The 288,358-nt window shown below is 42.7% G+C and overlaps 1 protein-coding gene, 1 long non-coding RNA gene and 1 pseudogene across 9 annotated transcripts in view; 1 reads left to right on the forward strand and 2 right to left on the reverse strand.

The window, feature by feature from the left end:
- Positions 1-262: 262 nt before the first annotated feature.
- LOC149863060 (sucrase-isomaltase, intestinal-like) lies at positions 263-134,914 on the reverse strand (annotated as a pseudogene).
- A 65,242-nt stretch (positions 134,915-200,156) lies between these two features.
- Positions 200,157-209,013, reverse strand: SLITRK3 (SLIT and NTRK like family member 3). Of its 2 annotated transcripts, XM_090051282.1 has the most exons (3): positions 208,401-209,013; positions 207,690-207,951; positions 200,157-206,755 (listed from the first exon to the last, which is right to left on the reverse strand). In XM_090051282.1, the coding sequence occupies exon 3, from the start codon at positions 206,732-206,734 to the stop codon at positions 203,885-203,887; it is 2,850 nt and encodes a 949-aa protein (XP_089907408.1). In that variant the 5' UTR covers positions 206,735-206,755; positions 207,690-207,951; positions 208,401-209,013; the 3' UTR covers positions 200,157-203,884. The 2 variants fall into 2 exon arrangements, with proteins under 2 accessions (XP_089907408.1, XP_089907409.1); XM_090051283.1 differs by lacking the exon at positions 207,690-207,951.
- Positions 209,014-209,157: 144 nt separating this feature from the next.
- The window catches only part of LOC149863062 (uncharacterized), a 110,501-nt gene continuing 31,300 nt past the window's right edge, over positions 209,158-288,358 (forward strand). For 2 of the 7 annotated variants that reach the window (XR_016442918.1, XR_016442917.1), the window contains exons 1-4: positions 209,158-209,439; positions 257,465-257,654; positions 274,320-274,471; positions 275,181-275,381. This is a non-coding gene — a long non-coding RNA (uncharacterized LOC149863062). Of the gene's footprint in view, positions 209,440-217,923; positions 217,988-257,464; positions 257,655-274,319; positions 274,472-275,180; positions 275,382-288,358 lie in introns of all 7 variants that reach the window. The other 5 variants (XR_016442920.1, XR_016442919.1, XR_016442923.1 and 2 more) reach the window with 5 other exon arrangements.

The following is a 288,358-nucleotide window of genomic DNA, read 5'->3' on the forward strand; positions in this document are numbered from 1 at the left end:
TGGCGCCGGTTCTCGAAGGGGATGGTGACGTCCACCATCACGATCTTCTTGGCCTCGTGGTCCGTGACGACGATGTCGGGGCGCAGCTGGCTCTCGCAGCCCGGGACGGTGCGGTTCACGGAGATCTCCCCCGTCCCGGCCGGGATGGCTCGCACCAGGCGGTCCTGGACAGCGTTGTGGCGCAGCTGCCAGGCTCTGGCGTGCAGCCTGCAGCTGCACAGCACGTGGGGGAGGGTCTCCAGCGCGTAGCCGCACCGTCAGATCAATTACACTTGATCTGAGCCTTCAAGAGGCCAAGAAGCAGATCCAATACAGGGCTGAGTAGTGCTGGTCCCCACAGAAATTGTTTATACACATCCCATGTTGTTTTGTCTTCCAGAAACCTTAAACCAGTAAAATCATTATTATGCATATGGTATCTAACTTATAACTGTTTCTTCTAAAGAGAGAGAGATTGTATAATTGTATATATTTTACTTTTCCTCCTAATTTACTTAAATTTCTACTAACTCATAACGATTCAAAATACTCATTCACATTATTGAGACTGAGTATATTTTACAAACATACTATATTTTTCCTTACAAATTTTATACATATTGAGAATTTATAAATATCCTTATACAAAAGGCAACGATAGAAATACAACTATTATATATTTTGTTACTTACATTGTTTTTCACTCAGTTTAGAGCATAAAACTCGCAAGATCTTTTTCTTGGCAGTTTCACTGTTAGGTTTCCAGACATGGCAAGAGTAATATTAATTAACAGCCACAGTGAAAACCCCTTAATCACTTTTTTACACAGTGACTCACATAATTAGTTCCACTGAAGTCAACCAAAGCAAGATAATGCTCAGCAAAGGGAATAATATGACCTCAAACTAAGCAAACTATATTTAAACCTATAAAAGTTTGGATGAGGTATGATTTGGGGAATAAATTTGAAGTCAGTTCTTATTTTATTCAGTCTGGTTGATCATCTTCAAAGGATTCAATGCAAACATTCATCTGTCTCACCACTAAAGCAATTTAAAAAACACAAGTTATAGAACTGTTGAAGCAAACTGGCCTTTAGTCCTAAATAAAAAACATTGAAAAAATTATTCTGTTAGTATGTTTTTCATGAAGTTGGAATTGGAAGGCTGCTAGTGGAGGATACAGTCACTGATTTCCCTCTTATTTCCTCTTATTCAGTAGAACTACAGTAGGTTTTTTTTATAGAAATTAATTTGGTGTAGAGAAAATGGCTGTTTCCACTAATTAATTGGAAAGATGAAAAACAAACAAACAAAACCGTCCCCCACACACCCATTTATTAAGGGACAGGTTGCTCTCTATTAAGTCTAAAAGTTAAAAAGTGATCACTCCTTTTCTTACTTAGGGATAAGGAGGTCAAGATTTTCTTACATCTGAAACTCAATAAAGGTCAACATTTTTTCACACATCTGTGACTGAAATTGCTAAAATTCTGAATCAGAAAAAGTATTCTTCAACATTTAGATCCAGATCATGTCTTTTAGAGCAGAGAAGAATTACTGCAGTAATATTATTAGAAGTGACTGTGCCTGAAAATGGCAAATCTGGAGTTTGATAGTACTTTTAATATACACTTCGGTCCAGTTTCTACCCCACCTATTAGGCACTTAAGTATATGTAGGTAGACTTATTCCATTCTGTTGAGGCCTTAAACATATAATGCAAAAAATATGAGCGGGTGGGAATCTTCACTGCTTTCTGTAACTTAAAGCTAAGATAACAAGATGTAATAAAAATAAATACATTAATGGATATTCAGGAACATTAAGAGGGTGGAATAGATTCATGATCAGGTGCTTAATAGTTTATTCCAGCTGTTAGTATTTAGTTTCCTCTTCTAAATGATTGATGTACTTTTGTGATGTCCATCATGAAGTCAAAATTTTCAAGTGTGGTAGAGATCAATATAAATTAGTCTAAATCCCTCTAACGACAGTGGTTTATGGTGAATGTTTGAGGTTAGATTGCATATGTAAATATAGAGTTGCAAGTTACACACCTACACGATTAGTTTAAATAAACACAACAGCATCAGCAGGCAGGGTATAGACAAACTAATAAATTACAGAACGTTAAAAGGGGATGGGGACTTATCACTCAATTGTAATGTCTGTGTTCCTGCCCTTACACCATGTGTAAATTAAAAGTAAACAGCAGTACCTTTCCCCCTCAAAAATGGAGCTAAGGGGCACTTGTACACATGATGAAATTTGCCCCTTTTTTGCTTTTCAGTGATGTTACAGTTTGCCTATGCAAGTTTTCCTGATTTTTAAAAAATTCTTTCTGGTGTTTTAAAGTAAAACTCATCCCAGTGTAGTTTAGTTTGGGTTGCCACAAATTAAAATGTTGTGTCCACTGAATCATCACATGCAAGCAGAAATGCACGCAGAGATGTGTAATAAGTCCCTCTATCCACCCAATGGCACTGCAACTTGTGTTCACTTTTGGTCACCACGGGTGCCTGTAGATGTGCAGGATCCCTGTTCTGATTCATTATAATTACAGTACAACAGAACAGACTCAATTAATCAAGGTTGCTAACTAGCATGCTCCAGCACACTTGACAACTCACGTATTCAGAGTGTTCCCATGCTTTAAAATGGCAGAAGTACCAAAGATAGGGGACAGCTTAACTAAAGGTAGTTAAAGTGCTTGTGCTGCCCCACCCCACCCTTAGGGCACAGGTAAATACACCTGATGAAATTTACCCTGGAGTAACTGATGCATGGCAAGTCCTTTCCCCTCTTTCTGTTCACTGTTATTTGGTCATTTTCTCACATTAAGTTTAAATGAATTGTTTTAAGTCAAATCTTTTGAACACTGGTGGCTTTTTGTTTACAACAGGCTTACTGCTTGGATATCTAACATGAGAAATCTTTAAAAGCCTGATTTTAAGAAAGTACAGAGCATCCATCCTTTGAAAATCAAGCTCATTTAAGGCATCTCGGCAGAGGCACCCAAAACCTAAGCCTCCAAATTAAAGGTCATTTAATAATATATGACAAATAACTGCGAGAAAAGAAAGCATTAAGTAGATGGTGTACTGAACAGAAAATTGCTATATAGCCAGACATATTCTGTGCCAGGTTTGCAATAATTTATCTCCGGCAGAAATCTTTGTTTCTCTACCCCTACTTCTGCTTGAGATAGGGATATGTAGATAGGGACTAAAGAGGAGAACGACTCCTGTTTAAATCAGAGAAAACTCCCACTGACTCAAATATTGGAACAGAGACTTTAAAAATTAGTATGCACATTAGTAGCATAACTAGGGTGGAACCAGGGTAGCACTCACCTTAGGTGCTGACTATGATGGGGGGACAAGATCCTCCCTCTCCTCTCACTGGGGATTATTTTCTATGGCAGAAGATCCTCTGTGCTGGCCCTGCTCAGCTGTAGGAGTCAGGTAGCAAAGTGCCACACTCAGCAATGTATCTGGGAGCGAAGCTTGTGAGTGGGGTAAGTAGTGACATGGGGGCACAGGTGGTTTTCTCTTTTATCCTTCCAGTGAGCAGATATGGACGGTGCCACGAGGCATGCATCGGTGAGGTCAATCAGCAGCTTAGGAGCTGATGTTACCAGGCAGGCCTTCGGTTCTTGGACTATGACCCACATTTCTGATTTCTGGACATGCTCAGGATGGACAGGCTTCATCTCCCCCCAAAAAGTAAGCGTGTTTTTTCTTCCAGGCTGACTAATCTTCTATGGTGAGCTTTAAACTAGGTTCACCAGGGGACGGGGATGCAGAGGAACATGAGGACACTTTGCCATCAAGCCAGGCCAAGTAGTACCCAGGTAAGTGACAGGGTCCAAGGCAGGCTTAGGAACAAGGGGGTGGAACGTGCACCTACAGGAGGCCTCAAATGCCTCTACACAAATGCTCGAAACAGAGAATAAGTAGGAGGAACTCACCTTCCTGCTAGCTAGCAAAAACCCAGACCTAGTGGGGCTCACGGAAACCTGGTGGGATTCTACCCATGGCTGGACAGTGGACACTGAGGGATACAGGCTTCACAGGCAGGACAGAGCAGGGAAAAAAGGTGTGCACTCTACATCGAAGAGCAATGCACATCCTTAATGATCAGGATGGGTTCAGAAGAGGGGATAACTTAGGCACTCTAGGTTAGAATGCAAGGGGGTCATGGGGAAAGGGACTTGATAGTGGGCATCTACTACACCAAGGGGATGAGCTGGACCTGGAATTCTCAAGTCAGCTCACAGAGGCTGTAAAGTCAAGGACTGTGGTTGTCATAGGTGACCTAAACTACCCAGACATCTGCTGGGAGGAACAGTCAGCCAGGTCTGACCACTCACATAGGTTCACAGCCAAGATGCAGAACCTCTACCTAACCCAGGTGGTGGATAGTCCTACCAGGGGAAATGTCTTGCTGGACTTGGTCCTTGCCACAAGCAACAACCTAGTGAAGGGTCTGCGGGTACTTGAACACCTGGGCAACAGTGATCATTGCCTGCTGGAATTTACTGTCCAGCTCAGAGTGCTGAAAGCAAGCAGTAAGGCAAAAGTCCTCAACTTCAGGAAGGCTGACTTCAATGAGCTATGAAGATTTGTAGGAGAGGCGTTGGCGTCTCAGAGCTTCAATGAGATGGGAGTCCAAGACAGGTGGTTGTTCCTCAAGGAGACCATCCTCCAAGCTTAAACAGAATCAGTCCCAATGCACACCAAGGTGGGCAGGAGTGCTAAAAAGCCCCCATGGCTCATAAAAAAAAAAATCCAGGAATGTCTGAGGGCAAAAAAGGAGGCATACAAATAGTAGAAGCAAGGGGCTGTCACCAAGGAGGATTACACCTCTGTTGCTAGTGACTGCAGGGAGGCTGTTAGGAAGAGCAAGGCAGAGATGGAGCTAGGGCTAGCTACTAGAATTAGAGATAACAAAAAGTCCTTTTTCAAATACATTGGACAAAGAAGGCAGCAGGGAACATGAGGCCCCTACAGGACAGGCTTGGCAATCTGGTGATTGCAGCTACACAAAAAAGCTGACCTCTTTAACAAATTCTTTGCCTCCATGTTCCTGAACAGGAACTGGTACATTTCCCCCACTAGGACTACAGATGGACCCAGGGGTGGCACTGTTATGCTGGGGTCAGGGATGACCTAGTTAGGGAATTGTTGGAGGGGCTGGACATGTTTAAATCAGTAGGTCCAGATGCTCTTCACCTGAGGAAACTGAGGGAATTGGCAGAGGTCATAGCGGGACCCTTGGCATGGCTTTATGAGCACTCAGGGGGCTCTGGCCAGGTACCAGAGGATTGGAAAAGGGCCAACGTGGTCCCCATTTACAAGAAGGGGAGAAAGGAGGACCTGGGTAACTATAGACCAGTTAATCTTACCTCGGTCCTTGGGAAGACCTTTGAGAAAAATTATCAAGCAGCACATCTGCAAGGGTCCAGCAGGGGAGATAATGCTCAAGGGTAACCAACATAGGTTCATTGAGGGAAGATCCTGCCTAACTAACCTGGTTTCCTTTTACGATCAGGTCACAAAGTCCCTGGATAAGGGCGTCGAGGTGGATGTCATCTTCCTGGACTTTAAGAAGGCCTATGACACTGTTTCCCACCACATTCTCTCAAAAAAACCTAGGTGACTGTGACATTAATGCCTACACAGTGAGGTGGGTGGCAAATTGGCTATATGGTCACACCCAGAGAGTGGTGGTGGATGGGTCATTTTCAGCCTGGAGGGATGAGGGCAGTGGAGTCCCCTAGGGCTCTGTCCTGGGGCCTGTATGGTTCAACATATTTATCAGTGCTCTGGATGTGGGTGTGGAATGCACGCTGTCCAAATTCACTGACAACACCAAGATATAGGGTGAGGTGGGCACACTGGAGGGGAGGGACAGAATCCAGCAAGATTTAGACAGGTTACAGAGGTGGGCAGATGAGAATAGGATGGAATGAAGCACAGACAAGTGCAGGGTACTGCATCTAGGTAGAAAGAACTAGCAGCACACCTGTAGGCTGGGGAACACCCTTCTTGCCAACACAGTAGCAGAAAGGAATCTTGGAGACATTGTTGACTCCATGATGAACATGAGCCGCCAATGCGAAGAAGCGGTCAGTAAGGCTAACTGCACCTTGTTGTGCATCTACAGATGCATCACAAGCAGATCCAGGGAGGTGCTTCCCCCTTAGGTGTCATTGGTCAGGCTGCAGTTGGAGTACTACACCCAGTTCTGGGTGCTGCACTTCAAGAGGGATGTGGCTACACTGAGAGGATCCAGAGGAGGGCCACTTGCATGGTTAAGGGGCAGCAGGTCAGGCCCTACGAAGAGAGGCTGAAGGTCCTGAATCTATTCAGCCTCCATAAGAGAAGGCTGAGAGGGGATCTGGTGGCAGTTTTACAAACTGACCAAGGGGGACCAGCAGGAATTGGGTGAGGCTCTGTTCCCCAGGCACCACCAGGGTTAACTAGGAATAACAGCCACAATTTGTTAAAGAGAAGGTTCAGGCTGGACATCAGGAGACATTACTTTACAGTTAGGGTTGTCAGGCTCTGGAATGGATTCCCACGGGAAGTGGTGTTCTCTCCTACCTTGAGGCTGGATAGATATTTGGCTGGTGTGTTATGACCCTGCACTCATTCCTGCCTGGGGCAGGGGATCAGACCTGATGATCTCTTTAGGTCCCGTCTGACCCTAAGCACTATGAAACTATGACAAATATAGTTTTGCAGAGGGTGGCAGCTCTCTGGAGCTAGAGCTATTGATGGCTCAGGTAGTAGGATTTAGCATCAAATAGTTCACATCTCCATTCTTTTGCAGGTTTATAAAAACTAATCTCTACAATATAGAGAAACTGTTCCTTTAAAGATAAGATGATTAGAGCAGTCTTGGGATAATTTTAAAAAAATCATGATTTTTTGCTTAAAGCAATGTCCAACTGAGGAAGACACTCATACTTACTCATGGATTACAAGACGAACTACAACGATACCATGGACATGGGCTTCGTATATTAATGTGTAAAGATAGGGTAACAATGTGCATCTTCTATTGAGTATATTCCTGGAAATGTTTTGAAATCTATCATCCAAGGCAACAGGATCTTGCCTCTAAAAAGGACAAGGATTGATATTAGCCAAACTGGTAGAATTGATTCTGAAAAAATGGGAAAAAATGGCTTGAGGCAATTGTTAATATTTGCTGAAGATTAAAATGAATGTTTGGCACTTCCACCCTATATAACATGTTTATATAGATCCTCATCATCTGTGCAGCAGTTGCAGCAATTATTGAACATATTAATCAATAATGACAGTGAGAGTATGACAATACAGATAATGATTCCTAAACTGAGATTAGGGTTGGGCATTTGACTGGCCAGATACAGCTTGGTTAATTGACCAGTCAAATATCGGTCAAAAATTGTAAGACAAAATGCCAATAAGTCCAAATAATACACAGAAAAAGTAAAAATTTTCTATTAAGAAATATGTCAAAAAACAATTAAGAAATATTTCTGTCAAGAAAACTACAAAACATGTAGTGTTTTTTGGTAAAATTTCTACTATCTTTGACCAATCAAAAAGTATAGAGTCAAGTGACAGGTCAATTGACCATACTTGAATGGTCATTGACTAGCTTGCCAACCCCGAGATGATCTCTGTGGACCTTGGCATTGTAAACTCTTCTCACCCAAAACTGCAGAATTTTTCTCTCTCTGAAGGACTGAGTGACAGTTAATAACAAAAAGTGTCACTGTGCATTGTCCACCTGCACATATCATATAAACTGAAAGTGAAATAATAGCTATATGGCTATATTAGGAATATGTTCCCTATCATCTTCCCCAATATCACTTTGTGATGGCAAATAACATCTCCTAAAGCTAGTATCCAACACTGATATGACAGTGAGATGTCATGAGTTGGTGATGTGACTATGTCTCCACTTCCTGGGTCAGGCACCCTGACTCGCCTGCTATGATTGGATGGAAACGTAATTGAAGGAGGGGATCAGTAGTGTTCCCACTCTGCCCCAGAGATGGTAATATTCACTGGACTGGTGCAGCTGGTCCTGAGGCTCCATCTCCACTACAACCCAGTCTACTTGCCAACCATGCAGGCCGTCATGCTGCCATTCCCAATTAGTGGCTCCAGCCCCTTACGGCCTCCAGTCAGGCATTGACCCTGTTGGCGATGGTGGGAAGTGCAGGCTTGTAGTTTCAGACTGGCACTCCTCCCTACTCCTTGGCCTTTCTCCATCCCTTCACCAGGCCTGGAACTGCTGTGCCCTCTGTGGCTTTGAGGATGGCTGCAACAATCCAGAGCTCTCAGGGTGGCCACAGAGCCCAAAACCCTTTCTTAGGGAGCGCAGTGTGGGAAGCCTGTTCTGCCTCCTATATGCTGCTCCCACTCACCTCCAGCAGGTCAACATCCTGGGGAACCCACACTGGCTGGGATGCACTTTGGCAAGCTCTTCATATCACCCCATTCATTCCAGCAGCACCTGGCTTCTGCCATGGGGTTTTAAATCTCCCACAGCAGTGGTTGCAGCTGATGTCATTAGCCGGCCATCGCCCAGTCTGATTGACAGACCCTTGAAAAGGTGACACAGTACCAGCTTGTGCAGCTCCAGCTCCAGCTCCAGCCCCAGCTCTGGCTGCCTCCCAGGTAAGTTCTCCATGTCACCCGGGTCCCCTGGTCTGCCTTTGGGAGTGTCGGGGTCTGTTTCTGATGTCTCTGACCCCTGTGAGTGGCCCCAGCTGCCACAACCAGCATGTAGACAAGAAATGCCTTTTATACAAATCACTGCTGATTAGCACTTTGAGAAAAAAAGCTGCATTTCTATATGCACATGAAGATTTGGAGCCATTTCAAAAGAGGGATATTTTAAAAAGACAGTAGCTGTTACGTTCTAGCTGTTGCATGTGGACAAGCCTGGAATGATATAAATGTAGCAAAACTGCTCCAGATTTAACAAAGGATGAAGCAGAAAGATATGTGCGTTCAGACCCTTTCCTCATTTGAGTTGGTTGGCCTTGAAAAACACTGGGGTGAAATCCTGGCTCCACTAAAATCAGTTGAAAATCTCCCACTGACCGGAACAGAGCCAGAGTTTCACGGTTCTCCCCATGGCCTACCCCCTTTTCAATACACACAACTCCTTTTAAAGGAAAATGGATCAAATCTATCTGGCATTTTGAAGCTAGCCTAGATTGTAGACACAATACTTATTTTTTCTCTCTGACAATCTATCACCATGGTAGAAAAGCACTTATTCAATAATTAATGAGATAATCATAATAATAAATTATATTTTAAATAACTTCCTTATCCCTATGTGACCTTTCAACTCTATAACTGTTTTTTAAGGCTATAAATTTTCACAGAAGTCCTACTCCTGTTCTAAGTACCCCCAAGCACGTGCTTGGTGCAAAACAAGTAAGGATAACTTACGACGTACCCTTGTTCCTTTGATATTGCGATTTCTAGAATATGGATAAAATGCCCCCAGCTCCAGCCAGCAGGCACACATTTCATACTCTGCATCTTTGAAGAAGCCACAGATATCTGTTCCAGTCTGAAAGCATAAAATGAATTAAATCTGAATGCTGCAGGTTATTACAACTGGGTAAAAATGTTTAAAATATGAAGAATTATTACTAGCTTACATAAGATATTCGAAAAAAGCTAACCTCCATCATACCTGCAAGGAAAAAAAATAATGCAACTTTATTGACTCCTATTTTCTTTGGTATTTTAAAGGCCATGTCGAATTCACTTGGTGGGAATGTACAAAAATGAAGGTGCTTTATAGTTTTTTCAAAGTACAATTCCTCCATTCCTGCAGGCACTGCTGCAAGCTGTCTTTTCAGGAGTAGTCAAGCAGCAGGTGAGCAGATAATAAAGTATCACTGGGATGAGATGTTAACAAAGAGATTCTCTGTGGGAAAAGAGGAGCTGGGGAGTTGATTTCAGTAAGAGATGGAAATACGCCAATCAGACCTTATCTCTATTTGGCAAGTTCAGCAATGTGGAGTATGGTTCAAGAAAGAGATTAAAACCAGAATTTTCACTGCTAAAATCCTTGTTTTACCTAAAATGACATTTCTTTTACTCTAACCCATGTAAAAGACAGTACATAATGTGCCATACTGGGCCAGACCAATGGTCCATCTCTGTCAGTGGCAGTAATAGATGCCGTCAAAGGAAAGTATATGAACAGGGCAGCTTAACTGCTCTGTTACACTCTCCCTAGTATCCACCTTAATTGGTTTAGGAATGTCACGGGATACTAGTAAAAGACATAAAAGTGTCAGGAATTTATTGTAAAGAATAAATCAACTATAAAAGTCTCCTGCTTTCACATACCAATAACAGATTTATAAAGTTGATTCCAAGCTAAACTGTTATTACCAAGCCAGTGTCCAGCCCATCTTCTACTGGATGGATATGTTGAACAGGTAATGATGATTCCACGGTCACTTGTGATCTTCTGTAAAGCACTAACATAGACAAATAGAATGATAAAACTATTAGATGTAAAAAACACTATTTTAAAAGATCTTGTGAAAGGCTCCATTTGTAAATGAAAGGTCTTACTTATATTTGTATAGCTGAATTATGACCATCTAATTGTAAATAGAAATAAAAACCTAATTAAAATATTCTCTCACAAGAATAAGGGTTTGCTTATGTATTATCCTACAATTTGAAGTGATGTACTTGAACATGTTTAAATACTGAGAATAAATGGCAACAGAACTAAAATATTAAAGAGATAGTGCTAGAAAATGGAATTTAACATAAAAACTAGCTACTATATAGGAAATTGTGAGGGTAGCAATTTTTACACATGTTTATATAATCCAGATAATTATGTTTCAGTCTTTCATTACTAGATGAGGTAAAAATAAGGTTCAAACATGCAGAAGTGTATGGTACTGAACAATATGGCTCTTTCTATCTCAGAAAATCCTGTGCATCTTTAATCTGCTACAATTATTTGAAGGTTTTTAAAAAGTAGATAAGTAGTGGAAGAGTGTAAATATAACAAGTTTTCATTTTCAAAAGGCTTGGACATTCTGAGAAACGGAAAGACAACTCCTTTAGCAGAGATAAACAGGGAAATGTGAGTGCGCTTTCCTGAACATTTTCCTTCTTTTCAGGTTCATAGGTCTGTTACAATGAGTATTTCAGTCTGCTTTCAAGTTGGAGGAACATCCAGATTTGCTAGACTTTGGCTTTAAGGGAAGGCCCCAAATCCTGAAGTTCCTTCTACTTGAAATGTCTCTACAATCAAAAGAATTCATTTTACATTTCCTAAAGCATGGAGGTGCTTACAGGCATGGAAAAACAAATAAACAAACAAAATCCAGCATTTTACTTTCAGCTCAGTGTGCCCCCGGAACCAAATGCAGCACATACCCAGAAAAGAAATTGAGTCATTTTGATCCAGCTCCCCAGCATCTGTATAGCTTCTGTGCTTCAGTGGAACTTTTTGTCACTTTTATCTAATAGCTGATTCAGTCATGCTTACATTTTGATTGCATTGGAGTAATTGGTTGTCTTTTTCAAAGAGCTCATGCCACATGCTCTTTGGTATGTGGCAAGTTACCCCAGAGGTGGTAGGGGAGGCTGAGGCCAGCATTGTGCTGGCCACAGAAGCCTTACTTGAGGTCCTGGGGTCCTCCCAGGGCTTCAGTACTGACAATCCTGATGGGTGGAGACTGGCCGGCATCTGCAGAGTAGCTCTGAGTGGCCTGGCTCCACTTTTCAGCAGTGCACACTCCCCATGCATGTGCTGCTCTGTTTTTTCTTCCCCCACAGGTTTTTTTGACCCCTGAATACCTGGGGTCAAAAAGAAACATGGGAAAAAAATGGAGCAGTGCATGCATGAACAACATGCCCTTGCAATGTGGAGAACACCTGACTGTGCGGTATGTGGTGCTGTAGACATGTTTACAGTGCCACAAACCACATGACTGTGCTTGTCTGGATGTGCCCAGTGGGTGCATCTCCATTTGCAATAACTCTGGAGCTATCTGAGCTGAGAAAACTGCTTCCAGGTGCAGTATCTACACATTCACCTGGGACAGCAGCAATTTAAGCCGGTGTGGAGCAGCTCCAGATGGGTAGGGGAAATTGGTGGGGGGTCAGCCTCAAGTTCCAAGTGATGGAGTTGGGTGGTGGAGGGCTGGCTGGGGGACAAGGGTGCTGAGAGTGCAGAGCCATGTGGCTAAGCAGCAGGTAGCCCCTGTACTTTAGCACTCTTGTGCCAAAGCTAGCCCCTGTTACCATCTACATATGCATTTCAGCACACGTAATTACTCTGCCATAAGATAGTATTGTTCTCATATGTAATTACTCTGCTGCATGTAATTACTCTCCTGTAAGATAGTACTGTCTACTCCATAGTAAAGCACACATGGAGATGCATTTACAAATAACTGGCCCCAGCTAGGTCAGAAACTAAGTTCCCTTAATAACAGTGTTGCCCTGTGGGGTCAGGCCAACTCTCAGGATCTGAATATTGTGCTGTTAGACAGGAGGGTGTGACACAATTGCACATATACAAACACACAATTCAATCAGGTGCATACACATGCACACTACCAGCTCAGGCACATACACATCCAAACCAGCCTAAGCACATGCATGCCTATTACCAATTCAAGCACGTACACTATACACCCCAGAAGTTAGACAAAGAACACTAGTTTGTATATCATGCACACAATGCCATACACACACACACACACACACACCACTCACACTAGCAACTCAGATACACACATGTTCAAAATAACCAGTCTAGGTTCATGCACTCCCATCACCAGTTTAAGCCCATATGTGCTACACACACCAAATTTAGACAGAATCAGTTACCAGTTACCAATACCTGCACATCCAATATGCATACCTGAATTACTAATTTATATATCACACACACACAAAGGTATCTATGTATGTATATATATATGTGTATTCACTAATTTACACAAATACCACACACCTACACATACACACAGGTGAGTTCCTAAGTTGGGTGTTGTAATGTGTATGTATGTATGTGCTTGGTATACTTGGGATACCTGAGGAAAGGTTAAGGTAAGAAAGTAGAAGTGTCGGGAGTAAAAGTTACCAGGACCACGATTAGAACTGGTAGATTACAGGGGTGAAATTCAATCTGTTTAAATTAACTGATGATACCAAAATTTGGGGTGAGGTGAGCACACTAGTAGGGAGGGAAAGATTGCAGCAAGATCTGGATAGGTTACAGGAGTGGCCTGATATAAATAGGATATGTTTCAATACTGACAAGTGCAGGGTGCCGCACTTAGGCAGTAGAAACCAGCAGCACACTTATAGAATGGGAAACTCCCTTCTTGAGAGCATGAAGGCAGAAAGGGATCTTGGAGTCATTATTGACTCCAAGATGAACATGGGCCAATAATGCGAGGTGACGGTTGGTAGGACTAACCGGACATTGTCATGCATCCACAGGTGCATCTCTAGTAGAGCCAGGGAGGTGATCCTCCCCCTCTATGCAACGCTGGTCAGGCCACAGCTGGAGTACTGTGCCCAGTTCTGTGCACCCCATTTCAGGAGGGATGTGGACAACATTGAAAGGGTCCAGAGGAGGGCCACCTGCATGATCCGGGGACTACAGGGTAGACCCTACACTGAAAGACTGCGGGACCTAAACCTGTTCAGCCTTCACAAGAGAAGGCTGAGGGGGGACCTGGTGACTGTCTATAAACTGACTAGGGGGGACCAGAAGGGTTTAGGGGAGACACTGTTTCCCCTAGCGTCCCCTGGCATGACAAGGAAAAATGGACACAAATTATTAGAGAGTAGATTTAGATTAGACATCCGCAAGAACTACATCACAGTTAGGGTGGCTAGGATCTGGAACCAACTTCCAAGGGAAGTGGTGCTGGCTCCTACCCTGGGGAACTTTAAGAAGAGGCTCGATGACTACCTGGCTGGACTCATTTGAGTCCAGTCTTTTCTCCCACCCAGGCAGGGGGTCGGGTCGGACTTGAAGATCTACAAGGTCCCTTCCTACCCGACTTCTATGATTCTATGATATGAAGGCAGAGGACACAAGGTGGAGGTTTGACATATGAAATGGAAACTTGACATGACTTTGGTTCACTTACAAAGACAGTCCTGAACCATACAATATCCATATGAAACAATAAAAACCAATACAAAAATGATAATAATACAATATACAATGGTAAAAATCAATACAGACCTGATAATAATAATACAATATAAAACAGTGGATATCCAAAACCAAAAACTTGCTACCAAAATAAAAATATTTAAAGCTTATCCTACATCTTAGCTTACTTATACTTATCTGTAGGGAATAGAGAAGAGAGAAAAAGTCAGAAATGGTTGGGGAAAGGGAGTGAATGCAATAAAAAAATGGGGGGCTTTGCTACAACAGGCTTGGGCAAATTCTTTTGAAAGCTCAGCTTAAAAATTGCATCTACGAGATATTAGCAATTGTAAAACTTCTGAACTCAAAGTTAAGATTATAACTATATCTACACTGAAATTAGAAAGAAATGCTACAGTACACGGACCTCCTTGACCTACTTTTAATCTAGTTTAGATGCTAATGGTAGTAAAGTGGACTTGTGGGTTTTACAGTATTTTCTGACACACCATAAGCCTACTTGGCAGCTCAAATCTATACTGCTCCAGCGTTACTGCAAATAAATTAACCATAGTAATCATGCAATAAACTATGCATCAATAAAAGCAATCAAGTTTCCAACTGAAGACTCTATTACTGATTATCAAACTTGAACCAAAAAACCTTGACCTCCACCTAAACATGGAGGTTCACTCACTACCTTAATGCATACTAGAAGTAATATTTAGGCATATGAGCTACAAGTAAAATATTAAAATACTAAGTTACATATAATCGTAATACCCTCGTTATGATGCATTTCAATTAGATGGAATCCTTATTTCAGAGGAACTGACTCAAAATTAGAGACTTTCAAATCTCCCCAAGGAGGCTCCTATGATCTATGACTCATTTCATCTTTGTCCTGGCTTATCTCTTCCTTCAGTTCTACCTCCTATCAAAAACTTTTTTCTTTTCTCTTCCATAAGTACCTTAACAGACAAAACACTTATTAACGTCATGGATGGAATCAGTGACCTTCCAAGTTAAAAGCATAAAAGTCCTTGCAGCCTGAGCTAGAGGACCAGCCCTAAACTTCTGGGCACTGTCCTTCCTGATAACCACCTCTTCTAATTCTGTCTAGTGTTACCCAGAGCCGGTTTGAAAGGCAAAGAACTAGGACAGTTGTTTAGAGGCTACAGTCCAAGGGGTCCCATTAAACAAAGTTAGGTTATACAAATCATCCTATATGGAGGTGGGAAGAAGCAAGGAGAGGAGCTGGTGCTTTAGTCTCTGCTTGAGGCCCTCCTACGTTAGGGGCCAAAAGCACAAGAAACCAAAACATTTTAATCCAACGATGGCCACCTTAGAAACAATGGGCAGGGGCCGCTCCCCAGCTCTTCTGAGCTCTGGTATCTATCAATGAGATACTCAGACCCTTCCTAAATGAAGGACTATACACTCTATTTCAGAGTAAGCTAATCAAACAGTTTATTTAAGATCTAAAAACCAGTTACTATAAAATGCCAATACCTTATCCTAAAAGAACACGATATTATATTACACACACACACACACACACACACACACACTTAAATTACCTACTATTTACAACACTATGTAACACACAGGGACATACAGACATAAAACACAGGAAAGAGGGGTGACAGTTACCTATACGGACTGTGGGGTTGTGCTATTGGGGTGGGAGGGTGGGGGTAGAGACCGACAAACCGGGATGGCCCTCATGCAGTATGGATGTGAGCTAGTAGTGTTGAACTATTCTGTATTGGTGGCGGGAGCCTTCGGCTTAAGGTAAGCATTTCTCTGCCCCATAGGCTCCACCTCTCAGGTGGAAACCCACTCAAATCAATCTCCCAAGCACTCTCCCAAACAAAAATTCACTCAATCTGCTCCCTCCCAGGCACTCCAGAATCACTCCAATTGAACCCAAGCATATCACACTCAAACCGGCCAATTAAGAGCTCTCACAACCACCTCCCAGGCATACCAATCCAATGCTCACTGTGAGGGGAAGATTCCTTTTATGCTCCCTCTGCATACCACACTCACACATGGCACTCATACAGGTCGCTTCCACATGGCACTCAGGTATTTTCTACACGTCACATTCAATTTCTTTGCATGGCACTCCAAACTTTCCACATGGCATGCTACTCTCCTTTACTTGCTGGCCGCAGGGTCACCTTAAGTTCAAAGCAGGTCTGCAGCCTTACATGCAAGTCTAATGTTAGCTTTGGTACCACCTCTTCCAATGCACCATGTTATGGGAAGAAGGAAGACCTAGAATGATGATAGACACAGAACTGTGCATGTTTAGTTGCAAGACAGGGAGAGAGAGGGAGAGAGAGAGAGAAGTGCTGTTCCCCCACTTCCAACTGAACTAAGAACAATTCATCACCTCTGCTGTGAAAGGCTGAGTAAGACAGGTACAGAAGATCTTTATGTCTCTAAAGGAGATTTTTTTTTATTAGGTTTTAGATGCTGCTGGAAAAAATTCTAGCTACTTAAGGAAAGATGTGTCATGGATTGGACAGAATTAGAAAAACACAACTAATATGAACTAACTTTAACTTGTGTCTCATCAGACAGCTGGGCTGATGCAGCCCAGCCCCATCCGCAGTGCTGTCTATTCCCTCCCCTTCTTTCTCCCCACTTCACATTGTGCGGGCAGCACCAGAGCAGGGAAGTAGGGGGCAGGGCTAGGGGAGAAATGCTGTGTGTCTGCAGCACCTTGGTTGGATCAGGTCCAAACTGGAGCTCGATCCCCGACCCTCCTGACCCAACAGCCAAGATCTGCTGCATCAGGAGTGTTGGTCTAACTCCTGGTGCTAATGTAACCAGAGTGTCAAAGCTTATTAATGTTGGATCATGCCAATTCTATTTATGACACTTGCTCTTTTGTATTCAACTTCCTGTTTTGAATCCTGAAATATTTATACTGTTCCTTATCCTCTCTCAATTTTTTTGTGGCAATAAATAGTGTTTCACACAATAATTCTTTGCTTTTGACAGTATTTTACACTGTCCTAAACCTGAAATAAGAAACTATCATAGAGGATAAAGAAGTACAGTTATTATATTTAAAGACAAAAACAGGAAACATTGAAAAAGTGTATTTTTTTTTTTAATTGCCACTTTGTCTAAACTTTACTATTTAAGAAAAATAATGTAAATCAGAAAAGGAACCCAAAATTTCTTAAACCCAACCATTTTTCCCCTTTCTCCCAGTATGAGAGCTAGGGAAACACTTATGAAGTAAGTACAAGTTCAAACCTAGTCCATTTGTCCTTATATATACAGCACTACCATTAAACAGCATCAACTTTTCCAGTGCCTGACGCCAATTAACTGTGCACCTATAAGCTGTTTTTAGAACTTTTTAGCCTCTCCTTTGTGTAAACCTCATGTTAAATGAAGACCACCAGGATCTGGGGGAACGTTTGTTCACTAGAGCACCCCAAAGGATGACTTGGTCGAACGGTCACAAACTCCTGCAAGACCGTTTCAGGCTGGACATAAGGAAGAATTTCTTTACTGTCCGAGCCCCCCAAGGTCTGGAACAGTCTGCCAGCAGAGGTGGTTCAAGCACCTACATTGAACACCTTCAAGAGTAAATTGGATGCTAAACTTGCTGGGATCCTATGACCCCAGCTGACTTCCTGTCCTTTGGGCAGGGGGCTGGACTCGATGATCTCCCGAGGTCCCTTCCAGCCCTAATGTCTATGAAATCTATGAAATCTATGAATGAAGAACATACCAAGAAATAAACCACAGACATGTATTGTGTAAAGAAATATATCTGAATCATCATCATCATCACCTTCACCATAAAGGCAGGTACACCACAAAGAAAGACATGGTTAGTAGGGGTTTGCGAAGTGGATCATATTCTATTTGGATTCAGATTCAGCCTGATTCAGGGGTCCAGAGATTCAATTCATTGTTTTGAATCACTGTCCCAGTACCATTCAGCTAAATCCAAATCTGAAGATTTCATGCTGATTCAGAGAATCAGTGATTTGGCTGTAGACACAGCTTTAAATATTTTTTCTACATACCTCAAGGTACCAGGTGTAACTCGTGAATGCTGAGGTGGTGGGGTAGATGGAGTATCCCACAGGACTGCTGTGGGGCCCCGCACATTCTCAGTGGTGAACCCAGAAGTGGACCTCACCATGCTCCTCTGTCTTAGCAATCGGCTATGGGAGGAACCTAGGTGCACCCCACCCCCAGACCCAGAAGGCACCAGTTGCTGAGCCAGGGGTATCAGGGGCTCATCAGTCACTGAGCCCCTGTGCACTCTGTGGTGGACCCAGAAGTGGACTGGAAGTTTGTTTGGTTCACTTCCAGGTCCACTGTTGAGCAGACTGGAGACCCTCCTGCACTCCCATGGGATGCTCCATCCACCCCACCTTCTCAGCATTCACCAGCTGCCTGATGCCTTGAGGTATGTCAAAAAAACATTTAAAGCTGCATCTATGTTCCAGTTATCAATTTGGAGGGTTTTGATTCGATTCAGAGAAATTAAAGGGTCTCCTGATTTGATTCAGATTCAGAGATTTAGCCACCGTATTGGGACAAATCTCCAACAAATTGAATCAGTGGCCAAAGCTTTGCCCAACCCTAATGTTTAGGTCTCATTGGCTCTGGAGCCATTCCAAAACCGAGTTGGACCCAAATGTAAAACTGAAGCAGACACATGGATTATATAATTTATTCTAGATGCCAACAGCCCCCTGAGGACTGTTCCAGCAGCTGAAATTCACTTGACAGAGGGAACTTACCCATGGTCACTATGGGGAAGGGAAAAGGGACAGGCAGTCACTGTAGCTACAGCAAGTCTGTACCACCTGGGGATTGCCTAATGAAGGATAAAATGAATGCATCATTGCAGTCTGTGCTTTGAAGAATCCCAAGGTAAAGGTACCATGTTGGCTTTATGCTAGCACAGGCTGCAAAATACTATATTTTGGACACAAAGGAAATGGGTAATCCATATGCCAGTACTAGCTGTGGGTTGGCAGCCTTGGGCAGCCCCTGCATGTTAGCAGCCTTGGACCCCAACCAGGAAATGGGTAAGCCATATGCCAGTACTAGCTGTGGGTTGGCAGGGAACGTTTAAGGGTGGGAAGATGTAAGATAAATGCCAGAGAAGTAAGTTTCACCAGCCCCTGGCTAATAAAACCACTAAATAGCATTACTAGCCAGAGTAATTTTGAGAAGCTGCAAGCTCTAAATCAGTGGTTTTCAACCTTGTTTTCATTTGTGGATCCCCCACCCAATTTGAAATGGAAGTGCAGACAGTTTTCAATTGCAAGTGTGGGTGTTCACATACTTTTGATTGAATATAGTCTTCTTTTATAGAGCCCTTCAACAGATTACAGATCTTCAGGGGTCCACAGACCACGAGTTGAAAACCACTGCTCTAGATTAGGTCAAATTGGCCTCTGTACAATCTGGGCCAGGAAAAGATAGGAATAAAAGTCAGTTATAACAATATTGTTTCTCTTTCCCAGACCTTCCCTATGCCCCAGGTACAGTGAGTTCAAAATTAACAGGAGTAAGCACTGGTCTTATATTACCCTGCTAACAAATCTAAGGGCAAATCATTGTTAAACCCAAAGCTACTTGTCAGCTATACTCCTTATATTATGCAACAAGTCATCCTTGAACATCAGAACAAACAAAGAGAAGAAAAAGAAAAGAAAGGGTTATCAATACATGTGGCCAACAAATCTTAAGGCAGGTTACAAATATAAATAGCAGGGCATAGTGGTTAATTTATAAATTATCTTCTCCAGGACAAAGTAAAATATAACGCTTTTTTTTTTTTAATAAATTTTAGAAAGAGTGTTTATATCTTTGGAATTTTTAAAATATGTTTGAACACATCTACTTGTTACTGTTAGTAAAGATGCATAGGGATTATTATGAATAAAAAGAATACTATAGAATAAAAAGACATCAGGTTTCAAAAGAAGGGGGGAGGGAGAGAAAGGAGGAAAAAAGTTTTACTCATAGGTAGGTTTAGCCTGTGACCATCCATAGAGATTATGTACATCATAATGTCTAACTGGGCATCCACCTGGCAGGAACTATTGCCCTTCCTTGCATGTGGTTTTGAAACTCAGACTGTGTTTTCAAATCTAATGGAAATTAAATTCATATATTGGTACTGTCAAATAATTAAACACATTTAATAAATAAAATGTGTCACTCTATTAAGCCTTACAATTTGACTATTTTAATTCTCCTAAACCTCCAAATGTAATGTTTTTTATTTGGTTTATTTTTTGCTGTTTTATTTTTTTTTAAAGAATATCCTTTGAATACTAGTGCTTTCCAGTGGTCCTGAATACTAATAGAGGACTAATATCAGCTTCCTTAAGGATGCTGTTTCTTAGCCTGCATGAAAATACTCCACATCTTTATAAGCATCTCTAGTTATTCATATGACCTGCAAAATGTCTAAGAATGGGTGCAACTACATGTGCAATTAATGTGATAAAATAAACTTCAGCTCCCAGGAACAGCTTCTACACGTGTACCCAGGACAGAAGCACTTTGAGCCAGGGCAGAACAGCCCTGGGCTCACAGAGGGCAGGGAGGTAGGGACAGTTCTGGGCTCCGGGGTGGTGGCACTGGGTGGTGGAGGGGCTGGCTGGGGCACAAGGGTGCTAAAGTGCAGGCCTCAGTGGCAGATAGCCCCTGCACGTTAGCAGCCTTGGGCCCCAGACAGCCCTTGTCACCATCTATACATGCATTTCAGGACAATTAAGTACCCTGTCATAAGATTGCACTATTCTCAACAGTTTTATCTTATGGCAGAGTTAATTTACTTCACCCTAATACTGGGACACTTGTAAATGGTGATGTTTTACTGCAGAGCTAATTAGTCAACTCTGCAGTAAAGCACATGCGTAGATGAATTTGGCTGCAGTTGTTCAAATTTAGACTGAGACAGTATATATGAGATTTGAAAAAAGTAGCAAGCATAAAATAATCTAATAAAAATATGATTAATGCATGAGGGGCAAAAAGAACTCTCAGAGGAAGCCAAGCACATAATTCTCCTTTCTGCCTTTGAAAATATCCATCTAAATAACTAGGAGCTATGTAAGCGTCTACTGAAGTTCTACATATTTCAGCAGTTTAAGCACAAGCCATTACTGTTACCTAAGCCAGTAGTGGTCCTGGATTCTGTAAGTGGTGGCACTTAGGGGTGACTGAAATAATATTTATATTTTATTATAAATTTAAAGTGCATTCCTTGAGCCATGGCCTATGACCTTTCAATTAAATTATTAAAAATTAGACCTCTTGCTAGAGACGAGAACTTGAAAGAATATTTTCAGACAAGGTTCTTTGGGTGAATCTGATATCAGACCAACTTAAACAATTTTAAAGCAAGCTTTTGGGTTCAAAAACCCTTCATCAGGCTGAGGAAGTTTCAGCAGTTGATGTGTGCTCTTCCTAGATGGAATGAAAAGTAAAGAAGCCAGAGGCTGGGCTGGTATGCAGATGATAACCAATCAGTGAAGATGTAGACTGGGGAGTCAATGGGTGAGAGAGAGGCTGGGTGGGGGGGAGAGAAAGAGGATGAATAGCGGAGAAGTACCTAGATAGTCAGATGTCACGCAGGTTATAAAGTGACACCCGAAAGCTTGCTTAAAAATTGTTTCCCAACTATTTAAGTTGGTCTAATAAAAGAGATCAGATTCACCCAAATAACCTTGTCTGCCTATGTCTGTAGACCAACACGGCTACTACCTACACCTATAAAGAATACCTTCAAAACCCTTGAAAGTGAACTGTGCTGCTCATAAGAAAAAAATAAGATACTGTACCTACAAAACTGCACAAAATGCTTAGAGCCACATTTTCACATTTGTCTAAGGTCAGGTATCTAAATCCATACATAACTAGTTTTTAGAAATGTTGAGCAACCACGCTTCCTGCTGCAGGAGCTGTATGTACTCATTATCTCAGAAGATTGATTCAATGAGGTGGTAACAGATGTGCAAAAAACAATACCCCTCCCCCCCAGTGCTTTATCAGAAGCAGCAGCACCTTCATTTGACCTGGTTCCCCAGAGTCTGTATAGATTGGGTGCTTCAGTGGGGCTTTTTGGCAGCCCTGTTGAAGCACCTGATTTATATAGACATTGGGCGAGCCAGGTCAAACTAATGTAAGGACAGGCAATTATTTCAGGTGGAGGGCCACTTACCGAGTTTTGGTAAGATATCAAGGGCCGCATGGGTAACTAGTTGGGTTCTTAGGGTGCTCATGTAGGAAAAAGCAACTGCAGGTTTGATTTTCTTCAAGGAAAAAAGGGAATCAAACCAAAGGCACTCACTTCTTGACAAAATGCTCTGATAGTCTATCTACTGAAGAATACAGGGAGCTTCTTCTGTGGCTGTGGTTGAAAAGAAAGGAGAAGGGAGTTGTGTCCATGAGCAGATTAATGAACAGGCCAGCTGGGCCCAGGCCTAGAGCCCCTGCCTTGATGGGAATGAAACCGGTGGCTGGGTTGGGCTGGGCCAGGCTGCGCAGGCATGATGTGGTGGGCCATGGCTGCTGCATGCCACTGAAGCCAATCTGAGCACGGCAGGGAAAGGGGCTGCCTCCAGAGCTTGGTCCATGCCATGTGCACATGGCAAGCAGTGGCTCCATACCCCAGTGGTGGCTCCAATACAGATCTGTGTGTGGTGGGGAGCCACGGCTCCTGCTGTGGATGCTGCTCCCACTGTGCTGCCTGGGAACAGAGCCCATGGCTGCGAGGCAGGGGGGTTACCAGGCCCAGGGCCCCAGTGAATCTTACTCCACCCCTGATTGCATCAGTGCGCATTTGTGTCAGTGTTCTTTGAGAACACTTACTGTTTCAAGCCCCCCTGTGGTAGGTATAAGTTGTGCATGAAGCTGCTCAGCACTGTCAAACTGAGGTGGTTTTGCGGATGTCCAGAAATGGAGCCTTCAGATGCCTAGAGAATTTTAAGGTAAAAAGTTGCAGTGCCATGAAGACTTGGGGCCTTCAAAGTTCAGCAATAGCTTACCCAAGCTATCGGGACAGCAGTATGGAAAGCCTAAATTCTACTTAAGCCCCACTTTAAGTTTCTAAGTCCTTTATTTTTTAGATCTGGCCCATGTTTGCAGACTCCCAAGTAATGGATTGAAAATTTTTTTCCTCGAACTCTAATTTCAATATGACAGAATGCAGGTTTGCTTGTGTCAGTATTTTGATTGCATACCATGCATTCATTCATTTTCTCTTTGTAAAGCCCACTGACCAGATGCTACAGGAAGAAACAGACATATGAATGATTGCATCTCTGAATTTTGAAACATTTAATAGCTCGTGCATGGCTTCAGTTTTTGAATTATGTTGTCTACTGGTTAAAGTAATAAGCTACATGTAGCATCATTGAAAAATGTCAAACATTTTTTTGCATACTAGGCATGTCTGTTCTTTGATATAAGAATATAATATTTATTTGCCAACAGAAATTGTGTGCCCATTCTATTTTTGAAACAAACTAACTATCTCATCTAGCCTCATCTAGTTCTGGAGCTTGTCCTGCAGAGACAATAATTACAGCAAACTGTTTGATAGCCTTGTGTAGTCTCCAACTCAAGGGACTGAAGTAACAGAAGACTCAACCTAAAAACAATAGCTCAACATTCAAAAACCACAATGATGCTAATGAGGTAATGAAAGTAAAATATCTCAGTAATTAAGAATGAGGACTGCCTGTTGGCAAACAGCAATGTATTAATGAAACAGCAACATTTTGACCTTCAGTAATCCACTTGTAATGAACTCATCTAAAAATCTTTATGCTTACTTTCTGAGAGCAATCAGGAGCATGGTTATGCATGGTTACCTTTGTCAGTTGGATTTTTTATTTTATTTTTTATTTTTTTTGGTATCATAAGGTAATATGGGAACAGTCACTCAGATAAACATTCATATTTAAAATTTCCTACTATAAAGGCATAACCTACATACTTCTGTTAGGTGCTCCAATACTGCAGCAACAGGGCTACATATATGTTGATTAGATTAAGTGGACAGAAAATAGAAATATTTGTCAATGATCTTTCAATCATTTGTCAATGATTCAATTTTGCAAGGTGTTTCTTGCTGATTCATCAGGACAGATGTGTTCAAAAAGTCATTCAAAATTTTAAATCCCTGACTAACTGAAGTCTATAAAAATGTGTTATAATGGCATATGTTTGAAACCTAAAGACATACATAATAGGGCTGTGCAAAGCTTCAGATGCTGACTGAATTCGGAGAAGATTCAGCCTGATTTGGTGGCAGAATCTCCAAATCCGAATCGAATCAGGGGACCAATAAAAGGGTCTGAATCAATTCTGAAGCTCTCTGAATCAATTTGGAAAAGATTCAGAGAAGTCTGGTGATTTGGGCAGTCTCTGCCCACTGCGCAGGGAGTTGGACTCGGAGCTCGTAAGTAAGGGGCAGGGGAGGTGGGGGCTGGAAGAGGGAGGAGCGCATCATGGGGGGACCCCTGTCAGGCCCCATCCCCTACCTGCTCCCCCAGACCCTCCAAGTGTCCCTGACCTCTGTCTACTCCCCCAGCCCTGCCCCCCATGGCTGCCCCTCCTGGCCCCAGTTCCTGGCTCTTTAAAAAAAAAGCCCCTACTCACCAGGTGCTGCCAGACTGAAGGGCAATCCCTGCTGCCCCCCACTGCCCCATGCTATGTGGGGGGCTCTGCCATGAGAACCCTGACCCTGCTGCTCCCCTAGCTCCACCCATAGCTCCCTTGCCCACCCCATCTCTGTCCCTTTAAGAAAAATAAAAGCCAGCTCCTTCAGTGGCCTAGGAGCTTCACGGGGCTTGGGGAAGACCCCCCTGCATGGGACAGGCCAGCAGGGGGCAGCGGGGATTGCCCGTAGGCCAGGCAGGAACTGGTGAGTTCAGGGGGTGTTTTTTGTTTTGTTTTTTCTTAAAGAGCCAGGACAGGGGACAGGCAGGGTAGCCATGGGGGGGAGGGTGCTGAGAAAACAGAAGGGGTGTTGGGGGGCTCATGCAGAGCCCCCATGCAACACGGGGCAGTGGGGGGTAGCGTGGATTGTCCCCCTACTAGGAAGCAGCCGGTAAGTGTGGGCTTATTTTTTTCAAAGTGCTGGGAGCTGGAGCAGGTGGGGCAACTATTGCCAGGGCAGCAGAATTGGGCAGGGAATAGGCCTGTGTGATTCAGAGATTTGGCAGAAGCTAAATCTCTGAATCAGATTCAGCTGAATCAATTTGGGACAGTGATTTGAATCACTGAACTGAATCACCATCCCCTGAATCAGCCAAATCCAAAGCGAATACTAGTTGCTTTGTACAGGCTTAATACCTGCACTAATAAACTCTATCACTACTTTTGGGAAGTGCCATATTCCTGCTTTGGACCATGAAGTCCAAGAGTTTTCATCACTTGGCAATTAAAAGGATTAAGAATTTTTTTTAAAGGAATCTGAAAGAGATGAAGGAGAAAAAGAAGTAAAAATTGGAATGGAAGAGAAAAGCAACTAGAGAAGATGGAAAGGGACCTGGGGGAATTAGTAGTAGTCAAGACAGAAATAGTAATTCTGTATTTACATACATCTCCCAAAATTATCATTACAAACTGTGGTGTCTTGAGCAGAAAAGCTGATTTTTCTGCCCAGAATAGCAGCAGTAGCATTTCTAATTCAGGCAGCAGTTAGGAAACCGTTGACTTCAGGGTTCATTAGACTCTACTTGATTCCTTCTAACTAATCAAGTTACCCTTTATTCTACAATGTTGCTAGGGGATTTGCAATTTAGGTACTTCTGGTCTCTCTCCTCTTATTTCATAGAGCTGCTGACTATGTTAGCTCCTAGAATAGTCCAGTCTTCAGCAGCAGCTACAGTTTCAGCTTTTGGCACAGCAGCTGATAATTCAACTATGACAGGGTTAAAAACTATAGCTTTTTCCTGAGCAGGAAAAAGAATCAACTCTAAATTAATGTATGACCCTGCTGTATGCAGCCATAACTCTGGAAAAATATGTTTTCTTCATTTTGCCTTCCCAAAAATAAGGCATCTTCTTTGGGCTTATGTAGTACACAAGATGATACGGTACTACAAAATGAAGGTTTAAATATCCAATACTACATTGAAAAGGGCACAGACTTAAAAAAAGAGGAAAAAAGAAGAATCTAGAAAATATACTCTCGCTGCAGCACAAGGGGTTGGAAGTACATTGTAAGGAAGTACATATTCATCATTAACAGATAAGCAGTTTTCCAACTACCCCCGGTGCACAACAATAAACAAATGAATCCACTGAAAGTTATGGTGCAATTCTGAGGTCCCCAGAATAATTTGAGCTCTGCTAATGATATAACAGAGTAAAATCCCATTACATAATTCCTATATTATATCAGGACAAGTTGGTGTTTTACACTGAATCCCAACAAAAACCCTAGAATGAATAGCCACAATTTTGAGGTAGTTTAGATCTGTGTTTAAATCTCTGCACATGGCCCCTCTTCCCTAATATCTGGATCTGAAGAGGACAAACCTTCAGAAAATTCTGATCTGGCTGTGAACATGTTCTGAACTTTCCAGTTCAATAGTATTAAGATTTAAAACCAAATCTTCTTATGAAAGCTACAGAAGGACCTCAGAGAATTAAAGTAGCTTTTAGTTTAGTAGGAATTTCTAGCAATTAGAAAACAAAAAAATAATTAGAAAATAATCAGATAAAACAGACGCTTACAGTCCACAGGCCATCAAACTCAATACTTTTCTCTGGGTGACTGGGATTAGCATGAAATTTTGTTAATTTTGTTTCCTACCACTGAATTGTGCAAGAAGTCTGGGAAAGCTATATAAGCTTTGTATAGCTGACAAAATAACACAAAGCATAGATGTAAATGGAGCAGTCAGGTGTAACTACTGCATTTTTAGCCATAAATGTGCATATTTTTTGGATTTCATCATAGGTAAAATTTGCTTAGCTGTAACCTAAAACTTGTGATTTTCAAATAGCATAACTAGCATCCATTGAAAGAATCACATTTTGCAGGTGTAATTGCTTGGAAAATTTAATGCAGTTTGGAAAGATGCTTTAGAGTATTTTTGCAACTAAATTCTAACTAGCTTAACTGAATTATTACCTCTTGTATGCTAATCTTTTTCCCTTCTATCTCATCCTTTTCCCTTCTTCCTTCCCTTCTCTCTGTTTTTATTACTTACTATTTCTGATAGACATATATGTATTTCAGGCTGACATATACGCAATCAATAGGTATGTATTTATTATCATTATGTTGCAATTTACATAAAAATCAATATACAAAAAAACTTACTAATTGTCTGGGAAGTGTAACAGTATGGAAAACAAACATTTTAATTTTACAGAAGTTCTAAAATTAAACAGCTTGGCTTACTTGGAACTGAATACAGGTAATGAGATAATAGTAGAAAGTGTTAGTTTAGTTTTTTTACATTTAGTTTACTTTATTTTCATTTAGTTTTGCTTAACAAATAAATAAAGACAGCCAATTACTCCAATGTAATCAGAATGTAATTACTATATTTTTAAATAAATTGAGGCACAGAAAAGCCACATGGTTTCCTGAAAATAACAAATAAATGTAAAATCAGGAAATCATCCTCAGAGTTCTGACTCTCAGAGTCTGATTTTCACTTGCGTTAAAGCCACTTTACAATCCGCTGATTGTGTAAAATCAGGCATAAATTATATTTAAACCTACTTTGAGGCCATTTTACATTATCATTGTGTAAATGAAAACTAACAGCTCATTTGGTGATGGCAAAGAACTCCATAACAGAGCATCATAAATGGCCTTAATTATAAATAAAAATCAGGCACCCCTTTACCTGCTCTCTCCAAAATAATAAACATGTTTTAGTCTATTTGGATCTCATACTATCTACTTCAGGAAGAGCACATTCCTTATTGAAGCCAGACTCTGCCAGTAGTCAAATCTTGAAGTCAGTAGGAAGGAAAGATGTTTTCTGTGAAAGACAACAAGAGCGGATTATAAACTAATCAATATTTTACAGAAACCTTTGGTCTCTGGTTTAATGTCTTATGTGTGCTAATAATACGATCTTTAAGCATTTAATTAATTCATGACTTTATTTACTACCTATATACAATCATTTCCCATGGATTCAAACAATGCAGGAAACTATTTGTCGCAAACACCTAGTAAAGTCAATGGGAATTAAAGTGAATCAGAAAATTCAGGGTCCAGAGTTAGCCCCATGGGCTATGTCCAGATCAGTGAAGCATGTTCAGTATGTTCAGGTGTTCTCCAAGCTGCAAGGGATAAGTGCAGGGATTTGTTTGCTTTTTTTGACCCCTGGATATCCCATGCCAAAAAAAAGTGAAGTGGCGCTCGCAGGGGTTGCGTGCACCATGTGAAAAGAAAGCTTGCCCAGCTGGAGCCACGCTCCAGCTACCAGCCAGGCTCTGTGCAGCAGTGTTGCCACTGCTGCAGCCCCCAGATCCCAGGTAAGGCTGCTGTGGCCAGCTCCATGCTGGCCCCAGGCTCCCCTACCCCACCCTGGTAACTTGCCACATGCCAGAGGCTGCGTGGCACAGGTGTTCTCTGGAGACAACTACTGGCAGCACAAGGTGTCCCACTGATAATTGTTAGGCCTCTGTGAAGCAGCTAGTATTTACTTTGGATTCAGCCAATTTGGGGGACAATGATTTGATTTGGTGATTCAAATCACTGTCCTGAATTGATTCAGACGAATCTGATTTGGAGATTTGGCCACCGCTGAATCGGCTGAATCTGCAAATCAAACAGGCTCCATCCCCTGCCCTGCCAATAAATTTTTACTTAAATGGAAGTCATATGTATCAGCGCTTTATGTGAAATATGCTTTGCTATTATCTATGAGTTTAAGGAACAGGTTAAGGGAAGGACGGGAAAGACATGAAGACTGACCAGAATAATGATGATGAATCTAATTACTTTTGCTTTTATTTTGTCAACAAATTTTGGCAATCCAGGGAAGTGTGGACTAAGCGTGACATATAACTGCCTTTCCATATAATCAATATCCGTGTATTGTACATCCTGTGGTTCACAAAACAATACATGAAAATAAGCAACTATTTTTAAGTGCCTATTTATACCACAGTAGGTAAATCAAAAGAACTGCTGACTTTCTGAAAAGTAAGAGAGGAAACTGCTGTACCATCTAGCAAAATTATCTACTGAATGTATTTGTACAGTCCAAAAATCAAGTTCCATTTGCAATTAGACCTTTCATCTATTAAATTCATTTTGAACATAGAAAATTTACTATCCACTACAGATTAATAAAGGGACAAATGGTACTTTATTTCTATCTGTCTATCCATCCATCTCTCTGAATAAAATCACACACGTGTATATTTTTCCTACACACATACACACACACACACACACACACACCTATACATATAGGGAAAATATACATATGTGTGAGTCAGTGCCTGAGAAATAAAGGTATTATCAGTTTGTATCATGCTAAGATGATTCTCTGTCAACTGAATCCTAATGAAGAAGTGCCATTAATGTGAAGCACCATTAGATAGGGCTCACGTGCATTTCAAATTTATTGCCTGCAGTAAAAAGCAGATGATTCTTCAAAGACCACCTGAACGTTCCAATACTAACATTAAATACATGTTGTTTTTTTCTCTTTCCCTCATTTGCTGTTCCTTTCAATTACTCACTAACCCATTATGGGTAGCTAAGTAAGAGCCCTGTCTTTTGGGAGGCCCAGAACAAGGCTGCCAACTGTCTGTAAATGTACAGCCAAGTAAAAAAATAGGGAAAAAATGCCTGTATGGAAAGTCTGTAAAAAAAGTGGAGCAGCAGTCTGTAAAAATACTAAACAATGATAAGCTTGATAGATAGAGGGAATAGCAGTACTCACCTGGTATCTGAGTGGGAGTGCAGCACCCTGCAGAGTGCTCTCGTGACTCTGTGAGCTCAGCGAGCTTTGGGTGCCTGGGAACCTGCAAAGACATTCCCCACCCCTGCCTATCCATGTGCTGCCACTACATTTCTGGCCAGCTTTTGTCTCTAGCAGCTGCTTTCCTTGAAGGTACAGGGTGGGGGGAATGCTGCAGGAAGGGAACTGTGAGCCAGAAGAGGGAGTGGTAGTGTGTGTGCGGATGGGAGAATGGGGTTAGCAGGGGTGGGACTGTGTGTGGTACAGCATGGTGTAAAACCACTGCTATAGTCAAGCAGGGCTGGCAGGCCACAATTTTTTTTTTCCTGACAATCTGCAAAATTTTTAGTAACAAAATAACTTTTTTTCTGACACACGTTTTATATACTATACATGTACTCGTATTCCTTGGACCAGGCCCTAGATACCAGTGACAACGGTTGGGTTCAAATTTAAGGGTTTAACACCAAACATATGATAAATTAAAATTGGTTGTCTGTAAAAAAAAAAAAAAAAAGTGCAGCTTGTCAATGAAAAAAATGTTCTCAGGTTGGCAAACCTGGCATAAAATCATTTACACAAAATCATCAGCGAAGTGTCAAGCAGGGAAACCTCCATTAATTCAATGAGGACTTATAGTAGGCAATCCAATTGAACAGTATGACGGCCTTTAGAAGGCTGAATCTAGCTCTTGGAGTACACAAAGAAGTGAAATTAAAGTATATATAGTATTCTTAATTATTCAATGGTTTCCTTTCTCTTTCTTTCTCTGTTTTTAGTGAGTAGTCTGAAAAGAAAGGTTTCAAGCAATACCACAAATTAAAAGTCCAAAAAGCATATATAGGGTATCTGAGCTGCTTTCATTTCCATATACAGATCAAAGACTCATTTCTGTATGCATACTGGCATAGCTGGAATCCCAAAGCCCAATAAGGTGGCATGAGTGGTCACCCTATCAACTAAAAATAAAATAGGAAAAAACAGAGTTTTGAAACTGGGCAATAAAAACCTACAAGAAAAAATAATGTATGGCTTGTAATATTGTATCAATCCTACTGCAGTGTATTCTTGAACAACAAACTCTGGAGTGGGGCCCAAAACCGCGTAAAAGTCCACAATTCCTCCAATTGTGCAATATGTCAGAGCAGGAGTTGGCTGGTATCTAGAACAGGAAAAAATCTAGAACAGGAAATGAGTAATCAGATAAAACTACTCGTATGAAAATGTTAATATTACTGTTATGTAAACACCATTAGAAAATAAAAGGTGAGGGTTTTTTTACCTATTACATTACTGTTAAGTAAAATAATTCCATAAGCATTTCCATCATGTTCCAAGGCCATGAAGAAGGGGTAGAAACCATAAGAATTCACTTTTTACACTGTAATAAATAGTCATGTATTTTCTACTTACAATGAAATTATAAGGTTGAAGTAAATTATTGTGATAGTATAAGAGTAATAGAGTGATGCAGCCATGATGATCCAAATTTTAAGTCATTCCTGAATCTCTTCCCTTTCCTCCAAATGCCTCTTAGCCATATACCATCATCATGTAGAGATATACTATATTTAGTCAGTTAATAAGGAATAAAAGCCCCTTACACCTTGTAACTGAGAAGAAAGCAGTGCGGGGGCAGGCAGACACTGCATCTCCAGCTCTAGCCTGGGGTTGGAGCTGGACCTGGGGCAGCAGCTGTAGATACTTCCTCCCCACCTTTGTCTCCCCCTCTGTCCCATACCTCCTTACTTTTACTCCACACCAGCAGGCTTTGTCCTTGCTACAGCCTGGAGCATGGAGCACGTGCTCCAGCCCAGCCCTGTAGCAGCAGTACTCTATGCTGCTATTACAGGACTGGGACGGAGTTATTGCTCAGTGCCTCAGGCTGCAGCAGGGATGAAGCCTGACAGCTTAGAGAAAAGGTAAGGCAGGGGGGATAGGCAGAGAGTAGGGGGGAGAGACTTTGGAGGGGAGAGATGGGAGGAAGGGAGGAGTGGGGACCTGAGGCTGGGGGTCACAGAACCAGTGTGGAGGGGGGAAGAAGCCGGGACCTGAGGCTGTGGGGGGGAGGGGGGAGCAGGCACAAGGAGGGGCAGTGGTTAATTGTGGAGGTTAGGCATCAGGAGTCAAGCTCTCTCACTCTCTAACCCTCTCATTGCCTGGCCCACTGTCCCCCACTGCCTCCCTACTGCCTCTCCCACTGCCTGTCCCCCACTACCTGCCTCAGTATTGCCCCCCTCATCACTCCTTCCCCCATCACCTGCAGTGGGAGGGGGTGTGAATTTAACATGATCCCTCGATAATTAGATTCCATACAGACAAAATTATAATAAATTTATAAATTTTCCATCCGTAGAACCTAACTATGGGGGGGAGTGAAGGGAGGGGAAAGATCTTTCTTTCACAGTTATCTTGTGTTTGGGCAAATATAGTAAATGCAGTTTCAAATCACACTGAAGTAAATACTTAAATTTCCCAGTCAAAGATGATTTTCATTAGCCTGACAGGATGAACTCAATGTGTGAGAGAGCACTCAAGTGGGGAAAAAAAGGAATTGTACTACTGCATATTCCCAAATAAATATTGATAAATTCCCAAATAAATATTGATAAATTCCAGCTTTCCAAGCAGTTTCTACATACATATAAAAACATAAAACACATCATTCTCTGTTACGTCTCTTATTTCAAAATACTAGCTATAATGATGGGAAAAAAATCATGTTTTATGCTAAGTAGTTCTTGGATTGATGGAAAAGAGGTAGGTAGATAAAAAGGCAGAGACAAATGTTTTTACTATTTCATTTTAACCTTATAGTGGCTGCATCTACATGTGCAGTTTACACAGAGCAATAAATTCCAGTGCATATCACACTGAAGTTTATTGCTCCAGGAACCACAGCATGTTGAGCCAGGTCAGAGCAGCCCCAGCTGGCAGGGAGCCCAAGGGGGTCAGCCTGCCAGCCCAGGACTGCTCCAACTGGGCTCAATGTGCTGCAGAGGGGCTGACTGGAGCATGAGGGTGCTCCAGTGTTGTGTTAGCCAGCAGGTGACCCCCCACACTGTAGCACCCTCATGCCCCAGCCAGCCCATCAGTGTCTACATGTGCGTTACTGTGCACTAAAGAACGCTTCCATGTGACAGTACTTGTGTTTACAAGCACTAAGCTATGGTAGAGTTAATTAATTTCCTGTGGCCTAACAGGACTGCATGTGTAAATGTTGAAACTTTACTGCAGAGCTAATTAGGAAGCTCCGCAATAAATGTTTCATGTAGATGTGCCCACTGGCTGCAAACCTCATATCATCATATACAAAATAACATAACTATACATAAATATGCCATAACACTGATTTACCTGAAAATACTATTTTATCAAACAGTGATGTGGGGTTTCAAGAAATGTAGAGGAGACATAAGTAAATTATTGTGCAGGCAACCATTCCATGGTTTAGGAAAGTGACTATTTGTATTATACAATGCAACATCCTGAAATCGTAAATATCTCATGTATATATATGTGCGAGGAACAGGCAGGGGGATGATTTTTCATATATATATATATATATATATATATATATATATATATATGGGATATCATCTGAATTCCAAAACTAAATAGCTGTCTAAAATCTTTTAAAGAGTTTAATGCCCCATAATATCAAAAACCACATTTGCTATGAACTACCTTAGCCTCAAGATCTTGGTCTGTTCTCAGAATCAAATTGATTTAGAGATGGCCATAAACTTATTTTGTATTATAAATATTTTTCATAGTACAAATTACCATGGACTGTGTGCCTAATTTTGTATCCAGAGAGTATTTTGACTTCAGTTGCCTTTGACTCTGGTCTTTTGAACATTAAAGAGGCCCAAGAAGTAGCTCAGGACTCAGATATGAAGCGCTGTAAAATAAGGGAGACCTTTATGCTGTGCCTTTCTGCCTGATTCATTCACGTAAATCAGGAAAACAGACAGGGTGTCACTGTCTGAGAACAACTTAGTCACATCTCAGTATCTGGCCTATAGTCTATATGCATATATCATCTATTATCCAAGGCAGAATTTGTTCTTTGGAACATTTAAGTTTTTGAAAAGTATTATCTATCTTCATAGAAGATCAAGCTGGGAATCCATAAATCTGTGTAAATCAAAGATAAAGAGCAGCAGCTTCAAGAGTAATCAAAGCTGAAATCAAAGACTACTTGCACCAAGCAGTTGGTCTTGTGTACATTTCCCAGGTGTTCCACTTCATATCACGCCGAAACATAGCGTGTTCAGTTTTCACCAAATCCATATACACACTGTGATGGGAGATGAGTAGAAATCTGAATGAACGTGTCACTAGAAGTGAAGCCAGGTACCTGAGAATCCCAACTGTAATAGCAAAAATAAATCACTCCATCATCAGTGAAGAATGGAAAGGAAATTATAAGAAAGGAGTTAAATTGTCTGTGTCACAGCACACATGCCCATGTACTGTCTCAGCACCTATCTAACACAACTTTCATTTCTTTTAGAAAAATGTATGTCTGACTGCTATGGTTGCACAGAAAACTTACAGAATGTGAACTAAATGTAGCAGACAGATCTACATCAGAACACCAGAGCTAACTAGAGACATTTGGGGAGATCAAATTGGGTTCAAAATGGCCACCCAATTTAAATGTAGTTTCTCCTGGTGCTGACCTTACACTTAGGATCTCATTCCCAGTAACCAGCAATCAGTCTAAACCTGTAACTGAACAGAGGTTCCATGCACAGAAACTGGTCTAAAAATTTCAGAAACCAGTTTAAAATGAACCTGGATCAATGTAGTATCAGACTTATTTGATTTAGGTCAAACTGATGCATGGAACTTCCCCTGTGTAGTCCCAGGGTAGGGAAAACCTAGCCACTGGCCGCAGCCCCAAGGTTACTCTTCACACACCTCCCTTCCCTCACACTGGACTGTTTTTTGCCACCCCCCACCACCAGCCAGCCAGCTAGCTTTCTCAACCCCCATCCCACAAGCCACTTCATGTGCAGCCACTTTTTATCCCCATTCACCGCTGCTGGAGCTGAGCAAGTAAGTCCCAATGGGGAAAGGATTGGGAGGAATGGGGGTGCAGGTTAACTGTGGGGGAGGACCCACCCCACCCATGGGTTGTGCCTGCCCTCCCCCTCCCCTTGTGGGTCATGCTTGCCCCCACTACCTGACTCGCAGGTCAAGCCTCCCCACATCCCCCAGTGGGCCCATGATCTCCCCCAGCCTGCTGGATACCCAACCCCCCACTATCCCCCCAATCCTGACTTACCTGATTTTTTAATTGATTTAACCTCCCACTAATGCCTGCGAATGTCTGCACATAGCTCAAGAGCCTAGAATAACAGCTTTGAGAGGTATGAACTGCCCAGGCAGTTCAGGAAGGTTCATGAAAAACTTAGGTTGATATAAATATTGTCTAGAACAATATTTCACCGTTTCAAGGATGAATATGAAATATCTAATCATATATTTATTTAGAAAAGCATACAATAAATCTACCTATCTTATTTTTCCTGGCAAAAGCAATTTTGACTCCAACTGCCAGGACCATTTGTACCTTACTTTGAAATTTACAGTGCACTACAGGACTATTTTACCAGACATGGAGATTACTGAATTTATGTATATAGCCAAATGGGCTCCAAAGTAACAAAGAAATAAAACACCCCACAGAGGCAAACCCTGGCCACTGAAAAAAGGAAATAAAATAGAAAGTCAGTCAATCAGAGCCCATGTCTAGTCACAAGGAAGCAAATCATCTTATAGTCACACCCATGACACCAAAAATAAAAATAAAAATAAAGCAATACAATTTTTGAAGGAAATTAATTAAAAAGGATAATGCCCATGCAAAAGATGGGTGCAAACTGTAAATTAATCCAGCTAACTGAAAAGGGAATTACAGAGAAAAAATAAAATATTGTCATGCCACTTTACTGCAGTGGGAAAAATTTCAAAGACCAGTTATGCGAAAAGTGGGAAAACATTTGGGCAACTGTGAGGGAGGTAGGGTGTTCTCAGTAAAACTAGTTTTATATAAGTTTTTCCATTAACAACTATTCTACAGGCTGTTCAGAAAACAATTCACATAATCCAGGCAGTGGCTGAGCAGACTTCAGGAAGAGAGGCTTTCATCTGACTGATTCCTTCCAGTTTGGGGGTTGTATATAAGAGTCTGTGAATTGTAAGAGCCATGCAGCACAGTGGATGCTAAGATGGTTTAGGACAATCAAAAATTTGAAAAATAAATATTTAGATAGTCAAAAAAAATGCTTATATAACAGTCCCTGCCCTTTTGCATCGAACCCGGATCTCAAATGGTTCGTTCTGAACTGATGCTTCATAGAATCGACTCACAACTGTACTTCTAACACTGTTAGGGATATTTAATGATATTGGAACCTCATACCTTTTACTGTTATAATCACGGATCTGTAAAGGAGAAATTGGTTCACTTGAACATGTATAAATTATTCATCTGTTGTGTACACTGATGACTCTTAAAATTTCAATCCTTTATTTCAATCACTTTCTCCCACATTAACTAAAGGGATATCATTCAGTCCTCTTTACACAAAAAGATTTCTAACAGAGAAAAACTTTTAAAGTGGCCAATACAGCTTTAAAAAATACAACAGATTAATCCAGTGGTTCTCAAACTTTTCAGAGTCAAGGCACCCTCCCCAAGCAGACAAGATTGCTGGCTCCAGGCTCTTCCCAGAAAGAGGCGCCTGGGTGGAACACTTGCTCACCTCTGTTTCTGGAAAGAGAGTGACGTGGGCCAGAACAGGAAGGGCCGTGGCCCAAATTCTTGTGTGCTTATCAGACTTTTCAGACATCCCAAAGCAAGTGTGAGTATGTGCTGTAGCCCCGCATGCAGGATAGTTCTACATGGCTACTGCCACAGTGGCAGCATCTGTGTCACAGTACCCATGAGGATACTGTGGCCCATGTTGACCACGACTGAGAACCACTGGGCTAATTTCTGTTAGCTAAAAAAGGAAAAGTCTCTTGCAAATGTGCCTCAAGTAGAAGCATCCTCTTTCAGTACCACGTTCCTTTTTCTGCTGAGGGGCAGGAGAAGGGGGAGGGAGGCTGCCAATACACAGGGAGGATAGCAGCCAAAATGGCTGCCACCCCCACCCCTCACCATGGATTGGCTGATAGGGCTGCCTATTATGTGGCCCCATCCCTTTCCACCAATTGGTGACAAGAGGTGGGTTTCAGCACTTGCAACCCATCAATGGTAAGGGGGCGGGGCCATCTGATGGACAGCCTTGGCAGCCAATCAGTGGTGAGAGGTAGAGCCACCAGGGTCCCTCAGCCACAGGTGTAGAGGGGGCCCCAGCCATGATAAGCCCTCAAAAATGGCAGCCAGCCCTGCAATCTGCCATGTAATCAGCTGGGTACATCCTCAAGCTGGACAGACCCCTAGTTATGGAGTACTGTTTTATTACCTACAGTTTACTAAAAACAATGCTTCAGGTTATTTATTTTATGATATGTTCTAAGTAGGAATATCCCAAAAAGTAAGCAAATAATATTTATTATCACTGTGTCGCTAATGATCAATACTTTCATCCTAATGACAAAGTTGTTAAAATTCTTCAAATTGAATTATTTTTAAGGTGCTCATATGTACGTTTAAGGAATCTTTTTTTTAAACAAATGAAACAATATTTACCTTAAATTGCAGTATATTATCGTAATGATATTTCACTTCACCAAGAAAAGTATATCAATTGATATAGTAGGAGACTGAGAACAGCTAACATACTTAACATTTGTGCTGAGGTTTGCTGTTAAACCTGAAGTAGTATGCTGAATTTGATTGACAGGATAGCCAAGGTTGGGAGAGTTGTAACAGTAGGGAACATTTGGTACAGAAATGTGTTTCTGAAAATTATAATATTTTGTGTATTACTATTAGATAGCCTTAATTTGAAAACTTATAAAAGAAAATTCTACAGGCTCCCATTTTTAGAATGAAGCAATGTCATTTAAGAGTTCCTTGAAAAGATAGCAGATATTGGAGGGGGAGGGGGAGGATGCCTTCAGCCCATGGTACTCTAAGACTGTGTATACACAGTCACATAACCTGGGGGAACTGTCCCAGGTTTGTTCTCCTGGTAGAAAAAAATATGTGGAGACACCTGGATTTGAATGCTGAGCCCCTGAAGAGGAAAGAGCTTGCAGTGCTGATGCTGCAGATCCAGGCCTTCTGTACCTACCTCAACATGCTCTGCAGCACAGGCAACTGGTAGGAGGGGCACGGGCTACCCCTGAGACTGATCCCCAACTTGGCACATCCTCGGTCTGCCCAGAGACAGAAAGCACAGAGCAGTGCACAGGGCAGCCCTGATCAACTGATTCACACTGCTCAGAGTCAGCCTGTGTCTCCCGGCATCAGTGTGGTGATTGTGGAGCACGTGTGTTCTGCCCCATTTGATTGAAGCAGCTGAGTCCAGCAAGCAACACACCTCCCTGGGAGGGAAGGTGAAAGGGGGGGTGCTGGAGATCTGCAGTATGGTTTCCCTCAGAACAGAACACACACAGACATCTGGATTCAATCCAAGACATCTGGATTCACTATACATCTTAGCCTCCACACTGAAGGCTGAATCAAGTCTTCCCAAAACTTCAAGGATTTCTTCTGACCTCTTGTTCCAGCTGAACCAATATTTACTTAGAGCCTGTTTTAGTGGTCAGAGAATTGTGCCTCATTCAAGTAGGCCTTGCACGTTCCGTGCCTGGGAGAAATGGTACCTGGCATTTGTATAAAGTTTATTCAATTCTGCATAATTTTACTTTTATTTGTTCCTCTCTTTCAAGAGCACTGCATTTTCTCTGAACTTGGGCCAGATCCTTTGCTGCTGCAAATGATTATAGGTTCATGAAGTTATTCTAAAAGAGATCTGGCAACTGTTTTTAAGAATCTGGCCATATGTTTTTAAAAAGTCTTATAGATGGAGAAATTTATCTCACAAATTCTATTCCAAACTTAGACTACCAGTTGTTTTTAAATATTAAACCATGGGGGGGGAAAAGATACTCATCTTAATCATTTACTTATAGTTCATGTTAGAGAAATATTTTTCTGCTTACATTCTAGATGCAGCCAATAAGCTCTCCATTTTTTTGCTGTTGCATTGGCAGCAGGATGACAGTTAAATCTTTCACTGTTACTGAGCATTTGAGTCCAAGATAGTAAATAAGACTTGCCTAATTCAAGCTTAAGCCCTGTTATATGGGCAACCTGTAAAAATATAACAATAATAAAAAAATTATTAAACTTACCTTAAGTCTATTTTTAAAATTCACTTCTTGGTTCATTTTCAGTTAGTAAATGATCATGGATCCACTAAAATCAATAGATTTTTGCACTGGAGTTATGACCACTGACAATAACTGAGGATCTGCTTCATAAAGCTGAATTAATTCATATTTTTACACCCAAGCTAAACATTTCACTTGAGTGCTGAAAACTTATACATCTAAATAAAACTGTGTAACCACCCATAGCTTCCATAGAAGTTAATGTTATTTATGTACCTAAATATAGATCTCTCTAAGAAAGACAACATTTAAAAAAAAATTTTATATCTAGAACTTTGATAAACTTTGAGCAAGAAATTGTAAAGACATTGTACAGTCCCAGAGAAAAAATTAGCAATTACAGTGCCTAAGCAAAGATGTTGTTAAGAAGTTGAAAGTGGAGGGGGTAGGGTGTTGGAATGCACTTCTGATGGAAAGATCGTAGGGACAAAGGCAGACTGGGAAATGCCTGGCGAGGCTGCAGAACTGTGGAGAATGACCAGGCGGCTGCAATGTGCTATAAGCTAACTCCGAGTCCACAGTGAGTTCTTGCAAAAAAAAAAAAAAAAAAAAGCCATCAGGGTTGTATTGAAAGAACTGTCATCTGCAAATCAAAGGAAATTATTCTTTCATTGAATTTGGCAATGGTGATGCCTCACCTGAAATACTGTGATGAGGTTTGAGCTTCACACTTCAAGCAAGACGTGGACAGCTTAAAAACAATACAGTAGAGCGACAAAATGATTAGAGATTATACAAAGAGGGGCAGGCGTTCAATCTTTGTTTTCCCGGATTTACATTATTGGAAGGATTGTAGCTGATAGTCTAAGCAGAATTTTGCACTACTCCATTTTGAGACACAGTAAGCACTGTTAATTCAAGAGCTAATCCACAGATTTTGATTTCCTCAAATTTGAAATTGTTTGGATCAGTGTAGTTCATGTGCAAAAACATTTGTTTGCAAACTATTCTAAAAGATAAAATAGTCATGTGAGTGTTAGACATGTTATTGTGCTGCTCAAGATAGACATGTTAATGCCGTACACTCTCCTAGTTTACTGCCAAGGATTCTTTGATTAAATAACTCTTTGCAGTGCAATATACCATGAATCAGTCCTTTTATCTTCATCACCCTAATTGCTTTTGCAATTGGATGACACAGGGCCCCTCTACACATGCAGGTAAAGGTGCAATGGGATCGAATTTGCAAGCCCTACAACTGCACCTCCTGCCATGCCACATATGTATGGCAGGAAGTGCAATTATAGGATTGCACATTAGATCCCATTGCACCTTACTACCAGTGCAGGGGGAGCATGGACTCCCCCTGCACTGGCTCTCATGGTTGAGAGCCCTGTAGCTGATTGGGCTTGCAGGCAGAATGGCATTCTACCTGCCCCCTCCTCAGCAGTGCCTCGGAGATGATGAGACTTGCAGCTGTGGCAGCATACCCCTACTGTGAGCCCCATAGCTGACAATAAGGTTCACAGCAACAGGAGCGTTCCTGGCACTGCCCTGCTAGTAGCCTCACAGATGATGAGGCTCACAGTGGGGGCAGCATCAGGAAGAGTGCCATTGTCGGTGCGGGCTGGCAGCAGGTGGTACATCTCTGTAGCTGGAAGCCCCCTCAATTGATGGAGCTCCCAGCCACAGGGGAGCACCTGGCCATACATTCAATTAATGGTATAATAAGAACAAGCTACAAAGTTATTACAGATCTTTTTGTGGAGTAATTTTATAGCTTATTGCTTGTTTAATCATGCCATTAAATGGTTGACCATGTAGCTGGGTCACAGCTTAAAGTTAAACTGGTTAATCATGCCTTAATTTTGTTTCTGTAGAACAGGTCACCTCAATGAGGAGCAAAGCAATTTTATATACAGCCACCCAGCAAGTGTAATCTCATCAGCTATGATTTGAAGTAGACAGCTCAATAGTTAGGGATGACGTATTTTTCTGTATACATCAGAGAATAAACCTTCTTTGATAAGAATACAAATAAGGCTATCAATTAGTACTCCGGCAGTACATTTTTAACAGCATGAACATTTGTCCATTCTTATATGGATAGACATCATTAAGATATTTACACTGGTAATCTGTCAATATTGTTTTGTATTGAACAGATGACAGCTTGACGTAAGAGTAGGAGTTTCCATATCCTCTTGCCACCCTCCTCGGGACAGATGACTGTTAGATTATATAAAAATAAAGTAGGCAACTGATATAATAATGCTTACTTATCCCTCTGGAAAATTAAGGGTACTATGAGAAATTTTAAATAACATAGTATGTAATCTCTTTGTAATGTGTGAATTATGAAGTTGCTAAAAATCTTAAAATCTGAAAAAGAAAAAGACAAACCAAATATCCATATTGTTTTAACTTAATCAAGCTGCTAATATGGTTGCTTATATCAAAGATTAAAAAATGACACTGAGTTTTCTTCCTTAGGGAAATTTCCTGTTGCTGTGTTGAGAAGCGAAGACAAGTAATTGCCTTGCAGTTCTACTCCTTGATAAAGAGTTTCCTGTCAGTTTCATTATCTCCCAGTAAAAATAGGAATACTTTACGATGCTTCAAATCAGTTGGTATGGGGGAAGGGGCAGAAAAAACACAGTGCTTTAAGTCACTAAAAACATTATGAATTAAAATTAATATAATGTAAGGAGATGACTTTGAAAAAAATCTACTTACTTTCGAAACAGAAAATTGGTAGAAAATATAATTTTTATTTTCCACAGCACCTAGAAAGTTGAGAGGGAAGCACACACTTCATATGTAGCAGGGCAGAACAAGATAGCATTACTAATAAATTAAGTATAGGGCTGAACTACAATTAAACACCAACAGATTGCTAATCATTATAATTGTTGTTCTTACAGCTGTGCTCAGAGGCCCCACTCAGGATTGAGGCTCTGCCATGTTAGGTGCTATATAGACTAAGGCCAGACAATTCCTATCTTGAATAACTTCTAGTGAGGAGAACAATGAGGTTTAATACCCCATTCTCCTGTACATCTCAATAGAGAGCTCCCTGCTCCCTTTGCCTTTGCCTCAGGGGCCCATGTCAGCTGGTGTCCGGCCATGCCGCTCTCCCTTCTGTCTAGACAGCAGACAGGCAGGATCGACCCTGCTATCTGGAGCAGATAGCACAGCCGATCCAAGGGCTGAAAAGCATGCTGGGATCCGGGGAGACTCTGGTTTAACTTAAACCAGGAAGGGGTTTGGGACAGAAATTCCATAAACTGGTTTAACCCAAATCAGTTAAGTCCGATATTACATTTAACCAGGTTTATCTTAAACCAATTTCAGCCATTTTGAAACTGGTTTATGTGCACTGAACTTATATTTTGTTACTGGTTTAAACCAGTTTTCAATCACTTAAACCAGTTTTTGATCACTTAAACTTCTGTCCCTAGCCACTCTGAAATTTAAAGAAGCCTAAAAAATTTAGATGCCTACATCCTTTGCCTAAAAACAGAGTGCCTAAATTTAGCTTTTAAGCTGCTCTAAAAATATTAACCAATGACTTATAACTCAAAGTCCAAGCTTCTTTTAATTTCCAAAATACAGTAAAAGCCCTGTTATCAAAATATGCTGGTTAACTGAGCGGCCCCAGCCACCGCTTCTCACGCCATGTCTGGGGCATCTCTCTGCCCTTCCCATGGTATTACTGCCCCTGCCGTTGCATCCCCACCACTCCCGCAGGACAGGGAGACAAGTCCTGCATAGGCCCACACAGCTTGTTATGCACCCGGGTCATGGGTGCTCAGCAGCACAGACTGCTTTGCCCCAAGCAATGGGGGTTCAGAGAAACTGGAAGTGCCATAGTGGGCACTTCAGGTACCACTTTTTCTTACAAGGTGGCATGCCAGTTAGTGGAGCACACCAGCTTGTAAGATGCCGGATAACAGAACTTTTACTGTATTTTTAGTCTCAAGATTGTGGTTAATTTTAGTACTTTTCAAAAGAAACAGTAATCAGATATTTTATTTAGCTAAACTGAATAGTTCATTTAAAAGAATATATTTGGAGGTTATTATTTTGATGACATATATTAAACAGAAAACTCTTACTTAAAGCATGTATTGGCCTCACCCCTTGCTACCACTACAATACGACAAGGAATTGAGCTTCATTAACATCATCTGCGTTTTGGGATCTGCATCCACCCTATCTGTTTTGTCAAGGCAAATAAGTTATTTGCTTCCTCACCATCTGTCATTAAGGCACAATAGCAGTTATCTACTGTATCCAGTTACCCTTGGAATACCCTGCTCATCTATCTGGTCATGACTATTGTCTATTTACACTGGAGTGATCTCCCTATACTCAGTTAGTACTTCACCTTACTACTGGATTTTGCAGCTAAATGTTGTGTCTTTGCAGCTTTGTGTCTAGTGGAGTTAACCTACATTTATACCAGTGCATTTGAGAGTGGGTATATTAAAGTATCAAACCAGCAGACATTTTCAAATCATTATGCAGTATTTTAAAATGTTAAAAACAAAAAAATGTGCCACTAAGTTTTTAGCAGCTGTTACATTTTCTTCACTTGAAAGCTGGACATTTCAAATCGTTACTCAAATCTCACTGAACTATTTGTATAAATAAAAATGTGCAAGACTGGGATCTTTGGACTGTAACAGTTATCACCTGCTTTTTTACAAACAGTTTGCAAAAATAATAGTATTCTTGATCTATGGAATCAAAAAAGATTAACATCAGTATCTTCAGTTATTGAGAGTTTAATAGTTGCATATATATGAGAGAGGAATTTGGTCTTAGACTTTTTTGTGCCTTTCTTAACCTTTTTTGTGCCATGGACACCTTTGGCAGTCTGGTGAAGCCTATGGACCCCTTCTCAGAATAATGGGCGTCTGTAGACAGGAAGACTGTGATCACATGTGATCTAGTGGCAGGTCTAATAACTACCGTAATTTCAAAGTAGTGATGAGCATAAATGATATTTTGAGATATCTGCAACAACTGTAATGTGATATGAAAATAGCTGTGATTTCTATTGGTGACAAAGTCACAGGTACTGCTAATACTACTGTGGTTTGTTGCCTACATTCATAATTGAAGGAAATGCTAAATTTCAGTTAGAGGTTAGTGAAAATAAAGATGTAATCTTTTTCCCATCCAAGTTCACGGACCCCCTGAAATCTATCCGCAGATCCCTTGGGGATCTGTGGACCCCAGATTAAGAACCCCTAGCATCTGTTATATGTTATCTACTGGAACTAACCCTACATACCCATGTGGGGGAGATAAGGGGTAAGGGAATTGCAGAATTACACAATGAAAGTTACTCAGGATTCACAATGTAGTCCTCTGTGTACAAACTGGTAACAAAACAAGACCATATGTTTGCCCCCAAAATGTTGGGGATTAATTCAAAGAACTGGGATCAACACATTGTTTCTTTTTATGACCAGAGCACAAAATGCTTAGACACAGGAGTCGAGGTAGATGTGATCTACCTAGACTTTAAGAAGGCATTTGATACGGTATTACATTCCGTTCTTGTAAATAAACTGACAGGCTGTGATGTCACGATCAGATGCCTGGCAAATTGATTACATGATCAGTTGCCTGGCAAATTGGCTTAGGGGGTCACACCTAGAGAGTGGTGGTGGATGGGTCAATATTAACCTAGAAAGATGTGGGCAATGGAGTCCCGCAAGGCTTAGTCCCTGGACCAGTGCTATTCAATGTCTTCATCGGTGACTTGGACAAGTCGTAGTTGACTCCAAGATGAACAGAAGTCAGCAATGTGACAAAGTGATCAGCAAGGGTAACTGTACTTTATCATGAATTAGCAGATGCATGATGAACAGGACCAGGGAAGTGATGCTTCCCCTCTATGCAGCACTGGTCAGGCCGCAGCTGGAGTACTACTTCTAGTTTTGGGCACCGCTCTTCAAGAGGGATGCGGAGACTCTCGAGAGGGTTCAGAGGAAGGCCACTCATATGGTCAGAGGCCTGCAGGCAAGGCCCTATAAGGAGAGTCTGAGGGACCTAGATCTCTTCAGCTTTCACAAGAGAAGGCTGAAAGGTAATCTTGTGGCTGTCTGTAAATTCATCAGGGGAGGGCAGCAGCAAATAGGAGATGCTCTATTTACTAAGGCACCCCCTGGAGTAACTAGGAACAATGGCCACAAATTGATGGAGAGCAGATTTAGGTTGGACATTAGGTTGGACAGTAAGGGTTGCCAGAATCTGGAATGGGCTTCCAAGGGAGGTGGTGCTCTCCCTGACCTTGGGGGTCTTCAAGAGGTGACTGGACAAGCACTTAGCTGTAGGGCTGTGTGAAACTTTGGGTGATTTGATTTGGAGGAAATTCGGCCTGATTCAGTGGCCGAATCTCCGAATCTGAATTGAATCGGGACCAATTTAAAGGTCTAAATCGATTCAAAGCCCTCTGAATCTTTGGCAAAGATTCGAAGAGCTTTGATGATTTGGAAAGTCCCCAGTGGCTGCAGCAGGGAGCTGCAGTCATTTCGAGCTGGTAAGTGCTAGGGGTGGGGGAAGGGAAGCTGGAGGAGGGAGCAGGGGACCATGGAGGGAACTCTGCCAGCCCCCCTGACCACCACCTGCTCGCCCAGCCCCCCCCATGGCTGCCCCCCACCCCAGCTTGATACTTTAAAAAAGTGCTGTTCAGGCAGGGGGCAATCTCCGCTGCCCCCCACGCTGCATGGGGGGCTCTGCGTGAGCCCCCTCAACCCTGCTCCCCCAGCCCCCCCACAGCTGCCCTGCCTGCTTTGGCCTCTTAAGAAAAAAAAAGCCAAGAAAAGCCCTGGGACTCGCTGCTCCTGGTGCAGCCTCAGGGTTTGGGGGTTCCAGCAGAGCCCCACCATGTGGCGCACGGGACAGCGGGGGGAAGCAGGGATTGTCCCCCGCCGGCAGAAGCGGTGAGTCTGGGGGTTTCTTCAGATTTTTTTTTTTTTTCTTTTTAAAGGGCTGAAGCTGGCTCAGGCAGGGCACCCGTGAGGGTGCTATGGGGTTGGAGGGCTCATGCAAAGCCCCCCATGCAGCATGAGGCAGTAGGGACAGCAGGGATCGCCCCCTGCCCAGCAGCGCCTGCTAATCTGGGGCTTTTTTCCCCACAAGTGCTAGGAGCTGGGGGCAGCCATTGCCAGGCTGAGGGAGAGGCGGGGGATGGGCCTGGCTTGGCTGATTTGGAGATTCGGCTGAACTGAATCAGGACAGTGATTCAAATCACCAAATCAAATCGCTGTCCCCTGAATCAGCTGAATCCAAATCCAAAGCAATACTAGCTTTGCACACGCCTACCTAGCTGGGGTCATTTGACCCCAGCGCTCTTTCCTGCCCAGGGCAAGGGGTCAGAATCAATGACCTACTGAGGTCCCTTTTGTCCCTAACATCTATGAACCTATGAATCATTCTAGATCCTGGACACAAATTCTTGACTGCAGTGGGACTTAAATACCTGTCCAATGTGACCCTGGCTACAGACAGATTGACTTTTATTAGTAGATGTTTTGGTTGGGGAATCCAGGAAAAAGATGACAATGTTGAGATGGAAATACAAAGCGCCCGAGTGAGGGACTAACAATCCAGGGTGGGGGAGAGGAGTGGAACGCAACTAGGTTACATATCATACAATGTTAGCCAACTAAGCCCGGGGGTGGGGCTTAGTTTTACACATAATTTGTACAATTTACACATAAATTGGTTCAAGTGATCAGAAACTGGTTTAAACCTTTAACAGAACAAATGTCCATTGCACATAAACCAGTTTGAAAATGACTGAAACCAGTTGAGATAAACCTGGTTGAATGTAGTAATGTGACCCGACATCGTCATCACTAAAGAAGAGGCCAAGAAGGTCGTGATCATGGATGTCACCATCCACTTCAAGAACCGGTGCCAAGCCTTCACTGACACCTGGGCTCACAAGTAGGAGAAGTACGCCCACTGGCCGACATCATGAGGGGCTGTGGCTACGATGTGACGGTCAATGTGCTCATCGTGGGAACGCTCGGAGCCTGGGACCCCAGCAACAAGAGCCTCCTGCATGCTTCCACTATCTCCTGCCACTACACCCAGCTGATGCGCTGCCTCATGGTGTCCAACACCATCCATTAGTCCCGCGACATGTACATGGAACAAACATGGGCCACCGCCAGTACTCTGACCCTACCAAATGAACCACCACTGGACCCCGCTCCACCTGAAGAGGGCCCCCACGATGAGACTCTATATGGACTGAGACACTTTCTTCGAACCACTTCTTCCACCATTCCGGACCACTGTAATGGGTTTGTGTGTATCTATCTTCTTTCTCTCTCAGCATCGTGAAACCCCTCCCTCCCCTTCCCCCTTCCCCTCTCCCCCTACCCCCGGACTTAGTTAGCTAACATTGTATCTCCTGTAACCTATTTGCGTTCCCCTTCTCACCTACATTCCTCTAATGTTAGTCCCTCACTTGGGTGATATGTATTTCCCTACCAGCTTTGTCATCTTTTTTGGATTCGCAATCCTAAACATCTACTAATAAAAGTCAATCAGACGTAACTGATTTGTGTCAAACTGGTTTATGTAATGTTTGTCCCAGACCCCTTCCTGTTTTAAGTTAAGCCAGAGTCCCCCAGCATCCCAGATGCTTTGCAACCCTGATTTGGGCTGTGCTCTCTGCTCCAGCCCAGCAGGGCTGGCTCTGCCCCTCTGCTCCCTGGCTGGAGTTCTGGCAGAGACTGCAGGTACAGTGGGGTCTGTCTGGCTTCCTCCTGTTCCCCTTCCTCTCCCTCACCACTCCCTGCTCAAGCAGGGATTCCCCCCTGCCCTCTGCCCTACCTAGATACCTCTCAGCATTAGCTAGTATACCACATGCTGGCTGCAGTCCATGCTATGGAAGACAGGACAAAGGCAGACAGAATAGCGTTGGCTTTGGCTTTTTGAAGCCAAATCAACAGGTAGCTGGTAATGTCCCATCGTTCCTTATTTGAAAAAGTTTTTTAAGAAGAGCTTGACCTAATGAGAGAGGCTTTTGCTTTATTTGATGGGCTGTTTAATGCTAACAACTCCCTGTGTAACTCTCTGCTGTGTAATTCAATGTTCTGTTATCAGCTCCCTGCTAGCTCCCTCACTGGGAGGGGGAGAGGGAGAATCCCCCCCTAATCAGAGCATCCTGCCAGGGCCTGGCCATGTGCCCCTCAGCTCAGAACTTTGGAAGGGAAGGGAAGGCTTCTCTAGTGCCCCTCAGCTTCTAGCCTGAGCCATGGCAGGCATGAAGTCCTAGTTTGTCTGCCAGGAGATACATCTCAATCAGTTGTTTTCCCCACAGTGTTCTTCCACCCAAAGTCACAGAAGAGGGAAATAGATTTTTTACAGAGAATGATTTCTTCAATCTTGAACTTTGATTAGTTCTTCTTGATTAGTCACCAGTCACGCTAATCAAATGTTTGTGTCTGTCTGACCACTGTCATAGACAATCACTATAGCTTAATGTCAATATGGTATAATTCAAACACCTCTTGCACTGATTCCAGCATAAAGCAAAGAAATCAATTTATCTTGGAAGACTGAAGACGATGCTATTATTTGTTGGATACAGGATTAAAAAGTTTACTCTTCCTTCTTACCAAAGTAGTGAACTGATTTTTTCGTAGGAATGAAGTAATGAAGAATTTGTAGAATTCTGCAAAAGCTTTTATATAACTATATGCTTCACTATTTTTTTAACTAATGTTCTTTGTCCTCATCACACTATGGAATTATGGAAAAGATATGATCTTCCCTTCAATTGCTGTTATGAATTCTTTCTCTCTTAATCCCCCATGCTACATTACCTTCTTTTCCCCTTTCCAACCCTCTTTTATCTTCCTTTCCATTACTCCCTTTTCACTCATCTTTATCATTCCTTTAAAATCCCATTTAAGTTGCCAGCAGATCGAGGGAAGTAATTATTCTGCTCTATTCTGCACTGAGGAGGCCACATCTGGAATACTGTGTCCAGTTGTGGGCCATCTACTATGAAAAAGATGTGGACTAATTGGAGAGAATCCAGAGACAGGCAATGAAAATGGTTAGGGGGCTGGGGCACATGACTTCTGAGGAGAGGATAAGAGCACTGGGCTTATTTAGTCTGCAGAAGAAAAGACTGAGGGGGGATTTGAAAGCAGCCTATAAGGTGGTTCCAAAGGGGATGGAGCTAGACTGTTCTCAGTGGTGGCAGATGATAGAACAAGGAGCAATGGTCTCAATTTGTAAACTCAAGGAAGGTTAGGTTGGATATTAGGAAAAACTGTCTCACTAGGACAGTGATTAAGCACTGGAATGGGTTACCTAGAGAAGCAGTAGAATCTCCATTCTTGGAGGTTTTTTAAGGCCTGGCTCGACAAAGCTCTGGCTAGAATGATCTAGTTGGGTAAGGACCTTCTTTGAGCAGGGGTTTGGTTTAGATGACCTCCTGAAGTCCCATCCAATCCTAATTTTCTATGATTCTGTGATTTTCTATGTTACCCAGTCTAACTTTTTGAATTAGAGCTGACAATTGTATTTCATCTTATAAACAGAAGAGTGTATAAGCATAGGTAGACAGACTCACATCCCAGTGTACTACTCTATGGATTAACTTACTGTTTCATAATCATACCACACTGCATCAGGAATATATGTAGTCACTTTTTTCTACACCCTGAAATAAGAACAAAGATGTAATTTTCACATCACAAGTCAAAAGAATCAAATAGGAACTAAATTAAAGTTTTCAAAGTGAAAAATCCGGGGCTGAGGAGAGACTATCACTTTTTTTCTCTGCAATAATTCGGACCAAAGTATTGGACTTTTCATAAAATTATGGAAACTGGAGATGAAAAAGATGTACTTGTCCAGCCACATACAGCAAAGATTTATCCCATATACTGTTACTGAACTATTGGACCTCACTGAAAATATGTGGCAAAATGAATCTTCTATCACTGCCCTTGGGAAACTATTAAACAACTGAGTCATTGTCACTGTGAGATTTTTTCCTTTGTTCTCCTGTTGTTTGATTCCTTTTCTCCTATTCAGACCCCCTTGAACCATACTAAATAATTCTTACTTATATTGGCAGCTTCAGATGTTTGGAAGCTGCCTCCTCTCAGACATTTTCTACCCAAGTTAAAGACTATATAATAATAGATCATTCTTTCTAGCTCCTAATCAATATTGTTACATTTCTCTGAACCCCACCACTTTCAAAACCTGTTCTGATATGATGTCCAAAAATGAATATAATAATCCAAGTACAGCTTCACTAATACCACAAAGGGCTCATACCTCAATACATCAGTCTATTTCGATATTACATCACATTGCAAATGTATTTCTTATTTTATAGCCACAATCACTCAAAGTTTCCTTTAATATTGTTTAGTTCCAGATTTGGTTATTTCATATGCATCTCTTGCATTGAATATTTAATACAAGTAATCTTTTCAAGCTTGAGTACATGCGAGATGCTAAGGAAATTTTAAAGTCATGAGTGTTATACAAGGATTTCATAATAGAAATATACATGGCTGGTGTGTTTCCAGTGATGCCACCAAGAGATAAGGGGCATTAGCTGTGAATTTTAGAAAAAGGTTTGTCTTGCAGTTTTGCCATGCTCAGTCTGTGTTTGCCTCCGTATGTGACCAGATTCTGTTCCACATGAGTACAGATTCCATTCACGACACAGTATCCTCAAGCAATCAATGAACCATGATTCAATCTGACAACATATGCATTTTAGTAGATATACCTACACTGATTAAAAATGTGTTTTTGCAGATCTTTTATCAATTACAGAAACAAAAAACAAATGTAAAACATATTTTCTGCAAATAAGAGAATATTCAGGCAGACAAATGGTTTGATGCAAACGCATAATCATTTGACATCTACTCTACTGGATATTACTAATTTTAGAGATCTACAGTTGGGTTCAAAACAAAAGAGAGGCACAGAATTAGACACACAAGGACTGATGAAATTTTTATGGAAACACAAAGTTAAGAGGCATACTGTTACAGAGAAAGATCAGAATATCATACAGGGGAAACTGGCTAACTTTAACTTTTAACTTTAATGGAATAAAATAAATAGTTGAAGTTTTATCCTGCGAAGTGCAATCTCAGCTCATGGTTTAATAACAAAAATACCTGCTCTAAACTGTGGAATCCTTGCTTGGAAATGATAGAGGAGAAAAAAAAAGATACAGACATCTCAGAATGATTATAAACCACCAATTGATACAGACTGAAAAGCGGCATGAAAAATCCTAGAGCATATCAGGAGATAGTTGCAATCTAGACAATAAAGTCATTAATACGATTGCACAAGGGCATAGGAAGACTTACTCAGAATACTGTGTACAGTTCAGGTCATCTTTGTTCAAAAAAGGTGAATTCAAATGAGAATAAAAGCAAAAAGAGTTACTAGAATAAGCAGGGAAAATAAAGGGCTTGTGTTATAAAAGGAGAGTAAAAAAAAAGGCTGAGGGGACACAATTTCTCTCTGTAAACACACGAGGGGAATAAAACTGGGGAGGGGAAAGAGCTATTTAAGCTAATGGGCAAAGATGGCACAGGATCAAATGGGTGTAAAAGTAGCTATGAATACATTTGGATTGGGAATTACCAGGTTTCTAAATATCAAAAGAGCAAAGTTCTGGGGTAATAGAAGAAATGAGTCAAGAAAAATAACAGGCTTCAGTAAGAAGCTGGATAGGTTTTGAACAGGATATGATGAGTGTTTTGAACAGGATATAATGAGTGTTATACAGGATATGATGTCCCTTGTGATGACAAAGAACTAAATTCAGCGAGCCAGGTTTTCTCCTGTCCAACTTCCAATGAACTCTAATGCCCAAAGAGTTCATAAAAGTAAATTCTACTGTAAAACTGAACATACTGGGTCCAGTACAGGAGAGATAACCGATAAGTAGTCCGGAGCCCAATACAAACTGCTTATCAATAGCCTGCATTGCTTCATCTGCATAGAACCTAACAATAGATAAAGGAGTCATATAATTTCATCTACTGATTATGTTTCAAGGCCAGCAGTTTATGCTTCAAGGTCTTAACTGCAGGCAATCTCCCTAGAAGAAGAGTAAAACCAAAAACCAATGTGATGGTTTTTAACTCTGTATGAAAAAAAAAAACAACCCTGAAAATGCCAGTGTATTTTCACATGCTTATTTCATTTAGTTAATGCAGTAAAATAATCATATTTCTATTTTGGAAACATCCATTCTAACTAAGAAGACATTCTCAGATGCGCCTCATGAGTGAAGAGAAAAGTAATATGCTTAACTGTTACTGACACTGCACACAAATACTAGTAGCTGGCAATATATATTTATTTTTATACCTACAGATTACATGGAGTTGTGACGGCTCTTTCTTTAAAGCTGTCTAATGAATTTAAAAGCATGTTTGGGGATGCATTCTGTTACAAATATTATGTGTGTTTCTAAATATGCTGTATATACTGGCATCGAATTCTGCCTATTGCAGTGGTTGGCAACCCCTGGCACCCATGTCAAAGTGTGGCATGTGAAGACATTTTGCTTGGTACACCATTTGTTGGGGTAGATGGTGGGGGAGCCATGAGAGACCCAATCCCTCTTGTGGCAACACAACTCCAGCCCCGGCCTTTTCCCCACCATCCACCCCAAGGTGCACCTGTATCTGCCACCAACAACAAGCCAGGCCAAGGATCCATAGACCTTGGTGCAGTTGCTTGCAGCCTCCCTCTGGCCTGCCACAAGCAGCCAGGACTCTGGCAGACAGTGGAGAAGGGGCTGGGGCTGCACTGCCATAAGAGGATCAGGTCCCTTGTGGTTCCCCACTCCATACACCCCTGTCATGGCAACACCTTACAAGCCAATGTTGCAGGTTTTTTGACATTCTGACCGAAAACATTACCGACTCCTGGCCTATTGAATGTCCCTTTTCCCAAACAAAGCAGAATTTATAAACATTGTGATCAGTGTACTTACTTAGGAAGAAGTGGCCTTACAACCACGCCTCCTTGTTTATAAGCTTTGTAAAATAGGGTATAGGGGGAGGGAAGCAAAGTGTACCAAGTGTTCAAGCAGTGCCTTGATCTCTTCACCAAAAGAGAATCTGTACCAAATACATCAGGATCCTGAGGCTGACCATTAATGGTGTACTGTTACTGTTATGAAGACAGCACAGTAGGCCACATTTTCAATGAGCAATTGAAATACTACTGGAATCCAAGGGAGCTGCTACTTAAGAAGCATGCAGCTGCAGATACCAGTGGTGAACTTGATATAGTACATACACTTATTTCTCACCTAGCTGAAACTTTTGGAGTTAGAATTTCATTGATATAGTCTAAGGATGCAAAATGCCAGGTACAATCCAGTGAAATATGCATGTATCTCACTTTGATAGGAATTAAAGTAATTAAAGTAGTGTTCAAAACCACAAGGCTGCATTCCTATGGTATGCTATAATTGGATATCCCTTGTGCATACAAGAGTAGTAATGACTGAATAAAAAAAAAGAGAGAAAAAAAGAGTAAGGACAAGGAAATAATTATATATCAGATTATTTATTTCTGTTCCATTGTGCTAGCAGGGATGTAAGCTATATTTAATATGCTACCGGCAAGTTAGCATATAACAGCAGTAGAAAATTAGTACTATAATAATATGATATAATATATGTACATACATCTCACATTAATATTATGTGTGTGTGTGTGTGTGCAAATAATAAAGCATCTGCAACGTACCACATTATATTCATCATTGAGTTTCCCAGAAAATGGGTAAACCACTCCAATTTGCATCCTCCGTCTGCAAAGTTCTTCTGTAGTAGCAAAGAAGAACACACAAATATCTGCTCCAACCTGAAAAAAATATACACAGACCACCTGTGTGCCAAAATACTGTAAATACAAAATATGTATGGAGTACATTATAGTTTCCTTTCCATCTAAGTACCTACCCATATTTTAAATCTGATACAAGACCACTTTTGAAAAAAATGCGGTCCAGAGAAATCATCAGCATAGTATGATTATTATGGCAATTAAGACTAGGGAAGACTTTCAGCATGCTTTCACTTAAAAACCTTTCTTCCTTCAGACTGGATCAGGCATGGAGATGCCAGCTCAGCATACCCAGCCATTTTCACTGAAGCAACTAAGATGTTAATCTGGAACAGAAATGTCTGGTAAATGCCTTTCTTAAAATGAATATTATATATTCATATATAATTTATACAGTAAATTATAAAACATATTAAAGAATTTTTACAAAAATGTTACTAAATAGTACAGCACAAGTGAACACATTCTCCCTTACATATCAACTTTTAGTTTGGGGTAATGAGTCAAAGTTTTTGTAACTCGCATACCAGTACCACATAAGAGATTTATAATGCAAGAAAAGCAATTAAGCATGAAAAAAAAATCATGGCAAATTTTACACCTTTATACTTTGACACAAGGAAATCTACTGCAGCCCATCCAATTTTAAGGAAAGCTAACTTTTTCCATTCCCCACATCACCATTGCTTTTAAAAAGGACCTTCTTTTGCAAAAGCAATAACAAAGGAAATCCCACATAATACTGACAACTGAAGAGAATAGCATTAGGGAAAGAGAAAGAAATACAAGTCTGATACAAAACAGAGGCCTACAAATATTTTGATGCCCGCATGTATGCACATACAGCAGTCCATGCTGTCCATAGTTTGCTTCCTGTAGTGAATAAGGTTGACTTCTATATACTGTTAATGATTGTCATTCTCCTTCTTAAACCCTCTCATTGTCTTTATATTATGAGCTCCTTCTTGAATATTTTGAATATACTAGCATGCATTGTTGCTACCATAAAACAGGATTAATATGAATAAATACATTAAAAATAAAACAGCTTAAAAGATGGCAGGATAGCATAATGAATTAACCCCTTTTTGAAAATGAAATTCAGACATTGAACTATTTTGTAAATCACTGGATCTTCTCCCATTGTCAACTGAGTGGCAAAACACACTGTGAATTGCTGAAAAGTAAAAAATATAAAAACTGATTGATGGCTTCAAACACAGAAAAAAGCACATTAGGTCACAATAGATCCTTCTAGTCGGAAAATAATAGATCCATCTAGATAGGGGAGTACACTTGTTTAAAGCTGTTCTTGAGGATGAAGGGTAAGTGTTCTTTATTTCTGAAGATAATGAATTTATGACTTAAAGAGTATTTTTCCAGATATCTGCAATATTTGATTATTAGCAATTCTCTAATTTTTCTTAAGAAAAATTAACATAAATAAATGTTTCATACATAAGGCGTTCCAAAGAGGTTAAATTCCAGCATGGCTGGTGCACCCACCTGGCTTCAAATGCCTGCTCGCATGCCACCTTGGCCCATGCTGTAAAGGGTGCATGCCCTCTGGCTTTGTGGACACCCTGAGGTGGGCTTCGGTTGTCCCTCTGGCCTCCCCCGAACTCACCTGCCACATCTTTGAATGTTACTTCAGTGGAGGGAACAGCCTCGAAGGTCCCCTCAGGGATGACCACTCCAGTCATGGGATGTTCGTGGGGCTCCACCTCCTCTACACCCCAACCTACACCAATCTCTGGCAGAGCACCAGGTCCTAACATGGCCACCTCTGTTCCGTGGATGTTCATTGTGTCTTACTGTGTACCTCTTTCCTCCTTGGGGCAGGATCATTAGTTTCACGCCCTGTGGGGTTGGCATAGGTTTCTCTTTCAAGCAGGGGTAAAAAAGCAAAATGAAGAAAAGGAGGGAAAAAAAGAGAACCCCAAAAAGGCCTTCCCATGCAGTGTCCTACCGGTTGGTTGTTCCCACACTTCTGCCTGTGCTTGGCAGTACTCCCCTGATGCTGGTCCTCTGGGGTCTCTCTCCCCTTTTCATTCTGAGTCCAGTTCCCTGACCTGGTACCTGGAAGTGGCCAGGTAGAAAACCTTCTGCTTCCCCGGGGTTGGTCTCAGCTTGTTCCTTCGGGTCACCATCCTGATTGTTCTGTGGTTCAGAACCTCTGTCACTGAACTTCAGAGGTACAAGGGGGAAGTCACCCCCCAGTGCTCCTCCTGTCCTGGAGCTCTACTTCGGTCCCCTTGGTGCAAGGAAAACTTGCTGCTCCAGCTGGCACCTGTCATCCGGGTGCTCCCTGTTCATGCCGCCTCTGTCCGTTGCTGGCAAAGACAGCCTCCTCCTCCACCTCCTCGCTTGCTCTCCCCGCCTCACTGCCAGAGGCCAATTTTATCCTTGTGGGCTACTGCATCCCTGTGACATCATCCACCAGTTTTAATTGCATAAAGGCATGGCTTGTGTACCATGTGGGCTCTCTTCTTCGTCTCTCCAGCCTTGCTCCTCCGACAGGCAAGTAGTTTTTTTGTGCTTCTTTATTTCAAAGTTTTTTCCAGTGCTGTGCCCCATGGGCAGGGCTTCCCAATACCAGATGTCCTCATTGCTCATTTAATGTCATCCCATGTTGCAAAACGATCCCCCAGACAATGTCCTATGAAATTCTCTGGCCCAGCAAAAGTAGACCTAGGAAGAATTAAGCTTCTTTTTCCAAGGAAAACAGCTTGGATGACTCTGAAAAATGAAACGAATTTACAAAAGTCTGGTAAAAATGCCTGGGTTCTGTTGAGTCCTTCTGGACCTACTGCTGCTCCCTCAGACCCCTTGACTTACACATACCTCCTACAACACTTCACTAATGATGATGTGAGTCATATAATTTAGCTGTTGCCTCTTCAGGGGTATGTGAAGATATCATAAAATATACAGACAATGAGAGAGGTTTTATGAAGCATGTGATCCTAGCTTGAGAAATATTCTGATCTCAGAACAGTCTGCGCCTTCTGCAAGTAATGTTAAAATAAATTCATTAATGTACAAAAATAGTCAGGCCCAACAAGCAGTCTCACTTTCAGGGCAGCAGAAGGACTTTCAGTCAAGCTGCTGATATTAACCACTCAAAATTGTTTCTTCCTGAAAGTTTTTGCTGGTTAACCTTCAGGCTACAGCTTTATAGTACATACTGGCATAACTCCACTAATTTAAAGAGTGACACGATTATATATCTTAGTATCTGGTTGCCAGCTTGAGGATGAAAATCCATGTGGGAAAAAATACCAGTTGAAAACTACAAATATTTTAAACTCCATTCTCTCTAGCCAAGCAGAGAACAAAGGATATGATAAAGATATGATTTTCCCTCATCCTTTCTAACAAGACAAAAACCAGAATCTGTCATATGAGATAAGCATGACTTAGTGGGAACTTTAAATGCAAACGGAAGGGAGAAAAACGGTGTTACCTCTTAAGACAGTGGTCCCTGGGGCTCTGTAAGTGAAGCCCAGAACCACCACCTTGTTTGTTCTTCAGTTTGAAGTGGACCTTGTTTACATGGGCTTTAAATTGCAGCATTTTGAAAATTATGTAAACACAGTTAGTTCACTTATACTTTAAGATATGAAATTAATTCAGAAGAAAGCAATGTAAATAGTAAAGCAAGGACTTTCTTCCAGTACGTATAATTCAGGCAAGCTGCATCACAGTCATAAATTGCATGATTACATTAGCAATTTTGGTTACTTCTTGATTGGTACAACTTCAGACACCACAAAAAGAATCAGATTTCCAGATGGCAGATGCTCAGCACTTTCTAGAAAAATCAGGATAATGTAAAATACTTCATGGTGGGCACCCAAAATATGCTAATCATTTGTAAAAAGTGATTAAGGGATCTATATGTAAAACTGATGAGAAAGCAGGTCTACTTTTCAGTAGACAGGTCATGGAATATCCATACAGACTGTGAACATCAGAGTGCTTGCCCCAAGCTTGCACTGCATCCATGCAAGTTGTCTTTGAATACATGAATCCATCCAGAATCCCTTTGGAGAATAATACAAACCATGGCACCAAAGTGACAACCTCCACTCCCCACCCCATGATCCTCCTCCTGCCCTTCACACCCAAGAGCCCTCCCAGTTCCTACTACCTTCCCTCATCCCCCTACTCCTGATCTTCTGGCCATTCTGAATCCTACCTACCTCTCACTCCACTCTGAGTTACACCAGGTTCTCTTAGTACTGGAGACAGTCTGTACATGTCAGTCCCTGTCTCTGTTCATGCAGCTTAAAGTAGGCCTTGTGATCATAAACTAAGTGGGTAGAACATTTGCACACACCCTAAATCTCTGAATTACTGGATGTGGTGAGGTACTGAGAAAGGGTTATCAATTATACCAATTATATTACTAAATAAAGCATTTGGAAATGCTTTTTCCAAATAAAGCAATTTAGTTTAGCTATGCTAAATAGCTATGGCCAAAGCTATTAATGATAAAAGAAAAATCAATACCATTATTGGATTTAATTAAAGCATTGGCAACACTTAATAATTTGAAAAAAAACCAAACCCTAGACTCTTAGAAAATTAGGGTTGCAAGGGACCACAGGAGGTCATCTAGCCCTGGTCAAAGTAGGACAATCCCCAGCTAGATCATTCCAGCCAGGGCTTTGTCTTCTAGCCAGGTCTTAAAAACCTCGAAGATGGAGATTTCATAATCTCTCTGTGTAAATTGTTCCAGGGCTTTACCACCATTCTGGTGAGAAATATATTACTGAAAAAAGCTATTGGCCTTTACGAGTTCTGGAAACAGTACAACAGACTAAGGATAAGGTACCATGTGCTTCTATTTTCTCTTTTTAGGAATGTTTAAAACACACTCACAAGACCTGTAAAAATTATTTTCACTATCATTATTTATTCTGTCACACAACCAATTGGATTTTTGCCATAAAATTAAAGAATATGAACTTACTGGAAGTGAAGGGTGGATAATCTAAGTTATTTTGCTGACAGCCATTTCTGAACTTCTAATAAAGCTGGATATTTCATTAATATCCTGAAAACAAACATACAAACAAATGAATAGTTGGTTTAAGTATATTTCTGTAATGGACTCCTCACATTCTATTAATTTTATCACTTAAAGAGAAAATAGATGGTATGATTTTAGTTCAAATTTAAAGTAAAAATATGCAGCTATGATATCACACCTATTTACTCACATATGAATATAGATTTTTATGTCTTGTCTTTGTAAGCTGTCTCATGGTACAGTGCCTAAAACTTACTCATCAATTTATTTGAAAAACTAGGCCTGTAAGAGTATAAAATGTATCTATTCATGATAGCCTACATTAAGGTGACAAAATGCGGCACCTAGAATGCTAGAATAATATATCACAATATCTAATGCTTGAAAGGATTTAATTATTAGTCATGAATTTAAAAGAACTATAAAATTACTAGGCACACACTTTACTAGAAAATAAGAACTACGTAAATTCAGAAGGAAATTCTTTTCACATAATGCAGTTGCTAGATACAATAAAAACAAGGGCATATGGATTCATATCATATCAATATTTTCCATCAAACCCACTGTCATGACAAAGCAAACATAGTAGGGCCAATGATCTCACATACACTAAAAAAAATATTAAGTAACTCTCAAAGTAAGAGTCCCATTAATTTCAATTAAGTGCAAAGTCAATAAGCATCCTGCCACAATCAAATCTTACTCTTTAATTCTTAAAGTTTAACATGCAGTGGCCACCATTAATATGGCTGTATGCATTACAGCAGGATTTGTCAACTAGGGGTATATGTACCCCTGGGGGTACTTTGAAAGGTCGCAGGGTTACGTGGGGGCGGGGATGGAGCTCTGCCACGCCATGCTGCTGTCTTCTCACAGGAGCAGGGGTGGAGTGGGGTGAAAGCAGGGCTACACAAACACTGTGCTGTCACTGCTCTGCCACTCAGTGTCTGGCCACTTGCCACCCCCCCACCCCTCTTGGCATCCAGCTGCTCACCAACCCCCCCCCCAACAAACACATGCTTGGAGTCCAGCCACTCGCCACCCCCCTGGGGGTACACTTACTAAAAAGGGGGCCACAAGAGGTACACTTACTAAAAACAAGTTGAGAGGTACACTTATTAAAAATAGGTTGAAAACACCTACTTTATAAGAATAATTATGAAATAACCTTTGTAAATAATTCAGCTACATGCTTGGCCACACACTGCCAGTCACACATGCATGTGTGACTTCAACAGGATATGAAGAAGCTCAAAGACAGAATTTCACCCTCACTGATGAAGACAGAAAAACGCAGGAAAGATTAATCATCTATATGAATATGGTGCTTTTCCAAATTAAAAAAAAATATTTACAGAAATAATTTAAATTACTTAATATACAATTGTAGTTCCATGTCTTTCAGAAAACTATGTTCTTTGTCAAGAACCTTATTGACTGATTTTTCTTTATTAGATCCATATGGGGTGCATACAAACATTTGTTGTCTCCAGCCTATGATCACATGGGAGTAGAATTTACAGGAGATGACTGGCGACAGGAACTTGGGGTAGGGAGAAGGGTGGATTGGACTGGAGGGTGCTAGCAGGTCTGTAGTGGGGTTGGTGGGGTCAAGGGATGCTGGCAGATCCATTACAGGACAGAATTCTCCAGCAATATCTCCCGGCTTCCAGAGATGGCAGTATATATAGATCTTACAGATACTTAATCCTTAATCCTACACTTCAATAAAAGAGCTTCAAGCTACATATTATACAGGAATCAATATGCCATTATATTAACCATATCTTGATTGAGAACATGTTATGGCAGTATTCACTGGTGGGTGTTTTTATATGCAATCTTATAAGCTTTGGTGTTTTGGTTGTCTATTTGTGCTGCATTCAGTCTTTGAAGAAATTCTGTATTGTTGCACACACTTATGAAGTGTTTTATTTTAGGGAAATTGTTATAAGCAGAACCAGTACACTTCCTGATTTTATTTTACATAGTGTCATACAGTAATAAACTTTGATAATGAATATGCATACATTATTGGTGACAACTCCAGCAGGGCAGGAAAGTCTTAAGGCACAGTTATTCCCTGGCAATGGGGCACTTCCTGTAAGATAGTTGTGACCCCTTTGTTCAAGGGCTGATATATGTGATGTAAAGCAAACCATCAGTTACACTAGCTTCTTAGTTACACTAAGAAATTAACCAGAATCACCAGTAAAGCTACATAATGAGAATCATATCATTTACACACATATTATTCTCTGAGATGTCTACTTTGCACAGCTTTAAGATTTAAGAGGTGCACCGATACTTCGGTCCTATATTGGATCAGCACCACTACAAGGAAAAGGACAGTATTGGCAATTGGCTCTTTGGCTGATGCGACCAATAATGTGGCCAATAAATACCCCATGCATGCATGCAGCTGCAGCACAGCATGTAGGCAGTGAGGACTGCAGCCCATCAGTGTGGAGAGCAGCCAGGTCCAGCTGGTAAGTCTGTTGTGAGGGAAGGGGCATGGCGGAGGTGCAGCTTGAGACCCCAGCAGTGAGAAGAAAGTCCTGGGGCAGGGGCAGGCACTGCGCAACCAGGGTGGTGCACAGGATAAAGCTGTGAGTGACTCATCCAGAGGGTGTGGGGGGGGTGGCTCCTGCCACTACATGCACCCCAGGAGAACACGGGAAGCATGTGCCCCCAGATCTGCATGTGGGGTGAAGGTGGGCTGCTGCTATCAGCTGGGACTGGGGGTGGCACTGGGCTCTTCCTGGCTGGGGGGGTTGGGCCAGGGCTGTGCTCGTTGGGCCCGGCTGTGCTCAGGGTGGGTGGCAGTGGCTCGGGGGGGGGGGGTGTCAGGTGGGCTACAGTGAATTTTGGGGTGGCTACAGACTGCCCCCCTTAGCCCCATCCCAATGCCACCACTGGCCCAGCCTGAGCACAGCCCCGGTGCAGCCCCCTACCAGGAAGAGCTCTGTAGTGTCCCTGCCCACAGCAGCTGCTCACCCTTGCCCTCACACACAGATCCAGATCCCCCCCCCATGCCCTCCTGGGGTGCGTGCACTGGTGGGAGCTTCTCTCCCCACCCCCTGGATGAGTCATTCATGACTCCATCCCACATCCTGTCCTGGCTGTGCAGTGTCTGCCCATGCCCCATTCCCTCCTTCACTATGGGGACCTCAATCTGCTTCCCCATGCCCCTTCCCTCCCCCCTTGCCCCTTCACCTACAGCAGACTTACTAGCTGGATGCTGCACTCCAAGCTGCCTAGCTCCATATTGGAATCAGATCGGTATTGGCAGGCATGGCTTGCTAAAAAATCGGCTATCAGTATCGGCCTAAAAAATCTCTATCGGAGCACCCCTAATTTGTTTGCATTGCAACTGGAGGTTTGATTTAGCACATATAGCAATATTTGAATTAGCTTTAATCTAGCTAGTTCAGAGAACAAAGGAAGAGAGAGTTACTTTAACTGCAGCCCAGGTTTACTGTTCTTACAAAGACTTAAACTTCCAGGAGATGTGTTCAGATGGTGCTAAAACCCTTGGTACTGTGTCTTAAAGACTACTGTTATACAAGCTAAATAAACCAAAACTAGCTTTGATATGCTTTGCCTTGCTGAAATCACATCTTTTGATGCCAGTACAGACATCTCCAATAATATTCTCCTCCTGTCTGGGATCAGAAAAGGTTCTGCTTCCTTTCTTACATAGTGTCATACAGCATTAAACTTGGCTACTGAATATGCATGTATTATCAGTGACAACTCCAGCAGGGCATAACTGAAAAACCATCTGGCCCTTTCTCACCTTGAGTATTACTTGACTCTACCGGTGCTTCTGTTTAAAACAACTTGACTATGTGCAGAAAAAGCTCACAGAGCCTTCAGTTAGAAAGCAGTATGGGGTCTTAATATATCAGGGAATGCAATGCGATCAGATCAAACCCAACCTCTTTGGTGCAATGGAGGCAGATTGCCAACTGTTCTATCCTTTTAAGGGCATAACACTCTTCCCTCCACCCATGTGGCCAAATAGACCACTTCATAAAGAGAGCAGCTAGGGGTCTATTTCCTTCCTTTGCCATCCCTTGCAAATGTTGAGGTCCTGAGCATACTGTCCCATTAACAGCACTATGGTCTATGGAGCACTGGGACTAAAATGCTAGCCTGCACTTATCAAGGCTGCATGACTGATTCATAGCTGGCTTCTTATCCTCTCTCCCCAATGTTAGTCTATATAAAGGCCAACCAGAAGTTAGACATGGTCCAAGTAAACATGTTTTAGTTAGAACCTAATTTAGGAACAGAAATTAAACAACAACAAACATCTAAGGCTACCCTCAGTGAAATGTGATTCTTGACCTAACAAATATAAATTGAACGTCTTATACCCCAAATGTGTTAGTTCTATGGTAGTTTATTGTTTGAGAGATGCAGAACTAGGAAATGTCAACTTACACAGAGTGTTTCGAGAACTTTGTGGATGTCTTCAGTAATGCTTATTACAACTGCTATGAGGCTCACATGATTCTTGGTTGACAGTACCGCATACTTATTTTTGTACATTTATCCTCAAATGTACACTGCAAGAAGACATGGACAATGTTATGAGAGAACAACTTTATTCTAGCAGCCAATACCCTTTATGCAACTGTTTCACTCTGAAGAAGAGATCTGTACAAAACTGTACTTGATCCTTTGACTCAAATGAAAAATTTAATAATGGAATCTACAAAAATAAATAATAAAATACGCTTTACAGCACCAAAAAAAAGTTGCACCTTCTGCAGGGGTTAAGATCAATTATTTAAAATTGTCACAACTCTTTGTTCAGTTTTTTGGTTTATTTATTCCCCTTGCCCCCACCACTGATTTTACTCATTCAAAAAGACACAACAAAACAAAGCAAAACAAAAAACACAAAGAGAGGAAAGAAATCAAGAAAGATGGTCCCCAATCCCTTTATTGTTAAAGAATTCTGTCACTGAGTGATGCCAGGGTGCTTTAATGCCAAGTGAAGAGAGCAGGAATGGTGAAACAATATGACGAAACAATGCAGCTGCTTATAAAAGAGAATCATTCAGTTAAAAACATCTATTCTTTTCTTCTTTGTCAGGTACCTTAATAGTGAATTATCCAAAGCACTGCAAGGGATCTCCATGAGCAACCCAGAAGTTTCTAGTAGCTACACCCTCAGGAAATGCAAAGCATCAAGGTAACAAAAGTGTCTAGAAGAGGAAAATCATTTTCAGAATTAAATACAAGAACTAAACCTTCAAAAACATAAGAAATGTGTAATTCAAAAATCTTGAACTCTTGGTTCCAAAATGATACCTTTTATTAGACGAATTGAGAAATTACAAAAAAAAAAGTCCTTTTTCCGCCAGCTTTCAGGCTCATGCACCCTTCTAACCTGTTTGGATATGGGAAGCATGATAGTCAATAGAGGTGTTTGAAATGGGCCCTATTCAATTTGGATTCAGACTAATGAATGCTAGGTCCAATGTTCAGTTCACCCAAACAAATGAGACTTACCTTTCCAGCTGCAATATAATTCCATCCTTCCTGGCCACAGATTCTACATATTCCTTTCCTTGTGTAGGACTCACCAATGCACACTCCCCACGAACAGTAATTCAGTCCTGAAAGTACAGTAATTCTACTAGTCATCTTATCTGTGCAGAAAGTATAATGCAATATTCTAAAATCACAATGGTCTCAAAAACTTGTGTTAATATTTGCAATGTAGAGGAGTAACAATGTGCAAGAAAACTGAAATTGATTCTACTATTTTAGAAAATATTAACTCTTGTAATGTGAAACAGATACCTTAAGATGTTAGGTCATAATTAAAATGTGTATTTTATGTTCTTTTTTCTGAAGAGTACTTAGATTTCACAGATTCATAGATGCTAGGGTCAGAAGCGACCTCAACAGATCATTGAGTCTAACCCCCTGCCTAGGCAGGAAAGAGTGCTGGGGTCAGATGACCCCAGCCAGATGCCTATCCAGCCTTCTCTTAAAGACCCCCAAGGTAGGGGAGCGCACCACCTCCCTTGGAAGCCCTTTCCAAATTTTGGCCACCCTTACCATGAAGAAGTTTTTCTTGATCTGTAGCCTAAATCTGCTCTATGCCAGTGTGACCATTGTTCCTTGTTAACCCTACAGGCACCCTGGTGAACAGAGCATCTCTGATCCCTTGCTGCGTCCCCCTAATGAATTTGTAGGTGGCCACAAGTTCACCTTTCAGCCTTCTCTTGCAGAGGCTGAAGAGGTCGTGGTCCCTCAGTCTTTCCTCATAGGCCTTGTCTTGTAAGCCCCTGACCATATGAGTGGCTCTCCTCTGGACCCTCTCAAGTCTATCAACATCCTTTTTGAAGTATGGGAACCCAAAACTAGACACAGTACTTCAACTGCAGTCTGACAATGCCGCATAGAGGGGAAGTATCACCTCTTTGGTTCTATTTGGCATGCATCTACTGATGCATGATAAAGCGTGGTTAGATTTGCTGATGATTTCGTCACACTGACAACTCATGTTCATCTTGGAGTCCACCATGACTCTGAGATCCCTTTCCGCTTCTGTGCTGCTGAGAGGGTCACTTTCCACCAGTAGATGTGCTGGATATTTTTGCACCCTAGGTGCAGCACTCTGCACTTTTCCTTGTTGTACTGCATCCTATTGTGTACTGCCCACTTTTCTAACCTGTCCAGGTCTCCCTGCAATTGTTCCCTACCCTCCAGAGTGTGTACTTCACCCCACAATTTAGTATCATTTGCAAACTTGGACAGAGTACACTTCACACCCGCATCCAAGTCACTGATGAAGATATTGAAAAGTACAGGTCCAAGGACTGAACCCTGCAGGACCCCACTACCCACATCCTTCCAGGTCAATACCGACCCATCTATTACCACTCTCTGGGTGTGACTGCTAAGTCAATTTGCCACCCACTAGACTGTGTAAACATCTATGTCACCGCCTCTTAATTTATTTAGGAGAATGGGCTGAGATACTGTATCAAAGGCCTTGCTAAAGTCCAAGAAAACAACATCCACCTCTACTCCTGAGTCTAAGCATATTGTGATCCTGTCATAAAATGAAACCACATTGGTCAGGCATGCTCTACCTGCTGCAAATCCATGCTACTTTCCCTGTTGCATTATTTTTCCTGCTGGACTCCCACAGATGTGATCCTTCATAATCTTTTCAAAGAACTTTCCAAGGATGGAGCTGAGACTGACTAGCCTATAATTAGTTGGATCCTCATTCTCTTGAAAATAGGGACCACATTAGCCCTTTTCCAGTCCTCTGGGAAAGTGCCACTAGTGCTCAAACAGCTGTGCCAGTGGTTCTGCTATGACACCAGCCAATTCCTTCAGTACTGTCAGCTGAAACTCATCTGGGCTTGCTGACTTGAACACTTCCAGTCCATCCAAGTGACTCTGCACCAAGTCAGTGTCGACAGTTGGTAGGCTGGTGCCCATCTAAGAGCCCATTAGGAGACTTATCTTGACCCCTGTTCAAGATCACTGAGGCAAAAAACTCACTGAATAGCTCAGCCTTGCCCCCCCCCCTGTCACTAATTTCTCCTTCTTGTTCAGTAGGGGTCCTATGCTGCTCTGCACCTTCCTTTTACTCCCTACATACCTTAAAAAAAAGACTTTTTGTTGTCTTTGTGTTGCCAGCCTCAGTTCTGTAGTTGCTTTGGCCTTTCTAACTGCCTCCCTGCAAGTGTGGGCCAAGTAGGTATATTCCTCCTTGGTAGCTTTGCCCTGCTTCCACTGCCTATAAGCCAACATCAAGTCCAGTAAGGTGTTTCCCCTAGTGTGACTGTATACCCCCTTGTGTTAGGTGGAGATCCTGCACACAGGTTAAGAACCTACATGAATGACTGGATTTGGCTGACTGTTCCTCCCAACAGATGTCAGAGTAGTTTAGGTCCCCCATGACAACCACCTCTCTAGACCATATGGCCTCTGAGAGCTGCCTCAAGAATTCCAAGTCTAGCTTTTCCTCTAGGTGTGGTGGTCTGTAGCAGACCCCCACCACCAAGTACCTTTCCCCTTGACCTCCATGTATCCTAACCCACAGTACCTCAACTTTCTCCTCTTCTGACCCCATTTTGATTAGGGTAGATGTATAATGCTCCTTTACATAGAGACCAACCCCACCCCCTCTCCTCCCTAGTTTCATAGTTTAATAGTTTCATAGTAGCTAGAGTCGGAAGGGACCTAGGTAGATCATCTAGTCCGACCCCCTGCCTTGGCAGGAAAGAGCACCGGGGTCAGATGACCCCGGCAAGGTGCTCATCTAACTTCCTTTTAAAAATCCCCAGGCTAGGAGCCTGCACCACTTCCCCCGGAAGCTGGTTCCAGGCCCTAGCCGCCCTGACTGTGAAGTAGCGCCTCCTAATATCTAATCTAAACTTACCCTCCGCCAGCTTGTGACCGTTATTCCTGGTCACTCCTGGCAGCGCACGGGGGAACAGGGACTCCCCCAATACCTGCTGATCCCCCCTGACCAGTTTGTAGCAGGCCACAAGGTCCCCCCTTAACCTTCTCTTGTGGAGGCTAAACAGGTTCAGGTCCCGTAGCCTCTCGTCATAAGGCTTGCCCTGCTCACCCTTGATCATACGAGTGGCCCTCCTCTGAACTCTCTCCATATCGTCCCCGTCCCTCCTGAAGTGTGGCGCCCAGAACTGGACGCAGTACTCCAGCTGCGGCCTGACCAGTGCCGCATAGAGGGGGAGGATCACCTCCCTGGACCTGTTCGAGATGCATCTGTGGATGCATGACAGGGTACGGTTGGCCTTCTTGACTGCCTTCCCACACTGCCGGCCCATGTTCATCGTGGAGTCAATGACGACGCCAAGATCCTTTTCCGTCTCCGTGCTGGCAAGAGGGGAGTTCCCCAACCTGTAAGTGTGGTGCCAGTTCTTCCTCCCCATGTGCAACACCTTGCACTTATCAGTGTTAAACCCCATCCTATTCTCATCCGCCCACCATTGCAACCTGTCAAGGTCAGCTTGTAGCCTATTGCACCCTTCTAGTGCACCCACATCCCCCCACATCTTAGTGTCATCAGCAAACTTGAACAGGGTGCTTTCTACCCCGTCATCCAAGTCACTGATGAAGATGTTGAACAGTGCGGGCCCGAGGACCGAGCCCTGCGGAACCCCACTGCCCACGTCCTTCCAGGTCGAGAAGAACCCATCCACTACCACCCTCTGGGTGCGGCCCTCCAACCAGTTGGCGACCCATTTGACCGTGTGGGCATCGACACCACAGTCTCCCAGCTTTTTGATGAGGACAGGGTGAGAGACAGTGTCGAAAGCCTTCCGGAAGTCCAGAAAGACTACATCCACAGCAACCCCTGCGTCTAATGATTTGGTGACCTGATCGTAAAAGGCCACCAGGTTGGTCTGACAAGACCTGCCACTGATGAACCCATGTTGGTTGCCCCTGAGCATACATTCCCCCGCAAGGCCCTCCTGGATGTGTGCCAGGATAATTTTTTCAAAGAGCTTACCCGGGATTGAGGTAAGACTAACTGGCCTGTAATTTCCCGGGTCCTCTTTTTTTCCCTTTTTGAAGATAGGGACCACATTGGCCCTCTTCCAGTCCTCTGGCACCTCGCCAGAGCACCACGAGTGCTCATAGAGCCGCGCCAGGGGTCCCGCAATGACCTCGGCCAGTTCCTGTAGAACCCTAGGGTGAAGATCGTCCGGACCAGCGGACTTGAACACGTCCAGCCTCTCCAGAAGTACCCTAACTAACTCCTCGCTAACCCCTGGCCCAGGCGTGTTTCTCGCGGGGCCCGAGGGGGGCCCAGCAGGGAGGTGGCTGAACTGGTCCCTACTTTGATACAGTATCTCAGCCCATTCTCCTAAATAAATTAAGAGGCGGTGACATAGATGTTTACACAGTCTAGTGGGTGGCAAATTGACTTAGCAGTCACACCCAGAGAGTGGTAATAGATGGGTCGGTATTGACCTGGAAGGATGTGGGTAGTGGGGTCCTGAAGGGTTCAGTCCTTGGACCTGTACTTTTCAATATCTTCATCAGTGACTTGGATGTGGGTGTGAAGTGTACTCTGTCCAAGTTTGCAAATGATACTAAATTGTGGGGTCCCTTCTGAACAACCAGTAGCCCTCAATGTATATCACCCAATCATGGGTAGGGTCCCACCAGGTTTCTGTAAACCCCACTAAATTGAAGTTATTACCTGCAAGCAGAAGTGTGAGTTCTTTCTGCTTGTTCCCCATGCTCCTAGCATTAGCCTACAGGCACCTGAGCCCTCCTATGGTGCCTTTGGTGCCCTCCCCATTCTGATACCCAAAGGGCCCCTTAGTACTTACGTGGGGTGTACTGCTGCACGTCTCACAGTTTGTAGGTTCTAGACTCTCTACATCTCCTGCCTCCCCATCCCCTGTTGTACTTACTTTAAAGTCAGTTGTAGGTCAGCCAACCTGCAATTAAAGAGACCCTTAACTTTTGGGGAGAGATGAAGCCCATCCTGTCCCAGGAGGTCCCTTGCACAGAAGCATGGATCGTGGTCCAGGAAGCCAAAACCCACACCAGGAATGGGTCAACTTCTTTGGCACAGGTAACACAATGTCTACTGTGACCACCGACTGGGAGAACTGATAAGAAGACCACCTGCACCCCTGTCTTCCTAAGCCTGATTCCCAAAGCCCTGTAGTCACTTACGATGTGGTCTGAACTACTCCTGGCCACAACATTCGTTCCCATGTGAATGAGGACCCTGGGAGAGTTGTCGGAAGGCTGGATGAGGTCAGGAATTCTCACTGTGATCCTGATCCTGGTTCTGGGCAGGCAGCAGACCTCGTGTGATGTGGGATCTGGACAGCAGATGGGTCCCTCTGTTCCTCTCAGCAGGGAGTCACCCACAATGATGACATGGCATCTCTTCTTCTGCTTACCTGGCTGGCCCTCAGCTCACTCAGTGATGGTGCCAGGCTCCTCCAGTGCACTTTCTCCCCACCATACACTCCTCCAGTGCAGCCAGAGCCCTATATTTGTTCCCCAACTGCACTGGGGGGGGTGCTGTTTCTACAGCAAGAATCTACAGCAAGTATGCAATAATCTACAGCAAGTATGCAATAATCTACTTACAATAAACAAGGATGGGCTTATACAAAAAATAACAGTTGATAACTATTTACACCTAAGAGATGGTTGAGATAAATACAAAACCAATAACTTATGCAATATGTTAAATACTCATTGTATTAATCCTCTCATTAATTATATATAACTAATAGCCAGCCACTCTGACTACGGGCCAACAGATTGAGGGAGGGCCAGTCCCCCACTCCTCTCATCACACACTTGGAGGCTTCAGCTGCCACAGGCTAGCCCATGCAGGTCCAGGCATCTAGCAGTCTGCAGAGGCTATTTCCACTCCAGACCCTGGCAAAACACAAATTCTTCCCCATGCATCTCCGTGCATTCTTCTCTGCCTGTGCATGGACTCTCCAAACCCACAGAGCTATTACACAGTGGTGCGACAGAGGGAGAACAAATGGCCTGTGCAAACCAGGCAGAACCTCTGGTCTCACTTCCCCCTTTAGACACTTAGGCACACAGGCTTTCCATCAGGTCATGTTTCGCTGGGTCTTAGCCTACACCAGTATCCTGGGACCTTTCCCTAGCTGGTATCTCTTTTTGCCCAGCTGACCCAGTCCCACCACAGCCCTCTCCCTGACCACTCACTTGGAGGTCTATCACACCCTTATTGACCCCCCCAAGTCTCCAAGCTCAGCAGAGAATCATCTTCTTGCTCTCTAAGGGCTTCCCGGGGCTATGTTCCCACCTTAAGCTCACTGGCAAACTCCTTGTGCTTATCCTAGGGGTCTGCTCTCTTTTGCTTGGCCCTTTACATACTCCACTGGCCTCTGGCCCACCCACAAAGGGTCCAACGGGCAACCATGGGGTGGGACCATGTTGCAGACTCTTGCCAGCCCTTTTCATGCAGCGTGCCTCTCTCTCTCCACTCCAGAGGCATGGATATACTCCAGTTTTAAGGGAAGTCACCCAGCCAATCCCTGGGCTGGAATTTTTCTGGGTTCCCTACCTGTTTTTTGAATCTAGCATTCCTTTACTGGGGATAATAACAAACTACAAATATGGTGTCCCTGTGGGGACAATCTCTCTCAAGCATTCAGGCAGAGTCTGATGTAGGGCACTCAGAAGAGAAGTGCCCCTTAAATTGACTGTTACATTTTTATAATCCCTATGAATGAAGGCAGCAAATATGGATAAAAGAATTTGACTTGAAGTGCCCTGCCTAGCACTGGTGTTATTGTATTGCTAACGCCAATATTTGGAGGATGGGGCCTATGTTCCAGTTATCCATTTAAGCTGGACTACCCATGTACTTTGAATTAAGTATCTGTTGAAGGGCTTTGCTGAGTGAGGTCAATGAATACCTGATTTTTATGAGACTGATCCATAGTCTATTGGAACTAGAAGAAACGGTCCATTTTAGTTTAGCAGACTTTTGTCTGTTTATATCTCAGCTGAATGTATATAAAACGTGACTTTTTAGTTAAAACTTGCTTTTCACTTGTCTACAAATTATTTTAGAAGTATTATACTGCTGATTATTCACTATCAAAAAGAACAGTACGCAGGTCAAGAAGTTGTAATGATCATCTTGGACCATGTATAAATAAGATTTTTTTTCTTTCCTCTCATACTTTCCTCCTTCACTCCTTTTGTAAAAAAATAACTACATTTAACATTTAACTCACACTTATCAGTTTGGGAAGTCAAGTTACTGGAGATGCGCCATTGCAATACTCATAAAAAACAAACACTAAACTCACTTCTCCTATCAAAGTGAATAGCAAAACTCCCATTGGCTTCAGTGACAGATAGATTTCACTAAATGTCTCTGGTTTTGCAGCTACAAGGTTAGTACATTAGTACTAATACTAAGCTGTATTTTGATTCAAGTATTTAATAAAGCCCTTACAGTGTATTGGGAAATGAAAAAAGAAACATGCCATTGTCAAGCTTCCAACGGGTTTCATTTCCCCGAAATATAAAGTTATGAATAATTTATGATCCAAATCCCATCACACTGCATTTGATCATGAAATATCTCGCATTCTTCAGCCCACCAAATGACACAATCTGGATTGGTGAAATCCAGGAACACAGTCAAACCCGGCCAAATCTAAGTGCAAGAAAGGAAACAGAAACTGGCTGGTTACAATAAAAATGATTTAACTATGCCCAGTAGTTTCTAATAATTCTTTCAGTATGTGACATGTCTGACTCTAATCTTGGAACAGTATTAGCAAAAAACAATCATAATGATATATTTTGTTCTCCATATATGGTTTGGGAAATTATTCTATGATCCTCATTCCTATTTCAGACCCTTAATTCAGTGATTAGTTGTTTGTATTATTTTTCCACCCTCCCTCCCCCACTTTCCAAGCAGTAATACAAGCTAGATCAGGTAAAAGAACTGGAATGAACAACAGGTTTTCAGCCTCATTTGCCTGGAAGTCCACTTTCACTGAAGTGTACTAATAATGTGAAAACATGAAAGCTGCCTTGTGCTCATTATTGTGAATAGCTTCCTAAAATGCAGTTGTGAGGAGACAGTGGAGGCATCTAAGAACACCATCTTCTTTATGAAAATTATACAGGAAAGCTGAGCAAAAGGTTTTTTCTTACTATGAAATATTTTGACCCTTACTGTGTATATATAACTGTCATTGACTTTAAAGCAGGGGTGGGCAAATTATGGCCCGTAAGTGGGCACCCACCAATTGATTGGGTAGTGTATTATTTGTTTTTTATCTATAATTAGTTAAAACAATATCTTTTAAAAGACTGTGTGTATATGGCCCTTAACATCTCACCAAAACTCATTAAGTGGTCCTCCAGGCAAAACAATTGCCCACCGCAGCTTTAAAGGATGTGTTGTACAAAGAATTAGATCCCTAAAGGTCCAGGAATGGAATTACAAAGGTGTTTAAGTGCAGATAAGCAAATACTGGGATTTACAAAAGTACCTACCCAGGTTAGGCATCTGATTCTTCTTGATTAAAATGTGATTTAGATATGCAGATATGCATCTTTTGGTAACTAAATATCTTTGTAAATCTGGCCTTTTCCCTGAAGTCTTGGGGCCTGCCAGAATTGTTGTGTAACAATTTAGAAGAAACACACTTCAGCACGTCATTTTTCCTCCTAAGGATTTTTATATGCATGACTAAGTTTATATAAAATAAAATTCTATCTTAATGAAGAATTTAATGATTGTATTAGCAAGGTTTGGAACAAAATCAAGGAGAGGGGGAGGCAGCAGGAAAAAAAAACAAAACACCTTACCAAAATATTCAATCCAACACACAGACCTTTATTTTTCTCCCTATTATGTCTGTCATAGGTTGTACTGCAATATTAGTAACATTTACAATTTAATCAGGTAGGGGAAGGGGACATGTTTTAATTTCCTTTCATTTCTCAGTGATCTTTGTCTTTTCATCAGAGTAATGAAAAAGTAATGAAAATGTTTCCTTGAAATGTATGGGAGTTGTCAAGTCTTAGCTGTTATGGGTTCATGTAAATGCATAGTTTTGCATTTTAAATGCAAGTCACTGGGCCAACTGCTTCAAACAGCCCTCAGAATTACTAGGTTCTATGATATAAATACCTATTTAGGAAGTTTTTAAAATCCAGGTTATTGACATGATAGACTGTAATAGCCCATCTATCAAATAAATAGTTATGTAGACAATTTAAAATGCACATACTTTTTGTGATAGAGAATAACAACTTTCATAGTTTATTATGTTATTATTTATTTAGACTATTAAAAACATCATGAAGTGCCTGATATAAGGCAGATTTAGTTGTTTACCCATGACTTAAAACATGAAATGAGGTAGGGAGGGTGACACAAGCAGTTTTATTCAGGTGCATGTCCTTGCACTGTAGCCATAGTTTGTAGACAGTCTCAGGGACTTGCTTTACATCACGCTAAACCAGCACGGGTTCGTAGCAGGTAGATCATGCCCGACTAATCTAGTCTTTTTTAATGATCAGGTTACAAAACACCTGGACATAGGAGTAGGGGTAGATATCATTTACTTAGACTTCAGGAAGGCCTTCAATATGGTATCCCACCCCATACTGGTGAACAAATTAAGAGGCTGTGACTTGGATGATTACACAGTCTGGTGGGTGGCAAATTGGCTAGAGGGTCGTACCCAGAAAGTGGTGGTGGACAGGTTGGTATCGACCTGGAAGGATGTGGGCAGTGGGGTTCCGCAGGGCTCGGTCCTTGGACTGATACTCTTCAATGTCTTCATCAGTGACTTGGACGAGAGAGTGAAGTGTACTCTGTCCAAGTTTGTGGATGACACTATGGGGAGAAGTTGACACGCCGAAGGGCAGGGAACAACTACAGGCAGACTGGACAGGTTGGACAAATGGGCAGAAAACAATAGAATGCGATTTAACAAGGAGAAATGCAAAATGCTGCACCTAGGGAGGAAAAACGTCCAGCACACCTACTGCCTAGGAAATGACTTGCTTGGCAACATGGAAGTGGAAAGGAATCTTGGAGTCCTAGTGGCCTCCAAGATGAACATGAGTCGTCAGTGTGACAAAGTCATCAGCAAGGTTAACTGCACTTTATCATGCATCAGCAGATGCATGACAAACAGAACCAAGGAGGTGATGCTTCCCTTCTATCGGGCGCTGGTCAGACTGCAGTTGGAGTACTGCGCATCCAGTTTTGGGCACCACACTTGAAGTGGGATGTAGATAACCTGGAGAGGGTCCAGAGAAGGGCCACTCATATGGTTAAGGGCTTGCAGGCCAAGCCCTATGAGGAGAGACTAGGGCGCCTGGACCTCTTCAGCCTCCACAAGAGAAGGTTGAGAGGTGACCTTGTGGCTGCCTATAAATTCATCATGGGGGGGCAGAAGGGAATTGGTGAGGCTCTACTTACCAAGGCACCCCTGGGGGTTACAAGAAATAATGGCCATAACCTAGCAGAGAGCAGATTTAGACTGGACATTAAGAGGAACTTCTTCACAGTTCGAGTGGCCAAGGTCTGGAATGGGCCCCCAAGGGAGGTGGTGCTCTCCCCTACCCTGGGGGTCTTCAAGAGGAGGTTGGATGGGCATCTGGCTGGGGTCATCTGGACCCAGCACGCTTTCCTGCCTATGCAGGGGATTGGACTAGATGATCTATTGAGGTCCCTTCTGACCCTAACATCTATGAATCTACGAATGGTGCCCTGGGAACAATTATCCTAGCTTGGGAATGCTCCTATTACCCTAATGCTAGTCCTTCTAATATTTCTATATCTGAAGACGGTCTGGTGCTTGGCTTAAAATGTTCATGTAAATGCATACTTTTGAGTTTTAAATAGAGAGTTTTAAGTTTCCATGCTGAAAGAATCATTAGGTCTCCATTTAGGGCTGGTAAAAGTCCAATAGCACACTGAGACTATAGCAGGGCATGAGGATATTCTATCACTGGGCCTTGTTACACATTAATTTTAGGTGAGTCCTGGAGCTCTTAACCCCTGGATTGTCCACACATTAACATCTCAAACTTGTTTTAAGCATTCCTTAGGCGGGTAAAACTTACTTTACTCTAGCATAGGTTTATCTTGGATCCATGTTACCCAGCTCATGTTAAACCAATGTGTAGCCATTCTAGGCTACACCTTTGTGTAAATACCCCAGCCACCCTCCTCCCCCACTGGCCTCCACTTTCCCCCCACCCTCCTCAGCACCCTAATTCCCCACTTGCTGTCTCTCTCCACCCCCTCCCCACTGCTCACTTCTAGTTACCCTTGCTGTCTGTCCCAGGAAAGCAGGTAGGGAAAGGTTAACCTGCCTGCTGGGCCACTGCCACCACCACTGCTTTCTGGGCTGAGGTCAGTCCAGCAAAGAGCAATAGCTCCATGACAGTGGTGGCAGACAGGCTAATCCTTTCCTACCTGCTCCCCTGGGAACCCCAAGAGGCAGAAGGGAAGTTCAGAATTGAGGGGGGGGGGTAGGGTGAAGGGAGAGATTCTTACCTTTAGGTCCTCCAGGTCCCCGCAGCTCACAGTGTAACAAGGTTCCCTGTAACCTGCAACCTATTTAAATCTCATCCAGCTTGCCATTTAAACCAACATTTTGGGTTGGGGTTTAAACAATAGTTACTTTCCACAAATTATATAATTAACTATCCTTGTGTATTTGTTCACGTTGGATTCTATAAATCCTTTGAAATTAATGGAAACAACATTTACTTCAACAGGCTTTTAATTACACCCAGGAATAAGCATTTGAAAGACTGGGTCCTCAATAATTAGGTTTTTTTTTCTGGACAAGGGACTGTGTCTTACCAGTATTTATGGACCATCAAGCATGCTGGAATGGATACAGTTTCTAGATGGGATTATATACAAATGCATGTATAGATTGCATTTTAAGAACAGCTTATAGTCAGAAGGAGTGTGACTTCAGTAATTATTTTCTAGCTTTGATTTTAGTTCATTTTTAATTATACAAATAAGCAACTTAATTTGTGAACATTAGGGACTGACTTTCAAAGACCTAAAATGGGAATTAGGTAGCCACTTGCCATTGAAAAAATCAATAAGAGCTGGCTGCCAAAATGTCATTTCAATCCTGTAGTTTTCTCCTAGTTTCCCTTCCTTAATATTTAACAGTTTAAGAAAAAAATAAATAAAAAGATAAATCAGTTGAAACTAAGATATCTCAAATATTGATGATTAAGGCTTTGTAAATTAAAGTTGTCACAAATAGCTAATTCTGACACATGAAGAAACCTGGAAAACAGCTTTTAAACAAAGGTACTAACCCAACCTTAACTGCTGAGGCAACAATTAGTGATAACATGAGGAGTTTTAACTTTGTAAATAGCTGATTACCTCTCCAATGAGTTCTGTTACTCCATCTGATTCATTTACCCAGATTTTCTTTCTATGCCCTCTTTGATAAGCATCATAGGTACCATTAATGAGTGGGTTTAAGCTAATGGCAGGGTCCAGAGAAAATAAGTTCAACAGAAAACATGTCAAGATCTTCCATTTTCTGAAGCATTGTAGAGGTAAGGCAAATGCTTATCAAGTACATACAAATGTTTTTATGATATATACAAACAATTATTACATGATGATAATACAGTCATTTCAGAGGGAAAAAGAAATGTTTACAGCATTACCACTGTGATAATGTATTTTTGTCCATGGTTATGTAGATCAACAACAAAGTTGGGGAGATCTTTAAATTTCACTTTATCGTAAGTAAAGTCTTTCTTCTTTTCCGTATAGTCAATATCTTTGTATTGAACATCCTGAAAGACAAGGCAGTTCATTTTAAATATTAGAAATAATATCCTGGGGCTGGGAGCACTCTGATATAGTGTTCATATGCTTCATGCTTACTCTGGAGCAAATTTGCTTTCTATCATTTCACACAAGAATGTTATAAAAATGCTGTTGGGATAATTTTTATTCATGGTGAGAAATTGCAATGACTGTAATGTAAAGCACACATAAGCTACAAGCTTTATGGATGGAGAAGTAGAAACTCAAAAAAGGCACAACTGGCAACTATTCACCTAACTACCTTTGAAAGCTCATGATTGTTCAATGTCTAAGTGCAACGCTGTGCCTTTTAAAAACTTTCTCCACAAGACTAATCTGAAGTAAGAAGAGGCATCTGTAAAGAATATGGAGGATCAACTAATTTATTTATAACAAATATTAGGGTCATCTTAAGAGTGTGAGGTAGCACACAGGTTTGTTCAGTGATAGAAAATGGTGTTATAGTGTAGTGCTGTGTTAGAAATGAGCTGCATTAAATGTGGGTTCAGGGTGCATCATAGCACATGATTCAGGTGGCTGACTATTCTCAGTCAGTAGTGCTAAGTATGGATGCCCCAAAAGCCTAAGGGTAAATCAATTTAAACTTTGCAGATTAGTCTAACCTGAGTAGATTTAACCAATATACAAGTGATCAGACATTCACTTTTGACTCTGGAAATGCAGCCATATGTCTGCAGTGGCCCAACACAGAAGCCAGGAGGCACTAGAGCATGTCTTCCTGCTAGCTGGGGCAGACAGCTTGACCCAACGCTAGCCCACCCACCTGGTGAGTGGGGGTTTGCAGGGCAGGTGCAAAGCATCCTGGGGGATGAGAGTTAACTTGAATTTGGAGGGGTTCTGGGACAGAAATTCAATAGCCTGATTTAAGTCTGATACCACATCCATCCAGGTTCATCTTAAACTTTTTTCAGCCATTTTGAAAACTGCTGATGTGCACTGAACTTCTGTTGTGTCACAGATCTTTTATTGATCACTTATATTGGTTTATGTGTAATTTCTATCCCTACCCTAGCTGAAAGAATGAGTTCTTAGTCTGGGATACACTGACTGATCCCTTCTCTAGGGTTCACTCATTTGCTAATTTAAGATAAGGTTTTTCAGAAGTCCCCCTGTAACTGAACTACCTATATTTCATTACCAAATCTATGGGACTTAGGCATCTAAGTAATTCATTAGACACTTTTGGAACATTACCCTAAATCCTGTTCTGCTGCTGCACAACACAGAGACAGCTCTCTCTGCTCTCCTATTTGCCTTGTGTGGCTGTAAAATAAAAGAAGCATTTGCCCATGGGGACTTTTAAGCTCAGTTACACTGGTGTAATAGATTTTCAGATCCTTCAATTCACCAGAATGATTAAAGAATTGAGGCCAACAGGCCTAAATGTACCCATACTCTGGTTTTAGGCTACTGACATTTCATTGGGCACATCAAGACAAACCAACACGTGCCTCTTGCAGCATCTCAAACCCCTGTGAGATGCTGCAAGAAGCACATGCAGGAATGAGAAAATGTTTCCTGGACTGCAAATTTGCAGCATGGGGGCAAAATTAGACCCCTGGATATCCAGGGGTCAAAAAAACCAGCACAGAAAAAAAGTGGGGCAGTGCATAGTCTCCTGAGGCAACCGGAGGCTGGGTCCTCCATAGAGATGCTCTGCCTGCCAGAGTGTCTCTCTGGTTAGCCCTCACCCTGGTGCTGCAGGTCCCACCTACTCCCCCAGCCCCCCCCAATCCCTGCCCTGTCCAGCCCCAGCCCCAGCCCCCCCAGCTCCCCCTGATCCATGCTCTGCCCAGCCCCATGAGCCCCCCCATCCCTTCCCTTTCTGGCCCCATCCTCCTGAGCCCCCCCACCCCAGCATCCAGTGGAAAAAAAACCCTCAGCACTTACTGGCAGTACAGCTGCCATCTGGATCACTGCCCCCCCACACACACAGCATGGGGCAGGGTGACAGCCCCAGCAGCTCTAGTCTGGGCCCTGCTACCCCGCTGCTGCCCTGTGCTGCCTAGGGGGGCTCTTCCAGGAGGACCCACAGGCCCCACAGCCCCTGCTGGATGAGTACAGGCTTTTCTTTCTTAAGTGCCAGAAGCTTGGGGGGGCAGTCATCGGGGGCTGGGGATGCAAATGGGGGCTGGGTGGGACAGCCATAGGGAGGTCTGGGGGAGCAGGGGGGTGGGGCTGGGTGTGGCAGTCATTGGTGGGCTGCAGGAGCCAGCGGGGGATGGTGCCAGGCAGGGCAGAAATTGGGGGGCTGGGGTGGGACATGTGGGCCCTGCAGGGAGGTCTGTAGCCCCTGTAGGGGGGACTGTAACCCTGGTGGGGGGGCATAGACCCTGTTGGGGGTGGGGCACAGCCCCTGTGGGTGGCAGCAAAACATATTCATGTAGTCATGAATTCATGAAACATGTATTTAAAATTCGCTTTATTATGATGATAGAAACACTGGTAGTCTTCCAAATTGCTTTAACGCTGTAGATACATCAATAAAACATTGTCCAACTGATTACTGGCTCTCTGTCTCACTCTCCCTAGCGGTCTTTTGTTTTAATTGTGGAAGAACATGGCTTTTGGGGTATCTTACAGAGTGATTTTGGGATTTTTTTTTTTTATCAGGCATTTTTCAGTTTTCCAATAGGGAACACCAGAATTCATGCTAGGGAGGCCAGTGGGAAGACCCTGCCTACTTAGAGCTGGCACGTGGGACCCAGCTGGCTGTGGCTGACTTCCTGGCCAACCATGGCCAGAAGGACATGCTTTGACAATTCAAAGCAGGCCACTACACCCAAAACATCTTCTGGGAGATAGCTGCCCAGATGGCCAGGCAGGGGGCACACATGGCAGTAGTGCCACACAGAGGCCAACTCTGCAACCACAGCTCACTGGCAGCTGGCCCAGAGGGGCAGATGACTCTACCGGCTGTGCAGTCCCCATCCAGGTCTGGCAGGTGCGCAGCAGGTCACAGCCAGGCAGCAGCCCCCACTGCCAGCCCCCTGCAGTGGGTAGAGGGTGCAGGGAACTCTCAGGGCTGCGTCAGCAGTCCAGCTGGCACAAGGGGTAGTGTCCCCAGGTAACAATTGGCAGGGCCCAAGAAGCTCCTGAGACCAAGTAGCCCTGAGCTACTAGACAGGGCAAGTTTTTGTACTGATGGGCCCAAAACAGGGCAGCTTTTTATATGGCTGGGGATAGCACAGGTGCTGGCTGTAGCTCCCCCTGACTGCAGATCTGTGAGGAGCCAGGCAGGGTTATTTTGCCCCTATTTATGCTTAGGCAAAAATCCCCTACTCACATTTGCACTGCTTCTATTTGAGCTGCTGCAAGTGCACATGCTTGCATTTGTAGATGTGCCCATTGAGTCTAGAAGAGTTACTCTTGATTTACATCTAAGTAAATGAGAAACAAATAGGTATACATTATGTTTTTTATGTTCCTTCATATGATAACTACTTTTAGATTATATATAGCAATTACCTCAATCTCCAATTATTCCCTCTTCCACCTGTTCTCAGGGTCATGATACTGCAAACACTACTTACGAATAAGTATTTCCAAGACTGATGCCAGTGAACTTAAACACAGTGCTGTGTTAGGGCAATTTTCCAGTTTTGCATTAAAGTGGTACATATGGTACAGCCCTGTATGTCAGGATGGTGCTGCCTGTTGCTAAAAGACTGTTAGGACGGGAGAACGTTAGTTGTCTTTCTCAAATCCCATCTTCATATCTGCACCAGGTGGGTGGGCTAGCCTTGGCTAGTCAGATCTCTGCAGTCTATGTACAGAACTAAGTTAGAACCACTGTGATATGGTAATAAGTTGGATCCCTATATGTCCTTGGAACTATGGACAAACACAAATATTTTTGTATGTACATCCTTTGATTCACATAGCGCTTAAAATATAAGCTCTATACTTCATCATCCTTTACTTTAATTAGCATGCTAACCTACTGTACAGATGTATTTACATTTCCCCATTAATTTATGCTGAGTAGATGAAGAAGAGTAGTTCTCAAGAAGTATAAATAATCGCTCATATTTTTATATTAATTATAGGAGATGGAAAACTCACCATTTTAATTAAGTGTGCAAGGTACATTTAGACTATGTGAAGAAACTTACTTTTAGCAGACATAATTATTCCCATATTAAATAATTTTCTTCCAGCTGTGATGTAATTTAACACCTGTACTCATTTTAGGTCTTTAACCTCAAGAGAACAAATCCTTCCTACATTTTATGCAGCTGTAACTCCAGTGAATTCAGTTGAGACAACCTGGATTTGATTTATAGAAAATCTTAAAACAATACAACAGATCAAAGGGTCACCCAAGTCTAGATAGCTCTAAGGGGGGGTCAAAACCATAGCTCTTACCTCCTAAGAACATTCTAAATACTATCTTGTGGCTGGGAGATTTTGGCATTACTGCTCCACCACCCCTTCTGTTGAAACTGTACCACTGCACAGAAAAGAATTCAAGACTAATTGAGCCAAAGAGAGATGGGGCATGACTCTGTAACCTATTGCTCTAGGCAACTGAGTCATTTCAGAATGAGCAATTTGTCCTTGGATGCAGGCCTTTGTCTCTCATTTTCTCATGTGTGAAATGGGATAAGACACTTCCTTTTTTCCTTCTGGTTTATTCAGAGTGTGAATGTTTCCAGGTAGAATCTTTCCTCTAGTCATTTGAATAGTTACAAGAGGCATAGATCTTGATTGGAGCGTCTAAGAACTACTCTAAAACAAAAAAATTGTAGCTGCCATCTCCCACATTTTGACTATCAATCTAGTAGGTCTTTAAAGTATTTGGACATCAGGGGCATTTTTATACATACTCCCAATGCAGTGCCAGGTACTTTTAATTAGTGAGCCGCACTAATTAAAAGCACCCAACACTGCATCAGGAGCAGGTGTAGCAGTGGCACAGCACATGTCAGTGCTGAGAAAATGGCAATGGTGAAGCACATTGAATGTGTTTTATTTCAAAGCATGCTGCTGCCATTTTGTCAGTGCTGCTGTGCACTGCACTGCTGATGCATGTGATGTTTGAGGCTGCCAGTGCATGTCTATTTACCTGCTCGAACAGCGTTGAATAATTGAGTCTGCTCCGATGTGCTGTACATCGGACCAGACTCCCACATCTAAATGCCCCAGAAGTCTACATAAAGTATTTGACCAGAAGTAACTTGCAAAGAACTAGCTGAGGATGAGTAAGTTATGGGCCTAAATAACAGTATATTCGTGGCCAGCTTTACCCTACCTTGGAATCCTTTACTTACATAAGGTATCCCAATTGCTCAGTTTCTTTGTGTGGCAAAGTGGGGGATCCCTGCCTAGCCATCGGCTTGTTTCCCCACATACTTCTGGGCACATTGCCCACCTGTCTCCCCTGCCATGCCTTGTGGTTAATTACATTGTTCATTAAGGTGGGAGGCTGCCTACTGTACCCCCCAACATGGTGGGGTGCTATCCATGGCTCCGTTCCACCTCTATACCGCAACCCAAGCTTTGCAGATGGCATCTAAGGCAATTGGCTCAACTGTCCCCTTTGTCCATTAGATGTGGGCCCCCAATCATGGGACCTTCAGCTTCCGTAAGCCCTGGCCCTGTCTCAGGCCAGTCAGGACCCTGAACTTATTCACTCATCATGGGTGTCCCTCGCATTGGCCCGAGCCCTTTTGACCCTTCTGGTTCTAGCCCCAGCATTGACCAGTCAAATGCCTCAGTTGGGTTTTTGCCCCCTGGCTTCACTTAGGGATTGGGATCCTCCATTCCTAGCTCAGGTCCTCCTGGAAGCATGCTTGGCCCTGTGGGGTCACTCCCCCAGCAGGCTCAGGTGCCTCTAGAAGCTTACTTGGCCTACCCCGCTCTGAGGGTATATGGCTCACCCGAAGGTGAGGGCTTGGGTTTAGGTGCCCCTACTTGCCTTTCACTGGGGTGGTAACTGGCCTGGCATTTCCTGGGGGTTCCCACACCACTGACAGACCCACCAGGCCATCCACTCCTGGCAGGGTGGGGTCATGCCCAGGACCAGGAGCCTCTAAACAACCCCCTATGGCTCGAGCCCTTACCTCCAGGTTGTTGTATACAGCCAAGCAATGTTACTGCCTGGCCTGCCAACAGTGAACTGCCCTGTTTGAACAGGCAGCCATGGATCTAAAATGGCTACCGCAATTAAGCACTTGCTGGCTGCTTGGCTCAGCCCTTAGAGTGGCAGGCACCAACAGTGTCCTGCCACACTTTGTACCACTGCTTTTACTTCATCACGAAATATATAACCACAACAACTAATCTGGAATCTAAGAGTCCAGTACAAAGGGATGAAAAGCAGTCTTATTACCTGAAAGTTAAGAAACAAATATAGGTGAAAAAGGATGCGTAGGTGTAATTTTTACATGTCATATTTGAATCCAAATGTCATACATGAATCCACAAATGAATACAAACAACAACAACTTTTAAAAAATGGTGATTTACTAGGTAGGGACATCAGACCTTAAGTCCTAAATACAAACTACATAGTAGGAATTTCTCCATAGAGAAGAGTGTCAAAAGTCCACAAAAGCACTGTTGAATATGATAAGTCAAGATTCTAGGAGTTTTTTTTATGTAAGTAAAGTTAAATCAGTAGGATTTCTTTCAGTTTTAAAAAAAATAAAATAATACCTAGGTTCTACATAATGTTTTTCCATCAGTAGATCTCAAGCCCTTTGCAAAAATATTTGCTGTGATTACTCCACTTCTTAGAGGTAAAACTATGGCAAACTTTGAAATGCCTTGTCCAAGATCACAAATAGACTACTAACAGAATCAGGAAAAAAGCCGAGTTTCCAAAGTCCCAGACCTGGGCTCTATAGCCACATTGAGACTATAAGTTTTAAACAGGGATTGTATTACATCTTTTTTTCCCCATTTAAAAAAAAATGTTGATAAACTGAGTAAGCAGAAATTTAATATAATAATAGCCAAAATGTTCCTGAACCAAAAAAATCACATTAGCATATTAGCATAACTAGAGGTTGAGAGGAGCACTGGAGATTTGTCATTGCTAATAGGATCTCTATTGTATGGGAGAAAATGCAGGCAAACAAAGGGCAACACTGTCTATAAATTGATGCATGCTTCCTTTAAGCATCCACTGAAAAATTTTATTGGACTACATGCAGAACAAATGTGAAATGACTGCTACTGCTATTTTTCTAGCATAACCACAACAAATCAACAATATAACCCTGCTGCATATCAGGACTTGTCTTCACTTCAATAGTTGACTCAGATTGGTATGTTTTAGTTATTCCACTGGGGACAATTTAGCTCAAGGGAAAGCCAACTACACTAAAAAGCAATGCACAATGTACACAGACTGACTGGATTAGCTGCTCATCAGCCCCAGGCTACTGTACCTTCACTGTATTAGGTACTGGAGTTCCAGCAGTACTCAAACTTCAACCCATCCTCAATCCAATGGGCTGGGCAACATCAGTAAAAAGCTCCAACTAAACAAGAGGTGTGTCTATCTGACATGAGTCAGATTAGGGACAAAAACTAAGGTGCATCTCAAATTGACAATATACCAAAGGCAAGCTGTAAAGAAAAATACCCCAACTGTTTCATGTACAATGAACATACCTTTATATATTCCTGAACAACTTGCTCTGGAGTGTCTCCAAAGAAGATGTAAAAATCTAGAACTCCATCAGTTGGTCTATAAGTTACTGCTGGGGCAGGCAAAAGGACAAAATCTGCCATAAAAAAGAGATTATAAAGATATTGTAAAGTGAATTAGTTTAAGAAAATAAGGAAATCTTAAACTGTTACTTCAACTCAAAATGAGGTTGTGAAGGAGCCAGACAGTGTACCACTTCTCAGTCTCTATAGATATCTGTGTATGAGAAGTAGCCAGATAAAACTGATATTTTTTTATCTAAGAAAAACTGAATCTATACATGAACTGTTCATTACCAATTCAGGCCTTAATCCTGAAATGAAACAGACAGGGAAGACCTGTACCAACAGACTCCTAAATGAGCTTCAGACAAGTTCTATCTAGGTGCTGGAATGAACACACTCCAGGTCTGGGTCTCTATGGGTGCATCTACACATGGATATTTAAAGTGCATTAGCCATTTTTAAGGTATATTAAGGGCACATGTCTACATATGTGCACCCTTAATGCACCTTAAAAATGGTGATTTTAGGCTAATCACACCTAAATTTAATACCTGCATAAGGCAAGTTCAAATTTAGGCGCAAGTAGTTAAGGTGCCTTAATCCATATGTAGGCACTGTAAGGCACCTCAGTCCTATGAGACTGAACAGACTAGAACTGAATGCGTGGGGCCCCGTGCTGCCACTCGGCACTGCCAACAGATGATGTAATGGGTGCTGTTCTTCAAGGCACAGATGCTGGAGCTAGAGAGGAAGTGGTTTTGGCAGGAGCTGTCCCTGTCAGTGTGCAATAAATCAGCAGAGGGGGCAGGAAGCACTAGGACTTCTATCAAAGCACAAGGGACAGGTCCCTCCACAACTCCTTGCAGAGGAAGGGGACAATGCAGCATAGAAAAGGCCTTTCCTATTGGCTTCCCCACACCTCTCCCTTGGGGTGGGTTTGCTGACCAGGCAATGCAGACCTGCAGGAGCAGGACACCTTACTGTCTATCCAAGATTCAGGAACCCTTAGAAGCCTATGCTGGGGCTCATGCCCAAGACAGCAGGCAGGCTGGGACTGCGCCTGCCCCCAGTTCCTGGCACAGCTTCCCCTGCTCCACCCACCTCCATCCTAGGCAAGTGCCTGGCCTCCATGCCAGACTGTGCAGATAGAAGAGGTGGCATCAGTTCCAGGGTCTCAGTGCAGCTCAGCCCAGGCAGGATGGGCTTAGTGCTGGTGGGGGTTTGGCACTGGATCAGTTGGGCCAAGGAAAGAGCTGAGCACCTGCCCGTGTTGCACCCAGACTGGGCTGAGCTTGCAGGTGCCCCAACATATAAAACACCCTCACCAGGACCCGCTGAAAAGGAATCATGAGGCACCCCTCGGCCTCCAGTCATGCTCCTGGCTCATGTCCTGTAACTGGAAAGAGTGTACATGGTGGAGGCCCAGGTCTCAGTACACCAGCAAGAAGGCCACCACTGGAAAGATAACCCTCTCCAGAGTTCGGACCTGGGGAAGCAGAGCTCAGCTGGGGATATAGGGTGGGACATTGCTGAGGACCACTCAGGTCCCCAGCTCTTCTCGGGCCTCAATCGGGATGTATTCTCCCTCCACCATGAGCCCCTTCTCCACTGCATTGTGTGTGCTGGTTGGTGTAGTGCACCTGCCCCCCTCAGGTACTGGTGGTCTAGGCCAGAGGGGCAGGGCCCTTGCTTCCCACCCCCAGCTGTGGAGGAGGCTGAAGAGGAGCCCTTGCCACTGCTCTTGCCTGGATCCCTGATGGTGGCGGGGGGAGCACTGGGAGACTCTCCAGGAGGGGCCTCACTGGGGGAGACTCCCTAGCCCTGCTAGAGTCCTGCTTGCCCCCACAGTGTCGATTACAGTTTTGTCTACCTCCAGAAGTAGACTCTGCCCCCAAGGTGGGGTGTAAGGACATAGGCCCCCTTGGGGGTCTGCCTAGATTCTGTCCCCACTGCAGCAAGCTCTGTGGGGGCATTTGCGCCCCTAGAAGGGTCCTTCCCTGACATTGCTTCTCATAAGGGAGAGGGAAACAAAAAAAGAAAAACATTAATCACAGCAGAGCTAGTGAACCCAAAAGGGGCAGGTTGGGGCTGTGGGGGGAAGGGGGGATGAAGGGGGTTGAAGCTCACTGAGCTAGATCCCAACAAGAAAAAATGGGCAGGCTATGCTTGGGAAAGGTGGGGGAGTGATACACACACACACGGGCTGGGGAAACTCGAGCTGGTTTACAACAAACAACAGGGTAGGGGGAATAGACCACAAGACATACCACACAAAGGCAAAACACACAGGGGAGGCTGCTGAGGCAGATGTAAAAGATGGTTGGAGTGGTGGAGGTGCTTTGTTTGTTGAAGCTCAGTCCAGAAGCCCCTCAGGCCTCCAACCAGGCATTTAGCAGCAGGCAGGAAACAAGGCACAGAATCAGACGCAGTGAGGCAGCTGTGAAGGAGTGCAGAAGCAAATAGTCAATTATGGAAGTAATCCAGTGCAGGGCAGTGCAAGGTGGTGTGGTAGAGAATACCCCTCCCTTCTCCTGAGGGGGGGCAGCAGCTGCTGCCACCTAGGTCAGCCACTAAGGTATGTTTCAAGTAAAGGTGAAAGTGAAGGTGGGGGATGGCCTGCTAAGGCAGCTGGGACAGGGAAAGTGACTGTAGGTCAGCAGTGATGGTGGGGGAAGGGCCTGCAGGCAGCACAGGCCCCCTTCCCAGACTGTCATCTGACCACAGGTTGGCGGTGGGCTGGGCAGCAGGCTGGAACAGGAATGCAAAAGCTGGGGTGTTGATATCATATATTTGGACTTTAAAAAAGCCTTTGACCTGGCATCCCTTGATGTCCTCATGGAAAAATTGGGTAACTGAGGCCTCAACTACCCTACGGTCTGATGGCTGGGGAACTGGCTCCAAGGTTGGACCCAGAGAGTGGTAGTCAATGGAACTGAATCAACATGGCACTCAGTGACAAGTGGTGTTCCTCAAGGTTCTGATTTCAGACCTGTATTCTTTAACATCTTTAGAAATGATCTGGACTCTGGTGTCAGAAGTAGACTGGCTAAGCTCACTGACAACACCAAACTTTGGGGAAGTGTGTCCACACTTGAGGATCCTGGCCAACCTCAATAGACTTTCAATAGACTTTCAAGGTGAGCAGATGTAAACCTGATGGCATTCAATACAGACAAATGTAAGGTGCTCCACCTCGGGGAGAGGGAGGGAAACCCACATCACACTTCCACACTTACAGACTTGGCATTGCTACACTCACTGCACCATGGCCAAAAGAGACTTGGGGGTCATGTTTGACCACAAGATGAACACGAGCCACCAATGCAATACTACAGCTGGCAAAGTGAACAAAACTCTGACTTGCATCTATGGATGCTTCTCAAGCAAGACCCAGGACCCAGGAAGATCTGTACATAGTCTTGGTGAGGCCACAGCTGGAGTATTGCATCTAATTCTGGGCTCCACAATTCAGAAAGGGCATTCAAGGAGAAGCTTGAAAGAGTCCACAAGAGAGTCATGCGCATGATCAAAGGACAAAAGAACAGGCCTTATGAAGAGAGGCTGAGAGCCATGGGACTCGTCAGCCTGGAGAAGCAAAGGCTCAGGGGTGACTTGGTGGTAGCCTATAAGTGCATAAGGGGTGTGCTTCAGGATCTGGGGGAATATCTGTTCACCAAAGTGCCCCAAGGGATGACAAGGTCCAGTGGTCACAAACTCCTCCAAGACCATTTTAGGCTGGACATAAGGAAAAAACTTCTTTACTGTCCAAGCCCACAAGGCCCGGAATAGACTTCCCCCAGAGGTGGTGCAAACACCTGCTCTTGACACTTCTAAGGAACAGTTGGATGCTGATGTTGCTGGGATCCTTTGACCCTAGCTGACTTCCTGTCCCTTAGGCAGGACCCGATGATCTGACGAGGTCCCTTCTGGCCCTAACGTCTATGAAATCTATGAAAATGTTATATAGAATGTGGACTGTAAGGCTGTGTACCAGAGCTTAAGCTGATGCAAATTAATATGATTTTATTTATTCTAAATGGAACTGATTTACAACAGTTGAGGATTATATCCCACAGCTCTTTCCACCCAGAATAAAAAAGAAGCAAATATCAAGTTATATACATTCACAGAGAGGGAGAAAAAGTGGAGTCATCAGTCCAAATGCCCTGAAACATGTGGTTCACATGCAATGAAACAAAAGTGATCTATCCTTGATTTGGGGAATGAAAACACAATCCAAGCTTGAGATTTTGCTGGGACAAAGCCACATCTGTTTTAGCCCATCTCTTGTAATTAAAATTTGCATGGAAGTAATTAACTCCTCCTTCCAAATTCTCTTAAAGATGACAAGTTTCCACCCTTAATGGAAAGTGAGGGGGCTGAAAAATGAGGGATAGAATGGGGACAGGAAGTCCTATGACCCATATCATTACTAATACACTATTAGGCTTTTCATAAATCCCTTGCTACAACGGAAACATCAGAACATCTGCCAGCCACCCATAGGGAACTATGCCAGAACAGCCAAGGAACAGGCATGCCTCATGGCTGCTAGAGGGTGCTTCTTAGGAACAGTAGCTGCTGCATTTGTTCTACAGGGGTAGCTGCAACTCCCCACAATGCACTAGCCCTCTTCAAGTGGAAAGAGGGCTACAACCAGACATCCATGCTGACATAACCCTCAGAGTCCTCATGATTTGCAGTTAGCATTGACTAACTTTCCCCGACTTCTAATGGGGATTTGGGACCAGAATTTTAAAATTAGTTAGCCTCATAAAAATATAAATAGGTGCTTAGTGACAGCTGGTACTTTCAAAAATCTCATTAGATGCCTGTCTGCATTATTAGGCGACTAATACCTTAAAAAGATTGACACTGGTGAAAAAATTATAAAAATGAATGTTACCCTTCCTCCCCACCTCTTTAGGGCTATCATTCAGGACAGATATCATTTACTTTTATGTTTATCTTCTAAACTACTCTGGCAAAACTCTTTCTCAAGTCTTTTGGGAACATTGCCTGAATGAGAACTTCTGCATAAGGGCCACTGGTTCAAAACTGGGAATAAATTCAAACAAAAAGGCTTTTCTGTAACAACTGTCAAGTCAAGGAAATGGGTCTGAATTAAAGCACTTAATGTTTAAGCCTATATCTGACTGCTAAGGCCATAATAAAATAATAAAAATGGGGTTCATTTAACATGAATTTATTAACTTAATTTAAGGACCCTAAATTATCTAAAATATGGTAAATAATATGTCTAGTTTTTATTAATTTTTTTTTGCTCAGTAACAACTAACACTGTAGCAAAACCCCCAATTTTTTTTTTTTTTATTGCATTCCCCCCCTTCCCCAACCATTTATGACTTTTTCTCTCCCTCTCTATTTCCTATAAGCAAGTGAGCTAAGATATAGTATAAGCTTCAGCATTTTATTCTGGTAGCAAGTCATATTTGTTTTGTTTTTTCTCATTCTTTATATTTCATAGCCATTAGGGCTGGAAGGGACCTTGGAAGATCATTGAGTCCAGCCTCCCACCCAAAGGCAGGAAGTCAGCTGGGGTCATAGGAGCCCAGCAAGATAAGCATCCAATTTACTCCTGAAAATGTTCAATGTAGATGTTTGAACCACCTCCGATGGCAGGCTGTTCCAGACCTTGGGGGCTCAGACAGTAAAGAAATTCTTCCTTATGTCCAGCCTGAAATGGTCTTGCAGTACTTTATGACTGTTCAACCTCATTATCCCTTGGCGCTCTGGTGAACAGACATTCCCCCAGATCCTGGTGGTCACCCCTGATAAACTTGTAGGTGGCCATCAGATCATCCCAGAGCCTGCACTTTTGCAAGCGGAAAAGCCCCATGGTTCTCAGCCTGTTGTTGTAAGGTCTATTTTCCTGACCTCTGATCATGCACGTGGCTCTTCTCTGAACTCTCTCAAGCTTCTCCACATCGTTTTTGAATTGTGGGGCCCAAAACTGGACTCAGTACTCCAGCTGCGGCCTCACCAAGGCCGAGTACAAAGGGAGAACGACGTCCCAAGATTTGCTTGGGAAGCATCTATGGATGCAAGCCAGTGTTTTGGTCACTTTAGTAGCTGCAGCATCTCACTGTTCATCTTGTGGTCAATGAAGTCTCTTTCTTTCATAGTGCTAGCCAGGGTAGCACTGCCAAGCCTATAAGGGTGCTGCAGGTTTTTCTTCCCAAGGTGGAGAACCTTGCATTTTTCAGTGTTAAACACCATCAGGTTCTTGTCTGCCCATTTGCTGAGCCTCTCCAGGTCAGCCGGGATCTCCCTCCTGTCCTCAGGTGTGGATGCTTTGCCCCAAAGTTTGGTGTCATCGGTGAACTTGGCCAGTCCACTTCTCACTCCAAAGTCCAGATCATTAATGAAGATGTTGAATAATATGGGTCCAAGAACAGAGCCTTGGGGGACCCCACTGGTCACAGGACACCATGATGATTGACTTTCAACAATTATTACCCTCTGGGTCTGACCATGGAGCCAATTTTCCAGCCAGTGCATCATGGTGGTCCCAAGGCCACAGTTGGCCAGTTTCGCCAAGAGGTGATCATGGGATACCAGATCGAAGGCTTTTCTGAAGTCAAGATATATGACATCAATCTCTTCCCCCTAGTCCCGGTGATAGGTCACTATCACGGAGTGGGGGCTGTGAGCGGCCGTGAGCTCGCTAGCGCCCCCTGCCGTGTCAATTACGGTGATCCAGCCCCCTCAACTCACCCGCCACGTCTTTGATGTTATAGGTTCAAATGGGAGGCTGCCTTTTATCACCCTTGACACCACTCTCTTCTATGTCCCATTCCCAGTGGGGTGCCCCAGTGCACCCCTGCCTTATGGGCGATGCGTGCCTCCTACCTCCCCTTCAGCATGTCCCAAGCCTCGCAGCTATTCCTGGACATTATTATGTCCTTGCTCTCCAACGCCCCTCTCTGGTGCCCCTGGGCTCGTCACGCCCTGGTGCCCCTGGGCTTACTCCACTCCTGGCACCCCCCCTGGGCTCGTCATGCCCTGGTGCCCCTGTCTGGCACCCCTGGGCTTACTCCACTCCTGGTGCCCCCGGGGCTCGTCCCTCCCCGGCGCTCTTGGACTTATTATGCACCCATGCCCTGGTACCCCTCTCTGGCACCCCTGGGCTTGCTACGCACGGCCAGCACCCTAGAGCTTGCCGCATTACATGGGCCCCCCTCTCTCGGCGCCCCTGGTCTTGCCTCACCCAGGCAATGCCCCACCGGGGCCTGTCTTGCATCTTCTATGCACTTAGTCCTCCCTGGGGCCTCTCACCCCTCTCTGAGCTCCTCGCCCTCTCAGGGCCTATGCCGCGCCTCCCCCGCTTGTGTCACGCCCCTCATGCTTGTGCCGTGCCTCACACGCTTCCTCGCCCTCTCGGGGCCTATGTTGCACATCTCGTGTTCGTGCCGCGCTCCTTGCCCCTCTGGGGCTTATGTCGTGCTCCTCGCGCTGCGCGTCCTCTTGGGCTGGGGCCTCAACCCCTGCATGCCGAGCACCTCTCCGGTGCTCGCTCGCCATGCCCACTGCGGCACTAGAGTCCCCAGCACTGTGGAGCCCTCCAAGACCTTTTTCTGGTCCTACACCCGGTTGGGGCTCAGGTGGCCACGGCTGTGCCTGGCCCCCTGGACCACCGTCTCGGTCACCTGCCCTACTATGGCTTCCCCCCCTTATCACGCCCCAGGGCGGGGGTCAACCACCCCAACACGCGCCCCACTGGCGCAAACAGCTGTGACCACCCGGCACCACTCGCTGTCCCCCGCTGGGTACCAGGAACCCGCAGTTTATCAGGGAGCTCCCATGAGGCCTCCTCACACCCCTACAGCCTCACCTGGTCCTCCAGTATTAACCATAACTAAATCAGGAGGCAAACGGCTATAACCCAAACACAAGAAGCCTCCTGGCTCGTAACCCCAAGTCCGTCTTAGTCATGGCCCCTTCTAGGGTTCTCTCTCTCTCCATATCATCATGGGGCCAGTCAGGCTGCAACCATCCTCTCAGCCTCCTTCAGCTCTCCCACAGAGCTCCTACTCTTGCAGCCGCCAGAAGGCTCCAGCCTGGGCTGTTTATAAAGGCACGGCCCTGCCCCCTTCCGGCCACATGACCTGCCTGGTTGCCCCAGCAACCCGCACCTGGGCTCCCTGGTGATTGGCAGTTCTCTTTATTTCCTTCTAGGCACAGGGCACCCAAGTGCCTCATCGTAAAAGGAAATGACATTGGTCAAGCAAAACCTACCCACAACAAAACCGTGCTGGCTATCCCTTAGGATGTTGGTGTCGGCCAGTCCATTAAGGATGGCCTCTTTAATACACTTTTCTAAGATCTTCCCTGGGGTAGAAGTCAGGTTGATGGGCCTATACTTAGCCGGATCCACTTCTCTCCCTTTCTTGAAGATAGGCACCACATGAAGGTATCCATCCTCTCAAGGTGATCCTTTATGAGGTCAGCATTAATGGAGGGCAGGGAATCTCCCTCACCCGGACTGCCCTGTCCCATGCTGGGCATGGACGTCCCATGGGACTGATGAAAGACCGATGCAAAGTACCTATTTAATAGGTTGGCTTTTTCCTGTCAGTTGCCCCATCTGGTCCATCAGGGATCCAATGTTGCCTTTGCTTTTCCTCTGGCTCCCCACATATCTGAAAAAGGACTTTTGTCCTTGATGCTCAAAGCTAGTTGGAATTCAGTTGCAGCCTTGGCTTTCCTGGTTTGCTCCCTGCAGGATCGGACCAGTGCAGAATAATCCTCCCTGGAGGTGAATCCCATCCTCCATCCTTTGTAGGCCTTTCTTTTTAGCCTCAGGAGGTCTGCTAGTTCCCCGGAGAGCCAGGGGGGCTGCTGTGCCCTCTTGCTGCCTTTCCTCTGAGATGGAATAAAATTAGCTTGTGCACTGAGGATTGCTCCCTTGAGGAGCAACCACTCTTCTTGAACTCCCTTCCTCCTGGGGTCATGGTCCCTTAGGGCCTCACTGACAAGCCTCCTGAGCTTTTCAAAGTCAGCTTTCCTGAAGGCAAGGACTTCTGTGTTGCTGACTGACTTGCCAGCTTTACGGCGAATGGTGAAGGTGATCAGCTGGTGGTCGCTGTCACCCAGCTTCCCATTGATCACTAGGTCTCCCATTAGGTCATCCCCATATATTGTATAATTATTATGTTTATATTGATTTTTACTGTTATATATCATTGTTTTGCTGATACTATATGATTTAGGCCTACATATGTAAGTTAGCATAAGTCATGTCAAGTCTCCATCTTGTCCCCATTCCCTGTTGTGTAACTTATGACTCGTACCTACCTCTCCTATGTAACATGGTTCCTGAATGAATGGGGATGAATGAGGGTGCTGGAGAGACAATGGCAGTAAGTCTAAAAATAGCTCCCTCTGAATGACTAAACCATCAAAACCAATACCTGAACCAATGACCCAGCCATTGGAACCACCCTCAGCATTCAAGAAACAAAAGATGAGGCAACTCTTCATTGTGCCAATGCTGCACATGCTCAGTAAGAACACCTGAAACCCTCTGGAACAGTTCTGACATTGCCTGGACATGCCCTCCCCATAGGAGATCATAGGAGAGGTAGTCTGCCCCATAAAAAGGAGTAGTGAAGACTGACTGCTTGGGATGCCCTCTTCATCTGGACCAGCACCACGTCACGCAGCCTATCCACCCAGAGGCCCTGCCAGTGACCTCCTTTGGGACAACACCTGCTGGACAAAGACCCCTTTCCAGCCTGGATAGGTAGCTATCACCCCACCCTCTCTTCAACCAAGGACTTGGACTGTGTTTCTCTTCCCTTCCTGGACCCCAACCCTTCCACTGAGTCTCTTTCTCTGCTGTGACTGTGAGTGTTTTTGTTTGTGTGTGTGAACCAATAACTTCATGGAACTGTGTAGTTTGTTGTCTGTTTAATAAACCTGTTATTTTGAAACCCTGAGTTGGGTTTTTGTCTGTTTTCTAACCGTTCCCTCCTTGCCATCACTTATCTGTCCATCCCCCCACAAACTCCCACCTGTCTGCCTCAGTTTCCAGCCCCAAGCTCCCAGGTTTCTGCTTCAGTTTCTTTCCTGGCTGTCTCCACTTTGTAACCCTGGGGCCACTTGACCTTAAGTAACCCCAAGCCACAGTTCCTCTGCCCAGTTCTTCAGTTCCTCTAGTCTACCAGTTCTAATCCCAGTTCCAGCAACTTTCACTCCCTACACTTTCTCTCTCACCTTAACCTTCCCTCACGTATCCCAAGTACCCCAAACACACATACATACCATACCATCCAAGTTAGGAACTCACCTGGACATAAGGAAAAACTTCTTTACTGTCTGAACCCCCAAGGCTCCCTCCAGAGGTGGTACAAGCACCTACTCTGGACTCATTTAAGAAGCGTTTGGATGCTTATCTTGCTGGGATCCTTTGACCCTAGCCAATTTCCTGCCCCTGGGGCAGGGGACTGGGCTCGATGATCTCCCAAGGTCCCTTCCAGTCCTAATGTCTATGAAATCTATGAACCTGACAATTTACCAACACCTAATGATACTTAGCTACCTATATATAAACAGTACCTCATTACAGCATTGTCAATTTCCCATGTTCAAAGATTTGTGGTAATGCCATATATATTAATAAACATAGCTAAAATATATTTCATAGATTTCATAGACATTAGGGCTGGAAGGGACCTCGGGAGATCATCGAGTTTGTCTACAACCCGAAGAACAGAAGAGGTCAGGGGACACAAGTTCAGACACAGCGAAAAGTAAAAAATTAGCATTTTTTTTTTTAACTAGCACCTCATGTTTGGCAAAACATACTTTGCAGCATAGAGAGTCAATATTCTCTCTGAGTAAACATAGTCATCTTGTTTATTTGGGTTCTGATGGTCCCAGGCTTTGACTCCCACCAAAACAAGCATGGAATGGTCAGCAGTTTAAATGGCAATTAACTCATATTAGCCAGGACTGTCCTAGAACAAAGTGTTATCTCAGATACTTCCCAGGTACTTAAACTGGCACAATGGGCTCATAGGCTTGCAGGTTCACAAGATGAAAAGGCTTTGTCCTGAGAGAAATACAAGGTCTTGTTTTATCCTCAGTTAAGAAGTCATTGTGGTCAGGTAATTGAAAGTACAGTACTGTTTGCCTTCTGTGTTGCAGTGTCAGGAAAGCTTGGAACAAGGCCTAAAAAGAGGATCAAAATTGCTAACCATCACCCTGTTTTATAATCATTAGAAAATAAGAGTTAAGAAAATCAGTTTGAATCCAGATACATTCATGAAATACAACTTTGCCTCTATTTACTTAGCTTTGCTAACATTACACAGAAATGCAGGTGCCATTTCCAGTGTATTTTCACATCACCTCTTTAAGATGGTATATGTTTAATACAGTAGCAAACTGATAACTTGTCCAGTCTTCCACAGCATTTCAAACAAACCTAACAATCAAAAATTCCCAAAACGTATTCTGCAAGTACCTTACCCTCCATCAATATAATGTATTATTCAGCAATTCTATCCAATGGTTACAAATCTCTAGATAAGGTTTCAGTAGGCGTTGATGAACAACTTGTGAAAAATATTTCCTTCATTGTGGAAGGAAAACACCCAATATTTTAAAAAAACAATTTGACTTCAATAACAATTCAATGAGGATCTTCTAGAAGAGGTGAATTCTGATACTTCTGGCTTTGCAAGAAAAGTGGGTCTCTGAAGTCATGAATTTCATTTTGCACAGATCACACAATGTTGGAATGATGCCATGAACCACTGAGGTTACCTCCTAGTAGTTCCAAGTAAGATGTACAAAGTGGGAAGTCAGAGTAACTGCAAATTACAAGCTTGTCTTACAACAATGTAATTCCAACACTTCCCATAGCTGTTCTACTGTACTGGGAATGGAGAATCATATTAGAGATAGTACATAACTGCTCTATCCAGAGAGCTGTGCTTTGCAAAACACCCAGATGGGGAAAAAAAAAAGACTCAAGGCATAACTGAGGTAAGAAATGATTTCTACAGGCTACCCCACCCATTTCACTTCAGCATCCACAATTCCTAAATCATCCTTGATGATTTCACAGTTTCTCTCATCTTATTTTTGACTCGTTTTCTGAAACTTTGCTGTTCTCTTCTGAACTTTCTCCAGCTGTTAAAAATGTTATGCCCAAACTGATTACGCCATCAAGGACCTGACTCATATCAATTATAATTAATACACCAGAATGGGGATGACAATTCTATTTAATGACAACTTGCTAGTTTTTGAAATATGTACTCTTTTCAAAATGAGTTGAAAATAGTCCTGTGTTGAATGGTGTGTGCACACATGATAACAGCACTCACTTAGGATATGGGAGCAATGAAGTTCAAGTGTTTGATTCAGAACATGGTCTTTCATTCCAAATCACTTTGAATCAGACACAACAAGGACTGAAGCCTGGAATGAAATGATTCATTTCATGTTAACTTTTTCCATCCTTCGTTTAACCTTTTTGTCAACATTTCTGAGTTGGGAAAATTATTGAAACGGATCCCTTCCCACATAGACTTTTGGTTTCCTTGAATCAGCAATTTCTACTAAAACAAAACTGTCAAAAAAATCCCAACCCACTCTGGAAACACAATCATAAACACAGCTTAACTCTGTACTTAATCTAAAGTAATGGTTGGTTTCCTTCAGCAAAGCAGCCCAAAGCAAACGGAGCTTATTAGTGAAGCTGACCGTGAGACTTTAAACTTGGCTTCAGCTTTAATAAATTGAAGGTTGAAAGAGGGCCTACAGGAAATTCAGCCTTTCTTTTTGTTGAAATCAGAACAAAACTACAAGTACGATCGACTGAGTTGACAAACCATTAGCTATGCTTAAGCAACATGCAGTTATCCCAAGCGATCCAAGATTTCCCTTTCTGGTTATTTACCTTACATTTACACCAAGACAATTGCATCCACTGTAGATTTTATGACACCACTGTAGATAAAGCAATACTGTTTTTATGTGCAGACTAGTCCTTAGATTATTAAACAAACAAACTTTGGAATTAGCAATTAACTATACATTCATGAGTCAATACAATGCCCATAGTCTAGTCTCGCTACCATTTTAATTCTCTTTTTTTATCTTGACCTTAATTTCTCTGTAATATTAGTAGTATAATACTTAGCAGTTATATAAGGTTTCATGGCAGAACCCATAGCTGGCGAACCTTGGCACAGCTCCACTAATTTCAGTTGGGAACTTGTGCATATTTTTATAGACCTTAACAAATATTAATTAGAAATATCATGGAAACACAATATATATATATTTAATTAAATTACTTCAATCATTAGTGTATCTCAAGCCAAGGTGGTAACTGACCTAAGCTTTAGCTGTTATTTGGTGTACTTTAGAAGACGTAGAATGAAGTTACTAGACTTGTTATCTGTCTTAGATGATTAACTGTTTTATAATAGTGGCAAGTTATTCCCACTCCTCAATTTCCTTCTCAAAGCAGGACTTTGAATTTTGAGCAGAATCCTCATGAGTTTCAACTAGATGTGGAGGTTTGGTGGTTTCCAACATTCGAGCCTTTTTAAAACAACAGCTTCATCTGAGATAATGAAATATAACTCCATTTCTTGCAATATCTGATATTTACAGTAAATTCAGTGGTTTATAGTAAATCTATGAAAGATGGAAGAAAATGTAAAGTCTTTCTGTAGTTCACAGTACACTATAATTCAGACATTTGCTTTTTCCAAATCAATTCCCTTGCACTGTAGCAAAATCCCCAGTTTTTCTTTTTATTTATTTAAAAATACATTCCCTCCCCTTCCCCCACCATTTCTGACTTTCTCTCTGCCCTCTCTATCCCTTATAAGTAATTATAAGTAGTCATAGGTAAGCTAAGTTCTTGTATGCTATTATTGTAATGAGTCCCTTCTTATATTGTAAATAGTGTTCTGTTATGTTTCTATTGAGTTTTTTACATTTTTATATTCATTATATTGTATTCCTATAATTTTTGCAGTGATTTTTATATTTCATATTAATACGGTATGGTTTAGGCCTGTGTCTGTAAAGTTAACCAAAGTAAGGTCAAGTAATACCAAATTTCTATTTTGTATGTCAAGACTCCATCTTGTGTCCCCTGCCTGGGCATACAGTATGTTGTAACAGTGACTCATGTCTAACCAGTCTCATGTAAATTGGTTCCTGAATGAATAGGAATTAATGAAGGTGCTTGAGGCATAATGGTAGTAGGCCTCTACTGAATGATCAGTAACGACTGAACCATCAACTCAATGACCCAACCACTGCCTTGCATTGACTCACCCAGGAACCACAGACCTCACCCAGGAACAGAGACAAAACCCAGCATTTGAAAGATAAAGAAAGGAAGCCAACACTTGAAAGACAAAGACCCTACAGAAACCAGCAACACCACCATTGCATCCCACCAGACAGTGACAATACCTGGATCTGCACGTATGCATCTGAGCAGGACTGGCCTTGCCTGGGCATGTCCTTCCCATAGGAGACACAGGTAGCCCACCCCTATAAAAGGGGTGGTAGAGTATGACCTCCTTGGGACACCCTCTCCATCTGGACCAGCACTATGCTATACCACCTTTCCAACCTGTGGTCCTGCTGGTGACCCCCACCCCCAGACAACATCTTGCTGGAGAAGAGCCCGACTGGCCATCAAGGATCAATCTCAGCCTGGGATAGGTAGCCATCATCCACCTTCTTTCCCCAAGCAAGGGACCTGAACACTGTCCCTGCACAGCTGGAACTCAAGTCCCTCCATTAAGCCTTTCCTCTCCTGCTACCATTGTGTACGTGTGAGAACCAATAACTTTGTGGGGCTGTATAATGCAGTGCCTGATTAATAACACTTAATTTGAAACCCCGAGTTCAGTTTTTGTCTTATTGACCTCCTGGCCCTCCACCTGGACTTCCTAGCTTTCTCCCTCAGTTCTTTCTGCCTCTCCATTTCCAGCCCCAACCTACCAGCTTTCTGTCTCTCCATTCCAACCCCGATCTTCCAGCTTTCTGCCTCTCCTTTCATCCCTTATTTCCCAACTTTCTGTCTCTCCTTTCAGCCTCTATCTCCCAGCTTTTTGCCTGTCCATTTTCCAGCTGTCTCCTCCTTGCCACTGGGCTTTTTCCCTTGCTTCCACTCAGGCACCAGGTGACCCCAAGTGACCCTGAGTAACCCCTGGGGCACTGTGACTCCAAGTAACTCCAGCACTGTGACTCTGAAGAATCGTGGGGTCCCAAAGTGACCCTGAGTAACCCTGGGGCATCTTGACCCAAGGTAACCCCAAAGGCACCTTGATCTCAAGTAACCCCAAACACCAAGTTACCCCAAATGCCCCCTAATGTTAACACACAGCCACAGAAGTGCATGTTTGCATGTCTGTATATGTGTATGTGAACTCATAGTGGTGGGTGTGTGTGTGTAATTTGTATCACACCCTCCTATCTAACAGTGCAATATTGAGATCCCAAGTGTTGATCTGGTGTGTATCAAGTCAACAGCACTAAATTATCTACTGTCCTGCCCTATGCCCCTGTTTAAGGCATCATGAACTACTGACTGAATGTTTAAACTCATATGCTGTCCAATTCATAATACTTCACTATGAAGAAATTTAACCTCATTTGCATAAACAATACTAATAATAACCTAGATTAATTGCTGATGGATTAAACTTGAATCTATTAATAACCTCAATTTATCCCAGCATTTTGACAGGGACTCATTCTTTGATATATTTAATAAGCATATTAGCTGTGACACTTCCCTGCCATGAGGTCTCAGATTTATACAGAGTTAACTGATATTCAAGAGTTTCAAGATCTTATTAGAAGCACATCTTAATCTCAAATCTCCTAGGGAAGGAACCTCAAGGGATCATCTAGTCTAACCCTCAGCAATGAGGAAGTCTCAAAATATACCTAAGCCATGCCTAGCAAATGCAATAAAATTCTGAATCTTCACACGCAAATACTCACATGTGATTCATTAAGCATTGGGAAGACCTTTGTCCATGTTATAGCTCCCTTTCATTTGTCACACAGAGGAATATTAGCAGCATGGAAGGGGCAGATCCTGTGCTTTCTGTGATACTGCCCAGTGCCTGGTGTCACAGGAGCACCATTTTCTGAGAACACCAACCCCAAGAAAAGTTTGGCTCGGCACCCATAGCCCCAGGGAGGGGCATGCTCAGTGCATACAAGGTCTTCTGAGAAGTTAACTGCCCAACTGTAATCCATGCGTGCTGAGCATGTGCAAAACTTGGCCAAATTTGTGTGATTTCTGCAAAAGCAAATATATCCCCCCAACATAAAAAAAACCCTGTGATATTTCAGCTGCTTGAAAGATGGATATGATTGTATATTTTCATCATTTGACTATTTCAGCTCCTTCAGAGTTAGAAGAAGCAAAAGGTCTTCAACAAAATTAGATTTATTTTGGCAAAGAATGAAAGTGAGATTGTTTCTTAAGCATAAACAACGTATTTTCCCATTGTTTCTCTCAATGCAAAGAACTAAAAAAACAAAACAAAAAAAAATCAAAACAACCAGTAAACAAGGTTTTAAACTTATCTGAAGACACTGTGGTCAAGTCTGCTTACAATACTACAGATGTTATCAATGTAATTATTTGAGACTAAAGCCAAAATGAATATAGTATTCAGTAGTAAACCTCTGCACCAGTAGTGCATTAAAGTCTGCATCATTCTTAAGTTTCAAAGCATTCTGTACAATACCATATGAAATATATCTTTCACCAATACTCAACCATTAGTTTAAATTAAATCCATAAATATCTTATTTTGGGCCTTCAAGGTTTCATTAAAACCTGCATAATTAGTTTTCCAAGAAAGCAATGGTACAAATAATTCATTTGCATAAAAGCTGATCTTTCTAACAATATCTAGAAAGTTTACAGGAATCGTTTTCACTAAGACACATCACTAGTAATCTTCCAGAGTTGTGCAAGACTCTCAGTACAACAGGACGAAGCAGGGGAGAGAAGGTAAACTCTGTATGCCATCTTGCATAAGAACAGAGCAGAATGCTGGATCTGCCTTCACAAAGTATTTAGAGTAAAATAGACTGTATTATATATCATCAGTCTGGTACAGATGGTCTCATCCTTAAAGCAAGAGGATTGACCAGGATGATTACTGTGTTTGTCCAGGTAGACTATAAAGCAACAATCTGTTTCATTGAAATTAATGGGGATTGTGCATCTAGGTCTCAAAGCAGCTTTAAAAATCTTAGCCAAATCCTTTGCATGGATTTAAGTTTGCATGAGTATGGAAAAGTCCTTCCTGCATACTTCTAGCCAAATCCTGTCATTGGATACACTTCAGCAGGAGTCATGTGAGTGCAATAGAGGGCAGTAAAGGGCCTGACATGAATGTCACCACAGAGTTTGTGCTCAGCCTAATGTATTATATACAGCCTGCTTTCCTCAGAATATTTATAAAACTAATATTCTTCTTAAAAATGATTCTATTTATCATATTGTTCCTAGTCAACCAAGTATAAAATTGTAATGTAATCCTAAAATGTTTGCTGTAAGGTAAGGCCAAGATATTCAGTGGCCCCATTCAGCTTGTTGATGAATAAGAAAAGCCTTTTGTTTACAGGACTCTCTTTTAAACACGCACATATCAATTGTACAGGCTTGTAATATGAATTAAGGCATTGGCTTACTGTTGACTCAAAGGAAAAAAAGGATGAAGGCTGCCTTTGCCTTTAGAAGACTCCTCTCTCCATACTGCCAGGGCTTGACCCTTCACAGCCCAAGCATACCACTTCACTGGCTTGGCTACCGACAAACTGCGGCCTTTGTGTACATATTTATGTGTCAGGCTTGTTTAAGTCTCAGCACCACAAGAATTATGCTTTAGGACTAAGTGGAGATTTTCTATCTGCATCTCTCCTAGATATTTGGTCTTGATGTACTTCCCAGTTCTTTATTTCAAATGAAACAGAAAATAAGCGAGTGATGACATGTGATGACGTGCATTGACTAATGATGTCAGGCCTTTTTCATTCGCTTCCCCCTCTACACCCAATGGACTCCGAGAGGAGTCTTCAATGACTCCACTCCACCTGAAGAAGACCCCCGCAATAAGACTCTATAAGACTGAGAAACTTTTTTCAACCTACCCACTTCACCATTGCAGACCATCGTACAGATTTGTGTGAATGTATCCTCTTTGCCTCTCAGTGCCCCTCCCCACCCTTCCCCACCCCTGGGCTTAGTTGGCTAACTTTGTATTTTTTGTCACCTAGTTGTGGTCCCTTCCTCATCCCAACCCTTCTTATATTCGTCCCTCGCTCGCGTGCTCTGTATGACTCATCACATTTACTAATAAAATTCAATCTGACCCAGCACCCTACCAAAGTGATTTGGATAGTTACACCCTTCCTACTTAAATTCCACTTAGAGACAAGATCATTCTTCCTCTCTTACATCATTGTATGGTGTTAATATTGTGAGTAGAGTACCCTCTCTTAGCTTAAAAATCTTCCAGGCAACCTGCATGATAAATTTGAGTCTATGGAGCAAAGTCCCCATGATTCTGCTACCAATCTCCTGCTGTTCATTTTTCCAGTGCTATTAGCCTGTATAAAATCTTACAAATAACATTAATTTTAAAAAGTGTACAAAATCATTTTACCTTGAAATGAAAGCAATTTGCTGTCTGATATTCTCCAATGAGGAGGACTGTAAAGATATAATTTCCAGATACAGAAGGTGAAGGCAGCCTTGTTAATGTAGCTTCAAATCCTTAAAAGGAAAATAATTAATGTTGGGATGGAGATTATTTCTTGAGGACAGCAGCTTACCTGTATTTGTGGATTTTAGACCCCCTGTCATTTGGTACCCACGACTTCTAGAGACGAAACACCAGGGTATGCTTATGTCATTCTGTGGACTCCAGCAACAGCCACGCAGTGTACGTAGGCTCTGATTAAAGCACAAGTAGAACTTGATTACATGTATAGCATTGATTAGCTCCAAATTATATTCTGGACAAAAGAAAAAAGTGCTTGACAGGAACTTTAAATATCAACTACCCTTATTCTAGCTTTCATAATTGCTCTGACACCATCAAGTGATTTTTGTGCCTCACTGCATAACATAACCATAAAGTTCCTTTTCTAAATTCAAGTTCAAAAACAATTGAATCAGTGCAGGGAAAGAAAATGTTTCCTAGACTTTCACCATCCCTTCTTAAAATACTTCCAATTCATTGTCTCTGTGTGCATTTACACAAGATGCTTACCGCAAAGTTGCCCAATTAGTTTCACAGTAAGGTGTCTCTATGTAAATGAGTGGTGCTTTTAGGCCAAAGTTAACTAATTAACTCCACTGTAGGATAGTACTGCCCAACACAAGCAGTATTCTATGGCAGAGTTATTTACTCTACTGCAACACATATGTAGATGACTGGGGCTGGCTGGGGCCCCAAGGGTGCTACAGTGAAGTCCTGCCTGCCACTAGCCCTGCACAGTAGCACCCTTGTGCCCCGGCCATCCCCTCTACAGCATGCTGAGCCAGGCAAGAGCAGCCCCACTCTGGCAGGCTGATTCCCTGGGCCTGCTGCCAGCCAGGGCTCTACTTCCCAGTCTCAACATGCTGCAGTCCTGGGTGCAATAAACCCTGTTGTGATATGAATTGGAGTTTTATGTTGCATTGATATTCACATGTAGAAATGCCCTCTTTGTAACTCTTCCCAATTTTCCAAAATATATCAGAGAATAATGAAATATTCCAGGGAGTCTCATTCTTAGATTTCATGCTCATTTAGGAATATCCAATAATCTTACATATGGTTAAGTGAAACATCTGAATATACACCTGAACCAAACCTAAGTCCCAAAAGTTTTGTGCTTCCTTTATGACTACTGTTTGCTTTAGATGAAGCAGGCCTAGCTGGGCCAAGTACCTGATATACCACACATGCCCCTGATCCCTGGCTAAGGCAACTATCTTGGTTCTCTGCAGCCAGATTTGCTGCTCAAAGTACCACTCACCCCCTTATAAGTGCACTTTCAGCCTCTAGCTGCGGGCACACTGTTAGACCCCCAACTTCATGAGGTGTCCAGTGACTAGGGAGACGACAATCCAATTGCTCATGAAGCTTATTACTCATTAGCCAGAGCAAGCAGGGAGCAAAAACCAGCACACATTGCTCACAACAGCTTTATTCAGAGTGGAGACAGCTTTGGAGTAGGGTCCCAAACAACCAACAAACCGGGGACGTGCGTTGAACAACAGTTCTTTACACATTTTATACACCTTGGTGCATGCTTATTAACAGTCACTCCACCATCACTCCTCCTATGTTCTCCCCTTCTCTCCTCCCATGTCAAGCTCCACCTCTGTTTACTGTTTGCTTCATCAGCATGGGATTGCCTATGCATTTTACTTATTTACATGTCTTTTTCCTATGAGTGCATGTCCAAGACCTTGACTTTACTTCTTCAATCAATGGGCAGAATTTGACCAAAACCTGGAAGCTGCTGGAGGCTTCTTCACCAATCACCATTCTCCTTTTTACATATGTTTATCTTGGATTCTGTTACCAATTATGTCTTCTTTTCCACATTCCAGTCTGGTTTTCTATCCCAGGTTGTACCATCTTCACATTCCTAAAACTTCACCTCATTCACAGCACGCAGACTCGCACAGACTTGCTGCTTTTTCCTCAGAAAATGGTTGACACAGTTAAGATGGTTACTTAGCATAAGCGAATGGCTGGCTTAGATATTGCCTTGTGGTTAGCAGTTTCTGCTAGGCCACAGGTAAAGCCTTGTATTCAGGTGCAAATCCAGTGCTCCCCAAAATCCAAATATAGTCACCCTAACACTTGCCTGCACATAGCCTTAGTCGCTTCTGGCAAGTCTCACGTTCACTGCTCTCTGGTTCTTCTGGCTTCTGATCGTGAATCTCCCCTGAACTTCAGTGCTGGCCTTGCTCTCTGGTTTCCCTGGCATCCAGTCTTGGCTGGGCTTCCTTGGCTTTGATCTTCCTTGGAACTCAGCACTAGTTCTCTAACATCTGGCTCCTGACCTCAGTTTGTGTGTCAAACTGTGTCTCTTGGATCTTCCTTCTTAGCTCTGGTAACTTGTGCCCTTGCCCTGCTGGCCCCCAGGTTGCCTAATGGCCTACCACAGATCCATCTGCCCATGGCCCAGCCAAACCCTCATAATTACTATAACATGGAAGACTTGTATATAAAATATTATGCCTCCTGTTGTTAAATGTGTGCAAAATAATATTAATGCACTAGTTCAAAAGATATAATATTGAGCCATGTGAATATTACAAGATGTATCTGGAAACATGTCTTCCATTCAGTTAGTAAAGCTTTTTCAAAGCATTTTAAAATACTATACACATAAATTCAGACAACCGACAAATTTCTTCATTGGTTCATGGATCACGTACAAGCAAAATCACAGCCATCAACTGATCTCTGTACAGGTCATCTTATGAGATACTGTGAACTAATAAACCTCTGCCTTTGATCTGAATCACAATTGCCGCCAGTGTAAGAAAAAATGCCTTACCACTGCAAAATTTCCTTTTAACAAGAGATGTAATTTATAATCAATAGGCCTGTGGATGATAAGAACACATGACAAAGCCTAGTGTGGTCTATTTCTCAGTAATTTAACTCTTGCTATGATCCCTTCACCAGTGTTTGACAGAGGAACTTCATGGATGTACCCACACCCAAAATCACTTGTCCTCCCCTTAAGGTAATTAGACAACCCATAATCAAATATGGCTTCCTTCTTTGTTGAAAATCCAATGGGAGCACAAATTCTCCATAACAATTGGATTAGGCATTCACTTTCTTATTCATGTGCGTAAACACATTTTACTGACATGTGAGCTATATTTTACAAAGAGGAAAGAGATATACTATGGCAGCAGCAGGAGACTTTGTTCAAAAAAGTACATGGTCAAAATGGATACTTTATTTTTTAATTAAAAAACTATTTTTTTTCCATTTTAATCATGTTTTTTTAACTATTTATTAAAAAATTGCCCGCAAATCTTACAATTAAAAGCTAAAATAGATAATTTGTAATAGCTTCCTTAATTCCTGCTAGATTTTCAGATTTGACATAAGATATTCTTTTTCTTCTAAAAATGTTCACATTTAAAATGCTCATCTGCACTGAAAAAATTAAGACAGGAGCTCAAACACAAAACTGATAAGCAAATAAGCTATGCTACATTCATGACCAAAAATATCATTTGGCTTTCTTGTAAAAATTCAGAGTAGCAAAGTGGTCCAACAGGATTATATTTCAGTTTCAGGATATGTAGTCATTGAGTTTTTATTCTCCCAAAACTCAGAGTAGAAGAGGTGCACCTATACATTGGACCCATATAGGATCAGCATTGATATTAAGAAAACAAAGAATATCAGCAATTGGCTTTTTTGTCTATGTGGCAGATAAATACTGTGTGCATGTGCACAGCTGCAGCACAGCATGCAGATGGTAAGGAGCACAGCCCAGCAGCATGGAAAGCAGCCAGGTCTAGCTGGTAAGTCTATTGTGGGGGAAGTGGTGAAGGGGGAGGGAAGGGTCATAGCGGGGTAGATCGAGGCCTCCATGGTGAGGGAGGGAGTAGGGCAGGAGCAGGCACTGCACAGCCAGGATGGGGTGGGTCACAGGATGAAGCCATGGCTCATCCAAGGGGTGCAGAAGGGGAAGCAGCTCCCACTGCTGCATGCACCCTGGGAGGGCACGGGGGGCATGTTCCTTTTGATTTGCATGTGGGGCAGGTCAGACTTCTACTGCAGCCTGGTGCCAGGGCTGCACTGGGCTGTTTCTGGTGGGCACTGAGCCAGGCTGCACTCAGGACAGGCAGTGGCACTGCTGGAAGGAGGGGTTGCAGGGGGCTGCAACCACCCCAAAATTCACCATATTCCCACTCCCAGCACTGCCACCACACACCCTGAGTGCAGCCTGGCCCAGCCCCCTGATGGGAAGAGCCCGGCACTGCCCCCAGCCCATCCACAGTGACAGTCCGCCCCACACCATGCACAGATCTGGGGGTACAATGCCCCACCATGCCCTCCCAGGGTTCATGTAGCAGTGAGAGCTGCCTCCCCCTCCCTGTGCCCCTTAGACAATCCATGGCTCTGTCCCATGCCCCACCCTGCCCCTGCCCCTGCCCCAGGCTCAGCCTCAGCTCCACTCTCTCCTTCACTGTGGGGGACTTGATCTGCTCCCCCCATGCCCCTTTATTCCTCCCACCCCTTCCCCCACAACAAGTTTACTAGACAGATGCTACTCTTCATACTGCTCAGCTGCATATCAGAATTGGATCGGTACCAGCCAGTATGGCTCGTTAAAAATCAGCCATCAGTATCGGCCCAAAAATGTCTATCTGTGCACCCCTACAAGGTACATCTGAACTCATGGATGATGACTTTTTACACCGAAAACCTGAATTCAATCTCAGTGGCAGTCCAGCCTGATCCCAGGCATTTTACTGAACTTTAGCTTCTGAGATTGAGCTTGTCTCCTAGCTTGCAACTGTCTTCAATGTATTTGGAAACTAGCCAGCCTGAAAACTCCAGAAGTCCACCAGAAGCAACCGTACAACATTCTGCTATTGACTTACGGTCATCTTGTCACACACTGTACACTGGCCATTCTATCACAACTCTCCATAATTAAAGCTTAGCTAGCACACGAGAGAAGTAATTCACAGATTGATTCCTGAAAGGTCTCCAACTAAAAAATAGGAAGCACCTGTTTGATTCCAGGTGATAAGTAATATATGGACAAGAAAAGACATCTCTAGCAACTTGGGCAGATTGAAGTAAACAGACTTTTACAGGTATACTTTCACATGCTTTTGAAAAATTATCAGGAGCCTAGGTATAGGCCAGAGAGTAGAACTTAAGACTGGCATTTCCTTAAGTATTGGCCAGTGTATAAAAAGTGTTAAATCAGGTTCTTAATGTATTGAAAATCGAACTGTATTGATTTTGGTCAAAATCACTCTGGAAAAGCCAAAAGAGGTTCTTCTCAGGAAACACAAGGAGTCTATAGACTTTCACTGCAGACCACCAGAATAAGATTTAGATGTGGATACAAAATCTTGCGATGTTGTTAAAGGAGGAAGAACTACATGAATCGTCATGGGAACTAACTCCCCAGATATAGGCAGAACAACAAGCCTTCTAATAACACGAGGTGGAGAGGGGTGCAGATACTCCTGGATGTGATAGCTGACAGACTTCTACACTGAAGTCATGAGGCTAACAAGATGTGATGCTATTTTAGACTTGGGGTTTTTTTGTAAGTAATGAGCAGGGATCCTGGTTTTCTCTGATAAAAGAAAATCCCCAATTTTCAAATTTAAAAAAGTAATCCCAAATCCATATTTTCCGTGATTAAAATGAAATATATTTTAGTGGTTTCATTTTCATCACAGAAAATGTGGATCTGGGTTTACTTTTTTTAATCCAAAAATGGGGCTTTTCTTTTATCAGAGAAAACCAGGATCCCTGGTAATGAGGACATTAAAGACAGGCTGGTCAAATAACCTTTGATCAAGTGATCATGAATTGATTCAGTTTAAATTAAATGGAAGGATAAACAGAAATAGGTCTTTAACTAAGGTTTTCAATGTCAAAAGGCCAATCTTTGTGGAATTAAGAAAATCAAGTGGACTGAAGAGTACAGGTCTTGAACACAGAAGAGACTTCAGATTTCTTTAAATCAAAGGACAAAATACTACCTAGAGTCTGCAGCCTAAACAGGGGGATAGAGGAGTTTTTCTGTAGGGAAGAATCCCAGTTCTAAACTAACTGTCACAGAAAGAAAATTAGAAGTAAGTATAGCTGGTACAAGAATGGGAAGATAGCACCTTTATTGAGAATGTGGGAAAAATATCTAGAAAACAAGAGACTCACAGGTCTGATCTCAGCACAATAACCAAGCTTTAGAACAAATTTTGAAGGCAAGAATTATTGAAAACATGGGTAGTGACAAACAGAAAATGTATAAAATGCTACATGGTCTTCTTACCAAAATAGATTATGCCACACTAAATGTGTATTGCTTCTCGATAACAAAACTGATACTCTAAACAAATGGAAATGCAAAAGGTAATAATGGTCCAAAAAAAAAAAAAAGGTGCAACTTAGTCATGAATAAATTTAGGCTGAACATTTAAAGACAATTGTAGCCATCAAAAGGTTAAGATTTGTAGGAACTTTCCATTACAACTGGTGTGGGCAAGAAGTCTGACTTGTTTTAAAATGGAGCCTGATAAATTTATAAAGGGGATTAACTTGAGTACCAATAGCAGGGGAAAGGATGCTATGACCTAAGAGATCCCTTCCATGGTATTTTAATTGCCCATACCACAGCATTTATTTTTTTTTTAAAGAGACAAAGATTTTAGGCACTTGAGACAGAAACTCTTATTACATATACCTGACACAGGTCCACAACCCTAGCTAGCTTAGTCTCCCAGGATGGACTATGTCCTGTGAAGGGTTATGAAACCTTGGCACAGGTGTGTTGGCGGGGAGGGTTGGTATAAGCCTGCAGGAGTCTTCAGCTTTTTGGTGGGGGGTGGGGGTTGGTGTGAGGACAGTTAAAGACTGGAAAAAATTCCTTCACAGTCAGGGTGTCCAGACTGTAGAATAAACTCCCTCCAGAGGTGGTGCTGTCACCTATCCTGGAGATTTTCAAGACAGTCACCTCACTGGGGTCACCTAACCCCAGCTGTCTTTCTGCCTAGAGCACGGGGTCTGGACCTGATGAACTGCAAGGTCCCTTCCAACCCAAATCTATCTATTAATCAAAATAGAGAATTGACAGAATAATCGTTTTTGTGAGGTGGGAATGGGTATGAGCTTTCCTGCAGCTTGGCACGTGGGGGTGGGAGGGCTCCTGCTAAAACTCCAGGAGCAGCCACCCATGGCTATGACTGCACTGACAAGTAGTATGTAATAATTACACGCCATGACAAGATTGGTTAATGGGTGCCAAAATTTCCCTTCATGTAGGAAGAGATGGCACCCCCCACCACCACCACCACACACGGATTAACACCCAGGCCAGCTACTGGATGGGGCTCATTGCTGGCTCTCAGTTGTGGGATGGCAAGGGTGGTGGGTGCATGAGCCTTGGTGGGCTGTGGGGGCTGGGCCCAAATGAATCTAAATCCACCCATGTGGAAAATTATGGCCTCCAAAGTTCCATGCACTAGCATGGTTTGGTTGCAACAGGACTGGCAAGCCCATGCATGGATCATCTGCCCTTGGGGGCAATTATGCCCCCCAACAGAAATGTTCCTTGGGTAGCAGAAGATTTGCTTGTAACACACACTTCTGTCCGACAGGGCAGATGGAGAAACAAACCCCTGCCTTGGCCACCCTCCCGCCCCCCCCCCCCCCATGAGGCTGGTACCAGTGGTACCAGTTTGTCAACCACCCCCAACACCAGCCATGTGGGTCCTGCTTCCCCACCATCGCCATGCCCCTTAATTGCACCCATCCTACAACCCATGCTTACAGCAAGAGGTGCAGTGGGTGCCAGAGGTGTTAAGTTTGCCATTGAGGGGGTGTGCCTTGGCACATTACCATGTGTTAGTGGTCATTTGTGCCTCTCATAATAGTCTTACAGAGAACCCACACATGGTGGACATCTGGTCCCAGTCCCTCCCTCAGGATATACTTCTGCCAGGTTGTTAAATAGGTATTGAAATTTCCCATGGGGGACTTTATAGCCTGTAATGGGAGGCCAAGAGGGTGGTTTTGGGAGACTAAGCCAAAACTCATCTTCTTTTTTTCCCCCCTGAAGAACAATAAGACATTGAAGGTGATGTGATACTGCTATTGTACATTGCAGTCTGTTTTTTTTTAGGTTGTCTGATAAATGATATTTCTTGGTTTATACATACAGGCATACACACACACACACACACACACTTGCATTTGTAAATAAATGGTTATAATTTATACAGTTCCTTTCGTATGTGGTGCATTTCCTTCATAAGCAGTGATGGTAGGTGGTGGAGGGGATGGAGGGATGGCTTAGCCTAGCCCCTTTGGATGGATCATGTCCTGTGAAGAGTTAATGAAACAGCACCTTGGCCCAAACCAGGGAAGGAGAGAGGTTGGTATGGTAAGTTAAGGAAGTAAGTTTATGCCATGGCAAGACTGATTAATGGGGGCCAGAGGTGACAGGACAGCTGACAGGGTCACCATGAAAAACAGCCCAAGTCAGTCAGCTGGGTTTTTTTTTTTAATGTATTTACTTACCTATATTTATTTATTTGTTGGAAGTTATTTATTTATTAAGGTTTTGCATTCATTTATTTCTTATTCATTCATTCATTAGTTGCTTGTTTGTTTGTTTATCTATCCATCTATTTGGACGTTAGTTACTTATTTGGAAACAATTACTTGTTCGGTTTTCTATGTATGCCAAAAGAGCCCTTTTGTATTCTTATACTGTGTTTTTACCTAAATACAGTGGGTTTTGGACTAGTATTAAAGTTTAATATGGTTTTATTCAGCAATTTATATTTTTATATATTTATAATGTATACAGCAAATTTGTAAAATGTAAATAAAAGTTTAAATATATAAAATTCATTCCTGGTGTGGGGTTGTTTTTGTTTTTTCCCCATAAGTGGTTTTGTGCGGGGGCTGGCCTGGGCTGGGCCAGTCTGTGCATGCACCACACAGCACACTGTAAATGCTGTGTACCCCATGTACATCCTGCAGTTTAAACCACTCACCCTTCACCCAGAGGCAGCAGGGACCAGAGACAGCAGAGGTGGTCTGGCACCCCGCAGCAGTGACAGCATGGCTGGTGCACGGCAGGTGCTCTGCTTTTGATGCAGTGATGGACCAAGCTAGACCACTGCAAGATGCCAGGCAGGCTGTGGTGCAGCTCCACACCATGCCACATGCCCTGCCAGCAGGACTAGTGCTAAGTGTGGGGGAGCTATAGCCACCCCAAAATTCCACATAGCCACACGCATCTGGCCTGGTACCCATGCAAACCCGGAGGCTACACAATCATATCACATCACAGGTGCTGCTGGGATCTCCAGCATGGAAACCAGGCCAAGCAGTGCAGGAAGGGGCTGCTGGGAAATGTGGTCCATTAAAAAAGGGAAAACATGGGGGGCAAAGCCTGAGTCCAATTTCACCCCCGCCCCTTAATACCAGTAGTATGGACCCACCCCATGGTGCTGGTGGTCCATACACCACTGACCATCATTTACATTAGCAGTTCCCGATCCCGGGTCATGACCCAAATGAGGTTTGCAGGGGCAATGCCAACAGCACTGCACATAAAAGATGAGCTGTGCTGCATGCAAGGAGCTCTACTGCCCCTGCCCCTACCCCTAGGCTGCCACCACCGCACTCCACTCCCAGGAGCCAGTCACAAAAAAAAAATGGTTGGGAACCACTGAAATACATGGTCCTGTGCCCCCCTCCCCCACACCTCTCCCCCAGCTACAGCACCTACGTTATAAGGAGAGGTGGTGCAGCAGTAGCAGCAGCAAATGGTAAGTTTGCAATGGAGGGGATGTGGCACCTCCTGAGACTTTAATGTTTCAGGGTAACTTTTGGCTTTCCTATTATTACCTTCCAGAAACCCCTCACATGGCAGATGCTGGTTGCCAGACCACCGCCCCCCTCCCCCAGACCTATGCAGCATCCTGGAAAATATTTAGGTAATGACAGAAATATCCCATGAGAGATTTTGTAGCCTTTCATAAATGAGCCTACAAAGTTCACTTCATAAAACTATTGGATACAAAAAATATTAATTCAATATAGAGACGCTGGACTTATGACACGTTACAAGCTGCCTAACATCGGATTCACCAGGTTCCCGCCAAACCTAGCCTTTTACACTTTTCTTTTAGCCCCTTGCTCCCCTCCCCTTATTTTTTACCCTTTGTCTTCCTGATTTCCATATATTTACTTTTTCAGACAGTCTCTTTTCTACTTTGGAAAACTACCACAATACAGTCTCCCTTACTTACCTATGGCTTTTCCCCCTCATTTCCCCACTCCCTTCCCTTCTCTACCATTTGTTTTCCTAAAATTTCATCTATTTACATTCTCACTGACCTCCTCTCATGCTTTTTAATTTCTTTCTTATTCTTTGGAGTCTTAGAACAGCAGAGATTCCATAAGCCTGAAGAAGGGTTATTGCACCTAAAAGACTGCAAAGCACTTTTTTCCAACTACTCAGTTGGCCTAATAAAAGATATCACATCTACTCAAAGAACCTTGCCTGCCTATGTTTTTAATATTGAATTTTTATTATGCAATTTGTAAAGGTTGTAGAATAGGTGCATGGGTGTTGTTTTAAGGGCACAGGCCTTTTCTAAAAAAACCCCATATTTTCATTCTTATTTATATTTTTTATTTTTAAAGGGATAATTGTTTTCTTAACAATATTTATTTAAGAGCTGTTACTTATTTTGTTTTGCACTGTGCTTTAAATTGTATTTTTTTTTACCGTGATAATCATGGTTAAAGTTAAAATATAAATTTAAAATAAAAATGTGACATGTTTCCATACAAAGGCAGAATGGCATGGGAGTTCATCTGGTTTGCAGGTGCTGGAGGGGATGCACACGGCTTGGCACAGGTTGCCTAGACCCTCATGGTGATGAGAGGTGTGAGTACTGAGAGGTGGCTGGGGGGCTGCAAGATTTGGAGTGCCTATATGGGTGGTGGGGAAAGCTGAGGAGCAGGGATATAGTGTGATGGAGGGGGAATGCACGGTACTGGGATGGGGGATTCATGTTCTGAGTGTGCAATAGGGGCATATAGAAAAAATGGCTGGCCCGGGACAATGACTGTTGACATGGACAGACGTAGCGTGGGGATACAACATGCCTGGAGTGCCCCCCTGCAGCTTGCCCCCATGGTCCACAGATTACTGGTTTGATGGCACTCCCTGCTGTAATCAAGTAGTTAAGACAGCAGCAGGGTGGATTGGTATGCACCTTCCCCTGCTGGAATTTACTGGGGATTATGCACCAGGCTTAATTCATTATAAAGGCTATTATGTGCAAACACTGATGCAACTTTCTAAAAGAAGCCATTTTAAACTTAATTATCCTACTTAATTTAATGAGGACTAAACCCCATCACAAGGTCCCCATAAACATTTTAACAACTGGTGCTGCAAACACTTATAGACTTTCTTAAATTTAAGATCTTGACTATTTATGTGAGAAAATTATAGATCTGATTAAGTGCCTGTAGGATCAGGGCTTTACTTTTCATCTCTTTGTTCTTTGCCTAAAGCACTTGTATTAAATTTAAAGAATAAATCATGCCAATAGTGACATAAGAATAAACAAACAAACAAACCACAGCATTTATCATTTAGAGCAATATTAATTTTAATCTAATGTTGCAGTAGCATAAATTTTCAGATTACAAATCCTCAACTTGTGTTAAATCAATAATAATAAAGAAAGTAAAAGCATGTATTTAGGTTTTAAATGGCCTTATTTTACCATGATATTTAGTGGCATAAAATTTTCCTCTTACTCACTTTGTACATAATCCTGAACAACTTTGCTTTTTAGAAATTGGTTTCTTTCCAGACTATCTGAAGCACAGTATAATTGTAAGTAAAATTTGGGAAATATATCATTATCTCTCATTATTTGCATTGAAGTACATTAACATGATATTATCAGAAACTAGCTTCACTAAGAGCAAGACCACTGAATCCACAAAATATTTTAGGCACTTTAAGATAAAAATGTAGATGATCACAACCCTACTGCAGATTTCAATTAACCCCAAAAGCAATTTCCACCAGTATATTTCATAGGTTCCTAAAGGTCTGCTGTGAGGCAAATTCAGAATTGCTGAAAGTCTGACTAAGTAGGCTAATTAGGGATAGGTAAAGACATTACACATAAACCAGTATACTATATTTCATGGTGTATAAGTCAAAGTTAGAAGCCAAAATATTTACCCTTAAATTTCCACCCCAATTTATACACCATATCAATACTTTGAAACAATAGTTTTTTTCATTTCAAAGTTCATTCATCATGGTATGAAGCACGAGGTGCAGTTGCACTAGTTACATGAAACTTCTGATATAAACTGAAACTGAAACTTCCCATGCTGAGGATACAAACGATGATCAAATTAATCGCTTGGATGATTGGATGGAACTGTTTGGGGCCAACAGTTATGATGAAAGCAACTGAGGGAATTTGGGAAATTGCTCATTGTATGTAACGCATGACTTGTGGTAGTTAGCATGACCATCATCAGAAACAAAATCACAGCAGCGAATGTTCGTTAGTCCTGAATTTTTCCAGCTACAAGAGGATACTTCCCAAACACAGAATTTTTATTTTTTTATCACATACCATACATGGAATTTGAGGGAAAGGATGGCTGGTCTTGTTCAGGGCCCTGAGAATAGTGAGGGCATCACATGGCTTGGTGGAGACTTGGGGTTCTGGGATGTCGCATAGTTTGGGAGTTGATGCTTTGGGTAGTAAGCTAGGCACTAGGGTTGCGTTCACTGTTGATGGCTCCCCCCCGCCTATGATTAACCAGAAGTGTGAAGACTCCTAGTCATACCCTGCTCACCAGCTCCCTAGTGGCAAATCACAGTTGTGCGGGTCACAGTTGTACCATAAACTTTAATGCGTAACTGCTCAAATCTTGTTCTAACATTAACACAGCTTAAAAATCCATAGCACGTAATAGAGTCTAAGGGTAAAGACAGCACCATGCTAGCATAACCAATAGCTTGGCAGTTCTAGCAGGCACACATATTATGCTAGATGTGGATTAACATCATATCAAGCAAGAAAGACCTGAACCTCAGTCTCTTATATCCTAAATAACTGTTGTAACTACCAGGTAAAAGTATGCCAGGAGAAGGCTGAGAATCCAAAGTAATGGGAGATGGGAATTCAAAATTCAGGGAAGCATTTCTTGCTGGCTTTTGTAAGTGGCTTCCCATTTGGCATGCTGTCCTCTCTTCCCCGTGGCATAGGTGACTCACTCCATGCTGTGAAAGACACTTGAAAATTAAATGCTGCAATGCAAAACATTGCAACATGCGGGCACTTTCTGGTCCAGAGGCACTAATCCATCTGTCCTAACAAATGCTAGAGCTAGAGAAAGTGTTGGCAAGAGGAAATTTCAACTCAAAACAGAAAAAAGCGATAAGTTTTCCATTTTCCAAGCAGCTCCCAGTAATACCCTTAGAATATTTTTAGCAGTCACTGTAGCGACTCAGCAATGTTCTGATAGACAGAGTTGATTCCACATAAGAGACTTGTAAGCCATAATTGCGTCATTATATGAAACATGGTGTTTGAAAGAAATAATTTTATCTGCCAATGTAAAATGTATACAGATTGAAGCTGTGAGATCCTTTATGCCTAACACAGAAGAAGGAGAAGAGTGGTCTCTTATGTCAGAGGGAATAATGGAAACTTTATTTAATGTAATACATGAACAGGCTATTCACAACATGTTCCATATCAGTAAACATGAGAGATACCAAATCCAATAATTAAGTGAGAGAAAGAAAAGGTCACAGCTTAATCCTAGGTAATCACAGGTTAAAAGAAAACAAAAAAAGTATTTATGAAGGTTAATGCCATACAAGGGATTCTGAACACTGAACTCAATAGCTTCACTAAAAAGAAACAGCTTATCAGTTTGCATACTTTCAACTACAACATTGCCACCTTACAACGCAAGCAGATAAATACATACCGATGAGAAATGATGGTTTTTAAGCGTTTCCCTCTTAAAGGATGTCATTGTAATGGGACATGTAAAACTGAACATCAACTTTGACTGGCCTCAACCATTCATTTTGTTACTACTTTGTAGGCCTTGTGTAACTTCACTTTAGTCTTCTGCAGCAGTAACGTGACTAATACAATTTCCTTCAAGCATCTTTCTCCACATTTCACAGCCCTACCTGTAAAAGCTGGCATTTTCCTCCCTCTTTGGTGCAGTGTTATGCATTTACTAGGGCTGTGCAAAATTTCACAGGCAGTTTTGTTTCAATGCTGTTTTGACTTGTTTCGAGCTTGGAACAACAAAATCAAAACGAAATGAGGGCAGTCTCAACATTTTGAAAGTTTGGAAACTTTTCAAGTTTCAAAGCTGAAACAGGGCTTGCCTGCAGGGAAACAAAATGTAAGGAGAGGCAGAAGGAAGAGTGAGGAAGGACTGCTCTCATATTGACTGTGTAGCTGGCCAGTGACTGTGATCCTTCTCTGAGGTCCCTTCCAATCCCAGTGCTCTGGGGAAGAGATGGAAATACAGCCTAAAAAGAAGCATTGTTTGAACTGGGCTGCTTTCTGCCTTGGGGTCAGTTACTGAGCTGTGTCTTCCAGAAGCTCATTAGCGTTAGACAACAAAGGCTACTATTCACTTTCTACTTGCTAGCCTAACAAGTGGGATTTAGCAATACCTTTTGCTTTTTTCCTATACTCTATTTTATTATTATATTCGTTGATTGATTCCTTTCAATATATTCCTCCCCCCAAACCCTCTTTTTGTTTAATCTATTTTGATTATTTTCAAATCTGTGCTCTCTCTCACAGTGTGCATTCCATTCACTGTTCAGGGAAGCACAGCATAATTATATTGCATATTATAATATAGAATTCACATAGAAAAAACATATATACTTTTTTTATTTACTACATAAATGCATACATTACATAAATACACTTAATACATTTATCTTAATATCTCCATAAGTTGCATAAATCAGATAGATAACATTACAGAAGAGACAGATTTTCCAGCACAAGACACAAAGCAAAGACAAGACACTATGAAACACACCATGAAGCATGCTGGAAAGGCAACTAGCAAGCCTTCTGGGAGGGGCAGAAGAGGGGGTAGAGGGAGAGCTGTAAGTTCCCCCCCTAAAAACCAAGATGCAGCCTCTTTGCTACAGCAAGCAGGCATGAGGTTTCCACTAGTACAAGCAGCAAGGAGAGGGGAGCAGTGCCAGTGGCACTGCCTGTGCCTGAGTCTGCATCCCCTCCAAGAGCACCAGCCACAACCCCCACCATCACCACCATGACAACAAGCAGCAGCACAAGCATGACAGTCTCCTCCACCCCCATTTCACTTCCCATACTGAGCGCTCCAGTGCCAGAGGAAGAGATGGAGTGGAGCATCAAGCTTCAAGCATCAAGGAGGGGCAAGATGCTGCAGGACAAATAAGCAGAGCTGAACATCTCACAGCATAAAATCAGACAGGATATGGAGACTCAGTGGAACTACACATACCTGATGCTCAAGAGGCCAGTGGAGCAACTGAAGGCATCCATGAGATGGCCTTGCTCAGGGAGATTGGGATCAGTGACACCCTTAACAGAGCTTAGTGGCATATCATCTCCCAGATCTTGGTGGTCCTCAAGCCCTTCCTTGAGGCCACCGAGATCCTCAGCACTGGCAAGGCCCTCCTTAGCCAGGTGATCCCTGTAGCGAGGGAACTTCACAGCCAAATGGAGAGCTTCCAAGGGATCAATGTCCCTGGCTGGGGCAAGCCACTGTCACCAGATGTGCAGGCACTGGTGAGGCAGATGAAAGAGGGGATCAGGAAATGACTTGATCCCTTGCAGCCCAGTACTGTCCATGTGCTGGCCTCCACATGTGACCCAAGGGTGAAGGGCAGAATATGCAGCAACCAAAGCTTGAAATCAGTGACAGAGGTGCTGATGAAGACAGTCAGGGAGGCAGAATGGCAGAGGTGGGGGGACATGGAAGAGGGGGTTCCACTGTCCCACACCACCGGGCCCTCCACCAGCCAGTCTCCTCCTTCACCATAGGTGCTACTAATGTGAGCCAAGGGCATGCCTTCCATGGTGGAGTCCAGAGGCATGAGACTCCATCAGGCAGGTAGCTCTCAGGCCTTGGTGGCTTCCTATCTTGCCGAGGATGTGGAGCCACTGCTGTATGACCACTTGGCCTACTGGACAAGCTACAGCCAGATTTGGCTGGATCATGGTTTCATAGTTTCTAGTCCAACCCCCCACCAAGGCAGGAAAGAATACTGGTGTCAAATGACCCCAGCAAGATGTGCATCTAACCTTCTCTTAAACACCCTGACCATGAAGTAGCACCTCCTGATATCTAACCTAAACCTACCCTCTGCCAGCTTGTGACCATTATTCCTGGTCACTCCTGGTGGTGCTCGGGGGAACAGCGACTCCCCCAATCCCTGCTGATCCCCCCTGACTAGTTTATAATAGATCCTACCACCTGTCCTATCCAATGACAATTGTTGAAAGGGAGAGAGGGTTTAGCATTCCTAGTGATGTAGTGACACCCCACCACATCTATTTCCTGGAGAGGAAATAGTGACCCCGGGAGACCCCCGAGGGGGTTACAATCTGGGCGGGTATTGCCGCTGGTCCCAGCCGGAGTAAAGCATTCCCCACGCTAGAGCAAGGGAAAGGGTAGCAAGGGGACAGGGCGTTGCCACGTCAGGAGGTGGCTCTTCATTTTTGTGTTTTGTTAACGTGCTTTGTTTAGTTGCCCCATGCAAAGGGGACAGTGGAAAGTGCAGGGGTATCCCCGAGGAATGGGGTCAAGGAGGAGCCTCAGAAGGATTTTTTTGCATTTCCCCAAAAGAAGGGGTGAAGGCAAAGAAGCCCAAGGGGGGCAGGCCCACATGGGTAAACTTGGCCATAGGCGACGAGCATCCAGACATCAAGCCGTGAGGTGCAATCCCGCCAGAGGGGATGAGGCTGACGGAAGGACAACTTACCTGAAGGGGCGTGAGGCCAGGATGTAGGGGTGGTGAAGCCTTGTGAATGACCACGGGGCGAACCACGGGCCACCAAGCACACCCAATGACCAATCCAGTCTACTGAGGACCAACAAGTTGTGGCAGGAAAGAATGGGGGAGGTGACTCGAGGGGGAGACACCTGCTCGGTCAATGACATGAGTACATAAGATGCCTTACGTTTACCACAAGGGCAAAGGTCGTATGAGAATGACTATTCGAAGCCCGGTGGCCACAATATGCCCACCTCTGCTACTTACTTGTTATGGTATAGTCAGCATACCAGTTCCCTCTGCCTCAGTTTCTTCATCTATGAATCGTCTCAAGAGGCATAACACACAAAGGGCACCTCTACAAGAGATGCTATGGCACAGTAACAATGAGCTACTGAGCCATAGGTCATTGATACAGCAATGTAGTGTCTCCAGGCACAAGGCATGATGGCAATGCTACTGTGCATAGCATCTAAAAATAACCATTTGGGGACAGCACTGCGCAGTAATGCCAGTTACTGCACAGTCATTTAGTATTTGGTTAAGCAAATACTAAATGACTTAGCAGTAACAACTGCAAAGTCCCCTGCTCATGCAGATGTGGCCAAAGAGATTTAAAAGAACTAAATATTATTGTTCAACATCTTCACAAAGGTTTCTAAACGTTAAGGCTAAAACTGCACTGTTAAGTCAGGATAGTGTTTTTCAAAAGATACTGGATCGCCTTTAATTTCTCTTAAGTAATGCAGAATTTGAATAGACTTAGGGAAGGTGAACAAGTTTGAGCGCAGGTGTATGGAGACAGTTCTCTGAGGAAAGAATGACAAGATTCAAGGAGCTAGATTCTAGGTTGGGTTTGACGTTACCCTGTGTAGCTCACAAGGATGGGAATTCAAAGGTGGCTATTATATCCCCCAATCCTGCAACTATCAAGCCAGCTACCAAAACTTAAGTAAAAAGAGCCAATTCAAGTGTAAAGGAATCTAGTCACAACTACATGAAGTTCAATTTGGATAAATCGGGTACGTGAAGACATACTCTTCGCCAGAGACACAACAGGAAAGAAATGACACCATAGACACTGTGGTTACTTTACTGGCAATCCGGAGATTTTGCCTAGACAAAGCATAACATGGCTGAGAATCTAGACCTGTAACTCTTCAGTTTGGAGAAAGTATGAAGAAGAGGGTTTGTTTTGAGGCTATACAATGTTACAAATGGGGATGAGGAGGAAAAAGTTAATCCAGTGCTCCTATGTATCCTTCCTCACAATATAAGACTAAGCCAATAGTCAAAAGGCAGGGAAGTGAGACATGTAAAACTAATAAAAGGAATCCTTTTACATCAAGCACACAATTAACTTGTACAATTTATTTCCCCAACATATCACTGAGGCTAAAAGCTTAGTAGGATTTTAAAAAAAGATTAGATGTTTATATGGGTTTCAAAACTACTTCTTGCCTCTTTGCCCCTACAGTCCTTTGCTCTAGGTTTATATGAATAACTTCGGCAACCACAGTTAACATCCTAAGGAATATATATGGGGACCATTCTACTTCAGCACAAAAAACAGGAGTTAGAAAGAAGCCTGTCTTTTGTTCAGGTTTTTCTATATTTATTCAATAACATCTTGCCTTTCGGGGGCCTTGGGAGGTTCACACGCCCTTCACTGAGGGGACTGAATCCAAAAAAGGGAGAAAGGAGATTGGGTACTTGCCAGATGTGTGTGCATGCATACAGGCTATCAGATTTACCCAAAGAACCTTGTCTGTCTATGTCCTTAGACCAACATGACTACAACCCACACTCATGCATGCAGGTGCACACGTGCTCATAAGCATGCGCGCGCGCGCGCACACAAACACACACACACTTAAATTTGTGAGGATGTATGTTAAACCTAGGGTTGTATGGTCCCAACTAGGTCTTATAAAAGCTGGCAGAAAATGGTTCTCTTGAACTTTTTAAGATATGAAAAAACTCCTTGTCAACTTTAAGTAAAACCCAAGATTTTCAGAAACAGAGATGTGCTTCCTCAGATAACCTAATAGGGCATTTGTTCAAGGTGATGTAGAAGTAGATTCAATCTCTACTCCAAAAGAGGCAGGATAGGGAGTTGGAGTCAAGGTTCCCCTTGTAAGTGCCCTAGCCACTTAGTTATTGACTGTTTTAAGCTAAAAATCAGTCTCTCCTTCATGGGCTGCACATTCTACCCCCAAGCTAAAATACTTAACCCAGGGGGGGTGTTGCTTGAAAACTCCTAACTGGCTGTAGACTATCTTCACTGCACTGTTCAGCAGAAGATCCACTATGCTGTGGTTACACTAGTCACTAATACCTGGCAGCAAAATCATATCACCTAGCTCTTCATTGCCTGAACTACCCTTTTAGTTTCTCAGTTATTGAATCTAATTTGAAATTGCTCTCATGGTTTTCAGACTCTTCACAAACTCACTTTATCATACCTTAATTGGTAACCCAACTTCTTCTATACATCCCACATCTTCTTTTTCCTGTTTCCATTCTCTACGAAAATCTCCAGTTATCTCCAGTTTTACCTATGCCTTCTTATTGATCTGGAAACACCATTTCCCTTTACTAAAGACTAAGTAATGACAACTCTGAGCAACTCATCTGAAAACAGTTTCATTAGAAAGCTTCTTAAATGTTACTGAAAACTTCAACAGTGTTGGCTTCCATATAAAAGAAAAAATAAAAAGGCATTTTTCCGAAAAAGCTTCTAAATCAAAGCTGCTAAACAATATTGTGTCCAAATATGCAATTTCTGATCAAATCAGAAGTCTTGATCCAGGAAGGGGGTTTGGAAGGTGCATCTAGCCACTGGCCTGAAATCTTGAACACCCTGGTTCAAATACCTCCTCTTCCTTGATCAGAGCAGAGTTTCCATCCCAGATAACTCTGAATAAAACAAAGCATCAACCTGAACCTAGATCTCTTACATCCCAGGACAGTGCCCTAAATTCCATACTGAGTGCAAGAGACCTGTCCACTTCGTGAAAGTATCATTGCCTCAAAATCAATCAATCAATCAATCAAAGATTCATTGTCTAGTTGCATTGGGCATACTACAGCTAAGTACTATAGAAAAAAAAAAGAATGGATAGTTTCTATCTTGTTATCACTAGCTGTAAGGCTATTTTAAAAGGTTATTATTAATATCATTAGACCCTAAAATTCCTGTAGCTTTGCAGAAGTCCAAGGATTACCCAACTTAATTATGCCAATCTAAGGATTAAGATTTGAATTTATCTTTCACATCCTTTCCAGATATCCAATTCATTTTATTTCTACTTGAAAAGGGCAGTTAATATTAAACTAGCCTTCCTAAAAGACTCAGAGTAAACAAGTGCTGCATGCATATATAATTTACTACAGGATGAACACACTGCTAAGAGTAGGAAAATTGGATCAAAGGTAATAATTAAAGATTAAAGTGTTCTACATGACTACTCCTATATTGCACCCTGGTTCTTGAGGGAGTTCAGAAACCAGCTTGTTCCCAGTGAATGGGCAGGGAACTGGGGAAGGACACTATGACTTGAACTGGCATTAATGTATCTTTACTGTCAGGATATTATTGAATCATATACAGGTTTCCTTCTTTTTATGCTATACATGTGTTCCTGAAAACTGGCACATAACTCGAACTTGCATAAAGGAACCCCACTTTGCAATGTAACAAATAGGGATACGTTCCAAGGTCTTGACTGTACTGACCCCCAGACCCAATACTACCATTTTACAAGACAATGTTGGTACTCACCAACAGCAGACAGTACACACAAGCACAGGGCACTATCATAATGGTGATCACAACTACAGAAACACGTGTCGCAGACAATGAGCGAGGAGCAGATCCACACAGGAGACTATATTTTGGAGTGCGTCATTCCTACAATGCACTGCAAAGCACCACCACCACACCACTCGAGTAAGAGTGAATTGACCTTGCATATAACACGTTTTTTATATAAAATGGATCGTTGCATAAGAGTGAATTTGCACATACAGAAACAGCATAAAGCAAGGGAAACCTGTATCATGAAACAAAACAAAAACTTGTGGCATGACAGGATTAGCAATGGTTAACTTTGGAATCAGTCTGGGAAGTCTCTCAGTGGACCAAGAAACTGAGAGCAAGTTTAATCACATTTATTTTTCCGAATGGCAGAAATTAACTATCACATAGAATAGCTTTGCTGGCTGGCTTTGGCAGTTATTTAAAAAGCAAAACAAAAATAATAAATTGTGTGTCACTCATCAGCCTTCGATGGAAGAGAACATATAATATACAGAGAAATAAAACTAAAAATCATGTTCTGAAAAGGGAAAGACTGAAAAAGACACTTTTCACTGGTAAAGTGAACTATATAATAGCAATGTTTTTAACCAACCAGATTTTTCCTGAAATTGTTCTCAGTCAAACAAATGAAGAATAAGAACAATATATAGACAGATATTTAACTTAAAATTTGATATCGAAGGTAAGAGTAGAGAAGCATATTCTATTTAAAAGTCATATGCAGTTGGATAACATTAAGAGTTAATCAAACTTAAATATAATTGATTCTAAATTTTGATAAGTGACAGTTAAGTGACAAGGAATCAGTGGATTGAGTATAGTACAACTGCTTTTTAGCATGTCAAGTTATGAGTATAATTTTCTAGAATATTGACCATTGGCTCCCAGTGCAAATGGGAATCCATTCACATAAATATCAAGATACTCATTTTAGTTTCAGTAGGAACAGGAGTTTAGTCACTGCTAGGGAGCTTTAAAAAATTCTACCTGAGAGCTCCTACTGTGGCTACACTTCTAGAAAATTACAAGTCTGAGCTTTCCTAGTGCAGACAAATTGATATTTTGGAGTCCTAATTTGAAGTTTCATAGCACACAGCTATTTTAAAATTAATCTTATATACTTTTCCCAGACCTTTGATGGCACTTGATCTGAAATACAGTTGATTCTCTCCGATATGTTTACCACTGGGCACTCTGGAGAACAGTCTGTTGAGAAAAATACATCAACAGATTATTATTAACATTCAAATTATAGAAATTATATACATTTGTAAATGATGTAACATATTTGAAGGTATGATTCTCTATCAGCTTGAAATTTATGTAATCATTTATCTAGAAACAAAATGGATTTTGCCATTCTATTATAGTAGTATTCGAGAACTGTTTTTTTAATTACATAAAACTACTGCAGGCACAAGACAGCACAAAATCATTACCAATTTTTCCTAATTATGTTCACCTTTTTTTTTTTTTAATGTTACAGGTAAAAATGAGGATATACAACATGAAAAAAATTCTAAAAGCAATCCTGCAACTCATACTGCACATTGCTTCATATAAAAGTATTTCTAAAATTAAAAACTGGAAGAACTACCTGTGTGCACTTGCTAACTAGGTCCATTCTCAGACAGGGTAAATTCCTTGGGCATTAAAAAAAGTCCACAATATTTTTAGGAATAGATTTGTGGGGGTCTAGTCATCAGCAGTCTTCAGGTGTCCAAGGTCTCAAAGAGGTGTTGTAAATGAGCTTTAGAATCAGAACTGAGACGCTTACAAATCCTACCCCAGTTTCAACATTGCATGCAAGTGTAATAAATATATACAGGAGATCTATGATGTTACATCAAATTAATCTTCATGTTTGGAACCAAACACTGACAAAAACAGACACAAACGTTTGTGTGGGTGAGCAATTGTGCTACCAATACCCTAAATGATTCACATTGTTAGCATTTATCATATTCTTTATAAACATTAGCATTTATACACACAACTTAGATTTATGGTTACCCAACCTATACATACAAAGGACATGTAAAAGCTGACCATAAAGAATGGTCAAATGAGGCTAACTTGGCATGTAATTCCCTCCAATAGCCTACATTTAAACCAAATAGTTTCTGATTTACTGACCCACTTAAAAAATACTTTAGGGTCTATAACTATGACTACTTTTACCACACTTTCCCACCCAAAAATATAGTAGTTGCTTTAAAAGTTATTTAGTTACATATTACAGTTTAAAAGTAATTTCTAAATGGTGTGATAAATTAGAATAGAAAAGACAATGGCACATGCATAAAAGGACAGAACTGAATTTAAACATATAATGTGATATCAATGCTTGACCAATACAGCTACTGAATAAGTCAGTCAAATTTTTTGAAGTTTATTCATTCCTATACACCAGTGCTTCTCAACCAGAGTGCCATGGCACTGTGCAGGTGTCTTGAGATCCTTTTCAGGGTGCCACACACTGTTAGATTTACAAATTTGATTCACAAGATAAATTTGGAGATATCAAATAAAAATCTGTAGTTATGGTCTGAGTTCTTTGAAACAGAAAAATTTACCTATTATTTTTCTCTAGGCAGAAAAAGAGTGAAAACTAAGACCCAAGGCATTTTCTGAGGGGTGTGTCAAGCCTTTCCAGGGTGCTTAAGAACTAGGGCTGTGCAAGGCTTCAGTAGCTGAATCAATTTTGAGGAGATTCGGCCTGATTTGGGGACCAAATCTCCATCAAATCAGGAGATCAATTAAAAGCTCTGAATCAGTTAGAAGCATCCAAATCAATTTGGAAAAGCTTCAGAAAAGATTTGGCCACTTCAGAGATTTGGCCATAGATTAAACAGGCAGCCGACAAAGTTGCCTCCAGCTGGTAAGTCTGTTGGGGTTAGGGGAGGGGGGAAGCAAGAGGCTTGGAGGAGGGAGGGAGGGATTGGGGCTGGGACAAGCTGCCCAGCCAGAGCGGTGGGGTCTGGGATACAGGTGTGGCAGTGCTGGGAGTGGGGGCTCTGCCCTGCTGCTACTTGTCATGCCTGTATCCTGCCTCCCCTAGCATCCCAGCTGGGTGGGATGTGGGCATGACTCACTCCAGGAGGAAGGGGGGAAATGGCAGCAGGTCATAGCCCCCATTCCCAGTGCTGCTTCACCTGCATCTCATGTCCATCCCCCCCATGCCAGCTGGCAATTGGCAGCAGGGCAGAGCCCCCAGCCCTAGCACTGATATGGGTACAGCAGCACTGGGAACAGGGGTTATGCCCTGTTGCTGCCCAGAGTGAACCACACCTTCATTGCACCCTCCCCCCAACCCCTGCCAGCTGGACAAGCAGCAGCAGGGCATAATCCGCACAGCTCCCTGCTCTGGGGCAGAAGCTAGCACAGCTGGAGGAGCCATGGGAGAGGCCCCCATGACAGCCCTGCCCGGTCCAATCCCCTGCCCAGCCCATCCTCCCAACACTTAAAAAACAGCCCCTTACTCACTGGCTCTAGCGGTGGCAATTGGGGCCTCTAGGTACTCATGGCAGAGCCCCCGTGCAGCACAGGGCAGTGGGGGGCAGCAAGGATCACCCCCCACCCCCTGCTTGGCACCCATGCAGCAGCTGTACCAGGGTGCAGGTGCAGTGCAGCTCAGCAGAGTGCCACACACTGTCTGGGAGCTGGGGCAGCTCCACCTGTCAGCAAGAGTCTGGCACTGCTCGGCCCCAGTGGTCCCATCTCCCAGGCAGTGCATGGCACCCTTCTGAGCCACATTGCACCCGCACCATGGGGTAGTTGCCATGCCGGTGCAAGGTGGGGGAAGGCAAACCCTGTCGTCCCCCACTGCCCCACATTGTGCGGCGGGGGGGAGGGCTCTACCATGAGTGTCCGGAGGCCCCAATTGCCACTGCTGCAGCTGGTGAATGTGAGCTAGGTTTTTTGGGTTTTTGCTTTTTTTTTTTTTTTTTTTTTTTTAAAGTGCCAGGACTAATCTGGGGCTGGGTGGGGGATGGGGCAAGGCAGGGCAGCCATGGAAGTTTCTTCTGCACCTCTCCCCACCCAGGGAGAGGCAGACACAGCCAGAGGAGCTGCAGAAGAACCTGTAGCCACCCAGCTGTGCCTGCCTCTCCCCAGCTGATCCAAATCACTCTAAATCAGTGCCGAATTTTCTGAAGCCAATTCAGCCAAATCAATTTGGGACAGTGATACAAATTTGTCCTCCACTGTCCTCCAAATCAGCCAAATCCATACCGAATACTGTCCTATTTGCAAAGGCCTATTAAAAACCATTGATATATGCTATATATTCAGAGAAAATAGAGATGGAATAAAAGTTTCTTTGTGAAGGTGGTAGGAGAGAAGGGATTTTCCCAACAACATAAAAACTGTTCATCCTTCTGCCCATCATCTAATATCTTTGAATTTTCCTTTAATGATGAGAAGTGTGACTTTCGGGGGGGGAGGTGTTCAAAATATGTGCAGTGTAGTTTTCTTGGTATTTTTGCATCTGCATTCAACTACAAGGAGGGAGAGCAATTATGGTTCCTTTGCAACATGGAGTGCTCTATTGCCCTGCATACTGAACAAAGACACAGGGAGATGCAATCCCTGCCATATAGTTTATAATTTATTCATTAAAAGAAAAAATAATTGTGAAGGGCTTCATATGCATTCATTGCATGTTATACAGGATTGTGCTTGAACTTAGCCTTAAAGAGTCCAAGGCAATGCCCACTGAAGTCAATGGAAAGATTCCCATGGACTTCAATGGGGAACCAGCAGACTCTACAACTCAATGTCATGGTTAATTTGTCAATCAAATCTAATCTATTTTTCCCACTGTGATTAATTCCAGTTTAGGATCTATTTCTGCTTGATATTTGGGCTCTGCAGGTATAAAGATAAATACCTCTTACCTTTGCATCCAGACTTCTCTGTTGCTATAAATCCAATCAGAACACAAGCTATAAATCACCAGCAGACACAACAGGACCATCAGAAAGATTTCTAATCCACTGAACTTCTTCCTCCCCCACCACCCCGCCCCGTCTTAAAAAATGAACCAGACTAGCAAAGAAAGAAAACATAAAAAAAAGACAGCAGAAATATGCTTGTTACACAATTTTTTTTTTTTTCAAAAGTGTATCCTTTAACCAAGGAGTTAAAATACAACAGTTCCTTGAAGATAAAATCTAATACTACATCTTTAGGTCCATTCAAATAAAGTGTGATATAAACAAAAATTTTAATTTTCAGCCAAGTTTTTTTTTTTTATGAGCTTTTTTCTTTTTAGTGGAAACACTAAAACCAAAATCATTTCAGTTTCCACAACAAAAGCTAAACTATAATTCTAGGTTTCCAAAAGTTTCATGATTTCTTTTTTCCCCCCTCACTCTCTGACAAAGAAGTCCACTCAATTTCCATGCCTGGAGAATATGCCTTTGTACTAAAGAGATATATTAGTCTGAAGTCAAGTAGAAGGCAGGGCAGATTAGCACCTTTTAGGATGAGATTACATGCTAAAATTAGAAGGTGATAATCGCAAAGAATCTCTGTTGGCAAGTGATCAAATGCACATTAAAGGTTAATACCCTTTATAACATGTACTGCTCAGGCCTGCCACTAGAGGCATAGCTAGGGGCTGTAAGTCTCCTCTATGCTTGCCCTATTGGTCAGCTTCCTAGCCACAGTACAGGCTGGGGGGGGGGGTCACCCACAGATTGCCACCCTGCTGGCCTTATCAGTCTGACAGTGGAGGCAGTAGAAGACCTCTCCCTCCCTGCCTGCTCCCAGGCTACCTGCAGTCCACACCAACCCCACACTAAGCTCCGACAAGGTCCCACAATTTCCCCAAAAGCTCCTTACCTGGCTACCCCTTCTCCCATCTAACGCTTCAATTACAGCAGTCTCAGACTGATCAGGGCAGCAAGGTGGTGATCCAGGGTGTGGAGTGAGTGCTGGAGGGGCAGAGGGGGCAACTTAGGAGGTGGGGAACACAGGGGATGAAAAGGTGTGACTGAGTCAACAGGCTGTATTCCAGGAAGTATGGGCAGCATTTTAGAGGTTAGAGGGGACAGCAGCCTGGCAGGACCATGCCAGCCACTTCTTCCGCCCTCTCCCCACTCCTTCCCCTGGCTCCACTGTCCTCTCCCCCTCACACCTGTGCCCAGCTACCCACAGCTGTACAGGGCCATAGAGTTCTGAAAGGTAGCTAGTCCTCCTGGGAGCAGTGCCTCCTGGGAGCAGTGTCCTATTTGTTATATACAGGGATGTTGGGATACCCCCTCGTGAAGGTCCCAGGGGTCACAGTAGAACAGGGTGGCAATTGGAAAAATCTCACGAACAGGTTGGGATTAACGGCGGAAGAGTTCTGAGCAGCACAGAGGCATGTTGGTAACTAACAAGGTAGATTTATTGACTTATGCTTTGTGGAGCATAGGCACGGTGATTCTTCAGTTACAGTAGTAAACAGACAAACAACAAAGGGATCTTTTGGCCCACGAGGTTCCCCAATAAGCCCTTGCTATCTACCCCTAATGGGATAGGTGCAGCTGCCCGTTGGATAGTCTCAGGGCTGGTCGACAGCTTATAACCCGGTTATAAACACAAAACAACTGTAACACGTCGCGGTGAAATGCAGCCGAGATGCAACTAGCCGAGGTGAGTAGAGATGAACCGTAGTCAGTATACAAAGCTGAGATCAAATGGAAGCCAGGTAAGCAGAACGCTGGGATTGAAGGTTGGACCATCAGGGTGATCCGAGGTCGAGGTAAGAATCAAGCCAAAAGTCCAAAGCCAGGGAACCGGTACACAATACGTGATCAGAATAGAGATGTATCGAGAGTCAGCTATGGAGGAGAGACTAACAGGCCATGTGGCCTCGCTGAGGAGCTGTCACTGAGACCAGCCTCTGTCCTCAGCTTTGTAAGTCTTCCCCCAAAGGAAGGGCTCACTGATCATTTTAAAGCAGTCCTTCAACCAGTCGGGCTGCGTGGTGGTCAGAACTTTCTAAAGAGGTTACCTCATTCCAATCAATTACTGGGCATGCTCAGCAGCAAGCTCTCTGTGACAACTGGGCCTGCGCTTTACTAAAAGTAGGTCAGGCTTGAGTAACAGTCCTGCAGGTCATGAAGGGGGCACTTGCTAGGCCTGTCTCCATGGCGCATGCTCATATCAGCCAGTTCAACTCAGCAGTCAAGTGAAAATTTTCCCTGACAGGGGAAAGTGGGCATCAGCCCACAAAAAGATTGCTAGCCCCCTTATTATTAAAAGGGGTCACTAAGTGTGTACCAGATGGACAACCCAAATGAAAACAGGGAGAGGAGTGAGGGTCAAAGGTAAATAACAAGTGCTCCGAGGGGGGACCCCGAGTACAGCACTGAATGGCCCCTGAACAAGTGCAAGGAGCCAGTGGGTGCTGTTCAGTGAAACTCTGCCTAGATACATGAATTAATGAGGGACAAATCACTGGGGGTCCTCTGAGCCAAGTCCTTCTTCCTGGTCAGATATAGCGCCAGCATTGCAAGGGCCAAGAAAAGGTTGACTAGGAGGCCCTGGGACTTGGTGGGGCCATGGATGGGGAATGCATAAACAAAAAGGTATGTGGAGTAGTACAGCCAGAACCTCAGTAAGAGGTTCTTGAGGGGCTGACAAGGGGGCTGCAACCTGGTGCACTCAAGATTGTCGTCAGAGGTAGACCCTGGCGAATACCTGAAAAGGCAGCTTTTGCGTGCAGCTATGAAATAGTCCAGATATATGTGCCTATGGCAAGAGCTCCATGGAGGAGCTACTGTTCCTGGTATACTGGAGGACTTCAACTTGATGATTTTATCTCAGGTGAACAGGAGAAGTTAATTTAACTTGAGCTAGGTAGCACAGCTCAAAAAAGAATTCTAACCCAAACTGGCATAACTTTAAGATGCATAGAGGGCACTTACCATTTGTTAAAGAACCTGTATGTGCAACTGTTCAAGTTTGAAGTGCTCTTAATGCCCTCTAATTGTAAAATGTAGTCTCACCCCTAAAGACTAACCAAAGTCTATAAGGGTAGCCTAGAAAGTGAAAATCTACCCTGCCTTCTCCTTGATTTCAGACTAACATGGCTAACTACATCTCTCTGCTCAAGGACTGCACCATGCTCAGATGAATTAAATAGACCACATCAACTTTGGTTAATTTAAAAGGTGTGAATCTACCCTACCTCCTTATACTAAAGACATATTTTGTTGAATGATATAGGACAAAACCTCTTCTCTAATGAGCTGTGTCAATACTGTTTTCTATATGCACTGGAAATAATAAGGTTATGGATCAGATGCAACAGAAATAGTAGCATAAGCTTCATATTAATAAAGCAGTAGAAGTCACAGAGTATGAACTGGGGGTAGAAGTGGCAGCTATGAACAGAAGGCAGGGAATTAAATTTGATGCAGCTACAGTAGGAAAGTGCAAGTGGGGTAAAAGGCAGAGTTGCTGTAGAAGGTTTGCACTACCCAGATTGTGACTATTTCTGCATTGAAATATTATTTTTTTCCCCACAGTCTCTACACCAGGAAAGCAAGGCACACCTTATTCACACATGTGTACGGAATATTCAAAATAAATTGCTTCTTTTATTAGTATTAGTGTTTTGCTATGCATGCTCGCTCTCACGGTATGCAGTTTACAAGGGGAAACATACCAGATGTTCATCTCTGACAAGATCCCAAGAGAAACAGAATTAAAAGTAAGGAACTGTGCCATCATGAACAAACACCTACTGTTGCAGTGTTTGGGCTGCAGAGCCAACTGCTCAATCTTGTGTGAAAAACAACATGATACCATTAAATGTTTAACTGGATGGTAACAAAACTGATTAAAACTAATTTCCAGAATCCAGATCAATACACCAACAACAGTAGCTGCATTTTTCATGGGTTACATGCTATTTACCTGATAAGACAGGCTGACCCACAGTACAGTCACTTTTTTTTTTTAAAACAAAGAACAAAATACAGTTTATGCCAGTGGATATAGTACCATATTACCCCTTAGACTGGTACACATGTGTCACATTAATTGTCAATACTGAGGGGGAAAAAAATGACCTAAGAACACTTTCATTTTGATTCATTTCTCCATAAACTCCAAGTGACTTTTCCTGTCCTTCTTCTATTTCCTTTGATAAACCCACCACCAGAAAGACAAACGGGAAATTTAATAACTTATGTAAAAAGGTCGGTCTCAGAACAGCTACAGTCTAAGACAGAGTAAAGCTATGAAACAAATATGTTGGTTTTGGTAGGGTAAAAGCATTTTAGAAAAGGCTTTTAACGTCTGTATGGTACTATTCATGCTTTACACATTTTTCTACGGTTTCTCAGGAACATTTAAAAAATAAACCAATGGTAATTTTCCTAGGAACAGTTACATTTTACCTGTGTAGTAGTATACTGAAAATTATCTAGCTGTTCCTGTCAATTAACAATTTCTGAAATCACACTGATATAAACATTATGAAGTAACATTCAGCATTTTCAGATCTTCAGTATGGTTAAACATTTTGCTATCAAACCAAAAAAACCAGGACAATGCTGCTCTATGCTACTCCTAGGCTAACCTGTGTGCTAAGATGTTATAAACAACGATTTCACGTACAAATCTTATTGTGCAATACATACTCGTTGGTTATTTAGGCACAAATCTCTAGAAACTTGAAAATGAGGAGTGAAGCCACCTACCTCAAAACCTCTTTGTTTCCTCCTTGAAATGCCAGTCTTCGTTGGTGCTCTACAAGCTAAGCCTTCCCTGGAAATCTCCAGCTTTTTTCTAAAGACTTATCAGTTCACTGCATTTTTGTAAAAAGTTATCAGAGGAAGCTAGGTATATAATTACAGGCAGACTGTAAAATCACTTTGTACTAAAAATGGTTGCTATGGATATTACTGCCAAGTAATGGCTAGTTACTTAATATTTTTCTCCGAGGTATCATTTACCTCGTAATTTGCAAGTAAAATAAGTGCCAACAACTGACTGTCAGTAAGATTTGCCAGGGAACATACCTGTACTTTTTTACTAAACCATTAGGATCGTTCCACAGGACCTTGATTTTCTTATGTTATTTATGCTTTCATTGCAATAGAAACTATTTAATGAGCCTAAAGGAAAAAAAAAATCTAAGTTAGAAATCACATCGCTATCATGACCACGAATGTTTTGGCTATTAAAGTGTTTCCAGGAATTAGGTATATTATTAGTAATGGTAGAAAAGCTATAAAACGGCAACCTAAGACTCCTAGAATAAATTTAAAAAATCATGAGTAAAAAGATGGACGCTTACTGTGGAGAACGCATTAAAATGTTTGTACAACATACATTTTTGTCTGCTTTTCTTACTGGCAAGAAATGGGATTATTACCCCCTTTACCCATTACAAAGAACCTTAGTTTGAAGCCGAGTGTCAATTATCCAGGTAGAATCCTTCAATCCAATCTGTTAAAACATATTTTGTGATACACAGTGTGGGCAGTACACAAAAGCAGGCTAAGTGGCATTTTTATTTGGAAATCGCTCACAAATTTCATCAGCTTCTTAAACACGCTTCCTCATGGTGACACCCACTGAAAAGTGAAGCATTCCCGCTAAATTAAAATGGGATGATTCCCTTTTCACTGGTCAGCACTTAAAGGAAAGAGATTTTTTGACAGCAGTGTGGCACTCCAGTAGCCATCCATCTCAGTTCACAAATGGCACTGCTTACACGGACTATTTTTTTAATGCAACCTGTTTTTAATTATTTTGGTCATCTCACCCTCTGTGTATTAATGTCACAGGATTACTTATTTGCATGCAAGGTCCGTAAGCTATGATTAATATCACTAGAGATACTTCTTTAAAGTTGTAGTTTTGAGTCATAATGGCTTCAGGGGGGAGGTTGCTTTCAAATGAAACAAATTTTGTTCTGTTCTCTCTCAAGATCTGTTTGATCTGTTCACATAACTTAATCTTAGATGAGCAAGAACTTGATCCAACAAGAAACCGAGCACTGTGGTCTAATGCAGTAAAAAACAAACAAATGCTCAGCCTAAGCATCAGCAGTGCCACTGCATTCAGTCTAAGCAGAAGCTAAAGTGCTTTCCTGAACTGGAGCAGAGAACGAGAATCTTAAAGACTCATATCCTCAGGGAAAATTTTCTATGCAGTTTGAGGTTACAAGCACATGAAAGGAGGACTGAAAAATCCTGTGGCTAAACCATAACAATCCCCAAAGCATGTTTTGATTAGTCTGCAGACCAAATCTGCATCCAGAATCTCTAACGGCAAGATCTCCATATTTGCTCAAGGCTTGGTCTGTAAAAAAAACTAAGAAATCCATTAAGCTGAGGGATGGTGCCTGGTGGGCTCTACTATGAGCTCCTCCAGTTCCCAAGAATTAAGAGTTGGTCCATTCTTAACATTTAATTAATGGAACTGTTGGATGCAAGTGAGTATACCTAGACTAGGCGAGCAGGTCATATTCAAAATGTATTATCCAATATGTTTTAAAATTTAAATAAAAATATTTAAATAATACATTTTAAAACTCAATCTCTGACCCATGGGGCAGACTCAGCCTGAAAAGCCATGTCATCCAACTCATGGGGTTCTCCAGGGATCCAGAAATTTGCAATGGAAGAACAGTGGCAATTAACAGCCCTTCCCTGTCACCAAAATTCAAAGTCCTGCAGGTAATATGACATGGCCCTGTGCATGGAGCCAGGGTCCTGGGTGCAATTTGATACAGGCCCTGATGCAGTATGTGGAGCTAGGGCTGTGCACTGGGTCAGCTCCATGCACCACACTGGACCCATGAACCAGATTCAACCCATGGACTGACTCTGTACCACTCATCTGGCTTGAGGGTATGAAAGTTTGGACATCGCTGCATTAGAGATTAATCTTTTTCACAATGTGTTAGGAAGTCATGGTCACAACACAGTATACAATTATTATTACGGCTCTGTAAGTAAATGATTTTTCAGTTAAATGGTCAAACAGAAAAATAAAATTAAATAAAAAAAACTAGTTTAAGATTCATCCACAGCTTCAAAAGAAGACTTATCACTTAAAATCATAAAATTAGGGGTGCAAGGGACCTCAAAAGGTCATCTAGTCCAAACCCCCACTCAAGGCAGGGCTATCCCTAACCAGATCATCCCACCCAAGTCTTTATCTACCCAGACCTTTAGATCTTCTAAGGATGGAGAGTCCACCACCTCTCTGGATAGCTTGTTCCAGTGTTTTACTACCCTCCTAGTGAAAAAGTTTTTCCTAATATTTAACTTAAATTTCTCCTGCTGCAACCTGAAACCATTGCTCCTCATTCTGTTTTCTGCCACCTCCGAGAGAACAGCCTAGCTCCAACCTCTTCGTAACCACCCTTCAGGTAGCTGAAAGCTACTATTAAACCCCTCCCCCCAGTTTTCTCTTCTACAGTTTAAATAAGCCCAATTCCCTCAGCCTCTCCTCAGAAGTCCTGTGCCCCAGCCCCCTAACCATTTTTATTGCCTTGCATTGGACTGTCTCCAATTTGTCCATATCTTTTCTCTAGTTGGGGACCCAAAACTGGACACAGTACTCCCGATGTGGTCTAATCAGTAGACTACAGGGAAAGAATCACTTTCCTTGATCTGCTGGCAAGCTCACATCATAGACACTCCCCCACCTGGCAGTCATTGGAAGGCACTTGTGAGCCACAGTGCCAAATCAGGGCCTGGGTGGAAGCTTCAACAGTGAAGTGAGCGGCCCTGCCTGGATAGACACCTCCCAGGTGCAAGCAGAGAAAGAGCTGGCAGTGGCTCTAGCATTGCAACATCCTTCAGCCATCTCTTTGGATCTCTTTAATCTGCTGCCTACCTCTTCCTGTCCCTCTCTCCAAGCAGACCTTCCCTAGGAAACTCCCCTGTAAGCTTGTAGGTTCACTGCTCCTTGGTCCTGAAAGGTTCCCTTTTCCCTGCTAACCCATTTCCTTACACCAAGCTTACAGTGAAGGAAGGTGAGAGAGTGAACTCCCCACTCACTCTGGTCTCTGCTTAAAAAAAGGACCTAAGTATTGGGATAACTGCTGAGTTTTAGCTGCTTACACTAAGTATCTATTGTAAATATATACTTGTACTAGCAAACTGCCCATCAAGAATGAAAGTGGGGATGGGCAAGGCCAGCATCATGCCACCACCAACCTACACTGCCACTGCCTCCAAGGAACAGGGGCAAGGCCAGTGGCACTGGCTACGGCCCCCACACTCCACCCTCTTCATCTCTGCCATCATGGTGGTGCTCCACCATCCCACTCCATCTCTACCATCCCCTCTGCCCACCTCCACCACCAGCCTGCGTCACTACTGCTGCCACCTCCAATGAGCAGGGCTGCAAGGGTAGGGGAAGGAGCGGGGCGAGGCCAGCAGCACTGGCCTTGCCCCCCGCTCCATCCCCCCATCCCTGCCATCAGTCTCCTCCCCACTCTGCAACCATCCCCATGCCCCCCTCCCCGCTCTGTCCCCACTGTCATTGCGACACTTCATTCCTACCATCATTCTTGAGGCTGGCTGGACCCATGCCTCCAACAGCATTACGGAAAGACACACAGACAGACTAAGCCCCTCATATATATAGAATGTTGCAGTCCTGAAGAGCCCCTCAAAATACATTTCATACAAATACTATTAAAAACAGGAACAGTAGAGGATCTCAGTATGCTCTTCTCTTAAGAAGAAGAAAAAAAAACCCCCCCCCACACACACACAATGGATTAGGCTGAATTCCCATGACATTTTTCACACATAGGGATATTGTTATGAATCACTGACAATGACTCTTTGATCCCTACAGCCCTTTCATTCAATCAACTTTTGAATCCATTATTGAATGCAGGACCGTACAAATGCAATGACCCAAATTCAGTCCTTCCTAACTTCCACAGAATCTTAGTCAAAGGTCTAAAAAGTTGGCAAAAGTCTCTTTGGAGGAAGGGGTATATCCTAGCCTCTCCAGTCTGCCTCTGTTACAAGGTTCAAGTGAGGTGTTTGTGGTTGTCCACACTAAAAAAAGTGAAAAGAGAAGGCGATATAGACGGAGCTGTTGGATAATGAATCATGCCTGAGAGTCCAAGGTCTCAGCTACCTCTGTGGAATTAATAGTGATATTTTCAGGAACTGTTGTATCGGTGTTGAGAGGAAGGATGTGTGATAAACTGAGAAAATGCCTATATAATTTATTTTGAGTAAGAACCCTTAGTTTCTCCATTTAATTTGCTTGGGGACTTTGAATTGAAAGGGTTACATCCAAATGGAGATGGGGGTTGGTTTAAGGAAGAAATGAATCAAGGATCAAGAAATAAGTAAGATTCAGCTCCACGCTTTTAAAACCGCTTAGAAAACAATGGGGCCATTACTGAGAACTGCTACTACCAGTCATCAGCAAAATTAAAGGAATTAAAAGATCTTGTTACACAATTTTAGGCAAGTTCTGGAGCTTTTAACCCCTGGATTGGCTTCACGTTAACATCTTTAAATTGTTTTAAGCACTCATTCATTTTAAAGTTACACCACTTTAAGGTAGGTGCATCTCTAATCTGCCTAATTTTGCTCCTGTTCCATTAAGATATGGCCACACCCCTCAGCTATTCTGGGTCTCCACAGCCCAAGTTGAAATCCAGGATCCAGCATCCCAGGATGCAGTGGCCCCTCCTAAACCAGGGTGAGTAAGCATGCCAGGGTGCAGCAGACCTGAGCACAGCACCTCTGCCCCTCTGCTCCTGCCAGGGCTGCAGTTCTTGAATGCCCAGCAGCTGCAATGTCTCCCAGACCAGCTCACTGCTCTGAATGCCTGGGCCAGACTCAGGTGACAGCACCTGCAAGAAGTGGCAGGCTGGTACTCACCCCTTCTGCTAAGACCTGCAGTTGAACCTGTGCCCAGCCTCACACTCTGCTGCAGCACATCCCCCACCCAGTGCCTGTGCCCCGAGGACCTGGGCACACATACTCTCAGGATTGGGCTACGGAGCAAGGCAGAGCTTCGTGGCTGCAGTATGCCAGCCTGAGGCCAGTTTCCACTGACCCCACACTCTGCTGGGCTATGCAGGGTCCAGCTGCCAGCTCCACCCAGCTGGCTTGCCCAGCAGCAGCTGCAGGAACTTCAAGCCCCTGACCACCCTGCAGCAGCTGGGCACAGCTAAGAAGAGCTCAGGGCCCAGTGCTGTCAACCCAGACCGGGGCTGTACAGAACAGGTGGAGAGGCTGCGCCACTCACAGATGCTTTCCAAGTCCTGGGGGCCAGGAAGTCCCACTTGTATGCCCACCCCCCAAAAACATTTTTTTCCCCCAGATTGCTGGGCCTGCACAGAGTGCATGAGCTCCAAGGCTGTGGTGCTGGCTCTGCCCAGTGGGAGCAGTGAGCTGTTCCTGCCTTGGCCTCCTAGTCCCGGTCCAGGAACATACTTAAGGAGAAAGAGGGTTCAGGGATGGGTCTCCCCATCCCCACCAGGCTTCAGAGGTCTCTGTGAGTGGCACAGACTCCTCACCTGTTCTGTACAGCCCCAGCCTGGACAGGTAAAAGCCAAGCCCTGCACTCCATGCCCAGAGCTGCCTGGCTGTTATGGGGGTGTTCAAGTGCCTCAGGCACCTGCCAACTGCGGCTGCTGCCAGATGAGCCAGGCAGGGGAGCCAGCAGCCAGACTCTGCACAGCCCAGCAGAGTGCACAGTTTGCAGGAACTGGCCGCACTGCTGCCACCAAGCTCCACCCTGCTCCAGCTGCCTGATCCTACTAAAGCACGTGTCCACCAGGTCCTGGGGGCCCAATCCTTCCCCCCCACCCCTCTCCCCCGGAGCTCACACCACCATGCTGCTTCTGGCCAGGCTGCTGGCCACCACCTAAGACACCATGACCATTGTGTGTTGTGTGGCCGTGGTGCTTGTTCTACGGCAGGGGCAGCCAGCCGGTCTTACCCCTAGCTCCTAGTCCTGCCTCTGCTCACCAAGCCGCAAGTGGCAAGTCACAGCTGTGCAGGGGAAGGACAGTCAGAGATTATTTTTCACCTTAAGGTGTGACTGCTCCACTAAGCCAAACACTAAGCCAATTAACATTTGTTCAATTTACAGAATAAGGTATAACAAGGCCCCAACTCTGAGCCTGACAGACAAGGAGGGGAAGCTGTCAGCATTGGCAGGTTGACACAGAAACTGAAACAAAGGGTTAGCACAAGTATGCTATAAGTTGTTCCTTGAAAGAAAGGGAGGATGAAGGAGTGCTAAGACTAAGTCAGGCTAAGGGTCTGAGGGGAAAGCCAAGCACAGGTAAAACAAAAGTTGCTTTAAATCCATTTTTGTGGTCACTGTGTCCCTTTTGGCAAAGTGCTATTTTAAAAAGCTTCTTCTATAGCACTGCTTACTATCAGTGTCTATAGGACCCCAAAGGAAAAGCGCTGTTAGGCCCATTACATAACACACCTGGTAATGAAGGGATGCAATCCATGATACAGCTCTGACAGGTTTGTAGAGGGATTCCTTTAAGCCTGTCCTTTTTGTCCACTCTTACTCAGATGCACCAAAACCAGGACTGCACAAGTGAAACCACTCCAATGACACAGTCCTCTGTGGCTTCTTTCAACTGTGCAGAAGGTAGAGGCCTCATCAGTGGCTATGGAGGGTACACCTTGAATTGCTGCATTGACACATTTCTGGATCATATGAGAGGAAGCGAGTAAGGCATGCTCAAGAAGAGTAAGCCTTCACAGAAACACTGGAGAAACAAGGTAGGCATATCCCAATAGCTGTCAGGTTGCATGATGTGAGCTTACTCCAGTAGCACTTAAAAGGAATGTAATCAGGGGACTGGTGAAGAATATGAGAAGTAATATGACATGTTGCTTTAAGAGTTAGGGTACTAGTTTGAAATTCAAGAGACCCAGGTATGATTCCTGTGCCACTAAGACATCCTATATGACCTTGGGCAAGTGAATCTGTTCTTCAGGTCCCCAGGTAAATGAATCCTATCTGCACACCGAGGATGATACCACTTCCTTTCAGAGTCTTCTACACTGTTCTACACTATGTAGACTGTGAGGTACTCAGATTTTAAAATAGGTGGGCCCTACAAGAACCCAAGAGAATAAGCTATTGCACCTTTCCAACATCCCAACTCCTCGCTGGATAACAGACACTAGCATAGAGTACAGTAGAGGAGATATTAGTACATCCTACACAGAGATTACAAATGGTACTGCAATCAGTTGACAAGAGGTCCCAAATGCCATCGATCCCTCAGAAAGTATGAAATTCATGAAAAAATATATTTAAATATACTAATAAAAAGAAAGTTAGTTAAAAGCATTTAAAAGCTAATGCAGAGATCCTGGTTTTCTCTGTTTGAAAATTGCACTTTCTGACAAAAATCCAAAATACTCTGAGTATATATATAGGTATCAGTTGACCACAGTATTTTATCAATATAGTTACAATTTTAAATCAACTTGGAAGCCTACCAGTGCCTCAATCATTATAATAAAATACGTTCTACATTATATATATTTTGGCATTTGATTTGGGGGTATTTTATCATGGAAAAAATCAAAGCATCCTTGCCCTCTTCACTAACCAGGATGTGGGTCCAGCTGTGGCTGTTCCCCTTGACTGCTTCGTGGTGCTGAGCAGTCCTGATATGTTAGTGCACTGCCCTGCCCTGCCCCTGCCAATACCATTGCACCCAACTCCAAAGCTACATGCCCCACCCCCCAACCAAGCCCTGTTGGTGTCCCTCATTCCTGACCCACAAACCCACCACCCCATCCCCCCTCGCTCCCACACAGGGGCCTCCGTGACCCAGAGTGGGAGGAGGGAGTGGGGAGGGGTGGCTCAGTGCCACCAGCACCAGAAGCTCTGCACCAACTGCACTGCCATACCAGAGTGCTCCCTGCCCACTGAACAACAGCAGGGGCCAGGTGGGTGAGGGGCACCTCACTATGGCATTACAGTTGGCATAGAGCTCCTGATGGTTATGGCAGCAGCACTGAGTCTCTGCCACCACTGCAGAGTTGTGCCCCCACCCCACCCCCCACCTTGTTGTGGGCAGCCAAGGGATAAATTACAATGGTGACAAGACCAGCGCAAGGCCCCCAGCAGCAGCTGCACTAAGCCTCCCACCCCACTCTGCCCTCCTGTGCCAGGTCCTGCCTGCTGAGCTGTGGAGGCCCCTGGGGAAAGAACAGTAGGGTAGGAAGCCCCAAGCCCTACAGTAGGTAGCTCACATACTCCCTTACTCCATACGCAAATCTGGGGGAACACATGCCCCCCCCCATGGTCCTCCCCACCATTGAGACATCTCTGGTGCCCAACCCATCCCTGGGAGTGCACAAAGATAGGGAGCCACCCTGACTGCCAACCCCTGTGATGAGCCACCTGTGGCTCTGCTCCACTCCTGCCACTGTGTTCCATGGCCATGCATTCCTGGCTGGGCAGTGCTCCCAATCCCAGCACCAGCCACCAACCCTGCCCTGCTCCCTCCCTCACTGTGGCCACCTGTCTGCCCCCAACCCCCCAACATGGATTTACTTGCGGACAGCTGGGGGAGAAACTCTCCACTGCTGCCTAGTCACATGTGCACACATGCATGTGGAATCCCCTATGTCCCACTTCCCCAGCCCCAAGCAGCCCCTTGCAGGCTGGACTCTGCCAAAAACCCAAAATACAATTTTTTCCATGATTAAAATGAACTGCCACCATACACACACAATATATAAGTGATATGAATATATATAGGTATCAGTTGAACACGTTTTATTGATGTATTTGCAATTTTAAAAGCAGTTGGGAAGCCTACCAGTGCCTCAATCAGTATAATAAAATTAATTCTTAATACCTATATATTTTAGCATTTGATTTTTGTTTTTGTTTTGTTTTTTGCAGGGGGGCAGTTAGCATAGAAAAAAATCAGAGCTCCCCCTGCCCCTTTCACTCATCAGGGTATGGGTCCATCTGCTGCTCCCCACCCCCCTCACTGCTTTGTGGTGATGAGCAGCCCTCATGTGCCAGTGCCCTGCCCCTGCCAATGCTGTTGCCCCTCACTCCAAACCCACAGCCCCCTACCCCCCAGCCCTGCTGGTGCCCCTCACTCCTGATCTGCTGCCCCCAGACCCCAGACACCCAGTGTGTGAGGAATGGCATGGGTATATGGGGTTGGTATGGGTGCATGAGAAAGGGGGGGGGTGGGCCCAGGGGGGCAGGAGGGGCACATGACCCCTCAGATTTTTGTACCCACAGCAGTGTGTGGGGCTGCATCCTGGCCAGGAGCCACCTCCACAGATCAACAGATGGGACCTGGTGCAAAAGGAAGCACCATGGCCACCAAGGTGAAGCATGGTGGTGACAGTGCAGAGTTGTGGCCCCCACTGCTGCTGGCTGGGCAGGGAGTACCTCACCTTGGCTGCCATGGTGGTACAGTGCTCTCACCCACACTACATCCCCCTTGTTGGGCCACAGAAGTAGCACCTGCCCAGAGCTGGTCTGGCCAGGCTGCAGCCCCACACCCTGCTGTGGGATTAGAAAAATGGAGGGGGGCACATGCCCCCCCAACGCATCACCCATGTCCCCCAACCACAGAGACTTACCTGGAGGAAGCTGCAGGACCTGCTCTCCACCATACTGCCTGGCTGTCACCTGTATTTGTGCTTGCACACATAGACATGGCACCTCCTGCCCTCTGCATCCCATTCCCCCCAGCCCCTTGCAGGCTAGAACTCTGCCAACCTGCAAGAAGCAAGCCATGGTTTTCCAGGTCTTTCTCCTTTACCAAAGAACATCCACAATTTTCTCTTTTAAAAGATAAAATCTACATTTTTCTCCTTTGAAAAGGAAAATACATTTTTTTTCTTTGAAGAAGAAAATCTGTGTTTTGCTGCATTTTCCACAGCAAACAGAAAATGGCAGATCCCTGCTGATATGACCACTCTGAAATCACCTTTCCTACTATTATTCTGCATAGCCAGCACAGTAGTAGATGACATGACTGAAAAGCGCCTCTGATTAAACAAAAGCACAGAGATATTTAGGGTGTGTTTGTGTCTGTGCGCGCACTGTATTTATGCACATATTCAAAGCTAAAAAGTATTAATGCCTACACCACCAATAGAGGCTTTGATCCAAAGTCAATCACAAGCCTGGTTAAGGACATTCCTCTGGGTAAAGGAAAAGCATAGTTAAGCCCCTTTATGTAGTGAGACAGCTAAAAATAGTGGAAGCCTGCCCAAAACAAGTGGCTCTTGCCAAGACCTGAGCAAAAACTAAAACATGTAGATAAACAGGAGTTCCTAATACTAGTTAAAAACACAGATCCTAAGATAATGGTGGCAGAGGTGCATTAGAGGGAAAAGCCAATGGAAAGCATTGATATCAGATTCCTTTATGCAGAGATCGACTTTATTCTTCAAATCCAAGACTTTTTACATTTGTGTGATAGTTAAACTAATTCCCTTCAGCATGTACTGCAAATGCCATTAACATTCTCTGTTGTTCCACACTAAGCACTGTGATTACAAAGACATGATTCCATCCTTGCTTTATATATTTAGCCATATGGATTGTTTTAAGCTTTCTGTAATCTGTTAATACAATAGGAAAGGATCTTGGAGTCATCACTGATGCCAAGATGAACATGGGCCGGCAGTGTGGGGATGCAGTCAGGAAGGCCAAACGCACCTTGGCATGCATCCACAGATGCATCTCAAGCAGGTCCAGGGAGATGATCCTCCCCCTCTATGCGGCACTGGTCAGGCCGCAGCTGGAGTACTGCGTCCAGTTCTGGGCGCCACACTTCAAGAGGGATGTCGACAGCATGGAGAGGGTCCAGAGGAGGGCCACTCGCATGATCAGGGGACAGCAGGGCAGGCCCTATGAGGAGAGGCTATGGGACCTGAACCTGTTCAGCCTCCACAAGAGAAGGCTGAGGGGGATCTAGTGGCCTGTCGCAAACTAGTCAGAGGGGACCAGCAGGCACTGAAGGAGTCCCTGTTCCCCCGAACACTGTCAGGAATGACTAGAAATAACAGTCACAAGCTGGCAGAGGGTAGATTCAGGCTGGATATCAGGAGGCGCTACTTCATGGTCAGGGCGGCTAGGAGCTGGAACCAACTTCCAAGCAAAGTGGTGCTGGCTCCTACCCTGAAGGTCTTTAAGACCAGGCTAGACAATCACCTTGCTGGGGTCGTTTGACCCCAGTACTCTTTCCTGCCATGGCAGGGGGTCGGTCGGACTTGATGATCTGCTCAGGTCCCTTCTGACCCTACTAACTATGAAACTATGAATATTTAACATTGCTAAGTATGCAAAGATCTGCTATGCTACGCATAAATCTAGCTTCAGCCTGCGTTGTGAATATTGTAACATAGCCTACTATAACACTTGGATTAACAGTTATAATACAGGTATTTCAAGGCAATTCAAATATAAATAAAAAGTGAGCAAAATTACTTTTAAATTCCGTTCCTATTTATTGTAAAAGTATCCAAAGACCATGATTATGTTTGAGAGATCATCTTCTGGCATTACAAGAAAGATAGGCAGAGTCAGCCCCACCCTTGCAAACTCTTATGCAAATTCTCAACTATTTTAGTGACAAAAGGCCTCTTCACTTCATGGCCTCCTTGTCATGCTTGCACAGGGAATGCCTGGTAAAGCCGACCAAAATGAGTCACAGAATTCCCCACTAGTCCTCTCTCCCGTCACACCAGGGAGTGCGATTTCCTGAGCTGCAAAGCCTGTAGATCTCTCAGACTTTAATCTTAAAGGGACAGGTAATCCCTAAATGCACAGTTTAATCAATTATTCTTCACACCATAAATGAGAAAGGCTAAATGTACAAGATAGATAACTAGGTCAAATCACCATTGCTGCTGAAACCTCCAATTTGTGTTAAATGAATGAATCCATTATTGGCAGTGGACCAGATTCATCTCCACTATAAATCCGCTGCCTTCACGCAGCTTACACGGAGGATGAATTTGGTCCAAAGAATTTAATGACATGTTGGCAAATTAATGAGGCAGATGCATGCAAGTAGAAAACTGGTTCAGGATTCAGCAATGCTCTTAGAAGGCTCCTGGGAGCCCTAGATAAAATTCTACCAGCAGTGGTTTGAAAGGGGGCACAGGGATAAGAGTGCTGCCTTGGGGTCATCCTTTCTTGACACGATCCCAGGTATAGAGAGAAATTGTCTCTCTTGTGGTTCAATACAGAAACAATTTGAGAGCAGGGAAGAGAAGTCAGGGCTCCTCTCTACCCCTTAACCCTTACTACATCCCTCCCCCCAGTCCAAACCAAACAGGACAGTCTTGCTCTTCCGGCCTAATGAATCTTAAATTCTTTCCTCAAAAGTGGGATAAAATTCACCAGTAGCAAGTTTCAACTTCCCGCAAAATAGTTTCTAGCATGGTCTCTTAGAAGATAGCGTATGTGGTTTTGAAGTTCCTCAGTCAAAGGAAAGAGCACTGAAAATGGATATTCTGTATCCTGAATCAATGTTAAAACTCCTAGGGAATGTTATACTTCCTAAGCTGTTAAATAAAATACAGACCCTTGGTATTTTCCAAGAGGATTACTGAGCTCTGTTAAAGTTCTTTAAAAGGAAACATGGAGGCACTTATTTAAACAAAAAGTTACGGCATTCTGGATCCCAAGTAAATAGATTTGCTTCCTTGCTGAATCAAGTGCCCAAAAATGGTTCTTATTGGACAGGTCTAGGTGACCTTAGTCTTTTGCTCATTTTCCTAGCTGTCTACGAGCGTATTTTGATACATCTAACTCTCTCTGTGCACTGTAGAGGGAGCCTAGACCTCTCAATCAGAAGGTAGTAAAGGGTTTGGTTTTTTTACCATTATAATAATTCAGCTATTACTCCCCACATTCATTGTGATCTAGAGTAAAACTGGCCTCTAATATAATGAATTATTTTTCAAATTCAATTAAATTAAACCAAAGTTTAGCTACTTTTATTCCAAATGAGAGTGCTCATTAAGGGTGTTCTATGGCAATTGGGACATTTCCCTAGACAAGGCCTGAGAAATGCACTAATAAAAACCATACAAAGCCAAAAGCTCCTTACCCAAGAAAAGAAAGAGTGAGACCTTACCCAACTACGGCAAATGTTTAGCATATACAGACAATCCATGTTCAGCTACTTGAGACTGTGCTGCAAGGAAGGAAGTTTCAAGGTATTAGAACTGAATAATAGATAGTAATAGCAGGTGATTACAAGATGGATACAGACAAAAGAACTGCACCAAGGGCAGTATAGCAGTGACAGATACAGACGGATTCTCAGTAGTAGCTAAGAGACAACCTGCAGAGGCCTAACTGGTCGGTCCGGAGCCCTGGGAGGTAGCAACACATGGTGCAAGAGGAGCAGCCAGAAGTTTGCTACTGCAGGAGATAGCACATCCCCTTTTTTTTTTCTCTTTTTTTTTGCCACTGTCAAGGGGCCATTTCAAATGTGGATCTTCAGCAGCTAAAAAAGGAAGAGACAACCTCCCGCAGGAGCTAATTTCTAGTCATTGCTCCTGCACCGTGTACCATCTCTGCTGCTCTGCCCTCTCTTGCCTCACTGCTGCAGCCAGGGCCAATGCAAGGAAAGTGTGGGAACAGGGGACAGGAAAGTGAGGTGCCTCCCTACTTCTATGCTAGTGGCTCCTCAAACAGTGCCTGGGGGTTGAGACCCACTTACCTACCCATTATTAGCAGAGCAGGATAGCAGAGTAGGGTAAAAGGGCCATAAAATGAGGCTTCTGTTCCTCCAATCCAAGGCTCTGAAAAGAGTATAGATTACAGCAGATACATATAGTTTGAGGCATCTGATAAGATTTTCCTGTCCTGCCCTCAAACCTACTATGCACGTCTTAAAACGGATCTAAGTGTTTATTGGGCACAATACACAATGAAGGAGTTTGGGACAGAAGGGGATAACTTTGACAGGTGGCTAAGATAAAAGGAGACAGAAAGAGCATGGTAGTGATTCAAGATGATGCTCAAACTACCGTAAAAGGCAATATAATTAGTGCATAGCTTTGACCGCTTGAGCTATTACACCAGCTGCACTGGTAGGTTTCTTATATACATTCATTTTGTTGAGGCTGTTTGGTTGATAACAGCAATTATTAGGAGCGCAGGTGGACATGTGCATGGTAGAGATGCATACACTTATCCTTTTTGACCCGAGTGGTTAGCTAAAAATCTGAGGCAGGGAAGGTTTTGAAAGTTATTTCCATTTGGGGGAGAAACTAAAACTGGTCAGGCATTTCTTCAGTGTAATCCTGTTTCATTTCCAAAGAATGTATGCAAAAGTCCTGCTTCCCAGGACACAGCTAGAATCACACAACAGGAGACAGCTCCAAGCTCCTTTCCAACCAACATAGGACTCCAAAATGCTTTCAGCTTTTTCAGAGTTGTGCTGCATGTGCCCCCTCTCTAGATCTTCCAGGTTGCCATCTTTCCATGCATATATAGAGTTTCTGCTACTTCCCCCTAACATACAATATAGCTTCCTCCAGTAATACCGCTCCCTCTATATTTGCATAGGACCCATCTCCCTGGTTGCTCAGATTTTGACTGACCCAGCAGAAAGTTTCCATTTCTGGCAGGGGCTTCTTTTATTTCAGCTATCTTGTATATGAAGCACTTACCCTGAATGAATCTCACAAAATCAAAGAGGATTTATATAATACTTAATAAATCTATGTGTATCTACTGCAAGAATTCAAAAGTGAATATTGATTTTTGATACCCCACTTTTTGGGTGCCCAAGCTGAGAACCTTGATATTTCTCAGGTGGTATGCACTGAGGCCTTACAGGTGCAGCATAAGCTTTCAAGCTAAGTACAGACAGTCAAAAAGCCTGCAGCTAAATAGATTCATTTTCTGCAGGTTAGCCAAAGCTGTGTAGATTGAACCAACCAGCGAGTGAACAAACATTCACTTTTAATTCCAGAAATGCAGGCACATGTTTGCGGTGGCCCAGGCTGGAAACCAGGAGCCACTACAACACACCTCCCTGCCCTATTGTTTTAGACAGCTTGGGCCACTTACCCTGTGAGGGGGGGTTGTGGGATGCCGGGGGGACTGCGGCCTGGGTAAACTACGGCTGCAGCAAGTGGGACCTGGCACAGAAGGGCAGAGTGGGGTGGCAAGTCTTGTTGTTACCACTGCTGCTGGGACCCTCAAGCCAGCTATGCCACCAGCAGTGCAAGGAGTAATGGGTGGGGGTGCAGGTGTGGGGGAAGGTGCGTTGCCCTCACCTCTTCCCGCTGTGAGCTGCTCATGTGCCAGGACACAGCTCTACCCTATCACCACTGCTCCTCTCAGGTCATGACTCTACCCAGAAGGGAGGTGGGGTGACGGAAATGGAGATTACTCCTACCTGCTCCGGTTAGGCTGCAGTCCCATGCCCACCATGGATGCAGAAGTCAGGGGGGCATATGTATACCTACCCCTGTCCCCCACACTGAGGGGCTGGGGCCTCAGGAGTAAGGGGCACTATCAGGGCCAGGGTGCTGTGAGCAAGGAGTCAGGGGCACCAGCACAGCGGGGGAGTGCAAGTTGGGAATGAGGGGGGCCTTGAATCCAAAAACATTAAGAACCACTGCTTTAAATATTCACTTCACTTGATGCTTAAACCCCCCCCCACCCCCAAAAAAACCCAACCTGACAATGACAACAACAACAACCACCACCTTTTAAGATAAATTTGTAAGAATTAAAACCATAGTGGAATTGGCCTTCCTTTCATTTAATAAACGATGTGCATTTCAATAACATCTTATTAAATCTTTTATAGTAGGACTTTTATGAATCATAATTCCCAAACTACTCTTTTTCAGGACATTATTGAACAGAAGCTGAAAGGACAGATTGCATCCTTGCTTGTCCCCTAACTCTTGGAGTGAAGAAAGACGATTCTGAATGTTCCCTGTTGGTGAAATCACTGTTCTGACCCTTTGCATTATTTTGTCAACGCTCATTTGCTTACTTTTTTGTCTGACTTTCCTTGTCCTTGTTGCAGATGGTCCTCCAGCCAGTGCCTGTGCTTCTTGCTGCTACAGAGCAGGAAACAAAGCAAAACAAATACCTTTGTGAACTGCATCCCAGCCAGGTTCTGGGGGTGGTTGACGTATTTTTTATTTTTGTTACAATTTTCCAAGCGTTTCAACTATTTGATGAAACATATTTGGAACTGTCAGAATGATTGGAAATCTGAGAAACGATCGTATTTCTAACAGAGAATAACTGAAAGGTTACTAGGTACTGGTGCCAAGAATCATAGGGGGGCAGAGACAAGTTTGGGCTGTAAAATATTCACTAAGTCTGAAGGCTTATTGGTCAGGAATGAAGTAACATAGCACTGTTATTAGCTGCCTGAGCAGAAAGATCACATTTATATTTCTCAGGCTGCTAAAAAATTCTCTCAACAGCTTACTACCTTTATTAGCAACCACTTCTATTTTGACATGTCATCTCATTTATTATAGTGCCCACTCCACTTTTAACACGATGCCTATAGTTAATACTTGTTTCTCCATGGTGATGGGAGAAAGCTTACAGCTATGCATCTGTAACATCTCCAGCTCAGCATAGTCCAAAAAAAAAAAAAAAAACCATCAGAAAAACATTTTTAAAGTAACATGGTTTTTAAGCTAATCAATATAGGTGTTTGGTTTCTTTCTTTTGATTTGCAAGTGTAGTGCTCAAGTTAAACTTTTACAGTTTTCCTCTGTGAACATGAGAACTAGAAACATAAATACATTTTAAGTGGAAATGTTCATATAACAATGAGAGCCTCAGAACTCACCATAACATCCTCAGGCCTGGCAAGGCTACACACACTAGTGGGCAGGATTTGCATACTGCACAGTCTAAGAACAGAACATAAAGAAATGATGGTACAGAAAGATTATGACCAGAGTAGAAAGGGCTAAATCTGCATCGTGGATGTAGATCAGTATAAACCTACTGACAGCAGGAAAGCTGCATTGATCTACAGCAGCTGAGGCTGTGGCTCAACATACTTATCTGAGGACTGTTGCAGAAGCAGGCCCTGGAGACAGATCCCTAACCTGGGTCTCCCCCTCCCGCTGGCATGTTCTAACCACTGGACGGAGACTAGTTTCCTTTTGCTTATTCTCTTTGGATGCAAGCAAGCATTTGCCACAGCTGGTCTATGTCTAGGCAGCTTTAAGCAGCCTGAAGCTAGACTGTGAGTAGCAAAAGCACTAGCCCTCTGCTGATGGGTACAGTGTATGCAGCCACTCTTAGGGAGCCAAATGCATGCCGCTCAGAGTGGGGAGAGGGGTAAGCAGGACTGGAGGGGTTGGGGGGGGCTGGCAGGCTAAAAAAATAGCTCAGTCAGAGGGTGGAGAGGTGGGATCAGCACAACCCTACAGCTGGGGCAAGCACTGAGCTTTCCCAGGCCTGGAGCTGCACTGAAAATGTGTACAGCTGTTTAAAGATAGGAATTAACCCAACTTAGGAACTAGTCAGAGGGGACCAGCAGGCATTGGGGGAGTCACCGTTTCCCCAAGCGCTACCAGGACTGACCAGGAATAACGGTCACAAGCTGGCAGAGAGTAGATTCAGGCTAGACATCAGGAGGCGCTACTTCACTGTCAGGGCAGCTAGGATCTCGAACCAACTTCCAAAAGAAGTGGTGCTGGCTCCTACCCTGAGGGTCTTTAAGAGGAGGCTGGATGAACACCTTGCCGGGGTCGTTTGACCCCAGTACTCTTTCCTGCCATGGCAGGGAGTCGGACTTGATGATCTGCTCAGGTCCCTTCCAATCCTACCAACTATGAAACTAAGGAAGGGGTTAACCCATTCTCAACCCAAGTTAGTGCACCTCCTGAGACTGGGCATACCATTTTTGGATGAATTTAAACTCTTGAACACCTGCACTACTGGCATTTAGAATGATCTAAACCTGGTCAGATTGAACACCAGTAGTATACCCTTCGACCCACATCTCCCCCCCACCCCCCTTTAAGGCCTAGTTTCATGAAGCAGGGGCAGAGAATGCCCTTTTCCCACTGCAGCCTACAGCCTGATGATTAAGACATTCTCCCAAGAGGTTAGCAGCGGGGTTTTGAATTCTCTTGAGCAGAGGGAAGGTAGGGAACCCAAGTCTCCTATACTGTGGCTATGGGCTCAGAGCTCTTAGATAAAAGGAGAGCACTCGCACTACCACCTCCTCCAGCCTAGGGTCAATTTGTTTTGTGTAGGTAACGTTGCCTTCTGCTGTGGCATTCAGATGCTGGCCACAGCTGAGGCTGGGGTTTTTAAACTGGTACTCCTGCCAGTAATTAGAAAACCCAGAGGTTCCTGGAATGGAAAAGGAGGACCTCCTAGCATAGTCACACCAATTGCCAAAATCTCAAGGTTTGCAAGGAACTGATCCCCCAGCTCACATTGGCACAAACCGGGGAGGCAAGGGAACTCTCCCCATTCCTCTCCAGCATAGGGTGGGGTCTTTTTCCTGTGCTCTTTTGAGCACATCTGGATTACTCCCCTGTTGTTCTAGTGGCAGGGCACTGGTAGGATCTTCACGGTCTCTGCTTCTATCTATGGCATGTTCTATGGCAGGGCTCAGCAACATTTTTGGGCAGAGTGCCAAAACACCCACAACTTAAACTTATAAGATGTTGGTGTGCCGGGGTGGATGACAGGGAAGCCAGGAGGGGCTTGATCCTTGCTGTTGCCAGGTAGCCCCAGCCCCTTCCCCACCATCCACCCAGAGGCACGTGTGCCAAGCAAAATGCCTTCAAGTGCCACACTCTGGCACCCGTGCCAGAGGATGCTTACCCCTGTTCTAGGGTGATGGTGATATTTTGGGTATTTGTGCCTAGTAGCTGTGTGTACGAAGGTTTGAAGTAGAAGTCTGGGAGATTCCTGGAGTTAATCATTGCCTGCCGGGTTACAAGACAGAACAAGAATAAAAACAATAAGATGTCCAGACATATGTCTGTCTTCCCCCAGACACATAACAACCTCTGCAGATCTGCATCTTTGGAACTGCAGAGCTCCCTTTCAAGTCTGCCTTTAAGTCTAGCCAAATTTTATTCTTCACTTTCTCAGGACTAGCTTTATTGGTTAGGGTAGAGGGAAGGTCAGAAAAAAGTTGGGACAAACAACCCTGAATCCAGCAGTCTTGAATATCTCCTGAGAGATGGTGCTGCTGGCCTTCTTCCTTTGGTGCATTTTCTGACAATCCTGTTACTGAATCGGCTCAATAGATGCAGACTAAACATTACAAACAGCCAGTAAAGGTATCATATGCCTGAATTTTTACAGGGAGCTCCAAACCCAATGCATACCATTCTTATACACTCAGGAATGACACAATACATGTCCTCTTTACTTTAAACTGGTAACAAAACATCGTGCACTGCAGAAAGCCCATACATTTTGTGGCCCTTTCTGGCTGTCCATTCATCTGCTACTTCAAAGACAAAGCAACCCAAAATCATAAAGAATAAGTCCTGAAGGATCACACCAATATAAAATTTGTTTTTAACCTCATTCTTAAGGTTTGCTTATTAGTTTTTCAGCAGTTCAAACTTGACATATAACGGATCTCTTTCTTTGCAAATAGATTCTTCTAGGCCACTTTATTTTCATTCTAAAATCCTAGATACAGTCCACTCCCCCTATACAAATTGGCTGTACTTTGGAGCCAAACTATAACATATCTTTTCATTAGTACAGCAATTCTATTTAACATTAAATATCCTTGACATATACGGTTACCACTATAACAAGCAAATGGGAGAAAAATATTCCATCAGCTGTCAATCTAGGAAACATAGCTGCTAGACAACAGTATTCTTCTCATCAAAAGTTTGCTGGATGAGTGAGACTCTGAATCCAGTATGCCAACTAAATGATCTTGCAACTTATGTGACTTCATGCTCCAGCTGAGTCTCTGATCAGCATCACAGTGTGGAGGGCTTCAGGCTTGTGTATGCCACAAGATCAGCAGTGGGCCAGAACTGCTGTGAAACAGTCAGTAAAAGAAAAGAATAAATTGCACACAGGTAACACACAGATAGACAAAGAATTAAAAAAACAAAGCAAAAGGGATAAAAGCACAGACCAGGAAAGCTGGCTAATAAAAAGTTCACTCAAACTGAAAACCAAGAAAGAAAATGCCGTATAGACAGTAGGAAAAAGAACACAATATAGGTAAAATAAAATAGTTCTAGGCAATGTGGAAATTAAGACTAAAAGGATTATATAAATGGCTTGGAGTTCAGAATGACACCTATTAACCCAGATAATAGGTCTTTTCCTTTGTAGCCAAAAGTATTCATTAGTCTAGGCCTATGTGTCTTTCCCTTCAATTTCCCACCCCCCAATGCTTATCCTGTCCTAGTGTTTTTTACAGTACTTTAAATGGAAATATTTTCTTTCATTAAAAAAAGGTAGCTCGCTTTCCACTGTCTCCAGCAAAGGGTCTTGGCTGTGCTTGAAGCTAGGAGTGCACAGCAAAAAGGGAGTGCAGGGAAGAAAAACCACAACAAAAAGAAACAACAACAAGCCCTTGTTCTTACGAGGTATTTCTCCAACATAAGGAGCGTGTGTGTGTGTGTGTGTGCGCGCGCGCGCACGCATGTGCGTACCTGTGGGGACAATTTCTTGGACATTTCCAAGAGCAACTGTTTATACCATTCTTACAATTTTCTGGATTGACTCATTCACAGTAGGTAAGCTAGAGAAAGAGCAATCAAAAACTGTTCCCATTTTAGGTGTTTTGTACAAGGGGCAGAAGGCGCTAACAATTCCTCATTAGAGATTTTTTAATGTTATTTATATGGCAACAGGGGATACTGAACAAAATGCCGACTAGTGTGCGCCTATCAAGGGTACTGAAACTTTGCTTTCTGTATTTGTTTGCTTTGCCGTATCCTTATTGCATTATTGTTATTTATAACAATGGAGCGTAGCCAGGAGTGTGTTTTGGGAACCTGCTGATACTGAAACTAGCCAGTGTTTTTCTTCAGAACGCCGGACGGAAAAATCTTTACAAAGTAAAAGGGGCTAGAGATGAACTTTGTTCACATAGGGCATATTTAACTCGCCTTGTGGCCCAGGCCAGATCCAGACCATGAGGTTCCTTGCAAGCCAGATCCAGCTTGGGACGTCAAGAAGCAGTGTGGCATCAGCAGCAACTCAGGCTCCAATCTGCTACATGGCAGCACTGACCTGAAGCATATGGTGGCAGCCTCAGTTTTCACTCCAGCATGGGGCATGGGGCAGGTGCGATAAGCACAGCTGCTGGAGAGCAACTAGAACGGCATTATTCCTCGGTTGTCCTCCTCCTGCCAAATCACCACGTTCATTCAGATTCTGTGGCAGGCCACACCTCCCAGCCACGTCCCCACCTCCAGTTTCCAGTAGCCCAGCAGGCCAGAAAGAACAGCCTCATGGGCCAGATGGTTGACACCTATAATGAGGAACTGATACTGGATTTTCCGACCTAACACCCAAAGTAACCAGTGCGGTTGGAGGTTGAGGGAGAGCTGGGGGCCAGGGAGCACAGGCAAGTTTGACACCACTAATACATGGTAAGGATCATGCCTTAGAGATAACAAGTTGGGTTACTTGAAATTTTGACCTTTGGGAAAGGCTTCTCTACAAGAATCAAGATTTTCCCAGTGCGCTAGTCAAGTCAAATCTGGCTCATGCTCTCCTCTTGATACGCCTGGCTTGGCATTACTATTGTATACTGGTCTCTCTTCATCCCCTGCAGCTCCGGAAAAGCAGTCCCTGCACTAGTTTGGGCTGGCCGCTGCAGCTATAGACAGCCGCTATTGTACCCTACAGCAGAGACTCGATTTGTGGTCCTTTCTTGATAATCATCACTTTCATGCAGAACGACAACGTAGGGTGGCAACTGTTAGCCGCATCTTCCATTGAAGCTTTTGTTTAGTCTGACCTGGATTATCCCAGTTTATACCATTTTTCCATTTAAAACAAAAACTTCAGATATTAGCAGAGTCACCAGATAGCAGCTGCTGGGGTATATACACCGATTACTTGCTTACTTCTCTACTAAACAGGTTGATAACTGGCTCTTCATGAATGTGCAGCATGGGTTAACTAAAATAATATTTAAAATAAATAAATAAAAAGATAAGAAAACCAGGTATGGTGGTTACTATAGTAATAATAAAATTAAAATCAGGAACATTATGCTATCATGGAGGAACTATGAAAAGGTAATTAAATTCAGTACACAAGTCTTATCACAAAGGGGTAATTTTACCTACATTTATTCTGGGAAGATGATTTTGTAATAATTACTGAAACTCTGAAGTCTTTAATGCAAAGCCCAGCTAACTGACAGTTCAACCAGATTTATTTCTAAATTAAGAAGTATGAGTTGAACTTCCTTGTTAAATTTCTTAAATACTGATGAAAATTCTCCTCCTTGTGATAATTGTGTGCAAGAGAAAAAGATTGACTGTCACATTTAGATTATATTTCCTAGCATCAAGAACAAATATGGCTTTGCTGTTAATGGTTTTATTCTTAAAAGTCATGGGCTTGACAACCAGTCATCTGTTTGTTAACGCTAAGCTTTTATTTTACCATACTTGCGCGCTCGTAAAGGGGAAAACCGAACAATCAAGAACACACAGGACACAGTCCGAGAGAAATTAATTGAATTAACTGCTGCCAAATAATAGCCAGGTAGCCTATCAATTCCCAGCCTTAAATCCCAAAATGCTATTAGCAGAACAAACTGCAGGGTAGCAAATGATACATATTTGGATGGCCGCATTTCTCTCCTATCCGGTAGAAACAGTTTTACTTCCAGAAAATCATCAATAGAACTAGCTAGATTTAAATAAACTAATTGAACAGTAACAGTTAAGAATGCAGAAGAAAACAACATTTGATGTCTTTATCTTTACAACTAGAGCACCTAAGTCCTGCTCAGTGTTTTCTCCTTATCATCTTGGTGTACACACATACACACACACTCTAATACAATCATGTGTTTCTATAGAATAAAACCATAAGGAGTGACAACATTTAAAAGAGAGCCAACATTTAAGGTTACTAACAATATAGGCATTCAGTCAGGGATTTAAGTATCAAAATACATCATGCAATAATGATGTAGAAACTGCACGAGCCACATTTTTCATGTCTTGAGGTTGATATTCTCAAAGCCAATTTGGGTTCTGTTCCAAAGCCCCCTGAAGTCAATAAAAGAGTGATGTCAACAATTAAGTTTTTCCTAGGCCTGAAAAAAAAGTCACACAACTTCTATTGAAAATATTGAAAAACACTACAACACAACACAGGGCTTATGTAGTGAACTCCCCAGTTGCATATGAAAATTTCAACTGAAGATTTAACTCTGTATATTCAGTCACCATGTCTTAAGTGTAATGAAAATGTAAAACAAATAAAATGTGCAGTTGTAAACTGATGAGATCCTGAAAATCTACTTAGAAATCAGTAACCATAGGTATCAAAAAGCTTGACAGGTTAAATATCTAATAGCAATTAATTTGAAGAGGAAATTAAGGCCTTAGTACTGAGCAGAAATGCCTGTTACTTTTCTCAGAAGAGATGTTTTAGCAAAATAAACAGCTACTGAAAATGACCAAGCTTCAAATGAGACAACTATAAGTCCCATTGCTATAAAGAGGTAAGAAACTTGAGCATTAAGAAAGGGAATCAAATACTTCCAAAATTAAAGTATGAAGATAAATTTGTGAGCCTATAAACAAGAACATCTAATAATGAGCTGCAGAAGGTATAGAAACAACTAAGTATACGAAATACATTTGGTGGGCACAGAGCATGGTTAGCATGATGGAAGATTGGCCTGCTAAGTATCTTTGCGATGTCCACTCCTCTATAATTTGCCCTTGTGGCCAACCAAGAGGGGGATAGGGAGAGAATATCGATCAAGTTTTAAGGGCCCTTGTTGTGCTCAGTACACTCTGACAAAAAGTGATAGGGTAGCCAAGGACTCCATAGAGTCCATAAAACTGGAGAAGAAGAGTAATAGAAGATCTCATTCTTCATAGTTATAATTTAAAGAGTAGATAATAGTCTCAAAGTCTTTTGTAGTAACATCTTGTGGTACATCTGCATCAGGTAATTGAACAACTGACTCTGATGAATAAGGTTCTTTTAGTAACACCTAAGCAGCACCTCTACATCTCCCCCACCCCACCAAAAAGACCCCCAAAAAACAAAACCAAAAAAAAACACCCACCAACCAGAACAGGCAGAACAAACCTGCAAGCATTCTAGGAATCAGAGCATTTAACAGTGCTCTCCAGATGACATCAGTAGGAATTGTCTAGAGTCGGTGTTAACTTTCTGTCTACTGTACTCATTTCCTGGTTTGTGAACTCATCTTGTAAATGTAACTTGAGATAGAAAAAAAGTCTGTAGCATTTAAAAATGAGAATGACTAATTAAATGACCATTGTAGAATTGACCCTGTAGTTCAAAGCAGTGCTCCTGATCAGCTTTTGCTCCCAAGACCAGCATTGTTTATGCCAACTCAATTTTTGAATTTCCTGCTGGAAGTGCAGAAGTCCCAAAAAGAGAAAACAAGCTTGAGAAAAAATATTTTGTAAAACTGTGTGTGGGTTCACTTCAGCATTTGGCCAAAGATTCAGAGGCAAGTAATCAGAAAGCTCAAATTTCATGAAAAAGAATATGACATATGCATTTGCTAAAGATGGAAGGATAAAAGAAGAATTGAGGGAGAGGGAAGCGGCATCAGCAACAAGAAAAAGAAGGCAGGAAAATGTACAATTTGAGGCAAAGGGAGAAGAAAAAAACCCTAGAAAAAACCCTGCCAAAGCAAGCCTCCACACCAGCTCTGTGTTGCTTCATTAAAAAAAATTAAATAAATAAATAAATAAATAAAAAAACCATAGAATTTATTTAAAATGCATAAAATCTATGTAATTATGTCAACATTTTTTTTTGTTTTTTTTTTAAATCAGACTGCTTCAGGACAAGTATGTTAGAGAAAATTTTCCTCAGTCTGGCCATAATAGGGAAGAGGAAAGTGATCCTTCAGTACATTTTTGGCATATGTTAATAAAGATTGTTATCCCAAGTGATAAAAGAAAGGAAATTCAAGGTTAACAAGCAAGGCAGACAATATATCTAGATCTAATGCTATTCCCATGAAGTTTAACACTACAGTACATACAACATATGATCCAGCACAAATTTAGCTCTCTGGTTGTTCTTAGACTACTACTACATAGATCGGGGTGGGCAGTTATTTTAGGTAAAAGGCCACTTAACAAGTTTTGGTGAGCTGGTAAGGGCCATATACACACAATCTTTTAGACAATATAATTTTAACAAATTATAGATACAAAACAAATCATACACTACCCAAGCAATTGGTGGGTGCCCACCAATGGGCCATATTTTTGCCTACCCCTGCCATAGATAGAAGAAGCTTCTAAGCCACAGCTGGTAGTTCCCTTTTCAACCACAGAGCACTTTTAAGGCAGATGTCTCCAAAAAGCACTTTTACAAGATAATATCATTTGCATGAGCCCAATGAAGGGACTGAGTATACCAGCAAGACCCATGAATCCTTCTTGTGATATTACTATGGAGAAAGGTCAGTTAAGAAAGAAAACTTTCCTTTATTCATTCCAATAACATTATTATGGGTTCTTTGTGGAAGTTATTCTTTTCCATCAGTAACTGAAAGCTAAATCCTATTGACTCTACTTTCTCACATACCAAACACCAGCTTGATTTTTCTTCTCTTTCTTCCTTGATCCCTACCTTGCTCCCCTCATCAGTTCAGTCAAAGCATTACCATCAAAATCATCATAATAGAAGTGAAAGTGCCAACTTAGATACTTACCGTCCTAATATTAAAAGTGTCACTTTCAGCCGTGTGTCTAGAAGGAGAGTACATTTCCAGCCTATTAGAGTGATTTTGCACAATGATTGCATATAGCAATTAAATTATTGCTGTATGAGCCAGCGTTAGAAACAAGAGTTCCAAATAAAGACTCGACTGTACTGAAACTAGAAGATGGTTATAATGAAAAGATAAAAATAGAAGTCTAATAGGAGATGAAGAGATGAGTCCATTTTGAACAAGTCTTCTGGTTATACATGTTTAATTGCATTGAAAGACAAAGTTGATTGCAGTAAAACAAGATGTAGAAAGCAAGGATCTTGAACATTTGATACCATGGGCAGAACAAAGGGACTTTGTCCACAAGGAGAACAGGCAAACACTGGGCGTCTCTACACATAACCGTATGACGATGTTGCTGCAGTGCTATGCTTTATTAACTGCCTGTACTGTGCCATGTGTGGGGTACATGGTTAGATTTTGCTGCTACATTGCCACAGCAGCATACTGAAATGGGGGAGTGGGCCACTATGGCAAATGTAGCTGCCCAGCACATGTCGACCTATGTGATCACTCCATTGCCGTAGTGATGCTCTACACCGGTGTACAGCATACTATGTCACTGTAAAGTTATGCGTAGATATGCCCACAGCACTTTTCATCTATGGTTTAAAAAAAAAAAAATTTAGCAGTGTAAACCCTAAATAAGCAAAGGAAGGAAGGAGCGGGGAGAGAAAGAAAGAACATGAGGACTTGAGTAAACTACAGACTAGGATTTGGCAAAAAACACAAACATACTTTTCATCCACCTAGAAATCACATGGGACTCGTACAACATATACTACTATAGAGGAGAAGAGGATCAGAGAAACAGTAAAGAATGAATTGTTTAAAATCAGCCTGAAAACCAGGCTGATCAGCCAGACATTTTCAACACCTTTGTATCAGGAGAGGCCTGAATTGTTTAGAGCTACCTTTTGCACATCATCCCATAATTTGTGCATTGCATACTTAGGTAGTTATTATGGTAGTCTGATAGTTAGACTATGTATGACAGGTAGTTAGCCATGTTAGTTTGAAGTCAGTCAGAAGGCAGAGTAGATATGCACTTTTATAGACTAAGATATTAGAGAGAGCACAAGCTTTCTTTCATTTCCTCTGCAGCTGCCCTCTCATCCCCCTGGTATAGTTCAGACAAATTGATGACATCTTCGTATTATAGACACATGGGAAGCAATCTGTAAAGAAATTTTATCAAGACCACAATGACTTCCACCCCACCATCAAAATTCATTCTGAAATGCTCCACACAGCCAATTCATTTCCTAGACACTGAAGTGAAGGTTTGCATTGCCACCACATTGCATTGGAAACCTACCAACTGCCACAGCTACCTTCATACCACCAGCTTGTATCCTAAACCCACCAGTAGATCCAGCATCTAAAGCAAAGCTCTATAGTAAAATTAGATCTGGTCTGATCCCATGGATCAGGATGAATGGGTCCCTTACTGAACTGGGGAGGCAGCCTTGTGACAGAGAGGAAGAAAAGGCTGACATACTCAATGCCCAGACTACTGCACCAGGCAGCACAGTTGAGGGAGAAGCTTAGCAGCCCTCAGTAGTGAAAGAGCAAGTTAGGGACTATTTAGAAAACCTGGATGTATACAAGTCCACAGAGCTCAAAGCAATGCATCCAAGGGTGCTGAAGGAGTAGGCTAATGTGATTGCAGAGCCACTCTCTATTATTTTTAAAAACTCATGGCAAATCAGGAGACTCCCAGATGATTGCAAAAGGGCAAACATAGTACACATCTTTAAGGAATGGGAAGAACTACAGACCAGCCGGTCTCACCTCAGTTCCCAGAAAAACCATGGAGCAGATCCTCAAGGAATCCATTTTTACGAACTTGGAAAAGAAGTGATCAGGAACAGTCAGCATAAATTCACCAAGGGCCAGTCATGCCTGACAAACCTGATTCCTTCTATGATGAAATAACTGGCTCTGTGGATATGGGAAAGCAGTAGACGTGACATAATTTAACTTCAGTAAGGCTTTTGATCATCTCCCACAGCGTTCTTGCGAGCAAGCTAACAAAGTATGGGTTGGATGAATGGAGTGTAAGTTGGATAGAAAGCTGGCTGAATCATCAGGCTCAATGGGCAGTGATCAATGGTTCGATGTCTAGTTAGGAGCCTGTATCAAGTGGAGCACTCCCGGGGTCGGTCCTGGAGCTGGTTTTGTTCAATATCTTCATTAACCATCTGGAAAATGGGATGAAGTGCACTCAACAAGTTCATGGATGACACCAAGCTGAGAAGTAGTAGATATACAGGAGAACAGGGCGAGGATTCAGAGCGACCTAAACAAATTGAAAGATTGGCCCAAAAGATCTCTCATGAGGTTCAACAAGGACAAGTGTAGAGTCCTGCACTTAGGATGGAGGAATCCCATGCACCACTGCAGGCTCGGGACTGGCTGACTAAGCAGGAGCTCTGCAGATAAAAGGACCAGGGGATTGCAGTGGGCAATAAGCCGGATGAGTCAACAGCATACCCTTGTTGCCAAGAACGCTAATAGCACGCATTAGCAGGAGTGTTGCCAGCAGACAGAGGGAAGTAATTATTCCCCTCTATTCTACACTGGTGAGGCCACATCTGGAGTACTGTGTCCAGTGCTGGGCCTTCCACTACAGAAAGGATGTTAGCAAGTTCAAGACAGGCTTGCAGAGGGCAGCAAAAATAGTTTGGGGGCTGGGGCACATAACTTAAGTGGAGAGGCTGAGGGAACTGGGCTTATTTAGTCTGGAAAAGACAAGACTGAGGGGTGATTTGATAGCAGCCTTTAAACTATCTGAAGGGTGGTTCTAAAGAGCATGGAGCTAGATTGTCTTTAGTGGCAAGAGATGACAGAACAAGGAACAGTGGTCTCAAGCTGAAGCAAGGGAAGTTTAGGCTAGATATTAGGAAAATCTCTCTCATAGGAAGGTGGTGAAGCACTGGATATGTTATGGTGGACCCTCCATCCTTGGAGGTTTTTTAGGCTTGGCTTGACAAAGACTTCTTTGGAATGATCTAGTTGGGGAATGGTCCTGCTCAGAGCAGGAGGCTGAACCTAATGACCTCCTAAGGTTGCTTCCAACATTCATTTTCTATGATTTTATGGTCTTATGAATCTGAGCTCTGGATTGCTGTAGTCAGGCAGAAAAAAATGAAAAACCCAATTGAATGGGAAACCGAGGAACAAGAAATCTACCACAAATGGAATTCTCTTAAGCACAGCTTAACAAAGACAATGGACTCATCTCAATACCTGGAGTACTTTTTGGGAACCCTTTGTTCTTATGGGTTTAAAGCTTGTTTGTCTCTCCTAGCTCTGCCCCTCTCAGCTGCCTCCCTCCCCACTCATTTTTTATTCTAATTTCTCTCCTCATACTCTGCCTTTTGCCTTCATTTCATAACATCTGACAACGTAAATACGAGCTACAACCGACAAAAGCACTCTCTCTCTCCTTTTTCTACCCCCACCCTCCAATATACCTAATTTAGTTGGGAAAATGGGCATAAAAGAATAGGATGTAGTTCAACAAAGACAAGTGCTGCACCTGGGAAGAAGGAATCACCAACACACTTACAGGCTGGGGGATAACCTTCTCAGCAGCAGAGAGGGAGTCATAGTTGACAGCAAGATGAGCATGAGTTGTCAATGTGATGGAGTGATCAGTAAAGCTAACCACATTTTATCATGCATTAGCAGGTGCATGACAAACAGGTCCAGGGAGGTGATACTTCCCCTCTTTGTGGCATTAGTTAGGCTGCAATTGGAGTACTGCATCCAGTTTTGAGTGCCATACTTCAAGAGGGATGTGGACAACCTCAAGAGGGATCAAAGGAGGGCCACTCATACAGTTAGGGGTCTGCAGGCAAAGCCCTACGAGGAGAGATTGAGGGCCTTGGATCTCTTCCGCCTCCAGAAGGGAAGGCTGAGAGGTGATCGTGTGGCTGCCTACCAATTCAATTGGTGGTGGGGGGAGGCAGCAAGAAATAGGAGATGCTCTATTTACTAGGGCACCCCTTGGAATAACTAGGAACAATGGCTACAAACTGACGGAGAGAAGATTTAAGTTGGATATCAGGAAGAACTTCTTTATGGTAAGGGTTGCCAGAATATGGAATGGACTGCTAAGGGAGGTGGTGCTCTCCCCTACCTAGGGGGTTTAAGAGGAAGCTAGACATGTACCTGGCTGGGATCATCTAGCCCCAGTTCTTTCCTGCCCAGGGCAGGGGGTCAGACTCAATGATCTCCTGAGGCCCCTTCTGACCCAAACAACTATGAAACTAGCTTGTCTATGTGATAGGAGGCATGTTCCGGGCTGGGTCTAAACCTCAGTCCACCTACCGCTCACTGGGACCTCTTGTACTCCGTCCTCTCTCGTCAGGCCTCTTGTTCACTGCACAATACTGTTCCCTCTTCACTCTGCCCTGCTCCCCTTGGAGCAGCTCCCATAGGCTGTCAGGCTCATCACTCTCACTCCTTGACTGGTGACATACTGCCTTTTGGGCCTCTTCTGCAACCCTCATGTGGGTAGAGGCCAGCCAGTTCACCAGGCATTGAGCTAAGCTTGCCCTGGCCACCCACCAAGATATTCAATAGACACAAAACACCCAATATATACAAACATAATCCTCTTGAGTTGACCCATGTGCTGCCCTTTTGGCTGTCCTTCAGCCCTACTCAACACACCCTACTCTGTGCAGGTCACCTGTGTTCTCATGCCCTCTCTGGGCTACACATCTGCCCCCTCTCTGGGGCCATACAACTGACCCCTCACGCTAGGGCCTCTGGGGTCTTACACCCCTGTGGGGCGTGGGTGGCCGTAGTCATGCCTGGCCCTCTAACCCACAGTGTTGCGGGGCCTGGGATTATTGAGGCAGTTCTGGTATTTCAAGGGGGCTGCCCCACCACAGACAGTCCCACCAGGCCTCCCTTCCCCAGCAGGGAGCAGTTGCAGGTCATGCCCAGGACCTGGAGCCTCCATGCCATCCCCATGGCTTCTAGCCCTTACCTCCAGGGTGTTCCAAGCAGCCACTCAGCCGGGTGGTGTTGCTCCCTCAGCTGCAAGCAGCATACTGCTGTCTCTACCAGGCTTATCTTTGTTTGAAAATGGCCACCTTAATCAGGCACTTGCTGGCTGCCTGCTCCAGCCCTTAAAGTGGCAGGCACCAAAAGGGCACTGCCACTGCCCGTGAAGGCATATATTTGGGTCATGCCTGGCCCAATCAGTGTGAGCAAAATCTTATCTGTAGAGAAGAGGAATTAACTGTTTTCACTTAAAAACCAAACTACGTATGGTAGACAATTATGCAGCAGATCAGGAAAGAATGAATCTAGCATAGCACAATAGAATTATATAGAGATTTAAGGAGAAGCTCTTATCTCACTAGATAAATTTAGCTTAAGAACATGGAAACCTAAAATTAGGCCCACAAATACAGAAAAGATGTTTATACTTTAGAATTATTATTTTATGGATGCCTGGAATGCAGGAACTCTGGGTTGTATTTCCTTATTAAGGGGCACATAATGGATGATCTATAGAAAAAAAATGCTTTTCAAACTTGTTGAACCTGGAGGCAATAGGAATACCATAATAAGATATTATTTGTTCAGACTAATCTGGGAGTTCCCAGAGAAAAACTGTATGAAAAACTGAAGAGCCACACTGTTGTAAAACAGTGCCCAGAACATTACCTAAAATTCCTTAAGGGCAGTATTTCTAGAAGCATGTGGCTACATTTTTTTGTTTTTTCTTTGAACTGTTATCTATTTTCAACAGAACTTCAAGAAATATCCTAGCATCCCTTCAGGTTACAATGATTTTGAAATAAACAGTAAAAAAGAAAAAAAAAAGTCACTTTAAGTAAACATAGGGAAAAACACCATGTAAATTAGACTGTTTATGGCTTTATCAAAATCAGTCATTGCCAAAATTTCTTACTTTCAATTCATATCAACTTTAACAGCAACAGCCAGAACAGTTTTTCATCTTTTTTTTAGGAGACCATCTGCAAGTGTATGAAGTTTTCTTTTGTTTGTGTAAAAAATAGAAAAGAAGAGGGAACAAAAACAAAAAAACCCAAAAACAACAACAACAACAACAAAAATTGGGAATATTTATTTGAAGAGAAACCCAAGGCAAGAATTAGAATAAACTTTCTACTTAAAAACCAGTTTCATGGAGTAAGTCAGGATGGGTTCCAGAAAGGAACGTTTGAAAAAATAAAGGGAAAAGTTATCTACTGAGAAATGAAAATACAAATATTGGGTACAAAGGTGGTAGGGAATGCAAAGTCTAAATGGCAATGAATACCTTCCATTATAATTTCCTTCAATAAAGTAAAAGACAAGAAGTCTGTTCCAACCACACTCTTCTTTCATTAGAATTGGGAAAGGCTTACTTTTTACTCCACAGTGAGAGTCTTTGGAGACAAGAGATCATTGTACTCCTCTCTCTCCAAAGCTGCAGCTTTGTTAGTCAGAAGGTATGAAAAAACAAAGGGTTAAATTTAAACATCTCTTCTCATTTTAGTCCAGGAAAGTTGTGCCACTGATTTCAATGACATTAACAACTGGCCAAAAGGACGAAATCTTTGGACCAGGCCCTCACTGTAAAGACCTTCACTGGTCTACTTGAAAACTTTACATCAAAAGCCATGGTACAACTAAGAGCAGGAATTTATAAACATAAGGAATGGGTTTGAAAGAGTATTAGCATAGCACTGGACTGAAAAGATGGCGAATAGAATGAAAAGCTATAAAAAACAAGATTCCTCTGTATTCTTTTAACCTTGAGCTGACCTGCAAGTGCATCACATATGGCAGAAGAAAGGACTTTGACTTGGGAGCAAGGGTATGACAATGCATTCAAAATGACATTAGCCCTTTCAAATATGCTGCACTAAAAGAGACACATTTTAATGTATTTCCTTTTAATGCCTCTTTGCTATTTCTGTACATTTAGATCCACTACTTTATTTTCATGGATCAGATCCATAACATCACTCTCCTGGCCTTTTATCCTCTTTTCTATACTAATGAGAAGTAGAAGTAGGTTGTTTCAGCTAAGTGGTGCCTACATTGGGCCAAACACTGCTTGTTTTATTCATCTAAGCAGTCCCACTGATTTCAATGGAACTACTCATCTGAAGAAGGACAGGCTGCCTTGGCTAATGTGGGTATATTCAGACTACTCTGGTGTAATTATTTTTCACTTCTTTATTCCATGTGACCCATGCTGTTCAAAATTACCCAGCCAACTGTGGGGTTTTTTGCATTGAGAAAAAGTAAAATATTTTCTGATCCAAAAAATACCATTAGAAGAAGTAGGGAGGAGAAAGAGCAGCTGCCACAGCATATTGACTGAGATTTCTGCTACAGCAGCTCATGCTATTTTTCTGTAGCAGCCTGTGTGGTCTTAAACACCTCACTATAGACAACTCATTTACTATTTTTGCTCACACACTGAAGCAATGTCAGGAAATATATTAACAATTTCTCCTTGCCCCTCCCTCCCCATATTAACTCTGCCTTTGGGAAGCTAAACTAGAGGTTGACCTTCATTTTTTATTTTCTTATCACCCTTGAAACAATCCTTCTGCAATAAAGAGAATCCAAATCTGAAAACAGTGTATTTGCTATAAAATCCGAAGGCAAAGGCTTTGCAGTTTGCCACCTCCCATGCTAGGGCAAAAAGCATCCTGAAGATGACATAACAATTGATGAAGCTGGGTCAGACAGTCATTATATAAAAAGAATCCCTGCACACTCATTAAGCTGCAAAAATCAAAATTCCTCAAATCAAGTTGTCAAAAAAAAAAAAGGCACCTACAGCACATATAGAAGAAATTGCACAAAGAAAATATGTGGAAAAGTATAATAGGGAAAGAAGATAGTGTAGCAATTACTGGGGAAGTTATAGGTACTTTTAAATAATCTAAAAGGAAAGGATAAGTGACCTTTAGTATGTGTATAGACACTTTACAGAAAGAAAGAAAGAGGATACACACCACATAGCCAAGGAAGAAAAGCACAGCTGTGGTGGACTAAGCTTTCTATTCTGGAAAGCAGGATTCAAATTCTAATTCACATCACAAATGAAATTAAGAGGCATCATTCCAACCTTGCCTCTACAAACTTGTGAATGCTATTTGGAAAACAGAATACAACTCAAAGCCCATTGAAGAAGGAAAATCTTTGTATACATTTCAAGGGGCTACATATCAAGTCAGGGGTAGGCAGCTATTTTTGGGTAGAGGGCCACTTAACGACGTTTGGTGAGCTTTCAGGGGCCTTCCCCACCAAAGCAGACTCCAGCACCTGGTGGTCCCTCCCTTGCCGCGCGAGGGAGGGGAAAGCTGGCAATACAGACAGCCCAGCGGGGGGCTGCACTCCTCTCTGCGATGTGCAGCACTGGCTGGTTGGAGCCAGACACCAGTGTCCTGAGCCCCCTCACCTGCCGCTACTGCTGCCACTCCCTGCCCAAGCTGTGCACCATGGGGGAAGTAGATGGGGGTTTCCCACACCCCACACCATCCTTTACACCCACATGCTGCCCTCCCAAGCTCTTCACTGCCACCAGCCTCAGCCCCATGCTCCCGCTCAGCTGCAGCCCCTCTTCCTTCCTATTGCCCAGAAAGAGCAAGTGGATTGCGGGGAAGCCTGCAGCAGCAACCCCACCTGGAAGCTGCTGCTGGCTAGGCAGGGCCCTTCCACCTATGAGGGTGGGAGCAAGGTGCAACAGGGTATGTTGGGGGGGTATATACACGGGAGCCTCATCCCCACACCCCGCTTTGAGGCTGGAAGGGCTGGGCAGGGCACAATTTATTGGTGGGCACTGCAGGCCAGATGAAAGTGCCTGGTGTACCAGATGTGGCCCACAGGCTGTATTTTGCCTGCCCCTGGATCAGAAGGTGATAAATCTTGGAAGTAACTGATGATACTCAGCCCCTTTTTTCAGTGACCCATATGACCAATGCTGGTGCTGCTTACTCTTTCTAATGCAATATCCTAGTAGCAAGAACACTCTCCCAAGAAATGGGACAGCCACACTCAGTGCCTTCTCAACCCAAGGGTAGTCATGCCCACAATCTCCAATCTCCTTCACTTCCAGGTTACAGGAGAATGAGGTTCTGAGTTCTACTCCCACAGACTGGTACCTAAACCCCAAAGTCCTTTGAGATCTCATTCTTCTGCATAACCAAAAATACTGGTTTGTGTTAACATAACTTTGCCATGCTCTATCCCTATCCACTCGCTCAGTGCTCCTGGTTAGAAGCAAAGCCCCATCCAACTGGATGCTACCTTGAGTAAAGGGAGAGAAGCTATGCCCCCTTCCTTCCTCCCCCTGCCAAGTCTTGCACAAATGGCTGGGAATACATAACCTCTCTAGTGCCCTGGGGATCCATGTAAGGACAGAGTACAAATCTATTCCCATTATTAAACAGAACCTAACTCCGCAACTTCTATTTACCTTTAATACTACTCAGTCCATATAAAAGTACACTATAGAGCTAAAAGATGTCATTGCACAAAGCACAACACTTAAGAGCCGCATGCACATAGATGCCACCTTTTTACCAGGAAGTATTGGGAAAATGCACTGAAGAGAAGGTAATATTTAAAGTGAGCGGGAGGGCAATTAAGAAATGATAGCAATAAAGACTGAAGTCACATGGATTGTGAACTCTTTAGTATACTTTCTGAAGTATGATGTTTAATCAACCATAAAGCCTGCAGTATGTCCAAAAATATGCATACAGCTTAAGGCAAGGTAGGAAAAACATGAGAGAGACAGAGAGAAAGAAAATATCTAGTGTAACAGGATAATCAAAAATTTGTAGTTTATGTTTTTGCAAATTTTGCACATCTTCGTGCTAGACTTATCTGCTTGTTCGCAAATGATAATTCAGCCTGTTATTTAAAAGCATACTTTTTATCATCATAAGATGAAAACATACAAACTACTTCATTAATAATGAGGCAGAGTCCATTTTGATAAACACCTCTACAGTAGGATTTATTTTGTTGGCATTATATTATTTATTGCTTCTGGATTCATAAAACAAGTAATAGATAAGATAACAAGATCTAACAATAGAATCAGCTGTATTGGGAGTAGCCAACTGCAGAGTGACCACACCGTGATCAAAACTCGTTCCAGGGGGGAAGAAAAAAAAAAAAAAGAAAAAACCAAAAAATTACGCCTCCCACACGGACTCCTTCTAGGAAATACCTTGATGTTCTGTTCCATTATCAGTACCACAAGGCCACTTGTAATGATTCCCTAACTGCACACTTTATCCTACTCAAGGAGAAGCAATTAGGGAATCATTAAAAGTGGCCTTAGAAAACAATTTGATCACAGGATTATGCTATTAATTTAACAAATGTAATAATGGCTTGTCAGGTCTGGATTCAGTCTCATGATGCAAGTCACTGTTCCATAGTGGGAATTACTTGATGGTCTGACTCCAAGAACAGGACTTATTTAACATCTATTCCAAGTTATGATTTGAAGTCCTTTCCTGCAAAGTATATAGTGTTTTTTAGTGAGAACATACATGTTGTCTAGGCTGCCATTAAGCGTTATGCCTCTGCCTACCCAGTGGACAATAATAGACATTATTTCAGTTGCCTGATCACTGCTCCATATGCCAGATACAACTTCCCACCTGACAGTTACCTAGACCATTCCACAATGTACTTCTCACAATACCAGAGGAACTCCTTTTTTTTGCCCCACCAAGTAGGAGTAGATAAGGATTTGCCAGCTTCAGCCCTCACCTGCCTGGCGAGAAAAAATTAAGTGTGACAAGAACCAACACATTACAATCACTGGCTGGCTGCATAACTAATATTGCAAAATGGGCATTTGTTGAATGCTGCTGCTGGTCTAAGGATGCACCAATTAAGATTTTTTTGGCTTATACCAATGGCTGGTTAATAACCAGCCATATAGGCCAAAACCAATCCAATAGCCAATACGCAGCCCAGTGACTTGGAAAGCAGCATCCGGCTGATAAGTATGTGGAGAGAAGGGGACAAGGGGGTGAGAAGGGGTGTGGGGGGCAGATCAAGGCCCCACGGTGAGGAAGGAAATGGGCTGGGGTAGGAGCAGGGGTAGGCACTGCCCAGCCAGAGCAAGGATGGAGCTTGAGCCACAGGCAACTTGTCTGGGGACACGTGGTGGGGAGGAGCAGGGAGGCAGCTCCCCACCACTGTGTGCATCCCCCAGGACAGGCATGGGAGGTCATGTGCCCCCTGAATTTGTATGCAGGATGAAGGCAGGCTGCCTGCTGCGGGCTCAGGGCCAGGGGCTGTGCCAGCCTCTTCCTGGAAGGAGGGTTAGGCCAGGGCTGGCTGCACTCAGGGTGGGTAGTAGCAGCAAATTTTGGGGTGGCTATAGCCCACCCCATAGCCACCCCTGCCAGTGTCACTTCCCGCCTACCCTGAGCACAGCCCTGGCCCAGCACCCCCACCAGGAAGGGACTGGCACAGCCCCTGACCCCAAGGCCACAGTGGGCATCCCACCCTTGTCCCATGCACAAATCTGGGGGGTACATATCCCCCATGCCTTCCCCAGGCTGTGCAGTCCCCACCCCCCGCACCCACACAAGCAGCCCACAGCTCTGCCTTGCGTCCCTCCCTGATCCGGCGGGGTAGTGCCTGCCTCTAGCCCTGCCCCAGCCCCATTCCCTCCCTCCCTCACTGGGGAGCCTTGATTTGCCCCTCCCACACGACCCCTTCCCCCACAGCAGCTGGATGCTGCCCTGTAAGCTGCCGGGCTGTATTCATGGCCGCATGCATGCCGCAGCTGTGCACATGCACATGACATTTATTGGCGACATTATCGGCTACAGTGGCCAATAAAAGCCGATTCCTAATAACGTCAATTATCCTTTTATTGGTGATCCAATATATCAGTGCACCTCTATGCTGGTCTTAACTGATAAAGTCATGGAACGTATGAGTCATATCATGCCAGTCACTCTGCTCTGCAGCAAGTGTATGGTCTGCTTTTCTCCAAACCTTGAGCTAAATCAGTTGTGCCACGTGCCTAAACTTGATCACCTCTGATGTCTTCCCAAATAGTTGAGGACAACCCACGCTCACCCTCCATTTGTAGAGCTGGTAAGAGGTAAAGGCATCTCAATAGCTGCCAGTGCTTTAGCAGCCATGAAACCAACTAGCAACCATCATTCACGGCTGCTGTTAGTGTGGATGTCAAGTGATGAGTAGGGAGCCGACACCAAAGTTTTGCCAACTAGGCTTCACAGGTAAATTCATCTCCTAACAAAGGACAGTGGAACAATCCCCAACACCAATTTGAAAATGTTTCCAAGCCCACGATGCTGCTACCTGCTGGCTTTTTGCAGGAAGGGGCTGAGCAAGTGTAGCTGACAGCAACGGTTGCTGCTGAGCGCTCCTTCTTCACCAAAACCATCTCTGACAGAGGTGGACGCCCCGACATCCTTTCGAAAGAGAAAGAGCGCAAGTGAGATTTGAAGAGCTCTGACATCTGGAGCCGGCGCCCTGCCAGCAGAGCTCAGTTTCTGTCGCTATACCCAGAGAGGGCAACTCTTCCCCAGCTCTCTTCTGAGCTGCCTGCTTCAGGCAGAGTGGGCTCAGCCAGTCCCCCACCTGACTTAATCTATGAAAGCCCGCTTTCCTTTTGCACACTAAGTTGCTCCATGGAAGACCACTGCTTGAGAGCAACTGCACACTGTGGCCTCCCCAACTTACTACCACAGCTGTCAAAATAAGGCTGAAGGGAGGCATGCCTACTTGAATTGGCAGCACTAGCAGAAATGATTTTTTTATCTTTGGGAGAGACTGAGAAAACCCCAGCTTTACAGCCTCCTCCACCCCCCCTTTTTTTTCCCTTCTCACAATACGGGGGCCAACGGCAGGCAGATTTTTGTGCAGTCATTTGAAACAGAAGCAATGAATTAAACAATCCCTGGGTCAGTGCTGAACCAACTCAGTCACAGGGGCTCAGAGAACAAGAGTACCTATAACCTATTCAGTTAGGGAAATCCTCTCAAACTGCTGGGGATGCAAGCGTCAGAGAGCTGCTCTCTTCCCCCCCGTCACCCCGTCTTTCTGCTTGCAATCGCAGCGGACACAAACACATTCTCAGAAACGAGGGAGAGGCCAGGACACAGGTGAACCGAGCAGCCTGCAAATCAACACACACAAAGAGCAACACCTGATAAGACTACGGGTAAATACAAAAAACCACCACAGGAAAACTCGGAAGAAAAACATCCAATTTTATTTCAATCTTTTATTGAATGGTTTAACTGAATTTGAACTTGGATTTTTCCTTCGTGTTTTTTTAATAACGTTGGTTCTCTCATTGAAAAAATATATATATTTGCCCCCAAACTTTCAAATCATCTCAACTGATAACCCAGCAGACTGAAAACTTACTTCAATGCAGACACTAGATCCAGGGCAAGCTTCTCCACAGTGTCTCAGGCCTAACTTGGATGCAATACTTTGAATGATCAATTTGTCTTGAAATCTACATACTAATTCCCTCTTCACTGCTGCAGAAGCTGCCCAAAAGATACCAATTACTATGGTAGTTTGAGATGTAAGCACCCATACAAAGAGAATTGGCTTGAGACCAATAACTGTTCACACAGGTCATGAAACAGCCAGCTAAAAACAACTGGGACAATCCTGCAGCCCCAGAAACTGGCAAAAGAAGAATGGGGCGATTCCACTTTTATATAGAAAATCATAGGGGTTAGGATCACAAGCCAACAGGAGTGAACAAGTAGACGGTACAAAAGCGTCAGCACTGTGGTAACGTACTCAGCACCTTGCTGTTCCCCCCACGCCTCTGGCGGTGTCCCCAAATGAGACTCAAACAGCAGCCCGCAGCTTCCCGCAAGCCCAAGTCCATCTCCTTTTGTCCACAATCCTGGCTGACCGAGCCAGCGAGATCTCCAGCTCCGCTGTGCAAAGCTGACCAGACTGCATGTACACGCAGCTCTCTCTTCCCCTTACTTGAGCTTCAAGCTTCCTCGTCCTTTTCCCCTTGCCCCCAGTCCCTGGGGGTTTCTGAGAGTTATCATCCAAATTACCAGACATCACAGCTCTGCAGACTGCCCCTGTTTACGTACACATTACACAAGTTTGAACCAGGTTGAAACCGAATGGTATCAGTAGGGCTGACGAGTTTACTTGGAAAATATAATGCATTGTACAATTGCTAATAATTTGTTAAGAAAACCAGAAAAGTTTTTTATCCTCATCTACTGCAAATTCCTGAGGCTCTCAGTTACCACACGACCTACAGCCTTCTTAGCATTGCAAGTATATTTTCAGTTTTAAAACACATCTTCAGAACTGCTCCTTCTAAACCTTTTTCAGCTCCTCGGCATTTTCTTATTCCTATTAGCAGACTAAAGCAGATTCTTTTTATTTTATGAAAGGAGTACAGGCCTTGAGAGATTAAATGAAAGCTGCATTATTATTCTGCTGTGAATACAATATCAGGACAAGAGTTACCATGTCTCATTATTCTTCATCATTCCATATAAAATTCATGAATCTACCCTGCATGTACTTGTATCTAAGACTGAAATGCAGCTTTGTTGTAGGACAGCAAGGGCAAGTCTTGTCCTTCCTCACATCAAATCATATCCACCCACCAATGGCAAAAAAGCTGTTTGCAAAGTTAGCTTCACCTCACTAACCTTTTATAACATGAAAAGTGCCAAGGATCCTCTTGCTCTGCTTGCAGCTAGGAGGGGGCATTGAGCAGACCTCCCAAGCCTGTGTAACAGGCTTGAAGCCATAATACCTTTCCCTCCCTGTTTTTTTGTTTTACTTCACAGAAATGAGCACTACTACTTACCAGTCCTCTTCAACCATGGCCCAGCCTTCCTTTTCTTTCTATTTGCTTGAAATAAAAGAAATAATCACTGCAGTCTTGTAGAATATCCTTTACTTCAAAGGCACTTAGCACTCCCTGCTCTAGTTTCTTCTTTTTGACACAGAGAACAAGCCAGAAATAAGACCATACCATTGCAATCAGTAGTGTAATAACAAAAGGTTTGACTTTCTGCATGTGTATTTGATTCCAGGTCCAAGTGGCAACAGCTGTGACTTACTGGTCTCCCTCTGCAAGTTCAACATTGGGCCGCTATATATTTTATCACCTCCATTTTTAAGTAACTCCTTATTTTTTATTTTATTTTAAATGTTATTCCCCTGCCCCCACTGCTTCAGGATACAGACCTTGCTTCTCACCCCTAAGTGCCTACAAACAGCAGAAAGCCTACTAACCAGCCTCAGGACATCTAGATTTAGGATCAGACACCAGGCCCACGAGGCTTCACAGCTGCACCTAAAACGTGGAGGTTACAGGTTGATTCGTGGCATTCTTGACACCAGAATGAAATAAATACAGAGAAGTGACTGTAGCATAGATATCAAAGTTAACCAGCTTGGACATCTTACCATATTCTTACCAGGTCTGTACAAATCTTGCTGTGGAGGCATGGAGCTCATTGCAGGCTAATCTACAGTGCTGGCAAACAGATGCTTTACTTCATTTTGAAGCCTGTGCTGTTACAGCTAATGTAGTGATGCTGATATCTCTACACTACACTGACTGCTGTGTAAACACCCAGATGCTCAAGTATCAGCTCAGACATGTTCGAGCTGAATTTCTACTGCTGCATGGAAGGATAGTTGGTATGTAACAGGAGAAAGGACTGATGTGACAGCTCACAACACTTTCTGGAAGGCAGTCCTGGCTGAAAGGATCAAATAGGTACATTTTATTGGCTTTGCCAGGTTCTCGCAACACGGTAACAGTAGATAAAGGGGAGCTAATTTCTTCATACACAGTAATTCCTCAGGTTAGCTGATGAAGATTTGCTTGCAGAATAATCCCATCTCTTCCATGTAGGAAGAAAAGCTGTTGGTACTAAAACCAGTATCTAAGACCCGCTTAGAGATGCTGGCACATAGGCAGTTAGTGAGATCAGTTCAGATGCCTCACTTAATCTCGTCTACATGCATATCAATCTGAAGGAAGAGGAAAAGCAGCAGACAAAATTAACTGCTGCTGTTTTATTTTAGGGTTTACACTTACTTGTGTTATATTACAGTTATGTGTGTTAATAATAAAGTTGCTGCTTAATCAGCTAGTTTCAGAACAAAGGAGTTAGTTCCATCACTCAAGTGTCCCTTAACATATTTTAAAAGCATACAGCATACTTAACAATTCTGTTGGAGCCAGATTTTTTAATTACTGCAGTTAAGTGACATGCAATTGGAAATATCTCCTTCCCTGATGAATATATCTGGATCAATGCAGGTTGCATACAATTGTGTATCTTAAGTGACAAAATGTCTGTGTTTAGAAGAAAGGCATGGTCTCCTGTGCTCTGTGTTTTTGGACCTTGCTTTCCTATGGTCTCCTGTGCTCTTTTCAAATAATCAAGCTAGGGTTATTGCACACCTGTTCTGTAACGTACCATTTAAACCAGTCAAATGCTTCTGATACTGCTCTTTAAAAAAGCCCAAGATGACCACTTACATTGCCTGAACAACAGACCAGCCTTCAGTCCTCAAGCTGATATGTCATCCAAATCCCCAAATACCCTCAGCCTAAAATGATTTAGGTAGCTGCAGTGTAGATGGATGTAAGAGATTTTATTTAAAAAATTCCTGACCTTTGTACCTTGTACTTTTCTATCCAAAATCTGATTCTTCTTCTTTTGCCAACACAACTTAAGCCATTGGAAGCCCTGAAACACGATATATTGTTATACACTTTCCTACCACAGAAGAAGTAATTAATTCGATTATCAAACACACATATCTTCTACCATATGACCTTTCATGCCTCCTACTGAATCCCATCCAGATTATATTGAAAGAATCTTTTAACATAGTTTCTTTCAATTCTATATGAAATGACCAGAGTTCAGTGAGAGAATTATAAAAACCTTGTTATTTAAACGAAGTAAGCTTTTCTAAACTCTTGTGTAACCGAGATAGGGGGGGATTTCACCAATGAGTCAGACAGTAGTCCAAACCAGAGACTAAGCCAAATATCATTTTCCTGGCTCCTTCCGTTTGAGGGGCCAGAACTAATTTAAAAATGCAAAAAACTGTATTTATAATGATCAAATTAATTTATTTTGCATTCATATTAAAAACAATAGCTGAATTATATTTCCCTTGAACTTAAAGCCCAAGTGTTGGTGGTAGAGGGAGAAAAAATAAAAATTGCATACCCTTTAGAAGAAGTCTAGAAAAAATTAGGCCTGAAAAGTCAATATTTGAGAAAAGGCATTTTAACAATGTGCTTGTCACATTCAGAGATGGGTCCAGAGGGAGTGTAGTGTAGGAGTACTACTGCTGCTGACCTGACCCCTTCCTTCACCCTTTTAGACGACCACACTGCAGGGCCATCCAGGGACTTTTTAAAAGTTCCTAAAGCATATGAAAAGACTCTTTCCTTTCTCCTTCCTACTCAAACACACACTCTCTCTCCTGCCTGCCTGTCTTTCCACACTGTCCCACAGGCAGCAAAGCACCAGAGTCAGCCAGGAATGGGGACAATAGCAGCAGGGATGCTTTCCCTGAGCCAGCCAGGGTGAGGGGAAGTAGTTTTCCTCCATGCCGTCACTTCTGTCCCCAGTCTGGCTGAGCCCAGACCCAGCTGGCTCTGGAGCTTCCCATGCACAGTGAAGAAAACACCACAGGCAGGCAGGAGACTTGTGGGGGGAAGGAGAGGGGTTGTGCTTCTGAGCAGGAAGGGAAAAGGAGGCATTTGCTGTGGAGCTGACTAATTAGCTCTGCAGTAATCATTTACACATGTGGTGCTATTAGGATGAAGAACCTCCACCACAGGATAGGCTAGTACTCCCAGACATCAGTACTATCCTATGATGGAGTTATTTACTCCACCACAATGCAAGTGGAGCCACTGATTGGGCTGGCTGGGGCATGGGAGCACTTCAGTGTAGGGACTGCCTACCAGTGAGCTTGACAGTGAAGCACCCTCGTACCGAGCGAGCCCCTCCACCACCAGCCCCTCCACAGCTTGAAGCAGCCCTGAGCTGGGAGGCTGATCCCCCTGGGGCCTCCTGCCAGCTGGGTCTGCTCTGCCCTGGCTCAACATGCTGCTGTTCCAGGCACATGTGTAAACACTACGCCCAGGAGCAGTACACTCCAGCGCAAACTGTACCAGGGTTTATTCAGCCACATTAATTGCATGTGTAGATGCACTCAATGTATATTATTAGCCTTTTCACCCTAAATCACTGATTACATATGGAGTCTCCATCACAAAAATACATTTTACTGTAGCTCTGTTGTTAAGTCCATCCCTAACAATAGATTTAGATCTCTTCAACTGTGTGGCTTCACTGTGATAGAAGTTGTAGACAAAGATTGCACGTTTTTAAAATGGAATCCCTAACCTTGAGCAAATACAGCTGAAAAATTAAATATTCAGGTTTCTCTATACTATTAAAGGCCACATTTTCAAGTGCATTAGGAAGTAGGTAATTGTTTTAACCAGAGTTTACGTGTGGTAAATGCCTTTGCAAGATTGTTCACTTGCAAGAATATTTTTTAAAAATGAATATATGCTTTTTTAAATTAAGCACAGGTATTAGTGTACCAAACATTCTACCATTATGACTGCATATTCATAATATGAAGCCTGTGCTCTGGAAATCCAGACTGAGTAAAATCAGCAGCCTTGCAGTGAAATAGTATATATTTTTTTAAAAAGTGAATGTAATTTAGTAGAATGTTTTGTGTCAGGGCAGAAAGACTTTTAAGAGCTAGGATCACCACCGAAGACAACCAAGTGAGAAACAGTAACTATGAGCACCTATACACGAGCAGCAAGGCTGCTCTGTGCAGCGCATTGGAGAAAACTCAATTAATTTTGCTCTAGCAGACTCCAGTGTCTCATGTATCAGTGTCCCCATGCTTAAAAATGGCACCAGGGGCCCTTTAACATTCAACAAACTTAAAAGTGCCCCTGCTGCCATTTTTAAGCATGAGGACACTGATACACAAGACACTCTGGGCGCTTTAATTAGACATCTAATTAAAGTGCCCCACCCCACAATCCCAGAGCACATGTATAAATGCCCTATGAGACTACAACTATATTAAGAAAATTATATTACAACACTAGTATAGTACATAAAGAGAACATATTTTGTGGGGTAAGATGCTTATTGCTTGATCTGAGGTATAAAGAATGTGATTCTTATCCATAATGTTTTTTAAAAAGTTATAGGACAAAGAAGTCATTAAAACTTAAAATTGAAAACACAGGACATTAATACTTCAAAATAAATCATGTTCATGATAAACCTTTCCAGTGTAACGGGAAAATCCAATGTTTGTATTTTTCCCACTCAGCCAATAAATTTATAATATTTTTCAAATTATGAATGACTTCATGGAGAAGATGGGATTAATTTAACTAGTTTCCTTAAACACCTGACACTCCCAGCCAGCAAAAGAAAATTAACTAAGAATAATTACACGTATTCTCAGCTGAGCAAATTAGCTTAAATCTACAGAAATCAACTTCACTCCAAAGAATATGTCTTCTCTGTCTATTTGGTGGATACCTACATTAATTTTAGATAGGCTTCATTTTATTATTGGATCTGGATTTATGACGAGCCTACCAGCTTCTGATACAGAAAACTGAAGGGTCCCAAATTTACATCAATCCTATTGAGACAGAAGTTGTAATCAGCAAGACTATTTGTGGCAGGCCAAAAATAATTAGGACAAAATTATGAATCCCTTGCTTCTACTAGCAAGTATGACTTATTCTAGACATCATTAATGGGACCATTGCAAATCCAAGCAACTTCTCGTGAATGAGTGAGGAGTTTACAATCTGGTCCTAGAAGAAAGGACAGGACAAGGATCATATACTGCTACATCCAGTTCTCCAGGCAAAACTTCCAGCTGGGTTCCTGGTGACGTGACAGTTTTGTGGCAGTAAAATGACCAAAATCTTGTGCTCTCTGGTCATACTGGTTCATTTACTTGCACTGAATAAGGCCTTGCTCTAGGGCCACTGACTTCATTCAGTGCAGCTATTCCTGCAGCAAGGCATTAATTGCATGGAATAAGCCTCCCAGAATATGGTCCTGTCTCTCTGCATGTTGTCATTATGATGCTGATATCTTGAAATTTTTTATCTATGTTATTATTCCAAAACCAGTATAAAATATTAATCAAGATAAAAATAAACATGATTCACTGCATCCACACATTCCCAAGAAATAAAGAGAGAGATACTTGCCCAACATTATTAATGGTTGACTTTTTATGCTTTCGCATTCTGGAGGAATTTAGCGAGATAATTAGAGCTAGCAACATGCATCAGTATTAGTAACGTAAGAGCCTGAAACAAGCAATGTAAGTAATTACCTCGAACATCTGAATTTTCCTGATAAGTTACATATATGCTTAATATTAATATTTCCTTGGAAGCTTTATTATTCTAGATTTTTAATCTTCACAATTGTCTCATAATTATTTCAAACTCCAACAAAAATAAAAAAGAAAGTAAAGTTTTTGATGAAACTTATATTCTTACCCCCTTCTGCATTTTTTCTGTATGTTTATAGACCATATGTTTTCCGTTAGAGTGTATACTTTTTTCCCAATCACTAAAACAATCTTCATGATCAATATAACATCAGCCTTTGGGCTGTTCAGATGTTTACTGTATTTACTTGAATCCAATATGAGGTTTTTTACTCCAACCTCTATGGGGGAGTCTCATTTTAGATTCAAGTACTGGCCTAGGGCAGGTAGTGGCTCAGTTTTGGGTTCAGCCCCAGGCTTGGGGGTGAAGCCGGAGGTGAGCAGTCACCTGCCCCAGGCTGTGGTGGCTTGTGTGGCTGGGGAGGAAGATTGCAAGTGGGGGAATGCGAGGAAGACTGTGCAGTGGGAGTGTAGAGAGGAGCACTGGGGAGACTACGTGGTAGGGGTTGGTAGGAGGCATGGAGGACACCATGCCACTTGCCTCCCCCTTCTATCTGCACTCACTGGCCACTGCCCCCCATCACTTACCTTTAGCTCTGGCTCCATATCTGAGCCAGGCTGAGCCACCCCAGAGCTACTGCCACTTCTTCTGCCTCGTCAAGCTGAGCTGGGGCCAGGGTTGCTGCTGCTGCTGACTGCCCTGAAACAAGAACCAGAGCTTCCCAGAAGGTAAGTGGCAGGTGAGGCAGGCACAGGAGGGGACAGGCAGAAGGAGGGCAAATGGTGGGGAGAAAGGGGCAGGTGACAGGAGGGCAGGCAGTAGGGTATTAGGCACAGGCACGAGGAGGGTAACAGACAGAGGAGTAGACACTGAAGTCAGAAAACAGGGAGGCAGGCAGAGGGGGCAAAGGGCGGAGGGGAAGTGGGCATGTGATGGGGAGGCAGAGGGAGATGTGAGCAAGTGGCAGACAGGAAGGTGGGGAGGGAGGGCAGAAGTGTTAATATCTTTAAAACAACCTCAGATCAATGTTGTGTTGATGTGAAAAGTTGGGAACAGAAACCCCACAAATACAAGACAGTGCAAATTGGCTCGTGATAGAATAACTGATTTTGAACCCCAGTACATTAGGGAGGCAGAGCATAAGCATCTGAAACAAAAAGTTTTGGCCTGAGGATCCTCCCTCCCTGTGCAGAACATTCACTGTCCAGCCTGTCACCAGGCAAAAGTAAGACTTATCAGCCACTGGGGAATCCATAACTGAACGCTTCAGGCTTGAGATGAAACACTGTTTTCTTTGAGTACAAAGGACAACAAAGACGCATAAAGAGAGTCTCACTAAGTGATCTCAAAGCACTTTAAAAAGGTGTCATAGACCCTGTTTTACAGGTGGAGAGGCTGAGGTAGGTGATTTGCCAGAGGTTACCAAAAGCCCATGAGACAAAGGCACAAAATGCAGATCTCCTAAATTTAAGTCCAATGCCCTACTGTCCCATACTAGATTCTTCACATGATCCTTATGAAAAAATGTCTCTATCCCTATTTGCAGAGTAAAGCAAAATAAGGTACTACTGTCTAAAAGCAGTATAGCTACTGGAATAGTAAATAAAAGCTGCATTATCAGGCTGCTCTGACTACAACCAGTAAATCAGAAGCTAAAGATGACATGTTTCTCTTGACTTTGCATTGTTTCTTATAGAACTAATGAATCTACACTTCATGTATTTTGAGTTGTAAATATCTACAACTGTATTTAATAAAAGACATATAAAGGACAGTTCACAATAATGGCACTAGTCTTTTATGATCATAGTTACAATAAGTGATGCTTAACACAAAATGTGTCCTGACACAGTGAGTAAAAAAGTGAATTAAGGTTATATAAAGTTACATATACTGGCATATATTGAGAATATTCCCAGTGAATATTTAGTAGTTAGACTAGAGGACTGAGAGTCCTGATGTGACTTTTCTAACTTTTTCCCATTATGTACTTACACTCTTTAAGAACAGATTTCAGGTAATAGGCTGGAATAAAATAGAATAGGAATGATATGTATACTCCTGTTAAAACAGATCGTAAGAACTCTGTCTAGCCAAAATGGTTTATGCCTTAAAAGTACCAGGAGTTCACAGGTATAAAGCAGAGAGAAAGAGTCAGCTATATTAGTTTGAAGTAAGGCAGAAGACAGGGTAGTGTGGCACCTTAGGCTAGGGACAGACAAAAAGCCTAAGCCTGAATTGATTCAATCTTTGCAGGATAGTCCAACCTGGCTAGACTGAACTGGTTGGCAACTGAACAGATATTCCCCTCTGGACTGAAGAAATGCAGGCACATGGCTAGAAGCCAGGCCACGCTAGAGTGGCCCTCCCTTCCCTTCTCAACCGGGGGGAGGGGGCAGGGCCCAGCAGGATGCTCTGATTAGGGAGGGGATCCTCCCCTTGCCCTCTGCTCCTGATAAGCAGGGAGCCATCTGGGAGTTGATAACACAGTGTTTAGCACCCCATCAAGAAAACAAAGCCTCTCTCATTAATTCAAAGTCTTCTTAAACAACTTTTTCTAAGGAAGGAATGGAGGGACATTACAAGCTGACCTGTTGATTAGCTACAAAAAGCCCTAAGTGGACACTGGCCTGTCTGCCTTTGTTCTGTCTCCCTTACACAGACACTTCTCAGTATTAGCTAGCATACCACATGCTGGCTATGATTCAAGTTATGGGAGAGGAGAGGAGGGAAATCCCTGCTTGAGCTAGAATTGGTGGGGGGCAGAGAGAAGCTAGGCAAACATTTCTGTGCCTGCAGTCTCTGCTGAAGCACCAGCTAGGGAGCAGAGGAGTGGGGCCAGCCAGGCTCTGGAGCAAAAAGCATAGCCCAAGGCTACGAAGCATCTGGGATGCTGGGGGACTCTGTTTTAAGTTAAACCAGGAAGTTTAAGTTAAACCAGGTGTCTGGGACAGACATTGCATAAATTGGTTTGACCCAAATCAGTGAAGTCTGATACTACATTCAACCAGGTTTATCTCAAAACAGTTTCAGCCATTTTCAAACTGGTTTATGTGCACTGAATGACTGTTCTGTTACAGGTTTAAACCAGTTTTTGATCACTTAAACCAATTTATGTGTAATGTCTGTACTTAGCCTTAGAGGCTGGTCCAGAGAAATGGATGTTTCATAGGCGACAGTCTACTTCATCATTCCTTCTAGACTCCAGGCCACTGTCTAAAAAACCAAAATCCTATCATAGACAACATTCCTTCCAAATACCTTCTCCCTCCTCTCCTGGGCTTCACTCACTGAAGAAAAGCCAGGAATAGTTTCATAGGCCGCTTCTATATTTGGCTGTAGTTTGAGATTTGCTTAGCTATAGACAAGGTTTTCAAAACTGACCAGTGATTTTAGATTAATGTGTGACCACGTAGGGACCTCATTTTCAGACACTGAACAATAAGCATTTGTCTCAAGGTGGACAGCCAAAATCTGAGGCACCCAAAAGCTCTAATGAGTTTTGAAAACCTTGGCTTCTGATCTTAGTTTTGTGCTTTGTGCTCCTTTACAAAGAACAGTGTGAGTCACCCAGAAGCCTAAAATCTAATCACTGCATGTTATTTTGGATATGTTTTCTGTGTTCTGTTGCACAGAGTTTAATGACATCCTCCAAAACTTGGTCATCGGCCAGATAAGCTATATTGGAAATGATACAAGTGCATTAAGTTCATTACTATACAAGATGAATAAAAAGGGAATAATACAGAAGTTTCCAATGCTTGTTTTGCTAATACCAGTGGTTTCCTCTTGCTGATCCTCCCTCTTTCATTTTCCTAAGGCTAAATTTAATCTCTTTCCATGCTTCTTTCAAAAACTCTCTCTTTCATAAATCAATCTGTTTAATCAAATGCTTTTCTGAGTCCACATCAAGAGACCTCTGCAAAACTGGTCTTGGCATTTTGGATGACCCTTCATCTTTCCAACATAAAAGATTCCTGTCCTTCCTTACTGTATTGTGATGTACAATACCAGGACTTTAATGAGCAGGGAATAAAATAAAACTAACAAGCGGTTTCATGTGGGCTACCAAACAGCTTTCAGATGGTATTGATTTCAGGCATTCACCAACCAAGGCACAATTAGAACATCTCCATGCTGGGAATATTTCAGAAGTGAAGACTTTCACATAAAAGGCTCAGAATCTTATCACCTCCAGTACCGCCCGAAATATGCTACATTTACTTTTTTAACCACTAATATACCCAATGTATGTCAGGCTAGTTAAAATTTCCCATTACAGCCATACGAACCATTTTACACTTATATTACCGCATTTAAATGTTTCCAGTCAAACCAGTATGTTCATCTGGGTGACCCTGACTCATGCATATAGTCATTTTATTGTCTGTAACATCTCCAAACACCGTCTGTAATGACACCACATTTTGCAGATATTTCCCCAAACCTCTCTTTCAGGATCTATCAAATAAGCAGCCAACACAAACAGGGCTGTACCTTTACCACGTACCTTCTGCCTGTCCTTTCAAACCATTTGCAGCATATTGCTTAATTGTCTTCAAGCAAACTTTGAATTTATGGTCCTAATATCGAATCTTTTTTTTTCTGACTCATGCTTCAGACATTTTTATTATAGCCACAAGCTTTAGGGATTTTTTTTTGTGCTTGTATTTATGTTGTTATAAACTACTGCACTTAAAACTTTACATTTCTAAATGGGTCTTGTATTTAGCTCAGTTCCTTAGCCAACACCCAATGCACTCACTAGGAATCTCTCCATTAACCTTAAAGTTCTTCGGATCATGCCCTCAGCATGTACACTTTCCTTTCTGATGGAAAAATTTCCCTTCACTACCATAGATTGCAGCCAAAAGTCAGCATTTTCATTTCAAAATAATCAGCGAGTTTACACCTCAATCAAATGCATTCTCCAGAAAAAATAGGTTGTCTATATATTTCAGCTGTCACACACAGCTGTCTTTTCCAATATGCCATTTTAGCAAATATTGCAATAACCCACCACTGCTCCTAAGATCATGTCACTATGCAACATGCACATTATTCCCTCTGCCACAGAAATATCATTTTAATCTTGAAGTAACTTTCTATCCATTTGTATTTGTTTCAGTGCCTTTCAAAGGAATAGCATTTCCACAGTAATCAACAATAACCTGATCCAAAATCCAGTAAAAACAATTAAAAGATGCCCGCTAACTTCAATATGCTAATATTAAATGCAGACCAGTTTTATTCAGAATAAGCAAATCCAGCCTGTAAACTAAAAAATATACTCTTGGCCCCAAACTCAAAAGCAAACAATGTCAAAGAAAATATTGGAAGAGTGCAAGGTCAGAAAAAGTAAAAATATCTTCATCCTTTATTTAAAAAATCATTGTACTCTTTTGAAGCAAGACATTTTTGCAACAGATTATTTTACTTGTCCCCCAAAACTCACTTCCATGATAGCATCACACACATCTATCCAGGGTGCCATTCAGCATTTGAACACTAGGATGGCTGTGATTGAATCCATTTGATAATAACGTAAGAAGAACAGCAAACAGAACTGTTTATGTCTGAGAAGCATACTATTCTTGATATCCTTTATATAACAATATTCGCCATGTTCATGTGTTATCTCAGATATTCACAAGTCAATCTTCGTAACAGTTTATTTGCCTGGCGAGCTTTCAGGGTACCAGTACTGGATCTGGATTTTAAACATGAAGTCAAAGTGTGTTTGAATCTGTGGATTCAGTTGAGCATATTAAAAAGACCTGAAGATTTAAGAACTGGAATCAAGTCCACATTTTTAATATCTCCAGAGCTAGGAAGTGTAGGGATCTGAGGAGCTTGTTCACATATTCACATATGAGCCTGGGCACATATTCTTCCTATCTCCAGTAGCTCTGTCCACTCTTGTATAGAGCTACAAAACTTTGGAAGCTACTTTATCATGTAAAGAGGTTACCTTAAATGCTTATTTTTCTTTCGCCTTTTTAAGTCTGGATTCCTTCTCTCCAGCAGTCCATGACCCTATAGATTCTTGCTCCTTGATGTAGCTATTAAAAGTGATGGGCAAATATAAAGAAAAAATCAACTTAAATACATTAAATATATGTGCTGAATGCCAGCCAATAGCTCAAGTAAAAAAGAATTCAATACAGTAGCTGCTTAATAATTATCGTTCTTTTAAAATTTCAGCTCCACAAAGTCAGGGTGTGATGCAAAAGCCTGATTCCTGCTTACTGTGCCAAAACCCCCCCAGAATATTGAATTCTGGGTATACATGTTCACAAAAGAACCGACTGCATGCTGAAGCTGGCCTAGATAAACAGCAATTTGAATCTTCTCAAATGTGGCCCTAATTCAAAGTTATGTGCACACACACGTACCCACATGTGCCTTGTGTTTGAAGTAATTAACTTTGCACAGCAATTCCAAAATGTCATTAGCAAATAGTTTCTTTGCATATAAATACAACCTGAATGTACTTATTGTACATGCAGATTGAACCTACCATATATACATGCAGATGTATATGCATAATTATTGCATACACATATAAGCAAAAACTCCATTTGAAAAACTGTATTTACATGGTTTTGCAAAGGTTTTAATATTATTGTAAAATCATGGAAGTCGGAGATGGGAACAAGCCACTAGGTTATTAACTCCATCCTCCTGACACTGCAGGGAGATTCTTGCTGCATAAAATTGCTGTATTTTAAAGGGACTTGCAAAGTATGGTGCACCAAGGTTCAAGCTGGCTCCAGTGTACAGTAGGATGTGGTCATATAGAGTAAATACTAGCATTTCAAGAAGAACAAGAACCTACAATATCATGGTGGGTTTGAATTTTACAAAGATGAGAAACAGAATACATTTTAAGTCTTCATTTCTTCCCCTGCATCAGTTATTTGGGAGAACTAAGACTGTATTTCTTGTTTTATAGCTGCTGCTCATTGCAAGAAGCTGCCTACAAGCCAGTGCAGTTACCATTTCCTCCAGGCCATACTGTCATTCATGTTCTTTAACTTTCCTGTAAGTATTATTTTTGATTGACAATATGGAGGAGTATGATTTTTGATGATGATAACATAGAGTATAATAAAGATTCTGAGCCTACATTATAGCTTACCTTGGGAATAATCCAACGCAATAGACAAAAGTCAATAAACAGGCTGACATTCATCCAGTTGGCTTATGAGCTCATGACCCACCTGGTGGTTACACCTACACTTGTTGGCACTGGGAGCTAGATTTTCACATTTCCAAGTTCTATGCCAACAATGGATTTGACTTGAACCATAGGCATAAATATTGAATGAGCTTTTTTTTTTTCTCCCCCCAGTAATAACAGACTTGTACAATGCATCAGCACTCTGCCTGAAAACTCTATATGGATCGGGGTGTTTTTTGACAGGAAATGAGTATTTTGACAGGAGTTTTTGAGAAGAAGTTGAAATGTTCTATTGAAATGTTTATGAAAACAAACATTTTTCATTATTCCAAAATCTTCCCTGAAGGAAAATATTTTCAGACTTGTTCTATATTCTATTGTATTCTCTCCTATTCTATCTGGGCCCATCACCATCTTATATGACTGATTAGACAAAGCATCTCTATGCAGATACAACTGCCCACCTTTCCATATTATCCAACATACAATTTAATTGGAATCTAATACCACATTTAAAATCCAGGGAAATTGCTATCAGATTCCCCCACCCCCCTGTTTCTCCTATCTATGTAATGTACTTAAATTTCCCCCATTAGCTGAGTATATGGGCACCTCATCATTTGCAATGCATTTATCCTCACAAAAGCCTTTTGCAGCATAGGAAATGAGTTAGAAAGAAATTAAGTGACCTCTTCAAGGGTCTATAGGAAGTCTTTAGTAGATCTCAGAATTGATCTTAGGGCCCTCTAGTCCTTAACCATTTGGACAACTGATCTTCTCAATTGTTGTAAAACATGACACATGCCTTTATCATTACTATTACTCTGAGAAGATAATAGCATGTTTTACACCTTGCCGTATATCTGTTTAGGTAATGGTGGCAAAAGATGTGAAGTATCACACTACCAGTCCAAAGGCAAGTACCACCCTTGCTGTAGACTTGTCGACCCAGATCTGAGTACATGAATGTTCAGGGTAGGAAGTCGAAGTGGCCAAATGGCTAGATAAATACATCACGCTCTAGGATTATATTTAGCTACAGAAACTGGTGTGGCTTAACCACACAAGAGGTCAAAGTTCTGCCCAAGGGACCATGTGGACCAAGACAGACCTTTGACTTTTTTTGCCATAGGTGTAATGACACAGCCAGGCACCCAGAACAGCTGCCCCACACAGGAACACTGGTGACTTCCAGTGGGTGCTGAGATACCAGTATAATCATGGCTGCAGTAGCGTCTGTTTTGTTTTGTACTCCACCCTCCCCACGTCGGCCCCCAAGGTGGCTGCCCTGGTCACCCTGCCTGCCATAGTTATGCCACTGTTTTTTTGCTATATTGTTTTGGTTGTAATTGATACGAGGTTTTAACTTATTATCTATAGTGATAAAATCTCCAGAATTAAGGACAGTACTTAGGTACGTTTATTTTAAAGCATGCAGTTGAATACCACTGGCTTAAAGTTAAGCCCATGCTTAGATACTTCGAGGAATAGGGAAGATATAGTTGAAGCAACACCTAAGACACTAAACGTACTCTACCGTAACAACTTGTGCAACCATAATATTAGATGATTAAGACCACAAATTCTAAGGAGGGAGGTGAGCAATGAGAAAGTTCTTCAAATCCCTAACAGAAGCAGTGTATTCAGATACAGAGGAAAGCAATTTTCCTATCTAGAATATCACTCAGCTCTGTGTTCTCTATATTATTCTCATTTCTTTCCTAATATAATTCAGACTCTGCTCAATAGCTACCTTTATAACCATTCAAATTGCAGCCTCACAAGTTCAGCTACTATGTCAGAAGACCAGCATCTAATGTTATTCTACAGAAGCTAGAATAATTTAAATCTCTTTTCTTTAACAAAGCCAAAAGGTTATACTCAGTTTGGTCATTAAATATTCTTTCACAGCCGATATTTATTATTTGAAACGCAGTGGAGACACCTTGCTTTTATAGGAACTATATGATTTCTAATCCCTGTGAATGTAAAGTATCAAGTTTTATTAAAATGTCACTATCCTTTCTATTTAGTAATTACTTTAAGATTTGGTTTAAGTTGAATTTGTAAAAGGAAATGATCAAGGAAATTTTGTTTGTTCCTTCTTGTATTTAAGAGAAAAAAAATATGAGCAGTTTTACATGGGCATAGATGCCGATGTAAAAATCAAACATCAACTAAGGGAACACTCTTTGCTGAGGATTAATCAACTATTCACAAGCATGTCAATAGCTGGAAACTCTGCAAAAGTTCTGTCTGCAGCGGAGCAACAGAAGCTTTATAGCCTTACATTCCCACAGGTACAAAATACAACAAAGATGGTAAAGGGGGAAAATTGTCACCTATAGGATCAAATTCTAAGCCAGGTGAGTACAACGGAGTGATGACAATTTATTACAGCTTAGAATCTGATTCATAACCTTTCACTCTCTTCTTTTCGGACTTAAAAAATTAAGATAGAAAATCAATAGCTGCTGTAAAGTCTTCCAAAATGAATGCTAACAGACCAGTGTTAACTATCTATCAGCTTGGGCAAATCACCGTAACTCCACTTACATCAGTAGAATTCAGTTGTTTTATATTAGTGGAGGATTGGCTCCTATATATTGAAAAGTTCTGCGTCATGTAATGTATTTTAATATCTCTATAAAAACAGTATGATCTGTTTATGACTCTGAAACCATACTGTTTCTCTTCTAAAGATAAAAAACCATAGCACAATGCATCTGCACTAAAAACGTTTTTTTTTAAATTGAGCAATGTTACTACAAGACAGTGTTCAGTTTTGATTAAATTTTCCCCTTTACTGAGGGCCAGCATAAGAAGTAGGTATTCTGTATGTTGTCAAAATAGCCTTCTGTGGGGACGGTCTGCACAAAGGTGAAGCTGACCCTATAAGCAGTGGTATAGGACTTAGGACTTAGGATGCAAGGCTTAGCACAGAGAACAATCAGATCTCCACATTTCAGGATGCATTCAAACGTCTCACAATATTTGGGCTTTCTGTGAAAATGACTGCTCATCTGAGGACAGAGATAATAAGGCACCTATTTTAAGATAAGAAAATAGAAAAATCCTCCAGGCCTGGATGTTCAGCAGAACAGCACTCATCTGACCTTTGATGTACTTTATGTGATAAATCTGATGTTCCCTAATGAAAAATGACCCATTTGAAAGTGATATGCTTTTGCCTAGCCAGGAGATACTTTACTTACAGATTTAACTGAGATTTTAAACATACAAGTTAATTAAAAAAAAAAAATAACAGTTTCCTGCTCGCTTTGCAGCAATTCTCTCTCAGGTAAATATATATAAAACAAACATAACAAAAGGCTTTCCTTGCCCAGAACATAGTATGTGCATTCAGCACATTTTCTGCATAAAAAAATATGACATTTGTGTGGAAATGACCCATTTTTTCTTAAATAGGGCTGCTAAATATCACAAGGTTTCACTGTAACATTTATACAAAAAAGACTGGGAAATGCTTTTCTGTAAGAGGCTTACTTCCCTTAGATGAACTAATCAGGTAGAGAATAATCAAAAAGCTTGAAGAAAAGACTTCACTGAAGACCACACATTTTAAACCCCCAAGCAATTGTTTTCACCTCTGCGATTATTTTTTTTACGTTTATTTTCTGCCTCGAAGGGAGTGAAAGACTTGAAAAGGAATAATCTACTTCCCCGCTTTTTTAATTCTTATACCATTACAGTTTGCAAATGACAGTAGATTGGCAGCATGACAGATTCATGATGCTCTAGTAACCATGAAATAGAAGGTCCGTTCCCTTTAAGGGCTCAAAAGCTTATTTTGTTTCTGTGGCATCTGCCCCTAGTAACGCCACAGTATGTGGTCAGATTGTGGCATAGATTCCAGTACATGGGAGCTGAAACTGCAATGACAAACCCGTGGTACTGTGACCTACTTTTATTCCAACATAAAACATGTGGCAATTCAGTGCTCAGAAATCATTTAGGCAGACGGCTTAGCGAGCTGCTTTCAGAGAGCATGACTTTGCAGCCTTGCCTGTTTTAGGGACCTCCTCACAAAATCACTGACATAGGCCACATCTACGCATGACGCTGACTGCATAGGTGTTACTGCATGGTCATTTAGTACTTGTATGTGCATACACAAGTACTAAATGACTGCGCAGTAACCAGCATTACTGAGCAGTAACATCCCTGAAGGACTTTTTGGTGACACTGAGTGCTCAATAGCTCGTTACTACTGTGCAGTAGCGTCACATCACGTTTCGTGGCACGTGACACTAGTGAGCAGTAGTAATGAGCTACTGCACAGTCAGCATCTCATGGAGATGCAGCCATACTCACATTGACTTTCAGTGGTCTAGGATCCAATCAGCCTCCAATTGGTATATTATAACCACAATTTTGTTTATTGATCTTATTGATATAAATATACTATAAACATTATTAAAGTCTTTTAATTTGCACCAGAGACATAATTATTAATGATCTCTGATGAAGAGTGTTGCACAACAAGGAACTATTTCATGTAAGTATCTCCTAAAAAAACTCTGGGCCTGATTCTGACTCAGGCTCCAGGATCCAGTCCTTGTATGAACTGTCAATTCTTTTGAACACATCAATTATTAAGATAAATTTTATTACAACCATGAACATGACATAATTTTCAAAGGGAAGGACTACCCTAACCAAACCAGGGCATATGGTCATTCTAGACATAATTAAGTTAAATATTAGATCCAATGTCTGTGGCACCTTATCCATCAACTGGAACTCCAAGCCGCCTATATACAAGCAACGAGGCTGCTCTGATGTACTTGAATTACAGTGCATTGCTGCAGACTGGAACTAAGTTCTGCAAGCTTCAGTTAAAATATCCCCACTGCCATTTTAAAGTGAAGATGCTGGTACATGAGATGCTCCAGGTGCTTTAATCTGAGCGGCTCTTGGAGCTGCTCTAATTAAAGCACCCCGCCAAGTTCCCTTCCCCCACTCCTGAAGCACATGTATAAATGCCTGAGTCTCTGGCAGCATGTCTGAAGTAGCTTTAGCATTAGTCTTCTCTATTCTGTTTTGCAAGATGGTATTCTTTTCTCTGATCACCAGGGATCCTGGTTTTCTCTGATAAAAAACCCTCCAATTTGCAGATTAAAAAAAGTAACCCAAACTGCACATTTTCTATGATTAACTTGAAACACAACTAATTTATTTTAATCATGGAAAGATGTGCATTTTGGGTTACCTGTTGGGTTACCCTCTGAAAATTGGGGATTCTTTTTATCAGAGAAAACCAGGATCCCTGCTGACCACTCTTACGTTTGCTGCTCAGAGATGCCTATGCCTACCAATATGAGGGATGTCAAGTTTTTACTAGAAATGAGCCCAAATTAGAACCTCATATTCAAGCCCTGGAAACATTCAGCTTCAGATTCAAACTTTAAGGCTCTTTCCCCATAATGGCCGAAACAAACCACTAAACTACCGACCCCAAAGTCCCCCAGAAGCTTATCTTTAGCCCTGAATTCTACCATTCTTTGAAGCCTAAATTCTGATTCTCCTAAAACTCTACAAAGACCATCTAAAACTTTCTAGGCCTTAAATGCTGGAGGCTGCAAGTGAGAGGTGAAAGTGGGGGAAAAACTTGTGGTCATACCCAGTTCACTCTCCCTTTCAGTATTCATTCTCTGCCACCAGGACACATGATGCTGGGCAAGATGGAACTATGGTCTGAAGCAGTAAATGGCAATTCTTATGCTCTTATCTCTACATTTCAACTTTAAAACAATCCTGGCTTCCACAAATATATGGCAATATGAAACAATGACCCTTTTACTCCATACTATGTTTATGCCATAGTAATGACACACACTCAGTTCTCTCCAGCTAGCTGTCTTCAGTAGACATTGTTACAGTACAGAGTCACTAGGTGGAAGGGGAGCTGGTTCCACTGAGCAGAGGTCTTCTTTAGGATGAAGTTACCTAAAGAAGGGGACATATGACCAGTGCCAAGGTGCAACCTTACACCAATGACAGTCACTCCTCATTTTCTGAGGGATAACTTTATCCTGGAATGCTACAGCTTACACCAGTGTAAGACTGCGTATCACGTGCCCAGACTGCTTTTACTCTGGAGTAAAGTCAGTTTACTCTGTGGCAAGTCTGTCCTGTGTCTTCATCCATAGTTACAGACTTTACACATTAGTACATAAAATATTAATCTGCATTACATATCCTTGCTGCTCAACCTTGTCAGAATTAATGACAGAAAAAACATGCCTGGTCTAGTTTAACAACTAATTTTAGGGTATTGCTCCTGATACATCCTCATCACATACCCATTATGTCTTCTTATTGTTCCTTAAATGGTCTAAGACACAGTGGCTGGATTGCAGGTGTGTTGACAACATATAAGGCATTGGTAGCATGTGGCATTCCCAATGCTACACTTCGCAGCCAGTTTACATACCAGAACTAATACAACGGAAGGCTAATCTATATGACACACCTTATACAATGTAAAACATTTCTCTGCTACAACAACGGACATGCAAGCCACATTATCAACTGGCCCCTTTCATGTATGAATGAAATTTAAGCATGCAACTTTTTGCTTGAGCTAATCAAGGTATTATTTGTGCTGGCAGCTGATCTACTCATACAAATTGTATGTCTGTGCATGCAAATACGTAAATGCAAATGTTTTGAAAACTAACAAACTGAAGCTGGGTTGAAAATTGGCCCACTTAATTATAGTAAGGTTGTGATTCTGTCATGCGTCTGACTGCTCAAAAATAGAGGTTTCAAAATAGTTTTGTGCTTTCATAGATTTCCCTGCAGTCCTGAGCCCACACTTCAGAAATTTACTTGAATTTAAACTAACATTTTGCATGGCATTAATTTTGGCTCTTTCTTCTAGTCAGAGATTGATCCAGTTACTACTGAGTCAGTGACATTAGTCCCATTGACCTCAATGCCAGCAAGATCATGGTCTATCAAATTGAGGTTTCCTTAAATGAGTTATGTTCACACTTCTCACTCTTGCTGCTCTAAAAGGTGATGGGGGAATTCAAACAAAAAAGACTGAAAGGTGGATGGATGCTTTTGACTGTGGACCATAATCAATGCCTCTGGAGATTTATGTTGAAGGCTGCTTAGCTAGCAAAGCCTGTTTGGAGTCAGATACAGCAGAGAGCCAGATCTGTCTGAACGTCTCTACTACCACTTCCAGATATCACTTAATAGGATTCTGAGAGCAAACAAAACAAAAATGATCCCTGCTGTCCAAGTCAGAGCAATTCTGGGGTGTACATAATTTTCAATGCCAGCTTCACGAAGACTTTTAGGATGTATCTGTGCACAGAAGCACAAGTGGCATGACAGACACTTAAGCTATTTATAGACGTTACATTTTTCTAGGCTTAATCTGGACTACAGCCATCACTATATACACGTGGAGATCTGGAGTCCGAATTAAAATTGGCTGCAATCTGAATGAAGTAATCCTCACTGAATGAGGATTAAAATGAATGCAGACTAGGGCAATCTGAATTAGACAATTCAAACTGTATTCATTAACATGGGTATATGGTATTACTTAACAGTCCTTAGGAACTCAGATAAGCATTCCTTAGAAATGGGGATAGGCATTGAAAATATCAGTCCCCACAAGGGAAACTCAATTGAGTTTTTGCAACACAACAGAAGGTATTAGGCACAAAGTAACACCTTTACAAAGACAAAAGTGCCAACAACACCTTATTGTGACTAAGTATCAGTACCTAACTAAGCCTCCAGCCCTGCCCAAGCACAGGGGCTACTGGTCTATGAAGAAGGGGGTAAACTCCCTTGATCATCTATTAATTTTTAATTCAGATTGAAATTTGATTCCAACTGTGTGATGCAAATCAGTTAACATGGTTTAGAAAACAGTGAGCATGTCTACAAATTGCCTTTGGAACTGTTTTTCTAAAGATCTCAGGGACAAACTTTTAAGTGGTCAGCAACCATGATAGATACCAGATTTTGAAAAAAGTTCCACCTTCTTTTTTGCACCAAAATAAGGGTCAGATCACTAAAACACGTCTTTAATTTTCCAAAGAAAGGCATAAGAATCATTAGCTTCTAAAGGACTTTTAAAATAGTTCCTTGGTGGGGGATTACAGGTTACATCCCAAATATGTTGTCCCTGTCCAGTAATATTTGATTATACCAAGAATAACAATGACAGCAACAAAACTAGACCATATAAATGAACACAGCTAACTCCTGGGTGTCCAGACACTAGGTATGCAAAATTCCTTATAAGAGCTAATAATAGACGACATAAGACACCAAATCTAAATCTGAATACCTGCACAAACTACACAATAAATAATCTAATAGGATTCCTTTACAGGAGATGATACATTTTTAAAAGATTAGATACAAATAACAAGTTAATTATATAGTTCCTTATCAAATGTCCATTCACTCCTGTAAGGCTACAAAATACCTAATAATAAGGTAGCTCCTAATTTGGGACAAGATCCTGAATGCAAGGGTGAGTAATCTTCTCTGTGAAAATCAAGCCCAGGTACAATACTTTTTCATGGCTGCCTTCACTAGAAAGGATATCTAGAGAGCGTGCTACAGCATGAGATTTCTACAACACGTGCTATTGTGTAATTGGAATTTCCCTCTGTAATTGATGGTATCAATTTGGATCCCATATATGGAAGGAACTGATTCTTAATTATTTCAAAATGTTTCTTTAGGACTCATACAATACATGAACTGCTCAGAGGAGCTTTTGGAAAGTAATTACTAGTAAGGAAATAAGGAAATTTAAAAAAATAGATACATCTATATTCAAATGCAGTATATGATTCTGAACTGTTAAGCGCCAAGGATTTGTGGGTGATATCTTTTATCACCTGTATAGTTTGGAGGAACACAGAAAAGCTTTTGGGTACCAGTGTACCTTCATGTCTCAGACAAAAAAGGGGGACAGATTGGCTAAATTGCAGATAGTACAACTGTCCCTCACAACTATACAGGTTGATGGAAGAGATTACCCACAAAAAGTCTTGCCTCTCGCATTTTTCCTGGACCATCAAGGCTACAACCCCTGTACAAACTCTGGACTATTAATATGTTCATGTATTGTTGTGCTGTGCTGTTTTCAAAATAATACATTAATTATTAAATGTTGTTATGGGGGATCCCAACATTTTGGTACTATTCAGAATCAAAGCATAATTAGATAGTTTAAATTGGAACCTCAACATTCCCAGATACAGGGTCTTATGCCATTACCACTGAAGTCCATTTATCAAATGAAATGGAAATGCAGTGAAGCTCTATAGGGAACTCTAACAGAACCCCTTCCTCCCCCCTCATTTTGCTACCCACAGAAGGCCCTCCGCCCTCCCTGCCAACACTTAATTTTTCCGTAGCGAGTGCTAAGCCTATAGGAAGTCGAAATTCACCTCAAGAGTCACCAATTTGGCATAGCAAACCCCAAATGTTGAAGAACACCCCCAAATATTTTCACAACTACAGTAGATGAGTAAACAACAAATTTGCTATCCCTGCAGCCCTCCTCCTGACACAAGCCATGCACTAAAGAGATCTGATGACTCTTGAAGAGGTAAGAATACCAAGACAACATTTAAAAGTTTCCAACCAAAAGCTCAATAATGACTAATAACATGAAAAAGAAAAAAAATAGAGAGCAGAAAAAACAGCCTTGAGTTACGGCAGACTAACCAACCCAGAGGAGATTAACCAACCCAAAAATACTACATAGAAAAATAAGGAAGCACCCCCCGCTTATTTTCAAGGTCTCTGTAAACTAAGGTCAGAACAACACGAACAGGGTATTTCCAAATAATTAAGTAATGAATGTCATACAAAAAATACAGGTGGCTAGAAATCTAAAGTTAGGTCCAAATCTTAAAGGCTGGTTTAATTGCACCCGTTTCTAGTCTCCTACAATCAATTTCATTATGTCATTGCAATGGGAAAAGGTTTGAGCTCAGAGTGCATGCGGTTTAGTTCCAAAATATATTACGGAAAATGAAAACAGTTTCACTCTTGCCTTAAATGTTGCTGAAAACAGAAGTAGGAAAGTGCCATTTTGCTGCAAACTGCTGTGTTTGGCGTAAAACATTAAGAATTTGTGCAGCAGGAAAAATCCACAGTATTTTCTTTTCCCAGTACAAAAGATCTCACGAATATATAAGGAACTAATGCTGAGGATGCGATTTGGGAATACTCAAGAATGTCATTTGTTGTGTGAATACTCACAAAATAAAAATATAAAAATGTAAATGGGACCAAGTTGTAGAAATGCAGCAAATCTAGGCTAAAGAAACAAATTGGAAGAGCGCTGTTCTGAAACATTGTCACAGTGATTAAGGTGGTGGATTGCTTGACAGAACCCCATAGCTACAGAACATTGGACCAATGGATTAGCACACATCACGAGAAATGTTGCATAACTTATTCACATGGAGAGATCTGCTAAAGGTAATGCCGAGTTAATCATGAGTTACATAACACTTATGAGTTACTGTTTACATACAGAAGTTTTTGAGAAACCTACATCCTGCACCTGAACATTTTGTAATAGGTTTTGTGTCCTATTGACTTGCACATCCACAGATGAGAAACCACAGTTGACCACACAACTATATCATCTCTAAATCAGAAGGCAAATCAACAGTAATAACATTAAAAAAGAAAAAGACAAAGAAAGGGGAGAACAAATCCAAAACATGAGGTTGCAACAAAATGTTCTGACATACTCTTGAATTGAAAAGGCTATGCTTTGGCTCTCAACAGCGCTGAAGTCCTTCATATATGACCCCTTTTAAATATTAACTTAACTGTAGCACACATTTATTGGCTTGCAAGGGCAGACTTACAGAGCCAGAACATTCTACTGAACTCAGATATTGGATTAAGAGATCTAGGATTTATATCATAAACATTAATACCTTTAATTTTCTTAATTTAGTATAAGGCCCAATTAAGCCATTTTCCCAGTCTTGGCAATTTTTAAAAGTCAGATAGATGTATGCTTTTTCTATAAAACCAGGCTTCTAAGAATCATGTTTACTATCGGTGAAAATCATAGGAAAGAGCACTGACATTTAGTACTTTTCTTTCTCTTTCTTGTGATACATATATTATATGCTATGACTGAGACTTACCTGTCCTTTTCCCTTTTCCACCTGTAGGAAGAATTTCAACATATCAAATTACTGAATAAAAATAAACACCAGAAGATTCTGAGCATGAGCAAAAATATTAAATTGCTGGAACCAGCATCAACTATTTGCCAATACAATACTAAAATAAGCTAAAAAAGCATTTTTATTTAAAACATTATCCCATTAAACAGTTCTCATGTGAATCATTTTACTTTATTTCATTCCTTCCAAAGACTATTAATGCTACCAATAATACTGCTGATAATGATAATAATCCCTATTAATTAGGAGTCACTTAGGTTGATGGATGTAAATAAGTCACCCTTTTCTAAAGTGGACAGCAAAGTTACCATCCACCCATCCCATCTTGCCACAATGAAATAACAAAGTAAGAATCATATTACACATTAGATATCACAGTTAAATATTGTGAACATTTCCACAGGGAATCATCCCCAGTTGCTTTCAATGAGCTTGTAACGCACAAGGAAAAAAGTTTCCTACACAAGGGAAAAAAAATAACTCAATTTAAGCCAAAAAAGTATCTCTTTTAATACAAAATTTCATTCTCATAGAATAAATTTATTTCCACTGAATAAATATATTTCCTCACCATTTGCAGGTGAAATTGCTACCTATATTTAAGTCAAGATGCTCTTGCCTTTTGTAGTTTAAATAAAATATAAACATTATTTATAATTGGCTTATACTGTAACTTGATATGATTTATGAACACTCAGGATTGGTTTGTTTCCAAATGTATAAAGCACCAGTCACACCAGGGCTTGTACTTTAACCTGATTTATATATACTCTGTGTTCTGCTTGCGTGCAGCATTATCAATGAAATTATAATGATTATCATCAGAAAGTTCTGGCCTTGCACTTTGATGTTTATTATTTTAAATATGTGCATGCTTTTCTACTATCCATTAAAAAATAAAAAAAAACAGATTAGTGCTGAAATTCAGTAATAATAAAACACCATCAGTACGATAGAGGGATCTGGTGACTTGAATTTCATAACCTATGAACCAGTAATATGGAGGTGATATAAAGATGTACAGACATTTGCAGCTGCCCCCTATCTACCGTACAGAGAGTTACCATTGATTCCAGAAATGCTTTCTAAGCCCCCCATGCCCAGATTAGTCTCCCAGACATACGGACAGGCAGACAGCCTACGTTGTGCATACCTGCCACTGTGCATACTAGAAAAAGGGACATCTGGGGAGAAAACAGGCATCCACATTTCAACTCCACTTAGATACATTGTGCTGGGTGAAATAATTGTGTTACACAAAAGAAAAAAGGGACAGCCAGGGACACAAAAGAAAACAGGACATCTGATATTGATGGGACACCACGATATGTGCAAACATAGGTTCCGGTTCCTTGCCTATTTCCAAAAGGTGAATGGACTTGTAGTCCCCTAGCGAGAACTATAACAAATGGTCTAGGGGGCAGGAGTGCTGGACACAGTTGTTTTGACGCAGTGGAAACATTTTTGCATTTTGCTTTGATAAAGTCCCATGACTGTTATTATCATCTTTATTAACACAAATAAAATATATTTTTGATTTGCTATTTCAATATAAAATTCATTATTTCAGATCTTTAGGAAAGTGCCTCACTGGCATAGCCGCACAGCTAAGGAGCGGATATTCACATTCCCTTTTAATTTGTTCCCTATCTTGATGTAAGGCATTAGTGACGTCTGGTGAATTACATTCAACGTAATGGTTTCTATTAAGGGCAGGTTCGGGAGTCCAAGCGGCAAGTATGGGCTGGGCTGCACAGTTCAGCTGCAGCCCACGCTGTGATCGCTGGAGCTCCAGCGCCATCTACTGGCCGCAGTGGGTAGCTCCCCCAACATAGCTTTCCCTCGGATTTCTATCTGTGTGTGCCAACACAGTTCTACCAGAAACAAGATACCACCCAGTTCTTTCAAAGAAAAAGAAAGAAAATCCGATTTTCTTTGGTTTCACTCAGATTTAGGTGGGTTGTAAATCTCAGGCCAACATTCAGCATCCCATCAAAGACATGTATTTTGTTGTTCCTTTGTAAATCATCTCAGTCCTAGGTCTCAGGTTAGCAATGCAAGGGAAAGACCTGACAATTGCAGGCTTGGGCCTTAGCCTTCCATCATCCTTCCATCTTTGCGCCCCAGCGAGCATGCAACTTTACTTCCCAGCCTTCTTCTGATCTCTACCCATTGACCTAGCTGGAAATCCAGTGCTGAAATTTTTAATATGAATATGTTATTTTCCACAAGGAGGAAGCAGAGCATGGGTTCTGCTGTCAATAATGATAGGGAAATAATAAACCCAGGTTAATTCTGCTGCTCTGACATAACTAGAGTGCAATATGGGGGGGTGGGAATTGTAAATCGGATTTTTCAGTCTCGAGTGGTATCTTGGCAGGAGAAGTTGGACAGAGGGGTTGTCTTTTTTTCCTGTTAACATCACAGTGCATTGAACTGTTATTAATAAAATAGCTTTCGGGTTTAAGGTGGGGAAGGAATCCTCCATAAGGGGAGGGTATAGCTTAAGTTTAAGGTTCAAGCTTTGTATCCTACATATATATATGTGTGTGTGTGCGTGTGTGTGTGTGTGCGCGTGTGTGTGTCTGTATGTATATATATATGTATTTTTTTCAAAACTTTTTATTAGGAAAGCTATACCAGACGCATCACTGTACAATGATTAAACATGACCTTTACAATTTATATTCACTCAAAATTACAGAATAAATATATGCACATTGTTGTTTGTATCTTTGTGTGTGTACGTGTGTGTGTGCATGCGTGAGACAGAGAGAAAGAGAGAAAACATTAAAAGTGTTTCCTGTGAAGCTGTTAGTGATAGGTACCCAGGAGCTTTTTCTCTTTTATTATTATTTTTTTCATATATCTGTATGTTGTCGGTCTTTAATCAATGCAGATGTCCTCCAAAAAATCATGGCGTCACAAGGAAGTGTCACTGATCATCCCTAGGTGTGCGTGCCACGTGGCTTACATCCATCGGGCTTCTTTGCTTCAGGTGACTTCACACTGGGGATGGGATCCCCCCTCCCTCCTCCAGGAGAAGAGGAGGGAATCACTGCAGTAACTCTTCAGCAGGGACCGGGGAGGGGAGGAGTGGATTGAGTAGACTGGAATGGCTGGGGGAGACCTGACTGCTGGGGCTGGGAGCTGTGTGTGTGTGTGTCTGTGTGTGTCTGTGTGTGTCTATGTGTGTGTGCCAGGGAAAGAGAGAGAGAGGGAGAGAGAGAGAAAGAAAGAGAGAGACAAGAGTGAGAACATTCGAACACGGCCCTCTCCCTCCCTTCCCTCTTGCAATTTCCAGGCATGCAGCAAACTGCACTGGTTGGTTGGTTGGTTGGTTGGTTGGTTTGCTTGTTGGTGGGGGGTTTGTTGTTTTTTTTAAATAAATGTACAGACTCTGTGCCATGGTGGGCAAGGAGAAAGAAAGGCAAAAAAAATGTCCCTTTCCCTCCCTCCGCCCCTCCAAGGAAAACAAAACAACAACAAAAAAGGAAAGTAAGTTTTCTGCCACGGGAGGGAAAAAAAGAAAAAAAAGAGAGAGAGAGAGAGAGAGACACACAGAGAGAATTTACTTAATTAGGATCGATACAAAGATCCCCCATCATAATAATTATAATAATTAAGAATAATAATATACCTTAGACATGGCACAGTCAAAGTCTCAGTTTCAGTATAAAAAAATAATGATTGATTAACATCTGCTGGCAAAAGTCTGCGAAGGCACTTCATCGATTAATGATCTGAGATGGCCCTTCCTCCAAACACAGCCTCTGGTGGGGGAGAGCACACAGCTGTATCCTCTAGTATCATCATGCGGTTGGGCTGGGGGCCGGGGGGAGGGGTCGGGGTGGGGGGGGTCGGGGAAAGCTACTCGTTTCAGAACCTATAGGTGGTCTTCTCCAGGACTTCGAGGTAATCCGGCTTGGTTTGGAGTTTGGCCCTTAACTCGAGGTATTCGCTTTTGGGGGTTTGGTGGTCGGGGAAGCCCTTTCCAGCCGAGAAGAGAAGGGTTTCCTTGAGCCTGGCGTCCTGCTGCAGGTCCGGGTATTGCATGCCAGGGGGGTGCACGTGCAGCTCCTTTAGCTTGGGCACCGTGCCGTAGAGGCAGTCCACGAAGCCCACGGCGCAGGGCGGCGGCGGCGGGCGGTCGCGGTCCAGCGCGGCGCCGCCCGGCGGGAACAGCACCAGCCCCCCGTTCTTCTCGGCGGGGAAGCCCGGCGGCGCCAGCGCCAGCTCCAGCTCCAGGCCGGCGCCCGCCGCGGGGTGGTGGTGGCGGTGGCCGCCGCCGCCGCCGCCGCCGCCGGGCACGATGGTGTTGAGCTGGGAGCTGGACACGGCCAGGCTCCACTCCTGCTCCTTCTCCAGCAAGGTCCGGTAGTTGGTGTGGTTCTCCTGCGCGGGGTCGGCGAAGGGCTCGCCCCCGCCGCCCGGCTCCCCCGCCGCCGCCGCCGCCGCCGCCTGCTCCTCCTCGCGCGGCTTGTAGATGGGGTTGTTGCACATCTGCGTGACGGGGTGCGGGATGTAGTCGTAGACGTGCCCCACGGGGGGCGCCTTCTCCGGGGACGCGCCCCCGCCCCCGCCGCCGCCGCCGCCGCCGCCGCCCGGCCGGCCCGCCTCGTCGAAGATGCGGTGGCACTGCATGGGCAGGTCCGCCGCCTCCGGCCGCTTGCCGCGGAAGGGCAGTTTCTTGCGGCGGCGGCGCAGCACGAAGGCGAAGAGCCCCGCGGCCACGAAGACGGCGGAGAAGAAGAGCACGAGCAGGCTGAGGATGAGCACGGAGAGCGGGACGGCGCCGGCCGCCGCCGGCAGGTCCCGCGCCGCCGCGCTGCTGGGGCTGGGCCGGGCGCCGGGCGGCGCGGGCGAGGCGGCGGCGGCGGCGGGCAGCATGTCGGGGCACAGCGCGTCCAGCTCCACGGAGCGCAGGTCGCGGTGCGTGAGGTTGTCGGGGCTGGCGCACAGCACGTCGCCCACCACGATCACGGAGCTGATGGTCTCGATCCACTGCTTGAGCGGCACCAGGTCGCACGTGCAGTCCCAGGGGTTGAGCTTGAGGTCGATCTGCACGATGGCGTTGAGGTGCTCCAGCACGCCGGCCACGGGCAGGTAGAGGAAGTGGTTGTTGCGCAGGTTGAGCCTGGCCAGCGAGGTGCCCGCGAAGGCGTCGGTGGGCAGCGTGCGCAGCAGGTTGTCGTTGAGGAAGAGCAGCTTGAGGTTGGGCATGAGGCTGAAGGCGGCGGGCTGGATCTCGCGGATCAGGTTGTACTCGAAGTACAGGTAGTGCAAGCTCTGCAGGCCCCGGAACATGCCCGGCGTCAGCCTCTCGATGTCGTTGCCGTTCAGGTAGAGGCTCTTCAGGTTGGGCAGGTTGAGGAAGGCCCCGTCCTGCACGTAGGAGATGCGGTTGTTCCCCAGGTGCAAGAGATCCAGGGAGGAGAAATTCCAGAAATCCGAGCGGTAGATCTTCTGGATCAGGTTGCCGCTCAGGTACAGCTTCTTGGCGTTCAGGGGCCTGGGCAGCAGCTCGGAGATGTTGTGAAACCCTCGCTCCTTGCAGTTGACCGTCAGGCCCAAATCGGTGATGTGCAAATTGCAGGAGCACCCGGTGGGGCATATGATGGGGATGGGGGGCCTCGTCTGGTAGGCAGCGATGGGAGGCTGGTTGGGCCCGGGGAACAGGCCTCGCGACGTCGGGGGCGGTTTGGGCGGCCGCGGTTGCTTGGTGGGCTTGGGCTGCTTGTTGGAGGTTTTGTACTCGACGGAGGAAGCAGTGAAATGGAAGGAGGACAGCATGGAGGAAGGCTTGGTAGGCCACGCGTTCTCCTTGCTGGATGACAACTGAGGAATCCCCAGGCTGGCCTCCACCTCCGAGTCAGACAGCATGGGGCAGAGTTTGCTCCTTTTGATCTCCCTCAGGTCCTTGCCGTGGAAGTGGAAGGGGGTCTCGCAGGTGATGTCTCCCACCAGGGCAGTGTAGGGGATGCGCTCCAGCCAGCTCTTCAGCTGCACTATCTCACAAGTACAGTTCCAAGGGTTCTCCTCCAGCTGGATCTCCATGAGGCTCCTGCCAATATGGTCCAACATCCCTCGGTAGGAAAGGACTTTTAACCTGTTTCCCCGCAAGTCCAAGTGGGTTAAGGACACAGACTTGAACAGGTTGGTAGGAAGCATGGGAATAAGGTTGTCGTTTAAGATCAGGACCCTCAGTTTGCTCAGATTTCGAAATGCCCCGCTCTCAATCCGCTTAATGACATTGTAATCTGCCTGCAGATATTCCAGACTTTCCAAACCCAGGAAAGTGTCGTTTCTGAAAATGTCTAATTTGTTCTCGTGGAGGTACAACCTCTTCAGGACTCGGAGCCCGTTGAAAGCTCCTGTCTGAATGTCCTGCAGTGCATTGTTCCCAAGGTTAATAGACACAGCATTGTTCAAGTGAAGAAAACTGTTGGTGTACAATTTCCTCATGGAATTCCTCTGCAGATAAAGTTTAAAAGGTCTTGACCACGATTCCGTTATCTGACTAATATTTATAAATCCCTTATTGTCGCAATGTATATGGAAAAGGCTCTCTTTCACTTCACAGTAACATGGATCAAAGCAGGGCTCGTCGATCTCCTCCGAGTCCTCTATCAAGGGAATTGGTGTAGTCCATGCTAGAGCAATTGTGCTTAGAAGAATTATCCACAACATCCTTCCCCTATGGAGAGTCTCTGCCGTGGAAGGTTTCATCGTGTGTGGCTGATTACAAAACTGGAACAGAAATAAAAATGCAGATTTTCAGTATTTAGTCACGCTACTCCTTTTAATAAGCCCAGCTAGACTTTTATTAGGCTCCTGGAAAGTTGCTGGGGAGAGGTTCAAAACAAACTCCAGCATGTTTGATGTTCAAGGCTTGTCCTGATTTTAGGCTTCAGAGATATTGAAATGTTTAATCATGAGATGCCATTCCCGCCCCCCCCCCCATGCCACTGGGTAAATGGCACATCTGATGAAAACAGCATACAGGTACCATATAGCAAATGGACTGATAGGCTGGCCGTGTGACATTTTTTTTCCCGACATAAGACCAATATTGGAAACAACACATCTTTAATACTTGTTTGCAGGCTCACCTTCACACCCCTCACAACCTACATCGACTATAGGGGAAAACACGGGCAGGCATATTTCATTAGCATCCCTCGGTATCCATCCATCACACACATACATGCACGCAAACTCCCAAAGTTATTAAATGGCAACGGGGAAATATCCGAGGCATCCCCTCCGTGTGCTCTGTGTGGAAGTTCGTGGGAATGTGTCTCTGACATAACGGTCTCCTTTAGAGATTCTCTCAATGTCTTTAATCATAGGAAATGGTTAATAACCATGATTTAAAAGACAATCCGGCCCTTCCCCCCCCCCCCAACCCCAGCAAGCTGATGGATTAATGCAACTGGTATATTATCAGATAAATACATACCACATATTAGTCATTTTAGCTGATTAAAGCATTTAGAGATGATTAATCTTTCTAAAGCACATGCCCATGCGATCAGCAGATCTAAGGGGAAGTGACAGCTGAAGAGGCACCTCAGATTGAAAGGCTCAGCCTGGTTTAGATGATGGTATTTTGTGCGCCCAGGACCAAGCAGGGGGCCCTGCTAAAAAGCTGAAAGTGGAAGAAAAATACCTTGACACTTACCAGCTGGGAAATGATCTATCCTACTGTATACGTTTCCGAAAGAAGACACCATTCTTCTCCAAGCAGATGAAACAAATACTGTACTAATGCCATGCAGCTCCCCAAGACACGGTTTCCCCCTGCCTCTCTCCAGATATTTCAGGGGGATGGGGATTAATAACTGCTAATGATGGTAATAACAGTGATGGTGATGCAGCCCTCTTCCAGCCACTGAAACAGCTATTACAATTGCTCCGAGGGATTCGTCGGTTTTAGTCCTAGTCTATCAATAGAAAAGGACGATTTTTCGCCTTCCCCCATGCACAATCGGGGAATTTTCTCCCCCCCCGCCCCACCCCCATGCCCAAACTTAAAAGCAGAAAGACGCATTTAGGGAGAGGACTGGGGAAGGGAAAGCAATCCTCAGGATCAACTTGCAGATGAAGCCCCTCCGCTGTAGGAAAAGGGGAGACGGTGGGAAAGAAAAAAAAAATCCCCTCTCTGCAATTCCAACCGTGATCTAATTGGGAAGGAGAGAGAAAGAAAGCGGACAGCTACATTGCAGTATCCGTCTCTCCGTCTCCTTTTGCAAAATATTAGCCACTTACATTCTTTCCCTGCTGCAATACATCCCTATCGAAATACATAGATACATATCTCTGGTGGGGAGCGGGGGGAGGGAGGTCTGTGAGGCGAGGCAGCGAGAAAAGGAGCTGGAAAGCTTGCACTTACCGGTTTGCAGGAGAGATTTTTAGCACATCTTTTTAAAAAAGGGGGGGAAAAGCTTGAGTTTAAGGATTGCTGATTTCTCTCCGGCTCTCTCTTCTCTCTCTCTCTCTTTCGCTGTCTCTCCCTCTCCCTCTCTCTCTCTCTCTCTACTCCTGCTGAAGCTGAGGCAAAAGGGGGGGAAAAAAAAAAAGCAAGCAAGCCTGAGACGTGCTGGGAATGCAATGAGCTCCTCAATGAGCTTCTTTAGGATGCAGAGCTGCTGCTTGGCACACTCAATGGAGGAGGAGGAATAGGGGGGCTGCTGCAGGCTCCCAGCTCCGGTGCTGCTGCTGCTGCTGCTGCTGCTTTCTCTGGGCACCAGCAGCAGGAGAGGGAGGGAGGCTCAGGCACGGCGGAGAATCTCGGGCTTCTCTCCCTTTCTCTCCGTGTGTGTGTGTGTGTGTGCGTGCGTGTGTGCGTGTTATTGTTGCCCCGGCTCAGGCTTTTTCCACGTCATGAAAACGAGCTTCAAGAAGGGCAACAAATGAAGGGGGCGCGCTTGGCACCAGGTCGCGCATTCGGGAAGCCCTGACTCTACAGATCCCCCCCCTTTTTTTTCTTAAAGAGGGAGGGGAGGGGATGCGGGGGGGGAGGGGGAAGTGGGAGCCGATGAGATCGGGGGAAGCCAAGAAGAATGAGAAAGGAAGGAGCAGCCGCCAGAAACGAGCCACAGTTGCCCCCCCTTCCCCCCGCCCCTGCCCACCCCCCCTCCCGCCTCTTCTCCCCCCTAAACTCTCAAGGAAAAAAGCTGCCCTCATTGCCAACTGCGAGCTGCAGCCAGGCTCCGGCGCTGCGGCTGCGGCTGCGGCCCCGGGCGGCTGCCGGCGGGACCGGGGCACTGGGGCGGGGGCCGCTCCCCGCCTCCACGTCGTCCCCGCTGTCGTGCAGCTCCCCGGGGCGCCCGGGGGCCGAGGGCACCTTGGGCGTCCGTCCGCGGGCACGGGGCAGCGGGCCGGCGCCGCAGCAGCCGGGGAGGCAGTGACAGCGGTCCGCCAGCGCCCAGGTAACTCGGCAGCGACGCGGCGGGAGCCCCCGCAGCCCGGCCACATCCCCGCGCCCGGCTCCGACGGGGCGGGCGCGGGGCGCGGACCCCCGCAACCCGCACCGCCTCTCCCGCTCCCCCGGGTGGCCGTCCTCCTTCCCCAGCCCTCGGGCCGGTTTGCCTCGGACTAAGAGTGAGTGGCGGACGGGGGGCGAGGGGGAGGGGGGGCACACCCCGGCTCCGCGGCGCGCAGGGGCTTTGCAGCGCGCACACCCGCGCCCCGCGGCCGCAGCCGGTCCGCGGCATCATGGAAGCAACCTCGGGCTTTGGGGCCGGGGTTTTCCAGCACCGAAATGAGGTCCCGGCAGAAATGATATCTAATATATATATGTTATATATATATATATATATATATAAAATTCCTCATTTTGCATATAGAGAGCGATACAGAGATACATAGGGGGCACCGCTGCGCCTCTTTCTTCTTGCCACCGGTCCCTGCTTTGCCGCCCCCGAGGCCGGACTTGGCGGGGGCGGGGGTGACGGGCAGCAAAGCGCGGGCGGTGAGTACCTGTCCCGCACGAGCTGCGCGCAGGGCCCGGGCCCGGCCGACCGCCTCCGGCCCCATCAGGCCCCCGCGTCCCCGGCCGGCAAGGTCCCGGGGCGCGGCGGCCCCCTGCCCCCGCGCGGTGCTGGGCGGGGGTGGGGGCGAGCAGTGGTCCTTGAACGCAAATCGCGCGGCGCCTGTCCACGCGCCCGGGGCCCGACGGGCGGGGGGGGGAGGGGGTGCAGGAAGATGCAGCTGTTTAGCCCAGAAGGAGGGGGGGGGGGGCTGCTCTGTGCCAAACTCCCGCGCTCGGGTCGCAGTCCCGGCGCGCGGTGGCCGGCGAGCAGCGCAGGCGGCAGGTACGGTGCGGGGCCGGGGCCAGGCGGAGGCGGCTCTGCTTCGCCGGCCCGGGCTGCTGCGCCGGCGAGCGGGCCAGGAAAAGGAGCCGCTCTGCCAGGGCTGCCCCCGCCCCGACTTACCTCCCGCACACTCACGCCCACCCGGCGACAGCGACCTCGGCGCTGAACCTGCCAGCCGGGATCGCCCTGAGCCGCCCCCGCAAGGATGTCACTGCCCGCGTCCTCCCCCCGGAGCCGGGCAGAGGGGAGCGGCTCGAGCCGGCTCCCGCCCTCCCAGCCGGGGCCCGGGGGCTCCGGTGTGGCTGCCGGCTCCGGCGACATGGCATCAGCTCAACCAGATCCGTGTTCAAAATGACTGGCAGGGGCCCTGGAGAAGGAGATGGCAGGCGGCTGCTGCTGCAGCCGAGATTGGGACGCGGCTATTACTGTTATTACAATTCATTATTACAATCACTGTCATTAGCATTGCTTTTATGATGATCGCCCTCATCATTATTGGTATTATTTTCCTTATTCCTCAAATGCACATGTTTTCTCTTCCCCTCCAGCTCCGCCAACGTGTGTGTGCGTGCACGTGCAAGTGTGTGCTGTGTGCACGTGAGAGAGAGGAGCGGTGGACAACTTTTGTGACAAATTAGACAAGGCTGCTTGAACAATTATTGCACCTTTCTGGAAGTATTATTACAGCCTTGCCTTGCCACTGGAGGCGACTATTCCCCCCGCTGCAGTCAGTCTAATGCAGTCATTTAATGCTTCATTCAGTCTGCAGTGTAAACCAACTGGCGTCCTTTCTTTACAGAAGTGCCAAGGGTTGGGGGGGAAAGGGAGAAGCATGTGGCAAGTGCTCTCCACCTGACTAGAAAGAAATATTCCCAGGTTTAATAGTCTCTTGTATCTCCAGCAAGCTGTGGCAAGAGAATGTCATAAATAGTGCAAGGACAAGGGGAACTCAGGGCTGTTGTAATTATTATAGATGGGAGCCGCTTTCTGGCTTGCTTTGTTCGTTGGTAAAACCAACGTGTAGCTGAGGCTTTGCAGGCTTGTTGTTGTTCTGTGTTCAGAAGTGGTTCAGCTACAAGCATAAGGATATGCTGAGTGGCAAGAGTCTATTTCTGTCGAGCCACCTCCACAGAGCCATGCTTCTAGGATGCTTTCCATATAGGCACAGTCTGCAGAGAGAGAGGACAAAGAGTGGGAGCAGCTTTGAGATAAAATTCATCAGTCCAGGTGAACATGTGGTCTCCCAAGTGTGGGTGAGAGAGGGGGTGAAACAGAGATGTGAGTGGGCTGTGAAGCTGATTAATTTGTGAAGCAAATCCCACATGTACAAGTGTTTGGGAAAGATGCCAGATGGATAGCCCTGGAGAACAGGAGTTCTCTGTTTAGCTACAGAGCAGGTACCACAGAGACAGGGCATGTTTCCCTAAGCCATCCGGTGTGTTTCCAGATCTGCTTGGAGGCTCTGCCTCTGGGAGCAAGAGAGTGCTTTACATGTCCATTTGGTTTTCTGCTTGTTTTGTTGCGAATGGTAGCGAGAATGTCAATTTGTGACAACTGCCATAGTGATTTTGTGCTCAGGAGAGCTCTTCATTAGGAGCCAAGATCTCTCTCTCTCACCAAGTTCAATAGGAGCAGAAGCAGATCCAAAAGGGAGACCATCAGCGCTTGCAAAAACGACCAGGCAGGCATCAAATGATAACGTCACTAGTCACTGCTAAGCTAGGCTAAATTCAAACCAATGGCTAGAAGGAAAAAGTTTACAATCTTGTTAGTGGTCTAGGGAAACAGTCTTTTTTTTTTTCTAACTGGATGACCATTTGACTGTTTTAAGATAAAGGTATTTAAAACTGAGATGATCCTGGCGCATTAAAAATGGCTTAAGGAATGCCAGTGGTCAGCTTGTTGCTGATTACTCAAGTTGCAAACATTCTAGTTTCCTTGAAAATGAAGAAACATAACTGAGCACTTTCTCCACATGACATGCTAGTCCGACTGTTGATGGCACGTACCTCCTTTTTTTAGTATTATTTAGTTCCTTTGTCAAAATGTACCCAATCTGATTTATCTACACTACTATGTAGAATCTCAGTGACATTGTTCCAATCCTATTTTACCACCCAAGATCTTCGCTGGCACTAGATCAACCAATTTAAAATGGATATAAATTGTGCTACTGGTTTTGGAGCATATGATCAGATGCAAAGGACTGTATCCTATTTCCACTGAGGAATTTTTAAAATTCCCTATTGACTTCATTAGAGAGTAGAAATGCCTGCTGACAGTAATAGGGGGTCTTTCTATTGACCTCAACAGAAGCAGAATAAGGCCCTAAATTAAGATCTTTTTAGTCTGCATGAGTGTTTGCTCAGCTGAAGCTAAATATTCTAGGCAGCACAGATATTTTAGCTGACATTCTGTTTATAGATGACACAGATTATTTGAATTGTATACACATCTGAGAATACCTATGAGATGGATGACATATAAAAACGATAAACAGGGATTTTTAAAGGAGTTAAGAGAATTAGGCTTCTATCTGAACTATTTTTTTCTGAGATTTGGAAATGTATTTCCCTTAGGCCATTTGAAATTCCCAGCCAATATTTTTAACGCTATATATTGATACTGCAAGACTGGCAAATAATTACATATTTGCCCTCAGATTGCTGGCCCATACTTTCTGTGATAGATCTATTATAGCTAATATAGTAGCATGGCAGATAGCATACATTTGATAAAAAATACTGTAAAGGTATCATATTGCATATGGCAAATGCAAAATAATAAACTAATTTAAATTCAACATAAGGACACTTGTCATGTGAGCTGCACAAAAAACCCTCAAAACCTTCCCATGCATTAGTGACCCTGAGACAAATTAAATCAGTTTACAAGCATGGGAATTATTTGTTGGTCATCATTTAAAGATAGGTAAAAATATTAAAAGGAACTATGAGAAGAAAAAAAAGTTAAGCTTCAAACAGAACAGCAAACAACTTTAAACCATGAGTGCAAATTGCTCCTTAAGGCAATATACATTTTTAAAGAGAGAGTTACACAAAGGAGGGGGCCCATGTAATGGACACAGTCACTTGATTTATGCCTAATATCCAAAATGCAGACACTTCAAGTTCCGCTTTTGTCTAAAGATACCATAATCTTGATCATTTCCTCTAGAGTTGTAGGTACACATATTTTTCTGCCTCAGACATGTAACCAATTAACCAACCATTTTTTTAAGTGCACATGTATTAACGGTGGCCAGGAACCTCGCATACCATTTGTTTCTCATTGGCCTTTATTAGTGTAATATACTGCCATGGACACACATGCATGGCTTACTGTGTAAACTGAGAATTTCATATGTGTATCAAAGATAGATTAATTCCCTGATGGTGATATCTTCCCATCAGAACTGTAAAAATTATGAACGAGCTGTTTTAATGGAGAAATGTAGCTTCTTCAGATGTTTCCATGTTTCGACTAGACATTTCTACAGCTCGTCAACCACATTGAACCCGATGCCAGCGTAATGTGTCTTTTGTAGCAAAGCCAAAGAGAGGCCTTTTGTAATCCCCTGCAGCACAAATACAAATTTTGATGTTGTACATGAAGCTGAAGACTGACCCTGTGAAGGAAGAATGTAGACTTGGAAATATCTTCCACAATCAGAACAATTAAGCAATGATCGAAGTGTGAGGCTGGAAAGCTTTTAGTCTAAGACTTATTATCGTGTCCAGGTCCTAAGAGTTCTGGCAACATAAAAAAGTTATATCTGCATTCTCTGATTACAACGGATCGCCAAGGTATTTATGTTATATTGCATTATCTTCCCATAATACGTTCTGTACGTATACATTTCTCTTTGCAACTACAAGGGCTTGTTTTGTTTTCCACCAGTGGATCTATAATTTGCACATAGTTCTTTGACTTCATCTGCATACATGAAAATAGAGATTATTCAAAGTGTGCTCTAAAAACAACAGCACTACAGATTTTCCAGGCATCAGTGTATTGCATTAGAGTTGCCAGAATTAGAAACATCATCATGAACAGGTTATGCCAGGGTAATTCACTACCACTGTGACACAGAACTAATCTATTTACACTGTATTTTGATAGAAGCTCCTCTTGGCCTATTGGATACTGTGTAAACGAGAACATTTGTTGCTCTTGTGGAAAGAAAATCTTGAAGTCCAACTCGCTTTAAAAAGACGTTCTGATCCTACTCCCGGTCAAGTCAACGGCAAAATTTCCATTCATTTAAGTGGAAAACTATCACAAAGAAGTCATTTGGAAATTGGTCACATTTTCAAATGTTTATTACAGGAAATAGTTTGAAACAGCCAGAATAGCCTTTGTATTTCATAGAGCAGAAGCCTAGTCTAGTTTGCCAGTCAAGTGAATGGCATTCACCATATAGATTATATATTTATAAGTGAATGGCATTCACATTATACATTTAAGTGAATAGCATTCATCATATAGATTATATATTTATGAGTTGACCATGAGGGCTCTGAGCCATTTGTTAAAATTATGTAAGTCAATCAATAATCAGCCTTTTCAGATTTGAAGCATCCATTGCTAAACGTGATGCACCCTCATAAAATGATAGCTCTTTGTTTTCACTAGTTTATTGACTATGGGAAGACAGTAGAGTATTTTATTTTTGTTGCAAATAACTCAGACCACAGCACAGCAGAATCTTTTTAACACTCTGGATTTCTATTTGAAAGGTCTGTGTGGCACCTGTTAGGCCATGCACCCCTTGGCCACAACACCCTTGAAAGATCTTAAGGCACCCCAGGTTGCCTTGGCACCCTGGTTGAGAATCTCTGCCCTACAGTTTCTCCTCCTTTTTCCATGCATTCAATGTGAAACCCTTGTCTCAATGATGTCAGTGAGAGCCTTTTCTTTGTTTTCATTCAGGCCAGTTTCACACGTAGTGCCCTCCTTCCCTTTCTTTTTCTTCTCTTTCTCTTTTTCTCCGTTCTTCCTTTATCTTTTATTGACTTAGTTACTCCTTACAAATACTACTGTGGAAATGCTACTGCATAGGGATAGACTTATCTTTCAGTCCAGAGGCAGTGTGATGTCTAGTCATTTTAATCTCTTACAGAAGGTAGTTCAAAAGTCATGGGCTAGATGACAAGAATGATTTATCCTCTGTTTCTTTAAGTCTCACCTGCCTCTCTGGTTACTGATGACACAGTTGTTACAGTAAGTCTTGGTAATGAAGAAAGAGACAGTGTCTGATTTGCAATGGAGGCAGCTATGAAGCCATCAAACAAACCAACTGATTCTTACTAATCTTACATTACTGCGATTCAAGTCAGCGGACTTATGTTAGCATGGAACTGGTGCAACGGAGTGGAAAATCAAGCCTTAGGACCTTGACTTTGATTTAATAGTTGATCATACACAACAACGTTTAGATTTCTAGCAGGTAATGGATAACATTTTAAAACTCAGTACAATGATTTCCTACTTTCTTGTCTCAAAACTGGCAATAAAATTTCATGCAAGTTGGAGGGTTCTGGTAAAAAGCTGTTTTTCATTTTTTTCCCCAAGTACTCACATTTGTTGCTTACTAGTTTACTTGGACTTTTGCCCTTTTGTATAATATAACTGAAAATTATTTTAGAAGCACTGGTGTTGGCAACCATTTTTTTGATCACAGATCCATGAACTTCTCAAAAAAGACCTGTTCACTAAAATAAACGAAGGCTGAAGGAAAGCTTAAGTAAATCAAAATGAGATAACTTTTAACTGATGTACTGCAAATCCACACTTTTATACCTTCACCAGAGACAACCCAAAATGCATTCCTTCCAGATCTTGAAAAAGTAAAAAAAACCCCAAAACATAGCACTCCTCGCTCCCCCTCTTTTTTTCACATTTTTTAAGCCTCACTAAGTTTTAGATATAGAATTTGAGCTATGTAACTGAACTGTCAGTAAGCACACTGCTCAATCATACTGAATCTTCCTCTAATATCTGATAGCTTTTTCTTGCAACCTGTCCTTTTGAATTCCCAAATCATCATTAACTTGAAAGTGTTATTTAGTATAAGAACTGGAAGATTAGGCCCTATTTGTCATTCTAAAAATAGTATTCACTACACATTAAGGAATGAAATATACATTTACTATAATCTATCCTTACAAAAATAAAAATGCCATTGAAGTTTTTGGTAGTTTTGTATGAAAAATAGGTAGAGAATTATGTAGATACAATGGCATTTAAAATAATGGACCTTAAAAGAAAGCATGAGTTCACCTCCTCTCCATCTGCCTAAGATAGTTTGCACAGCTATCGTAACATACCGATACGTTATTGTCTACCCCTAGCTTTAAAAATTCGGGGCTTAAAAATCATGTGGTGGGATTAACATCATTGTATTTAAAATAAACTAATTTTGGAATTTTTAATCTTCTTTTGGGTTTAAAGATTCCAAGAGCTGAGACTTTAAGGAAAGTCCCAAATATCACATTACACTTGCAATAAAATATGAAGAGTTAGTAACCCTGAAGATAGAAAAATATTCCATACTAGTAATATAGGGGGAAAAGTGACATTTTAAAAGTTGTGAAATGCTGAGTTTGTCACAAGTACCTTTATTGCATCCAATATTAGGTATTCTAAAAGAACAGTGAAGCTTCCTGTCATCTGTTGATTTAACTGAGCTTAACATCCAATGAATAAATTGTATAAAGTTTCTCAGCTTGTGGGGTATACAGTGCCCAAGCATCAAATAACAAGCTACGCCTTCTACTGTGAAAGGTTTATAGCTGAGCGACTGCAGGAACACTGCTGAGGAACAGCTGAAATAAAATATTTAATGGAATCATAAATGAAATGACCAGATATTGTTTGAGAATCCAAGAGCATAAATAAGTGTCATGCCTATCTTCTGAATTCTCAGCAAAAATCACAATCTATTATATTTAGAAAGAACTCTGGAGCTGATTCCTGTAGCCCTTGTTCTGTGAATAGTTTCTTAGATGAAAATGAGACAACTCACTGATTACCTTTCCACAGAATATAAGGGCGGCTCAGCCTGACCCTACATAGTCAGTGTATCACCAGAGGTTGACTTTTATGTTTGAGGGGGGCTATAACTAGCACTGGATTGTGCCAGAGGCATATTATACCAGTCATGTTAAGGTAAATTTGTGATAGTTAAACAGTGTTAAGAGGGAAGAGCCCCTAAATCCCTTCAATCTCCCCTTTCCGGTCCAGAAACAGGCCTAAATGTGCAAAATGTTGGAGAAACCCATCATCAAAAAGACAATCCTAACACGCGAAATGTTTTAATCTATGTAAATATGTATGTGAATGCATGTATACTTATCCTCTTTCATGTTTGAAATTATGGTACTGTGCAAAAAATAGTGTGACTCTGAGACTTGTATTACATAATTTTTTCAGCATCCCCCCCGCCCAAGCTTTTTAGTTTCAATAGCTGCTTTTTGTGGTTAGTTTCTAAACCCGTTGTAAGCGAGGATTTAACAATAGCAAAAGGCCATGTGAATATGCATCCATCAGGATATCTTCAAAAGTTGCATCCATTCTTCCTTTTTGGCATTCTTTCAGTGCTCCCTGTCTAGAGCTAGTCTCTGCTCAGATCCAGTTGCTCCAGCCCATGACAGCTGCTTAGGTGAGTCAGCTGGTTTCAATCTTTTGTTATCATTTTTCATCTCTAGAATCCTTTTTATTAGTAATTAAATATTATTATTAAAATGGCATTCAGAAGTCCTTAGTTGAAATGGGGTCCCAAATGTGCTAGGCATTGTGCAAACACATTGTAAGAGATGGTCTCCCCCGCCCCTTGAAGATTTTATTATAATAAATAGACAAGATACGAAGGGAACCAGATGCACTGTGAGTTGCACAGACTTGCCCAACATGCTCATTGTTAGGCTTCAGGACAGAACACGTGTCTTGTGTGCCCCTTCCATTACACTATTGGGGAACTTAGTTTTCACTTTCCCAATAGACACTTTTTGTTATTTAGTTTTAAAAGATGATAGTTTTAAAGACATCCAGTTGTGCAAATGTCACAGGTAAGGAACTGTGCAATCTCTCCCACCCGAGTTTTACATGAGAACCTTTCCATTCTGTGTGCTTAGACCAACACAGCTACAACAAACAACCCAACATGAGGACCTTGGCATCAGTAGCATTACACCTGCTTTCCAGTGGGGCAAGGTCCCTGTCCTCACATAAATTACATCATCAGCAGGGATCTGGGTTTTCTGTTCATGACAGAAAAACACAGTACAACCTGGATTTTCTCATTTTAAGGAGAAAAACCCAGGAAATAGCGGGTTTACCCTTGCAGGCTGGCAAAGCTCCTGCAAGGGGCTGGGGGGAAGGAGGAGGGCAGTGAGGCAGGGGTGCCATCTGCATGTGTGTGTGTACACATGCATATGGCCACGAGGCAGTCTGAAGAGCGGCTTCTGCAGGTGAGTCTGGTGGGAGGGGGGATTGAGGCCCACGGGAGTTGGGCAGGGCTGGGGCTGCTGCCCAGCTAGGGCAGCGCGTGGAGCCCACAGCCAGAATGCAGGGCTGCAGGGCCTGGGCAGAGAATGGGATGGGGCTGTGGGTGGCTTGTCTGGAGGGGGTTGGCTCCTTGTCACTGCATGCACTCCTGTGGGGGGTATGGGGTACATGCCCCCCAGATTTGTGCATGGGGCAGGTGTGGGCCAGGCTTAGGCTCCTTGCCTTGTTGTCTGCCCCCTACAGAGGTATAGCCCAGTGGGTGGGACCTGGCATGGCAGGGCAGAGCAGGGCCGGGTGGGTAAGCTTCATGCTGCTGCCACAAACCCCACACCGCTATGGCAAAGCACCCCCTGCCCACCCGGCAGCAGCAAGGGACACAACTCTTGTGCTGCCAACTCCCACTGCTTCCAGGCAGGCAGGGAGCTCCTCACCATGGTGGGGCAGGGTTCACAGTGGTGGCATCAAGCCTCTTCATGCCGCTTTTCCCTGCCACGCTGGGTCCTGCTGCAGAGGCTTTAGGGGGTAGGCAGCAGGGCAGGGAGCCTGAACCTGCAGTGCGCAGCCCACATCTGTTCCCCCTCACTGGGCTCTGCTCGGGCCATGCCAGCCCTGGGGGAGGGAGACCCGAGCACTGTGCTCTCCTCTGCTGCAGCAGCTGCTGCCTCCCACATGAGGCAGCCAGGGCTTGGGCACTGCTGTGGGGGCTAAAGGGCTATGGACCAGAGTAGCCCCGGCAGCTGGGGGCCCCCTTCAGCAGGGGTGGGGAGTGAGGGGCACTACCAGGGCTGGGGGACTGTGGGTCAGGAATGAGGGGCAATAGCATGGGCAGGGCTCCGGCATATCAGGGCTGCTCAGAACCACAAAACAGTGGAGCAGGGCAGGAACAGCCACAGGCTGGACCCACATCCTGATGAGCAAAGGGGGCAGGGGGAGCTCTGATTTTCCATGGTAACCCCTCCACCCAAATTAAATGCCAAAATGTACAGGTATTTAGAATTTATTTTATTGTAATGATTGAGGCACTAGTGGCCTTCCAAGTTGCTTGAAAATTGAAATACAGCAATAAAACATTGTGTTCAACTGATACCTATCTATATATTGGGGTTTCATTTTAACTGTGGAAGAAACATGGATTTAGGGTTTTTTTAATCAGAGAATTTGGGGGGAGGGGGTTATCAGAGAATTTTCAGTTTTCAAACAAAGTAGGATTCCTGATCATTAGTGATCTCTAGTGAAAAAATACTTTAACATGTACTTGAAAAACTCATAGAAAACTTATTTTACATTCAGATTAGGCAAACTCTGGAAAGCAGGAGAGCTGCAGAAAGTTTATGACAACATCTGGCTTGATTTTTGCCTGTCTTATACAGGGGCAAAGGAGGTTTCAAACACTACAAGGCCAGAATGGAAATGTGTGATACCCAGTCTGTACAGTGTTAAAAAACTATACAAGATGCAGGCCAACAGAGAACAAGGTTCACTGGATTCACTTAAAAAGGAAGTAAAAATGATGAAGTACTGTTGCTTCTGGTTCTTCCATTACATGTTCACAAGTTTTGTTTTAATTTACCCATATTCTAAGTATCATTTCATAAAATTCAAAATGGATGTTAGCATAGATTTATACAAAACAATGCAACTCTATTTTTATAGCAATAATTAATGTTTTATCTCATGCAGTTTCATGAATTATCCATATAAAGCACATTTTACAGAAAGCTGCTTAGAGAGATTTCAGGGGACACTAATCCACAGGACTTTCATTGAAATACTAAACACAACGTCATGTGACAACCTTATCATGGCAAACCTAATTGAAACAGATTTGCAGTAATGCAGTCCCAAACTACAGAGATCTCAAACACACCAGATAGGTTTGGGGTTATGGATTTGTTATTTAGATTTGTTGGAAGATCCTCTTTATTACTCTGCAAGTTGTTAAATTATACCGAGGCATAAATTAGCCATTAAAATACACATGTAAACACACAATTTAAGCATAAACATTCTGATAATCTTAGTATTTCCCTTACTGTCCTTGTCATCGAGCTGCAGGTGCTGGGGCCCAGGTTGGCCCCTCCATGCAGCTGCCTTACTGTCCGCTCTTGCAAAAATAATTAGCAATATTAATACTATCAAATAGTCGCTTTCTTCAATTCCAGCTTTGTGGGTGACTGTTTATCTTGTAGGTCCCTAAGCAGAAATCTGTGAGGAAAGAACATAGATATGTGAAGGCGTTGTAAGGCTGCTCTGCATAGGTTGATTGTAATGTGAAGTGAGTACTTGGGTTTTTCACTCTCTAAAAACACTGCTGAATATATCACACTGCATCATAATAACCACGCTGGGTGGGTTTTGTTTGCAGATGCCTGCAGGCTCCCCCAGATGGCGCTCGGGATAGCCTTTTCTCCCACTGCTAAGGTTAGTTCCTTTACCAGCTAAAGGTTGGAGCTAAAAGAGGAATTTGGGTTTGGGAGCTCAGAAAGCTGATCCCAGAGCGGCAGCATCACCAGTAGCAGCAGCAGCTTTTCAGAATTAGTCACACGCTTTTCCCAGCCTTGGGAGGAGGAGAAAGCAACAGCTGGAGTGTGAGCTAAGCTCAGAGTATTAGCAGGCAATTGCTCTGTTTCTTAAGTGCAGGCTCAATCTTTAGAAAATCCTGAAGGGAATCAAGTAGGTATTCGCACAACCAAATTCTATTTTTTTCCTATATCACACCGAATGCTTCTGTATGCACTTCATGCAGGTGTGCTATTTTGCGGTAATAATGCTATATCTTTCTACTAGGTTTCAGGGTGGCTGGATCATTAATACACGTTTTAGTGTCTAGCAAAATTTAAAAAAAGAAAAGAAAAAACCTTTGTATCTAGCTTCAGGTTTTCAGCGTCTGTTAGTGTGTGTGAAACTGAAACAATGCCAAGTCATAATTATTGCTGTACATATCAACATGCAGAGGCAAATGCAATATAAATGGATCATGCACTGAGAGGAGACGAATAAAGAATTTTTACTTCTTTATTGCCATAGATGACTTATGTCTCCACTTCACCTATCCTTTCTGAGTTATTTGGCCCCTTGCTCATGTATTTGAACAGATTTTATGACTTTGATAGGCTATAACCTATACACGTATTTCTTTTGCAGCATGTGTAGCATGTGGACTGAGATAGATAAAAACAGATTATAAACACCCCTCTGTAGTTCTGTAAGAGTGCAGGGAACTCTGGATTTGTATTTGTAGGGGCTGGAGCTGGGCTGCTTCTAGTGCCAAGTACCCAGCCCTTAGAAATGGCTCCACAGAAACCTCAGCTCTCTAGATCCAGGATGATGAAAGTGGAAGTTGGTAAGAAAGAAGAGCTTGAGCACTCCAGCTGCGGGCTGGGGATGACATATATCAACCTCCTACTGCAGCTACAGGCTGTGTAGTCCATGTTAATTTTTCCATGGATTTCCTCGATGGTACTCAATATACCTGAGCTGGCAGGAGCTGGAAGTGCCGTTTAGATAGAAATATAACACTCAGGAATATGAATAAGGACTTCAAAATTTGGGCCCTATGCATTGCATGAAGAAGGTGAAGAATAGTCACAGCTTAAAGTAGGCTGACTGCAGTTGGAAATGAGAAAACACAAGAACATCTTCTCTACCAACTGACACCTTGTGCAGTCAGTTACAGCTGTGTATTGTGGGTGTAAAATGCTAGCTTTTTGATTTTGCACCATTTTACATCAACTTTGCACAGACATAAATTAGCCCACGCCATGCAGGATAGTGGGGAAGCAGGCCTTCAGTGTTGCCATCTATCCTGTTTTGGTGGAACTGTCCTGATTTGCATTTGTTTGCATACTCCCATTAACCTCACTTCATTACTCCCCAACACTACCATGGTTTTGGAGAACTCTCAGGGTATCATACTGCAGTAAGTTTGTTGTGCAGAAGATATTATTTAAAGGAACAGTTCCTTACGAAGGGAAGGAATTAGATGCATGTTTTCCAACCTTTTCCTCATTGAATTCCTCATACAGTATTTAAAGGATTATCAAGGAGACAAGGAGATTCCTCTTCTTTCTGTGTAACATTGGCCAATAACTGAGGTAAAGAATATTTCAGCATGGAGCCTTCAAAAATCCATCCTTGTTATTATTTTATTTAGTGAGTTTTATAGCCAAAGAAACCTTAAATTTCTTAGCTGGTTTTACAAATGCAAAGTCAAACTACATTTATTTGGAAGTAAATAATGAGTAACTTTTTTTAATCAAAGGCATTTCTCTCATTGCACCAGTGTAAATGAGGGAAGAATTTGGCTTTAATAGAAGAGATAAAAATAAAACCAGCACTGGGCAAAGCCAATTATGTTCCCCATTGCCTAGGGATGGGCAACCTAATTTACAGTTGACATTGATTTGATGGACTGACTCATCTTTTTTCTGACCTAGCTTTTGAAGTAATTTTTATTGTAAACCAATCATTACAATGTAGGACTTTCAGTACCATCAGTGTCACCATGACAAATTTTCACATCAGCATTAGCCTTGCTGCTAGGGTTTTTCTTCCCATTCTTCATTACTTGACATGCTCTAGGAGGTAACTGGACATATTGTACCTAGTTTCTATCCTCAGTACGAGCCTTGGGCATGGAGCTAATGGATTGTGTGAGGGATGCTGTGCCAAACATTATAGTATTGACAATGGGGGAGATGTTACTAGGAAAAAAAAACTATAGCAGAGGAAGTGGTAACATTACATTTACCTCATTTGTTTTGTCTACATATGAAGAAAATTAATTGGCGGGGGGGGGTTAGGAAAACATATTTTCTTCTCCTTTTAGCTCCTTTGTAACTCTGCACAGCCCAGCTTGCCCTGCCCTAAACTATAGGTTATGTAGTTCCAAGCATGTAGGGAAAAGTCCATTTAATCCATCCAACTATAAAACCACAGTGATGAGCAAAGACATGTATTGGACCCCACCTATGCTCCACGCCTGTTCAGGAGGATTAGTAATTGGGTGCTTACATTATGGTTGTGCCTCTGCTCTGTGACTTGGCAGACTGGAATACCGAAACAGAGGCCTGCCCCTTCCTTACTCCTCTACAGGAAGGAGCAGATGCCGTGTGCCCCTTAGCCTTGCATACAGATATCTAAGGTCTAGGACAGGTGGTCATTATACTGAGTCTTAAAGCAGCATATTGTCCCTTTCAGTTCCCCTACCTGGACAGTCTAGGATTCTGTCTCGTCTTTTATGAACAGAGCATGAAATCCCATTTATTTTCACCCAGTATTAACAAATGGTCAGTATTTTAAAGATTCCATACCTAAAAGTCCAGTTCCCCTTATTTCTACGCTCTTGGGGCTTGCTAATCACAGGAAGAATCCTGTGTTAGTTTGATAATATTTGAAACAAAAACAATAAATGCTTGGAGGGATTAAAGGTGTGCAAAAAAGCAACCTGTTCTGACAGCTAGGGACAGACATTTGAAAAGCCCAAGCCTGAATTGATTCAATCTTTGCAGGTTAGTTTAACCTGCAGAGACTGAACATATTTGCAAGTGGATAGACATTCACTTTTGATTCAAGAAATGCAGGCATATGCCTGCAATGGCTCAGGCCTGAAGCCTGGGGGTGCTAGAGGAGCCCTCCCTTCTCTTCCACAGGGAAGCCGAGCTGATGGGGGGGCATGGCCAGGCTCCAGCAGGTCTGAGTACAACTGAGGAGCGGTTTAAGCCCCCACCTTGGCCTGCAGTTTTAGGAAGTAGGGGAAGAGGGAGTGTGGCCAGCTTCTGTGGCAGAGGAGGAACACGGCCCATAGCAGTGGCTCCCTGACAGCCAGGAGCAATCCAGGCACACAACTCCACTTCCCAGCCCTGGAAGGGGACTCTTTCACCTCCTCTTTTCTCCCTCTCCCCTGCCACCATGGGGCAGGAAGGGGGACTCCGTGTGGCACTGCTCGGCCTGTGCCAGCCTGGGCATGGGGAGCGGCTGTCACTGAGCCACAGCTGCTGGAAAGTGCCCTGCTCCTGCAGCCCGTGCCAACCCCACTCAGCCCTGGCTGAGGCAGCTGCATGGTGGGCCCCAGTGGCTGTAGCTCAGTGATAGGGAGCTGAGCCCTGTCAATGAGAGCAGCCTGGGTGGTTGCTGGTCGGACAGCAGGCTACCCAGGCCAGCTTGGAGGTGCCGGTGGGCCTGAAGCCCAGCATCTGCCTGCCACAGGGGCTCCCTGTGGGTGGACACATGAGGCCCCATGGCACCTCCAAGTCAGCCCAGGTAACCTGTGCATGGCCAGCTGCTGCCCGTGTGTACCAGTCAAGGCTGCTCTCACTGACAGGGCCCAGTTTCCCAACGGCTGCAGCTCAATGACAAGGAAGCTGAACCCTGTCAGCTTTCCTATGTCAGTGCATATATGCCCTACAAAAAACTATGTTGAAAGAATATTATAAAGATTGTAACGTGAAGTTCAAGGAAATATCTGAATTGTGGTTGCCAATTCAACCTTAATTCTGCCTGTTATATTTTCTGCTTTGATAAAGATTTTATTTGCATGGTCACACTTGTGTTTTTGTCCTCCAGGATAAAATGAGGAAGAAAACTGAATGTTCATTGTAATATGCCCTAGATATCTATACCTCGCCAAAGTTTGGTTGATTGTTTTTATAAGCAGGGGTGGTAAACCCAGTGTAAATCACCCCTTACTCTCATTGTCTCCTTGGGTAACTGATGACCCAATTTTAGTGTCTGCTTTAGGAAAATCTCAGTTAGACCAAATGAAACTGAATTATAGGCAGAGAGCTTTCACTAGGGCCTTGCTGGCCTGGGCTAAATGAGGTAAGTGGGTTGGTGGCTAGATAGAGTCTGCACCCATGGGCGAGATCTCTGTGCCATCTTGAAATGCAGTTAGAGAAGAGGGTAGGCTAGAGCCCCACAAGCATGGGATCAACAACCAGACATTTCCTCACCGAGAGTTCAAGAAGGAAGCAGGTTCTAGTCCTGAGGCTGGAGTTATGAAGGAACTGACATCAGCTCTGTGATCTGCCTTTTGCATGTGGACATAGGCCTAAATGGTGAAGTTCACCCAAATGTTCAGAAATTAGAGCTGTGAGGGGAATGGGTGGCAGAAAACAGGCAGATTAGCTGTTCAGAACTATAACACTTAGGACAGCTCTTAGACGCATCTGAGATCAGCACTTTGCCCTACGAGGACCCTCAAATGACTACAACTCCAATGACAAATAGTTCTGGTGTACTTATTTCAAGAGCAAACCTGACAAAGGAGCAGATTGCCTTGGGGGTCTTACCCTTCTTGTTTATAATAACAAGTTCATATCCCAAAAGAAATAAGTTCCTCTCCAAAGCAGCAGAGCATGCTGCTCAGGCAGGAAGATGTTCAGCCAGAAAGTGTTACATTAACTTTGGAGTTGTTTGCCTAGGATGGCTTGCTTCTAGAGGGGAAATTCATGTCAATGGCCTATGTCTTTCTAGGGGTGGGAGACAAAGAGCTGGCTACAAAACAAAAAAAGGACTCAACACTAATGTGTTTCAGCCTGTGCTCAGGTTAGATATACTGCTGTCCAGTTTATACAGATTATGGGCCTAGTCTTTCTCCCACTGGCTTCAAGAGGGTTTGAAGCTCAATGGGACCAGAAGCTGGTACATTGTGTTCATACAGCTGATGAACTTCATAGTTAGATTCCAGGAGCAGTTAAAGATACCTATAAATCCACACTAAAACCCTTAAGACGTACACTGAGTGAGTTTTAGCTCTGCTGGACTGGCTTAGATGTGTGTACAGTGGATATGTCAGCAGTGTCTGCATTTATCAGCCTGAAGCCTAAACATATTCTTTCATAACAGCCAAGGGGGCACAGTCAAACACCCTGAAGGAGATTGTGCTCTTTAGCTCTGCAATTCTCAGGTAGCATTAAGTATGCAGGAAGCATTTGCTGATCTGTTGGAGATGCAGTCCCTCAGTGAACACGCTGCAGACTCCTATATGACTGCTTCCTTGCAGCACAGGTAGAAGGGGCTGGAAAAGCATGTTAAAGAGTAAAGAGAGGAGAGGGTAGAGCACTACCTATTTGGTTAGGGCAGTGAATTACAGAGTTATACTCTTTGCTGTCTCCAGCTTATTCTCTGCTACTCCCATCCTGCTCTGAGCAATTATGGTGGGTAGGATAGCCATGATTTTCAGACCCTCTCATGGCTCAGCTAGTTTCTTAGTCTGTTTTCCTTAGGGCTCCACAGCCTATCAGGAATGCAGATGGTGGAGCAGTGACAGATAATTTTCTTTCCTCCCTGTAATGAAGCAGCCCAGCCATGAGGGGAACCAATGAGTAGCTGCAATGAGTCAAGGCCAGCAGTTGATCATATCACTGGTGCACCTGGGGCTATAGGCAGAGTTGAGCGAGGCAGCTGGGAAAACGGTTACCATGCACCAAGGCTGATTCAGACACTTCCGTTTCAAGACCCCAGGTGTTGACACAGAGAACATGTTTCCATTGATAACCAAGTGCAAGCTGATGCCCCAATTTAGAGACACAAAGTTGGACAACTCTGATACACGTTGCATGAATAGTAGTGCATAAACACCTCTGTTTCACACAGCATGGCATACACGTGGAATGATTTCATGGAATGACTTTCTGCTGCATAAGTGGACATCATGAAATCCCGGCCATCTCTGTGGTATTATTTTTTTGCATCGCAACTAACATATTGCAGTAAAAAAGCAAACCTCAGATGATCGAGCAGGAGGATAAATGCCAAAGAGTGGAAGAAAAAAATACAGTTTCAAACTGCCCATGTGTGGCAGAAACAACTTCTGTGAAGGCACATGTTCAGAACCATTCCATAGTTAGTAAAAGCTCAGGGCTGTGCCAGTCATCAACAGAATGATAATCCTAATTCCACAACAATAAAAAAAGTATAGGCATATATTCTACAATACATAGATTATCCTTTCCTTCCATATCCTTCTTTCTAATGCTCAAGAAAGAAGGAACTAGTTCTGATGTGGTAGTAATTTCTATTTAACTTTGACTAGAGAAACTTATTCTTAAGTTGGTCAGAAAAATTTTGATGGGATCATTTGCCGTAACCAAATGCAATTCTATGGAAAATGAACCATAGTGTCAGTTCATATCAATGTCGCTGAAATTGCATTTGGAGTAAAACATAGGAAAAGAGTCCTGGCACTAATGAACAGAAAATTTTGACATTTATTTCATGTTTCATTTCATGTTTTCATTTTGAAATTACTTTTCTTTTTAAATATATTAGAATGTGTAATAAAAATAAATCCAAACAAGCTGTTTTGATCCATTCAACATGATTTTCCCTGAATTTTCCTTCAAATAGAAATTTTGATTTTTTTTTGATTTCATTAGAACTGAGAACCGAGCCAAATTTAGAAATCTTTTGTAAACAGAATTTCTGTTTTTGTTCACCTCTCTTTCACATTGGTTTTGACCTGTATTTTTAAAGTCACAATATAGGTTTCTACAATCGTATTTAGGCACTTGGGGGCAATAGGCATTTTAGTTAAGACATGAATATTTGCCAATGTCTTTAATAGACTTTTACCTCAGTTCACTCAGGTCATGCCATTGATATCCACACCATAGATTTAGTACTCTATATTTAGGCACTCGTTTCTGAAGTTTTTATTTTTTAAACTTAATCCTATTTCATTAAAAAAAGAAAGAAACATGTTCAACAAAGCTTAGCTGATGGCACAGTTTTCTTAATACTTTTACCAGGTTTTGAAATATAGAAAACAATTTAATAGAACCATAGATTTTAAAGGTAGAAAGGATCATCTAGTCTGACCTTCTGCAAGCCAAAGTCATGGAACACCACCCATTGATTTCTTCATCAAGTCTGTAACTTGTTTCAGCTGGAGTGTTTTGGTTTTTTTTAAAAAGACATTCAATTTGGGGAAATTTCTGCTCTGTGGTCTTACCCAATACATCATTGGAAAAAAATACCAGTTACTGCATATTAATTTTACTTCCTAGTAGTGCTGTTATGGTAGGCAGCAAGTTATTTCCTCGAAGTAAATTACCCACTCTAGTTAACTACTTGGCTGAAACATACACTAATATGTTGGTTTTTAAGTATAAATACTGGTAACTAATTTCATGAGACTATTGCTTGATAGTAAATCTAGTGGAATTTGATCTCATTTTGATTGATGTATAAATTGGTTAGTAATTATTTTTACATGACTAGCTTTCCATAAGATCTGTCTTCTAGCTAAACTTTAATAGGCCTATATACCTTAATACTGTTTTTTAAAGAGGGGAAAAAACCTTTATATAACTCATTTTGGGGATTATAAAAGCAGTAATTTTCTTGAAATTGGTCCTTGATAGAGTTAATAGCTCTTGGCTTCACCTCAAGATAGTGAACAAACGTATCATTAACTGTGGTTAATGAAAAAATAACTTTTATCTAAGTAATACAGGATGAAAAATCATTATAAATCATACCCTTGGTTATTCATGTCAATAATATGAACAAATGAGTTTGAAAGTTCATACATGTATAAATACACAGTGTTATAAGTAAAGACAGAGTGTGTTTTACAAGTTGTTACTAAGTTCTTCTTCAGTTTGTGTTAACATCTGCTTCCTAAAATTTTCAAAATGTTGCTTCAACCTTTCCTAAACTATTGTGTGTAGAAATGGAGCATGGTGAATAATTTAGGACACAATTTATGAAGATTTAGTAAAATAAAACTTTTGATCTAAACATGGAATACTCACCTTCAGTAATATTATCTACACCAAACAGGAAGGTACTAAGACAAAATTGTGATGCTAAAAAAATAGCAGAATCATTAGAGTGGATCACAAGATATGATTGTATGATGCATCACAAAATTATGCAGTAGAATTTTTAACTTTTATATGCTATTGATAAAAAGCACCCACTGGAACTTGTGAAATTGGTCTAGTTTAATTTTACTGAAAACAACACTAAAAAAAGATTATAAGAATGATCAATAATTGACTTAGTCTTAAAGCTTGTTATAAAATAATTGCAAGAGGGATTTTTTTTTTTTTGCATAGGAGGTAGGGAATGAAGCATTTGCCGCCTTTAAAATATATTTATGCCATGAACTGATAGATGAAATGATATGCCATAATTTTTCCCCTTCAAAAAAGAAAGAATAACTGAATAATTACAGAACCTTACTACAGATCCTTAGAACATTAGGATAATTTGGTTGATTTAAAGGAATATATAAGAGGCATCACAGTTGCCGCAAGCATCTTCTCACCATGGTTAAGCCTTTCTGGCATTCTTCCTTTGTCTTCTAGTTGCTCCCACCCAGCACTGTGCTGCTTTCTAAGCAGTAGCTTGGCTTAAAGATGAAGCTTTGTCAATGCTAGTGCAATCACTATTGCTTTATCACCACAGAAAAGGGTAGAATTTATACAAATGTTCTCCTATCTGTACTGAAGCCCCTGGATGTGAATAATACACATCCACATTTCTACAGGTCTGGGATGGTGTAGCTGAATGGTGGGAAGGGCAAAGTATCTGCTAAGCAAAGCATGCAAGATGATGCCTAAAAGCTTAGCGAAACAGTAGTTATGAATTGTGTCTTTTCTCCATTTCCAGGGGTGCTGAAGTGAAGTTTAGCAGCGTTCAAGGTCAGTATTGTTCAAGGTCAATCTGAAATTCTGAGTCTTCAATTGGCTGTGGATGTCCACTATCTATACAAATGAGAAGCCATGCACATTTTTTCCCTTTGCAGTAATCTCTGCTACACATCTACCATTAGCATAATCTGAGTTGAGACATACAGGATTTTCACTTATTTTTTCCACCTCTGAATATTTTCTTACAGAAGGGAACGATTGAGATGTTTATTTCTAGCTCTTCTCCCTTATATTTAGAAGATGGAAACAGCCGTCCAAAAATTCCACTCATTACTCTCCTGTTTAATAACAGTCAGTTATCCAACCTAAAACCAAAGATACCAGGTAACTTAGGCACAAGAATAGTGCATATTCAAAATACTGACTTGCTACAACTATATATGAGTATTTAGAGGTCCCATGCTAGGTTTGTATTGTACAAGCACACAGTGAGAGGCACTTATCTCCAAGGCTTGTGGTTTAAAAAAAACAAGACAAACAAAGGATGAAGGGGACAAAAAGCTGAAGTAACTTGTCCAGGTCATCAAACTGCGTAGAAAACAGAACTCCTTTCCATAATGCCCTGCCCATTAGCTCACACTACCTTCTATGGGATCATTGGCATGATTGATTTGTATGAAGACTTCTTTTACTAAAGACAAGGAGTAATTTTCTTGACAGCTCCTTTTCCTCTCTGCTTAATGTACCCACTTTCCTTTTTCAAATTTCCTTTTTCAAGTTCAACCAACTCCTCTTTTAGGGTCAGAGAATGTGTCCTCTATTGTTTTTCTCCTCCTTACCTTCCTTTGTTCCCCCTTCCATTAGACAAGAACGTGTTCTTTTAGGGGTATGTATCGCCTTCACTTTTGCTACCTGACTAACCATTTGATTCCATCGTTCTTCTTACATATCTTGTTGCAGGAACTGCAGTATCTGAGCCTGAATATCTGGTACAGCAATAGATAAATCTATCTCTACATACAGTACCGAGCAAACAAGTTACTTCTTGACATATCTGCAATTTGGATTTATAAAACATGGCTGGATTTTGTCATACTCTGCCTTTTAGTATAAGAAGGGTTGTAGAAAAGGGCTGAGGAGGATTTAAAATATATATATTTTTAATGTATTTCCAAAACAGCAGTTCTCAGTTTGGCTGCATAAATCAACAGTTTAGTCTTCTTGAGGAAACAAATGGAAAAGAAAGAGGGGAGGGTGGGAGAGGGGTGAGGGCACTGGATCAGATCACAGAAGGAATAACTACAAATTATCCTTCACTGGATGCACTTATGACTAGAAGAGAAAATAATATAGTTCTTGAATCTGGTTTCTGTTATAATAGTATGAATCAGAAATGACTTTATTGTCAATGGAGTAACACCGAAGTTAAACCGGCCTGTGTTAGAATCAAGCCTAGATGCCAGCCTTTTTTGACTCCTTTGTATTTTGTGAAAGTCCTTTAGCTAGACTGCATTTATGCTTAAGATGAAAGCAGTTGCCTTCAGTGGAACTATGCAAATAATTTAAGTTAGCATTATGCTTGCTTTATTAGATTGGGAGCCAAATTCTCAGCTATTACTTATTCTCTACCCTAAAACCCTCAAACAGGAGGGGAAAATGTTTCTTTATGATTAAATAGTAGAATTAGTACAGTAAATATAAAATATTTCTTAAAATAATTGTATCTACTATGTAAATGGACAACATAGTACAAGATACATCTGCGTAGGGTGGGAAGGTGGTGCTGTATAGAAAACTTCTGAGCTTCAGATGTGTCTTCAGAAGGACACTTAAAACTTCCCCTGAGTTCTCAGTTTTGGTAGGTGGCAACATATATTTTATACCCTGTAATATATATTTTTTTAACTGTAAGGAAATATCTTGTAGACACCTGTTCTACAACTGAAAAAAGCAGTCAGAAAAAATGCAGGCAATGAACAAATTGTATTGGTCATATGCAGAGCTTTTAAACATGCTGTACTTTCTGGGCACTAGGGCTGTATGAAATACCATTGTTTTGTTTCAATGTTCATTTCACCATTTTGAAGGGACAGTGTTTCGTTTCATCATTTTGTTTCATTTTGAAGCACTGGTTCATTTCATTTCAGCGAAACTGTTTCACTGTTTCAGTGCATTTCAGCGTTTCACCCATAGGCTATATTGGGGGATCACGAAAATGCCTAAAGCTGTGTCATTTCCTGCCTGATTCTGATGAGAAGTGCAGGGAAGGTAGCCCCTTCCAAGGGCATGAAGCCTGCCAAGGTTCAAGGAAATAGGTATAGAGGTTTCTGGGAAACTGTACCTCAAACTGTTCAAAACTCGTAACACTTGCCAGGAGCCTCCTGTCACCTGGCGCACAGATCCAGGGGCCGGCATTAAGTTGGGGCTGTGCCAGACTCCCCCTGGGGCTGCGGGCCCCCAGCTCTGTGCCGGATGACAGGAGGCAGCCACTGCCACCTGGGACCGGCACTGAGCCCAGCTCGCGCCCAGCTCTGGGGAAGACCGATGCTGCTGCTGGCCTCAGGCAGCAGCGGCGGCCTCCTGTCATCCATGATGTCGTACATAAATGTGCAGTAGCTCGCACTACTGCACAGTAGCAAAGGCGCATAGCCTTTTTGTGACTCTTCATGAGCAGTAGATTAATTCTTTGCGTTAGCACGGTTTTTGCTCCGATGCACAGTAGAATTAGTCTACTGTGCATTAAGAGCCTTGAGTAGATGTGCTCCAGAGCTAACACAGTAGCATTTAAACAGAACTTCAAAGTCGGTGTATAACACCGTTGTGTATTGCATCCCAATCAAATTACAGCCGAACATTTTAATGAGTTATTGCAACTACACCACCGATATTAGTGAAGTGCCCAGAATATACAGGACAACATTTAGACCACTGGAGCAGCTGCTTTCTTCTGACTTTTTATCTACACTGTCAAATCATGCCGTTCTTGATTCTCTGCTAGGAACTTAACAGCCGTGAACTGGGCAAAAGGTATGTTTATGTTATTTTGATTTTGTCACATTTTTCTGAGATGGCCAGTTTTCTACATTTCCCAAGTTATCAATCATATGCTTCAGGGCTTAAGAGAGGCCCAGAATTCACTAAATACGTGGGAACTGAGGATATTCAACATGATTTAGGAAGTTCTCAATTTTTTTCTGATTTTAAGGCTTTGATTTTCCAATGAAAAACCAACCTTTTTCAAGGAAGGTAAATACTGTTCAAGATAATGTCACTTAGTTAAAAAGCACTTTTCCTTTTTGGGGGGCGGCAGGAGAGCCGGGAGAAGGGAATTAGATCAACTCTAGTTTCTATGTATCCTCAAAATATAATTAATTTAGATACATATACCCTCCATGATAGGAATCCTGCGTTATAAATGTACTATATTCACCCCTTATATATACACTACCACTTATTGCATTAATTAGGTTACTCATTCACATGAGTAGTTTTCAAATCTTATTGAATTTGATACCTTGTTAGAGACTTTTTTGCAGTGCAGAATATTATACCAGCAACATAATACAAAAAACGCTTCTAGCATGTGAAATGTGCAATTATAATAAGCAAATATTTAACTCATACTGTCCTCTTGGGATCCCAATCACAATAAGAGACTTAGAAGAATTAATTGTTTCATCAGTGGGAAGCAGATGAGAAAGGTCCATAGTCAAGGTGGACTGTTAGTTATCTCTAGCACACACTGGGGCTAGCAGCAAGACTTATTTTCCGGAAAAGGTTTATGCTCGTGCCATAAATGCAGGTTGAAATTTATTTTGTGATCAAACTACTGAACACACAATTCATTTGTGTGTCCAGTTATAGCAATATTAAATGTCAAACTGTCAACTACTGGCAGTTTCAAAAGAGAAAATTAAAAAACACATATGCCCACACCCTCACTTCTCTCCCTCACCCCCCTACATGTGTATTTTTTGTGGGATAGTATGAAGCTGCACCTTTTTAAGGCAGTTTTTCACAGAGTCTGTGCCTAGAGGCCCTTCTACACATTCAAATTAAAGCTGGATAGAAACCAACTATAGAGTTGTTACACATTTTCAAGCACTAACTTTATAGCTGGTTGGCTCCTTTCAGGGGTTACTGTTGCCTCCTGAGTCAGGGGGGCACAATTTGTGGGTGAGCCTGGGGGGCAGGCCAAAAGCCCCATATCCTCTCCTATACTTCTGTGCCATGGCTTAGTGCCTCCCCAACAAACTGATGGCCCACACAGCAAAAAAACTACCCAGTCCTGAGCGGTGCTGAGTTGGGGGCCAGTCTCAGGGGAGCACATGCCCTCCCTTCCCCTCTCTACCAGTTACCTGTGGGTCTTTTTATAATTGGATAGTCATTTTTCCTGTGTGGTAATTACTTTGGGTTGGTCTAAACTTATTGTGTGATTATCCAGTTGACTGTGTGCTAATGACTTTACACTTGTGGACAGTTTTATTTTTGCACACGCAGCTGTCTACATTTATTGTGAGATTAACCAGTTAATTGCATAATATATACAATGTGTAGCACGGGCCTTAAGGATATCCCTTTGATACACAGAGGGAAGACGGATATCCCTCTGATACACAGAGGAAAGAAACCTCTGCGCTCAACAGAACTTATAAATGGACCTGGTTGTTGAATAGCAAGGGGAGAAAGTCTCTTTGTGACTTCTCCCTTGATGTTTCAGGAAGGATTTTGGACAATTTAGCCCTAAGGAAATACCTAGTACAAAATTTAAATGAAAATCCCATTTCTGTTTCTTCAGAGTCTTCTACCTTTCACACAGAGCTGGAATAGCTCTTTGCTTTCTTACTGACTGGTGCTGCGACATGTCATTATTCATGAGTATTTTCAGCAGGAGACAGATGTATGAACTCTCATTTTCTATGGAAGATTTCTTATGGAGCCAGCATTAACAAGCAATGATTAGATAAGATGACACCACAGGAAATTCAAGATGGAAAAGGGCCAGAACCAGTATACTGCAGAGCTTAAAAGTCTGTCAATCTTCTTTTAAGAAGCCCTCATTTAAGACAGTTTTTTTCTATTCAGAAAAATTCTTTTAAAGGCACCAACTCTTTAATGATGCTTAATAATCTTTGATTTGAAAATAAGTAGAAGCAGAAGCCAAAAACATGCTTAATAATATTGCAGCCACATTCTGTCAGCCATTTGTATTTGCAGCAGGAGACAAATGCATGGATTCTTCTCTTTAAAAAACTATCAATGGTTTTTTTCTTAGAGCCAGCATTGCAAGGATAAGAGTAGCTCAAAACCACAGGAAATTGAGAATGGACCAGTGCTGGTTAACAGAGGAGTTGACACTTTGCCAGCCTCAGCTTAAAAAGTATTATCTTTTAAGGAAATCAGGTACCTGTCATCATCTTAGGAGATCCATTATAGAATTATCCCGGTATTCACTTAGCAGCATGAAGGTCTCATGATTCGGAGTACTGCATATAAAATATATATATAAATTTTTAGTTTGATGTTGGACTTTCACAAAAGAAAAAAAACTGATAAAAGGATAAAGTTAACACAAAACAAAGCATAAAGACTTGGCTCTCTTATCCTTAATTAGTCCTGATTCTCTGTTCACCATGAAGGAAGCAATGGAAAGATAGAGAAGACATATTCTGAAAAAAAAGCAGGCTTTATCTAATACCTTCCTTTCTTTTGCTATGTGCAGAATTAGCACTGTTCAGAAGCCTTGCTATCAGGATTTCATACTGAAACCTACAGGTTTTCCTGGACCTGGTCCTGTTCAATATGTTTATTAATAATCTGGATGCTGGCATAGAAAGCTTTTTGAAAAAGTTTGCAGACAAAACAAAATTGTAAAGGGCTGTGAAGACATTGGGGGCTGCAAGCACAATTCAGAAGGATCTCGACAGATTGGAAATTTGGGCTAAAGCTAATAGGGTGAAGCTCAGTGCGGACAAATGCAAGGTGCTACACGTCAGAAGGATTAACAACAACAAAATACAAAATTGGGGACACCTGGATGGATGGCAGGTTCATGGAAAAGGCCTTGAGAGTTTTGGTAGATCATTCAGTACGAGTCTATAGTGTGATGCAGCTGCAAAAAAGTCGAATGTGGTTTTGAGATGCATCAATAGAAGCATTACATGCAAGGCATGGGAGGTGATAGTGCCTCTGTTCTTGGCACTGGCTAGCCCTCATCTGGAGTACTGTGTGCAGTTCTGGACTCCACATTTTAAAAAGGATGTGTAGAAGTTAGAGGGTGTCCAGAGATGGGTAATGATGATCAAGGCCTTGGCAGGCAAGTCATATGAGGAGAGGCTGAAGGAGCTAGTCACGTTCAATTTGAGGCAAAAGTACTTAAGAGGGCATGCGATGGGTATCTTCAGATACTTGAAGGGCTGTCATAAAGAAGAAGGAAAGCACCTTTTCTCTCCTGCTGCAGAAAAGAGGATACAAACCAATGGTTTGAAGTTGCACCAAAGTAAATTTAGATTGAACATCCAGAAAACATTCTTCTTCACTATAGGCGCATCTACACGAGATGCTTTACTTTGTAGTAGAGCTGCTTATTGCACAGTAGGCATCTGTGTCTACACATGCAGATGCTTAATACACAGTAATTGTCTCTAATTGTGAGTAAATTTGCCACCTGCAAATGCAAGTAGCAAATTGACTTTAGATTAGTAACTGTGCAACAGTGCATGTGTAGCCCACCGTATTTGTGGGGCCAGATACAATACAAATGTACTCCTAGTCAGAGGCAGCAGGGGGGTGGGAGATTGTTTCTGCCCGGGCTTCAGTGGTGGAGCCTGCCCCGGCAGCAGGCAGTTCCCAAAGGCAAAGAAACAATGTCCTCCTGCCCCAGGAGCATGATCGCAGAGCTGGGGCTGCAAGATCCATCTCTCTCAGTCCAGGTTCCATGGTTGCAGGGCCGGGACTGGGAGGTCATCTCCCATCCTGAGCCCCACAGTCATTGGGTCAGTGCTGGGAGTTACTTATCTCCTAGCCCAAGCCCTGTGGTCACAGGACCCAGGCTGGGAGATCCTTATCTCCCAGAACCAGCTCCGGGGTCACTGGGCTGGCACTGGGAGATCCTTCTTATCCATCTCCCAGTGCTGAGAGATCCTTTTAGACCAAGGATTTCCCACCACCAGCCCAGTGATCATGGAGCTGGTGCTGGGAGATAAGGATCTCAGCCCTGTGATCACAGTGTGGGGGCTGGGAACTCCCTGCTGCTGGAGCAGGGGGACATTGTCCCTGCCCAGGCTCCAGTGGCAGAACCCAGCCTGACAGCAGGCAGCTCCCAAGCAGGGAGCAATCTCCCAGTCCCTGCTGTCTTCTGTTCCCCCAGGCTAGTACCCAGGGGAGCTGAGAACCCCCACAGCTGCTGCAGGGGCCAGCTGCAGGGAGTGGGAGCAGTTTGCTACTAGGACAAGGATAGGCAATTATTTTTGGAGGAGGGCTGCTTACCAAGTTCTGACAAGCCATCGAGGGCTGTGCAGGTATCCCCACCCCCTTGGCAGGTGCCCCACCCCCTGGTCACCATTTTGGGACCTGAAGTCCTGCCCCCTAACCCCTGACCTTTGGCACCAGAAGTCTCTCCTTCGTCCACTGGAATTACTCCTTTCACCAAGGGAGTTTTCTATCTGTGAACCAGAAAAATACCAAATTATAGTCTAAAAATCAAACATATTACAAAATTCATTAATATCATTAAAAAAAACCTCCTGATTTTTATGTGTTTGTGTAGTGTACAAATGGTGATAGTATAATAGCTTAAAATGAAGTCTTACTCTTGTATATTGTGAGAGGATTTGGGTGAGGATTTAGGTATAGGTTTGTGGGTATATGAGTGTGCAGGAGGGTGTGTGGGGGGGTGATTGGGGATGGATAGGTTTGGGGGTGTGGGTGTGTGGAGGTGTGTGGCTGGGGAGGGTTGTGACTTGTGTAGAGGGGGAGGTTGCTCACAGCCTTCCCCCCACCGACCCCTGCAGCAGGCAGAGCCCCCACCAGCACTCCTGCGAGTCCGGGCTCTGAACTCTTGCCGCTTCTGGACCTGGGGCACCAGCATGGGCCCTGTGCTCCCACTTGCTGCCACTTTTCCCCCCATCTGCCACCACTGCCCTTCTTATGCCACTTCTCCAGCTCCCCCCAGCTCCCCTCTTTACCCCCCCACTGGCCATTCCAGCTCCCCCTTTTGCCCCCCCACCAGGTTGGCCATGTCCCAGCTGCTTCTGCAGTTTTGGCACTGCAGCTTGGAGCTATGTGGTGCCAGAGAGGCTGGCTAGAAGTGGGTGGACAGGCAGGGGGGAGCAGGGAAATAGCTGCATCAGGTGAGGTGAAGGGGGCAGCGAGTGGGTGCATGGAGTGCAGTGACAACTGGGCAGGAATGAGTAGCCTGCGCCGGTACACCAAGGCCAGCACCATTGGGACCTAGAGTGGAGTGGTAGGAGCACGGAGTCCGGGCTGCCAGCCCCCGTCACCCCACATATTTTCTGCTATATGTGTCAGGGTGTTTTTAAACTTTCCCAGAGGCATTGGGTGATGCCTACTGCTAAGGTTGGGAACTTTAACTGGGGTGTGCCAGTTCTTCTACTAGGAGCCAAGCTGGAAGTCCCTGGCTATAGGGTCTTGCCCTTTTGCTCAGAGTCAGACTAATTACTATATTAGGGGTCAGGAAGGAATTTTACCTGGTGGTCAGATTGGTATGGACTGTGGGGCTTTTTCCTTTCTCCGTAGTGGGGGGCATGGCCTTTCACCTGGGACCTCCTGACTTTATACTGACAACGTTTTATAGAAGTGGGACATGGTTCCCTTGCTTTACCTGTTTCAAGTTAGGGTGTTAGGTTTATGTTGGGTCTGGGTTGATGGTCATCTTATGTAGACTTCAGATGATGGTTTGTATGGGATGGCTTGGATAGGGATGATCCTACCTCAGGCAGGAGGTTGGACTACATGACCTCTGGAGGTCCCTGCCAGCTCTACTTCTCTATGACTCTATGGCACTTTCACCAAACTTTGGGTTTTATTTGCTAATTTAACCACAGAATGAATTCCAGACAATATTTAGTAAAAAGCTTGCAATACATTCAGGAATAATTTAAAGGTAATGCAAGTTAATGAAATGAGCATAAATGAAAAAAATACAGCAATGTAGGAAATGAAGTGTCCTCTTCTTAGTTAAAGTGTCCTTTCCCTACTTAACATGAACAATTGATCAAAACAAATGCTGAAAATTCAATCAATCTTGACTACAAAGAGAGATCAAAATGAACTGGAAGAGGCTCGGTCTGTATGCCTGACACCCTTTGATTTGTAATAGGCATAATTTTTTAGGCATGGAAAGGTGAATGTCTTTTCGAAACACTGTGCAGAAGCCTTGCTATCAGGCTCTCATACTGAAAGTGAAAAAAAACAGGATTAAATGACAGAAAGGACAGTAAAGCCCCCTGAGGTCAACTGTATACATACCAAGTAACAGCCGTATGATTTCTCAGAGCTATTTACCAAAGAATCCAACTGAAGTGTGTGGTCGCTCTAATAACTGCTACATCATGCAATATTCTCTCTGTTCCGAAGCGTAGTTCTTTCAGTGGAAGTACAGATATCAATATTTCATATAAACTTCCTACAAATGCTATTTAATTTGTTGTACAGGGCAAAAGATATCCCATATGAATAAGGAAATCATTTTCCCAGCAAAGCTCGTTTAACAGATCAATAAAACCTGGGAATATGGAAAATGAGAGCAAGGACAGCTGCCGTGTATGCACCAATCTTGTTCAAACCTATATTTTATTTTTACAAAGGGGCTACAAAAATGGCTGCTATAAACATTTTATCTGAGAAGACTTTGAATGAATACTAGGTTTAAATCCATGGAGACTAAAAGAAAAATAAAACTTTAAATAACTGTATAATGCATTTGGAAAAGTATTGGCAAATATACGACTTGCTAACTCAACAGATTTGTCCCCTTGAGCATGTATTGAGAGTTAAGTCTCCTGACTTGACTTAAGCTTTTACTAGTTTGAACTCAGGTTAGCACTGCAGAGAGAACTCTGCAGTGACTGATTTAGCTTCTGAGTCAAAAGAAAGGTTCACTAATTCAAGCAAGTGTTGGGACAGGCCCTAGAAGAGACAGTGCATACCTCATCAATAGAATTGCCAATCAGATTCTTCCAGAATCCACTGCTAGTGATGCTCGAGACAGAAAGAATATGGTTTGGCTTTCAGATCTCCGGCTGAGTTTGCAGGGCAGATAGATAAAAATACCTCCATCATATGTGAGCATTCCTTCCCCCAGATGTATTTATAATCTGAGCACATTTTACCTGCATGAAAGTAAATAAAAGTAAACTTGAAACCCCACAATGTCTTTTTTGCTGAGTCCCATTTTAACCATTACCCTTAGACGCTACTAAGAACACTTAAAATGCAAGGGTCCACAAGTTAAAACTCATTAATTAGTGCTAAGTGCCTTCTAAGCATCTCTTGTAACTTTAGGCAAGGGTTAACTTTGAACTGTATCATTTGGATCTCGTTAGGGTAATTTCAGTCTTCTCCACGGAGATAAAATGAGCAACTTGCAGTCCTCCAGCATCCCAGGATGCACCACTTTGAGCCCCTTCTACTGCTCCCTCCCCGCTAAGCAGAGACAGAGCCCAAGTATCCTGGGTCCTAGCCATACCCCTACTCACCAACCCTATAGTGGCAAGTCAGAGCTGTGCGGGCAAAAAATGGTACTAACTCTTAGTAGACAGCTGCTTACAGAACGATCTACCTGTAGCTCCGCTTAACATTTCACAGATTTAGTATGGTAAGTATGTAAGTATGACATGCAATGTAATTCTCAGGTGGAAACCATTATTAAGAAACACAGTTTCAAAGAGGTCCTATAACCATGTTGCAGAGTGCATGCATTGGTATGCACGTGGCACCTCACATTTAACTATGAAGACAAGTGTTTCTCACCCAGATCAGTCCCTCTTTATTTGTACCAACAATAATCCAGTCGTTATGCTCATTGACAATATGGGGATTCTAGGAGGGGTTCTTTTGACTCTTGGCCTTATGACGTTGGAGTTTGAGAGAGAGAAAAATAACTCAGCAGAACTGACAGGTCAAAGTGTGCTTAGAGCCGATTTATACCAAGAGCTGAACATAAAAATCAAAGTATAGCTGACTGGGGCAGGCCTTCAGGAGTCTTTGTGGGCCCCTAAGGATGTGACTTAAATGCACAAAAGCAAGGTCATTTTCTGTTAATGAGGCATCTCTGTCTCCATCTATAAATCACCCTAATGTGCCTGCATATTGCGGTTTACATTATAAAATAACCAGTATGCTGAGAAACTAATAGAGAAGAATAATGCTGCAGTAAGCAGTATAGGTTAAGCTGTGATTAAATAAAATGCCCTCCCTGGCCAATGCCACTTTAAGGGCCCAATCTCCCAAGTGCTCAGTATTTTCTGGCAGATATTGATTTCCTTGAGGTCCCATGGGGAATGAGCATCTTCTAAGAGTTGCTCAACTTCTTAAATAATCAGGTCTTGTAAAAGAAACTAGATTTTTGTTATCATGACAAATAGAAGCAGATTTTTTTTCTGGACACCATCTGCCTGGTGTTCAGTGAAAATCAATGGAGAAGCTATGCAATATCTCCGTGGCTGGATGGTCTGCTTGGTTAAGTGAGAACCTGATTCTGCTGGCCTTGAAACAGGAGGCATGGCAGGGTATGGAAAAGCACGTAAGAAAAGAAAGGACTAGGTAAAATATATTGGCTAGAAATAGCCACACACCTCATTGTGCCTTGGAGGTTTTGGGACTTTGCCTTGCATGCTTTGCCTTGGAGCTGTTCTGCTTTGTCCATAGGCTAACCTGTAGTGACCGTAGGAGTAGTGGTATACAAGTAATTTTAACTGATTTGGCTGCCTCAGCTGGTGGAACTAGGTAATATAACCTATAATATTTATTTATCCTGAATATAGACCACTAGTAGAGAACCAATATCTGACTTCAGAGATCACTGAGGCATTGCAATACACTATTTTAAAATAGTCACATTGACAGAATGTGCTGTGCCATATTTTGGTATCTAGTAGGCAGATGCATGTTCTCCAGGCATATTCCAGGTGTAAACTTCTAAACAGAATGGGCAACTCAAAGTAATCAAAATAAAATTACTTAACTGGTGTGCTTTATTTAAAAATTGATTTTTTCTGGAAAAAGGCCGAAGAGAGATTGTTAGGTAGCCATAGCCCCACAGGAATAGAAGTATGAGTATAATATATACAAGGACCCAAGGGTAAGATTATTTCAGGATAATACACCCTTTAGGATTTTAAATTGTATCCAAAGCAATCAAACCTGTTACCATAGCATTTATTTTAATGCACAGATAAATTTGTAGCTCTTGTTTATATGGCTCATCCTCTGGAGGCACTAATATGATTCCCTTTAAAACTCCAGTTAATGAGAAAATAATGGAGAATTGTAGATATAAGCAAATTTTTCTCACTGTCACTGTCATCATCTTTTATACAGCCAGAGGGCTCTCTGAAAGTATAAGTTGGATTTATTTTATGTACCACAAAACCTTTAACAATCTTTCTTTACACTGATCTTTCTCTGATGCCAGCCTAAAGCCAAAAAACTTATCGTCTAAACACATTTCTAAATCAGTACATCATCCATAAATCTTAACTTATCCCTAATAGGAAATTTAAAATGGTAACTCTTAAAACTTCACCTTGGCAACATACATTCTCATTTTATTGGCTTTCTTGGGCTGAAGTCTCTGATGAGATACTGTATGTGGCCAGGGAATAGGGATTGCATATCAGTTGCTGAGTGTAGTGAACTGTGTAATGAAGCCATGTTTGTTTACTTTCCTTTGTATATAGCACTGCAGTGACTCTCCAGGCATTTTCAGCTGTTTGATGATTTCTTTTTAGCTCATCACTTATCCTAATCCTTTTGGAACAATCTGTGAACTCCAGTCAGTCTCATGGAATTCCACGAGGCTCTTACTAATGTAATGGTGAGCTGTTGACATAAGCAACTCTGATAGAAGCTGGCTCTGAGCAACAGTGATGCAGTGCACCTGGGAAATTATATATACATGCCATTATATGCATATAAAACATTATAGGGATTGGATATTGCATTACTAACTCCACTCACATTGGATTTCTCTGTCTGTACCACAAATGGCTTGGACATGTAAAACAGGAGACGAGTGTTCAGTGCATTCCTACTGGATTGCAATAGGCACTGAAATAACTCCTTTCTTTGGGGCACACAGCTATTTAGTCTTGCCTGGGAAATATCACAGAGCTGTATCCTGTGAGTGTCTGCCTTTCGGAGTGATCTCATGGACAGGGGAGTGCACAAACTGCTCTGTCTCTTTCTGGGGATAGCATCCACTCTTCCTAGATGCCGTGTATCTACAGAAGGTGGGGGATAAAGGGCAGAGCAATTGCCTTGCCTAGACTTTTCCCTTCACCGTTTCCTCTAAGACAGCATGCACTTCCACACATTAATGACTGATTAATTACTTTCAGAACAGTAAGAGTACTTCTGCCCATCTCTTACATGGTTTTCCCTTTCCGGTTCACTGTATACTTATTTGAAGGCCAAATAGAAACTACTTCCTGTGCTAGGAGGTAGGTCCATAGTGGGTGCCTGTACACAAGCGTGGAAGCTGATCTGACATGCTGTAATTACAGCACATTGGAGCAGACTCAATCAAGTCTGTTCGAGTGTGGTAATTACTGCATTCCAGCCAGCCTTTGCTTCTCATGTATCACCATCCCTATGCTTCAAAATGGCCACAGGGGCACTTAATCTCAAGCTTGTTGAATGAGCTTTAGATAAAGCACCCCCTGTGGCCATTTTGAAGCGTGAGGGTGCTGATACACAAGATGCCCTGGGCACCTTAATTACAGCGCCTCTCAGGATCCCCTTGGAATCCAGTCTGAAGGGGAAAGGAGTCCGAGAAAGCTAGTTGTACCTTAAAGAAACCTTACGGAGGGCACAAGAACAAACCATCCCAATGTGTAGAAAAAATAGCAAATGTGGCAAGCGACCAGCTTGGCTTAGCAGAGAACTCTTTGGTGAGCTGAAACACAGAAGGGAAGCTTACAAGAAGTAAACAAGCAACTTGGGAGGAGTATAAGAATATTGCATACACTTGCAGGGATGAACTCAGGCAGGCCAAAGCGCAATTGGAATTGCGGCTAGCAAGGAATATGAAGGGTAACAAGAAGGGTTTCTACTAGGGCTGCGTGAAGTGCCAGTTGCTGATTCAATTCAGAGGAGATTTGGCCTGTTTCAGCGGCTGAATCTTCTAATCCGCATCAAATCAGAAGACCAATTAATTTCTCTGAATTGAATCAAATTCACAGAGATTTGGAGAGATTCAGAGAGATTCAATGATTTGGCCATAGAAAGAGCTTTATATGTTTTTTCTGTGTACCACGAGGTACCAGGTGTGGCTCGTGAATGCTGAGATGGTGGGGCAGATGGAGCATCTCACAGGAACATGGTGGGAGCCCCTTGCATGCTCAGCGGTAAAACCGGAAGCGGACCAGAAGTACTTCCAATCCACTTTCGGGTTAGCCACGGAGCATGTGGAGGACCCCTCCTGCCCCCCGGCTTCGCAAGTGGTGCCTCCTGGGTCTGGGGGGCACCTGTGTCTCCCCCCATGGCCAATCACTGAGCTGGGGGAGAGGCACAAGGCGGGTACTTCCGGTCCACTTCTGGGTCCACCGCTGAGCGTACTGGGGACTCCCCCATGCTCCCATGGGATGCTCCATCCACCCCACCATCTCAGCATTCACGAGCTACGTACCTTGAGGTACATAGAAAAAACATATAAAACTGTGTCTATGGCTGAATCGCTGATTCTTCAAATCAGAATTGAATCTTCAGATTCAGACGTGACTGAATCGAATCAGGACATTGATTTGAATCAGCTAATCGAATCACTGTCCCCCAAATCGGGCTGAATCTGAATCCGAATCGAATACTACCCACTTTGCACACCCCTAATTTCGACAAGTCTGTTAGCAACAAGAAGGAGGTAAGGGAAAGAATGGGAGAGGCAACCTAGTGACAGATGACGAGGAAAAGGCTGAAGTATTCAATGCCTTTTTTACCTCAGACTTCACAGGCAAGGTCAGCTGCCAGATTACTGCACAGGGCAGCACAGTTTGGAGAGGAGGTGACTGATGAAAGAATAGGTTAGGGACTATTTAGAAAAGCTGGATGTGCACAGGTCTATGAGGCCAGATGCGATGCATCTGAGGGTGCTGAGGGAGTTGGCTGATGTGATTGCAGAGCTGCTGGCCATTATCTTTGAAAACTTGTGGCAATCAGGGGAGGTCCTGGATGATTGGATAAGGACAAATATAGTGCCCATCCTCAAGAAAGGGAAGAACCACAGAGCGGTCGGTCTCACCTCAGTCTCCAGAAAGACCAGGTCCTCAAAGAATCGATTTCTAAGTTTTTGGAAAAGAAGTGACTGATCATCAACAGTCAGCATAGATTTAAAAAGGACAAGTCATGCCAGACCAAAGTGATTGCCTTGTATGATGATATTGTTCTGTGCATGTGGGGAAAGCAGTGGGCATAATGACTTTAGCAAGGTTTTGATACAGTCTCCAACAGCATTCTTGCAAGCAAGCTAAGGTGGCATGTGTTGGATGAAGGGACTGTAAGCTATAGAGAAAGCTGGATGGAGCGTTGGGTTCAATGGGTAGTAATTAATGGCTCAATGTTTAGGTGGCAGCCAGTATCAAGCGGAGTGCCCCGATGTCGGTCCTGGGGCTGGTTTTCTTCAATATCTTCATTAATGAGCTGCAAGCTGGGTTCCTTCAGCAAATTTGCAGATCACACCAAGCTGGGGGATGTAGTAGATACACGGGAGGATAGGGCTAGGATTCAGAGTGACCTAGACAAATTGGAGAATTGGGCCAAATGAAATTTCATGAGGTTCAATGAAGACAAGTGCAAAGTCCTGCACTTAGGTTGGAACAATTCTATGCATTGCTACAGCCTGGGGACTGACTGGCTAAGCAGCAGCTCCGCTGAAAAGGACCTAGGGGTTACAGTAGACAATACGGTAACTATGAACCAGCAATGTGCCCTTGCTGTCAAGAAGGCTAACAGCATACAAGGCTATATTAGTAGAAGCATTGCCAGCAGATTGAGAGAAGTAATTATTCTTCTCTGTTCTGCACTGGTGAGGCCAAATCTGGAGTACTATAGAAAGGATGTGGACAAGTTGGAGAGAGTCCAGAAAAGAGCAATGAAAATGGTTTGGGGGCCCATGACTTCTGAGGAGAGGCCAAGGGAACTAAGTTTTATTTAGTCTGCAGAAGAGAAGACTGAGGGGTGATACGATAGCAGCCTGTAACTACTTGAATGGTGATTCCAAAGAGGATGGAGCTAGACTGTTCTCAGATGCCAAAACAAGGAGTAATGGTCTAAGTTGCAGCAAGGGAGGTTTAAGTTGGATATTAGGAAAAACTTTCTCACTAGGAGGGTAGTGAAGCACTGGAACAGGTTACCTAGAGAGGTGGTGGAATCTCTGGAGGTTTTGGAAACCTTTGGAGGTTTTTAAGGCCCGGCTTGACAAAGCCTTGGCTGGGATGATCTAGTTGAGGATGATCCGGCTTGAGCGGGGGGTTAGAATAGATAACCTCCTGAGGCTGCTTCCAACCCTAATTTTCTATGATTTTATGATTCTAAATTAAATTTCCTCTGCCCCAGCCCTGTAGCATGTGTATAGATGCCCAGTAATATTCATGTAAATTGTTGGAATGGTTGGACTAATCCTAGCAGTAAAAATGTTGCCACTGACTTCGCCTAGGGCAGCATCAAACACAAAACATGATTATTTTTAGGGTACTTTCTTCTCAAATAGTTGAGTTTCACTATATTTTAAGAAAGTGGCACAGATTACAATTTGCATATTACAAACAACTTCAGCAGGTTGCTACTGGAAAAAAAGAAAGCCATTCAAGAAGCTAACCAAAATGCTGATCTTCCCTGTTAAAAGTTTGTTCTCAAAGAAACAAAGGAATAGTGTTATATTCCTTCTGGACTCATTCCTACTCAGAGACGCCCAGAATGGAGTGCTGCTGAAAAACCCTGTCTTTCATTTTCAGCTAATGATAAGACTGTGACCATTTCTTCCAGATGAAGTCCTTGCCACTACATTTCACATATGTATCTCTTTCAAAATCTATCATTTCTCCTCACTCAAACTGAGTGTACGTAAGAGCTACTAGTTTAGGTTCTAGTAAATATAACACTTACCACCTCTCAGTTGTTCAGCTTGCTTTCAAATAGTTCTGTCTCAGTCTTGACCCTTCTGCTTATGGGCTTCCAATCCTCTCTCACACTGCTCCTTTTGTCTTCTGCTTCACTCCTCCTTCCGTCTCAATTGCAGACTTCGTATTCTCCTTTTCCTCATGTCTCATTTACCCTGTTTCCTCCATTGTTCATCTCATGGAGGGTTCCTCTGAATCTTGCTGGGTCCATCCTGTTTGAAGTTCACTGTTCTACTCAAGTTGGGGTGTAAACTCCTAGGGCCACTGGCCTATTTGATGTGCCAGGGGTCATGGGCTTAGGCCCATCACCCCCCCCCCCCCCCGTAAGCCTTCCTTAATAGGGGAGGCCACTGGGGACACAGCAACTGATTTTTTGGGATAACTAAAAAGAAAACAGGAATGGGAGTGAAGTCATAAGTTAATAACAAGGAATCTGGAAGGAGACACCGAGCAGAGCACACCGGCCAATGCCCCCTGCCCACTGCCCCCTGAACAAGACGAGAGATGCCAAGCAGTGAAATCCTTCTCAGAGACATGAGCAGAGGAGTGACAGGAAGACAGTCCAACATTTGCCTGGGTTTCCCCCAGCAAGAGCCTCCTTCCCAGACTTATAGATGGCCAGCTTGTCCAGATCCAGGAGGAGCTTTACCAGGAGGCCCCAGGGCTTGGTGGATCAGCAGGAGGTTCTGGAGGAGGCAGAAGAGGGGCTGCACCTTGGTGCCCTCAAGGCAAGCATGTGCCAGGGTCTCCGTCTGTTGGCAAAAGGGGCAGGTGTTGGGGGTGCCTATAAAGTGCTCCAGACACACCTGTGGTGATGGCTGTGTGGAAGAGTTACCAGATGAGGTCCCTGGTGGCTTGTCGGATCAAGATGGAATAGACTTGTCTACCCCCTCTCATAGGCTGGTCCACCACTTGATGTCAGGGTGGGATTAAAGGACGGGAGAATGGATGGTGCAGAGCATGAGTGTGTAGAGCTGGCAGCATTGGGCTGTTTGGAGGTGGACCAAATGGGTCCTAGGGCCATAGGATTTGCCTTTTTTGTGGTTGTAAAGCACAATGTTCACTCAAGACACTATAAATAAGTGACAGAAAAGATAACGAACAGGTGTAGCATGTAAGGTTTTCTAGAGGGCATAGTTAGCTGTCAGTTCCAATCACTTGAGACACTCAGTCTCAACCCACGTTTAAGTATTTATTCTGCTTTGTTATTATAATTGTCCTTTGTACTTAATAGACACAGGAGAACATGGCTGCAGCTAACTGGTAATCAGAATGTTAATGTTCTTATTCAGATAGTTAATCTGTGGGTAAGTGTGTGTGTGGTGGCAGTCTTCCTACTTCTTGCATTGTTTATGGACCAGGCAAACCTTGTTCCCTTAGTACGTCCAGGCAAGAGCCAGAGTTATCTCTCCCTACCTTCATGCACCAACCAGCATAAGTACGTAGTTGTTGAAACGATGTACAAGTAGGTACCTTGCTTCTGCCTCCTGGAGCTCCAGGGTCAGGTGCTAGAGTGCTGCGAATGCCTCAGAGCTTCCCTTGGACTAGTGCAGTTCCTCATTAGTCCCAGTACAGGGCTGTGAATGGCAGGACCTCTGACTACCATTAAGCTCTTATTCCCATTGATATATCTCCCATAGACTTCAATAGGCACAGTGCTGCAGCAAGAAACCATTTATGAAACAAGTCAAGAAAGAGTGTATCAGAGACAATATTTCGTTTTTAAAGCCACTGAGAAATGTAAGTGGAATTGTCTCTAATGCCAAGAGAAACAAGACTGCAAGTCTGCAATCATGAGTGTTTAAAACAGAAATATGATGTGACTGAGCTAACTAAGATTTAGATAATCTAGGAAACAGGCAGCACATATTAAAAGGGCCAGTGGAGAGGATTTAATAAAAGGTTGAATTTAATGACTTCTCTAATTCCCAGTGAACCTAGCAGTGTGAGCTTCCCTGGTCACCTAACAACCACCAGATTGCTGTGCTGCTGCTAACCCATACAGCACTAAACCTCCTGTTTTGCAGCAGTATTTTCATTAATTCCATATGTCTGACACAGTTGGAATCAGACATAGTATATACCTCTGGGATCTGTTTGGGAAACCCATTCAAATTTTTCTTCAGACAGTTTTATTTTGAATTATTTTATATTTCAAATTGCTTTTGAATAAGATTTATATTTGAAAGAATCTCAAGGGATTATGCGGTTTTAGCTATAATGCTGGACTCCTAGAAAAGAGCAGCTCTTGAGTAACTTGCATTTAAACAGAATCCAAATTTAGTCATGTTTTTTTTACCTAATATGCATATCCACTTGGTCTAATATGTACATACATTGGGCTAGATTCTCTTCCACTAATTAGATGCATCAGTAGATTTAAGATACCTAAGTGTGAGTCTGTTGCATTCTGCTTGAGTCCCTGAAAAACTGTTAATATGAATGGTAGCTTTTTTCTGTTTTCTTTTGTCTTATTTGTCCAAAGAATATGGCAGAGGCATAGTGAACTCTTTCAGCACCTATACATGAGGGAAAGGGATTATGATAGCCAAAGAAGAGTGGAGGAGGGGTTGTAGTAAGTAGGTAAGCAGTCTTACCTGATGGAGCTCTGCTGATGTCTCAATTGGGAATAATTTGCCCTTAATATTCAACTACATTTTCCCCTGAAACCCATTCATTTTAGTTATGTTTCTATGTCCTTCCCCAAAGCATTCTTTACTTCCTTGGTGCATCCTCTCAAATACTTATATATAAGTATAGATATTGGTCTTGCTTGACCAATCTCGTTTCCTTCTACGACCAGGTGACCTATCACCTGGACAAGGGAGAAGAGATTGATGTCATATATCTTGACTTCAAAAAAGCCTTTGATCTGGTATCCCATGATCACCCCTTGGTGAAACTGGCCAATTGTGGCCTTCAGTCCACCATGATCCACTGGCTGGAAAATTGGCTCTGTGGTCAGACCTAGAGAGTAGTAATTGATGGAAGTCACTCATCACAGTGTCCTGTGACCAGTGAGGTCCCCCAAGGCTCTGTCCTTGGACCCATATTGTTCAACATCTTCATTAATGATGTGGACATTGGAGTCAGAAGTGGACTGGCCAAGTTCACCGATGACACCAAACTTTTGGGCAAAGCATCCATACCTGAAGACAGGTGAATGATCCAGGCCGACCTGGACAGGCTCAGAAAAGTGGTCGGACGAGAACCTGATGGTGTTTAACACTGAAAAATGCAAGGTTCTCCACCTTGGGAGGAAAAACCTGCAGCATCCTTATAGGCTCGGCAGTGCTACGCTAGCTAGCACTACGGAAGAAAGAGATTTGGGGGTCATCATTGACCACAAGATGAACATGAGCCTGCAATGCAATGCTACGGCTAGTAAAGCGACCAAAACACTGGCTTTCATCCATAGATGCTTCTCAAGCAAATCCCGGGACATCATTCTCCCCTTATACTCAGCCTTGGTGAGGCCGCAGCTGGAGTACTGCATCCAGTTTTGGGCTCCACAATTCAAAAACGATGTGGAGAAGCTTGGGAGAGTCCAGAGGAGAGCCACGCACATGACCAGAGGTTGGGAAAACAGACCTTACGAGGGCAGGCTGAGAGCCATGGGGCTCTTTAGCCTGGAAAAGCCGGCTCAGGGGCCCAGGGGTGATCTGATGGCCACTTATAATTTTATCGGGGTGACCACCAGTATCTGGGGGAACGTTTTCTCACCAGAGCACCCCAAGGGATGAGGAGGTCGAATGGTCATAAACTACTGCGAGACCGTTTCAGGCTGGACTTAAGGAAGAATTTCTTTACTGTCTGAGCCCCCAAGGTCTGGAACAGCCTGTCATCGGAGGAGGTTCAAGCACCTACACTGAACACCTTCAAGAGCAAATTGGATGCTTATCTTGCTGGGATCCTGTGACCCCAGCTGACTTCCTGCCCCTTGGGTTGGGAGCTGGACTCAATGATCTTCCGAGGTCCCTTCCAGCCCTAATGTCTATGAAATCTATGAAATAATTAATAAATGTTATCTCCTCATTATAGTCTAGGTAAATTACATACATTAGAGATATTTCTTGACTCTTTTGTTTCTATATCATAAATGATATGATTCAAGCATCTGAATCAATGTACTGAACTTCCTATGGTTTGTCTATATCTGATTCTGTCTTATGCATGGTATGTAGAATTTGTATACAAATATGGTCTCACCAGAGAAGCATTAGAAAACAAAAATTGCTATTGTTGCATTATTGTGTTTTTTTTACTTTTCCTCAAAATCTGCATTTGACTATATATGGACAGGCCCCTGCACTGACATAGAACTATGAAGATTTCTATACAGGTTCCTTTGAACTAAGTCATCTGACAAAATTGAGGCTTTAATGAATAAGATCAAGGAAATGAAACATAAACACGTGCCTAAGACCTCTGCTGAACTGCAGGCTGTAACAGAAGACCCTAGCCCTGTTACAGAGAAGAGGAAGCCAGGTAAGAAAAGGCAGCAGGGTCCCTTTAAGCCCCAAACCTTTGTAGCCCAAAGAAGCAGAGAATCACCTGCTGTAAGGAGAGATGCTGCCTGCATGGCCAGGGCAGAAGAGATCCCTGCTGTCAGTGGAAGCTACTAGATGGACAGGAGGAGGTAGAGGGACCCCAGAGGAAAGATGCCAGATCCTGGGCTGTGGGGCACAAATTTGCAAAGCTCAGCCAATGGTTGGCCAGCTGCAGGAGCAAGCAGAGGAAAGAGAGAACGAGATTGACCATGCCTGTGTCCAAAAAGCCCAGTCAGCTGACCAAGTGGGCATGGCTGACTGAGATAGCAACTCTTCCCAGGCCAGAGGGAGGGTGTTAGCCACTGTGGTAGTGGGGGGCAGAACTGTACAGGTGAGGATGGACCACCCAGGAGAGCTGCTGCCTCAGAGGAGGCACTTCTATCAACCAAGAATGAAAGAGTGAGTGCTTAGAAAGTACTGAGGTTCTTTTTTCCCTTTATCTCTCTCTCTTTTTTAATTTGATTTAATTTTTTGTGCATCAGAGGGTCCTGGGAAGGGGATACAAAGAATTGAGCATGGTTATGTTCAGTCCAAGGGAGCACAAGGGAGAGACAGGAGCCTAAGCTTAGGCTGGTGTGAAGCAGGTAGTATTCGCTGCATGGGGGGGCTCTGCCATGGGCCCCCATACCGCACCCGCTCTCCCAGTCACAGCAAAAAAACAAACTCCACACTCCACAGCTACTGCTAGGCAGGGGGGCAATCCCTGCTGCCCCCCACTGCCCCATGCTGTGTGGGAGTGCTCTTCCACAAGCCCCCAGAAGCCATGATGGCTGCTGCATCATCCAGTGAGTGCAGGGCATTTTTATTTTTATTTTTTTAACAGTCAGGATGCTGGGGCTGGGCGGGGCAGGTGGGGATTGGGAGTGCTCAGGGGGCTGGGGGAGGAGGCAGAGGGTGGGTCCTGGTGGGGGTCCCTTCCCTCCTCCTACAGCCCCCAACTTATAGGCATGGAGTCCAGGTTCAGCTCCCTGTGGTGGTGAGCAGAGATTGCCCTAATCTCTGCATCTCTCTGAAGCTTTCCAAAGGTCTCCAAATCTTTCTTGAATCAATTCAGAGAGCTTTGAATTGATTCAGACCTTTTTATTGGTCTCCTGATTCAATTCAGATTTGGAGATTCGGCCACTGAATTGGGCTGAATCTCCTCCGAATCAAATCAGCACCCGAAGCTTTGCACAGGCCTACTTACATATGCCCAAGAACTATTTGTGATAACACCAGAAAGGTCCAGTAGAGTGATGTATTCTGAGGATCATAGACTGTGTATGAGAGCCCAGTGTGGGCTGGTTTTCAGGTTGGTTTTTTTTTTCTTTTTTTCTGCTCATGACAGTAGTAACATTTGGTGAACTGGGGCAGATGTGAGGGGAAGCAAGGAGGGTACAGAATGCAGTGCCCAGTGCACTTTGATCTTTTCTGGTGTTTTTTTTCTTTTTGGACTTATTTTGAAGGTTTTGGGGTGAGAGATCTGGGAGGGGGCCAGAGCCCAGACTGGCTAAAGCTCAGACAAAATGGAGAACTAAGATGGACAGGAGTGTGGCAGGGTTGGGCATTCACCCACTGGCAGGAAAGCGGGGGGTGGGGGCAGGAGAAAAAGAGAGGGAGCGTCACCCCACACTGCCCAATCAAACCTGGGGCCAGGGACAGGATAGGGAGACAAGATACTTATGGCTTAGGCTTAGGTTTCCTAAAGGCAGTCTCTCAAGAAAACATCTCAAGTAACACCAAGACATGGCAGGAAAGAGAGACAGAGAAAGGGGCTAGGCTAGGGGATCAGAGTAGGTAGTTAGTTACCATCCCACCACAAAGGGGACACGCTGGAGGACCACCCCCTTACACAGACATATATATGCCATTTTGTGGTTCAACATTAGAATATGGAAACCATTCTGGAAACTTCTTTTGACAGGAAAAGCTCAAGTGACTGTCAGACTGATCACAAAGAAAGAAGTTAATATTTAATTTGCAAGTTCATAGAAAAACTAAGACTGTCTTAATCTTTTCTAATCACAGACATTTTATTTGAAATGAAAAAGTGTCTGCTTTACATTTATTATAAAGGCAAGAAAACAAACAGCAATCTCAGTAATACATATATAAGGCCTAACAATATGGAATAGACATCTATCAGTGATAGAATAGACATATGTTGAAATCTGGCCCCTTGGAAATCAATAGGAGATTTGTCATCAATTTGGATGAGGCCAGGTTGTCACCCTTGTGTGATTGTTTACATGGCTATACTTGTATAATAATCTATTCAGGGACAATGCAGTAAGTTCATTTACAATACGATCCTGAATGAATCACCTTGTTCTGCCCCCTAATACCTTTCCATTTGAACTACCTTCCGAATCTGGGAACAATTCTCAGAGATTTTCCATTTCTTTAAATTACCTCCCACCTATTTGAATCTCTTCTCACAAACTATGGGACTTCCCTTTCAAATTATAATGATCTGTCTTTTAATAGGAAATAAGTAGGACCAGCCACAGAGGTAAAGTCAAATAGCTCTTGTTATATATGCTTTATGCCACTTAAAAGAAGACAATGATAGCATTTATCCCATGGCTTAACGGTGGCCATTTCTTCCTTCTAAATGTCGTGAAATACAGAGCCCTAACTTCATGACTTGATTCTATATAGAGAAGTTATTTTAGATTACCCATAGAGGTTTCTAAAATGTGTTTGATTTTTTCTTTTCTCCAAGGCCTACAGAGTTGGATTTATGGTTCAAAGACACATTACAACAAAAGAGATCCAAGGCACAGAGGATTTGAATAGCAGGGCAGCTCTCCACTGGGCAGCCATGACATAGGAAGCAGTGTTGATGCAGTGGTGAAACCAGTCACCTCAGAAGTTGTGGTGATGTGATCAGCTGTCACTGTTGTGGCAACAATTTTTCCATCCCCTCACAAAGGTGGCACCTGGGGCTGTTGCCCCAATCAATGACAGGCATAATCCCCCCTTAGTTATGCCACTGAAGGAGATCAAAAAACAGACAAATACCATTTAAAAAAAAATATTTGTGACATTGTAATACATACAGCATACACCAAACTCCTTCATTGTATGAAATAGAGGCATCACTTGTTCCTGTTTAAGATCACATCAATAATTCACTTATGGCTTCCCAACTCATGAGTAATGCAGCCATCGTACCAGTAACATTATATCACACTGCAACATATTTTAAAAGCACACGTGCACACATGCATGTGCACACATGCAGACATGCAAACACATAGTACTTCTAAAATGATTGCACAGAGAGCAGCCTTTCTGAACGGAGGACTAGCAGATAATGAGGAAGTGTGCAGCTGGATACAGAAAGATTCGAGTTATATAAATACACAGGCAAATGCATGTTGATTGCTGCTCCATGCTGATAAATGTAGCCTATTGAAATCTTGGAGAAGAGAAAATGTCTGCTAAATGGAATGGTGCTGCAGAATACTAACCAGGAAAGAGATTTCAACATTATTGTAAGGAAATCCCCAAAGCCTTTACTGTGCTGCTTCAATATGCAGCTGTAGCGTGCACAGGACAAACAGAATGCTGTGTAGAGAAATAAATATAATTCAAAGGAGATGGTTGCAAAGGCTAATAGATTTTTTAGACCCAATTTGCCTATGGTATAACTTTGCCAATATAATTGGTATTATCTCAGTGATGACTTCGATGCATAGCACACAGCATTGCCATTACAGCTGGCTAAATGGTATTCATCTAATACAAAATAAGGTGACTTTGATGTGGGGGTGTTGTTTTGCTAATCTTTTGGAAACACCTTTGTGTTTGTAAATATATTTGCTTTGCGAAAATATTCACAGAAAGCCTGAATGGGTATTTGATAATCTATAGGTTAACTGCAAAGCATCTTTGGCTAATATTAGAGAGTAGGTTTTCAGATACAGAAAATAGTCACTCAAATCACATTACTTTGTTTCTTTTCTATGACTCGATGAATTACCTTTTGAAAATATCAGTGCCGAGTATTCTACTTCCAGTAGAAATAACTAATTTTAAACAAACATTGCTTCGCAGTAATCCAAACGTTTGCCAGCAACAAACATGATTATAAATCTGTAGTCTAAATTTTTCTTAAGTTAATAGTATAACTTAATGTTTTCCTTACAAAGGAACTTTTTAGCTCTAAATGTAAATTTCTACTCACAGAATATTAAAAATATTAACAAAATCATTAATATTCTTCTTTGAAATGTTTTCTTTTTTCTAACTGCTTGTCATTTTAAAAAATTATGTTGAAGAGGGAGACTGATATTCAGCATCTCTTTAATGAGGTCCCTTATACAGTAATGGCAATGGCCTTGGGAGACCTGGATTCACTTTCCTGCTCTGCCCTGTGTGACTCTTCCTATATGACTCTAGACAAGCAATGTTATACAGGATGTTTAGCACAAACAGGGGAAGTACTTTTTTACCTGGCATAGTTAATTTGTGGAACTCACTGACACAACATTGCAGAGGCAGATAGTATAATCAAGTTCAAAGAGATTAGCCAAATTTATGGAGGGTAGGGACATTCAGAGCTATTAAACAGAACAGCCAGAGATGTATCCTCTGACATCCCTAAACAAATAATGGCAGATGAAAAAAGGGTATGATATGGGATGGGTTTTACTAAACATTGACATGTTCATAAACTTTCCCGCTAATGCATTTATTCCTTGCTACTGTTAGAGACAGATACTGAATTAGATGGCCTCACCTGGTATGGCACATCTTATGTTATCTTCTCTCTGCCCCTCCATTTCCTGTCTAGAAAGTGGGGTCAACAGCATTTCAGGGTTGCTCTGAGGATAAATATATAGGAAATGTCGAATCCTCAGATATCAGGATAATGGTGGTCCTATGACTGGTAAGATATAGGTCTGTTTAGCTGCAAAGTTCTGTGTGGATAAAAATATGAATATGAACCCGGACCCAAATTTTGCAGCTGGTTCACTCTGTACCAAACACAGTTCCCTATGTTCCAACCTTGCCTGCAGCAAAAGCAGACCCTGATTTTAACAAGTTTGCTATTTATAATGAAATGCATAAATATTTAAAAATCATAAATAGCGTATGTTTTTCTGTGATATTTCTAACCTTATTATTGGGGTTTTTTCAGAAATTTTAAATGACAGCACCATGAAAATAGAAGGCAGGACCAGACCAGAAAGCTCTTACCATCAACAGTAATTTGTGCAGGCCTGTGGGACTCAGGAAACTTCTGAGTTTAGAAAAGCAGTTGCAGCACCTAAACAAGGTTATGGAATGGAGCTTCAATAAGTCACATAAAGTAAGAAGATATAAATATCGTAAGTGATAACAGGTTTTTTAATCAAAGTTAAGATAAAGAAGTGGATTTTGCTTGTATTTTAACTGTACTTAGTAAGTGTTAAGGTGCGTGTGTAACACCACCCTTCCATGGTTCTATACTGATTGAATTCACGATTTGTCTTCTTTGTTTACCAGGAGACCATACCGTGCCTGAAGTTACACATGCATCATATTAAATTTGTGGAATGTTAAGTGGCGTTAAAGTTAGAAAGTGCTGTGAGTTGTTACATTTAAAGGTTAATACCATTTCGTGCCTACGCAGCTCTGACTTGCCACTAGGGGTAGGGCCAGAAATCATACATAAACTAGTATAAGTGATCAGAAACCAGCTCAAAACTGTAACACAACATAACATAACATAACATAACAACATAACATGTTCAGTGCACATAAACTGTTTTCAAAATGGCCAAAACCAGTTTAAGGTGAACCTGGATGGCTGTAGTATCAGACTTAACTGATTTTGGTTAAATTGGTTTAATGAAATTCTGTTGCAGATCCCCTCCAGATTCAAGTTAACTCATGATTTCCCAGCATCCCAGGATGCTTTATACCTACCCTGCAACCCCCGCCATAGGATGGGTGGGCTAGCCTTGGCCCAAGATGTCTGTCCCAGCCAGGTAGGGAAACATGTTTTAGCACCCCCCGGCTTTTGACCCGGGCCACTGCAGCCATGTGTCTCATTTCTGGAATCAAAAATGAATGTCTGTTCACTTGCTTGTTGTTTCAGTCTATACAGTTTAGATTAACCTGCAGAGATTGAATCAATTCAGCCTCAGGTATTTTGATTGTCTGTATTTAGCCTAGAGGGCTAAGAAGTAGGGACATGGCTATGAGCCAGGATACCTGGGATCTATCCCTGCTGTGGCAGAGGGGGTGAAAAGTCTGGGAGCTTTGCATGCTGGGATGCTAGAAACCTACAAAGTTCTCATTTTATCTCCATGAGGCAGACTGAAGTTACCTTAGCACAACCTAAGTAGCATGGTCAAAGTAACCCTTGTCTGAAGTGGCCTAACACTGAAACTCTCAGAGGGGACTTAACATGAATTAATGAGCTTTAACATGTGGACACTCGTCTTTCAAGTGCCTTTAGTATGGTTCAAGTATCAAGTGTAACTATGGCCTAAGAAACATAAAGACATGTAATAACTTTATAATTACTTTAGAATACGTTGCAATTATGTTACTTAACTATGTTATTACTGCCAGATTTTTTTTTTAAGGATAAACAAACATTAAGTTTACATCTTTGTGTTTTTGAGGGTTTTATCTTCTGAGCAATTGTGAAGAAAAAGAACAACTTATTCTTTTAAAGAAAAAAGCTGAAGTGTGTTGGAGCACTGGAGAGAAATTAAGGCATTTATGAACTTATCCATTTAAACACCATTATTCCCTGTGATAACAAGTAGCAGAGATGCTAATACACTGTCAAATATTTCCCAAGGTTCGCAGTTCAGGGACACATTGCTTTTGCAAGTTGTCTGAAAGATTAATTTGGTATGTTTGAGAAAATGGGCGTGGGAAAAATTGCTTTCCTGCAACTGTTACCATATGGGCAACCCCTACTGACATTGGCTTCAGCGTTTTTCAATGAATATTTTCACACGTGTAAGAATTACACAAGTGGGAACAAGGGATGTGTACTTGGGGGAAAAGGAAATGAGAGAGAGAGGGACGGAAACAATTGCATAATTTTTCTCACATATAATTTATTACCATTATAAGTTCAAAATAGACTACATGCAAACTCAACACTATCTGACAGAGGCATAACAAAAGGAGTTGGTGTCCTGGGCAAACCCTGCAGGACAGCAAAGGGTTGTGGTTCCAAGGGGAGGGTGCACACTGGTCCTGAGAGGAAAAGACAGGTCCCACTGCTGAAAGCAGGGAGGGGTTGGTCTTACCCTTGCTGCAAACTGCTAAATAGTCTCCGGGGGGGTTTCTGATGCATGCCATGCCGGTCCTGGCTGCTGGTCCGAAAGCAGCAGCAGCCTGAGACTGTTTTGAAGTTCCCTGACAAAGGTCAGTTGTGGGGCTGCTCTTGCTGCCAGGGCACAGACTTTGCAGAGGGGGGGTTGATTCTCCTAACTACACTCACATCCAAAATTATGCTACAGCTGTCTAAGGCTGCTGGATAATAGAAGCACAGTATAGGGCACTTTAGCCATGAACGGCTTTGAGAAACACTCTCTTGAGAGGACATTGAGAGATCCTATAGAGCAGGCAAGTTCAGATGTGCACTTAAAAAGGTATACCGTGGTGTGTTGGAGCAGATATTCTCTTAACAATAGATCTCTCTTCACAAGAGATTTCTTTACAAGGGAAAACTTGGAACATTGTCTCTTTGTCCCTGTAAATCTTTTCTGCTGTAGCTTATCACACACATCATGATACCAATGCAGCCACCACAGCTCTGGGTGCTCTCCTCCTAAGGCTTTCTTGGGCCACGGTAGTGCCACGGATACCATCTTTTATATACATCCCCTGCTCATTTTCAAGCTGGTATGCGACACACTAGAAGGGATAATTGAAGTTTGTGCTGTCTTCCCTAATTAGTCCTTTGGGGTTTGATCTAGTAGTCTGAGCACACGCTTAAGAGCTCTCAAATACAGAGTTCTGATACATAGCAGCTCCAGGACTGCATGCCTCTGTAACCACATGTGACTCATTTCCCTCTCTGCCTCAGTTTCCCCATCTGTAAAACAGAGATAATACTTCCATGCTTCACTGTAGATTAAACCATTAAAGCTTGCACAGTGCTTTGACGATGGCAAAGCTCTCTATAAATGCTAACCTTTATTATTATCTGATTCTTTTTGTCTTCCCAGCTACCACTGCACCTTAAAGCTGTATCATTCCATTCTGAGAGGGAAACCAGTAGGCCAAACTCATAAAAATCAGAGATGGTTTGTGAAAATGAGTTATAAAGATCCCGAGAGCCATAAATATTAAAGTTATTGAATAAAAAATCTCCAGGACTTTAATCAAGGCACAATTGAAATATATATGTTTTTAATCTGACATTATTTTTAATCTCTTTTTAAATCCTAGCCCTTAATGAGGGATAATACTGGATTGAAGAGGACCAACGAGATTTATTGATACAAACTCAGAGAGATCACTGTAAATCAGGACAGTGGTGAAGTATGCCACTGCTGGCTTATGTTCTTTTCCTGCAAAAAGACAGGGATAAATGAATGAGTGTCTGAATGAATGACTGAATAGATGAATGAATGCATAATCAAATACATTAAAATACGTTGCCAACTTGTGGGGCTCACAGAGCAAAGGAACCCTTCAGGACCTTGCTATTAAAAAGAGTCAACAATGTCCCCACTTTTAATATAAATTAAAATCCTCTTTGCCCAATTCCTCTGGGTGTTTAATTTCAACTGAAGGTCTAAAAGGAGTTTTGCATTTGGAAAGACTGCAGGATCTGGCCTACTGTGCTATCAAATGTATAGTACTTTATAACATGATAATAAAGACACTGTCCTTCCTCCTCCTCACTCCAGATGATCTGAATGCCTCTTTTCTGAACCAGAACATTTTGTTCATTAAAAGTTGTATTATCTTCAGGGCAGCTTCAGACAGGCTGGTGAAACAACAAATACAAGCGGCCCTAAGCTGGAGTATGAGTGTGGTAGGATGGTGCCCCATTAGGGACAGCTTTTGCTGCTAGTGTGATGTTTATTGTACAGGCCTCGGTACCGTATGGTATGGCTTTCCAGCTGCTGTGAGCTAACTGAAAGCTTGGTGGTAAAAATAGCTTATGCCTCTTGGGAAATCAGGATGTCTTCGTCTTCCCATTTATCGCTAGCCTGAAGCACACCGAAGGTTCCCTTTTTTTCAGTCTAACAGGATCTCATGCCTGTACCTGATACATATGCTCGCTTTGGGCATATTTCCTGGGCTGTCTCCCTGGCTCCTCTCCTTCCTCCATAGGTCTGACCCTAGCATGACAGAGCAGTTTGCAGCAAATAGGGCAGAGAATCTGAACAGTGAAGTCCTACTGAACAACTTTGCAGAGGCCTCAGATGTATTCAAACCAGGCATTGTTTCCTTTTACATACTATAAATGCATTACCCCTAGGAGTAACTAGAAATAATGGGTACAAACTAGTGGAGAGTAGATTCAGGTTAGACATTAGGAAGAAATTTTTCACAGTAAGGGTGGCCAGAATCTGGAACGGGCTGCCAAGGGAGATGGTCCTATCACCTAACTTGGAGGTCTTCACAAGAAGGCTTGATAGACACTTGGCTGGAGTTGTCTGACCTCAGTCCTCTTTACTGCCTGGGATAAGGGGTCAAACACAATGATACTTTGAGGTCCTTTCTGACTCTACAACCTATGAAGCTATGAATTACAGAGATTTTTAATGGAAGACCATAAAACACTTACAAATGTGATTTATTACATTAGTCCTTTTAAAAAAAAAGTGAGAGAGATCATCTCTATTGCACAGGCATTCGTTTGCAATGGATGTAAATCAGTAAAATAGTAAAATGTTGTGATGTATTAAAGTATGTGTCAGGAGACATTATCTCATATCATATCAAGTTAATTCTTACTTGAAAGGGAATAACTTTTCAACACCACAAGGGCACTTAACATGTACTAAACTGCTTGAACATGCATTTGCTTGCATTTTAACTTCACTTTGTCATTGTTAAGTTGACTACGGGTGCAGGCAAAAGTGACATTTTTTGTGAGACTTGGCACTTAAAAGCACTCTGCAGCCATGTCATAACACATGTGCACAGCTACAGAGCATTTTTAAAATATCAGTTCATGCAAAAAATGTAAACTGTGTTAAATCAGATAGTAAATGAAAGCACTCTAAATTATCATGCCTTTGGGAACTTGCATACAGTTCCCTATGAAGGTTATGTGTCATGCCTCTGGTCTGCCACAGGGAGGAGGTAGAGAATCTCCTCCCTGTGGGTCCAGATGGCAGGTGGGGTAGGGAGAGCAGCTGGGTAGCATTTAGGGGTGGGGGAGAAGGCCCGCAGTGCCCCAAGCTCCCAGTGGGGAGGGGACACAGTGTCTCAAGCGGCCCTCCCAACCCCCCTCCCCTCCCCCCCCAACTGAGGAATGAGTCCTGGCTAGCTCTTTGCAGCCAGCTGGCAGGCAGGGAAGGGGGAGCAGCTTGCAGTGATTGGGCTGGCTGGCTTCCACAACAGGCTACAGTGCCCCCTGCCTCCTGGCCTCAGGCAGTACATGGAGGAACCTAGCCCCCACCATCAAACACTGAACTTCTGTTAGTTGCAATGAAGCTGTGACTTTAAGCGCTTTGTGTAAATGCAAAAAGTTACGGCATATTCAAGGTGCCCTTCTGTAAGCACCCCGTTTGAGACTACCCTGAGACACAGTTAGTAGTGGAGATGAGAACTGAAACTAGGAGTTCTGACTTTCCACATCACAGCATGGGACTCCTGTTACTGTTATAAAAGAGGAAGAACTCCACTGAAGAAGATGAAAAAAGAACTAGACCCTATGGGCCAAACTTTCTCTTAGCACCAGTGAATGCAGTGGAATTTGGTCCTGTACCTCTCGGTTTTTATCTATGCTTTCTTAACTCAGTCCTGCACATTTTTTTTCTCCTCCTTTTTTGTCCTCCTTTATATTCTGCAACAGTGAGTGTTTTTATTATTATCAAACTTCATTTTAAAAGACAGACAACCAGAGCTTCAGACCTGGTAAATTTTCAAAATAATTTTGCAAGGGTGCTCTACATACGTATATGTGCTATTGGAAAATATATTATTCTGATTTGACCATTGTCCTACACTGATAAATCAATACATCTGCATGGATCCTATTGAAAGATTGGACAGATATTTGGAAATACACATTGTTACATTAAAATTAGAAGACAACCTAACACAATTGTGCTATCCACAGCTGAGGAAGGATCAAGGTATACTGGGATTTCAAATCTTATTTTCAGACACTGTAGTTCAAGGAGTTTAGGAAATTTAGAAACACACCAAATGCCCTTTTGCTTGATACTACCTATGGAAATGCCTTTCTGCTTTCTCAACTTTTTTTTCATTTTCAAAGAGAACAAGGTGCACCGAATTCAGGTTTTTCTAAAAACCATCTCCTTAGGAACTGCCTGATCCTGATCAAAGGCTACCGACACACCCATTTTATTGTCCTAGAGTCAAGCCCCTGCCCTGCACTGCTACCTTGCATCATAGGGAACGCCTGAATGTGCAGTGTGTGGTGCCACAGAGGGGTATGCAGCACCATATATCGCACGACTGTGCTCATCTGGACGCAGCCAGAGATTTCAAGTCAGAATCCATAGTGTCAAAACCATTCTGACCTGCTGTGATCTTTCAGAGTTCTTTGCAAAATAATTGCTCTATTATTTCTCTGCTGGGGAAATTTCTCATTCCTATGAGTGAAAGCAGTAGCATTAGCAAGTTGCTTTAAATATGTCTTTAAACAACCTGTTTGGGACCAGCTGGCTAAGCTCAGCCCTTCTCGAGCAGTGGGAAATCACACATGAGTTGCATTGTCTGTTGTGATTAAAAAGGGGTTAGTTTTTTAATTAATATAATATAGTTCTTTTTCCATTTTGTTTAAAAAACTTATTTCCAGCCATACGATTTTTATGAACTGTATGAAATAAATTAGTTTTTCAAATGGGGTGAGTTGCAGAAAAGGTACAGAGACTCTCAACTTTGAGTCCCAAAAGTTGAGCTTTGAGTCCAAAAAGTTGAGGATAACTGGATTAGTACTATATTTTCTTGATATATCAATTCCTATCTCCTTTTAGGAATACATATTTTGCTGCCTAGTTATTACTGCTATAATTCAGATTCAATTTTAGAGGTATTTTTCTCTATTTTTAATCATGCTAGTGGGTAGCTGTATTACTTACTGTCATGCCTTTTCATTAGACTGTGCTAGCTTTTTTCATGCGTTTCCACCTGCATTTCTGGTGAGTCATGTTTTGTTCTGTTAATGCACAAACAGTTCCCTCTAGGAAAAGAATACAAAGGAAAGAGAGTTTGTGAAACAAAAATGGAAAAAATAAATATTGTGGAATGTATTGGAGATCGACGTTTAGGAAACCACAGTGTACTCTGTTGGTTTCCAGGCTACACATCTTATATAACTGTTTCCAGCAAACTGTTGAAAGCAGGTGTTTATTCTGAAAGTGCAGCAATGTTTTTCTGTCATGTTGCATTAAGTCTCTTATGACGCATCATGTTATGTTACACCACATCATGTTAGTACATATGGTGAAGAAGCCAAAGCAGAATAACTTGATGTGACAGACAACATTTAGTAAAAATATTCACTTATTTGGCTCAGATACGTGCTATCAGTTTGAATCAGGCATATTGTCCATATAAAGCTGACAGATGGAGGTGAATGGTTAAGTGTCTATGGTTCAATGAGCAACTGCACCCAATGAAAATTTGGAAATTTCTTGGATGTGTCTGGTATTCATTCTACTGTTGCATATCTTTGATTCTATTTTTTTTCTACCAGCTTAACCCTTCTTGAACTTTTCCCTTTCTTTGGTGTTTGAAGTGATCTGATCACGTACATTTTACTAGGTTGACATTACCTGAATTCCTAAAAGGGTTGGAGACTACCGTTTTATCTCTTCTCTAGAATATATATATTACACAGCACTGACTGGTCTACCAACTTCATATGCAAGTTTTAAGGATGCTGTAGAAGTGTGCTTTAATCATAAGTCTGCCAGATTCTAAACAAAAACTCTTTATTTTGATAGAATTGCCATCGGTGGTTTTTTATATGAGTGAAGTTATTGTGAGCTACACAAAAAGAGCGCTTGGGAGCTGTGTGTTTATATATTCAGAAGCACTATTTTAAGCAACAACAAGTTTAGCCTTCTAGGCACTTATATTTTAAAGAGTAAAAAAGGGTTTTTTGCTGGACTAAAAGATATATTGAAACTTTTTTATTGCTATTGAGGTTTTTTGGAGGTATTTTATAATACTTAAAAAAAAAAGACTAGGAGTGAATTGAGGGCTCATGAAAATGAGGGGGTAAGAGAGCTTGCTGTGGTGAAATGTAGTATAGGTAGGTACTGTGCAGGTCTTGTCACAACAGTCAAAACATTTGAGCTCTATTCTGGAAGATGTTTGCTAGCTCAAGACTAGGCATCTCAAGCGTAAATGCCAACTGTACCAAATTATGCAATAGCTTTACAATGTGGACATCATGCTCATTAACATATGGACTCCAGCAATGTTTTTAACTCAGGTCTGCAAGCTAGTAGACTAATCCACTAAAGAGCCTAATTACTGATTTTAGTGATAATACTAGGTGCAAGGAAAAGTTAAACGTTTCAGATTTAGATACAAAAATATGAGTCACTTCAGGTGCGTCAAAAAACAAACACACAACTCCCCCCCCCCATAAGAACACCAACATATTTTTTTCCAGCAAATGCAAAGACCAGCTTCACTGCGTAGTATGCGTTTGTTCAAATCAGTCCATCTACCAACAAGGATAGAATGGTTCTTGCCCTCCAAGAGCTGAAATCCTGCCTCAAGTAAGGCCATAGGATTAGAATATATTTGTATTTTCACAGGATCGGAATCAGAGTGCTCTGTGGCTAAGATTCAGCCTGTGGAGGGCACAGAGAGAGGAAAAAAGAGTCCAACAGCAAGAAGGGCTGGCTATCCAACTACAAAATAGTTGTACAGAATTGAAGACTATCCTATCAAGGAGCTGAGAGAATGAAAGCAGGCGTGCCAAGCTGCATGGCACAATCGAATATTTATATGTAATTTCCTTCTGTGCTTATACTGTTTTTCTCATTTGGGTTTTAGTGATCAATAGATAAATGCAACTATAAAGGGCAGAATGAGATCAAATCATACCGAAAATGGCCAGGATTCAAAACGTGTTTTAATGCTAATTTTTTATTTTTTTTTTAGGATTAATTATATTTTTATTGTAGTAGTTCTGAGCAGACCCAGTCATGGGCCATGACCCCAGTATGGTAAGTTCTGTACAGCTGTAGAACAGACAGCTAGTCCCCTCCCACAAAAGAGCTTTAAGGCTAACTAGCAATGATTTTTGGTTGCTAACCTGATATACCTTAAAAGGGCCAGATTTTCAAACAAAGAGCACTTCAGATTTTCTGAAAATAATGGCTCTCTCTCAAGGTGGACATCCAAAAAAAGTAATACATAATCTCTTGTACCTTTTGAAAATCTTGGCCTATCACTATAGCAATGCTGTCAGAGACAATATATACTCTCTGAAACTGGAGAGGATATCAGTGACCATGCAGTCAGTCTATACTGTTGTTCCTGAGTGATGCCTAATCGTGGGCAGTGAGCTGGGAGCCTCATTCTGAAAGGTGCTAAGAATCCTCTACTCAGACATTAAGTCCTTAATTTACTGCTGCTGCCTTTAGCATTTAGGTGTGCACCTAAACTATATGTTAAAATAAAGGGTAAAGAGAAATACAAAGGCCGAGGACTTTAGGGACATCACAGAAGTTACTTAAAGCTGTTTTGATGATTGGAAAGGTTTGACTTAACATCTACGTCTTGGGCTGTTTATTTGTGCCTGATATGAATGGACATGAGGTTTTTTGGCAAAGAAATCAACCTGGAAATCTGACAAGCAGGTTTTTTCCTGAGATGTGTGGTACCTCCTGATTTCAATCAGGTCAGAAATACTGAGAAGAAAAATATTTCATATAATAATACACATTTCTTCTCCTAATCCTAGCTGGAAGTGAGAGATGCATAAGCAGTATGAAAAAAGCTGAAGCAAAGGAAGAGGAATTCATTGCAATTTGCTGAATCTCCAAAATAGTTTAAAGTAAAAAATCATAGATTCTTAGGTTCATAGATGGTTAGGGGCTGGAAGGGACTTCACAAGGTCATTAAGTCCAGCCCATCCTGCACTAGGCAGGAAAGACAAGTGGGGTCCGGTGACCCCAGCAAGGTGACTGTCCAGTCTCCTCTTGAAGATTTCCGGTGTAGGTGATTGCACCACCTCTGGAGGGAGCCTGTTCCACAGTCTGGACACCTCGATTTGCTAGAATAGAGCCTGAAGCGGTCTTTCAGGAGTTTGAGGCCATTACTTCTGTTTTTCCCCAAGGGTATCATGGTGAACAGTTGTGCACCAAGCTCCTGATATAGCGGTAAGCTGCTACCAGGTCCCTCCTTAGCCTTCTCTTTTCCAGGCTGAAGAGGCCCAAGTCCCTTAGCCTCTTCTCATACGGTCTGCCTTGCAAGTCTTTGATCATAAGTTTTGAATAATGATTTGAGTTCATTCCTATTGCACATTCATACAGAAGCTACACTTTGAATACTTCATTAAGAAGACCTTTATTGGATGCTGACAGGTTCTTAGACATACAGTCCTACTGCCCCAAATTCAGTCAGACTCAGAAAGAGCATCTATTTTACCAAAAAAGGATGTTTTTTCCTGGTTCCTATGCTTTGGTTTCTAATTGAGATAAAAGAGGAAGTGGTGGACACATTACAGAAATAATTGAAAGATGTTGTTTATTTTCATAGGCTTAAATTTCATAGGGATAAACAGCTTTATTCTCTACTGAGTGGTCAAGGTGGGTAATGGAAAAGTGTTCAAGAAAAAGAAGAGAGGAGGGAGAGATGGGGTAGAAGCAGAGATATAACTAGCAATGTTGGTGCCCTGGAAAGAGATGCTACTGAATGCCACAAAGGAAGGTAGGGTTTGGGGGTGGGAGGGACCAAGTACCAGTGGGGGATGCGGAGCACTGGGGGATGCTGTTGACATCTCTCGAACCAGTGTCCAGTGTCATGCCTGCCCTGTTATGCTGCTGGGGAAGAAGGGAGATGAAAAGGAAATATACATCTCTTCTTTTTCTTCCTGCCTTACTCTTTCCCTCATTAAGCCTCCATACCTACAGGGATATGTTTTTTTGCTTTCTAAATCAGTGAGGCATATAGCTGTTTGGTCTTGATGTGCCATTTGCAGTGTTTGCCCAGATGCATACAATAAAATAAGTAATAAATAGTAATGATAGCACTAATCATTAAATGGTGAGGTATATAAACACACAATAAACTGAAGGATTACTTTGGCTTCATAATATGCCGCATGTTTTCCCTTTAATCCTCTCCCCTCTCCTTTACCAAGCATCATTAGTAACTGACAAAGAACAGGCTGCCTGCTCCAGCAGGGATGTCCTCATTTCTCCTCGGATCAGGTCAGCACTGAAAAACCACTCTTTTCCAGCCAATGATACTAATGTGATCCCCTATCAGGGTGATATTCCCAACTGTCTGACAGAAATCAGGTATCATCACAACTGTCACATTCTCCTTTCTTCTTTCTTTCCGTGCTTCATACCCTGTCGGAGCAGCCCCTGGCTTTGAAAGCAAAGGGCTGAAGATGCATATCAGTTTTGTGCACGCTAACATGACAAGATGTTTACACTGATGTTTGCACCATTGTAATGTGCATGCGCACGTGCATGGCCATGAAAACATACTTCACTCCACAACCAGGTGAGACAAAATCTGTAAGGAGCAAATGAGCAGAAAAACGTTATAAACAGCAATAGGACAATGCAGGTCAAATGAAGCCTAACATACATAACTATAATCGATTTATATTTGGTTTGAGGAATTTATTCATTCCAGCCACATTGACTTGGCAAACAAAGCTGGTAGCAAGTTCGCATAGATCTGTAAATGCCAAGCAAAATTACAACTGGCGCTTCCAAAAATTGTTTTGAATAAAACTGCTCAGAGTTGCCAGTCTGATATTGCTCACTGGTCCTGATAAACCATCAGAGTCTACTTTACAGAGAAGAGTCTTTTGTAAATGTGTTCGTGGATAGACCATCTGTATCATTACCAGAGCAAGAGCTCTGTTCAAGATAAGGGGGTTCTAGAGCCCGTTAGGGATTAGCAGCTCAGTATGTTATGGAGATTTTGCATGGTGAGACTCTGTTGCAACCTGGCCCTGATGAGGATGGCCCAGAGGTGTGCCTAATGCTTCTCACCACAGAGGAACAGGGCTAACATGGGGGCAGGCACTTTCATTCTCTAAAGAACTTCCAGGCATCATTCTAGAGAGGCCCAGAATAGTTCAAGGTGTCTCAGCTCCCTTTTCAAAAGCTAGTGTCAACAAATAGTCTCAGTTTTGTGACTCATAAGTGACTAAGACACTTTAGAAAATTATGTATGTGCTTTTGAAAATGTTACCCTACAAATTTAAGCGATCAGAAAATATTAGGGAGGACAATAGCAACAAGAAAAGGGGATAAAGGAAGGAGTACACCACATGAAGGAGGATTTTTTAGGTGATATAGCTTACACTAATTTAATAATTGCTTAGAGGGTCATGGCCTTCTTGCTTCCTAGAGGTTATGAGCTTTCCCTCTGCACAAACACAGAGTATTTCCCAAGCATATTCTGGTTGTCTCCTATATACAGATATAACACTAGGTTCTCAGGTCATTTTCCTGCAACCTCACTTCCCTCTTATCGTTCTGCCTACAACTAGCCTCAAGTCTGGTTTGTAACTGAGCACTTAATGAAGTATCAAAATGTATATGCCCTCCCCTCATTTTCCTCAGTTACATCACTCACTACAATTTCTTGTGTGAAAATATTTTTGCTTCTCTGTGTTTGCAGTTATAGTGCACCTCACTGCCCGCTGTATTAAAGTTAGCCCTCTTCCCCCAGCCTCCCCGTATGAATATTTTGCCAAATGATCCCAAGTGGAAAGATTATCTTCTCTTCTTAGTCACTTGATTGAAAATAACCAAAAATAATTAAATAATTAATCCAGAGTGTAGCTTGCTTAGTGTTTTATTTTAACATTTTCTGTAGCTTTTTCCTATTTTAGGAACAAAGCAGGCATAATTGGACATGTTGTTCTCAAGCAGCAAACACCTCTGTGAAGAGAATTGAAGGAAACACATTTCTTTGATTAGAATATTTTTCTCATTAACTGAATGTTCCAAATAAAGCAAAAATATTTGATGCATAGAGCCTCTGGCTACATCAGGTTAACACCGGCATGCTCTCACACTTTACTTCATGTTTACCAATCAATCAAAAACACATTTGCGGGTAAAAAAGGGCACGTCTTTAATCATGAAAGGACAGTTTTTTGACAGCAAACAATTAGGATATCCCTGAATTAAACCAAATGTGGATCTCAGTTGTGAAAGTTAATACTCAAGGTTCTGGAGAGGATAAATGTACCAAGATGCTGACTAGAGAGAGCGAGAAAGAGTGTGGGCATTGAAAAAAGGGTCAAATTATAATGAGTTGGAAGGGGTGAGAATTTAATGTGGAGCAGATGACACATGCTCAGTGTCCATCTGCCCATTCTTGCCCCATGGTAAGTGAAGGTTAAACTGGAGCAATTTAGCTGTTTTGTTCAGGGGTAAACTGCTTTAGGTTCAGATAGTTACCATGCACCATCCGCTCTGAGATAAGCTTTTAGCCTCGAATTACTTGTTGTATCTGATGGTTTGTCCATAGTCTATGTCTCTGAAAGTTATTCTGAGTTTTAAGTTACAGTATAATGCCTCATTCTGTCAAGCTTGAGATCATGATATTATGTCTGTCTTCAACACCTGTATCTTCAACTAAAGTCAAGTAACTTTGAGAAGAGGACCATGAAGTAGAAGTTAGGGATAGGTGGTCAGTGATTTTTTAGTTTGGGGGCCAAAGTCCGTTTGCTAGCCACCATGCTATAAAGAGGCCCCTAATTCCTTCTGGTCACCGAAAATGACTTTGTCTTTGTCCTTCTGAACAAGGCCATTATGCCATTACTAAATTACAGTTCAGAAATTGTATCTGTATGTTTCTAATGTAGACTTTGATTCCTCTCCTCTCAAAAACAGTCCTTTGTGTCTACAGTGGTGATAGCTTTTCCTAGTGGACGAAGGGAACCTGTACATACACTGTTCGGAATTAAAAAGTTGATAACATTTGTTCACAACCCTTTTGATATTTTCTTGAGACCTGCTTTTGGGTCAGGACCCATGGCTTGAGATACAGTGGGCTAGAGGCTAGGCTCCTCTAGTTTGTGTCTGGGTTGCAGTGAGGCAGAGATAAAGGGGACAAGTATTGACTTGAATGGCTTCCTCCTCTCTGCTGTGCTGAGCAGATCTTAGAGAATTGGACCCCTTCTTTTGGATGCCAGTGAGGTCAATAGTAATACTTCTGCAGGGCCAGATTTCACCCTCAGTCTCTTGCAGAAACCACTTGTATGGAAAGATGCATGCGTTGCGTGTAGAGATACCACCTATTTCATGGCCTGACACACAAACATAAGTGAGACTACTTTGAATTCAAGGCATCATAATCTCAATTAAAACTGTTTTAAAATCTTTTTATTCAACCTACAGGCCAATGGGGGAGTAGGAGTCATAAGAAGAAAACTAGTTCCCTTGTTAAAAATTAATTCCCTAGACTAAAAATATAATCCAATGAGGCCTAAAGTGTAGAACAATGCCAAAAGCAATGCAAAATTTGCATTTTGTTCATTTTTTGATGTTTTTTCCATGCCCTTGCTCTCTGTATGCTTGTTAAACAAATGCACTGATAGAATCCTCACCTTGTAAAATCGTCTACGTTCTTTTCCCAAAACAGCTGAAAGGGAACTAATCACAATCATGGATGCTGCTTGTACAGCTTCAATCACACAAAATTGTTGTTAGCATGGATTTAACTGTATTGTGGGCAGAGCCCTATGTATCATCATCTTACAGATTATTTTCAAACTTACAACTGAAGAGCTTTATATTTCAGCTCCATTTCAAAGATTAGATGTTCCTTTATGAAACAGGGACATCGGGAGACCTCCGTTCAGTTGTCACTCTCTCTTTTTCTCTCACATGCTGGCAGCAGAGGCCAGTAAAGTGATGTAGATGCTGTGCTCCACTGCAGTGAAAGGGGAACCAGAGCATCACATCACTTCGCAACTTTTTCTGCAGGTTGTTAGGAGACCAAACAGCAAATTAGCAGACCCAGGGAGTTCTGTAATTTTTGACCTCAGGACAGCTGTGTTTTGTTAACAGTTTGCATACAACACTGAATTCATTGGCTTAATGCTGTACTGTGTTTTGGATAAACCCATGTGTTACCAAGGGCCTGAAAGCCTTAGTCGTGTAAGTAATATTATATGCCTAAGTGGAATAATCTCACCAATTCATATGAATAAAGATTACTTATGTGAGTAAAAATTGCAAGTGTTAATGGAGTCTATTTTCCTTTCAGTACCTGTATTTAAATCTCAGTTGTGCTAATGGGAGCTGTAAGTATATATCAAGGGGAGAATGAATTCCCGTGTTGAAATGCAAGGAGTACTAATTTTATGATTTGTTACTGTATCTAGCTTGTGCTATAATGGTGAATTTATACACTTGAGTCACTTCTTTTACTGTTTATGAATCTTCCGGGAAGAGATCATAAATTTTACAAATTTGTTCCTTGTTCAAAATGTAACAATGACTATTTTATATGGACACAGTTCAGTCGGGGAATTGTTTGTGAGCTTTTTGTTATGACTTCTTTTAGTAACCAGAAATTGAAGAACTGCTATAGTAAGTACCTTAGTCCACATATCATAGACGTTCATTAACCTGAATTGGCCCCATAACTTCAGGTTTATGATACAGTAAATTCATTGAGTAGAGATGCAACAGTGTAAAACTGAAGCAGTGTAGTTACGGATCTGGCTGGGAAGTGTCCCACTGTACATACCAGAAACCATAGGTGTACTAATTGGGTTCACTGAATTTGCGAGTCCCCATACTAGTAGTCATTTGATCCATCAGCCATGAAATTCAATGGGTTTAATAGCAATATTTGCGAAGTCCATGTTTAATATTTCTAAAACAAGAAAATTGGTGGGGCTGCGTCTCAAAAATAATGGATACTTTGACAGAAAACCACCAACTTGAAACTGCATGAAATCTTTGTATTATGGTCATAAGTGTGTTCCTGAAGTTCAGAAGTTCTTCCTGTTAAAGAGATGGATAGGGAGGGATACATTAACTTTCCGTAAATAAAATCTGATAATTGATACAATGGCAGCTGTGGCTTAATGCTATGAATGGCATCATGATCAAAAGCAAAGGGAAGCGCCACTGTTTCACAAGTGGGCACGCAACACTTCAGAGATAGAAATGGCCCTCTGGGACACTTAACATAACCTTATCTGCATAGTTGTGTCATAATTGTTTGACTAGGTTTTAGGAAGAGTCACTTGACACACAGGCCAAACGCACGATAAACTATAATTGTTGTCTCTGACATGACTGCCTTTTAGTCCAGGACATTGTATCCGTCCTTTATTCACACAATAATTGTACAATAACAAATATTTAGTTGCTTATTTTGAGTGGCTTCTTAGCATGGAAAGAACCAGGGTCATTATCTGGCATGCTGATCTCTACAGAGACCAGGTTGAGGGACGAACACAATGGCTGCATGACACTTCCATTGCACATACAAAATCTGTGATGTTCTCTACTCCTACATAAACTGTTGGAATCAACAGTTAGCTTACATATGCTTGAAAAAAGTGAAAAAAAAGGGCTAGTGAATGCTCGTGCAGTATAATTCCAATTAGAAGTGTTTATGAATAATTTTCCTTATTATTTGTTGAGCAGTAGCATGCAGTACACTCTGCCTTGTGCCACTCTGGCTCCAGGAAACAATATGAAACATGAGGAGAAAAAAAAAAAAGGATGACTTATTTACAACCTTGACTTCCTTTGGAATTAAGCCCTGCATTTCTCTGGTATTCTGTAACATTTAACTGGTAATTATGCTTATTTAATTGATTTTTGTTTATCTAACACTTCAATAAGATCAAAACAAAAAAGCCATCGGAACGCAAAGTGCATGCTGCGATTTCAAATTGTAAATGTCATTTTTAAGCTTTTATTACCAAAATGTAGTATTTTGTACCATTTCATTAAAAATGTATCTGGCTATGCTCCAATACTATTTAACTATAAACAGGAAGAGCCTTGGAGGACAAGTAATCATGCTTAAATGACATAAAGATCAGTAAAATAATGTTCCAAAAGCCTTGCAAAATTAGACATTGCAAGAGAGTGTTCTTTTTTTGCCAGATGGAGAAATGTGCTGAAATGGTAGCTGTGTGTGGGAAGGGAGACTGTTTGTACAATCTTTTCATCATACTAGAGTCATATAGTGTGCATAAGCATAATGTGGGCTTGTCAAAATGGTACCTCACACCTTATTTTTATCAAATGTGCTTGTGTTCATGATATCTCCCACTCTGCAGTGTACTAGTGAAGCTTATGCAGAATCTGAGCCTGGGAATTCCCTGCAATATTTCCTTAGACTTGTCAACTAGATTTATTCATAGATGAGAACAAATGAGCGTGTCAGCATAAGTTATCGTGGTAATTTGTGAAACTGTTAATGAGATATTTTCAGAGCTCATAAAAAGGAAGAACTGTGTCATTAAATTACTGCACAATAATTTTATTTTGATACAGGGAGAGCGCCAATATTTTATCAAAAATGACACCCTGATGCATCAGTGAACTGAAGATGTGTGGTTAAATATTGAAATGAAAGAACATCTAACAGCTCTCTTTGAACTTAGTGCTTACTCATGCAAATGTGGAAAAGAAAAAAAAAAGTGTTAATTGCAAGGAAGCGTGAAATGACCACAAAGAGAATCTGCATGTCTCAAGGTAATATACTTGCTTGTTTGAAGAATTTTACAAAGTTGGCTTCTATAGCATTTGTAGGCTAGGAAAATGTAATAACCATGATAAGAGACAAAAAAGTAATAATAATTTAAGAAACTTAATTTTTAGCTTAGAATAAATATTTGCTGGGGAGGGGGTTCTCAAGGGCAAATAACACAGCATGGGAGGGATTTTTAAATGCTCGCAGCCTTTGCCTAACTGCTTTTACTGATTCCAGTGCAAGTGTTGACTCTGTGAGACCAAGGTAAAGTCAACAGCAAGTTCCTCTGGTGGCCTGTTTCTTTAAATGTCACAATTTCAGCGTTCTGTTACAGTACTGCTCAGCCTTCTGGTCCAGATCAGTGATGTGGGGCCAGACCCTGGGCTGAATGTGACTTCACACATCTGGATTGGAGCCCGTGTGGCCTTGCTACCTCCTCTTCTCCTCCCCCTACCCTGCCCCAGCTTGGATCAGGCATCCCCACATGCTGGGATTGGGCCCCGGAGCCCTGTGCTAGCACAGTTTGGTCCAGCATCCTGGAATCGGGCCCCTGGGCTCCAAACTGCCTCTACTCAAGGAGACATCTGATAAAATGAACTAGACATATGAAGAACTTGACGCTATGGAGAATACTAGTAGGGTCAGTAGGGTTAGCTTATACTATATTTCCAAGCCATACAACTGACCAAAGATTATCTGTTGTCTTTTCATTATCCAGGGCCTTTCCCTCAACCAGCATTCACTAGGAGATATTTTATTATGAACAAAGAAAAGCCACTTAATTCCATTAAGCCTTTATGTACTGCATAAAAAGACAGCTACTGAACTTCCATTACAACATAACCATTTTGTGTTTTATGTGATATTTAATACATAATCATAATGACTCCATGGCATCAGAAAGATATGTATATTGTATACGACATTTAATTCTAGTGTTTAACTTGATTTGCATAACTACTAACTTATATTAATTTTTACATATTCTTAATAGATCCACACTAAAGTGGGAATAGAAACTAGGGCTGTGGGAGTTGGTAATGCCAGAATATAGCTTTTCATGTCTTATTTAGCAGTCCAGATTCTGTTAATATCATTAATGACCAAGAACCTGATAGCTGATGGCTGTTCTATAGCTTATCTGTCATGAACTGCTGATTTTAATCCAGTTTCTTGCAGTCTGATATAGTCATCAGGTAAACTAATGGTGCCCTCAATTTTCACCCTTATTATGAATCTTTGAATTGTGAGTTGGCATGGAATGGCAAACTCTTTTGAATCCTAAAATTTCTCTCTCCTCAGAGTTTCATATGCATAGTCATTTTCCTTAGGGTAAGAAGGTGGGATGATAAAGCTGGTTCTTAATGTTTTTTCACTGTGACTTAGAAAACCATTTTTCTGATTTTTCATAAACTTCTTATATGATCTTGGGTAAATCACCTAGTCATTCTGTGCCTCAGCTCTTGGTCTGTAAAACTGGGACAATGGCATTTCTGTATTTATACAGGTGTTCAGAGGTGTCAGATAGTAAGTTAATGGAAGCCCTGGGAACACCTAAGGTAGACAGACAGGTAGACTGATCCATTCTGTAGACAAACAGAGAATAATCTTCACTGCCAATTTTGTCCTATCCGTCCAGAACAGTATACTAATTTAAAAGCCAATAAAGAAAACCAACAACAAAGGTAATTGGTTCTGTTTAGCTGGTTTGAAAGCTTTGATTTGAATATTCTTGTTCATGATTTATAATCTCTTAATAAGTAAACATTGCAATGCAAACAGGATGCATTTGTCCTGTATCACAAGATACAAGGACTTTATGATTATACTTCTTGTGATACAGTATAACACTGTGAACATTACAGAAGCCATTTATAAAAAAAACAAACAAACTAGTAAAGAACAGTAGACCAGACAGCCATCATAAGGAGTGTGTGTGTTTGGGCGCGTGCGCACATACCTGCCCAAATTTCAGTTTCTTAATATTTAGTATAAATTATTCTAGGGGAGAAGCAGAAACGAGAATTAGTACAAGCTCTGTCTCAACAACAGACATGTTGTAATCATTCCACTATGGTGAAGTAGTAGGAAAAGAGAAAGTTAGGAACTCAGCATTGATCTGCCAGTAGAGGTTGCTCTTATGTTAATGATTAACCCAGGAGCTTACAACCAGTTAAAAATAGAAGGAAATTAAACAAGATTATTTTAATGGTTAAATTATCTAAATGCTGGAATTTCATAAAATAATTTTTATCGTGTCAGGTATGTGGTAATTTCTGAGAGCTACATTCTGCCACACTTCATCTGGTGTGGCAGAACAGTTTTATCTTCAGGCAGCTCTATTGATTTCAATTAGAAACCTTGAGTAGGACTATGTTGTTCATTGCAAATAAGTATATAAGAATTTGGCATTAGTTACCAAAAATGATGTTTTTTTCCCCCAGTTATTAATTTCCTTGAATGTAAAGTGACATCCCTGAAATGAAAGCAGTTTATTGCTTGCTAGGAGCAAACCTGTGCTAATTTAAGAAAATCAGAATTAAAGCTTCTGAAGCATATCCAGGCATGTTTATAAGGCCTGTATCATTCCAAACAGTAGCTTTCCTAAATATTCTCCTTCTAGTGTGCCACCATCCTAAAACGTTCAACTGACTTAATATTAGGTCATGTGTTTTTTTAGGGCCTCCAATTTCCACCTTAAAAATCTAAGCAAACCACAAACAACTGCAATGTATTTAGTTTGAAAACTTCTTAGAGGGCTCATTACTCATAACCAATAGTAAGTAGAGGAGTGAAATGACCTGCACGATGGAACATTTAAATCTTTGCACAAGATGCTCTGCTGGTGTTAGAGTGATTTCACAAATAACAGCTGTGGAGTTTGTTAACATATGAATCCCCTTGAGATAATTTGGAGAAACCAAATGTGCTAAACTAAACACCTCATTAAAGCACTACTTAGAAAAAAGCACAACTAATTTCAAATTCCACTTAAAAAATTTCAGATGTAGTAAGAGATATTCTGTAATGTAGAATGCATTTATCTGTATTGTTGGAAACCACCTTTTTAAAAACTTGTAACATTATGACTTTTATGCTAAAATGCACTTGAGACTGAAGTGCTTTTGAAGTGCATTCTTTTACAAAAACCAATTAAACGAAGGTAATAATGTTCTTCACCCTAAACTCATGACTAAACTAAATGCACCAGCCCCAAGACTGTCATCAGGTATACAGGTCACAGCTTCTATTGAATTTTGTGGTTTGATGAACCAAAACAGAAGCTCATGCAAGTCAATGGAAATTTTTCTCTTCCTTCAATGGGCTTTGGACCAGGCCCAATGGGAGCTGTGCTGACATGTTTGGGGGACAATTTAGGCCCACAGTGGGAAGCTGTAGTGTAGAAACACTGAATAAAGGGTAAGGAAGGTCTCTATACTAATTCCACAGGAAGATACCTTTCTTCTGCTTTAAGTTAACCCATGTTATTGGGTAACTGGGTGACAATTTATGGCTATTTTATATAGAAGATGAGTCTAGAGGTACACACAGATGTTGAGGAAGGTTATGGAGAGGATAGAACATATTAGAAGTGGCCACCTGATCTAACTTTGTTTGCCCAGGTGTGGACCCCCCCCCCGAGTTAGGTCAATCTAAGTGCTAACTGTACAGAAATTCAGGAAGGTTAGAATAATCTAAATATAGTCAACCCAACCTAAGTTAATGTACCTCAGAGGTACTCTAATTTAGATATGGTCCAATGACACCAATCTAATTGAATTTCTGTACAGTTAGCATGCAGTCCCAGAGCTGGGAAAGCCCAAGTACTGACCCCAGCCTTGGGGCTGCACTTTTTCTCCCCCTGCCCTGGCACCAAGCTATTTTTTGCTCTACTTGCCCCACCCTCAAATGGGCAACCCCTTCCTACAGACCAGCAAGCCCCACCTTGAGACTGCCAACCTCCCTGCATCCTGCAAGCCACTCCAAGTGGTGATTTTACTAGCGCTGAGAGCCAAGGAAGTATGTTCGGATGGAGGGGAAGTGAGTTGGGGTGGAGGGAGGGCCAGGTGTGATTGTGGAGAGTTGTTCATCTGGGGGTGAGGGAGTCAAGGATTAAAAATAACCCCAAGTGGGGGGGCAGCATCCCCCCTATTCCTGAAGCCACCCTGTGGACCCAGCTAGCCCCCCCAAATTCCACCAAACCCTCCCAGACCCCACCAACCCCTACAAATCTCCCTAGCCCCTCCCCTCACCCCACTTGCCTCCTGATCCTGCCCAACACTCTTGGACCCTACCAACTCTGCCCACTAGCCCCTGATCTCCCCAAGTCCCTGTGCAGACCCTGCTTGCCCCCGAGGCTCCCTGATGGCCCCAAGGCCCGAGTTAGCCCTCCATGCTACTGACTTACATGAGGGGCCAGAAAGGGAGATTATGCTTAGGGGCAACCAACACGGGTTCATTAGAGGCAGGTCCTGCCAAACCAACTTGGTGGCCTTCTACGACCAGGTCACCAAATCCTGAGATGCAGGGGTAGCAGTGGAAATAGTCTTCCTGGACTTTCAGAAGTTCTTCAACACTGTCTCTTACCCTGTTTTCATTAAGAAACTGGGGGACTGTGGTGTCAGCACTCACACAGCCAAATGGGTTGCCAACTGGCTGGAGGGCCATACCCAGAGAGTGATAGTGGATGGGTCATTTTCGACCTGGAGGGATGTGGGCAGTGGGGTCCCCCAGGGCTTGGTCCTCAGGTCCACACTGTTCAATATCTTCATCAGTGATTTGGACGAGAGGGTAAAAAGCACCCTGTTCAAATCTGCTGATGACACTAAGATGTGGGGGGATGTGGGCATGCTAGAAGGGAGGAATAGGCTGCAATCAGACCTAGACAGGTTACAAGGGTGGGCGGAGGAGAATAGGTTGGGATTCAACACTGACAAGTACAAGGTGCTGCACCTGAGGAGGAAGAACCAGCACCATACCTACAGGCTGGGGAACTCCCTTCTCATCAGTTAGAGGGGACCAGCAGGCTTTGGGGGAGTCCCTGTTCCCCCGAGCACTACCAGGAGTGACTAGGAATAATGGTCACAAGCTGGCAGAGGGGAGATTTAGGCTAGATATCAGGAGGCGCTACTTCACGGTCAGGGCGGCTAGGATTTGGAACCAACTTCCAAGCAAAGTGGTGCTGGCTCCTACCCTGGGGGTCTTTAAGACAAGGCTAAACCATCACCTTGCTGGGGTCGGTTGACCCCAGTACTCTTTCCTGCCATGGCAGGGGGTCGGATTCGATGATCTGCTCAGGTCCCTTCCGACCCTACAAACTATGAAGCTATAAACTATGAAACTATGAGATCAGATAGCCATTTTAAATTCAATCTAACCTCCCTCTAACCTCCCTGAATGTCTGTGTATACTTTATATGAGCTAATGGTCCATCTTTTGACTACATTTTTATTCCACTTTACACCTCCTTTTTCATTAAGTTTGACTGTTGTCTAGCCCATGCAAAAAATCTGTGGCTTCTATGTTTTTGATTTTTCATTATTTGGTGTTTTCTTTTGGTGTTTTGGAAGAGATTAGTCTCAGGAAACAAAATCTGGTGTGCAAACGTTGCCTTAAACATATTGCTATTGAAGTCTTGAGAGTTTGGGGGTTAAGGATTTAGACTTGCATGCCAGCAGAAAGCTTGTGAAGCAATGCAGCAGTGTTCTCCCATCATACTTTGTCTACTGCCCATGTTCATGTGTGTACAAAAAGCTTTGCCAAGCCATTTGATACTGGGCAATAAGTAGTCAACTGAATATGTTTTATTAAATTTTGCTGTGGAAATGCCTGGAAACTCAGAAATAAAATTGTTATTGTTATCTCAAGCCAGCACCTCAGGCAATCTATAAGTGGCAAACAGATTATGAAGCACTTTGTTTTTACAACAGAGGTAGTTGTGCTTCACTTCTGGCTATCAAGAATATGCATCACTGAATTCATTGGCTTATCCATTTCTGCAAAATCAGGGCTTTTCCAGGGCTTCATAGCTTTCTATGCTGTATCCTTCATGTTCTGATGGTTATTACAAAAACCACACTGACAGCAAAAAGTCTTGATCTAAAGCTGGCCACCAAAATAACTTCTGGCTATCCCATTATTTTTTCTTATGCCTCATTGCTGCTCATGTTGTTGGCACTGGATTTATGACCCAGATACCTTGTTCCAGGCAGACCCAAACCCTCAGACCAACCACAACTTCTCCATTTGACAATAAGTGAATTTTATTGATACACAGTGACAGCAGATAAGAATAATGCAAATAATTCTAGACCTACCAGTCCCAGAGTTCACAGAGTTAAGGTCTGTCTGGTCAGTACACAAGCTTCACTCTGAGGTTCTCTCTTGAATGTCAGCTGTCAGCCTGGAGGTTGGAGGCTGATGCCCACCTACCCCAGTGCCCTCTGTCAATGGTGGCCTCGGGTTCCCCTCTCAAGGACCCTTTGCTGCTCAGAAATCCCTCCTTTTGTATCCTCTCTCTTTTCTGATGACTCCTTATCTTTGGGCATCACTGATTGGTCTGTCTGTGGTCGTCATACTGTCTACGTTCCGTCCTGTCGGCATTTTCCTTTGGGCTTTACTGGTCTTCTTCTAAATGTGGTCAGTTCTCCACAATTGGGAATCCCAGGGGCTCTGCAATTGAGCACTGGGTCTGGGTGCTCCCTTATCTCACATCATGCAATAGTGTGGTAAATGTCTTCAATTTTCCAGTCTGTGTGTCTGCTTCGAAACAGACACAGTGGGCCTTGAAGAAACTGTCACAAACAAGCTTTTAGAAATCAATTAACCCTTGCCATTCCCCTGGACCATTGTTCTAAAGCAATATTTATTTTACCTACAAGCCAATTCCCAAAAGGAAACCTCTAAATACCTTTTTCTAGCCATCAATGTCATTCCACTAGTATACTTTTCCCATGTTTCTTCACCAGTAACAAACGACTGTTCTGCCCGTAGAACTCTAGTTTCCTGAAATAGTATTGGTTGCTTTTAATATATGCAATATGGCTAGGTGAAAGTATATAGCACATTCCCTTAACTAAAAAGCGTTCTAGGGTGCTAAGGGTTCGTCTTCATTTTATGTTGTTCACTCTACACAGGAACTGCTAGACCAGGACATCATCATTAACGTGGCTTTCCAGTGGTCTATACTAGTATGATAATAGTCATAGTTTTTCAGATGAGTTTTTAAATCCCATGGTAATTTTTTGCAAGCAAATGCTCTGAATTTTTTACTTCCTTCTTTATAAATGTGTGAAACAACAACGTCAGCTCTTACAGCAGTGATATCAGAGTATGGTGTCATGGGGGATTTTGGACTAATATGCATCCATATGCTGAACTATTCTTTTTTTGTTTGTTTGTTACCGCAAAAGGCTTATTTGCTTTTTCTCTGTAAACTCATTTGTATTTTTCTGTAACAAGACAGATATTACACTGATTAAGTTTGGAATGAATGTTCGTTCCCTAATAGCTTCCCATACTCAGACATGATCTAAGCTCCAAAACATTCTGTGGTAGTACTGCAATCTCAAAAACTTGCCTTTTTAATGGGCAAGTTCTTTGTGGACCTGTGCAATGTTCTAAGATACCAGTTTTGAAAAGAGTACACTTATTTTGGGTTAACTTTGAAATCATATCTTTGTGATTTCTTTAGAACCACCTCAAGGTTTTATAAATACTTCTCAGAACTCATGGTAGAGGTGATATCTTTTATTAGACCTACTAGATATTTAAAAAATAAAATAAAATCTTTATTTGCAAGCGTTTGGTCACAGGTACCCTTCTTCAGGCATAGGAGAAAAGATTGTAAAAGTTCTCCTGGGTAGAAATGGAAGTTTATAATTAATAGGACAGTTGAAGGTGTGGTAAAATCTCGTTTAGAATAGTTCATTTTATGCAGATTTAGGCTCAGAGAAAAGTCAGAATAGTCTGTTTATCTCAAAGTTGTTTGGTGGTAAGCAGGATGCAAGCGTATTTCCTTCGGGTTATGATGGTTCATATTTTACAGAAGAGTAAAAAGATGGAATGCTTTTCTTATGTGGTGTGGTATTTCTGGGTTGTGTGATAACACAAATTACCTTAAACAAAGGCAGGAGCAAGGTCTCAGCTGGTAAAACTTGCTTCCTCCTTGTAAAATTATAAAGAGTTAGTTTTTAAAAATCTGCTAAAATTCGATATCCCATGGAAGATTGCAAATAAAGACATTTTTTGCAAACATCTTTGAGGTGCTCCACTCTTCACTCCTTGCTCAGATCCCGTTTTCCATGTCGAGCATGATTAAGACAGATTTTTTTCAAATGTTAGCACATTTTAATTGTGGCTTCAAAAAATAGAGCTGTCTCAACAGTTCCTCTTGGTGGTTCCTCCTTAATGTCTCACAGCCTCTCTCAGAGTCCCAGGTGTTTTACTTTAAAGACAAATTGATATATGAAAGATCTAGCAAAAAATTACCAACAACAAGTAGTGGTGGCAGACTTGCCAAAAATTCAGAGGGGCTTTCTCCTTCTGATTGTTTTCTGAAATGAAACTTGTTCTTGGAGCTCCCCAAACAGTGCTGAAAAATGGGGTGCATGAATTGGAGCCCCTCCTCCTCTACCCTCCAGTGGGGGTTGAAAAAAACCCAGATTTAATTCTCTCCACTCCCTTTCCCCACTCCCATTCTGAAAACAGCAACAGGCTGGGAGCTCCACAGATACAAGTTACAGACATTACATTTTGAAATGTCTTCACCTGATACCTCATGCAATAAAGGATCCAATTTTCACCCAATCTGCCATTTTTGAAGCTGTCTGCAGTCATGTACTTGTGTTTGGTCACAGCTATAAATTGCTTTCTGTGGCCAGATCAGGCAAAAATTGACACTTCTGTCTGTGCCTCAAATGTCTGCTGTCTTAGGAGGAATTTCCTGGGAATGATTTAACCCTTGTTGTTACCAGGTTTGTTTGTTTTTTTCTTCTGGAGTGACCATTTTTACTCTGGAAATAATGTCTGTACATGGGAGTCCATGAGGGATGATCATACCTTAAGGGGGCAATCCTCCAGGCCAAAGGATAACAGTCCCTGAGAGAAGCAAGGAGGGTCAGTCAGTGCAGATATAGTTAGGGATCTTCTGGAAGGGCTAGACATTTTTATATCTGCAGGTCCAGATGCCCTACACCCAAGGGTGTTGAGGGAGCTGGCAGGGGTCATTGTGGAGCCACTGGCCCAACTATATGAGCATTCGTGGTCATCTGGCCAGGTGCCGAGGGATTGGAAACTGGCTAATTTTGTCCCAATTTTCAAGAAAGAGATGGAGGACCCAAGTAACTATAGGCCTGTAAGCCTCACCTAGGTGCTCGGGAAGATCTTGGAGAAAATCATCAAGGAGCACATCTGTGGGGGGCCTGCAGGGGAGATCATGCTCAGGGGCAATCGGCATGGGTTCTTCAAAGGCAGGTCCTGACCAACCTGATTACCTTTTATGACCAAGTAACTAAATCCTTGGATGATGGTGTCACCGTGGACATAGTCTTTCTGGACTTTAAGAAGGCCTTTGTCACTGTCTCTCACCCCATCCTCATCAATAAATTAAGTGACTGTGGCATTGATGCCTGCATAGTTGGATGGGTAAAAAATTGGCTGATGGGGCACACCCAGAGAGTAGTGGTGGATGGGTTGTACTCAGCCTGGTGAGATGTGAGCAGTAGGGTACCCCAGGGCTCAGTCCCGCACTGTTTACCATCTTCATCAGCGACTTGGACGAGGGGGTGGAAAGCACACTGTCCAAGTTTGCTGATAACACTAAGATGTGGGGCAAGGTAGACACACTTGAAGTGAGAGAGAGACTGCAAATAGATTTAGACAGACTACAAATGTGGGCAGACAAGAATAGGATGGGGTTCAATGTAGACAAATGCAAGGTGCTGCACCTTGGGAGAAGGAATCCACAGGATACATACAGGCTGGGGAGTTCCCTTCTTGAAAGCACAGAGGCAGAATGGGATCTTGGAGTCATTATAGACTCCAAGATGAACATGAGCCACCAATGCCAGACCGCAGCCAGTAAGGCCAGCCATACCTTGTCATGTATCCAAAGATGCATCTCAAGCCGGTCCAGAGAGGTGATACTCCCCTGCTATGCAATTTTGGTCAGGCCACTGTTGGAGTACTGTGTCCAGTACCAGGCGCTGCACTTCAAAAAGGATGTGACCAGCCTGGAGAGGGTTCGGAGGAGGGCCACCCATTTGGTGAGAGGGCAGAAGGACAGGCCCTATGAGGACAGACTGAGGGACCTGAACCTGTTCAGCCTCAGCAAGAGGAGGCTGAAGGGGGATTTGGTGGCTGCCTACAAACTCATCAGCGGAGATCAACAGCAAATAGGTAGAGCCGTTTTCTCCCCAGCACCACATGGGGTGACTAGGAACAATGGTAATAAGCTGATGCAGAATAGGTTTAGGTTAGAGATCAGAAGGCGATATTTTACAGTTAGGGTGGCCAAAATCTGGAACCAACTTTCCAGGGAAGTGGTCCTCACCCCTTCCTTGGGCAAATTCAAAATGATCACCTGTCTGGGGTCTTGTGAACCCAGCATTCATTCCTGCCTGTGGCAGGGGGTTAGGCTAGATGATCTGTTCATGTCCCTCCTGATCCTAGCTACTATGAAACTATAATTTGTGGTTTCTCCTGGGAGAACATTAACTCTTCCAGCCTGAATGTCTGTACACAGCCTAGGATAACTCCATTAGCTGCAGTGGAATTACTCCTTATTTACACTGGAAAAAGTGAAAGAAGCACTGAACCCAGTGGATGCATACATTTGGATACCCATCTAAATAGAAGCATGCTAACACCAAATGTGTCTGTTTTTGCAGTTGTAGAGCCCTGGCAGGGTACCTATGAGTTCTGTGCTTCCTAGCTACTATGAAACTATAAGGAAGAATGAAATATAATTTTTACCATCTTCAGAGCTCCGCAAAGCTAGAGACATTTTTTTCTTTTGTATATTTACTTTAAGGGGCCAGAATTTCATCTTTGGCTAAGATCTGTTAAATTTTCTTGAGCAAAGACAATAATGATCCTCTACTAATATTAGAACCAAGGTCAGTATAGAATAGAAGTTAAATATTATAAATAAGCCATAATACAATTAATGGTTATTGTTCTGTACCATGTCAAACAAATAGGAAATCATTGTAGCCTTTTACTTCCTGGAATAAATTTAATTTAAAAATAGATATACAATCCCTAATTTTCACACTCTTTTAAAACATCTAGCAGGCAACTTAATGGGTTTTACTACCATAGACCTTTTCCCTGTGAAGTAAACAAGTAAAATGTTTTTAAGTAGGAGAAAGAGGAAATTAGCCATGTTCATCTGAAGTCAGGCAGAAGGCAACTCAGGGTAAAGACAAAGTAGGGGAAATATAAACAAGTTAATTCCATATTATAGGCTGAAAATGTATACACATGGTAGAACAATAAATAAGGAAAGGATTAATAGTTTGCAAGTTGTTAAATGATGACGTAAATTAATGGATCAACTGCAAGGTTCCACTAGTCTTTTCTGTTTAAGATTTACACCACTGATCAACCAATTTTCAAATCCTTAATATAGTAAAGCATTTGCCTTTAAGGCAGTAATAATTCAAGGTTGCTATCAAAACAAATGTTTTTCCATTAGAAAAAATAATTGTACCATATATTCTAATGCTGTCTTTGGATTTAAATCTTTTCACCGAAGAAAACCTGTCAGTCAAACATAATTTGATAGAGAACTCTGTTCAAAACCAAGTCTTTCAGTGAGGATGAAGCTAAAATAAGAAGTGACTTCTCTACTTCTGACACTAACTCAAGGCCATTCAGAAATTATTATCTAAATGAAAGGTGACGTGTCATTGCGTAGCTCTGGATCATTTTGAGAAAGCCAGCTGACTTCTTTATTTACATGTTTTGGGCCCACATGTTAGTAGTTGTGCACAAATGCAGATTCTCCCCAAATGTATTAATCAGAACTTCAACCAAAATCTATGAGGTTATAGGATTAGAATTATAAACATAATACATCTTTGCAGCCTGGCCATTTTAAAAATTGTCCGGTAATGAATGAGACACGTTATGCAATACAGCTTTTTTTTCATTTGCAGAACAAACCTTGAGCATTTATGGCTTGTGATGTGTTTTTAAAATTTAATAGCAGAAAATGGATCCAGGTAAACAGCTTTGTTCACAAAAGGGTTGACAGTCTGAAGGAACAGTGGCCAGCATAGAAAGACACAGTATGCTTCATTTAACAGAAAATAGGACACAATTAGCATAAAGTCTTCTGCTTTAGAATCATATCATTGATCCACACAGCAGGGGGCTGGGAGTCCAAATCCTTTTTCTGTCTTTAACTGGCAGTATGACTTTAGGCAAATACTTTAAACAACTTTGACTCATTTTGTGCGTCTGTTTGCTCATGGGGATGGGGCGAGGGAGGGAGGTATAGGTGGAACCTATTCAGTCTTTTACCCCATGAAGTTTTCATTCTCCATTGCAACTTTATTCTTTGCTGATGAAGACTAAGCTTCATCCCCCACACCCCATCCAGAAGCAACTCTGCCTGAACCAGCTCTATTCCTAGATATAGGATGCAACTCCAGGGCCGTTGTCTGGAAGTTTCATGATTTTTGCTACAGTTATAATCACTGATCCCTCAAAGCCACATGTTCAGAGGTCCCACCGTCTCCAGTGCCCCTGTAGCCACCTTAAGATATACAATGATTAATATGCATGTGCGCATACTATACATGAAGCCTAAGACCTGTTTCTTTGGCCTGGCCATCTGGACTCACTCTGCTGCTCTTATAAAAAAGTCTCATGGGATTTTTGACAAGCAGAAATAGTCAGAAGTCACCTCTAGCAGCTTCAGCTGACCCTGAATACTTTGCTTGGATACCTGCTGTATTTTTGGAACAAAATA

The sequence above is a fragment of the Crocodylus siamensis genome, chromosome 6, assembly GCF_052110815.1.
Source record: "Crocodylus siamensis isolate JL-2025a chromosome 6, ASM5211081v1, whole genome shotgun sequence".
Classification (NCBI taxonomy): domain Eukaryota; kingdom Metazoa; phylum Chordata; order Crocodylia; family Crocodylidae; genus Crocodylus; species Crocodylus siamensis.

What these genes read in the sequence shown, in the direction of transcription:
- SLITRK3 (XM_090051283.1), bottom strand. Translation starts at nt 206,734, where the DNA reads ATGAAACCTTCCACGGCAGAGACTCTCCATAGGGGAAGGATGTTGTGG.